Here is a 253,481-nt window from a genome sequence, read left to right on the forward strand (position 1 = left end):
TCGGAAACGTGCGATTATGTTGCGGAAACGCCCGATTTTCAACCGGAAATTTCCGGAGGTGAAATGACTTTATCAAAAAAAGCTTCTCCTTAAATAGAAGTCGAGTAAACGCCTCGCAACAAAACGACACTGAGATACTAATCTTTAATCATTCTTGCTGATGGACTGCGTGCGTTTTATCTGCAGCCCAATCTTACAGAATTATTTGTAAATTAGAAATTAAGGCAATATCCTGTCGTCAACATTTGCTTAATGAAGGCAGACCGGGAATAAATCAGATTCTGTTTATGAAAAGAATTTGAATAATATTTTTTCAATAAACAGTAAAAATAGTAATCCTGATTCTGTTTATGAAATGATTATCATTACATCACGATATCCTAATATGGCGTTTCACGTATTGGATTGAATATTTGAACAGATTTAGTTAACTTCTTTTGAAGAGTTCACTTTATCATGGCCTTTATTTATACTTAATAGGGCGATCGGGTCGCCTAGCGGTTAAAGCGATCGCCCGTCACGCCCAATACCCGGGTTCGATTCCCCATACGGGTACAATGTGTAGCCCTTTTCGGGTGTCCCCTGCCGTGATATTGCTGGAATGTTGCTAAATGCTGCGTAAAACCCACTCACTATAGCTTTTAATAACTCAGCTTTAAAAACAATACTGAAAAAATGGGTTTGGGTTTAAAAAACTTGTATTTACTTGTGTCCTCCCTTCAGAGAAACAAATTGTATGTCTTGTAGCGCTGACCGACACACGTCTGTCTCTAACAACTATCTGTTATGACTATACCCGTGCAGATTCCGGGGTAGACAGGCGACTAACGGGATCGGGTAGTCAGGCTCGCTGACTTGGTTGATCCATGTCATCGATCCCAATTGCGCGGATCGATGCTCATGATATTAATCACTGGATTGTCTGGTCCAGATTCGATTATTTACAGACCGCCGTCATATAGCTGGAATATTGCTGAGTGCGGCGTTAAACAACAAACCAACCAACCAACCAACCAACCAAGCAACTGTTATGACTATCATTAGAGTCGACAAAGGTGGATTGGGTGGTTAGGTCCTGATCTGGTTGATTGCGTGTCATCTCACCTCATGGTGTTGACCGTTGCCCATGCTCTCAGTCACTGGTTTGTCTGGTCCAGACTCCATCATTTACACGACACTGTAACGTATCTGCAACATACACTGCCGGGTAAAATAAAGTATACACCCATGTTTCATGGTGGCTAAAAATGAAACAAACAAAAAATGTCTTTTTCGATGGTGATGTAATTGATACGGGTATCATGGTTGTGTTTTGGACCTCAATTTGCTGTGTTTCAGCGACTGTTTTCAGCCATGTGACGTTTTGAAAACGTTTGTAATTTGTTGGTTAAATCCATAGAGTATACATTCTTTTTCCAGGCAGTTTGGTTGAATGTGGCGTTAAACATTATTCACTAACATTCGTATATTGATACATCATAGACCGCCACCGTGGTCTAGTGGTAGAGCGTCCGCCCGGAGAGCGGAAGGTCCGGGGTTCGTCATACCAAAAGACGTTAAAAGATGGTACTTGATGGTACCCTGTCTGGCGCTCGGCATTAAGGGGCTAAAACAAGGACTGGTCGGCTCGGAGTCAGTATACTGTGTCAGAGTGGGGTATTCGTGTTAAACTGCGGCATGGTATCTCAGTCGGCTAGCACTATAAATCGGCATCAGTCCGAACTAGTACAAGCAGCCACACACACACGCGTGCATGTACGTCGCTATATAAGTGCAATAATCTTGGACGCGACGTTAAACCCAATTTCACCTCACCTTAATACATCATACAGACATTATAAATGTTATATTTGCGATTACACTCTCTTTGTAAAGTACAGATTCTAGTATTTTGGGGATTGATTTTCGGGACTCGAACCAACACTCTCAGAGTGAGGAACCTAATTGCCAGCACACAAAGTCAGCGATCTAACCCACTCAGCCATCGACGCTTCAACAAAAATGGTAGTCCGACAAATGGTAGTCTAGATCACACACTTTGTGTACCCCTCTGACAAATGTAAATTGACACCGCCCACATAGCCGAAAGCTATGAATACACGATTAGAATGTAGTCAAATGTAATATATGTTATACTTGGCATTACACTCTCTTTGTAAAGTACATATTCTAGTGCTTTTCGAGCTGAGTCCTATTCTGAGAGTGTGGGTTCGAGTCCCGAATATTAACAAAAGGGTGAAGCCAGTAATATAAACAAAAGGGTGAAGCCAGTAATATAAACAAAATGGTGAAGCCGGTAATATAAACAAAATGGTGAAGCCAGTAATATAAACAAAATGGTGAAGCCAGTAATATAAACATAAGGGTGAAGCCAGTAATATAAACAAAAGGATGAAGTCAGTAATGTAAACAAAAGGGTGAAGTCAGTAATATAAACAAAAGGGTGAAGTCAGTAATATAAACAAAAGGATGAAGTCAGTAATATAAACCAAAAGGTGAAGCCGGTAATGTAAACAAAATGGTAAAGCCAGTAATATAAACAAAAGGGTGAAGCCAGTAATATAAACAAAAGGATGAAGTCAGTAATATAAACAAAAGGGTGAAGCCAGTAATATAAACAAAAGGGTGAAGTCAGTAATATAAACAAAAGGGTGAAGTCAGTAATATAAACAAAAGGGTGAAGTCAGTAATATAAACAAAAGTGTGAAGCCAGTAATATAAACAAAAGGGTGAAGCCAGTAATATAAACAAAAGGGTGAAGCCAGTAATATAAACAAAAGGGTGAAGTCAGTAATATAAACAAAAGGGTGAAGTCAGTAATATAAACAAAAGGGTGAAGTCAGTAATATAAACAAAAGGATGAAGCCGGTAATATAAACAAAAGGGTGAAGCCAGTAATATAAACACATGGGTGAAGTCAGTAATATAAACAAAAGGGTGAAGTCAGTAATATAAACAAAAGGGTGAAGCCAGTAATATAAACAAAAGGACGAAGTCAGTAATATAAACCAAAAGGTGAAGCCGGTAATGTAAACAAACTGGTAAAGCCAGTAATATAAACAAAAGGGTGAAGCCAGTAATATAAACAAAAGGATGAAGTCAGTAATATAAACGAAAGGGTGAAGCCAGTAATATAATCTAAAGGGTGAAGCCAGTAATATAAACAAAGGGGTGAAGCCAGTAATATAAACAAAGGTTGAAGCCAGTAGTATAATCAAAAGGGTGAAGTCAGTAATATAAACAAAAGGGTAAAGCCAGTAATATAAGCAAAGGTTGAAGCCAGTAATATAAACAAAGGGTGAAGTCAGTAATATAAACAAAAGGGCGAAGCCAGTAATATAAACAAAGGGTGAAGCAAGTAATATAAACAAAGGGTGAAGCCAGTAATATAAACAAAAGGGTGAAGCCAGTAATGTAAACAAAAGAATTATGACTAACACCGCTTTGTGGAACGTGGCCCATGTTCAGTACAAACTACAAGCCGCTGACATTCATGTGCGTCGATGTTAAATTATTGGTTAATATCGCCTTTAAGCTAAGATCGCTTTGTGGAGCAGTGCCAAGGCGCGGTACAAGCTTCAAGCCGCTGTGATACCCATGTAACTGTGTCAATAACGAAATCAGACATCCAGTTTGTCAGGAGGACGACACATGAAAAACATGGATTTTTAAAACAGTTTACAAACAAAATGGACTAAATCCGTGTCACTTCTGTGTTGGTTTGCTTATTGGTACAACGTGGTAATGACGTTACAGCTACAACGTGGCTAGCGTCATCGGCCGTCACGGACTGACTGATGTAGACGTGTACGGTGATTTGTCACGTTGACGGTCCCTTACGGCCACGCGCTATTTCAGACTGAATTGTCACATGTAAAAATGACTCACGGCCAACTCAGGAAGTCAAGGCGAGACTAAAAAAGGGATTTGATTGAAAGGCGGAATCGTTACTGTTTTGTTCGTCTACCTAAGTGACTCCGGTTCAAGTTCTGGCTTTCCCACTTGAGTACATCCGATACAGAGAACCGCTGGCATCATTTATCAGTTACTCTGTGCCGTCTGTCATTGTATTTGCTTTGGTTTAAGTTTACTTTTCAATTTACTTTGTTTGAATTTACTTTTTTTGTTTCCTTTAGACCTTTTTTGCGGTTATGCTTGCGTTTGCGTTTGCATTTGCGCTTGCGTTTCATTTCTTGCAACTTGCCTTGCCTGGCTTTCTTTTTTTTCCCAGTTTGAATTTGTTTTGAGCTCCTTTGTGTCTTTTTATGGGTTTTTTAATAGATAAGGGATGGAGACTAGATGTTTTTAGCTACAGCTGCAAAACCAGACATTTTTTATTGAACTGTGAGCCTAAGTATTATTTTTTAGAAACATCATGCTAAAAAGTAAACTAGCGGGCAAATGAAACGCCACCAAATAAATAATGGTTGTCAGTTTTCCTAAAATTTGCCAAACAGCAGGAAAACAGCACGAACACATAGTTTGAATGCAACTTACCTTTTCCCTGTGAACATGTGCTCGTGGTTTACGTGATTTGCGAGAAAAGTGAATTTAATCACTTCAACATGAAATATGTGCTCAAAGTTACCCGTAAGAAATTCTGGTATGAAACATGAGCAGGATTGAACTCTCTCATCTCATGAAATCGAATAAACACAGGAGCACGTTGCCAGGATCATGGGCTGCTTCAAGTGCACCATCGCCAGACTTGTCACACGTCACAGGCAAACTGGCAGTACTGCAGACAGACCGAAGAGTGGAAGACCCAAGGTCACGACCCAACTGAAAGACCGGTATTTACGGGTGCTACACCTAAAGTCCAGATTCCTTACTGTGACTTCATCATCTGCAAACAGCATTGGACCGTTGCTAGACAACTCCGCCTGTATGGTCTCTGTGCCCACGACCTTTCAAGGACATGACGTTTACGTCCTACACCAGCGTCACAGACTGAGATGGGACTGTACAGGACTGTACAGCAGTGGCTGCAGAGAAACTGGCGAAGAGTGCTCTTCAGCGACGAGAGTAGGTGCCAGCTCTTCAAGTCTTATGGGCGGGTTCGAACCTACCGACGACGTGGTGAACGGGTGGCATGTTGTTGCGTCCAAGAAGTGGAGCCTTATGGAGGTGGTAGTGTCATGGTCTGGGGTGGCATCTGCGGGGACCAGTTCTGGTCATCATCGACGGAAATCTCACTGCACGCCGTGACATTGGTGAGGTTTGCGGCCTGTGGTACTGCCTTTCCTGCAACGACACCCACGGACGCTGTTTCAGCAGGACAACGCCACCCCTCACACAGCTCGAGTCACGAGCGACTTTCTGAACCCTAACAACGTGACCGTATTACAGTGACCAGCCAGATCACCGGACCTGTCGCCCATAGAACACATCTGGGACCAACTTGGACGCAGAATTCGGAAACGTCAACAGCCGACATTGACGAGGGATGCCTTGGCAGTTGCCCTGCAGGAAGAATGGCGTAGGCTCCCTAATCAGGATGTAAGGAGACTCATGTACTCATGTCTGCAGAGCTTTAAGTACATGGTTTTTTTATCTTATCATTTTTTGGTGGGGAATAATTGTTTTTATAACAAAATATCAACTAAATTTTGCGTCTGTTTTGTTTTAGACCAGAAAATTGTTTGGTGGCGGGTTTTTTGCCCGTTAGTTTGTTTTTTGGTGGCTGACAGTCTGAAGTATAAATATTTTGCAAGGACCTTTCAATTTTATTTTGTTCAAACGCTACACATTATGATGGACTGTTTTGTGTTAATAAATATTGGTTCCCTGAAGACTGAAGACATGGCCTCTACATCTTGAAATGTAAATTTGTGCCGAAAAATGAAAATTTATGGATTTTCAAAGATAATATGCTGTCTGTTACCCATGAGCAGTTGTGTATTATGCTAATTATTTTATTAATTTTTAAATCAAATGATATTTAAAAAACTCAAACCACGTACAAGTATTTTTTGAGTGCTAACTTCGCGCCATATATAATATCGCTAACTTAATTAATTCTCAGTTGAAAATCAAACATATGACAAAATTAACAGAGATTATAGTTTCTTTAGCTCTTCAGTTAACTATCGCGCTGAAGAATGTCACAGCTTGTTGTTTTTGTTTGCTATCGTTGTGTGTCTAACTATCATAACGGGGAAGGATCCATGAAGAAGCAGGGCAGAATAGGTCTTCAGCAACCCATGCTTGCCATCAAAGGCGACTGTGTCGTATGAGGCGACTAACAGGATCAGGCTGTGGTCAGGCTCGCTGACTTGGTTGATGCATGTGATCGTATCCCAATTGCGTAGATCGATGCTCATGATATAAATCACTGGATTGTGTGGTCCAGACTCATTTATTTACAGACCGCCATCATATAGCTGAGATATTGCTGAGTGCGGCGTTAAACAACAAACATACAAACACAGCGGGAAGACAAAAGTGTTTTCCACTAAAGGACATGATGACATTTATCGGAAGCAGCTATTTTACAATAATACTCAATCAATTAGTGTAAAAGATAACACGTTGCGAGGAATCTTTAGCTTTCTTGTCTTGGTGTAGGTATACAAGACAATATAATGTTTAATTCTCTAAGAGCAGATAAGCAATCTAAAGTTGTTTCAGACCTGACAACTTGTTTCAATTACGTTAAGAACGCAGGAACCATCATACCGCCCTCCCAGGGTCAGACGGTTGCCATCTTCATTGGGGTCAGTCTAGCAAGAGTACAACCACGACTTCTGGACTCGGTTTAAGATTTACCCCTAACCTCTTCACGCCATTCGTCACCCCTCGCATCTTTCCGTAACCTCCAAGGGTTGATACCGACAAGACACGAGCTGGTCACGAACGCTCTTTTCATGCGCGACTTCGCCTTTTCTTGGCTCGAGACGCGCCATTTGAGAAATGGGATTATTACGACGTTGTTACACCCCAACAGAAAATCTTGAACCTCATATACTGGATGTAATTTATTTTCCTGGGTATCTTGGCGTAGTCGGTGATAAGGGCAGCCGTGACCTACATCAGGGCTGACAAGCACTGCCACTTGTTAGAAACATCGAAATTGGAAAATATTCCTGATGCGAATTCTCCACGTTTTAACCTACTTTCTGTTCAAATCGAATACGGGACGCGTTGTATCTGATTAATGAAGTGGTAAAGCGACTGAAATAATAAGTGCCCAAATTGCTTCATTTTTACATATTTATTATTGGCTATACGCGACCTTGTCGGTTCCTGGACCCACTGCTTGGCGTTGCCCAATTTATCAATTACTCGTGTAATCACTTTTCTATGGCGCGAAGCCATGACATACGGTTCACTGAGCAAATAAAACTTATTGAGAGACCGTCTTAATGCGAAACTATCCGAAGGTGACGATAACCGCTCGAGCAGCAGATCTTGACGTGAAATCACTCAAAGTGCTTTTCCAACAAGGATTAGATGAAATATTGATATGAGGCCACGAAGCGGATAAAATCACGATAGTCCGTGATCATCGTACAGTTGACATCCCGACGATCATGTGCGTGCGCATACTTGAAAGCAGACGACACCTCCCGGAGCACGCGCGGACAGCTTATAATGATTAAAAGCATGAATTTTAATAGAAGATGGTTGGAAATAGCGGTATTTTTTATCAAAGCTGTAGGGGAACCCCGGCTCTATGGGCACAGTGACTGAGACGCGGGGATGTAATGGCCGAAATCCAGGGCAAGAACAGGATTATTGGAGATCAATTCTCGTCTGGAGTCGGCGCAAGGACTTCTGGGACAGAAAGGCAGACGATATGGTCTGGGTGTCATCCATTGGAAATATTTCTGGTTAACGTTTTATGAGAGGTGGGAACATAACACCATGTTTATAGTGCAATAAATGAGTAACAGGGTCTTAACCCCGGTCTGTGTTCTTGGGGGATGTTATCGTAAGGCTCAGTGTTGAGACAAGCTCTATTTAGCCCTAGACGCGGCTTTACAACCTCAGAGAGCGAAACAAGCGTTTATTGGCCATGAAACTAGAAGCAATAACGCAGTCTAAGTTGGGAGGTGATGTCTGCTTTATGTAAGGTCTGATGTGTGGTGTTAGCGACGGAATATTGGCAACCATACAATATACTACACAGCACTGAGAATGATGCCAGTTTTGTGTTATCGTTTCCTTGTATTCGTGTGATGGTTTGGATGGTTGTGTTGGTTGGACAACTATTTATTTGATAACTGAAAGGGTGAGTTGAGTGAGTGACTGGTTTCACGCCACTTTTAGCAATGCTCCAGCATCAACACCGAGAGATGGTTTGGGATTAAGCGCGGGACACATTTACTACTACTACTACTACTACTACTACTACTACTACTACTACTACTACTACAATTACTACTGCTACTGACTACAACTCATACTACCACTAGTAATACTGACTACTACCACTAGTAATACTGACTAGTAATAGTAGTAGTAGTAGTAGTAGTAATATTACGACGACTACAACTGCCACTGCTACAGTACTGCAACTGCTAAACAGCCACTGCTTCTGTTACTTTTACTACTACTGCTACTACTGCTACTACTACTACTACCATCCCTACTGAATAATGACTACTGCCATTACAGACTGCTATCACGACTACAACTACTGCTAAGACTACGACTACTGCTACAACTACTTCTACGACTACGACCACTACCACTACCACTACTTCGACTACTACTACTACGACAACTGCCACTGCTACTACCTTCACTAGTGAATGACAACTACCACTACTGACTACTATCACGACTACAACTACTACTAAGACTACGACTACTGCTCCTACTACTACGGCTACGACTACTGATACTACTACTTCGACTACTGCTACAATACTGATACCATTACGCTGCTACTGATGCTGCTGCTACTTTACTACCACTGCTACTAATACTACCATCAATACTACCACTAGTAGTAACTGGCAGTAGCAGACAGTAGTAGTAGTAGCAGTTGTAATAGTAGTAGAGGTAGTGGTATTTGTAATGGTAGTAGTAGTAGTAGTAGAGGTAGTAGTAGTAGTAGTAGTAGTAGTAGTAGTGGTGGTGGTAGTAGTTGTGACAGTAGTAGAGGTAGTGGTAGTAGTACTAGTAGTAGTAGAAGTAGTTGTAATAGTATTAGAGGTAGTGGTAGTGGAAATAGCAGTAGTAGTAGTAGTAGTAGTAGTAGTAGCAGTAGTAGTAGTAGTAGTTGTAAAAGTAGTAGAGGTAGTAGTAGTAGTAATAGTTGTTGTAATATAAGTAGAGGTAGTGGTAGTGGAAATAGCAGTAGTAGTAGTAGTGGTAATAGTGGTAGTTGTGAAAGTAGTGGGGTAATGGTAGTAGTAGTGGTAGTGGTAGCAGTAGAAGTTCTTGTTCTTGAAGTTGACATTGATGCGGGATAACCTCTCAAGTGTTAAGTTCAAATTCCCCTCAGAGAGATCCCACAGAAGACCTCTGTCTCAATAATCCATGAAATAAAACATGCCCCACGAATATCTCCTTGACTTATTATCTTTCACAACAGACTGGTTTACTGACATTTCGTTTATCGAGAATTCGAGAATGCATGCATTGCATGAGAAAAATAGTCCATTTCCCAAGAGACCGAGTTTTGCTTGAAACTGCTTCACTTCACGACAACGCAGTCTCTCTGGCTAGTTATCCCAACAAGGGACAATACACATTATCATTTCCATGGGGAAGACAAATAATCGCCTCCGTCGTCGTAGCGCATGGTGGATAAACAGTGCACATGGTAACGCTGCACCTGGTTCTAGCTGTCGGCGGCAGACACCCCTTCTCGTTCCTCATCTCTTTAGAAGATATTACAACAAGGTCTATCTGGCGTCTGCAGACACCGACATTACTCTTCAATCAATAATACTTTACCAAAACACGTATTCCGGTAGAACCTATTGACAAGACAACATTGCTGCAAATACTCACCATAAAGACTGCAGCGTACGAACTCTTGCACACGGCACTCCGTAGGCACATGACGTACCCTTCCACATGAATGACGTACCTTAGTTTTTCCACATAAATGACGTACCTTAGTTCTCCACGTAAATGACGTACCTTAGTTCACCACGTGAATGACGTACCTTAGTTTTCCACATGAATGACGTGCCTTAGTTCTCCACGTGAATGACGTAGCATAGTTCTCCACGTGAATGACGTACCTTAATTCACCACGTGAATGACGTACCTTAGTTCTCCACGTGAATGGCGTACCTTAGTTCTCCACGTGAATGACGTACCTTAGTTCTCCACATGAATGACGTACCTTAGTTCTCCACATGAATGACGTAGCATAGTTCTCCACGTGAATGACGTACCTTAATTCGCCACGTGAATGACGTACCTTAGTTCTCCACGTGAATGACGTACCTTAGTTCTCCACGTGAATGACGTACCTTAGTTCTCCACATGAATGACGTACCTTAGTTCTCCACATGAATGACGTAGCATAGCTTCCACGTGAATGACGTACCTTAATTCACCACGTGAATGACGTACCTTAGTTCTCCACGTGAATAACGTACCTTAGTTCACCACGTGAATGACGTACCTTAGTTCTCCACATAAATGACGTACCTTAGTTCTCCACGTGAATGACGTAGCATAGCTTCCACGTGAATGACGTACCTTAATTCACCACGTGAATGACGTACCTTAGTTCTCCACGTGAATAACGTACCTTAGTTCACCACGTGAATGACGTACCTTAGTTCTCCACATAAATGACGTACCTTAGTTCTCCACGTGAATGACGTAGCATAGTTCTCCACGTGAATGACGTACCATAGTTCACCACGTGAATAACGTACCTTAGTTCTCCACGTAAATGACGTAGCATAGTTCACCAAATGAATGCCATACCCATGTTATCAACGTACACTGCGTACCCTAGTTCTCCAATGTATGACGCACCCTAGTTTCCCACCTGAATGACGTACCCTTGTTCTCTATGTGAATGACATACCTTAATTCTCCAGACGGCCTCCGTGGTCTAGTGGTAGAGCGTCCGCCCGGAGAGCGGAAGGCCCGGGGTTCGATCTCCGGCCGCGTCATACCAAAAGACGTTAAAAGATGGTACTTGTTGTTACCCTGTCTGGCGCTCGGCATTAAGGGGCTAAAACAAGGACTGGTCGGCTCGGAGTCAGTATACTGTGTCTGAGTGGGGTATTCATGTTAAACTGCGGCATGGTATCTCAGTGTTTTACCACTATAAATCGGCATCAGTCCAGTCTAATACAAGCAGCCACACACACGTGCATGCACGTCGCTTTATAAGTGCAATAATCTTGGACGCGACGTTAAACCCCATTTTACCTCATCTCACCTTAATTCTCCATGTAATGACGTACCATAGTTCGCCATGTACCTTCGATTTCCACGTCAATAACGTACCAGAGCCCAACGTCACTCACACCATACACCGCCATTTCTTCACGAATTTGTACACACGACGTTCTTCCATCACCGTCAGTACATTTGGCCAAACTGCGGTGTAGTCGCCATTTGAAACCAACCAACCGAGACATGGTCAGATTCCAGCAAGAGGGAAATAAGCGAGTGCAGAGACCAATGGTCCCAGACCAATGAATGCTCCAATTACACCGCAAAACGTCAACATCGTCCTTGCAACAACTTTGTGGCCATCGCATATCCACATCGTTTCAGCAAGAGGGAAATAAGCGAGTGCAGAGACCAATGGTCCCAGACCAATGAATGCTCCAATTACACCGCAAAACGTCAACATTGTCCTTGCAACAGCTTTGTGGCCATCTCCTATGCACATCGTTTCAATATAAGGTAAGGGTAGGGATCGGACAAGATGCATGCACGAGAGAGAGTGTATATATCTTCCGTGACTTGACTTTTGCGAACACCTGGTGTCCTCACTGAATTTCAGAGTTCCATTTTCACATTTATTTTGACCTTCACGCCATATGGAATCTGTTTCGGCGATAATCAAGACTGGTTATTCCCTTGCATTCATGGTTTATCATTATTAACGGCCCATATTTCGTCAGTAGACACAGCATAGGCACAGGTCTCAGCTACAACACAGATGGGTGATGTTTGAACGTTCAAGGTATGAAAACCTGTGAAATACTGACGTTTTATTTATTGATTTATTTATTTATGTATTTATTTGTATATTTATTTATTTATTTACTTACTTACTTACTTACTTACTTACTTACTTACTTACTTACTTAAACTTTGAGGCAGTATTTTAAATCTGATAACTCAGCATTTTGTTACTTTGGTGCTGTATTTTAAGTCAGGTAACTCGTTACATTATCACATTGGCTCGTTCATTATTTGTAATGAATGACCCGTTAATTGTGCGTTATCCTCAACATAACAAGCCTGTTCAGTGGATGATTCAATCAGCGAGTCCACCACAGTGCCGCGGACGACTAAATCCACAGAGGGAGTCGAGATGAGACACTGATCTGCACACTGATGGCGTCTAAGGTCGCCCATTAACTATCAAGGTCCATGAACATATGCGTGTTTATAATGGTTATGGGTGGATTACTATTGTTTCGGGGCTTTAGGAAAAGGAGTTTGTTGTGGGCTGACTACAAGTCGCAAATTACCGGTGTCCAGACAGGCGAAAGTGAACCCATTAGCTAAAAAGATGGTATCTACGTTAATTTAAGATAAGATCCACGCGGCCGTGTGACCATGCGCAATGAACGGGTGTCACTTGTATATGTCAAATGTGATAGATACACTTGTATGTATATCTCAGACTCCTCTAGTCTATTGCGACAATATCACCAAACACAAAGGAGATGGCATTGAGGAGATGGAGGCACGTGTATGTATATCTCAGGTTGAGTTACGCAGGACGTCGTCCACATTGCTGAACCTACCTGATGAATTGATGAATGTATTCAATAAATGGGCAACCAGCCCTTATCACATGAAAGCACAAACGGTTTCAAAACGGCTGAACCAACTGACAAACCATGGGTGGTAATCCTGATAACTAAGGGACGCAACTCTGCACAGCCAATTGACCGCCCATTCCTCCTTGTAGTATTAGATGCTGTAGAATGACCCAGAAACATTCCATGCGGCTTAAAAGGCAATATAGAGATGAAAACTTTATGAATGTATTACTTAAAAAATCATTGATGACACCAGGTGTTCGCGAAGGCATTGATAACTATACTGGAGTATAGTTTTACGTCGGTGAGGTGGTGAGGTGAGGTGAGGTTTAACGTCGCGTCCAAAAGTATTGCACTTATATAGCGACTGCATGTACGTGTGTGTGTGTTTGTGACTGATGTCGATTTGTAGTGCTAGCTCACTGAGATACGATGCCACAGTTTAACATGAATACCCCACTCAGACACAGCATACTGACTCCGAGCCGACCAGTACTTGTTTTAGCCCCTTAATGCCGAGCGCCTGACAGTACCATCTTTCAACGTCTTTTGGTATGACGCGGCCGGGGATCGAACCCCGGGCCTTCCGCTCTCCGGGCGGACGCTCTACCACTAGACCACGGAGGCGGTCGTTTTACGTCGGAGTTAGCAATATTCCAGCAATATCACGGCGGGGGACACCAAAAATGGGTTCACACATTGTACCCATGTCGGAATTCGAACCGGGGCCTTTGGCGTGATGGGCGAACGCTTTAACAACTGTGCTACCCCACCCTCCCTAAGGAAGACATTGTCGTTATCGCAGTCAGCAGCGTCATGATAAAGTCTATACGTTACCCTGTCGGTACTCAAACACCGGGAAAGGTCAGAACGACGGTTTGTTCTGTACCAGCTAATCGATGGCTAATGGTTATATTTGCAGTTGTGGGTCACGGACTATATTGGATGAAAAGTGAGTTTGGGCAAGGGTGTCAACCCAGTAGCTTTCACCTGTTCGAGGTCGGTCATTTCGACAACGTACGATCACTTCCACGTGCAGATAATGGTGATTAAGCCACTTAAAGAGACAGTCTAACTCAGCCGGGGTGTATGCTCGATAGCCCTTACAGACAGGTTAATCTGTAGTATTAGTTATAGCTTGATACATGAGCCAAATGCTCCATAACAGACTCGTTGATACCCGTGGCTCATATGCCAAAGAGGCTCGTTAAACAAAAGCGACAAAACCCTTTCATAAGAAATCGCTGCCGGAGCCGAGCCCTTTGTACCATGAGCTTGTGTTTATGAATCGCTATCTAATAGTGAGTGAGTAAGTGAGTGAGTTTGGTTTTACGCCGCTTTTAGCAATATTCCAGCAATATCACGGCGGGGGACACCAGAAATGGGCTTCACACATTGTACCCATGTCGGGATTCGAACCCGGGTCTTCGGCGTGACGAGCGAACGCTTTAACCACTAGGCTACCCGACCGCCCCATCTAATAGTGCCGATACCAGGTGTTCGCAAAAAGGTGAGCGCATTCTACCTTACCGGCGGCACCCGCCATAAACGCATGCAAAGGCAAGTCAACTATTTATGTTTGTGAATCACTTTCAAATAGTGACGATACCAGGTGTTTGCAAAAAAAGTAAGCGTATCATGCTCTACCGGAGGCACTCGTCACAAACACATGCAAAGGCAAGTCAATAGTTTATGAATCCCTTTCAAATAGGGATGGTGCCATGTGCTCGCAATAATGCGTGCGCGTCCTACCGCACCGGTGGCACCCGTCATAAACACATGCAAAGGCAAATCAATTGTTTATATTAATGAATCAAAGTCAAATAGAGATGATACCAGGTGGTGTAAGGAACGTAGTGTAGCTGTTAGTTCGGATCATCCCATCCTCGGTCTTCCGGGGTATTGTATATGTTAACCGTCCCTGACACAATCACCACATGTAAGATAAGAAACTTTGCTTCTTCCTGACGGAACAACACAACGTCACTGACAAAAATCAAGTGGTATTCTTTTTGGGAGTTTCAACTTTTCAATGGTTAAACAGATGGGATGGATATTTAAAAGGAAAGAAGGATTCTTTACAAATTGATTAGTATACCCTTCCAATTTACCGCGGAATAGCAGGGATGGCTTCATATGGAGTTAAATTCTGACACGTTGCTAGTTATACGAGTCCAAATGAAGGGTTTGGTGATTCATTGCCTTCTGTTTTAATTTGCAGGCGAGAGATAAAAGATCACGAATATTAAAGGGCATTGACCTAATGTTGTGATGTCCTTGACTATGAAATCAAACGAAAGAATAATATATACATCAGCTATTGTTCCATTTATAATGCGCCGAGTAATATTCATCAGTTGAATGCTCAATTCATTATTATTACACGTCAGCCCGTTTACTGATTTTCTTGACACTGAAACCTATATGTTCATTTTGAATTCCGTCTGTTAATATTTGCAACACAGTGGGCCACTGGACTGATGATTTATTCTTCTAGTGAGTGAGTGAGTTTGGGTTTAACGCCGCTTTGAACGCTATGTCAGCTTGATGAGAGTATCCGAAATGATGGAGGCCTTTTAACTGTTTGGTGAAACCCACGGGCACGAGTAAGGTGATGACAAACCTTAAATATAATCACGGTAAATCTGGGATTCGAACTCACGATCATAAGTTTCTGGAAAATAATGTGTTGTAATATATGTGATGTATGAATACATGCCTTACTTTCGACCCCCAGTTTAACTGACCTAACATCAATTGTCTAAACATGAAAATGTCAGGAAGGTTGATCGTGTGCCCCAGAGAGGGACAGGGGGCACGGTTGGCCCAGTCGTCTAAGACGCTGTGCAGAGTTGCGTCCCTTGGGCACGCCAGAAACCTATGATTGTGGGTTCGAATCCCGGTTCTCCCCGATCATGTTTCTAGGTTTGTCAGCACTATATCTGTACTCGTTGGTTTCACCGAAGTGGTAAACGTCTGAGACCTGCATCACTTCGGGCTTTCCTCCCACATTAAGCTGACACGCCGCGATATAACTGGAATACTGTTAAAAGCGGCGTTAAACCCAACTCACCCACTCACTATACATGCCTTACTTTCGACCCCCAGTTTAACTGACTAAACATCAATTGTCTCAACATGAAAATGTCATGAAGGTTGATCGTTTGCCCCAGAGAGGGGCATTGTAATGGAGGAACTAGCCATGGGTAAATGTATGTAGGTCTCATGTCCATTCATTGATTATATTTTCTGAAACTCAAACAACAATCCCTTTGATCTTCCACCCCAAAGCAGCAACAATAGGTCAATGGAGGCTTCATGTCTTGTTTGTTTCCTGATGTAACGAGACTTTGACAGTGGTAATCATATCGCATGTCAGATCCCTTACACCACGTGAAGCAATATGGCTAACCCTTGTCGTAAATCTATATCTTATTACATAAATAAATTTCGGTCGAAAATTGTTTTCATCCAAAACTAATAGAAAAGAGGATAGTGGGTAATTCCAGACTTAATAGTATCTAATGCATTAGCTTCTCACTAATAGAGAGATTGATCTTGAAGATTATTTGCTCTCTTTGCAAATATATGGGCCCAATTCCTAGATGGCATAGAATTGTAGGGTTGGCCGGCTCGCAGGGCCATGACCTCTAACTGATTGACTTGAAGGCTTAATCTCCAGTCTGCTCGAGCTAATCGTGATTTACGTAGATAGAGAGATTTATGGGACATCTACATCATACATCAACCTCCATGGAAGTCCGCGCGGATGGCGAGGAGGAAGCACTGAGATCTCTGATAGCCTCTGTTGTACGTGGTTGTATTTTGTGCATTGTTGTCTGGTGTAGGTTTATAGTCCTGCGCCATGGCTGTGGAATATATATATATGTTGTTTTGTTGTTGTTTAACGCCGCACTCAGCAATATTCCAGCTATATGACGGCGGTCTGTAAATAATCGAGTCTGGACCAGACAATCCAGTGATTGAATACATGAGCATCCACGCAATAGGGATATGATGACATGCATCAACTAAGTCAGCAAGCCTGACCACCCGATCCCGTTAGTCACCTCTTACGACAAGCATAGTCGCCTTTAACGGCAAACATGGGATGCTGAAGACCTATTCTACCCCGGATCTTCTATCCATCCATCCATACATACATACATCCATACATACCCCGTGGGGACCCGTGGAAGACAAACATGCCCTGTGCATAAAATATTTCACGCATACTTTTGGTATTTAAAAATATATCTATTCTAAATGTATATCATATCTATCAATCTACAAAACTTGCTGAGTGCCCTATGCCCAGAAGGCGGTGGCTCTCGGGCCAATCTGGTGATGCTGACCTCCGAATTCTGTACTTCTCCAGTTGATTGTCATAGGCCGAACCAGCCTGACCTTTAATTTGGTAGAATGCTATAGATCTTCGTGTCAAATTTGCTGGAATATACCACCCCTTTATCCCCGGTCTTTGAAGCTTGGAGATCCGCTGCAGCATAAGACTGTCCTTGTTGACACTCCATGGTTGGTGGGGAAAAGGGGTGCAGAATTATTTTCCGTTCGACATGGCTTCCCAACATCCTGGTTCATAAAGACGTCACATTGACTCTGATGAGACTACTACGCCCACTGGATCCGACTATTGGCCACGTTTCTTGGTTATAGAAGTTTCAGACAAAGAACTAATCAAACGTAATCCATTTGCAATCTCCAAAGGTATCATTGGTATCTGCGGAGAGGTTACAAATGTCACAAAGCATTCGTTCTGGCTCTCTCCTCGTAGAGTGTACACGGAGACAACATTCTGTCAATCTTCTCAAATTAAATGAGTTTGTCAATATCAAGGTTGGTGTCTCAGTGCACAAGACACTGAACTCGTGTAGGGGCATTGTCCGTGACAGAGCTCGCTGCCTGTCCGGCATGTCTGAAGACATATAGCCAAGGAACTTGAACAACAGTCGGTTACAGCTGTCAAACGATTTACTTTCAAGAAGGATTGTGTGGTCCAACCGACCAGCACCTACCTCTTCACTTTCGCCCGTACGTTCGATCAAAGCTGGTTGTTGTAACATCGGAGTGGAGGTGTGTATCCCCAATCCACTCCACTGCTACACCTACCAAGCGTTGGACATGGATCCAAGTCCTGCCATGCCTCTGCTGTTTATTACCGCTGCAGTGACAAGCTCGAGGCCACTGACTGCATGAAGGATGTGAAGTGTGAGAACTGCGGTGGGAATGATATGGCTTCTGCCCTATGTTGAAACGTGAATCACAAATTATAAAAATCAAACCTGAACAGAATCTCTTGTACGACGAAGCTTAGAAGAGGGTTGTAGATCTTGCCATAACCACGTCTACTCGCTACTCTCTCCTCTCTCCTACTCTGCTGCTGTCTCTCGTCCTCCTGTAACCACTGCCTCTATCGACTGCCAGACTGATCTGACATGGGTCAAGTCTGTCCAGCCACTTCCTACTGCTTCACTCCATAAACCAGCTGTGACACCCTCGTCAGTGACTCCTCCAAAACAAAAAAACTGCAAAAAATGTTGAGTCTATAACCAGAACCAGAAATTGCTAAACTTACAAACAGGGAAAAAAAAATTATTGAAAAAGAAGCAGCAAAAATAACAGCTGCAAACACAAAAGGCCACCTTTCCTTTAGAGGTCCCGGCAGAGGTCCATAACTCCTTTGGTCCTCTGGACATGGAGGTAACTCCATCTCCACATGAAACCGATATGATTACTACAAAGTCTTCCTCACGTTCGCGTGATATTTCACCTGTGGAAGCACCACCAGGAATCACAAAACACATTATACAATGGAATTACAGAGGTCTTAAGAAGAATTTTAATGAAATACAACTTTTAATTCAAGATTTTAAACCGTCAGCTTTTTGTCTCCAAGAAACATATCTAAAAAACACAGATCCATTTGATATCCGTCAGTACAGTTCTTACCACTCGTTTCCCCTCCTGGTGATAAAGCTAAAGGAGGTTCTTCTATCCTGGCGAAGCAGGACATAATCCATAGCCCTTTTCCACTCAGCACTACTCTTCAAAGCTGTTGCTGTCAGTGTTACTTTGAACATAGTGTATACATTATGTTCATTGTATCTTCCACCCTCCTCAACAAGCCGTCAATCAGATCTTCAGGCTTTGTACGATCGGCTCCCGAAGCCCTGTATCATCATGGGCGATTTAAACGGTCATAATCCCCTATGGGGAAGTACTGATACAAATAATAAGGGAAACGTTCTTGAAGATTTTATCTCAAATAATGATTTATGCATCTTCAATAATGGTAATAATACCTATCTGCATCCTGCCATTCGCACATACTATGCCCTGATCTTTCACTGATAGATTCATATATTCTAATGCTCGGTCCATGATGAAATTTGTAGAAGTGACCATTTTCCAACAATACTTACAACTATTAATCCGTCTGACGAACCATCTTCAACAAGGTGGAACTTTACAAATGCCATTTATTCTTTATTCCAAACACTATGTTCTATGTTCAGATATATTAAATGCTTTTGGAGACGAAAGCATTCCTAAGTCCTCTGCAAACCCTCATATACGTAAACCATGGTTCGATAATAATTGTAAACAAGCTAGGAAAAATAGGAAGAAAGCTGAGAAACATTTCCCCCGCCATTCCACTGTCCACAACTTGAATAACGTTAAATCACGGGCGCCAAAGAGAGACGTACCTTTAAACAGAATAAACGTCAATCCTGGAGGAACCATTCACCCAAAATCAATTCCCGCACACCCATGTCAAAGGTGTGGAACATGATTCAAAAGATTAAGGGCAAAGGATCCAAATCTGGAGTTCACCATCTCAAAGATGGTGATACACTTTTAACTACTAAATCTGAAATTGCCAACAAACTTGGTGACACTTTGGCAAACCATTCCTCATCATAAAACTATAATCCTCAATTTCAGAGGTTTCAAATTCAGCAGGAAAAGAAACAAAAGTTCATTTTAACTCTGATAATGGTGAGGACTATAACGAAACATTTTCACTCCATGAATTATATACTGCCCTAGGACAATCTCATGACACTGCAGCAGGAGCAGACAACATTCGCTATCAGCTCCTGAAACACTTGCCCGATTCATGTTTGGAAACGTTACTTAGTATATTTGATGAAATATGGACAATCGGAAATTTCCCTTCTTCGTGGCACAATGCTATTATTATTCCTATTCCAAAACCTGGACTTGATCATACTGATCCATCCAATTACCGTCCAATGTCATTAACTATCTGTGTTTGTAAAACCATGGAACGCATGGTCAACAATCGATTAGTATGGTACTTAGAGACAAATAACCTACTCGGTGGCATCCAGTATGGTTTCCGAATGTTTTTGTCGTAAATGCAAACCACATAAGGACCAAGATTTATTTTTAGATGGTACTCCTATTTATTTTTAGATGGCACTCCTATCAAGGTAGTAGAGGAGGCCACACATCAAATATCTAAAGACAAAGTGCCTGAAGGCTCTCGACTTGGTAAAAGTCGTTTTAAATTCCGAGTGGGGAGGGGATCAGACAACCTTCCTTCACTTGTACAGATCGTTAATACACTCCAAACTAGGCTATGGTACCTGCATCACTTAAACCCAAATCACTCATACTCACTCACTCCGTTCTCCGGACAGACGCTCTATCCACTAAACCACGGAGCAGTCGGTGATGGATAAATATACCCAACCACACTGGGCGGAGAAAATGAAACATCACCCTTGAAAGAAGAATGTCTGTGATAGTTCTGTTCGAAGGTTGGACGCGTTACTCACCATTCGGATTACCACAGTAACTACCCATCAACGGACCATGCCTTTTAGCTGACATTGTAAGGAGGACGTTGTGGAGAAGTACTGTTTCTTCTGTGGGTATTGTGAAAACTATTCCTATCATGCACACACAGCTGATCCATGTAATATCATAAGCAATGTCTTCCTAGATCGCTGGAATAATCGACCGCTTCTCGGACAAATGTCTCCCCAGACATTAAACAGTTTTATTCCACGTATTCAGTTGGATGAGGGATTTGAACTGGAACTAAAATTAAAGAAACACACTTTTAGAAAAAAAAAGATACTTTAAACCTTGAAAATCTAACTCAGATGAAGCGAAAATAAAAAATAGTTTGGAAACATGCCAGAATGATTACAACTGAAACCAAGATGCGAGTAAGCTCCACGAGCAACATATCGTGAATGTTGAAATATAATGGATACCCAGCCAACAGCCAACAGCCAACGGGCCACACACCGCCACTGTCCTTTGAAAGCCCCAATTCCACACCATCCACACGACTACCCTTGATTCTTCTTTTCATTGTAATTACGGAGCAGAAAATTGAAAAAGTTATCGACACAATTAATTAAGTTTATAAAGAATGAAAAATGCGACTCTTCTTCTAAAACAGATTTACATGTGTTTGATATTTAATGGAAATTACAAATAAATGCCAATCTTTTCGAAACCTGCGTTTGATCATATGGAATCCCTGTAATAACAAAGGAAGTCTGTTACGGAAGTCGTCTGCTTCAAAGATACGCACCTGCGGCTGCCGAATGCTATGTCACGTGACATCAAACAAAGCCAACAAGGCAAGGAAAGTGATATAATATCTCTAAGGGCATATCTTATGAATATCAATGCACGCTGATCTTTAATCGCAATTTACATTAAGATGCAATATTTGGATTTAAAGGAATTAAACGATTTTTGACGAGGTTCGTTGATTGGCACCGTCCCTGAGGGGGGATCGACCCTCCGACCTAGATGACGGTCCATTAGGATACAGTTGACCTGGGTTTTTTCAAGAAACGGCATCTGTTTGAGTTACATCTCTTGAAGGTTCATTTTGCTAAAGTCGGAGGCTTAAAAAAATTCCACCCACAAAGAGCTTTCTCGCGGGAAACCGGTGTCATCAATCCTTAATAACATCAAATCTCTGTGGCCATGAAGTAATTACTTTGCGTATTGAAACCCAATTTTAACTTCTCACTATTGGGTATGTAGCTGTGTTTAAGTTGCGGGGTTTGTGTCTTAAAGAGCGATGTGACCTTTTTATAACGACAGTTGACCTTCCAAACTTGGAGGAATAGAGAGCTTTGCCGACTCATCAGATCGAAGCAGATGTTAATTCTCTGTCACGCGAGCATGTGTTCAGGGGTTCGAACTTTGATGCAAGCGATACTGTCGTCCTATGTCTTCAATTGCGACTACTGTAGTAGACGAATAAGGTTCGCGCGCATTTTATAAGGAACTAGAGAGGTGAGGTTAAAGGGGCATTATTACAGTTATATAGAGACTTGTGAGCACGTATGGACATAATAGTCCGGACAAATGCCGGTTTCATAGCCCCGACAAGTGCTGGTTTCAAAGTGCTAGCTCACTGAGATGCCATGCCGCAGTGCATCGTGGATACCCCGCGCAGACAGACACATTATTTTGACTGGGAAACAACAGGTGCACAAGCGGATCCAGAGGGGTAGGGGGGGGGGGGGGGGGGGAGAGAGCCCTTGAAAACCAAACGTAGTATGTTTTTTGCAGTATAATTGACTGCGAGAGGATTTTGATATTTTGGACTCCTCCCTTTTACAAATGCTGGATCAGCCTTTGAGGTTTTGAGGTATACCATATTTTAACGTCTTTTGTCGTGACGCGGCCGGGAATCGAATCACCGTCGTTCTGCTCTCCGGGATGACGCTTCATCCACAAGGCCACGGAGCAGACGCTGCTGTACTGCTGAGCTTTGCAGAAACAACTGTTACCAAAATTCCGCATACGAAACGTTGCCTCATCAGTTTACACAAACGTCGAAGTGCCAAGTGAGACAATTTCATTAAAGTCAGATCTTTTACTCCCTTGCGATACCTGTCTGCTCGTAGATCTGAGGACACCTCCATAGAAGGTCGCGTCATGTGAACTTTCCAATCAGCCAATTATCGTCAGGGCTTCTAAATTCTCTGTAGGTGTGAGCTAAGCATCCATATCTCATTTCTTCATCTTGAAAAAGTGCCAAAATATTCCGAAAGTCGCTAAAAAACGGTCGCGCCATTTTATATTTCCTGTAGTTTCTAAGCGCCACTGCAGTCCCAAACGGAAGTACTATCGAGGGAATATCTGTGTTCTGTAAGGGTTTCCGGGGTGGTTAAGGAATAAAGCTGGGCCGTTTTAGAAAGCTGACATCTGATTGGCTGAAGAACCCCCGCATCCTTTAATTAGATTGGTAGGTCAAAGTTCACCATGGCAGTGTCCTTAGATCTTTACGGAGAGCGGTATGGTTTCTGACGGAGTAAAAGATCTGCTTTTAACGAGATTGTCTCGAGAGTCATCTACATTTTCTTATCAGTCGTCAGTCGTTCAGAAACCAGTGTAACTTTGAGCAGTTCAAAGAAGTTGTGCGTTCAGCTTCAGACATTAAAAGAAGGAACATGCGTGGATGTCTGATGATCAATGTTTAAGATGTTTTGTGATAACCTGCATTATCAATACTACTCGCGGGATGCTGGGAATACCTAGGATTCCATTCCCAGATTCACCCAGACTAATGTTTCTTGGTTCATCACCGCCATAGCCGTTTTCGCGGGTTCCACCAAAGTGGTAAATGTCTATGGTCTGCATTACGTCCGACTTTCAAGAGCGAGAGTTAAAAACTGGAGCGCAATCTCATTAAAATCAGATCTTAGTTCTCGCTACTGCTAAACAAAGATCTAAGGACATCCCATTACAGGTCACGTCAGACCTTGCGCGAACTTTGACCGACCAATGGAATGACCAATCAGAAGGCAGCTTTCTCGTGCTTTACGGCACTTATTTCAAATTGGCGATTACACTTCGAAACATATTTTGACAAATTCTGGATTACAAATTTGAAACCTGAACAAAAAAAAACATTCTGGAATGGCTAATAGATGGTCTAGATTGTAAGGATTCAGTCGTTAAACCCGTAACTATCGTTCGGAATACCCCATGTTAAAGTTTTCGAGGTTGCATGATTAGAAATCACATTCCGACTTTCACTTTACCGTAGCACGGTAGCAAGAAATAAGGTCTGATTTTAATGAGACTTACTGGAGCGTTGCAGATAATGACGTTACTTCCGAAACGTCGCTATGGTGGCGGATTGCCCAGGGTATTTATCAAAATAGAATGGAGGAGAAAGAATACACTGTACTGGATAATCGAGAGTGTTAGTTTCCAGCCCGACAGATACCGGAATTTTTTTAAATCGGCTTTGCGGGGACATATTTATTAGGCCTTTAAGGCTTGTAGAAGCGCGTTGATGGCAAAACACTTTTTGACTTATACATATTAAATACCCCTTTAATTTACAACTAACACTCACATTGCATTTAATACAAAATAGAGGGACAGGGGTGGCCCAGTCGTCTAAGGCGCCGCGATTCGCTGTGCAGAGTTGCGTCCCTTGGGCACGCCAGAAACCTATGATTGTGGGTTCGAATCCCAGTTCGCCCCGATTATGTTTCTAGGTTTGTCAGCACCACACCCGTGCTCGTGGGTTTCACCAAAGTGGTTAACGTCTGAGACCTGCATCACTTTCCTCCCACATTAAGCTGACACGCCGTGATATAACTGGAATACTGTTAAAATCGGCGTTAAACCCAACTCACTCACTAATACAAAATAACGTGTACATGGTCTTACACATATTAGTACATATGTACCAAAAACCATACAGTTCAGGTGCTGAACTCTCCACAGTGCAAAACAATCTCAATGGCATCGATTTTCTTACACCAACCTTTCTAAATGCTTCCATTTGGCGGAGAGATATATGACGGGACTCTTATACGATGACAGTTGTACAAAGGACAAAGGACGCGGAAGAATAAATGACCTTTTACGCCCACTGGAAATGACAAATTTGAAAAAAAATCCTTTGAAATAATGGTATGACAACAATTAGGCATATTCCGATGGCTGACAGATAGTCTTTAATCTTTTTCATACTTGCAAGGTTTTTTACTTTTGGCATGACAAACTGCACAGGAATGGCTAAATGAATTAAAAAGGGGTCCGTGATCCAGGTTGAATGTTTTACTATACATTGTAATGTCTTTTCCAAATACTTCCTCAACGTAATGCTTCCCGAAAACTGCCAAAATGAGTTGTTTTTTCGAACCACAATAGCGTGAGTGAACGAGTAAGGTTTCGTGCCTCTTTTAGCAATATTCCATCAATATCACTGCGCGAGACACCAGAAATTGGCTTTACACATTGTAAACATGTGGGTAATAGAACCCCGGGCCACTAGGCTAGCTCACCGCCCCTCGACACACAGTAACGTTACCTAAGCATTCAGCGATATCATATGTCCAAAATATGCAAATGTCTAAATTCACAAAGTGACTGTTGTGGTTTAAACGCGACCTTTACAAAGGTTTTACAGTACACAATAAACTCTCGCGTTGGGATTTGATTTCAAACAAATGCTTTTGGCATAAAACACATAATAAAATGTTGGGTCACGAGTGGCCCAGTCGTTTAAGGCGCCGCGATTCTCTGTGCAGAGTTGCGTCCCTTGAGCACGCCAGAAACCTATGATTGTAGGTTCGAATCCCGGTTCGCCCCGATTATGTTTCTTGGTTAGTCAGCACCGTACTTTGGGTTTCACCGAAGTGGTAAAAGTCTGAGACCTGCATCACTTCGGGCTTTCCTCCCACATTAAGCTGACACGCCGTGATACAACTGGAATAATGTTAAAAAGCGGCGTTAAACCCAACTCATTGTGACAGCTGACAGGATACAGCAATAAAAAGCAGTTAAAAGCAAAAATACAGTTTCATTTCCGAACAGGATGCACGTATAATTAAATTCAAAACGATGACACTTGGAGTGATCAGTCTCGATTATCTGCCGAAACATGTTCATTGGGCTTAAAAGGCAAAATAGTGACGGAAATTATCGACTAGACAATCCAGTGATCAGTGCCATGAGTAATGATCCACATCGTTTGGGCAAGACGCCACGGTTTCCACCTAACCACTTAGCATGACCACCCGGTTTAAATGCTAGGTGAATGCAAATGCTGCATTAGGGAAAATAGTTGACATTGTATTTGTTTGTTTGTTGTTTAACGCCTCACTCAGCTATATGACGTCGGTCTGTAAATAAGTGAGTCTCGACCAGATAATCCAGTGATTAATATCATGAGCATCGATCCACGCAACTCGGACACGATTACATGCATCAATAAGCCTGACCACCCGATCCCGTTAGCCGCCTCTTACAAAACATAGTCAAATAATCAGGTCTATGAAAGGGATTTAGAAGTTATACACATAAGGAAGAGAATATATAGATGTCAACTTCTTTATTAAGAACGTCGCTATATAAGTGCAATAATCTTGGACGCGACGCTAAACCCCATTTCACCTCACCTCACCTTTATTAAGAAGGAGTAAGCATATCGTACTCCGGAACGTTGTGTTCCTCATAATATCGAAGTTGTCATCCATATATTCTCTTCCTTATTGTCAAATAGTGTTTATTTTTGTTGAAAAAAGGGTCTCCGTTCTATTTTTAATACTAACCTCCATCCATTCACCCCTCCACCGCCGCTGGATCAGCCCGTGATTCAGCAGGTCATGTTCGTTTACTAACCGAATTTGGTGGCCCAATCGTCTAAGGCGCATCTCTTTGCTGCAATTCGCTGCGCAGAGTTGCGTCCCTATGATCGTGGGTTCGAATCCCACTTCGCCCCGATAATGTTCCAGGTTTGTCAGCACTATACCCGTGCTCGTGGATTTCACCAAGGTGGTAAACGTCGGGCTTTCCTCCCACATCAAGCTGTCATACTGCGGAATACTGTTCAAAGCGGTGTTAAACCAAAATCACTCACTGACAGCATAGGGAGAACATAGAATGAATCAACCCACGAAACCAAAACTGTTCGAATTCCAAGGCATGTACAGTAGAACACGGATATTACGAACTACAAGGGACCAGAGAAATCAGTTCGTTATATCCGTTGTTCGTTATACACGTTTTCGCTCGGAAACGTCCGCCATCTTGGATAAGACAAAACACAATACACGTAATTGCAGTGTTACACGTGAAATCTTCATGGCCTAATTTCACTGCAAGTTCGTCAGCTTTGGTCTATATTAAATACATGAAAAATATCAATCCCGTGATAAATCGATCACAAAAACTGATTGTTTATCGAATAGCAGATATTAGTTGTTTGAAGTCATAGCAAAGACCTGTGTCCCATTCCACAAAGCGATCGTAGCTCTACGTCTGTCGTAAGTCTATTTTAAAGTATGGGAGTTACGATCACCTTAGGGCTACGGTCGCTTTGTGGAACGGGGCTCTGGAAAAGCAGTTTCTATGAATATAATATTTTCAACGAGACTTTTACTCTTTTTTTAATTCTTGATATTGCTAAGAGGTCAAAATAGAGCAAAATACGGCCAACAATTGATTCTGGCCCCAGCGCTATTTCCTCCCGAGTGTTGGTCTTGCGTCAGAGATAAGCCGCCCATCTTTACATCTGGAGCATTTCAATAATTAACTCTCAACAATAATATGTTTCTTCCGAGGTGAAAGTCGTTGATTTGCAACCACTAAAGAATGTCTTTTTATTCATGGCACCTTTTCCCTAATCCTGACATTATCAAAGGATTCGCCCAGCATTACTCAACTGGTGAGGTGAAGTGAGTTTGGTTTAACATCACGCTCAAGACTTAAAGAGCCTAGTGGTTAAAGTTTGGTGATGTCTCCCGCCGTGATATTAATGAAATATGGTCAAGGGTGGCATAAAACCATATTCACTCACTATAGCGCGAAATGTATGTGTCTGTGCGCGTGCATGTACTAATCCTGACTAATGCTGGTTTTATAGTGCTAGCCCACTGAGACACCTTGCCGCCTTTAACATGAATACCCCACTCAGACACAGAATACTGACTCCGAGCTGACCAGTCCTTGTTTTATGCCCTTAATGCCGAGCGTTAGGGAAGGTAACAAGAAGTACCATTTTTGACGTGTTTAGGTATGATGCGGCCGGGGATCGAACCACCGACTTTCCGCTCTCCGGGCAGACGTTCTATCCACTAAACCACGGAGGCGGTCTTCCGACAGTTTCAGTTATATGTAACGCAACAAATAAAGATTGTTTATTTGTTCTTTAAAGGCACACGTAGCAATATTCCTGACATATGAAGCCAACCTGTGTATAATCGAGTCAGAACCAGACAAACCAGTGATTGATAGTATGAGCAAGGCAGGTTTTGCGCTTAATTCAAAAGTTTTACCAGCTCGGGTAAAGATAAAATGCCCTTGTAAAGTCAAAACAATGGGGAACGTGGGAAATGTGTACTAGCCCGCAGGAATTTGTACTAGCCCCGGGTTAGCGGGCTAGTGTTTATTTCTAACCCTGCTTCGCGGCCACACGCCGTCCAGATGATAAGTAATCAAGTCAAGTCACCGAGACTGAACTCCCGATCCATTAAGTCACCTCGTACGAGACCGCCTCCGTGGTCTTGTGGTAAAGCGTCCGCCCGGAGAGCGGAAGGTCCGGAGTTCGATCCCAGGCCGCGTCATACCAAAAGACGTTAAAAGATGGTACTTGTTGTTGTTACCCTGTCTGGGGCTCGGCATTAAGGGGCTAAAACAAGGACTGGTCGGCTCGGAGTCAGTATACTGTGTCTGAGTGGGGTATTCATTTTAAACTGCGGTATGGTATCTCCAAGGGCTAGCACTATAAATCGGCATCAGTCCGGACTAGTACAAGCAGCCACACACACACACGTGCATGAACGCTATATAAGTGCAATAATCTTGGACGCGACGTTAAACCCAAATTCACCTCACCTCCCCTCACCTCACCTAGCTGGGGACCTATTCAAACCTGGAACCTCCGAGTGGGCATCTCACCTCAAGTAATAGCGGAAGACTGGTGCCACGACCCAGCTGCGCTGTGTAAGCTACAATACACAGTATTCTTTTAAAGAAGATAAAAATTAACAGAACGAAAAGTATAAATATTTGTCATTTAAAAGAGATTGTTAGTGTTTAACAAAAACAGTAAAGAATTGACGATAACTTGGGAAAACTTCCCTTCAGTACAACAACGAGTGTTGTTAATCAGTTGGCAGTTGCCCGCGTTGCGATTATTTACTGTAAATAAGTCGCAATATAGTTTGTTTCCCAATATTTCCAAACTGAGATGGGAAACAATGCATTGACCAAAGTGCCATTGATATTCAGACAATGTACCCATGTCGGGAATCGAACCCGGGTCTTCGGCGTGACGAGCGAACGCATTAACCACTAGGCTACCCGACCGCCCCACAAAACAGCAGACTGTTCAATAGACCACTTTTTTCCCGGTACATATATATATGCTTCAATGCAGCGAGGCATACTGCCCATCAAGAGCGTTAAAAAATCATGGGTCACACTGTTCCAATATCTCACCACTTCTGTTTTCATATCACAAATACTTTTCATATTTTTTTATTGATGTCCTTCGTGATTCCCCAAATAATTTCAATTGGGTTCAGGTCCGGACTGTAGCTGGGTAATTCCAGGAGTGTAACATTTGGCTCTTTAAACCATTCCTGAGAATGCTTCGCTCTATGTTTTGCATCACCGTCTTGGTGGTATACCCATTGGTCACTATACAAAACTTTTCTGTTGGAAAGAGATGTCCCTGCAGAATGTCAGTGCACACTGAACTTGTCATGTTACTTCAAATATACATAATGGTGGGGCACTTTGGACACTTGTAAATAGTGGTTTTTTTCTGTACCTTCGGTCCACATTGTCCGTATTGAAAATTTTATGCTCCAAACACCAGTTCAAACGTCGTTCTTGCTGTCCATGTGTTAGGGGTGGTGATGGAAATCCTCGTAATGTCTGCCAATCCATTGCATGGCAATACGTTCTTATTGTCTCCTTAGAAACATGAACTGTTTCTCTATTAATCAATTATGCCTAATATTTTCTATTCCCATGCGTCTGTTTTTCGACGCATATACCAGGTCGCCTTCTGCAGCTCGTTTACCAAAGGGAGACAACTTCGGTCATATTTTATAAATATGACACACCAAGTTGTTTCCCTTGAATCATGTCAGAATAAGTTCTACGTACACATTTGATATTGTAAATATTGACGTCCAAAAGGGAATGCAAAATTCTCAATAATTTCTGGTCAAACTATAAATGTATTGTATGAGGTTTTTAAAGTCTTCTGAAAAGTACACCTCTGTTCAAAGATTACAATCTCACTCTTGATTAGGATGTGACAGCTAATGTTGGAGGAAAACCGGAAGTGATGCAGTCCATTTATGTTGACATACAATCCTTCGGACAAACCAAGGATGATACAATTTGTAAAAAAGACATTCAATCTTTCCCAAAGGCGACTATGCTTGTCGTAAAAGACGACTAACGGGATCGGGGAATCAGCCTTGCTGACTTGGTTGATGCATGTCATTGTATTTCAATTGCGTGGATCGATGCTCATGATGTCGATCACTGGATTGTCTGGTCCAGACTCGATTTATTTACAGACCGCCATCATATTGCTGAGTGTGGCGTTAAACAACAAACAAACAAACAAACAATCCTTCCCTATGGTATCATCACACAGTGACAGTCAATAGGTCAAGCAGTTTATTACATGTGTTTTGGCACTGAAATTGTTTTGAATATCAACAGATTTTACAATAAGATATCACATATACATTCAAATATCACTAAAATTAACAGATATGGTTGAACTGAGAAATCTACCTTGTCAGTTAGAAATAAACAAATCTGCATGTTTAAAGAAAGTACACAAATACATTCACCTGATACAAACTTTCTTGCTCGAACACACATCAGTACTTCACAGATTTGCATCTCCGTCGATGCATATGGATGATTTGCAGTGTACCGTATTTCCTTTATTAGACGCCGGGTCAATTGTTCAGCGCAAAAAATAGAAGCCGGGCCTCCAACAGACGCCGGGTTGATCAATATCTTACGGATATCTACGAACACAAAATATTTCCATTTCATGACGATTCGGGACATTCATGGTCATAGTGAAATAGGGGTATTAATAGAATCCGGGCCTTCAATTAACCGCCGGGCCTCTAATTGACGCCGGGTCAAAGGCTTGTCCGAAATAAATAGAAGCCTGGGCGTCTAATAGAGGAAATACGGTACTTGCCATTTCCAAGATTGGACTCCTGTCCCTGTTGAGCACACCTGTGCAGGGGACCAGTCTAGCCAATTTCAACCACCGAATCAAGACACGGCCTGGTTTAAGCCAGAAAGAAACTTGCGAGTACTCTGACCAATGAGTGCACAGATTACATCACAAAACTTCTCGTGCCACATGTGTCTCTACACAATGTAGCCTGGGACGGGTAACTCGGGTCAGGTGGGTCCTGAGTAGGAACCAGGTACCCACAGTACTACCTGGACCCATGGTTAGTCACGTGATATATTGTTTAAAAGACAAAAACTCACTGTAGCTCAGTGGTTATACTAGAAGTCGCTAATGTTCACATTTCTTTCTGACGCTGCATACATTGCTTTTGACTTTTCATATGCTCGAGTAAAGATAAAAGGATTGTCTGGTCCAGACTCGATTATTTACAGACTGCCGTCATATAGCTGAAATATTGCTGAGTGTGGCGTTAAACAACAAACAAAGTAAAGATAAAGCTTCAGTTAACCTCTGTGTCACATGATCTGATCGTTTGATACACGTACCTAAATAGTTTTTGCTAGGGATGCGGTAAAACAATTCACAATCAGACATTTTGCTCCCAACTCTTGAGATCTAGTAATAGGGGGTTGGGTACCCAGGTGGTAAATTTGTACTCCTCCCAGCCCTTACACAATGCTTCAACATTAGGCAATGGTACGTGACTCATAACATTCATGCACAGAGCTAGACTCATTTGACTTGTGTGAGTTGTAAATGGCATCATTCCATAAGCTGACTCAAAACAGACACACATCATTACTACACCGCAAATCATCCCTATGTATTCACTGGTTGCATTGGAACCTATTGATGATATTTAAAGTATTGACCATTGCTCATACACTACAGAAATGTATTCCAGAAAGACAAAGGGTACAATATTTCCTCCATTAAACACCTGGGCGTATATTTTTTTAAGACACCCCTTACCCCCAGTGTTTAATCACAGAGATAATATTGGGAAGAATTCCATGCATAAAAAAAGAGCTGCGTTTAATCAAGGTCCGACGTTTATTTGAGGAAATACGGTACCTTATGACCACTTGATAAGTAATTAATATTCATTATACAAACATAAATGCAATGTTCTTCTCATGAATATACACAAAATATTATAATACATTTCATTTTGGTATATTCATTAATGTAATTTCATCATAATTATCTTGTAATCTTGTTCAGCAGGAACATAATTATTTCAATTCAAGTTTCAGTAAATTCAAATCTGAACTTGACCAATAATGCCAACAGTAATGCCAACTTCTAATTACTACCGTATATATGTATTGTCTGCAATATTTTCCTATAAACTGGCACCATTACACTGTAATCCTCCTAGTGCATCAGCATCACATCATCTTTATTATATAAGTTCTCATTTAAAATATAATTTCTAACTAGATCTATAGGAATACATGTAGTGCAAATGAAAGACAACGATTCACAGCTGACAATCTTTGGTATGCACACAATTTCACCAAAAACTATAATTAAAACTATATAATACAGAACAATAATATCATAGCATCTTTTTCTACTCTATATGGTTTTGCAAGTAACAGTGCATTGTTCATACCATAAAGTGTATGTATCAATTAGGGCTGGGACAGGTAACTCGGGTACTCGGGTCGGGTGGGTACTGAGTAGGGCCCGGGTACCCACAGGACTACTCGGACCCATGATTAATCATGTGATATAGTGTTTAATGATTATAAATATCTAGAACTCTATGGTTACACTACAAGTCACAAATGTTCGCATTTCTTTCTAAGTACCATTGCTTCTGACCTCTATAGGTTTGAATAAAAATAACACTTCAGTCAACTTCAGTGTATGCATGACCAGATCATTTTATACATAAATTTAAATACATTTTACCAGGGCTACGCTCAAACTATTTTCAATCGAACCTTTTGTACCAAACTCTTGAGACATGTAGCGGGTACCCGGGTAGGGCCGGGTAACAGCGGGGTGGGTACCCGGGTAGTAAATTTGGACTCGTCCCAGCCCCAACATCCTTCCCTTTCTTACATAATTTTTCTAGTGGGCAAAAGCAATTTGATTGGGCAGTAGAGTCTGTGTTCTCTGCATCCCATTGGCTCAGAAATATTACCCAGTTTCTCATCAATAGATTACGTGAGAAAATTGCAGTTAAAGCCATGAGTGAGTTAGTTAGTTTAAATATGGCCCTTTGAACATGTTGAAATCATTGCAGTAATATGGTCGCTGTTAGTTATTGTGACGAGAGCTAAAAGTTGTACAGGTCACATATTTTCTTAAGACTTTCAAAGCAATAACTTGGCCCTGATTATGTTTCTAGGTTTGTCATTTAGCCAAAGGATCATATTAGATATTAGAACATTATCTGCAGATCCTCGAATGACTAAGGGACACAACTCTTTCCATCTGCACAACAGATAAAAACTATTCAAAACTGTTCAAAATCATGGCATTTAAATATTTAACCAAAACAGCTGCAATATTGTGTCATGTAGCTCATAGCCACTGGTATGACTTGAAATGATCAACGAGCCACATATGATGGATTAACATTTTGTTTCAAACACTGAAATAAATAATTGCCAAATTGTGAGAAAAAACTTTCCTACTTTTAAATTAATTCACACCTAAAAACACTATTGCTGAAAATAGCAGATCTTGTAAAATATTTCAACTAAATAATATATGGCTAAATTGTTACCACTAGTGACAAAAAGGAATGAGGATGTTAAAATTGTATAACAATGCAAATAAGCATTGATAACTAAAGTAAAGAATAGACATGATATAAATTCAAATTCCCTTCCAAAACACAACAACACGATTAATGAATAATACAGCTTGATTTCATAACACTGCAGAAATCAACTGAAGTGAACAAAATGGTGACTCAGTGATGCAGCTATGAATTCTATTCATGAGATGATTAATGCTTATCATGATACTTAACCACCCACTGCACAAAATTCAAACATTATCAACAAGATTACCTGATATGTACCAGTATAGTCTCCCTAAAATATCATATATATATACACCGTATTCGACGTAATAAGCGCCCAGGGCGCTCTCAAATTTAGAAATAGGGAAAAAAACAGAGTTAAAGGATAAATTTCGTGGTTTATGCTGACAGCCTGAAATGTTTATATAGGACAGATATATTTTTCCAGAATTTAATTGCCCATAATTAAGGGTGCATATAACACACGAGTGCGTATTATACGCGAATAAATATGTTTTGTGTACATTGATCAATCGGAAGGGGTGCTAATTGGGATTGTTTACTAGCCAATATGTTAGCAAATATCGCCGTGGGCGCTTATTAGAGGGGGGCGCTTATTACGTCGAATACGGTATATATTTTTAAGTTAACATACCAGTAGTCAAACATTCCTTCATAAACAAAAATACAAACACAGTGATCCCTCGCGACAACGCTACCTTTAAGGTCCAAATAATTGATGAGCGCTATAGACGATCAGCAGTTTAACTGAGGTGGAATCATAGGGGGTAGATGACCAACAAAACAGTATAGATAAACATTATTGAATGAAATTTTGAATAAAATTAATAACATATATTACAAACATAAGTCCAGATAAACAATGAATACCTTTTCATAATCAGATAGTATAATAAGGGGATTAACTTGCGTACTTCAGTTCGGATTTGTTGACTGCTATTTCCGGTGTTATGTGATCGCGGTGATCAGCTGATAATGTTTTTTGATATGGGGAAAACATTGTGTCATTAGAAAACTTGAGTTTATTAAAAATGTAAGTAAATTTTGGGAGCCATGCTTTACTGCGCACTCTAACCGAGTTAGCGCTATATTGAAGAGCGCAATAGTGAGGGAACACTGTATTACTAATTACTACTGAAAAATGCTACAACACAAATACTGATAGTTCAGATTTTCAGGTCAATAGTGAGTGAGTGAGTGAGTATGGATTTACGCCGCTTTTAGCAATATTCCAGCAATATCACGGCGGGGGACACCAGAAATGGGCTTCACACATTGTACTCATGTCGGGTATCGAACCCGGGTCTTCGGCGTGACAAGCGAACGCTTTAACCACTAGGCTACCCGACCGCCCCTTCACATCAATAATTCATATTGGTTTGATAACTATATTATTCTAGTAAGAAAAAAGTTCCATTGTTTTAATTCATCATGCATCTTATAAAAACTTGTCCAACTGTGCAATCAGTCGTATATGTATCCATGGTTTGTAATGCTTCTGTGTCATTATTCAATCAGTTGATCGCTACTTACAACAATTAATTCTCAATAGTGAGTGAGTGAGTTTGGTTTTACGCCGCTTTTAGCAATATTCCAGCAATATCACGGCGGGGGACACCAGAAATGGGCTTCACATATTGTACTCATGTCGGGTATCGAACCCGGGTCTTCAGCGTGACAAGCGAACGCTTTAACCACTAGGCTACCCGACCGCCCCTTCACATCAATAATTTATATTGGTTTGATAACTATATTATTCTAGTAAGAAAAAAGCTCCATTGTTTTAATTCATCATGCATCTTATAAAAACTTGTCCAACTGTGCAATCAGTCGTATATGTATCCATGGTTTGTAATGCTTCTGTGTCATTATTCAATCAGTTGATCGCTACTTACAACAATTAATTCTCAATAGTGAGTGAGTGAGTTTGGTTTTACGCCGCTTTTAGCAATATTCCAGCAATATCACGGCGGGGGACACCAGAAATGGGCTTCACATATTGTACTCATGTCGGGTATCGAACCCGGGTCTTCAGCGTGACAAGCGAACGCTTTAACCACTAGGCTACCCGACCGCCCCTTCACATCAATAATTTATATTGGTTTGATAACTATATTATTCTAGTAAGAAAAAAGCTCCATTGTTTTAATTCATCATGCATCTTATAAAAACTTGTCCAACTGTGCAATCAGTCGTATATGTATCCATGGTTTGTAATGCTTCTGTGTCATTATTCAATCAGTTGATCGCTACTTACAACAATTAATTCTCAATAGTGAGTATGGATTTACGCCGCTTTTAGCAATATTCCAGCAATATCACGGCGGGGGACACCAGAAATGGGCTTCACACATTGTACTCATGTCGGGTATCGAACCCGGGTCTTCAGCGTGACAAGCGAACGCTTTAACCACTAGGCTACCCGACCGCCCCTTCACATCAATAATTCATATTGGTTTGATAACTATATTATTCTAGTAAGAAAAAAGCTCCATTGTTTTAATTCATCATGCATCTTATAAAAACTTGTCCAACTGTGCAATCAGTCGTATATGTATCCATGGTTTGTAATGCTTCTGTGTCATTATTCAATCAGTTGATCGCTACTTACAACAATTAATTCTCAATAGTGAGTATGGATTTACGCCGCTTTTAGCAATATTCCAGCAATATCACGGCGGGGGACACCAGAAATGGGCTTCACACATTGTACTCATGTCGGGTATCGAACCCGGGTCTTCAGCGTGACAAGCGAACGCTTTAACCACTAGGCTACCCGACCGCCCCTTCACATCAATAATTCATATTGGTTTGATAACTATATTATTCTAGTAAGAAAAAAGCTCCATTGTTTTAATTCATCATGCATCTTATAAAAACTTGTCCAACTGTGCAATCAGTTGTATATGTATCCACGATTTGTAATGCTTCTGTGCCGTTATTCAATCAGTTGATCGCTATTGACGACAATTAATTCTTAATAACTGAATCTAATACAAATGCCTTAATCACAATATGAAAGAATCTCACCTACACCATCAACAACATCAACGCCTTATAGCATCATGGAAAACAACATGGCTGCCTTTGAACATGAATCAAGTCTTATCTGCCTTTATACTGATGGAATGCCTTACACACCAGTTTTAGTAGATCAGATCAGATCAGGGTCGAAGATGAGAATGATAGGCAAGACCTCATGCAAATATCTTTGCAACAAAAAGATTTGGGAGTCAAAAAGAAGCTTCAAAATCCAGTTTGAACAAAGACTAAGGAGAAACACCCCTAAACAAATATTCCCCAATATAAGGCTATAATACATGGTACGTACCAATGAAACAAAGAAATGCTTGAATGTATGATCCATCAAATAGCTTCTTTAGTTTATTTTTTAGTGCGTTTGGCTGCCGTTTTTTTACCTACACAGTTTCAGTAGGTTCTATTGTTTCCTTTGCACTCCGTGTTGAAAACTTTCTACAAACTAGAACTCCTACTTGACATCATTTTCAGAAGATGTTAGTGTCAATACTTGGACTATGGTTAGACAACAAAAAGTTACAAGACATATTTTGACTACTTTTGTTGTTTCCAACGGACTCCAGGAAAACATTTCACCTGAAGCAAACGGATGATATTTTTTTACCCAAAACAAATGCATATGAACCTTAAAAGATGGGAGTGTACCATACACACAAAAGGCACAATAGTAATTTAGTCATCAGTGAAAATTATGTTTTTTAAATTAATTTCCCCTACTTTTGAGCGGCATAAAAATACATAAAACAAATAATTAAACTGGTTTTGCCTATTAAACATAAAACAAAAAGATTGGGATGGCATAGGACAATATGGAGGAGAGATTCATCTGAGGAGAACCTTGTCAAACCTGGAGGAGTCGGATGTGAGGAGTCTTCTTGGGGATGAGTGAGATGCAGAGGTTCCCCTGTTTACCATTGGCCTCAACCTGGGAAGTGTTGGTGATTTTCACATACCTGTCGTCAATGTCTTTCACCAGCTCCAGCACCCCACTGAACGTTATCCTCAACTGATCCCCGACAGTCACCCACACTCCAATCAGAGACTTGCAGTCACGGAGGATACGCTGCAGGCCGTCGAGGGTGATGAGCTTGTTACGGCAGATCATCAAGCTCTTCAATGACTTGCTGTAGTTTGCAACAGCGATCAATGACCCATTCGTGAGCCTCATCGACTGGATGGCCGAACCGCCCGAGATGTCCAGAAAGTGGAGATTATGGCAAGACCTCACAAGAACCTCCACAGCAGTGTCTGTGATCAGGAAGCAGCCTCGAAGAGACACATACATCAGATCTGGGCAGTGTTTCGCCAACTGTTTGATAGAGTCATTGGCAATCTTGGAGCAGAAACTGAGGTGAATGCTGGTCAGATGGGAATGGTTTGGGTGAGGGAAGAACCTGTTGACGTAGGCAACCTCTGCAAGCTGGGAAGTATCGTCTTCTGGTGGATCTGTGGCTGATGCTGGTGAACACTCTGAAACACAGCAGGCAGACATCCCCTTTCCTCCTTCGTCTATCAAGATAGAATTGGGCAGTAGAGGCTGCACAACTAGAGACAAACCACTGTCACCACTAAGATCCATACACAAGCTCGATCCAATTGTACTGAAGGTCTGAACTCCTGTAGGGCTCTTAACTTGCCCAGAATGAGGGACACTTGGATCACACTCAACACCTGCTGCTCCAAGATTCTTGTCTTCATCTGGATGGGATGTGCTAGTCACAGAAGCACTTGTTTTTGGAACTGATTCAAGAGATGATTCTTCAGTAGCTCTAGGGGCTCTTTTCTCTGTTGCATCATCTGTGATCGTTTTGGATCTGCATCCTCCTGTGTTTTTTGTATCCACACCTGACCCGAGGTACTCGTCTAGATTTATCTTAGCCAGGTAATGGCAGGTCTCTAGGGAAAGATTACTGAGCCATCGACACTTGGCCACAAGGAGAATGATACTCTTGGAAGTCACATGAATGCACTCGGTGAGGTTGACATGATACAGCCATTGACAGTGTTCAGCTAAAGCTATCACAGCCCGGTCTGTGATCCCTACGCATCCTGACAACCCAATCTCGGTCAGTCGTGGACAATGTTCCGCCACTGCAGTGATTCCAGTGTCCGTCACACCATCACAGAAGTTGACATCCAAGATCTTCAGTTTAGGGCATCCACTTGCGACTGAACTCAGTCCGACATTAGTGATGTTACAACCTCCCTCGTGATGTAATCGATTCCCGATAAGTTTCTCAAGATTTGGGCAGTTGTCAGCCACATGCCCCACCCCGATGTCGGTGATGTGGATGCAGCCTGTTATATCCAGCTCTTTCATGTACGGGGAACTCTCTGCAATCACCTTCAGCACCTTGTCCTCAACTGGAGTATAAGCAAGACCAACATTCACCAGATTGGTGGCAGTGCCTTTAATGCCAATAAAAGCATCCTGAGAAATATACTGACAATGCGCTAGGACAAAACTTTTAATATTCGGGCAGTTTTCAAACAAGCTTGCCAAAGCATCATCAGACAGTTCTTCCGAATCTATGACTATAGTCTCCAGCCGAGGACATGAGACAAACAGCTCCTTCAGCTTTCTGTTCAACCTTTCTGGCTCAGCTGAACAACCAAAGTCATCAAAGGACACTGACTTGAGTTTCTTCAAAGTGGACAGGTAACCCAGGCAGTTATAAATATTAATATAGCTACAGTCATTAATCTCGATTCCTTCCAGATCTGGATATTTTTCAGCAAGATATGCAATACTTGCATTACTGACTGTTGTCAAACTGAAGTTGATGGACTTCATTTGAGGACACGATATGTTCTTATGCATGAAGGATCCATCAGTGAGATGAACAGCCATCCCGAAGTCCAGCTTCTCGACATGATGAGACACACTGTCAAGTAACGTAAGGAACGACTGATCCGTTAGGTGGTCTCCGATATGATCAAGGTCAAGGTGTTTCCAGAGGTAGCGATCGTAGCTGAGCTCGTACCACAGCTTACAAGTCTGTCTGACAATGTTGATGATGTCCTGGATCTCAAGGAAGGAGAAGATGTGGAGGAGGACGGTGTGGGGAAGATCACAGAGGACGAGGGAGTTGTCAGGGGAAGACATTGTCCTCTGTTGATTGGTTCTCAAAATGCACTTGTCACGTTTCCATCGGCTTGTTCAAGATATCAAATCATGTTTTGCACCAGACTTTATCAGCTGAATGTTCACACATAATAAGCATGGTCAGTCTGCTAGGAAAATACCACCACAACTCTTTTCAGTGTCACCAGTAACTTTGTCCATATATTTCCATACAGACTAAAGCTAATGAAAGACTGAGGTTAACATTTAAAAATAGATGCCTTATATTGTGAATGTTTCATATAAACATTATGCCATCATACTATTTCATATATAAGAACTATATGTACATATGTGTCTTCTCACAAAGTGCATTTGGATATTAAGCATATTGGCCCCATTGTGCACATTTCAATCATTTGTAATAATGGTCAAAAGCTGTTGCTTTTGAATAAAAAAAAGCTTTAAAAAAAGTCATCCGTTCAGTTGAAAAGACGAACTATTTAACACAGCTTAAGTGGAGGACCAAGGATTATCTTGCAGAGATAGATTCAGCATTTCGGTAACCATGGAAACTGTCCCATCATCCATCTGAAACAGAAAGTAAGTGTTAAAACAATATTGCTGTCATTCCTAGCTGCTGAAGTATATTAGATGACATTACAGACATAGACACCACTGGTCATATCCAACTAGTTCACACTTCATATTTTAAATACGGTAACTAGATTTTTTAAAGAAACCAACTAGTCCCTCAAGACATATCAGGTATGTTGCTAGGGCTGACTACTGGGGAATTATGACTATTACAACCCTGGTTGAACTTACTCTGGGGAAATCAGGTATGTTGCTAGGGCTGACTACTTGGGAATTATGACTATTACAACCCTGGTTGAACTTACTCTGGGGAAATCAGGTATGTTGCTAGGGCTGACTACTGGGGAATTATGACTATTACAACCCTGGTTGAACTTACTCTATGGAAATCAGGTATGTTGCTAGGGCTGACTACTGGGGAATTATGAGTATTACAACCCTGGTTGCACTTACTCTGGGGAAATCAGGTATTTTGCTAGGGCTGACTACCAGGGAATTATGACTATTACAACCCTGGTTGCACTTACTCTGGGGAAATCAGGTATGTTGCTAGGGCTGACTACTTGGGAATTATGACTATTACAACCCTGGTTGAACTTACTCTGGGGAAATCAGGTATGTTGCTAGGGCTGACTACTAGGGAATTATGACTAGTCGCTACAGAAATTACAACTGCAATGTGAGCAATCTTTTAAGATGTCTTAAACCTATTGTCCTGCCTTAATTATTGTCGTAAACTGAAGATATTTTAGCACCAAGAGAGTATTGAGAATAGACTGCCAGGAATTTTGCTAGGGCTGACTATCAGGGAATTATGACTTTTGCTATAGCATGGTACTGGTGATACTATGGGGAGGGGGGTTGTGTTCGTGCAATCATAAATGTTATACCAAAATAATAATCAGTTATTGAATCTAATCATTTTTAAACAGTCAGTGTGCACAGAAAATTACAATTTCTGAATTTTTTTACTGCATTTCTTAAACATTGGACTGATACCATAAGGAAGAATTTATTTGTTTCAAGCCATGGTTCATGGTTGAAGGGAGATAACTGTGATCGATAAATGAGGCTTTTACAGTGCTTCATTCATTTAAAATTTAAACATGTCAACAAGATTACCGTATTCGACATAATAAGTGCCCCGCTCTAATAAGCGCCCACGGCGATATTTGCTAATATATTGGCAAGTGAACAATCCCAATTAGCACCCCTTCCGATTGATCAATGTACACAAGACTTATGTATTCGTGTATAATACGCACTCGTGTTTTATATGCACCCTTAATTATGGGCAATTAAATTCTGGAAAAATATATCTGTCGTATATAAACAGTCAGGCCGTCAGCAAAGGGACCAAAATAATATTCTAATAACAGCCCCCTATTTCTAATTTTGAGAGCGCCCTGAGCGCTTATTCCGTCGAATACGGTTATCAGTCTTGGTTATCAACCAAAAGTGGTTCCATTGGGTGTAAAAGGCATCATCTTGGTGAAAATTATATGAACATATTTTTATGTAGTTTAACAAGTGATGTCTGTAGTTTAACACTGCATGTACCAATGTCCCATCTATAGGACTGCAGCCATAAAATAATCAAGTCTATCACCCATAATGTGCTGGTAATAATAGTGCTGAATGTGCATTCAAATTTTGCTGTTGCATTTTTTTCTATGGTAATTGTCACTATCCTTGTCATAACATAGCTATAATGTGTGTGTGTGTGTGGCGGGGGACCGTCAGGTAGTCTAATGGTTAAAGCGCCACTCGTCACGCCGAAGACCCGGTTTCCTTTCCCCTCATGGGTAAGATGTCACTTTGTGTGAAGTCCATTTCTGATGTCCCATACATTTATTCTGTTGGAATATTGCTAAAAGTTAAGTAAAACTCATTCACTGTGAAAATGTGAGAGGGTGGGTTGTTGAGAGGGTGGGTTGGTGAGTGGGTGAGTTGGTTGGTGGGCTGTGATTCGGAGAGAGAATGACCTGAAATAAAATGTCCTCCCATCTTTTGTGTAGCCATATCAAGCACTAAGACCTGATTTTAATGTGATTGAGAGCAGTCCAGAGAATTAGTGTAAACCTTATTTCACAGGTCCTCAGAGTTTGTCGCTAGTCGTACTTGAACAAGACAAAAACGTTTACCATGTTTACATTTACTATCAGTTTTATTCAGTTCCAATTTGTAGTAAAGTTAAAGCATTGAGAACTGGTTCAGAATTCTACCATGCATTGATGAATGCTAAAGACTTTGGTTCCAAATTAAAATAAAGAGGTATCTACTCTGCAGTGGGACTATCATCAAATTTCAAAACACAGTAGGTTTATCCCCTAATAATAGTCCTCAATACTAGCCTATGAGGACTTCCATCAACAGATTTTTACCTGTTGTCAGCACAAATTGGTCTCAGGCTAGTGGACTAGCATGCATTTCGAAGGCTTGCTGGGGCAAATGTATTTCCACACTTGATGACACTAGAATTAGACACCTTGACAACATACAGGCCCTCAAAGCTATTTGAATAGTGAACACAACACAACAGAAGGTTTATTCACAAAAATCACACAAAGTGATAGAGTGAACATACAGTTATTTACATTTTCTATAAATATACATGTGAATACACAGGCATGCAAGCCTTCGAAATTCACACTTGTAAACATCTTAAACATTTTGTCTTGTTGAGACAGGACTAGATACAAACTCTGAAGGAAAGTGACATAAGATTTTACACTAGTCCTATGGACAACATGGACTAGTCCTGAAAATATAAAATTCTAAGGCTGCCGGGGTAACATTTACAAAATACTCTTTGGTTTGCATGCTTAAAGGGGCACTGATCTAACGCAATTCCCCGGGACTGGTTGTTGCCTTTGTTATTGTTTTTTCCCAGTGAATACCCGGATGTATAGCAGAAATCTAGACTAGTTCGCGACCTCTGCTGCGCCATTCGTACATTGATCAACAAAATAAAATACAGTTTTCGAGATAATAAGGAAATGTAGGTATCTTTGTGAGTAGCATCGGTAATGGTGACGAAGTTTTGATAAGTCACTTGCTTGGTAACTTTGCGATTTTCGTTTACACTATTTTGACTTGCAACACAAAGTATATATTTCACCTGAGCATATGCTTTTTTTATAGTGTGTATATTTTTTTACTGTAAAATGTGTAACAAATTTATTAAACGTCTAAATATTCAGTTATTTTACAAAGTGACTGAAAAACATTTCCATCTGTATTATTATGACAACGAATTCCAAACATTTTGATGTTTAATGTCATCACCAAGAGACTGAAAATGTAACGTTGAAAAGTACATTTCTAAGTTGTTCGGCTTTTAATCCTACCTAATAATCTGTTGTGATGTTTGTAGGCCCTTTTGATCGTCTTGATCAATCTGGACAGATTTTTTAGTCAAAATGACTGAAATATTTACACATTTTATAAATTGCCTGAGAGAATCACATTTTACAAATTGACGGTAATATATACACGCTTACAAAGGAAAAGACCTGTGACAACAACGTCTATCGCACATTGAAGAATTTCCCAACCAAGACGTAGAGAAACAAGAACGAATCGGTTCAAATGAAGGAAAACAAAATGCAGATATCATAATTACAACCTACCAAATTTATGTGTATAAGTTTTAGGCAGCTTCCTTGTTCGAGGAATGTATCTGTGAATATCCACAAAAAGGAACAATATCCCACTCGTCTGCAGCTGTACAAAGAAACTTATTCGTTGTCACGTGTCTCAGTAACAATCAAATATTTTAAAAGATATATATCGTTTCGGGATATTATAACCCGTGTTCGTTTCTCAACTGATCGCTTGGATTGTTTCAGGTGTTTTACATAGGTGTCAAGTCTCAATGGTCGGCTGAGAAAGCCCAGGTGACAACTATTTTCATAGTGTCCACGGTTCCTAAAAATTCCATTGAGTGATAGATAACAATGATCAATCAATCAACGTATTATCAGTTAACCCTTTGAACAAAGTATGTTGTTTTTACATCGGCACTTCGCGCCATGATATGAGTGTATTCCCTTTGTTTTAGTAAACCTAGACATGTAAACACTCACTCTTGACATATCCACTGTGCAAGATAACAGTGATTAATCAATCAACGTATTTTCTGTTAATCCTTTGATGACTAGGAACGATCCGTTGATTTACAAAAAAAAAGTAAATCAAGTGATCATTCATCTCTTGCTGGGCTGCCACGTGCATATTACATAACACACATTTCACCTCACTTCAAACCTGGATTTAGATTGAATAATTACCCCAGACACAATAAATGCCAAATGGGAACCTTTGTCAGGTAATATAAGTGGTGCTACCACTAATTGTACCTGTAATAAATTCATTAACTGAGCATCAAGTGAATGACGACAAATACACAAGTGTAGGGTTATACGAGAAAACGTGGATGACAACAAGGGAGTAGTAATCGTATTATCGACGCAAGCCGAAATCCGAAAATGCTTTCACTGCATGGATACTATTTTTAGTATTAAACTATAACCATCTGGGGTATTTCCAAATGACGACGTCCGATGAGCTCCCTTGTTCTTTTTGTCTGTTTGTTTAGGCTGAAGAAATGAATTAACATGCGTCCTTTGTCGAAATCTTTATAGATCACAGTTAACCAATCAGTGTTCAAAAATGCGTATAACAAATATTGCCTCCAGCCTCCAAGTTTATTTAGCTGTCCTTGCAGACGGTACCCCAGTCTCTGGTCACGCTCAGTTGCGTTGCGTATCATCCGGGTACTCACGGGGGAAAAACAATAACAAAGGCAACAACCAGTCCGTTAGATCAGTGCCCCTTTAATTTCAAACATTGTGCTATGATACATATATATTTTCTGTCAAGCACTGCAAGCGAGTCAACACCTACACCTCTTGTGCCAACGTATACCCACATACAACACTGTAAATATATATCATTCATAATCAGCGAGGTCACATTGCACATTTTTGGATTTCTTCTTTCTAGTATATCATCTACATGGAGCATGAGTAACTATTCCCCGAAAATGAAATTGTAAATAAATGTTTCCATGGTTACCTTCAGCCTTGATCATTGTTGACTTCTGCTGATGGGCAGGTCCTGCTTACACCTCCTCCATCTGATACACCTGGAAGAGTGAAGGAATATTTATTAGGCAAGATTCTATGGTGATACACTGGAAAAGTGAAGTTTTGTTTATGAAGCAGATGGACTGGAAATGTGAAGGTATGTTTTGCATGTTTCGTATAACAGAATTACATCCCAATTTTACCGACAGATAACCCTACAAAACGATTCATCCAGGATCAACTGTATGCAATACGTTCAACATAGCCAGTGGACTGTGACTAAATAAGTCCTTTGTGACGTCTGCTCGTGTTGACAGTTCTGGGATAGCTGTCGATAAATGTACACAATGAAACTTCTATAGCTGATTTTTACGGGATTTAAATATGTTGATGTCATATGGGAGGTTCTGCACACAATACCAAACGTTTTTAGTTTTGATCTGGTGTAACAACAAGCAATTATACTCTACGTTACATTTCTCGTGAGTCAGCTGTCAAATGCATTGCGAGTTACCTCTCTTGCCGGAAGTACTCGGAAGTCAGTTGGAGGAAAGAAAGTGCCTGACAACGCAGACAACAAATTGAGGATATTCTGCTTTTCAGATGTCTTTTCATTGATCATACTTGTAATTTAAGGATACTTGTCAAAGGTAATTCGTACTCAAGACATGTTATGCAAAGGAAAGTGTTTCAAATGCCTGTTACCGAGTTAGTTGACACTTGTATTAAAGATTTACTAAACGGGCACTTGTCAGTTCAATTGTTGAACTTACAGTTGACTCGGAGGTCCAAACTTCAGTCATAGAGATCATGTTTGGTTAATTTCCTGATGTGGAGTCATCAATAACATTCCACGGCAAATGCGGTTACATTCTCTGTTTTTGTATTTACATTGACTTGATGACACAAATTTATAAGCAAAGCTTAGACCTTGTGTAGCATCAGCATCAGCTGAGTTCATTGACATTCAAATTGAACAGTCTATTCATATTTTCCTCTAAATTTATTTGGAACTCAATGTCAGAATTCAAAAGCATTAAAGTAATGGCGTGAAGCACATTATGACATCATACTTCTCCAGAAGTCACTTCATTATGATGATGATGATAATATCTAATTAGGCTATGTTTATGTAAAGAAATACTTATTTCCAAAAACTTTGTTTGATAATGTTAAAAAAACTATCAAATGGCGACAGGCAACAATATACATAATAATATAATTATATGAAGCTACAGGAATGAAAACAATGCAAGAAGTGACAATCACTGGAAAGTGACTTATCAATAACTTGGCAATAACAACCATGACAGGATGAGTAAATGTATTTTGTTTTTTAGATCAAGAACACAACCATGGGGAAGACAAACCCTGAGCCCCAGAATGCTTCGGGACAGGAGCCTCCAATGTATCTACAGAGGCCGTCAACAGGGCACTCTCAAGATGTGCGGCACATCCTGGCTAAATGTTTCCGGCAGTTATACACTCGAGATGCTGTAAGACCCGAGACCGTGAAGAATCTTCAAGTCTCAAAAGGAGGGGATGACCCATATCACGAAAGATATGTTGACTCTCTACAGAAGGTAATCCAGTATAAATTTGTTAACTCTGTTTATTCAACATGTTTGTCATGTCAATGGCCCTGTGAGTGTCTGTATCAATATTATGGCTTCACATCAACATAATGCTGTATTTCTGGCGATCACCTGAACACCAATCTTAGTAACCAAGGCCTTACTATCATGTATTTTATGTACTTGTTATAGAGTGTACTGGAGCAGATTATTTAGTTTTACAGTTACACATTATTTTTCAGTAAATTAATATATGTATATAAGGCCAGATAAATTTATTTACATAAAACCTTTGCAAAAGTGAAAAGCTGTGTATCATTGAAACATGTCACGTTTTTATGATTGTATTTTGGTAAAAACTTTATTTTAGTAGGTTCTTTTTTAGGAAATTAACCTTCAAAAACAGCTTCATTTTTTCCTTCTGCCTTCTTTCATGTTGACCCAGAAGATTTTTGAATTAAGAAAAAAATAATTGAATGAAGCAGATATTGTGTTTTATGATCTTGCTGTGGAATTTAGTTAAATGATGTTCACATTTAGAACAAAATGAGTTCGCATTGTTTACACAATATCATCAAGGGGAACTGACAGAAGTGAGTGTTGCAGGTTTACACAGAGTGGCAGAGACGTATGGATGAGGCAGCCATGCTAGAACGGCACATCATGCAAGCTCAGGCCCGGGCAATGTCAGCTGACGAGAGGGAGTTGAACAGAACAGCTCAAAGTTGTGATAAATATCCCGATCTCGGACTCCCACCAGGTTAGTAGAGTTAGCAACATCTTTAATCCCACTATAAAACCGTCATAAGTCATGAGTTGTACAAGCAGCTACACACTTGCATGCACCTTGCTATATAAGTGCAATATTATAATCTTGAACGTGATGATGGACCCTTTTTACCTCACCTACTTCTGTCAGAGAAGGATTTTTTATCTGTTTGTAATGTGTTTAGAGCCTAGAGACTCTATACATTGCATTTGATCAAATGTTTGTTTAAAAACTCTGTCAGCATCATGCTAATCACTATCATGAATTTGTGTTCAGGTCGGTCTCACTTCCGTTCTTGTATTGATACGGAGCTTCTGAAGAAACACAACCTGCTCACCCCCGAGGACTACGCCACCGAGGACCCCATGTCTGTACCACCACCCCAAGGTAGGTGGGGAGGGAGGCAGTCTTCACTGACTGCATGTGATCTATCCAAGTTGCATGGTTTTTGGATCCCTGTGGGCTTTCTACAACCTTCGAAATTCACACCCAACCCAACACTTCTAAATTGTGCTGACTAGTAACAATCCAATGATTCTTTGACTTGTAACATTTAAGGGCTATAATTCTGAACCAGTTCTCAACGCTTTAATTTTGAAACAAATTGGAGCTAAATAAAACTAATAGAAAATGAAAACAAAGTGAACATTTTGTCTCGTTCAAGCAGGACTAACTACAGACTCTGAGGACTAGTGAAATAAGGTTTCCACTGATCATAAGGAGTAGTATTAAAAGGGACAAATTTCTAAGGCTGTTGTACCAACATTAAGCTCTTACACTGTGATACAGTCAAGTCCCGTTAATCCGACATCGATGGTTTCATTTGATTATGTCGGATTAACAAGTATGTCGGATAAACGAAATTAAGTAGTACCAACGTTCGTGATCGAAAATCGGACAACGACACGATAGATAAGGATTCAAACACGATTTGTCTCGCATCAAAACACGGGCTGTGTACTCGCGGGCAGATGACCATGGAGTACGCTGATCATTGTGTCGGATTAACGAGACTGATTAATGAGTGATCTCGGTAATTCGTTGCAAATTAGGTGTGTCGGAGTCGGTGTGCGGGACTGTCGGATTAACGGGTCTAAATAGCACCGATTTAATCAGTTCCCACCATTAGTGTCTGATAAAGCCTACTGTCGGATTAACGAGTGTCGGATTAACGAGACTTGACTATATAACTGAAAAACTGTTCGACTAAGTGTTAAACCCAACTCACTCACTCTTTCAGGACATGTCATGATGTGAATGACAAGTGTAACTTAATGAATCACAAAATTTGAAGTCTGAGTTACGGACAAAAGTTTTTTTCTTCAATAATAATTCACAGTTTACAACCTCACTTTAGCTTTTACTAATTTCATGTGATGTTTTCTTAACGCTCTAGCTTCGAAAGTGCCGAGTTATGCCCGTGAAACACTGACATCACAGCAACACAGTCGGCGTAACGAGGGGCGTGAGGACTCCCCCTTCCCCACGGGGGACCAGCTGGCTGTTAGTGAGGAGTTCCCAAGCTTCATCTCGGACGAGGATATGGAGACTAAGGGAAATGATTATGAAAATGATCTGGTGAGTTAGTCAACTCAACACTTGCTATTAAAGATGTAACCATGGTAAACAATTCTACCATGAATTTGGGAAATTTGCAAATTCTGATAGGTCAATCAGAGGTTTCAGATCACAGTAACCACTTCTGATTGAAACACCTGCTTTGAGTGACACATCATAGTGGAAACTATTTAAACTGCTTATTTCTCAGTCATTGTCAGAAGACATTTTGCATTCTAATATGCATTTAGAGGTTACATAATGCAGTTGCTGAAGCTACACTATTCAAAGTATGTGTAACAATAAATATCAGGCTGAAAAAAACAATAGAAACCGACTAAAATAGTGTATTTAAAGATTTAGGGACAACAGGGAGTTTCAGATTTGGAATTTTTCGGCCAGTAGCCGACTGTGTCATCATATTAGTTCTACTCACATATACTCTCTTATATCATTTATGTCTGGGAAAGGCTATTATCAATTAATAATATATTGACCATTTGTTATTTAATGTATATTTTATACTTGATTGTTATCTAAAAAACCCTGATGAAATCAACAGTTTATACAGTGTAAAGAGAACAAAGCCTTCTCTGAAATGGGCTATAAAAATGGGGCACGGGTGGCCCAGTCGTCTAAGATGCCGCAATTCACTGTGCAGAGTTGCGTCCCTTGGGCACATCAGAAACCTAGATCATGGGTTCGAATGGGCTCTTTGGGTAAATGCATGACACCTGCATCACTTCCGGCTTTTATCCCATGTAAAGCTGACACACTGTCATGTATAACTGAAATACTGTTTAAAGCGGTGTTAAACCTCACTCTCACTCACTCACTCACTCACTCACTCACTCACTCACTCACTCACTCACTCACTCACTCACTCACTCACTCACTCACTCACTCTCATTTGTCCCAGGACACATTTCCAAGGGTTGATGCATGGAAGCAGCACATGACAGAAGAACAGCGAGAGATGGAGCGCCACGACCTCGCCAACCTCCAGGCCAAGACAAACTACCTCCGCAACCAACGCTTCCTGTCAGGTTCAGCGCCCCCTGGTATCAGGACCCTGATCAAGTCACACAAAAAGAAAGCCAAAGAGATCGGGGTAGAACCCAAACCAGAAGACTCCATGTAAGTACTGGTACTTAGCTTTGTAATATAGCGGTCCGTTAAGATCCGGGGTAGAATAGGTCTTCAGCAACCCAGGCTTGCCGTAAAAGGCGACTATGCTTGTCTTAAGAGGCGACTAAGGGGATCAGGTGGTCAGGCTCGCTGACTTGGTTGATGCATGTCATTGATCCCAATCGCGTGATCGATGTACTGATAATGCAAAGTAAAGGAATGTTCTGCCATGAACTTGTAAAATACTCGACTTTGATTGGTCAATTAGAGGTTTCAAATCACAGTAACCACCTCTGAATGAAATAGCTGATTTGCCCACTACAGAAGCTAACATATTTAGAAAAGAATTTCATTCTCAATTATTGTCAGTAGACAATAGAGGTTTCAAATCACAGTAACCACCTCTGAATGAAACAGTTAACTTGACCACCACAACACTACAGAAGCTAACATTTTTAGAAAAGAATTTCATTCTCAATCATTCCGACTGTCACTTTCATGATCTGGTAAGCGATGCTTTGATTGGTCGGATGAAAGGTCGTTCTGACGTGACCCGTTATGGGATGTCCTCAGATCTTTGTTTAGTGATAACGAGAACTAAGATCTGATTTTAATGAGATTGTTTGATATCAAAAGACACTTGGCTGAGATTCTCTATGTAACACTAATCCCAAACACAAATTACAACATGTGGCTTCAGTATGACGACTACTTACTTTGATGGTTCAGAGACAAGTCACAGTTATTCTGTTTGTGATTTAGACCTCCGGAGCCTACACCAATATTCTTGGCGTCCCCTCCAGAAGTTGTATTCCGGGAATACCAGGTGGAACAAGTTTACGAGGTGAGTAGTTTGACCTGTCCGGGGAGTGTTCTGGGAATACCAGGTGGAACAAGTTTACGAGGTGAGTAGTTTGACCTGTCCGGGGAGTGTTCAGGGAATACCAGGTGGAACAAGTTTACGAGGTGGGTAGTTTGACCTGTCTGTGGTGTGTTCTGGGAATACCAGGTGGAACAAGTTTACGAGGTGAGTAGTTTGACCTGTCAGGGGAGTGTTCTGGGAATACCAGGTGGAACAAGTTTACGAGGTGAGTAGTTTGACCTGTCCGGGGAGTGTTCTGGGAATACCAGGTGGAACAAGTTTACGAGGTGAGTAGTTTTACCTGTCCGGGAAGTGTTCAGGGAATACCAGGTGGAACAAGTTTACAAGGTGAGTAGTTTGACCTGTCCGGGGAGTGTTCAGGGAATACCAGGTGGAACAAGTTTATGAGGTGAGTAGTTTGACCTGTCCGGGAAGTGTTCAGGGAATACCAGGTGGAACAAGTTTACGAGGTGAGTAGTTTCACCTCTCTGGGGGGGTGTTCATTTTAATCATAAATTCGTTTAGAAAGAAACATAGTACCATTGTAAACTGATCAATAACTTACACTTGTGCTATGCTAACATTAAGATTCAAAGATGTCGTATGTCAAATAATATGTATGTATTTTTTCTTCTGTTTTTACCAGATTGTGTTGGAATTGAAGAACATATCAACAGTGATTCGCCAGTGCCGATCCTTACCTCCTTCAACACCCTACTTTACTGTAGGCCTAGGTGGGTAGAACTGTAGGTTTGGGCCTGTAGGACTAGGTGGGTAGGACTGTAGGTTTGGGCCTGTAGGACTAGGTGGGTAGGACTGTAGGTTTGGGCCTGTAGACCTAGGTGGGTAGAACTGTAGGTTTGGGCCTGTAGGACTAGGTGGGTAGAATTGTAGGTTTGGGCCTGTAGGACTAGGTGGGTAAGACTGTAGGTTTGGGCCTGTAGGACTAGATGGGTAGGACTGTAGGTTTGGGCCTGTAGACCTAGGTGGGTAGAACTGTAGGTTTGGGCCTGTAGGACTAAGAGGGTAAGACTGTACGTTTGGGCCTGTAGGATTAGGTGGGTAGAACTGTAGGTTTGGGCATGTAGGACTAGGTGGGTAGGACTGTAGGTTTGGGCCTGTAGGACTAGGAGGGTAGGACTGTAGGTTTTGGCCTGTAGGACAAGGCGGGTAGAACTGTAGGTTTGGGCCTGTAGGACTAGGTGGGTAAGACTGTAGGTTTGGGCCTGTAGGACAAGGTGGGTAGGACTGTAGGTTTGGGCCTGTAGGTCTAGGTTGGTAGGACTGTAAGTTGGGGCCATGCTTAGAAGAGAATGGCAGTAATCCTATGTTTAGCGCTAGGCTTTAATAGAACTGCTAATCCGAGTTGGATGTTCTGTAATATTCAGAATTAGAATAGGCCCCTGGAAACGCACGCTTGTGGTATTAGGCAACTAATGGATCGGGTTGTCAGGCTCAGTGACTTGGTTGATTGTGTGTCATTGTACCGTCACTCCATGGGCATTAATGAAAAGGCCACTCCCAACATGGGTTTTGGCTCAAAATAGATGATGAGAATAGATTGACAAAAGAATCCATAGCTACATAAAATAAGCTGTTACAGTGCAGTGACTGCAAGTAACCCGACTGTATGAGAAGTGAATGCTAGGTGCACAAACTGTGTTGGTTGTATCGATTAATGAGCAGAGACACGCACGCACACAGTGACACACACACACACAGTGACACACACACACACAGTGACACACACACACACACACACACACACACACACACACACACACACACACACACACACACACACACACACACTATGTGTGCAGTAATCTTGAATGTCATGTAAAACCCCATTTCACCTCAACACCTCTCATGCTATCAACCACCTGGATTCCCTAATTTCAGGATGACATGATATTGCTGCTCTTTTCCACTCTGTCTTTCATCTGTGCCTGTTGTTTCTGCCTGGCAGGTCAGTTTCCAGGGGAGCATGGTCTGGTAGCAGCTGGCATGAGCTGCAAGTACCCGATCCGCTTCGTCCCCGACTCTCTGAAGGACTTTGATGATGAGATTGTCATCCAGACCCAGTCCGCCATCCCCCTCGTCATCCCCCTGCGTGGACGAAGAGACCCCCCTATCCTCACACGTAAGTAGTCGTCATACTTAGGTCACATGTTGTAATTTGTGTTTGGGATTAGTGTTACATAGAGAATCTCAGCCAAGTGTCTTTTAAAATCAAACTACCGTATTCGACGTAATAAGCGCCCAGGGCGCTCTCAAAATTAGAAATAGGGGACCCTTATTAGAATATTACTTTGGTGGAAAAAACAGAGTTGAAAGATAAATTTTGTGGTTTATGCTGACAGTCTGAACTGTTTATATACGACAGATACATTTTTCCAGAATTTAATTGCCCATACTTAAGGGTGCATATAACACACGAGTGCGTATTATACACGAATAAATAAGTCCTGTGTACATTGATAAATTGGAAGGGGTGCTAATTGGGATTGTTCACTTGCCAATATAAGCAAATATTGCCGTGGGCGCTAATTAGAGCGGGGCGCTTATTACGTCAAATACGGTATTTCAATATGAGTGAAAAAAAGGTTTACAAATGATGGGTTTTGTGCTTTTGTCAATGATTGTTGATATGTTTGATGTCAAAAGACTCGAGGATGAGATTCTATTTACTATCCAAACTCAGTTTCCCAACTTTTTCAGTTTGTAAACAGTAACAACCAGTGTTTTGAATGTAAAAAGTGCAGTGAACCAGCTTCAGGGGCAGAGAGATAAGTGGTCGTGGTAATTGATGATGCCACGAGGGTCTGAAAGCATTGTGATACAATTTCATTTCAGTGATAATTTGTTTGGAGATATCATTTGATCAGTACTGGACAATGGTCACTGTCAGGCGGGAGACTGACCTCCCTGTATGTAGACCACACAATCTAACATGTCTATCTGTCCACCACAGTTCCCCACAAACTGGACACTGGTCACTGTCTGGTGGGAGACTGACCTGCCTGTATGTAGACCACACAACCTGACTGTCTATCTGTCCAAGTTTCCCCCAATACTGGACACTGGTCACTGTCTGGTGGGAGACTGACCTGCCTGTATGTAGACCACACACTCTGACTGTCTATCTTTCCAAGTTTCCCCCGATACTGGACACCGGTCACTGTCTGGTGGGAGACTGACCTGCCTGTATGTAGACCACACAACCTGACTGTCTATCTTTCCAAGTTTCCCCCAATACTGGACACTGGTCACTGTCTGGTGGGAGACTGACATGCCTGTATGTAGACCACACAACCTGACTGTCTATCTGTCCAAGTTTCCCCCAATACTGGACACTGGTCACTGTCTGGTGGGAGACTGACCTGCCTGTATGTAGACCACACACTCTGACTGTCTATCTGTCCACGGTTCCCCCAATACTGGACACTGGTCACCGTCTGGTGGCAGACTGACATGCCTGTATGTAGACCACACACTCTGACTGTCTATCTGTCCACGGTTCCCCCAATACTGGACACTGGTCACCGTCTGGTGGCAGACTGACATGCCTGTATGTAGACCACACACTCTGACTGTCTATCTGTCCACGGTTCCCCCAATACTGGACACTGGTCACTGTCTGGTGGGAGACTGACCTGCCTGTATGTAGACCACACACTCTGACTGTCTATCTGTCCACGGTTCCCCCAATACTGGACACTGGTCACCGTCTGGTGGCAGACTGACATGCCTGTATGTAGACCACACACTCTGACTGTCTATCTGTCCACGGTTCCCCCAATACTGGACACTGGTCACCGTCTGGTGGCAGACTGACATGCCTGTATGTAGACCACACACTCTGACTGTCTATCTGTCCACGGTTCCCCCAATACTGGACACTGGTCACCGTCTGGTGGCAGACTGACATGCCTGTATGTAGACCACACACTCTGACTGTCTATCTGTCCACGGTTCCCCCAATACTGGACACTGGTCACTGTCTGGTGGGAGACTGACCTGCCTGTATGTAGACCACACACTCTGACTGTCTATCTGTCCACGGTTCCCCCAATACTGGACACTGGTCACCGTCTGGTGGCAGACTGACATGCCTGTATGTAGACCACACACTCTGACTGTCTATCTGTCCACGGTTCCCCCAATACTGGACACTGGTCACCGTCTGGTGGCAGACTGACATGCCTGTATGTAGACCACACACTCTGACTGTCTATCTGTCCACGGTTCCCCCAATACTGGACACTGGTCACTGTCTGGTGGGAGACTGACCTGCCTGTATGTAGACCACACACTCTGACTGTCTATCTGTCCACGGTTCCCCCAATACTGGACACTGGTCACTGTCTGGTGGGAGACTGACCTGCCTGTATGTAGACCACACAATCTAACATGTCTATCTGTCCACGGTTCCCCCAATACTGGAAACCGGTCACTGTCTGGTGGGAGACTGAGACTGACCTCCCTGTATGTAGACCACACACTCTGACATGTCTATCTGTCCACCACAGTTCCCCCAATACTGGACACCGGTCACTGTCTGGTCGGTGGTTACCACGTTGCCCAGTTCTTCATCAAGAATGAAGGCGGTACTGGCCGGTTCTGCATCATGCCCAGGTCGGCATGGCCAGCCATTAACTTTAAGGTAAGATGATAATTTCAATAATTCAGTTTGGAAAGAGTTCATGCTGAATTTTTATATATGCTTTCATGTTGAGAATTCTGGTTCCACTTCATACTATTATGCAACTATATGACAGATGTACTTGAATTTTTAACCTACTTTTATTTACTTCAAATGAAACTGCACATGTTCCAGTTGCCTGGCAACATGGAAAACTACTTGTGTGACTCCATCTCCAAGCAGCCCGTGAAGATTTGGGGTAGAATAGGTCTTCAGCAACCCATGCTTGCCGTGAAAGGCGACTATGCTTGTCGTAAGAGGCGACTAACGGGATCGGGTGGTCAGGCTCGCTGACTTTGTTTGATGCATGTCATCGATTCCCATTGCCTGGATCAATGCTCATGTTGTCAATCACTGAATTGTCTGGTCCAGACTCGATTATTTACAGACCGCCGTCATATAGCTGGAATATTGCTGAGTGCGGCGTTAAACAACAAACAAAACAAACAAACAAATACAATGTATTGTCAGGGCTTATAGTTTTTACTTATACTACATTACTCCTTAATGCATTTACTGCTTACCTTAAGACAAAAGTAAGAGTACTATGAAAGGAATACTTCACCCATTAAGTTTTCCACCACATTAAACAAAAGTTGGAGAGCCAAGCAAGACACATCCTTCCCTGTCTACGACGAGCAGTAATATGATTTGATGTGACATCACATCTGGTCACATGACAGCAGCGATTGTCGTACAAAAAGTAGATTTGAGATGGAAACAGCTTTTTCTTTTTTCACTCAAGACCATCGCTAGGTGCTGTCTCTTTTGTCGTAAGGTAAACAGTAAATTGTATTAAGGAGTAATGCAGGATAAGTATACAAATGTAAACAATATTAAGATTTCACTAATTTGTGTGAAATCATATAAAAACAGCTGAACTTAAACTTTAAAACCAAAATGAAGTCAAATTCGACGATAAGTTGTGGAAATGCTAATCAAATGGATGAGCAGACAGAAAAAAGACGTAAAGTAACAAAACATTGGAGGTATAAGCAGACAGATCATTGAATTTGTGCAGCTTGTCAAACACCGGGACCCTGTTTTATCCCCAGTAGGGGGAACACCCTCAGTGCCAGAATATTTCATTTGGAGGACGATTTCGTCTGTCGTTTTTTTATCGTCTGTATTATGCTATTTTCATTGTCATTTTGGTCAAGCGTTTGTGATTAAGTATGCCATGAAGTATTAAAATCTGCAAAGTTATTGTGTTGATGATACTTGCCCTTTAAGACAGCCTTCTCTGTAAAACAAACAAATGTTTGTCTTGACAATTTTAAGTAACAATAAGATATATGGATGAACAACTTTTTTTTTACAATTAGGAGCAATGTTTCGGTGTAGGTTCTAACACCGTTATCAAGCGGTTGATGTTGCTCATTAGCTGTTCATCCATATATCTTATCCTTACTTAGAACTCCAACTTCTATATGCCTCTCAAAGAAGGTGACAATTTTACATTATATACAGTTATGATAAACAAAAAATATCTCTGATATTCCATATTTCCCTGACAGTCCGTGGTAGCCGAAGGCAAGGTTGTGATGCCTCCATTTGACGTGCGGCCCTCAACGTTTGAGCTGAGGCGGGGCCAGTCCGGGATCGTGGAGGTGATCTTCAACCCCCATGCAGCCAAGACGTTCAACCAGGAGATCACCATCGCCTGTGACAACTGCCAAGTCCAACACTTCCTGCTGAGAGGTAACTGCAGGCCACTGACCAGTTATTGTGTTTTCTTTCATGTTATTTCTGAACATCCGAAAATAAATTATAATGTAGAACAAACTTTGATTTTTTAGAAACTTGGAGCGAATGGGCTCATTTCAGTGTGAGGACAAAGTTGTGTGGATTTCTGTTACACACTGAAGAGATGGAATGAAGAAAATACAATTAAAACCATGATAATGTTTTGTCAACTATCTGTACCAAAAATCTGTAAACGCCTCTAAAAGTCTGGCCTAATTGACAGAGAGAAAAGGTTCTTAAAGCTTGCTAGATTGTGAATCATTGAGCCTTGACTGCATTGGTGGTGCTCACAATATCAATCACTAGATTGTCTGCTCCAGACTTGATTATTATAGGCTGCCATCATACATCTGGAATATTGCTGAGTGCATTGTTAAACAACAAACACACAGACACTATTCTGACCCAATCTCCTCAAAGGGAAATTTCTTAAAGATATTTGTATCACTTAAAAGTCAGTCACATATGATATCGTCTCAACTACAGGTGAGGGTCAGACAGCGCAGGTGGCCCTGGACTTTGTGGAGAGAGGAGAGTCCGAGACCCTGCCAGGTGAACTGACCGACTTCTCCGCACAACACCGCCTTGTGTTTGACGACCTCAACCCATACACGTACACAGACCGTGTCATCACCGTCCAGAACCTGACGTAAGTATGGGCTCAGGTGGGGCGAAAGGCAAAGATGCTGCAATGCACTGGGCAGACTTGCTTCCCTTACCCATGCCTGGATCAGCTGGTCAGCAGTTTTAAATTCTATATTTGTCCCGATAACATAATGAGGATTATAAGAAGTTTGCAGGACCATTAATGAAGCTGTATTTCTTTCAGGAAAGTTGACCTTCCCTTCCAATGGCTGACCTACAAACCACATCTAAATCCACCAGATACAGAGGCTCTTGACACGGAGAACGCAGGACCTCGAGATCGCATACCTGACCTTGACACTGCTTTCAGTGTCAGCCCCAACAACGGGATGGTTCCTGCTGATGAGAAGATGGAGTTCAAGGTCACGTTTGCTCCACCAATGGTATGCATAGATGACCTTGTTGAACTGTCACAGCATCAAATACAGCATTGCTGTTTCAACTCGGGCGATTTTTTTATTCATTGAGCACATCCTCTTCAGATCCAGAGGGTGATCAAGCAGGCTCCCTGGGTCCAGGGACCCATTGCACAAAGCTTTTGTAGGACTACAACTATAATAAACCTAAGTGTGGGAGTTACAATCACCTCGGCGCTAAGATAGCTTTGTGCAACAGGGCCCAGTTCGAAAAAGCGATCGAAGGGCTGCGACTGTCGAACTCTTTAACATAACTCCAGTCTTTAACATTAATCTTATGATCGACAGTGCTGAGATTGCTTTGAGGTACAGAACCTCTTGACTATCCTTGTGGAAATCAACCCGTGAAGATCCGGGGTAGAATAGGTCTTCAGCAACCCATGATTGCCGTAAAAGGTGACGTGTTGTAATCACTATGTGGCTTTAATACTTCTGACGTGATTTTTAGTTTAAACATACTCGCCACTAATACACAGTCACAAAGTGAAATTACTCAGAATGGACAATGATAGATCTCCAGTAAGTGTACATGATTCAAAGAAGTTCAGTCATTTTTTTAATCAGTTGCCATAGCTGCCTACCATCTAATGATCTACTAGTGGCATGGTTTAACCATCCGACTCCCCCCCCCGACCCATCTTTGTGAATCTAGGTTAGAATAGAATAGGTCCCCAGCAACCTATTTTGGTCATCAGAAGTGACCAAATGTGGTCAGACATGATTGATGGCCCCGACTGCGTGAATCATACTCACAATTTCAATCACTGGATTGTCTGGTCCAGACTCGATTACTTACAGCCACATGTAGCTAGAATGTTGCTGAGTGCAGCGTTAAACAAGAAACACACTGACACATGCTTTGGTTGTAATATTCTGTAGTATTGCTGCTTGAAATACACACTGAAACTATTACCGTATTCGGCGTAATAAGCGCCCCGCTCTAATAAGCGCCCACAGCAAAATTTATTAATATATTGGCTTGTGAACAATCCCTATTAGCACCCCTTCCGGTTGATCAATGTACACAAGACTTATTTCTTCGTGTAAAATACGCACTCGCGTGTTATATGCACCCTTAATTATGGGCAATTAAATTCTGGAAAAATATATCTGTGGTATATAAACATTTCAGGCTGTCAGCATAAACCACGAAATTTATCTTTCAACTTTTTTTTTCACCAAAATATCATTCTAATAAGAGCCCCCTATTTCTAATTTTGAGTGCGCCCTGGGCGCTTATTACGTCGAATACGGTAGTTTGTTTGTAGTATTGAAGCTTGAAACATCACTGATGCAGTCCCTGCTCTGTTTCAGTTGAACTCCTTCCACAGTATTCTGCACATGGTTCTGCAACAAGTGCCACGCACCAGCCAGAGCATGAGGGCCATAGTTGGAAGGTCAAGTGCAAGGTCAGTTACAGCCTTGTCACAGAAGAGGTCAGTGTCAAGCAAGACAGAGAGTTCAGTTCAGATGAAAGGGTCAAGGTCAGCCTCCTCTGAAAGGTCATCTGAATCCTCTGGAGATGAAGACGGAGAAGTCATCATTCCAATCGATGGTGAGTAGACCTTTTATAATTTATCGATTCACAAATAAATTTCAGTTAATTTTCTCCAAAATGTTGATACATGTAATAGTTATACATAGAATAGGTCTTCAGCAACCCATGCTTGCCATAAAAGGCGACTATGCTTGTCCTAGAGGCGACTAATGGGATCAGGTGGTCAGGCTCGCTGACTTGGTTGATGCATGTCATCGCTTTCCAATTGCTCATGATTAATGCTCATGATGTCAAACACTGGATTCTCTGGTCCAGACTCGATAATTTACAGTTTTGGTCGTGAGGCCTCTGAGGCCAACCCAAGGAGGCCAACCCACGATGGCCTTACGACTGACACCATAAGGATACTGATAGATACACTGAGGGAGGATGGTTATAACTGGCTTATGCCAGTTTATCTGAATGAATTTATTTTGAAAACCCACACATTCAGACCCTGTCAGACTCTTTGTTTTCAGGGGGCAATGAAATATTGTGCTTAGATTTGTATAAATAAACAGTTGATAATATCTACCAATACCGCAATAATATCGAGCCTGCGTTAATATGGAGTCCTACTACATATGATGTGTCATGGCTTGTGTGTGTGTGTGACCAGGTCCTATCTACTGTGACACCGTTGGTCTGGAGATGGAGGTGAAGGGGAAGAGCGTCCCCCTCAACGTCGTCCTCCATCCCTACGCCATCTTCCTGCCAGGCAAGAACCCCATCGGCACTACCATCAAGAAACTCTTCACTGTACGTTCGATACCATCTCCTTAGAAACTAATTATATTTTTTATTAAAATTCATGGGGTTGCCACTGTCCTTGAAGTGTATGTCCATTCTACCCTTAGCCTGCGTTCTTTTGATTCAGACTCCGTTTTGTTTTTTGTTTTTGAAATAATTAAAAAAATAAAAAATTCTATTTTTGATTAAAAATGGGCTTTGTAGGATCTATTCTGTTTGTATTTTTGTTGCAACTTGTTTCAATGGAAACGACTCTCACCTTTGCAGTTCAGGGTATCCTTTCGGCAATAAACATGTCTGTTTTGGATTGTTGTGCTATCATAAATCAACAAGCTCAACACTGAAATATTCTCCAGGACTGACCACAACAGTGATTTTTTGGTGAAAATATATACTAAAGAACACCTGCTGTTTTCATGGCCCTGACAGGTGAACTATAGTCATATGAAAAATCAGGTGTTCTTTAACTTCTAAGAGTAGCATATATTAGATCAGTTTTTGAAGTTCCCCCAGCCTGAAGCCATTTGTCTGTTGTTTGAGATGAAAGCATGGTTGTCACTGATTGACTATGTGGGTTTCTATTTGCAGATGGCCAACCACAGTTTCTCCACGGTCACCTTCCAGTGGCAGCCTCACAGTGACAAGCACATCATCGAGGTGGAACCTCCGTTTGGAGAACTAGGTAACACTTCACATGATGACCCATCTGTCTGTAGAATAATATAGCATGTATGCAACTTCAGGGCATCTCAACATCACTTTCTAGGAACTGAGAACTGGTTTATGTGGGTAGTATTTAATGTTTTCCAAACCTGGGTATAAACTTTATTATTAAACTGGTTTTAATTCATGTATTTTTTATGACTTTATTACCACCCCAGTGGGCTGGTGGTAGATCATCTGCTCAGAGAGCAGAAGGTCCAGGGTTCAATCCCTAGCCATGTCATATTAAAAGACGTTAAAAGATGGTACTTGTTGTTACCCTGCCTGGCGCTCAGCATTAAGGGGCTAAAACAAGGGCTGGTCGGCTCGGAGTCAGTATACTGTGTCGGAGTGGGGTATTCATGTAAAACTGCGGCATGGTATCACAGTGGGCGAACACTGTAAAATTGGCGTTAGTCCAGTCTAGTACATGCAGCCATACACAAACATGACCCACATTGTTTCCCAGACCAAGGTTTGTTTATGTGTCCCCCTTCACTGACCCCCATTTTCCATGGACCACCGTTGTTTCCCCAGACCCTGGTATGTCCATGTGTCCCCATTCACTGATCCCCATTCTTCACTGACCCCCGTTGTTTCCCCAGACCCTGATATGTCCGTGTGTCCCCCTTCACTGACCCCCATTCTTCACTCACCCCCGTTGTTTCCCCAGACCCTGGTATGTCCATGTGTCCCCCTTCACTGACCCCAATTCTTCACTCACCCCTGTTGTTTCCCCAGACCCTGGTATGTCCATGTGTCCCCCTTCACTGACCCCCATTCTTCACTGACCCCTGTTGTTTCCCCAGACCCTGGTATGTCCATGTGTCCCCCTTCACTGACCCCCATTCTTCACTGACCCCCGTTGTTTCCCCAGACCCTGGTATGTCCATGTGTCCCCCTTCACTGATCCCCGTTGTTTCCCCAGACCCTGGTATGTCCGTGTGTCCCCCTTCACTGACCCCCATTCTTCACTGACCCCTGTTGTTTCCCCAGACCCTGGTATGTCCATGTGTCCCCCTTCACTGACCCCCATTCTTCACTGACCCCCGTTGTTTCCCCAGACCCTGGTATGGCCATGTGTCCCCCTTCACTGACCCCCATTCTTCACTGACCCCCGTTGTTTCCCCAGACCCTGGTATGGCCATGTGTCCCCCTTCACTGACCCCCGTTGTTTCCCGAGACCATGTGTCCCCCTTCACTGACCTCCATTCTTCACTGGCCCCCGTTGTTTCCCCAGACCCTGGTATGGCCATATGTCCCCCTTCACTGACCCCCATTCTTCACTGACCCCCGTTGTTTCCCCAGACCATGTGTCCCCCTTCACTGACCCCCATTCTTCACTGACCCCGTTGTTTCCCCAGACCCTGGTATGTCCATCTGTCCCCCTTCACTGACCCCCATTCTTCACTGACCCCCGTTGTTTCCCCAGACCCTGGTATGGCCATGTCTCCCCCTTCACTGACCCCCATTCTTCACTCACCCCCATTCTTCACTGACCCCGTTGTTTCCCCAGACCCTGGTATGTCCATCTGTCCCCCTTCACTGACCCCCATTCTTCACTGACCCCCGTTGTTTCCCCAGACCCTGGTATGTCCATGTGTCCCCCTTCACTGACCCCCATTCTTCACTGACCCCTGTTGTTTCCCCAGACCCTGGTATGTCCATGTGTCCCCCTTCACTGACCCCTATTCTTCACTCACCCCCGTTGTTTCCCCAGACCCTGGTATGTCCATGTGTCCCCCTTCACTGACCCCCATTCTTCACTGACCCCCGTTGTTTCCCCAGACCCTGGTATGTCCATGTGTCCCCCTTCACTGACCCCCATTCTTCACTGACCCCTGTTGTTTCCCCAGACCCTGGTATGGCCATGTGTCCCCCTTCACTGACCCCTATTCTTCACTGACCCCCGTTGTTTCCCCAGACCCTGGTATTGCCATGTGTCCCCCTTCACTGACCCCCATTCTTCACTGACCCCTGTTGTTTCCCCAGACCCTGGTATGTCCGTGTGTCCCCCTTCACTGACCCCCGTTGTTTCCCCAGACCATGTGTCCCCCTTCACTGACCTCCATTCTTCACTGGCCTCCATTGTTTCCCCAGACCCTGGTATGTCCATGTCTCCCCCTTCACTGACCTCCATTCTTCACTGACCCCCATTCTTCACTGACCCCCATTCTTCACTGACCTCCATCCTTCACTGACCCCCGTTGTTTCCCCAGACCCTGGTATGTCCATGTGTCCCCCTTCACTGACCCCCATTCTTCACTGACCCCCATTCTTCACAGACCCCCATTCTTCACTGACCTCCATCCTTCACTGACCCCTGTTGTTTCCCCAGACCCTGGTATGTCCATGTGTCCCCCTTCACTGACCCCCATTCTTCACTGACCTCCATTCTTCACTCACCCCTGTTGTTTCCCCAGATCCTGGTATGTCCATGTGTCCCCCTTCACTGACCCCCATTCTTCACTGACCCCCGTTGTTTCCCCAGACCCTGGTATGGCCATGTGTCCCCCTTCACTCACCCCCATTCTTCACTGACCCCCGTTGTTTCCCCAGACCCTTGTATGGCCATGTGTCCCCCTTCACTGACCCCCATTCTTCACTGACCCCCGTTGTTTCCCCAGACCCTGGTATGGCCATGTGTCCCCCTTCACTGGCCCCCATTCTTCACTGACCCCCGTTGTTTCCCCAGACCCTGGTATGTCCGTGTGTCCCCCTTCACTCACCCCCGTTGTTCCCCCAGACCCTGGTATGTCCATGTGTCCCCCTTCACTGACCCCCATTCTTCACTCACCCCCGTTGTTTCCCCATACCCTGATATGTCCGTGTGTCCCCCTTCACTCACCCCCGTTGTTTCCCCAGACCCTGGTATGTCCGTGTGTCCCCCTTCACTGACCCCCATTCTTCACTCACCCCCGTTGTTTCCCCAGACCCTGGTATGTCCGTGTGTCCCCCTTCACTCACCCCCGTTGTTTCCCCATACCCTGGTATGTCCGTGTGTCCCCCTTCACTAGCCCCCGTTGTTTCCCCAGACCCTGATATGTCCATGAGTCCCCCTTCACTGACCCCCATTCTTCACTGACCCTCGTTGTTCCCCCAGACCCTGGTATGTCCGTGTGTGCCCCTTCACTGACCCCATTCTTCACTGACCCCTGTTGTTTCCCCAGACCCTGGTATGTCCGTGTGTGCCCCTTCACTGACCCCCATTCTTCACTGACTCCTGTTGTTTCCCTAGACCCTGGTATGTCCATGTGTCCCCCTTCACTGACCCCTGTTGTTTCCACAGACCCTGGTATGTCCATGTGTGCCCCTTCACTGACCCCCATTCTTCACTGACCCCTGTTGTTTCCCCAGACCGTGGTTTGTCCATGTGTCCCCCTTCACTGACCCCCGTTGTTTCCCCAGACCCTGGTATGTCCATGTGTCCCCCTTCACTGACCCCCGTTGTTTCCCCAGACCCTGGTATGTCCGTGTGTGCCCCTTCACTGACCCCCATTCTTCACTGACCCCCGTTGTTTCCCCAGACCCTGGTATGTCCGTGTGTGCCCCTTCACTGACCCCCATTCTTCACTGACCCCTGTTGTTTCCCTAGACCCTGGTATGTCCATGTGTCCCCCTTCACTGACCCCCGTTCCCCCAGACCCTGGTATGTCCGTGTGTGCCCCTTCACTGACCCCCATTCTTCACTGACCCCCGTTGTTTCCCCAGGCCCTGGTATGGCCATGTGTCCCCCTACACTGACCCCCATTCTTCACTGACCCCCGTTGTTTCCCCAGACCCTGGTATGGCCATGTGTCCCCCTTCACTGACCCCCATTCTTCACTGACCCCCGTTGATTCCCCAGACCCTGGTATGGCCATGTGTCCCCCTTCACTGACCTCCATTCTTCACTGACCCCCGTTGTTTCCCCATACCCTGGTATGTCCGTGTGTCCCCCTTCACTCACCCCCGTTATTCCCCCAGACCCTGGTATGTCCATGTGTCCCCCTTCACTGACCCCCATTCTTCACTCACCCCCGTTGTTTCCCCATACCCTGGTATGTCCGTGTGTCCCCCTTCACTCACCCCCGATGTTTCCCCAGACCCTGGTATGTCCGTGTGTCCCCCTTCACTGACCCCCATTCTTCACTCACCCCCGTTGTTTCCCCATACCCTGGTATGTCCGTGTGTCCCCCTTCACTCACCCCCGTTGTTTCCCCATACCCTGGTATGTCCGTGTGTCCCCCTTCACTCACCCCCGTTGTTTCCCCAGACCCTGGTATGTCCGTGTGTCCCCCTTCACTCACCCCCGTTGTTTCCCCAGACCCTGGTATGTCCGTGTGTCCCCCTTCACTGACCCCGTTGTTTCCCCAGACCCTGATATGTCCATGAGTCCCCCTTCACTGACCCCCATTCTTCACTGACCCTCGTTGTTCCCCCAGACCCTGGTATGTCCGTGTGTGCCCCTTCACTGACCCCCATTCTTCACTGACCCCTGTTGTTTCCCCAGACCCTGGTATGTCCATGTGTCCCCCTTCACTGACCCCCATTCTTCACTGACCCCTGTTGTTTCCCCAGACCCTGATATGTCCATGAGTCCCCCTTCACTGACCCCCATTCTTCACTGACCCTCGTTGTTCCCCCAGACCCTGGTATGTCCGTGTGTGCCCCTTCACTGACCCCCATTCTTCACTGACCCCTGTTGTTTCCCCAGACCCTGGTATGTCCATGTGTCCCCCTTCACTGACCCCCGTTGTTTCCCCAGACCCTGATATGTCCATGTGTCCCCCTTCACTGACCCCCGTTGTTTCCCCAGACCCTGGTATGTCCGTGTGTGCCCCTTCACTGACCCCCATTCTTCACTGACCCCCGTTGTTTCCCCAGACCCTGGTATGTCCATGTGTCCCCCTTCACTGACCTCCATCCTTCACTGACCCCCGTTGTTTCCCCAGACCCTGGTATGGCGATGGACCTAGAGCTGAGTCTGACTGGTGTGGAACCCGAGAAGATCAGCACGACTCTGTACTGCTTTGTCATGAACATGGACGACCCTCTGGCACTCCACATAGAAGCTGAAATGAAGGTACAACCAGACTTTGGATTATTTACTGTAACTTCGTAATAGATGTTTATAGAAACAGTAAGTCATGACTAACAAAATGTTATTTACCTGACACTTTTAAGCATCAAAGCTGATATTGATGAAGTTGAAGTGTTTAAGTTCCCTCTGATTTGTAAGTTATAAGCTAATATCACATAAGCATTGTTTCCATCTTCCTGAGGCAAGGGAGTTAACTGACTGTAAGAGTCCAGTTTCCACCCTTGCCAAACTAGACTGGAATTATGTAGTTATATTTTGGCTGGACTAACAATTCTTTGAACAGTCCAATCAAAATCATTTAACAAAATCGACATCAAGTTCATAAAAACATGGTTCAGATAGCCTTGATCAGGCGCCGCCATTTTGTTTGTGTCAAATGCAAGTTATATGAGAGGTGGAATCTGATTGGTCAGTAGGAGACATAGAAGGGACGTAACTCGTAATAGCCACTGGTGGCGCTACAATTGAGCCCAGAAATCAAGCCTAGTTTGGCAAGGGTGGATATTAGACTTTTAGAGACAGTTAACTTCCTTGCCTCAGGAAGATGCATTGTTTCAGCCATATAGCAACTATGTCAAATGTCACTATCATTTCCCATCCCAAACCCAAAGTTGCTGAGACAGGGGTTGTATGGTATCTTCTGATAAAGTGAGATGTGGTTTTTGTGGATATTGCAGGGTTGACTGCCTCCATGTGTTGTCTGCCAGAGAGCAGAAGCTCGGTGGTTCAATCCCTGGCAGCGTCATACCCAAAGATGTTAAAATATGATAATTCTTGTTACCCTGCATAATGCTAAGCAATAAGGGTCTCGGAGTCAGTATACTGCGTCTGAATTGGGTATCCATATCTCAGTAGCCTGATTACACCGCACCTCACCTTGCAGGGTCCGGAGATCACAGTAGAGGAGCCTGATGTCAACTTCGGCCTGGTGCGCCTCGGCCAGACCGTGCAGCGGACCGTCACCCTGTACAACCAGTCCCAGCTGGTCACCAAGTGGCACATACAGGATACACCGCTTCCACTTGCTGAGGACCCAATGGTATGTATAGCCTAATCTCCTCACTAAATATAGTCCCAAAGATTTATCTAGACCTGGTCAGAGGCCAATATTTTGCCCAAATCGGCAGCAAAATGTCATTAAATATTCCCAAATCTGAGGGGTTAGTGTAGGTTTACCGAAATGCAAAGCCTAGAGAGAGCCCACAATCAGATCCAGAGAGGGGTCAAGCCCCCCCCCCCCCCCCCCCTCTCATATACATACACACTCTTTTGAAAACAAAATGTAGTATGTTGTAGGCAGTAAAATGATCTAGAGAGAGGATTTTGATATTTCATACCCTCTCTTTTAAACGTGCTGGATTCACCCTTGCAGCCTACTGTTAAGACAACTGAACAATATTTCTGGTCATAACATTACAACTCTTCGTTTATCTTCCATCCTTTGTAGGAGACATTGAAGAAGAGATTTGGAATTCGCTTATTAACACTTAAAAAATAAACAACATTGAATTCAAGATATGAATATAAGAAGATATATATATATAATATATATAATATATATCAGGTCACAATAATTTGATAGATTTTCATCCAGTTATTTATTGATGTGAGGCGGGAGGCATTTCTAAGCATCTCTGGATGGAAGTGATTCACATAAAGCACAGTTGCTCACAATATCGATCACTGGATTGTCTCATCCAGATTATTTACAGACCACCGTCATACAGATGTAATTATGCTGAGTGTGGCATTAAATGAAAAGCAAAAACATATGAAGCATGAATGGTAGGACAAACTATATAGTATAAAGAAAGTAGAGCACAAACGTAGCGATGTTCTCTGTTGCTATGTGGGTCAAATATGACATGCAGCAGGTGTGTTAAGTCGTGAGGTGGACAGTGAGGAAAATCAAACTATTATTATACCCCCGACCTTTTTAGGTCGGGGGTATATAGTTATACCAAGGTTCCGTCCGTCCATCCGTCCATCCGTACGTCCGAAGACTTTGTCTGAGCGATTTCTCTTAAACTATTCAGTGGATTCATCTCAAACCTAGTACATATAATCTGTGTCATATGGAGGTGTGTAGTCAAAAAGAAAAATTGTTTTTATTGATTTTCCATTTTTTTATGAATTTTTCAAACCCTAACCCTAACCATTATTTAATTTGAAACTACTGACACACTAGGCGGGTCGGGGGTATTAGTAAGCCACGCTCACTTTTGCCCTTGTTCAGTCCTCAGTCGGGTGATCAGAAAGAATGCTTCTGTATGTATTCGTGTTTGGGAATTCCCAGGGGTTCCCCCGGGAATGTGGAAGTAGTCTGTCAGTCTGTACGTCATTTGGTGAACACAGCCACACTTATGAACGTCAATTTCATGGTCATGTGACCTACCTCTCGTCCAATGGAAAAGCCGTATATTGTGTAAACTTCAAATAAATAATTATTGTATTTTGTCTCCTTCTCACACAGGCACCCAGTGAGTTCATATTCAGTCCTGAGTCGGGTGAACTTCGACCTCTGGAGAGGAAGGTCGTTACTGTGACCTTCACCCCAAAATCAGCGCAGACGGTCAAGAGAGTGTTGGAGATAGACATTGAAGATGGAAACAAAAGGTAGAGTTGCCTTCGTATATAGAACTAATGTACAATTTGCCACTGAGGAATGTCGATTCTGTATCAACCTGACTTGAGCCTTTATCAGTCTTCACATGTTGGAATTCTTGATGAAAATGTTTTATTTAAGAATTTACTTCAATATGTTTGAATTTGTGGAGGGATAATAACTGATGTGCACTCTGTAAGTCTGCATAGCAATAATAACTTCACAGACTGCTTCTTTAATTGTCGGGGGCACGGGTGGCCCGGTCGTCTAAGGCGCTGCGATTCGCTGTGCAGAGTTGCGTCCCTTAGGCACACCAGAAACCTATGATTGTGGGTTCGAATCCCGGTTCGCCCCGATTATGTTTCTAGGTTTGTCAGCACCATACCCGTGCTCGTGGGTTTCAGCGAAGTGGTAAACGTATAAGACCTACATCACTTCGGGCTCTCCTCCCACATTAAGCTGACACGCCGTGATATAACTGGAAAATTGTTAAAAGCAGCTCTAAACCCAACTCACTCACTCACTCACTCTTTAATTGTCAACACAACAAACCGTAGGCAGAAAACTCAGTGGCATCATTACGGAAACAAAACACACAAAAACTGCTTGGTTAGCTTATCAAATGCCATGGAGAAACTTTATTTATAACTGTAAAGTATATTGTTTGTTTGTTTTGTAATAATTGTAATAAAACACTAATATTGTTTTTACATTTTTCACTAATGTATAATATGTCTAAAAAGCAAATTTATGTTGTAACAATATGATGGAATTATTACAATATCATGGACTGATGGGTACAAGAATGTAGTTCTCTGCTTGTGTTGACAGCTCTATCGCAGCGTACGCGGAAGTACAGAGCCCGTCGGTGTGCCTGAAGGAAAGCAGCCTGACCCTGCCCAAGGTGTACCTGGGGGTGCCGTGTCGGGCGGAGGTCGTGCTGCTCAACCAGGGCCTCATTCCCACCCGCTTCCACATCGGAGAGGTCCGTCTCTCACATCACTTACCTTTCGTTCTTGTTCTCCCTGTTCCTTTCTATCTCTCGTCTTCCGTCTCCCTTTCTCTTTCTTTCTCTCCATCCACTTTCATTTTCCCTTTTTCTCTTTCTTTGACATAAAGAGAACCTCACCCTCATGTCTTTTGATATTAAATATGTATATGAGCCAATAAAAGGAGGAGTGTTGATATATTTGATCAAAAAACACCATGGTCAGATTCTATTTCAGTAGATTTGTCATCCAAAATCATTCTACTTCACTTTGTAAACAGTACACAGTCTTGAATGTAAAGAGTACAGCTAACCACCATCCGTGGCAGAGAGATTAGTGATGTTATTTGATTGTGATGTCATGGAAACTGACATGTTAAACGGATTGATTAGATGGTAAACCATCTGTAGCCAGAGGCAAGTCATTAAACAACTGCTTATTGTTTTATATCAGTATGGTTAATGTTAGTACATACTAGAATATTTATAAAACTTATGTACAGAAGATATAAATGTTTTAAGCCATAATTGTAAGGCGGTCTGTGTTATTTTATGTTTCTCATCACATGACAATCTTAAATTACCTTCTGTTCAAAAAGAAACTGACAGGTTTTTATATTATGTGAAAAAATGTACCATGCTATAAATAAAACAGGTAAGCATCGCTACATATGGTGTATCTCTACATGTGGTGTATCTCTACATGTGGTGTATCACTACATGTGGTGAATCTCTACATGTGGTGTGTACTGTCTACATGTTGTGTGTCTCTACATGTGGTGTATATCTACATGTGGTGTATCTTTACATGTGGTGTATCTCTGCATGTGGTGTATCTCTACATGTGGTGTATCTTTACATGTGGTGTATCTCTACATGTGGTGTATCTCTACATGTGTGTCTCTACATGTGGTGTGTCTCTACATGTGTTGTATTTCTACATGTGGAGAGTCTCTACATGTGGTGTATCTCTACATGTGGTGTGTCTCTACATGTGGTGTGTCTCTACATGTAGTGTGTCTCTACATGTGGTGTATCTCTACATGTGGTGTATCTCTACACGTGGTGTATCTCTACATGTGGTGTATCTCTACATGTGGTGTGTCTCTACATGTAGTGTGTCTCTACATGTGGTGTATCTCTACATGTGGTGTATCTCTACATGTGGTTTGTACTGTCTACAAGTGGTGTATCTCTACATGTGGTGTGTACTGTCTACATGTGGTGTATCTCTACATGTGGTGTGTACTGTCTACATGTGGTGTATCTCTACATGTGGTGTATCTCTACATGTGGTGTATCTCTACATGTGGTGTATCTCTACATGTAGTGTGTCTCTACATGTGGTGTATCTCTACATGTGGTGTATCTCTACATGTGGTGTGTACTGTCTACATGTGGTGTATCTCTACATGTGGTGTATCTCTACATGTGGTGTATCTCTGCATGTGGTGTATCTCTACATGTGGTGTATCTCTACATGTGGAGAGTCTCTACATGTGGTGTATCTCTACATATATCTCTACATGTGGTGTATCTCTACATGTGGTGTATCTCTACATGTGGTGTATCTCTACATGTGGTGTATCTCTGCATGTGGTGTATCTCTACATGTGGTGTATCTCTACATGTGGTGTATCTCTACATGTAGTGTGTCACTACATGTGGTGTATCTCTACATGTGGTGTATCTCTGCATGTGGTGTGTCTCTACATGTAGTGTGTCTCTACATGTGGTGTATCTCTACATGTGGTGTATCTCTACATGTGGTGTTTCTCTACATGTGGTGTATCTCTACATGTGGTGTATCTCTGCATGTGGTCTATCTCTACATGTGGTATATCTCTACATGTGGTGTATCTCTACATGTAGTGTATCTCTACATGTGGTGTATCTCTACATGTAGTGTATCTCTACATGTGGTGTATCTCTACATGTGGTGTATCTCTACGTGTGGAGAGTCTCTACATGTGGTGTATCTCTACATGTGGTGTATCTCTACATGTGGTGTGTCTCTACATGTGGTGTATCTCTACATGTGGTGTATCTCTACATGTGGAGAGTCTCTACATGTGGTGTATCTCTACATGTGGTGTGTCTCTACATGTGGTGTATCTCTACATGTGGTGTGTACTGTCTACATGTGGTGTATCTCAACATGTGGTGTGTACTGTCTACATGTGGTGTATCTCTACATGTGATGTATCTCTACATGTGGTGTATCTCTACATGTGGTGTATCTCCCCATGTGGTGTATCTCTACATGTGTGTACTGTCTGCAGGTTGAGGGGGAAGATGTAGAGGACTGTAGTGTGGAGATGGACAAGACGGCAGCCTTCATCAAACCTCGTGAAGAGTGCATCATCAACCTCGACTTTGTCGCGAAGAGAGAGGTACCAGTTCCTATCTCTAATAATAAATCGCTATCCTTCCCCATAAACTAGAAATCATGTCACATGTACGTCAGAATTATGTTGCCAATTACCTCCCTGTTTGTTTAGTATTCTGAATTTAGAATTGCTCTCACACATCACAATAGACACTAACCATTTTTTTCAACAGGGTATATTTTCCGACGTGCGCTTCCCAGTGTACGTCGACGGCATGGAGCTGCCGCAGGTGTTCAGTGTGTCCTGCTATGTCAAGGGGATGTCGGTCAAGTTCTCTGCATCAGAAGATGGAGAGATCAAAAGGTAGATGTCCACAATGTGGGAGTCAGGAGACTACCATGGGCCATACATGACATCAGTCTGGAATACTGTGACATCACGATGCAATGGATGATGTCATATGTTCAATGACAACTAAGTCCTAGCATGCATAAATAATAATGAACGACGTCAAAGTTTTTCTGATACGTATGAATAGTAAGAGGTGACTAACGGAATCGGGTGGTCAGGCTCACTGACTTGGTTGGTGCATGTCATCGTATCCTAATTGCGTGGGTTGATGCTCGTGATGTAAATCACTGGATTGTCTGGTCCAGACTTGATTACATAAAGACTGCAGTCATGGAGCTGGAATATTGTCGAGTGCTTCATTAGACAATATTATTTCAACAGTTGACATGTTTGAGGTATGCTTTTTGAAAGGGAATCGACACCTCTATAGTCAACGTTTTGGATTTGTGTGTCTCCTTTCATTTTTAGTATACATTTTGAAGCAAGTGTAACTGTTGGGCCTGTGGATGCATGCCATAGAAACAATTACTTTATTGGTGAGATATTTTTTATCCCCTGCTATGAAGTGGAAGGTGGATATAGGAATGGGTGCTGTCTGTGCGTCCGTCCATCATGTTTCGTTTCCGGAGCAGAACTCAAAAACCATGAGAGATTACTGCCTTTTGATAGTTTGAGATTTTTTTAGAAATTATTTTTCGAATTTCAATGGCAACGAATTTGACTTAAACTGAAAATCGGCGATTGTGCTCATTTTCGAACAGATCTTGAAGACAAAAAAATTTCTTCACCAAACTTGGCATATAAATATGTCTAATTGTAAACTGGTGCCTTTTGATAGTTTGGGATTTAAAAAAAAAATATTTTTCGAGTTTCCATGGCAACGACTTTGACTTGGACTGAAAATGGCAGTAGTGCTCATTTCCGGAGCAGATCTTGAAAACCGTACAATAACCTTGCACACAACCAGACATGTCATATTGGCAGGGTTTATGAGTATTTCATGCTTGTTGAGTGTAGCAAAAGACCAACTTGAGCCCTCACTTGTGTTTTAAGTCAACATTTAATGTCTTATGTTTCAGCGATCAGCTTATACTGCACTTTGGTCAAGCTGTGGAGTTGGGTAGCTCCCCTCACAGATACCTGTTCATGCAGAATATGACAGCCATTAATGCTCCCTACACTGTCAGTGTGGACTTCCTGTTTGCCAGGCCACCGACACCACCCGAAAAACAGGGGGAGACAATTCAAAAAAGGTGTGTCACAATTAATATTTGATTTGGTGTAAATTTAAATTCCATTCTTTTCACATTTTAGGGGAAGACAACTCAGAAAACTAACATTAGAGGTGTAAATTTGCTATACATATAAATTTGCCTTGATAAAGTAAGAAACTGGCACTATATTTCAGCAGAAGTTAGCATTTGTCTTTGAAAGGCATTTAGAAGTGATACACATATTAGGAAGAGAACTTCAACTTCAACTTCTTTATTATGAGGAACACAACATTTTGGAGTATATGCTTTTATTGATAATTTAAGTCCTGGCTTCCAGTTGTCCATATCTATCAGCACTAAGTACTGTAAAGTGTTGACTTCCATTGACCTTTGCTAATCACTATCAGCAGCAATTATCTGTTGGCTTCCCTTGTTAAGTTTCCACCTGTCGTTATATTATTACTTTTATTGTTCTTACATGTAAATATATCTGCCTCATAGCATTCATTCACCTGATGAAGGAGTAAGCATATACTCCGAAATGTTGTGTTCCTCATAATAAAGACGTTGACATCCATAAATTCTCTTCCTTATGAAGTTAGCATTATTTGGCAAATATTCATACAAAGACCCAAGTCCCAAATTGTGTTTTCATTCCAAATTACAGGGTCTCACTAACAACTTAAAATGCTAAAATGTTATTGAAACAGCATTGCCTTCACCTGTTTCCTTGTAGCCGGAGAACTCTGTTGGGTCGTACACCCAATCTGGCCGACCCGTTCAGTAAGACATCAGACAAAGCAGAAGCAGGTAATTGCATACCGTATTCGACGTAATAAGTGCCCCGCTCTAATAAGCGCCCACGGCGATATCTGAATATATATTGGCAAGTGAACAATCCCAATTAGCACCCCTTCCGATTGATCCATTTACACAAGCCCTTACTTATTCGTGTATAATACGCACTCGTGTGTTATATGCAGCCTTAATTATGGGCAATTAAATTCTGAAAAATATATCGGTCGTATATAAACAGTCAGGCCCTCAGCATAAACCACGAAATTTATCTTTCAACTCTGTTTTTTCCACCAAAATAATATTCTAATAATAGCCCCCTATTTCTAGTTTTGAGAGTGCTCTGGGCGCTTATTACGTCGAATACAGTGCATTCATCATCTGAAGTACTCCCACTGTAACTCAACACTATATGTTTTGTTCTCAGTATGGTAACTAGCTTTTGATCCAAGCTGAAGAAGATGTTTTAAGTCCATTACACTACCATGCTGTGCAAATATCGCACATACCCTCCAAGAATGATACTGTCACTTACCAACACTTGGCTTTGTTTAGTTCATATTGGCTTTATGCCAACATAAATAAATTGTCAGTGATTCCGTGTCATTTGATTGGCTACCCATGCAGTTAAATTTGTATGTGTGTTTCCATAAAATTTGGCAACTTCCACCAATGGGAACTTCTTCCTGTTTGGCTGATAATATTTTTGTTTGTTTGTTTGTTGTTTAATGCTGCACTCAGCAATATTCCAGCTATATGACAGCGGTTGACATCATGAGCATCAATCCACGCAATTGGGATACGATGACATGCATCAACCAAGTCAGCGAGCCTGACTACCTGATCCTGTCAGTCGCTTCTTACGTCAAGCATAATCGCCTGTTACAGCAAGCATAGGTTGCTGAAGACCTATTCTACCCCGGATCTGCACGGGTCTTGGCTGATGATAGAATGGGAGGGGCTTGTGTTAGATTATTGTGCTGAGCGATGTCACTGATTTCTCATCGTTGTCTTCAGTTTTTGTGCGCTAGTGATTTAAAACGCAGCCTGTGAAGTTATCATTGTTGACATGGCTATTTATAGGAACTGACTGCAATATGTTATTGCATTCTTGGAGTTATAAACGTAAGGACCGGTTCCTTTGCAGATTTACACAGAATGCTACACTGGTTTTTGTGTTTATACTTCTACAAATACAACAAAATATTGATGACAAGTTTGTAATTGTGCTACCCATGTATATTGTACTATCAATGTGTATTGTGCTAACCATGTGTATTGTTCTATCTTTATGTATTGTGCTATCCATGCATATTGTGCTATCCATGAGTATTGTGCTTGTTTTACAGACTTGAAACGAGCCATGTTGTCCCAGGGCCATGGTGCTTCCTTCACGGTTACCCCGGCAACAGGCATCCTGCAGGCCTACGGGACACAGAGGCTGGACGTCACCGCCTACAGCAACATGTGGGGCAGCTACACTGACAAGCTGGTGGTCAAGGTCAGCTGGGGTCGGGGTGGAGGGAGTGGATGTTGATGTTCATCTTCTTTCAGATGGGGTCGGACTCCGTGGGGGTTCCTGGTTAGAATACTCCCCCAGCAAAATATGCTGGTCCTGCGACGCGCCCAAATGGATCAGGTGTCACACTTGGTGAATTGGTTGACAGTGTCTCCTTGTACCCCAATAGCGTGGATTGATGATCACAAAATCTATCACTGGATTGTCTGGTTCAGATTTCATTATATACAGGTTGCTGTCATAATATAGCTGGGATATTGCTGAGTGCGGCTTGAAACAGGCAAAGAAAAAAACAATTGAAAATGTCCTTAATAGCACAAGCAAAATATTTTTGAGTATTGTGCTTAATTAGCATTGGTTAAACAACAAACAAACAAACAAATATGATGCCCAATAGTTACTGTTTGCATAGGTCAGGTTTAATGATGGAATGTTGCAGTAATGGTCTCTAAATCTTTTCAGATTGGAGACATGGCGCCAGCAGAGGTACCCCTCACCATGACCGTTGTGGGCTGTCCATTACAGTTTCAGATAACTGCCGCCAAGCCGGACCAGAACCCAGTGGTCAGGTACAGTCAGCAGGAGCCTTCAACTTGTGTAGATGTGTAATGGACAAGTGTGTGTAGCCTCCTTTGTCCTGTGAGTTATATTCTAATATGATAAATAACCATCTCCGTGGTCCAGTGGGTAGAGCGTCTGCCCGGAGATCAGAATTTGGTGGTTCTATACCTGGCCACATGATACCAAAAGTTGTTAAATGATGGTACTTTTTGTTACCCTGCCTGTGTTCGGCATGATGGAATAAAAGGACTGGTTGGCTCAGGGTGTCTGTGTCTGAGATGGGTATCCATGTTAAACTGTAGCATGGTATTTCAATGAGACAGCAATATAAAACTGGCAATAGTCTGGACTAGTACAAGCAGCCACAGACACAAGGACACATGCATGAACGTCAGTAATTTTGACCTTGAAGTTGCCGTTTCACCTCACCTATTCTGGATCACCCTGAACCCATTTGTCACCATAGCTCCAGAGTCCGGTAGCGATGACACAAAGCTGAAAATAGTTGTCCAATCTTCATCATTGTAACAAGTTGCAAGTTCACCAGTATTTGATTTGCCTTGTTGCATACCGTCTCAAATACAACTAGGAATGCCTTTTTGTTCCCCTATCTTAATAATCAGGAATAAGAAATTCCAGCAAATTGATTTGATTAAATATATCAAGGGCTTGCTCTGACAAATTTTAAAATTATATCTATGCCAAGCTCATATTTAGAAAAGGCATTCTGATTGGTTGTTGATTTGAAGCACGTGAGCGGCTTGCTACTCTGATATGATGCCTCTCACAATGATGATCTGACAATCCCTTCACACAATTATTTTTTGTTTAGGTTCGGAACTCATGCATCTGAGTTTGTTCTTCGAAGCTCATGCATCTGTGTTTGTTCTTCGCAGCACATGTGTCTGCGTTTGTTCTTCGGAACTCAGGGGGCACGGGTGGCCCAATCGTCTAAGGCACCGTGATTCACTGTGCAGAGTTGCATCCCTTGGGCACGCAAGAAACCTATGATTGTGGGTTCGATTCCGGGTTTGCCCCAATTATGTTTCTAGGTTTGTCAGCACCATACCCGTGCTCGTGGGTTTCACCGAAGTCATAAACACCTGCGACCTGCATCACTGCCATGCTGCGATAATACTGTTAAAAGAGGAGTTAGACCCAATTAACTCACCCTTCGGACTTCATGCATCTGTGTTTGTTCTTCAGAACTCATGTGTCTGTGTTTGTTCTTCAGAACTCATGTGTCTGTGATTGCTATTCAGAACTCATGTGTCTGTGATTGTTCTTCAGAACTCATGTGTCTGTGATTGTTCTTCAGAACTCATGTGTCTGTGTTTGTTCTTCAGAGCTCATGTGTCTGTGTTTGTTCCTCAGAACTCATGTGTCTGTGTTTGTTCTTCGGAGCTCATGTGTCTGTGTTTGTTCCTCAGAACTTATGTGTCTGTGTTTGTTCTTCAGAGCTCATGTGTCTGTGTTTGTTCCTCAGAACTCATGTGTCCGTACTTTTGAACTCATGTGTCTGTGTTTGCTATTCAGGTTCGGAACTCATGTGTCTGTGTTTGCTATTCAGGTTCGGAACTCATGTGTCTGTGTTTGCTATTCAGGTTCGGAACTCATGTGTCTGTGTTTGCTATTCAGGTTCGGAACTTATGTGTCTGTGCTTTGGAACTCATGTGTCTGTGTTTGCTATTCAGGTTCGGAACTCATGTGTCTGTGCTTTGGAACTCATGTGTTTGTGTTTGCTATTCATGTTCGGAACTCATGTGTCTGTGTTTGCTATTCAGGTTCGGAACTCATGTGTCTGTGTTTGCTATTCATGTTTGGAACTCATGTGTCTTTGTTTGCTATTCAGGTTCGGAACTCATGTGTCTGTGTTTGCTATTCAGGTTCGGAACTCATGTGTTTGTGCTTTGGAACTCATGTGTCTGTGTTTGCTATTCAGGTTCAGAACTCATGTGTCTGTGTTTGCTATTCAGGTTCGGAACTCATGTGTCTGTGTTTGCTATTCAGGTTCGGAACTTATGTGTCTGTGCTTTGGAACTCATGTGTCTGTGTTTGCTTTTAAGGTTCGGAACTCATGTGTCTGTGTTTGCTATTCAGGTTCGGAACTCATGTGTCTGTGTTTGCTATTCAGGTTCGGAACTCATGTGTCTGTGTTTGCTATTCAGGTTCGGAACTCATGTGTGGAACTCATGTGTCTGTGATTGCTATTCAGGTTGGGAGCTCATGTGTCTGTGCTTTGGAACTCATGTGTCTGTGTTTGCTATTCAGGTTGGGAGCTCATGTGTCTGTGCTTTGGAACTCATGTGTTTGTGTTTGCTATTCAGGTTCGGAACTCATGTGTCTGTGTTTGCTATTCAGGTTCGGAACTCATGTGTCTGTGTTTGCTATTCAGGTTCGGAACTCATGTGTCTGTGTTTGCTATTCAGGTTCGGAGCTCATGTGTCTGTGCTTTGGAACTCATGTGTCTGTGTTTGCTATTCAGGTTCGGAACTCATGTGTCTGTGTTTGCTATTCAGGTTCGGAACTCATGTGTCTGTGTTTGCTATTCAGGTTTGGAACTCATGTGTCTGTGTTTGCTATTCAGGTTCGGAGCTCATGTGTCTGTGTTTGCTATTCAGGTTCGGAACTCATGTGTCTGTGTTTGCTATTCAGGTTTGGAACTCATGTGTCTGTGTTTGCTATTCAGGTTCGGAACTCATGTGTCTGTGTTTGCTATTCAGGTTCGGAACTCATGTATCGGGTGTGGCTGCTGTGAAGAGGGGGATGAGGATCAACAACAACAGTCCCCACGGTCAGTATGGTTACCATGACAGCATAATCTAGAGACAGCTCTAAGTAATGTCTCTCTGTGGCTGAATGTGTCGTACTGAGACATCAAAGTCAAAGGTGACTGGAGAATGTTCCATATTGACTTGCAAGTGTTCAATGTTGACTGACTGACCCATTGTCGCTGTCCGATATCCATGTTGTCCGGCGAGTGTTCAATATTAACTGACACTTCTCAATGTCACTGTCAGATATGCGTGTTGACTGGCAACAGTTCCATATTGACTGACCCTTTTCATTCTCACTGTCAGATATCCGTGTCGACTGGCGCGAGTTCTGCATCGAAGCTCAGGATGACCAGCTTCTGGACCTCAATGTGTGTTTCGGTCGACCCTTCCCACCAAGGGATGAAAATGGAGAGGAGATTCCACCAAGAGAAGATGGTAAGACTTAAAACTGTTTGAGCTGCTCTACTGCAGTGTACTGCCATGAATAACTTTTTCTATTTCGACAACATATGCCAAATATTTCATTTGTCAGTAATGAAAAAAACAAAATATGGTAAATATCTACTGTTTCCTAGTCTTGGTAATTCATATTATTGTTTCTATGTGAACAGAACAACAACCCAGTTGCTGAAGTACATCTGGTGCATGTGTACATAGATTTGTGTAAAATACATCACTGAAATTCAACTTCATTCGACCATCTTTTGATAAGCTCCATGCTGTACCTCCTCCTGTTACAGAACCCCTCCCCCTGAAGCGAGCGCCAACAGAGCTGATCCCCAACTCCCCCGATACTACCCCCACCATGAGCCGCCAGACCACCTGGACCGTCGAGAGTCTTCTGTCTGTCGTCGAGGAGCCACTCAAAGTTGTCTCCCTTTGTCTGGCGACTCACAGTGGGAAACATTCCACACAACCCTTCCAGATCATCCCAAATCAACTGGTATGTGGAGCTTCTTCTAGGATTCCAACCTACGTGCCCTTGACAGGCAAATTGGGAGGAACAAAATTATAGTTTGGTTTCAATTTCATAATTTACCCAAGTTCTTGTTTTCTTAAGTTCATATGGATCTAAAAATTGCAATCTATGCAATAATGTAAATTAAAATCTACACCTTTTTTGTTCCTTATTCCTCTTATCAGTGAAATACAAGTCACCTCGTCAAAGCTACAACAAAGGTTGGGAGTATTATCATAAATTGGGAAACTTTTAATTCCACTTGGAGATTTGTAACAGACATTTGCTGCAGACTTGGGCTGAATATTGGCCTCTGAGCAGGTCCAGATTAATTCCTGGTGCATTTGACGTCAGAATTGATCGGTTTCTGGGGTCTGTTGTAGGCATTTTCCTTGCATGAATAGGCAGTGTTTTGTCTTAAATGATAAAATTCAGTAAGTAACAGATTAAACCTTACTGTATTTCCTGGCTGAACAAGTCATGATCACAAACCGGATAGTGAAGAGGGTGTTGCCAATGGAGAATAGATTTAAACACTGCTGGAAATAATTGTGTGATGTACATGTACAGCTGTATAGTGTTTATCATTGGGTCAATCTGAATTTAAGTCCTATAATTCCAAAGCGACAAAACCCTTTTCACAATCATAAATCTCTGCCAAAAGCAGAGTTCATTGTACGATTACGACCCTATCAAACAGTGATGACACCAGGTGTTAGCGAAAAGGCCATTGTAAATTCATTATTAGATTTTAGTCATGTTAGTCAGTTTATGTATACATTTGCCGTGAGTTTGTTCGAAATAAAATATGAAATAACAATTCCTCCCATCTCACATTTAAAAGGAAAATGGCTGAAAATCTAATCCTTATTGTATAGTGGCCCGATACACAGTATATGCAACAGCAATAGCATATACAGTATAACATGGATATCACGAACTACAAGGGACCAGAGAAATCAGTCTGTTATATATGTTGTTCGTTATGTACGTTTTCGCTCGGAAACATCCGCCATCTTGGCCAAAACAAAACACAATACACATACACGTTTATACATGTTTCCTCCCGCATCTACCGGTGATTCAGTTAAAAAGTTTGTTTTACAGACAAGATTAGTCCAATTACATTGGACAGGTAAGAGTAACATAATGTAAGTTTAACAAGGTTGAATCGTCACCAGTGATTGTGGTGATTTGCCGTGATTGTGTTGATTCGCCACTGATTGCGTACAGCCAATTGTCAGTGACACTTGACACTGAGTGAAATTTCTCAGTTCGCTATACACGTCACTAATTAGTGGTAGATGAGCTTGTCGGTGATCAGATATCAGTTCGCTATATACGTTCGTTCGCTGTAGAGAGTTTGTTATGTACGTAAATGTTATATGATAATATATAGGAGATGAATCGGGGATTTTTTAAGTTTGTTGTATCCGTTTGTTCGCTCTATCCGTGTTCGTTATATCCGTGTTCTACCGTATAATGCTTCTGTCAGAATGTCATCCAGATGAAGTGAGATGTGTGTTGTTTGGTCAGGTTGTTCCAGCCTATGGTCACTGCCAAGTGACCGCTCAGTTCACGCCACTCCCCCCATCGGAGGTCAGCCAGGACATGGAGTGCCAGGGCTTTGCTGTCGGCTACATGAATGTCGACGGAAAGGTAAGCCAGGTGTAACTTGTGATGTCACATACACAGGAGAGGTAGATAACTTCGGTATTGGAACCGTCATGATTATTTCAGTTAATGATATCTGAGAAGCTGGATGTCCAGGTATCTGGATATCTGAGAAGCTGGATATACATGTATCTGGATATATGAGTATCTAGATATATGTGTATCTGGATATCGAGTACCTGGATAGATGAGTGTCTGGATATATGAGTATATGGATATCGCAGTATCTGGATATCCAAGTAGCGGGATATATGAGTATCTGGATATCCGAGTATCTGGATATCCGAGTAGTGTGATATCCAAGTAGCAGGATATCTGTTTATCTGGATATCCAATAGTAGGATATCTGTATATCTGGATAACCAAGTGTCTGGATATATGAATTTATGGATATCTGAGTGTCTGGATATCTGAGTATTTCTATATCTGAGTGTGAGGATATCCGCGTACCTGGGTATATGAGTGTATGGATTTCCAAGTGTCTGGATATATGAATATATGGATATCTGGATATCTGAGTATTTGGATATCTGAGTATTTGGATATCCGAGTGTCTGGATGAATGAGTAGATGTATATCCGAGTATCTTGATATCGGAGCAGCTGGATATCCGAGCAGCTGGATATCTGAGTATCTGGATATATGAGTATCTGGATATCAGAGTGTCTGGATAAATGAGTAGCTGTATATCCAAGTAGCTGCATATCCGAGTGTCTGGATATCGGAGTCTTCCTGGAGGTACATACAAGGATCCAGAGGGGGGATGCAGGGAGCACACTCCCATGTTTTAAGAATACTGAACATTTATACATGAAGATCTTTGTAGGTGATCAGAGATATCAATAGTGTAAATAGTATTACAACACTGTAACTAATTCGTTGATACGTGAACAAAATTACAGGACTACCCAACATGAATCCTGAAATTGTAAAGGGCTCCTGTTTGACGTACCATTCACACATTTTATCAGTATCATTGCCTTATAAGACATGGTGGGTTATAAGTTATTAAAATATATTCCAATATTCTGAAACAATTTTGTGCAACATTCTTCTTATAAATGTTCCTTAAAAGTTTGTTTTTCATTTGCTAAACACACCATTAAGATTGTTTTCTTCATGTTGGTTAACTCAGGCTCGTGGCAATGACAGCCGAATCTACCGCCCCGAGGCCTTTGATGCCGCTACAACTCGTCTGGACATGACCGCCCACCTGAAGCCGGCCCTGTGAGTTGAACCAGCTACACAGACACATATTATCATACTGATACCAGTCACTGTACATTGCACAAGCTCCTGACATTAATGTGATTTCTGCTTAGGGAAACCAGATAGCAAACTGCTTACCTGTGACTTAGAGCCTTTTAAAAAAAGATTGTCGAGCTATGATTGTTGTAACTGCCAAACTTACATAGACTTTAAAAACACATACACGCACATGCACATGCACATCACATACACAAACAGAGATGCACGTCGCACATACACACATGCACGTGGCTCAAACACACATCATACACATTGCATGTCTCACACACACACACATATGCACATCTCACACACACACATATGCACATCACATACACATACACACACACATGCACATCATGCACACACATATGCACGTCACACACACACATATGCATGTCTCACACACAGATATACACATCACACACACATACGCATGTCACACACATACACACACATACATGCACATCACACACACACACACAGACATGCACGTCACACACACATGCACGTCACGCACACACATATGCAAGTCACACACACACATATGCATGTCTCACACACAGATATACACATCACACACACATACGCATGTCACACACATACACACACATACATGCACATCACACACACACACACAGACATGCACACAGACATGCACATCATGCACACACATATGCACGTCTCACACACAGATATACACATCACACACACATATGCACGTCTCACACATACACACACATATATGCACATCACACACACATACACAGACACATACACACAGACATGCACATCATGCACACACATATGCACGTCTCACACACAGATATACACATCACACACATACGCACGTCACACACATACACACACACATATGCACATCACACACACATACGCACGTTGCACACACATACACACACACATGCACATCACACACACAAAGTCGATTAAAGAATATATATGGGTATTACAACATCATAAAGATACAATAGATCACTTTCTAACACAAAATGTATGCTTTGTTTTGCTTATTGTTTAACGCCACACTCAGCAATATTCCAGCTATATGACGGCGATCTGTAAATAATCGAGTCTGGACCAGACAATCAGCGATTGACATCGTGAGCATTGATCCACGCAATTGGGATACGATGACATGCATCAACAAAGTCAGCGAGCCTTCAGGGGTACAAAATGTATGCATTTCTATACAACTAAAACAACAATAATAAATGGTTGCCTGCATTTCTTCCACCAGGTTGAGCATTGAGTACACGGAGGATGAAGGGATGAGGTACCGGTCAGCGATGAGTGACCTCCTGCAGGATGGGCAGGTAACGGAGCCAGTCAATACCTTCACTCACGCTTGTCATAGAGATTTTCAGTAGGAGATTCACTGTCAATACTAACAGGCTGGTTCTCCTGTCAACTTAGGTGTGGGGTGTGGTAGTTCATTGGAAGCTATAGTCTGGAAGGTAATTCAAAGTACCGACGTTTACTACATTATCTGAAAAACTATCGGGCCTACGCCAGTCAAAGTTGGTATGAGATTATTAAACAGTCATACATAACTGGAAATTACAGTTGAACCAATCAACTCAACTCGAAAGGGTGCACAGGAATCACGCGAGTTGAGACGCCCAACGCTAACACCGTATTCGCGCGTGCGTGATCCCGTGCACCCTTTTGAGTTGAGTTGATTTTTTATTCATGCACCGATTATCTTTAAATGTAATATCCAGTTATGTATGACTGTTTAATAATCTCATACCAACTTTGACTGGAGTAGGTCCAATAGTTTTTCAGATATTGTAGTCAACGTCGGTACCTTAAATTACATTCCAAACTATACATCATGTGTCTAAACTCTGGAAACATTATGCAAATGTAATAATGTTATCATGTGTATGAGTCAGGATAAGTATAAATGATAAAATACATTTTGAAACTCACAGCATAGAAAATAAGTGACAATGTTACCAAAGCAGATAAGTTTAATGAATATTTAAAAAAATCATATTTAAGATTTACACGTATCATGAGGTGAAACCACAGTCTGTTCACGATGACATATACTTGTGCCAAAGCACACAAAGATATGTAGCAAAGTTTTTTAAGTGCGATTTATCACAGGGATAGATTTGTGTGCCAAAGATCCTGAAGAATTCATGGGTCAAAAATTAATCTGTAATCTGATTGGAAAATGTGTGGTGGTCACACTGCTATTTAGGTCTTACGACTAATATGGATGATTTACCATATTCGATGTAATAAGCACCCAGGGCTCTCTCAAAATTAGAATATAATTTTGGTGAGAACAAAAAACAGAGTTGAAAGATCGTAAATTTCATGGTTTATGCTGACAGCCTGAAATGATACAAAAGAAAAGTCTGTGTGTATTATACATGACAGATATATTTTCCAGAATTTAACTGCCCATAATTAAGGGTGCATAAAACACACGAGTGTGTATTATACACAAATAAATAAGTGTACATTGATCAATCGGAAGGGGTGCTAGCCAATATATTGTTCACTAGCCAATGTATTAGCAAATATCGCCGTGGGCTCTTATTAGAACAGGGTGCTTAATACGTCGGTAATAAAATATTGACAAAGGCTAATAACCTAACTAATAAAGCCTTAAAAATGACCGCTGGCAGCCTTGAAACAGCCTTGAATTTCAGTGTTCCATATTTGTATGAACCTTGTATAGGAGAAGGACGGTGGGGTAGCCTAGTGGTTAAAGCGTTTGCTCGTCAGGCTGAAGGTTCGGGTTTGATTCCCATATGGGTACAATGTATGAAGCCCATTTCTGGTGTTCCCCGCCAAGATATGGCAGGAATATTGCTAAAAACCAGAACCAGACTCACTCACTCACTTGTATAGGACCCCAGGACCCCCTTAATTTCAAACACTGATGAATACCATGTTTCCTGATCCTGATCTGCATCCCCACAGACGATGCCGGAGGTACTGAGGGTGTGCAGCACCATGCTGTCCAACAACACCGAAACCCCTCTCATCTTCCGACTTAAGGTCAACAAGCCCTTCCAGCTGGTGGACCTGAACCCAGCAACCAATCAGATGAGAGCTTCCGTGGCCATGGAAACAGGCTTCCACACCCTTCGTCCTCAACACAACCTGCTGGTGAGAAAGTTATTTTGTTTGTTTTTTGTTTAATACAGCACTCTGGGATATTCTAGCCATATAAAGGCAACCTGAAACTAATCAAGTCTGAACAGTCCAGTGATTGATATTATGAGCAACGACCCACACCATCAGGTTATGATGACACACAATCAGCCAAGTCACCGAGCCTGAACCTGATCTGTTTTTCATTTCCTATGACAAGTATAGGTTTCTGGGGGCCTGTTGTAACTGGCATCCCCACATGGGTTGTGAGGAAGTATATCAAGTAACGCCTCCAAACTTATGCTTGTTTGTTTGTTGTTTAACTCCGCACTCAGCTATATAGTCGGTAAATAATTGAGTCTGGACAAGACAATCCTGTGATAAGCTTTGTCGCCTCTTACGGCATTCATGGGGTTACTGAAGAGCTAGTGGGATCGGGTGGTCAGACTCACTGACTTGATTGATGCATGTCATCAAATCCCAGTTGCATCATTGTGTTGGTCAGTGCTCTTGATGTCAATCACAGGATTGTCTGTTCCAGACTCGATTATTTACAGACCGCCATCAAATTGCTGAAATATTGAAGTGTGCATCATAAAACAATAAAAAACAAGCATAGCCATGCTCGTGGGTTTCACCAAAGTAACAAATATAGAGCCTACCATATTCCCAAGGCAAGAGTTTCCACCAGCCTTTTTATCAAAGTCTTGTTTCCACCCTTGCCTCTTTCCTGTGCTAAATATGATTGGACTATCGCACATATCGATAGTCCAATCAGAGAACTTTTCACAAAATCAACATCCACAACTGGTATACCTTCGTTTGAAAGTGATTTACTGCTGCCTGTCTTTGTTGACATGAATATGTCTTTTTAATGTTTTAAACCCCCCAACGAATTCTTTTGTGTCAAGGATGACATCGCAAATGTTTTCGTTATCTGGTCAACTAGTTCGTCGCCTGTGGTAGTCACCATCTTTGTGAAGCTATACGAGATAAGAACAGCGATATGATTTGATATTGTGTTTTCATTACAAGTGCCACAACTCCTTGATCTACACGAGGTGGCGGAAGGGTCGAGCCAAGAAAAGTGTCCTTGATGTGACAAGGGTAGAAACTAGGCTTTGATATAGGCTAGTGGACATGCTTGCCTCGGGAAGATGGCAGCCAACATCACTTCAGGCTTTCCTCCCACACCTAGCTGACACATGATATGACAGAAATACTGTTCAACACAACTCACTCACTAGTGCTGTAGTTTATCTTTATTTCCTTTAGCTTTTGACATCTCGGCCTTTTGGTACATTTTGATATGATGCATGTAAGGTTTCTATAAGCACAGTTATCTCACCTGCAGGTGAAGGTGGCGTTCCAGACGACCACACAGCTGCTGGACACGTATGGCTATGTGGACGGTGACGACGTTCAGCTGTCAGGTCGCAAACTGGAGATACAGGACGACCTGATCATCGAGTTCAACAACACCACCATACAGGTCAGCTGAAACATACAGCGCATTGTCCACCTAAACACTGACCTGCGACCGCCTCCGTGGTCTAGTGGTAGAGCGTCCGCCCAGAGAGCGGCATTGTCCACCTAAACACTGACCTGCGACCGCCTCCGTGGTCTAGTGGTAGAGCGTCCGCCCGGAGAGCGGCATTGTCCACCTAAACACTGACCTGCGACCGCCTCCGTGGTCTAGTGGTAGAGCGTCTGCCCGGAGAGCGGAAGGTCCAGGGTTCGATCCCTGGCCGTGTCATACCAAAAGACATTAAAAGATGAATCTTGTTCTTACCCTGTCTGGTGCTTGGCATTAATGGGCTAAAACCAGAACTGGTTGACTCGGATTCAGTAAACTGTGTCTGAGTGGGGTATTAAAGTTAAACTGTGGCATGGTATCTCAGTAGGCTAGCACTATAAAACGGCATCAGTCCGGACTTGTACAAGGAGCCACACAAATATACACACGTGCGTGCATGTCACTGTATAAGTGCAATAATCTTGGACACGACATTTAACCCCATTTCACCTTACCTCACCTGACATGCACTCTACCTGCCCTTTAACACTATACAGGTCAGCTGAAACACACAGCTCATTGACCACCTGAACACTGCCTGACCATCACACAATCTTTGTGTGTTTTTACAGCACAACATAATTGGTCGGCATTAAGGGGCTAAAACAAGGACTGGTCGGCTTGGAGTCAGTAGACTCTGTCTGAGTAGGGTATTAAAGTTAAACTGCGGCATGGTATCTCAGTGAGCTAGCACTATAAAACAGTCCAGACTAGTACAAGCAGCCACACAAACACGCAGTCGCTATATAAGTGACATCATCACATAATTGTTGGATTCTGACATTCCTAAATTGAAATCTTTACCCCATTCCTGAACATTTATAATTTTGCTATGTATACTTTCTTTTTATGAAAGAATGCATGGTTCTCTCAATGAGACTGAGTCTTGTGTTATGTGTTACAGCGAGTGCCACTGGAGGCCACACTGGCCATCCCGGAGATTGAGCTGTCGAAGCAGTCGCTGGACTTCGGCACGTGCCTGGTGGGACAGGAGAGGGTCCTGGAGTTCTTCATCACCAACCATACATCCTCCCACAGCTTCTGGACTGCAACCATCGGTCAGTAGCACATAACTGGCTACCGGTACTCAGGGACTAGTTATTTGTTGTTGTTGTTTTCCCTCTTCCCGAGGCAAGGGAGTTAACTGACTATAAAAGTCCAGTTTCCACCCTTGCCGAACCTTCTTGGTTCAATCGTAGCACCACCAGTGGCTATTACAAGTTATGTCCCTTCTATGTCTCTCCTATTGACCAATCAGATTCCACCTCTGATGTCAATTGCATTTTCTTTAAACAAAATGGTAGCACCCAGTGAAGACGATGTGATCGATAATCAAGATATACGTTGTAATAAAACAAGTCTTACTTCACGAAGTGCATCAAACCACGTAAGCACCTTGATTAAAAACATGAAAAGATTTGGAAAATATCTGTTGACGCTAAGATAACGGTACACATGCTTTGAAAATCCTACAATGAACCAAAATCTGCACTGCAGTGTATGAAACAGATGTTGATTTTGTAATGTGATTATGATTGAACAATGCATAGAATCATTTGCAGAATTATTAGACCAGCCAAAATATAACTCCATAGTTGCAGCCTAGTTCAGCAAGGGTAGAAACTGGACTTTAATATAGTCAGTTGTTTGTTGTTGTTTTCATTCAAAGGCCCTGTTGGAAATCCAGGCTAGAACTGGTCCTCAAGTTGTGTGTTGTTTATGCCGCACACAGCAGTATTCTACATATATGACAGCAGCCTGTAAGTTATCGAATCTGGGCCAATCGAATCTTGTACAATAAGACCGTGTATGTGTTAATGATGTGTTCATAGGCTTGACATTGACCTTGCTTATTCCAGAGAATCCGTCAGACACGTGTGTATCCGAAACCACGTTCAAGGTGCTGCCCTCTAGTGGGCTGCTGGACGCTCACATCACTCACGTCAGCAACAGCAAGATGCTGATAAAGGTTCACTTCAAAGCCAAGTAAGTGTTTCAATAATCACTAGGACATTGAAACTATAGTCGTACAACAGTTGGCAAAACAGAACTCAGGTTTCTTCTGAAAGTTATGTTCTAAAAGTAAAACAAACTTTATTTTTCCATGTATTTATGGGGGCAGGGGTGGCCCAGTCGTCTAAGGCGCCGCAATTCGCTGTGCAGAGTTGCATCCCTTGGGCTCACAAGAAACCTATAATTGTGGGTTGGAATCCAGGTTTGCCCGAAGTGATGCAGGACTCAGACGTTAACCACGTCAGTGAAACCCATGGGTATGGTGCTGACACACCTAGAAACATAATCGGGGCGAACCCCAAGGGATGCAACTCTGCACAGCAAATTGCAGCGCTTTATACAACTGGGCCACCCATGCCCCGCATCCAGAATGACCATAGGATGATGAAAGGATGGTCTCCATATATATGCGTTCATGAAACTGATTATCATCTCAACACTGCAACACAAGCATAAATTCAACAACTGGTCCTTTGGCCCGTCGCCAACAGAAATAACAGAGCTCCCTGGTCTGTCAACCAGTCGATATTCTAGTCATACATAATATGGCCATGTATCTGTTTAGTAATATTGTTATAATTATAACAAAGATTTTTTAACACAAGCCACAGCTCTAGCATAGACCATTAGTCATTAGACCACTCTGTACTGCCTTAACTGATGTCAATGTTCGAAATTAAAGGGCCTCCTTGAGGTTTGCTTCATAGTATGTAAATCTGGGGACTCTCTTTAACTTTAAACATGAGGACTATTACAAGAACCCCTTCTTATTCATGCTTAAATTGCAACACTGGATGTCTTGATTTTCTGGAGGGCACGGGTGGCCCAGTTGTCTAAGGCGCCGAGATTCGCTGTGCAGAATTGCGTCCCTTGGGCACGTCAGAAACCTATGATTGTGGGTTCGAATTCCGGTTCGCCCTGATTATGTTTCTATGTTTGTCAGCACCATACCTGTGATCGTGGGTGTCACCGAAGTGGTAAACGTCCGAGACCTGCATCACTTCAGGCTTTCCTCTCGCATTAAGCTGACACGCCGTGATATAAGTGGAATACTGTTAAAAGCGGTGTTAAACCCAACTCACTCAATCACTCACTTGATTTTCTGACCATTGATGTGAAGTTAACAGTGTCTCATGTGCGTTTTCTCCCTTCCAGGCACGCGGAGAACTACGAGGCAGTTTTCCTGTTCCAGGGTGCTCTGGGAGAGGCCTCCAAGAGGTTGTATGTCAGAGGTCAAGGGTCATATGACGGCAAACATGAGGCTGTGCTGAATGTATAGTCCATCCACATGTGTGTGTGAAATATGCCATAACGTTGCTCCTGTGGATGATACGTAGCAATATCTGTAAACGACTGGACCTTTTCAAGTTTTCTTGTCAGTCTTGTCACTTATGTTGACAGTTGACTACCTTTAAAGCATTTAAAGATATCTCTCAAGATGTCAATATTACACTCACAAAAAAGAAAGATGCTTAATTCTTTCTTTATCAGTTCAAAAGTCAAGAAAATGGAGTCATATGAGGTCATCTGTAGGCCTCTGGTTTTAGGAGTGTTGCAGTGAACAGTTACAAACTAGTGACAAATACAACAGTAACATACAGGTTTGGCCACCAGTCTGAGGCTAGTGAAAATCCAGAGGGACTAGTTGTTTTCAACCAAACTCTAGTTATTATCCCCCACCACAAAGTGGAAGGGGGATATGGGAATAGGTGCTGTCTGTTCATCCTTCCATTTGTCTGTCACATTTCGTTTCCGGAGCAGAACTCAAAAACAATGAGATATCTTAACCAAACTTGGCACATAGATAGGTCAAGTGGTAAACTGGAGCCTTTTGATAGTTGGGGATTTTTTAAAGTGTGTTTTTCAAGTTTCCATGGCAATGACTATGAGAAAGACTGAAAATGGTAGTGCTCGTTTCCGGGGGGCTAATGCCTTGCACACATCCGGACATGTCATATTGGCGGGGGATAGGAGTATTTCATGCTTGTTTACCATAGGCCACTTGTCCAAAATGAGCTGCGGACTAGTTGGGCATGGCCAGGAGGGTCTACCACAGACACACTGTATGCTGCAGCTTCACAGACACAGATTCAGTTTCGTAACCCCTAGCAACAGCGACCCTAAGGTCCTGCCAGCATAATGTACATGTTGTTTTGGCGTTGGTAAATTATTGTTAACATTGATATCTTTATATATTCAGCTATTTATTGATGTTTGTTTTATGTTTCCAAGGCTTTACAACTGTGATAAAACGTCATGTTAATAGCAAGATTCTTCTAGTTCTTGACTCTTCTGAAATACTGTTTTACTGTTTTGAATAAAGAGGCATCATATTCATACTAATTCTTCTATTTATTCTATCCCTGTCATACACTTTCCAAAAGATGAAGATTGTGTGAACACTGCTTATCGAAGGAAACTCTTTCAAGACTGAATGCACACATGAAGGTTGGATTCGAATTTGTCTCCAGCAACCCATGCTTGTCGTAAGAGACGACTAACGAGATCGGGTTGTCAGGCTCTCTCACTTGGTTGATGCACGTCATCTAATCCCAATTGCGTAGATCGATGCTCATGATGTCAATCACTGGATTGTGTGGTTCAGACTTCTTCTCAGACATGAGAATTTTCCTCGGATTTCCAGAATTTCGGATTTTACCTCTCAGAAGGTTGTAAAATGCACTTATTTAATCCTTCTTCTAAAACTTTTCTTGGGGAGAGATTGGCGATGTTCCTCCAAAAACAAGTTTTGTTCTTCTCATGTCTGTCTTTACAGACCGTTTAATAACTGGAATATTGTGGACTGCCACATGAAACAAGAAGTCAAAATTGAATGATCCATTTTTGTTATTAACCATTGAGCAGCAATAACATACCTGTTATACATATAGCTTTAGAGACATGAAAATAGTACGTTATTACATATAACATTTTACTCAATAACATGAACAAGATGTACAAGTTTTCATAAGCAATTAAACAACGATGACTTCCACTAGGCCATGTTGATGTGCAAATATACTCAACAATAAAAGTTCCTGCTACATACATGCAGAAGTGATCCAGTCTGCACCGTCAGTCATTAGTTGTAAAAAAGGGACAACATGGCTCACAACATCACACAATGAATGCCATGAAGAAGCTTGTCAAAGATTTCGGACAGAAAGTGTGAAGACAGAACCAACCAGATCTGTCCTCCAGTGGATGGAGTGTTCTCACACGGCCCACATCATACCAGTATTTTGTGTATCACAGGACCTTTTGTGATGAGTAAATCCACATATATAATACATCAATGTCATACAATCGTAGAGAATAAGCTAGTGATGTTCCACTCAGGTGAGTGGTTAGAATTAAGGCTGGGACGGGTAACTCGGGTACTCGGGTCGGTACTTAGTAGGACCCGGGTACCACAGGACTACCCGGACCCGTGGTTAGTCACGTGATATATTGTTTCATGACAATAATTCACTATAACTACATGGTTACACAAGAAGTCACTAATGTTTGCATTTCTTCATGACTATGAATGCTTTCCTTCTGACTTATATATGTTCGAATAAAGATAAAAACTTTAAGTCAGCTTTAGTGTGTGCATTCAGTGTTTTATACGTGTATCTAAATACATTTTGCCAAGGCTACTGTCAAACTATTCCAAATCGGCAATATCTCTTGACACCAACAGTGGGTACCCGGGTAGGGTCGGGTAATAGGGGTGTGGGTACCCGGGTAGTAAATTTGGACTCGTCTCAGCCCTAGTTGGAATGAAAAAATGAATAAAAAACAATTAAATCCAAACTGCCCCCAACACTGGTATAAACAACATGGCAGTCATAATGACATACAATCATGACTTACATTTTGAGCATAGTGACAGTCTTGCTGACAAGAGGAATACACCTATCATACAGAAATATTTGCAGACAAACAAACAATTTACCAAATAACTTTGTTGAACTAACTTGGAATTAGGAATTAAACCATCGTCAATTCAGTAGAACACGGATAGAATAAACAAGGATAGAGCAAACGAACGGATACAACAAACTGTTACACACTTCTACATAGTTATCGAATGATTTGTATCGGAAATGTTCACTTTTAGTGATCTGGTCGTGCAGTATCTTAGTATCTTACCACCTGTATCCTAACCACGTGGGTAATAAACTGAGATATTTCATACTGTAACGTGATGACAACTTATTGAACATTGCATTTATGTTTAATCAATTTTAAATGAAGCTGCACATGCTTCAGTTCCATAGCAATATCAAATACTATTTGTCTGTCAACATATCCGAACAATCAGCCACATGCAGACCCCACCTGGATACTCCCTATCAATAGTTGAGTAGTATATAATGTATGCTTTAAGTCTTAGAAGATCAAGATGACACCTGACACATAGTGTTATAATAAAAATTACACAACCTTGTAAAACTTTATACATAGCTTCATGAAAATAGTGAGTGAGTGAGTATGGTTTTACGCCGCTTTAAGCAATATTCCAGCAACATCACAGCGGGGGACACCAGAAATGAGCTTCACACATTGTATGCATGTCTGGAATCGAACCCGGGTCTTCAGCGTGACGAGCGAACGCTTTAACCACTAGGCTACCTGACCACCCTCATGAAAATAGTAATGAGACATCTATTGAGTGACCATCTGTCACGATTTACACTTGGCTCCCTGCTTGTGACAGAATCGTATGAAATCCACCTCTATGTCGACAGACTTCTTCTTATGAAACTTGAGCGTGTTGACAAGGTCGAATCTGAGCTCAGCCACCACTTCCATGTCTACATTCCAGTCACTTGCCTTCTTTGTAATGTGCTGGAAGAAAACAGAAGACTATAGCCAACAGCAAAATTGTGCAGCCTGTTTCGATTGTGAATGGTGAAGTTTGTGCAATCTGCAGTGTATAGTTTGTGAAACTTGAGTACCTGTGCTCTCAGATGGAGAACTTATGCCTTTCCCTCTGTTCTCGCAACAGTAGGATTATACCTGATGAAGTACTGGTCCTCCATCTATTACTTGGACAATAAACATAGCTCTCCAGTCAGTGTCATTGGCAATAGAAATCTGATGCCAAGCAAGTTACTGGAAACTATGGCAGCAAGTTATTGATGCTTAATGCCTCACTCAGCAAGAATGAACACCGATGGGTCATTTTGATGACAAAAATCTCAAATGTTGAAACTAGGACCGAAATGTGAATAGACTGATAAATCCTGATCTCCAAACGCAGGACAAATTGGGTGCTAAAAAAGATGGCTGACATGTGGAAAAAGCTTACCTCCCTTGTTGATGTCTTGTGCAGGGAGTAGACAGCACTGGTGGAAAGGTCAAGGCCAGCTCTCAGGAACTCCATATCGATACCTGTAAGGAGTGAGAGAGTGAATAAGTGGGTGGTTGGTTTTGGGGGTGAGTGAGTGGGTGAGTGGGTGGGTGATTTTCGGGGGGGTGTATGTGTGTGTGTGTGAATGAATTGTTGGGTGAGTGAGTGAGTGAGTGAGTGAGTGAGTGACAGGACAATTAGGCGATTAACTATTGCAATACATATCATTTATAAAGCGTATTGCAGAACTGCGGTCTACCTATATACCGTGCATTCTCACCTGCATTGTGCTTGGTCCCGAAGGGTGGGTTCATTATGACAGTGTCAAACTTCTTGTGGAGGTTACATGTGTTCTTCGTCAGTGATCTGATGTCTTGTTGAATCAGGTCAAGGTTGTCTATCTCAAATTCCTCCACATTTTGCTGACACACTTGTAGAGCATCATCATCAACGTCAATACCCACGACAGACCTATTGGGGAGAGACACAAGCGTGAGTGAAGGTTGGTGGTTACGTCTTACGGAAGTCGTCAGATATTAAGGAAAAGGAATCTAGTTCTAAGATTTGTATATACCTAATAACCCTGCATCCAACATGACCACTGCCTCACTCACCGTGCGCTCAACATGACCACTGCCTCACTCACCCTGCGCTCAACTTGACCACTGCCTCACTCACCCTGCACCCTGCATGACTACTGCCTCACTCATCCTGCACCCAACATGACCACTGCCTCACTCACCCTGCACCCAACATAACCACTGCCTCACTCACCCTGCACCAAACATGACCACTGCCTCACTCACCCTGCACTCAACATGACCACTGCCTCACTCAACCTGCACCCTGCATCCAACATGACCACTGCCTCACTCACCCTGCACCCAACATGACCACTGCCTCACTCACCCTGTACCCAACATGACCACTGCCTCACTCGACCGGCACCCACCATGACTACCACCACACTCATCCTGCACACAACATGACCACTGCCTCACTCACCCTGCACCCAACATGACCACTGCCTCACTCACCAAACATGACCACTGCCTCACTCACACTGCGCTCAACACAACCACTGCCTCACTCACCCTGCGCTCATCATGACCACTGCCCCACTCACCCTGTGCTCAACATGACAGCTGCCTCACTCACCCTGCACCCAACATGACCACTGCCTCATTCACCCTGCACCCAACATGACCACTGCCTCACTCACCCTGCACCCTGCATAGCCACTGCCTCACTCACCCTGCACCCAACATGACCACTGCCTCACTCACCCTGCACCCAACATGACCACTGCCTCACTCACCCTGCACCCAACATCACCAATGCCTCACTCACCCTGCACCCAACATGACCACTGCCTCACTCACCCTGCACCCAACATGACCACTGCCCCACTCACCCTGCACCCTGCATAGCCACTGCCTCACTCACCCTGCACCCAACATGACCACTGCCTCACTCACCCTGCACCCAACATGACCACTGCCTCACTCACCCTGCACCCACCATCACCACTACCTCACTCACCCTGCACCCAACATGACCACTGCCTCACTCACCCTGCACCCAACATGACCACTGCCTCACTCACCCTGCACCCAACATCACCAATGCCTCACTCACCCTGCACCCAACATGACTACTGCCTCACTCACCCTGCACCCTGCATAGCCACTGCCTCACTCACCCTGCACCCAACATGACCACTGCCTCACTCACCCTGCACCCAACATGACCACTGCCTCACTCACCCTGCACCCACCATCACCACTACCTCACTCACCCTGCACCCAACATGACTACTGCCTCACTCACCCTGCACCCAACATGGCTACCGCCCCACTCACCCTGCACCCAACATGACTACTGCCTCACTCACCCTGCACCCTGCATAGCCACTGCCTTACTCACCCTGCACCCAACATGACCACTGCCTCACTAACCCTGCACCAAACATGACCACTGCCTCACTCACCCTGCACCCAACATCACCACTGCCTCACTCACCCTGCACCCAACATGACCACTACCTCACTCACCCTGTAACCAACATCACCACTACCTCACTCACCCTGCACCCTGCATGGCCATTGCCTCACTCACCCTGCTCCCAACATGACCACTGCCTCACTCACCCTGCTCCCAACATGACCACTGCCTCACTCACCCTGCTCCCAACATGACCGCCCCAATGCTGAGTACTCCACAGCCTACTCCCAGGTCTGCTATCAGCTTGTCCTCGATGTCATCATATCGGGTGTGAATTGTATGTAGCATACAACCTGCACAAAATAATCAGCAGTACTGTTAATGGCATGTAATAGACACTGATGCATCAGAACACCTCTCCCCATCTATTGATCATCTTCCTGAGGCAAGGGAGTTAACTGACTGTAAAAGTCCAGTACCCACCCTTGCCAAACTAGGCTGGAATTTCATCAGTCGCAGAGGTAACGTGTATGCGAGACGGGTTTCGGTTAGCAGTACTCAGTGAAGTGCTTGATACTACTTAATTCAATCACCGTGGCTGTGCTGTCACCTGCGACCTCTGCGAAAGTAATTAAAGCGCTATGTAAAATCATCCACTGCCGAGAGGGATCACAATCCAGCCAAGGTCATGACTGGCGGGTCGCGTGTGCATCGAGGCATCCGCCTTCCTATTTTCACATACCCTATTTTCGAACACTTAAAACATGTCAATATGTCATTCTGGACTGGATACACTTGAAAGTGTACACGTCGAAGCTAGCGACCATGGCTCTATTGTAGTGCCACCAGTGGCCATTATGAGTAATGTCTCTTCTACGTCCCTCCTACTGACCATTCAGATTCCACCTCTCATATCATCTGCATTCGGCGGCGCCCAGTCAAGACGATCTGATCAATAGTCAAGGTCTTACCTTGCGAAGTGCAACAAATCACTTGAACACCTTGATATGAAATATCAATTGATTTGAAAAATATCTGTGAATGCCCAGTTGACGGTACACACACTTTGCAAACACTGCAATCAACCTAGATCTGCACGTTGAAATCCATGTTGTTACGAACCAGATGTCTAGTTTGTTACCCTATTTTGATTGGACTATGTATAGACTCTTTAGTCCAGCCAAATTATAACTCCGGAATTCCAGCCTAGTTTGGCAAGGGTGGAAACTTGACTTCTATTGTCAGTTAACTCCCTTGCCTAGGGAAGATGTCTACTGATATGGGTATCATCTGCTTTCATGATACAACTTGTATCACAATACTCTAACTTTAAGTCAAGTTTTAATACAATGAAAACGAAAGGTGCAATGTAGGGTCCAAAATTTACTACCCGGGTACCCACACCCCTATTACCCGACCCTACCCGGGTACCCACGGTTGGTGTCAAGAGATAGGTACAAAATGTCCGATTGGTAAACGTTTGACAGTAGCTCTGGCAGAATGTTTTTAGATGCATGTATACAACGATGTGGTCATGCACTGAAGCTGACTAAAGTTTTAGCTTTGTTAAAACATATTTAAGTCAGAAGGAACGTGTTCATAGTCATGAAGAAATGCGAACATTGGAGACTTAAAATTGTCATGTAACCATGTAGTTATATAGTGATTTTTTGTCATGAAACAATATATCACCTGACTAACCACGGGTCCGGGTAGTCCTGTGGGTACCCGGGTCCTACTCAGTACCCACCCGACCCGGGTAAACGAGTTACCCGTCCCAGCCCTAGTGCAATGCATTATGGTCTGTCTCGCTGCAATACATGAGGTAGTAGTCACAGAAGTGTTCTGTGTACCTGCAATATGTGGGGTGGTAGGATACTGCTCCAGGACAACTTTCGGTTTTTCAAACACATCCACATCCTGCAGGTGGCTCTCCAGTTCCTTCAGCTTCATCTTGGTGCGAGGCATGGTGGACTGAAACACAGCGGCGATTGTTTCATAATGACAGCAGACACACTGAAATCAACATTCACAAGGCAGACAGCGACAAGGACATTATAATGTTTTTCTTTTTTTTTCAATAAAGCATATTCCATTTATTACAAAACTATAACAGTCATACAATAGTTTATTGTTGAAAACGACTGAAGTGATTTTGTCCTGAGAATAACAATAACTGAAGGCTCACTAATAATAATCTGTATGATTTCACTGGGTAATTATTGTGTCATTAGTGAGTGAGTGAGTATGGTTTTACGCCGCTTTTAGCAATATTCCAGCAATATCACGGCGGGGGACACCAGAAATGGGCTTCACAATTTGTACCCATGTCAGGAATCGAACCAGGGTCTTCGGCGTGGCGAGCGAACGCTTTAACCACTAGGCTACCCAACCGCCCCTATTGTGCCATTAGCAAGTTTGGCAACATCCTGTTACTTCTTAACCACAGGCACCAAAATACATGTGTACCAACTTACGATACGACATACTAGGGCTGGGATGAGTCCAAATTTACTACCCGGGTACCCAACCCCCTATTGCCCGACCCTACCCGGGTACCCACTGTAGGTCTCAGGAGATAGGTACAGAATTGCCGGGTACCCACACCCCTATTGCCCGACCCTACCCGGGTACCCACTGTAGGTCTCAGGAGATACGTACAGAATTGCCGGGTACCCAGCCCCCTATTACCCGACCCTACCCGGGTACCCACTGTAGGTCTCAGGAGATAGGTACAGAATTGCCGGGTACCCAGCCCCCTATTACCCGACCCTACCCAGGTACCCACTGAGATGTCTCAAAATGTCTGAAAGGGAACATTTATAGCATAGCCCTGGCAGAACGTATTTAGATACATGTATTTAGATACATGTCATTCATACACCCAGGTTGAAATAAGTTATATCTTTATTCAACCAATTGAAAAATCAGAAGGAATGGGTGCATAGGGAGAAAAAAATGCGAACATTGGTGACTTGTAGTGTAACCATAGAGTTCCAGATAATTTTTGTCATTAAACAATATATCACCTGACTAGCCACTGATACGGGTAGTCCTGTGGGTACCCGGGTCCTACTCAGTACCCTCCCAACCCGGGTACCCGAGTTACCCGTCCCAGCCCACAACATACCTCATTTAATTGACATTGACTGCAACAATAATAGTGCCAAGAAACTGTGCCTTATTGCATGCATGTGTGTGTGTAGCAACTTGTACAAGTCTACACTTATGCTGATATTATAGTGCAATTCCCACTCGCCATTTATTTCTTAAATATTGTATATTACAATTACCTCAAACAAGAGTGAGTGAGTGAGTTAATATTTAAAGTCAAATCGGCATTGTTTCAGCCATATCGTGACTTGAGCAAGTTATGCATTTGTATAATATCTTAAGACCTGTCGTCGAAGGACAGTATAACAACTAGCAAAATATCACAGATTCTAATTGTAAAACTAGTTTTAGAATAATAAAATAATCAACCTCAAACAAGAGAAACAGCAATGGAACCCTATCCTACTCCAACTCCATGACACCATCATCAAGAAAATAACATCAGAAATAACTTAGCAGCTTTTGTCAAGTACTTAGAGACTGAACAACCTTTATTACATCTGTTATAAAGTTATAAACCGAACAATGCATGATGACACAGGGGTGTATGATCATATCAACACAGAATTAATAAATCTTAATTTTGGATATTGTCCACGGCGTCTGTGAATAGTGATTACTCACTGTACATCCATTGACACGCCTTCACGACAGTAGAGAAGATGGGATCCCGTGTAACTAGTTGCAATTTAACATTAACTCAACGGTTCAAAGCCGTGTGGTGTTCCTAGCGACTCTTCGTATCACCACAGCAGTGTGTCAGTGTGGAAGTCGCCATTTCGACCGTGTTTTTACGGACATTTTCGTTCCGCGAACAGTTACTTGATCGAGAAATACGTGTGATTCAGTTGATATCAAGGAACAGAAATTGTTCCATTGTGTCTCGAATAACGACTTGGTAAAGTTTGTTGTATGTATATGTCTCGAATATACGACTTGGTAAAGTTTGTTGTATGAACTGTAAACTGTTATTGCTTTCATGTGTAACGATGCTAGAACATTGTTTTTGGAACAGAGTGTGGACTCTCGCAAATACAGTCGATTACAACATACTACGTGATAAAACAGGAGTGATTATACTTGGCAAAAATGAATAATATTCATAACACAAGTAAAAATACAGATTTTGGTCATATGAAAGAAGTCTGTCAGAATTGTAAATGGAACTGAATTCGATAGTTGTTACAACAAATACATTTCCAATACATTTTATCGGTTGGTATACCCTTGTAAATACGATTCAACTACGACTTCCGGTTCTTTCCCACGCTTGTTTTGGAAAAGCCGGCCGATCTTCAAAAACACATATAGGTTTGATGTACTTTTTAATACGTCATTTGGAAAACTTACATAGTATGTCCATATGCACCCGTCCCATGTGCTATTAGAAGGCACGGTTGTTTGGTTTCCAATTTTAATATGAACAAAGATATATCTGCATGTGCGGTTTTCGATCAACAGAACAAATGAAATGAACTGGCTGAATCTTGCTTAGACTAAACATTAGTCTAGTTAGATTGGTTTCTCGGATCCCTGTTGAGATTTCTCTGCACAACTGCTGCTAAAAAACATAAAACCCAAAACTGATGAACATGTTATCTTTGGAATGTCTTATTAACATGGTTTAACAGGTGTAATATAACTGTAAACGTTAATTATCCCAGCCAGTACTTCTAAATGTGTTCAACTTGTGTTGAACATGAAGCAGCGTTAGAAATTGGCACTGGTCGTGTAGTCCTTGGCAAACTGCTCAATAGTTAAGGTATCATAAGGACTAGTAGAAATTTGCCCTTTTTAAGGGTTTTGCTATATGTTTTCATTATAAGGACTAGTGGACTAAAAATGTTAGTTTCTATCGCTGTGAAGGAGTATTTGCAGATTGGGGCTAGCTAGTCTTCTGAAGAATTACACTTCAATCAGTATATCTCTAACCACAATCTGTGAACTTTGTAAGTCTGGACAGTATATTTTGTCTGGTGGATTCTCTCCTACACATAATGTATACAACACTGTAGGCTACAAAGCACTCTGAAACAGTGATCCGTTAATCAGGATATTTCTGAATCTGGAAGGGTTTCAATGTACATGTCAGACCCAACCAAAGTATTATAAGAATTAATTTGTTTTTGTTGATTAATGCTCCTCAGGAACACAAAACTTTGAGAAAATATTTGGTAATGTCATGATTGTACGTTAGGATTGTATGACTGTTATGTGAATCATAACAAAGTACTATGGATTTACGCAGATACACTGCTTTTCTGTAGCTCTGTAATGGTATTTGATCAGTTGATATTTTGAATTACACATTGTTGTCTTCAACACTTTGCATTTGGCTCCAATCAAGTTAAATAATTGCATTCAGCATGTTTAGTCTATACAGTTGTAGACTTTTTAAATATCCCTGACATGTATATATATGACTAACCTGTTCATTACTTTGTGAATCAATTGTTTCAGTTTCCGTGAAACATCTCCAAGATGGATGCTGATTTGTATGATGAGTTTGGCAACTATATTGGCCCTGAACTGGATAGTGATGATGATGACGATGATGAGGAAGATGATCGTGATGACGATGAATACATGGACAGAGATGTGAGTGGACAGTATTTGTGAACAACATAACAAAAAGGAGTTCATGTTGAAGGTGTTCGTCATGTTAACACCAGTGAAACTTGAAAGTGAAACTTTGTCCCTTATAATGTTGAAATTAAGGAAAGACAAACTTAAAAAAATCCCAATTTTGAACAAAATAAAAATGTTTTCCCAATTTGGCTGCCAGGGGCACTTTGTGTGAAATCCTAGATAAATCCCTTTCATCACATGTTCATTGACATTTGGCGCAGTGGGGTAGCCTAGTGGGTAAAGCGTTGGCTCGTCACGCCGAAGACACAGGTTCGATTCCAAACATGGGTACAATGTGTGAAGCCCATTTTCCGGTGTCCCCTGCTGTGATATTGCTGGAATATGGCTAAGAGTGGCATAAAACCATACTCATTCACTCACTTCATTTACATTCACGTTTAGATGTCTTTGAGTAGACGATTTTGACCTGCAGTTTGTATTCTATTTTGTAAACTAAACCCTTTTCAGCTGCCTTACACAATCAACTGCACACAATCTCCCTTCTTTTTAGTCTGTTTGGATAGACACGACCACTTGTCCGTTAGCCTGAGATTAGTTTAATAAAGAGGGACTTGTTGTTTTCATAAATAAAAAATCGAGTTATGTTACATAATCCATGAATTCAAAATGAGCTCAGGACTATATTTGTCCAATGGTGTAAACCACTGATAGTTAGTTTTTCAAAATCTTAGCACAACTTAAACAAAGGCTCTTGCTATAGACCAGCAGACATCCTTGTAGGGGTGTCCCAATAAATCAAAATATCAATATATTGCTATTAGTAAGCACTTAAAGTCAATAAATCGATTGTTAAATCAGTTTCCAATCAATAGTATCAATTTCATTTAGGAATGTTGATAGTTTCGATTGTATTTACCATATCAATAAAATACATGCAACGCTGTTCAAATTTGTGTTTCTTTTGATCATGAATGGTAGCAATTTACACATGGTAATGTGGAAGTTTCTTTTTCTGAAATTATTAGGGTAAAGAAAAAACAAATCAGTCATATCTCAAACTTTACTTTTTATTCAAAGGAAACTTCAGTTCCAAGGTTAAACTCTAAAATCCATCTAAAATGGTACACTGAAAACTATCGATATTTGTCGCAATAGTTGCTTGCAATATCAATAGTTATCGCAATAGTTTCTTTCAATATCAATAATTATCGCAATAGTGATGTCCAGACCAATAGTCATCCCTACATCCTTGACCTAACCAGAGTACCCCGTCCTGTTACAGTACTGTAGTGAAGTGTCCAGACAATGAAGAGAACAAATAACCCAAATGAAACAGCACTGGCCGATTGGTGAAAATCTGTACTTTATTAACATTGCATTTAATCTTTTTAGAATGTGAGTTACTTTTCGGCTGGTAACAACACGATAAACATTTATTAACTGAACAACAAAGTTAAGGAACATATATACTGGATCATAACATAGATGCATACCCCACGTATAAGACGACCCCCCTGTACAAGCCTTTAAAATCGATGCTAATTTATTTACCCCATCTGTAAAGCGAATCGGAATGAAGCACATCACCAGCGCATACACAATCCCTTGCAATAAAAACATGTTTGTCTTCAGCAGAAAATAATTACATCGTATCTCTTCAGCGTATTCAGGGAAACGAACAGATCATAACAATTAAACTTGGTCAATACAAATTTAAAATCTGAGATAAAAAAAAACGCTAGACATGATGATTTACCGAATAAATTGTATTTCCTGTTGTGGAGATTAAGATGAACATGTGTATTTTCTCGTAAACTAAGCATGAAGTAGCAATCAACTCTATACACGTTCCTTGGAATCTACTGGGGATTTGTTTAATAATTACTTAATAATATAACTTTAAAGAATTTTGATACATTGATGGAAAGGATTGTATTTGAAACTATTAGTTTATCAAGAATAATTTATTCCAATATCATGGCATTTAGTAGTATTTTTCTATATATATGTTTCAAATAACTTAAGAACAATAAGCATAGCACTTTGGTAGAGCTGATCGCTATTACCAGATATTTTGTCGTATGGAACAATTTGACCAATCACCGTCTATGTTCCCATGCTCGCAATAGTGAAATCTTTATGTTGACATATAATAGTCAAACTACAACAAATATGTCTTTTTGCGAGTCAAAGTATGGCATTTATGATATATGTAATTATTCTCTAACCACTAATGTTGGTTTCAAGGCGTCAATAGTGGTAATATGACCATGGTTGCCGTAAATAACGGTGAGTTGTGCGATCTTCCGATCACTTCACATACAATTTCGCCAAAATGAATATTAACAGTATTGAATGAAATTTTGTATAAAATTAATAAAATAGATTACAAACGTAAGTCCAGATATATTATGAACTCTTTTTATAACCAGACATTGTAATTGCATGATTAGGATTTGTTGACATGGTATTTCCGTTGTTACGTGCTCACAGTAATGTCTTTGTGTTAGGGGAAAAAAATATCAAAACTCTTCAACCCTGTGTATAAGAAAGCACCTTAATTCTAGATAAGAAAAACTCGCTTTCTACACAGCAATACACGATATGTATCAAAGCAACCTTTTGCTAGGCGTAGGGACCAACATCTTTAACTTCCAATTTTACCCCGCTAAATTGAATTTGGAACCGAATGCGCAGCGTGAGGCTTCAAATGTTAAATTTAGCACGGTTAAATCTACAGGTAACCTAGCTCTACATTGAAAACACAGTATGTTTATCTCCATTCTACCATGACTAAATAAAATGCGAAAATGAAGCGGCATGGGTTGAGTTCAGTGTTTTGAGTGGGTTATCGATCTGAATAACGGAATCACCGAATAAAATATGGTGCCGTATATACTCAAACAGTTTGTTTACACCGTAATACTTCACTCGAACATATGACAGGCATTGAAAGCATATAAGCACGACAACTTGGTAAGCTAACATGAGCATGATGAGGTGGATATCCCTAAAGAAAACAAAGCAAGCTTTGCAAGGCTTTCGCTCTACTCGCGCGTCACCATTATGACATCATGTCGCTCATTGTGACGCAAAAGATATGACGTCACAGTCGTATATAGAAAAGCGCCAAAATTCCAAGCCCTCTGTTGTCTCCAAAACGTAATTACATTCCCTTTGTTGATTTCTGTCGTGTTTTTCTGCACGAAATGTATTGCCACACATCCTTTGAATATTGTCGTAACCGCATCTGTGCATTTTGTAACCTGTAATTGTAGATATAATTATTTAAATATGCCTACCGACAATGACTGAAAATAGTACTATTCTATGAATATTAGCTTCCGCGGTGATGCGGCTGCAAACCAGCTGTTTCAATGAGAGGGGGTTTATTGTGATTTAATAGCCTCTGATTGACCAATCAGAATCGAGTAAATTCCAAATTCATGGTAGAATGTGTAATATATACTCACCGAAAATATAATATATATACTCAATAGAAAAGTGAATACCATACATGTTGGTTAATATATGAAGACTTACTCATATTCAAGAGATATTATACTGCTTTGATGCACATCATGAACGCATCACATGTGACGTCATAGATCCATGACTTGAGATGCACAGTTTGTCTTGTGCAGGATTAGCGTGTAAAGTTTCGAAGCATATCGTGATAAGAATAATGACACTCTGTGGTAACACTCAACTGAGCGTTCATTTTGTCATTAATTGGTACACATTGGAAACATTTCATCTTAACATACATACTTCTCTATATGTTTCTATAGTTCACGTTTCTTTTGGCAGTAAGTATATGTCAGAGAACAGAAGCAGTATGATGATGATGATGATGATGATGATGATGATGATGATTGTTTGTCCAGGATGATGAAGACATGGATCATGATGACATGGATGACCAGCCGGAGATGGCCGTGGTGCTGCACGAGGACAAGAAGTACTACCCCACCGCGGAGGAGGTGTACGGGCCGGATGTGGAGGTGGGTGTACTTCGCTGTAGTTGTGTTTAACAGTCGGACCAAAAATACCTAAAAATATGGTTAATTCAGATACTCAGGTTGGGTGGGTCCTAAGTAAGACCCGGGTACCCTCAGGACTTCCCAGACACATGGTAAATCACGTGATATATTGTTTAATGACAATAACAAAACTCCATGGTTGCACTACCAGTCGCAAAAGTCTGCATTTCTTTTTGACTTTGCATGCATTCCTTCTACTTGATATGTTTGAATAAAGATGAAGCTTCAGTCAACTTTAGTGTATGCATGATCTGATCCTATTATATTTATATTGAAATATTTTCTAATCAGGGCTCTGGAAAACAATTGCCAATCTGACATTTTCTACCCCATCTCTTGAGTGGGTATCCACCTGCAGTGGGTATCTGGGTCGGGTCGGGGGTCAGGTAATAAATTTGGATTCGCAGTGTGTTTTAACTTTCTCAACTGATCCTGATCTAGAGCTGAATACTATGCATTAAAAAATGTGTTATTTTGTGACAGAAAGGTCTCATCACCTCTCACTGCATGATACAATGTCTGATATTGTCCCTGTTGTCAGACTATAGTACAAGAGGAAGACACACAGCCCTTAACAGAACCCATCATAGCGCCGGTGAAAAAGAAAAAGTTTTCCATGGCCGAGCAAGATCTTCCAGAAACTACATACAATATGGAGTAAGTCAGGGAATGGATTTGTATCTAGTATTTTCATGAGCAGCTAGACAGTGTGTGTATGTTGAGAATTCATGCCTAGATGAACTTAAAGTGAAAATGTTGATATCCGTGAACGCATGTTAGTTGAGGTGTCTTTGATTATTGTCCCATTACAGCATTGTTGTATGATTGTAGGTTTCTTGCTGATTTAATGGACTCTCCAGAGCTGATACGAAATGTCACACTTTGTGGACATCTCCATCATGGCAAGGTAAGAACGCTGCGGATGCTCTTGTAGTGTGGGAGTAGCTTATACATGCTGTCTGGGAGCAGCTAATGCTCTTGTTGGCTGGCAGCTGTGTATGCCCTTGAAGTCTGGGAGCTGTTTATTCTCTTCTAGCCTGGGAGTTGTTTATGCTCTTGAAGTCTGGGAGCTGTTTATGCTCTTCTGGTCTGGGAGCTGTTTATGCTCTTCTAGTCGTGGAGCTGTTTATGCTCTTCTAGTCTGAGAGCTGTTTATGCTCTTCTAGTCTAGGAGCTGTTTATGCTCTTCTAGCCTGGGAGCTGTTTATGCTCTTCTAGTCTGGGAGCTGTTTATGCTCTTCTAGCCTGGGAGCTGTTTATGCTCTTGAAGTCTTGGAGCTGTTTATGCTCTTTTAGTCTGGGAGCTGTTTATGCTCTTGAAGTCTGGGAGTTGTTTATGCTCTTGAAGTCGAGGAGCTCTTTATGCTTGTCTCATCTGGGAGTTGTTTATGCTCTTCTAGCCTGGGAGCTGTTTATGCTCTTGAAGTCTTGGAGCTCTTTATGCTCGTCTCATCTGGGAGCTGTTTATGCTCTTCTAGTCTGGGAGCTCTTTATGCTCTTCTTGTCTGGGAGCTCTTTATGCTTGTCTCATCTGGGAGCTGTTTATCAGATCTCCAGATAACTTATGAGCAATTGAGTTTTTACTCTAGAGTTTCTATTTTAATTGGGTTATAATATTTTTCATTGGGTAACCAATATTATTTCACTCATCCCTTCATCACTCTATTGGGGTTTTCCCAAAATTAGTGAACATTTTAACATTTAAAATAAAACGAAATAATATTTTAGATGTATATAACTGTTCTAAATATATAGGCTTGACTCAGAGAGTAAATTAGCTCATACTTGTGTTTCAGAAAGTAGCTCTGTATGCTAAAAAAAGCTTCATTTGGTATTTACCCGTGCTGTTTATATTAATTTGAGTTTTTCCTTTAATGCACGCATTTTTGTACGCAAGATGATTGAAAGTAATTGGGTTTTGAATATTTTTGGGGAGTATTTTATGCAAATACGCAGCTTATCTGTAGCTCTGTGTTTATGCTCTTGAAGTCTGGGTGCTACTAGTGCTCTTGTAGTCTGGGAACTTCTTACGTTCTTCTAGTCTGGGAGCTGTTTGTACACAATGGTTCTAAGAATCTCTTGTTTCCTTGTCTTCTCAAAAACAAATCCAGTTTTTACCATTTATTTGTGATTTCAAAAGTTTAAAAATAAAAATGAAAATACTATAATTTGTATTCTGAATATTACTTCAAATTTGTTTCAATTATCTGTTAACATATGGTACAGACTGAATAGAAAATGTTCCATATAATTCTTACAGTACTTATGTATCGGTTTGACTGCTCAAACACCGCGTTGTATGTGCATGTATGTAAGTTGTCATGAAGGATTGTGTGTGGTAATGTGATGCCTTCCTGTCTCCAGACATCCTTCGTCGACTGCCTCCTGGAGCAGACTCACCCCGACATCCAGGGCCGGGCAGACAAGGATGTAAGTTGTTCAGCACCTTTAGTGAGTGAGTGAGTTGGGTTTAACGCCGCTTTTAACAGTATTCCAGTTACATCGCGGCGTGTGAGCTTAATGTGGGAGGAAAGCCCGAAGTGATGCAGGTCTCAGACGTTTACCACTTCGGTGAAATCCACGAGCACGGGTATGGTGCCGACAAACCTAGAAACATAATCGGGCCAAACAGGGATTCGAACCTACAATCATAGGTTTCTCTCTGCACAATGAATCACGGCGCCTTAGACGACTGGGCCACCCGCGCCCCAATTGGCACCTTTAGGCCAAACTGTGTTTTAGACTTGGTGTTTACCAATCCATGGATTCCCAAAATTTGAAATGTGATTTTGTTTAATTCTATAAAATGAAAGTCTCTGGCTTTTATGTTCAGCCGACCAGAAATAAGTAAAATGTTTAAAAAACCTCATCTACTGTTGCTATAATATAAATGAATTATGTAAGATACTATAATTTATATCTGTTGAAAATTTATCTTCAAAACTTAACATACCAAATTATGACGAATCCCTATTCCTCCTGACCCCACTTTTTATTTGACCCTTGTACCTAACATTTTGAGAAAATAATTATTTGAAAATAGACTTTTTTAATTCTACTAACCTGGATTCTTTGGCCAAATATCTCTAGCAAGTTGTGCAGAGTTGTGTCCCTTTGATGTGCAAGGATCTGCTGACTTGTCTAGATTATGATCCTTTATCTGTCACCATCTGCCCCTGATCGCCATGCTGAAAGCACCAGTGTAACTTAAGGCTTTCATCTCACAAAAGCCTCAATGGTCTAGTGGTAGAGCGTCCGCCCAAAGAGCAGAAGGTCCGGGGTTTGACCCCGTGTCATACCAAAAGACGTTAAAAGATGGTACTTGTTGTTACCCTGTGTGGTGCTCGGCATTAAGGGGCTAAAACAAGGACTGGTCGGCTCGGAGTCAGTATACTGTGTCTGAGTGGGATATTCATGTTAAACTGCGGCATGGTATCTCAGTGTGCTAGCACTATAAATCGGCATCAGTCCGGACTAGTACAAGCAGCCACACAAACACACACACGTACATGCACGTCGCTATATAAGTACAATAATCACCTCACCTCATCTCACAATATCACATCACGATATATACCTGTAATATCGTTCAAATGGGTGGGAAGCCCACACCCTGACTCACTCTTGGGTTAGAATAGGTCTTCAGCAACCCATGCTTGTCATCAGAGGCGACAGTGCTTGATGTAAGAGGCGACTAACGAGATCGGGTTGTCAGGCTGTCTCACTTGGTTGATGCATGTCATCGTATCCCAATTGCATGATTCGATGCTCTGATGTCAGTCACTGGATTGTTCGATCCAGACTCGATTATTTACAGACCGCCGTCATATAGCTGGAATATTGCTGAGTGCAGTGTTAAAGAACAGACATATTGTCTTGAATGGTATCATTCAGTGTTTGTTTGTTTAATGCCGCAATCAGCAATATCTAAGCTGTAGATATGATGGTGGTCTGTAAAAAATTGAGTTTAGACCAAACAATCAAGAGATTGGAATCCTGAACATCAATCTACAACATTGGGATACAATGACATGCATCAACCTAGTCAGCGAGTCTGACCACCAGATCCCGTGAGTCGCCTCTTACGACAAGCGTGGGTTGCTTGAGACCTATTCTGACCCAGATCTTCAAGGATATGATGGCATGAAACTGATGCATCATATCACCTCTATCCTGAATCTTTGAACACCGCCTCCATGGTCTAGTGGTAGAGCGTCCGCCCGGAGAGCGGAAGGTCCGGGGTTCGATCCCCGGCCACGTCATACCAAAGGACGTTAAAAGATAGTACTTTTTGTTACCCTGTCTGGCGCTCGGCATTAAGGGGCTAAAACAAGGACTGGTCGGATCGAAGTCAGTATACTGTGTCTGAGTGGGGTATTCATGTTAAACTGCGGCATGGTATCTCAGTGAGCTATAAATCGGCATCAGTCCGGACTAGTACAAGCAGCCACACAAACACACACACGTACATGCACAATGTTATATATGTGTAATAATCTTGGACGCGACGTTAAACCCCATTTCACCTCACCTCACCTCACCTCACCTCACCTCACCTCACCTCACCACCTGAATCTTTGCGGGGGACTTTTCAGGGTAGAAGCATGTTAGCTGCACCTGAGGTGAAGCAGGACTTCGAACTGATCCATGTCTTTCTCTGTTCCAGATGCGATACACTGACACTCTCTTCACAGAACAGGAGGTATGGATTATGCATTTATAATTTAAATAACTAGTTGTCAGTTTATTTGTTAATATCATTCTTAATGTATGGATCTGTGGGCCTAAACATCAGCAATGTGGAACTGGAACAATGTGAACATTCCCGAGTTTCTGTCACTCGATGTTATTGACACTTCCGAAATTCTGTTTCTTGTTCTACTGTTACGACACATTAACAATAACAAGAAGCGTCATGTGAAAGGTCCTGGAGAATCTGTGATGAATCAGGGGTGTCCCAGACATGACAAGGGGTGTTAGGATGACAAGTGTACAGACAGCAGATGGACTACTAAGTATGTGTGATCCGTGAAGATCCGGGGTAGAATAGGTCTTCAGCAACCCATGCTTGCTGTAAAAGGCGACTATGCTTGTAAGAGGCGACTTATGGGATCGGGTGGTCAGGCTCGCTGACTTGGTTGAGGCATGTCATAGATCCCAATTGCGTGGATCGATGCTCATGATATTAATCACTGGATTGTCTGGTTCAGACTTGATTATTTACAGACCACCGCCATATAGCTCAAATATTCCCGAATGCAGCGTTAAACAACAAACAAACAAACAAAGCATGTGTGGTGTTTTCCTTTTTTTTGATTGTAGATGACAATTGCCTAGTAATGTAGGGATTGAGTAAAGAAAATCTGACATGCACTGTTCAAACATTTATAGCATTTCATATGAGGCCAGAAATGACTGGTACATATTCGTATGAAAGTGATTTACCTCTGCCTGTCTTTGTTGACCCGGATATGTCTTTTTCATCTTTTAAACCCCCAACGATTGCCCATGTTTTTGTGTCAGGTGAAATCGCGAATGTTTTCGTTATCTGATCTACTAGATCGTCGCCTATGGTAGTTGCCATCTTTGTGAAGTTATACGAGATAAGAACAGCGATCTGATTGGCTATCACGTTTTCATAACAAGGGGCACAACTCGTGATCTACGTAAGGTTGGGCCAAGAAAAGTGGCCATGGTGTGGCAAGGGCAGAAACTAGGCTTTGATATAAGCTTGTGGACATGCTTGCCTCGGGATGATAAAATATCCACAAGGACTTAATTTGAGTTTTGTGGCCATTTTGCCAAATATTACCAAAATTTGATATGCATTTTCAAAGTGTATAAGTATATATTATCTTGTCAACCAACATTCATACACATTTGCGTCCAATGTATTTAGAAGTCAGATGAACATGATGAAGACATGAAACTTTTAGAGAAAACAATTTCTGTAATTTTGTACAATGCTGTAAACAAGAAATGTTTATTTTGTCAGCGGGGTGTGAGCATCAAGTCGACGCCCATCACCGTGGTGATGCAGGACACAAAGAACAAGTCCTACCTCATCAACGTCTTCGATGCTCCAGGTGTGTATGGCTACCATCAGTGTAGAATGTAGAGTTGAACTTGTTACCTGGGTGAGCTCGTGTTTCTATGACAACAGAAGTGGTGGCAACAGTGGAGGTGGATAATTCAGCGATCATATTGGGATATTTAGGTTGCTCCAAATTCATCTAGCTCCCAAGAGTTAGCGTTTGTTTCAAAGGATTAACATGAATTGTTTTGAAGAGTGAAAGAATTATATTTTTTCACTTGACAGATGTAAATATCATCAACGACTAGAATGTTAAGTAATAATATATTTTATTTATTGTTGAGTGAAGCATTCAGTTCTGTATTGGGAGGTATGAGGGGTCAATAATGGGAGGTGTGGGGATCAGTATTGGGAGGAGTGGGGGTCAGTATTGGGAGGAGTGGGGGTCAGTATTAGGAGGAGTAGGGGTCAGTATTGGGAGGAGTGGGGGTCAGTATTGGGAGGAGTGGGGGTCAGTATTGGGAGGAGTGGGGGTCAGTATTGGGAGGAGTAGGGGTCAGTATTGGGAGGAGTGGGGGTCAGTATTGGGAGGAGTGGGGGTCAGTATTGGGAGGAGTGGGGGTCAGTATTAGGAGGAGTAGGGGTCAGTATTGGGAGGTGTGGGGATCAGTATTAGGAGGAGTAGGGGTCAGTATTGGGAGGTGTAGGGGGTCAGTATTGGGAGGAGTGGGGGTCAGTATTGGGAGGTGTGGGGATCAGTATTAGGAGGAGTAGGGGTCAGAATTCGGAGGTGTAGGGGGTCAGTATTGGGAGGAGTGGGTGTCAGTATTGGGAGGTGTGGGGGTCAGTATTGGGAGGTGTGGGTGTCAGTATTAGGAGTAGGGGTCAGTATTGGGAGGTGTAGGGGGTCAGTATTGAGAGGTGTGGGGATCAGTATTAGGAGTGGGGTCAGTATAGGGAGGTACGGGGGTCAGTATTGGGAGGTGTGGGGATCAGTATTAGGAGGAGTGGGGTCAGTATAGGGAGGTACGGGGGTCAGTATTAGGAGGTGTGGGAGTCAGTATTGGGAGGTGTAGGGGTCTGTATTGGGAGGTATGGGGGTCAGTATTGGGAGGAGTGGGGGTCAATATTGGGAGGTGTGGGCGTCAGTATTGGGAGGTATGGGGGTCAGTATTGGGAGGTGAGGGGGTCAGTATTGGGAGGTGAGGGGGTCAGTATTAGGAGTTGTGGGGTCAGTATTGGGAGGTACAGGGGTCAGTATTTTGAGGTACGGGGGTCAGTATTGGGAGGTGTGGGGTCAGTATTGGGAGGTGTGGGGGTCAGTATTAGGGGGAGTGGAGGTCAGTATTGGGAGGTGTGGGGTCAGCAGTATTGGGAGGTACGGGGGTCAGTATTGGGAGGTTGGGGTCAGTATTGGGAGGTGGGGGTCAGTATTGGGAGGTGGGGGTCAGTATTGGGAGGTGGGGGTCAGTATTGGGAGGTACGGGTCAGTATTGGGAGGTGAGGGGGTCAGTATTGGGAGGTACGGGGGTCTGTATTGGGAGGTACGGGGGTCTGTATTGGGAGGTGGGGGTCAGTATTGGGAGGTGGGGGTCTGTATTGGGAGGAGTGGGGGTCAGTATTGGGAGGTGGGGGTCAGTATAGGGTGGTGTGGGGGTCAGTATAGGGTGGTGTGGGGTCAGTATTGGGTGGCAGAAGGGAGGAGGTGCAGTAAGTATAAGGGGTGTGAACATTGTGAAAGGAAGATACAGTTGTCAGAGTTTGTGACATTTCTCCATTGTTTCCTTCAGGCCATGTGAACTTCTCAGATGAGGCTACAGCGGCAATGAGGCTCAGTGATGGTGTCTGCATTTTTGTTGATGCTGCTGAAGGAGTGAGTTGATGTCATAAAAAAAAACATGGTTACAGTTCAGATGATTATTTTAAAAAACACCTTGTCTTCCAAACACATTTCCCAGATAGCAATGACAAATTGCTAAGATCTGAGCAATTCTCTTTTACTGCATCCCATGAAAGATGACAACACTTCATTTACTTCTTTGTCATGTATATCCTTGAACCAGCTATCATGGAAAATGTATTTTCCAAGATTCTGGTGATGACAAGGGCCCTGTTCCACTTATCGATCTTGGTACAAAGGTGATCGTAACTCCCATACTTTAACACAGACTTAAGGCAATCATAGCTCTACAATCACTTTGTGGGTTCGACCTAGGTCCAAAGTACTTCATGCTTGCTGCACTGGGCCCACTTGCACAAAGCAATCTTAGCACTAAGATGAGGGTTACTTCCATACTTTAACATAGGCTAACAATAGTCTTAGCATTAACAATTCTTTGTGCAAATGGGCCTTGATGTGTTTACTTGTGTGTAGGACATTATAAGATTATTTGTATGTTGAAGTGGTATCACTCTTGCAAATGTTTAGAGTAAGAATGTCCTGAAAAGTCTTTTTAAAGGAAAATTGGGTCTTTGAAGTTGTGCCCAGTAGGGCTGCAACGAATACACTATGAGGTGAATATGATTCGTTTCACGAATATAGGGTAACAAATACAAATATTAATTCACGAATACAATAACAAGTCAGCAGCTGATGTATTATTTGTTATATTCAGTGAAACAATAACATAAATTATTTGACATGGTTTGTAAATTATTGATGTATTATACATTTATATACTGCACTTATCCAGGTTTTAGTATCTGCTCAAATGCGACAATGTCCAGTGACCACAATTCTGTCAAAGTAAATAGTATAAGGGTGTTGTCTTTTGAAGAAATCTATGCATATAATATGTTCTTATGGGTATTTTTATGTAAATGCACATGCTTGCATATTCATAAATATTCGTTTCAAGTGGCAACGAATAACGAATTCAATAATGGATACGGTTCAATTCACTGAATACACGAGTGAATCATAACAGCCCTAGTGACCATTGTGACCAGGCCTTTTACTCGGCATGCTTGGTGACTAAAGGTTTGAATGAACCATGTGATTTAAGAGTCTGCATCCCGTCCGCAGGTGATGTTGAATACGGAACGTCTTATCAAGCACGCACTCCATGAGAAACTAGCCATCACCATTTGCATCAACAAGATCGACCGCCTCATCCTGGAGCTGAAGCTGCCCCCGACCGACGCCTACTACAAGCTGCGTAACATCTTGGACGAGATCAACGGTGTCATCAGGTGGGGAAAATAGGAGAACCCTCTTAAAGGAGGCCTCAGAGTAGGGGTATTTGTAGTAAGGGTTGCAGATCAGTTCATTTCATTTGACTTTGACTGATCGTCAACCAAACTGTCCTTTTTATTCAATTTTGGTAATGATATTTGTTTGTATGTTTGTTGTTTTAACACCACACTGAGCAATATTCCAGCTATATGACACTTGTCTGGAAATAATCAAGTATGGACCAGACAATCCAGTTATTGACATCATGAGCATCGATCTACACAATTGGGATACGATGACATCAACCAAGTCACCAAGTCTGACGTACCAGATCCCATTTGTCGCCTCTTACGACAAGCATGGGTTGCTGAAGACCTATTCTCTAGCCAGATGTCTAGGTAATGATATAGAAGACTGGTGACTCTGGGTAGGAGTATAGGTCCCCAGCAACCTATGGTGGTTGCTAGAGGTAACTAAATGGATTGAGTGGTCAGGCACTGAGACTTGGCTGATTGTATGTCTTGGTACCCTAATGGTGTGGATCGATGCTCACGATATCAACCACTGGGTTGTCTGGTCTTGATTATTTACTGCCTTCATATAGCTGGAATACTAGAGTGCAGCAAACAAACAACCAAACAAACCAAAAACTTTCCTATTGATATACAGTAAACTATGTTCATAACGAACATGCTTATAACGAACTGACGGATATAACGAACTGTTCTTTTGGTCCCGACCATTTGCAATATAATTTGTCATGTAAAATTGATCGATATAACGAACACGCTCATAACGCAATAACGGATATAATACTCGGTCAACAATAATGGGTATAATTTGGTAAAGGGAATTAACTTGGTTCGTTTGCATTGTCTGCGCGAGTTTTGCTTACTCGGTGAAACTGCGGACATATTTTCCAGACCTTTATGAATTAGTGTTTGTAAGAAAGATTCAATGTCAATGGCATATGGTGTGATGTACCCTGTGTGTGAGCCTGACGGCTCGGGGCACCTTAACTGTAAATAGGGGAAACCTGTCTCTTTTGGTAACCAATCAAACAAGCTGTTGTCTCCCTGCAGCATGTACTCGGAGGAGGAGGATGGGCTGATGATCTCGCCGCTGCTAGGCAACGTCAGCTTCGCCAGCTCCTACTACCGGTTCTGTTTCACACTCAAGTCCTTCGGCAAGATCTACGCCGACACGTACGGTGAGTTACCAATCCCTAACTATTCTTCTTTGTGCATGACACGCTGTGGTCGATAGGGACACAACTCAGGACTGTCCCTATCCCTACAGTTCTACCTATCGTGTCACATTTTTATGAATATTATCGATGGATGACTGAAGAACTGTTCAAACAGCAAGTGCAGAATCCAGAACGTATCACATGCTTGATGTAACTACTGGCTGATGAGGATTGGGTGGTTGGTTGCAATCTGAGAATTGGCTGATTGTTTATCATCGTGCACCAACAATCAACCACTGGTTCACTTGCAGCAGATGATCTAGTGCAGGCCATTGTGATATATAAGTGGCCATGCCACGCCATGCTACGCCACGCCACACCAGAACACACCTCACAACACATGCCTCACCACACACCTCACCACAAAACAACACATGCCTCACCACACAACACAACACAACACAAGCCTCACCACAATACAACACATGCCTCACCACACAACACAACACATGCCTCACCACACAACACAACACAACACATGCCTCACCACACAACACAACACAACACATGCCTCACCACACAACATAACACAACACATGCCTCACCACACAACACAACACATGCCTCACCAAACAACACAACACAACACATGCCTCACCACACAACACAACACAACACATGCCTCACCACACAACACAACACAACACATGCCTCACCACACAACACAACACAACACATGCCTCACCACACAACATAACACAACACATGCCTCACCACACAACACAACACATGCCTCACCAAACAACACAACACAACACATGCCTCACCACACAACACATGCCTCACCACACAACACAACACATGCCTCACCACACCACACAACACAACACAACACATGCCTCACCACACAACACAACACATGCCTCACCACACAACACAACACAACACATGCCTCACCACACCACACCACACAACACATGCCTCACCACACAACACAACACATGCCTCACCACACAACACAACACAACACATGCCTCACCACACCACACCACACAACACATGCCTCACCACACCACACCACACAACACAACACAACACAACACAACACATGCCTCACCACACAACAAGACACATGCCTCACCACACAACACAACACATGCCTCACCACACCACACAACACAACACATGCCTCACCACACAACACAACATATGCCTCACCACACAACACATGCCTCACCACACAACACAACACATGCCTCACCACACAACACAACACAACACATGCCTCACCACACAACACAACACATGCCTCACCACACAACACAACACATGCCTCACCACACAACACAACACAACACATGCCTCACCACACAACACAACACAACACATGCCTCACCACACAACACAACACATGCCTCACCACACAACACAACATATGCCTCACCACACAACACAACACAACACATGCCTCACCACACAACACAACATATGCCTCACCACACAACACAACACATGCCTCACCACACAACACAACACATGCCTCACCACACAACACAACACATCCCTCACCACACAACACAACACATGCCTCACCACACAACACAACACATCCCTCACCACACAACACAACACATGCCTCACAACACAACACAACACAACACATGCCTCACCACACAACACAACACATGCCTCACCACACCACACAACACATGCCTCACCACACAACACAACACATGCCTCACCACACAACACATCCCTCACCACACAACACAACACATGCCTCACCACACAACACCACACAACACCACACAACACCACACACACAGGTGTGTGCAATAATCTTCAACACGACACATTATACCCCATTTCATCTCACTATATTTGTGTTCCAGGTGGCATCAATGAGAAGGAGTTTGCTCGTAGACTCTGGGGAGACATTTATTTCAACAGTAAAACGTAAGTCATGAAACTCCCTCCACTGATCGGATGTAGTTCATTAGAAGGACCAGTACGGACACACACGTCCATTTTGTTTACAAATATTTCTTCATGAGAAAAGTATTGGTATGTTTGAAAAAGGGCTATTGAAAACACAGCTGTGAGTGATAATGAAATATCCAATGCTTATTTTCATTCAAGTATGACAAAAACCTTGTTTGAATATCAGATTGGAGTATTTCTAAACTTAAAATGTGGTGCAGCTCTGTCACTATGTCTATCAACCAGTGAAGAACCGGGGTAGAATAGGTCTTCAGCAACCCATGCTTGTCTTAAGAGGCCACTGCTTGTCGTAAAAGGCCACTAATGGGATGGAGTGGTCAGGCTTGCTGACTTGGTTGATGCATGTCATCAATCCCAATTACGTAGATCGATACTTATGATATCAATCACTGGATTGTCTGGTCCAGACTCGATTATTTACATACCGCCTTCATATAGCTGGAATATTTCCAAGTCTGGTGTTAAACAACAAACAAACTATGCCTGTCATCTTCATAGAGACAACCTGTTTGATTTGTTTTTTCAGGAGGAAGTTCACAAAGAAGCCAGCCCACAACACGTCCCAGAGAAGCTTCGTGGAGTTCATCCTTGAACCCCTGTACAAGATATTTGCCCAGGTAGGGAAGAATAATCAATGAGTTTATTCCTTGTCAGTAAATATGTCTTTTCTTAGCTATCAGCCTTGTTACAAGATGGCCGCTTTGCAGTCTGGCAGATTTGTATCAATGATTGAAGTCATACCATGTGCGTGCAACTGTGCTCACAAAAGAGGTTTCGAACAGATTTAAGTAGAAAGTTTAAATGAATGTACTTGGGGGATATAGAGATTATTTACTGTGTCGTAATTATACTGATGGAAACGAATAAGGGAACAACGAAAAATATACTACTCAAAAGAAGTTAAGGATCACCTAATTCTTTCATATTACAATAGTTAATCTCTCTTTTGCCATGACAGATTAACATTACCAATATGAAAGAATCGGGTGATCCTTAACTTCTTTTGAGTAGTATATTAGGGAAATAAGCTTTTGCTGTCAGTACATTTGAAATAGCACATACAGATTCAACACGTCAGAATCAGATGTTGAGATGTGTTTATGTGCATTGTTTCCAACATGTATTTGGTAGACAAGGCTGGAAATCCATGATAGCAAATCATTTTACTGTGTCTGAAACTAAGTGTTCCCTTATCCATTTCCATCTGTGTGTATATTAGGATTATTAATTTTATTTGATGGGCCTTTGCACAAAATGTCAGGCCATGATATGACAGAAATACTCTTCCCAGGACTTTGTGTGTATATTAGGATTACCGTATTTGACGTAATAAGCGCCCACAGCGATATTTGCTAAGATATTGGCTAGTGAACAATCCCAATTAGCACCCCTTCCGATTGATCAATGTACACAAGACTTATTTATTCGCGTATAATATGCACTCGTGTGTTATATGCACCCTTAATTATGGGCATTTAATTCTGGAAAAATATATCTGTCGTACATAAACATTTCAGGCTGTCAGCATAAACCACAAAATTTATCTTTCAACTCTGTTTTCTTTCACCAAAATAACATTCTAATAAGAGACCCCTATTTCTAATTTTGAGAGCGCCCTGGGCGCTTATTACGTCGAATACGGTATTAATTTTATTTGATGGGCCTTTGCACAAAATGACAGGCCATGATATGACAGAAATACTCTTCCCACGACTTTGGAAATTACTCTATTCTTATTAGTTAATAACGATTATCAAATCCCTAAAAATGTGATTGACACAACTGTTTGTTTTTTTTTATGTTTGCATCACTTCGCATTAAATTACAAATTCAATTTAATGCAATAAAATCTACCGGAAGCATGACTCTATATTGAGGACACAGAATGCATATCTCCCCATTAAACCCAGCTCAGTAATCTCAAACACATTTGTCTACTTTGTGATGATGTCCTTGATGCATGTATATATGTTTTCCTGTGGACAGATTGTCGGGGACGTCGATGAGTGTCTGCCGCGGGTGTGTGACGAGCTCGGCATCCATCTCACAAAGGAGGAGCAGAAACTGAACATCAAACCGCTGATGAGGCTGATTGGGCGCCGCTTCTTTGGGGACTTCACAGGTACAGGATGACAGTTGAATGTGGAGGACTAAGTCTGGATTCATAGATGGGCTAGGCACTGGTTTCACAAGACTAAGTCTAGATTCGTAGATGGGCAAGACACCGGTTTCAGCAGACTAAGGCGGGATTCATAGATGGGCAAGACACTGGTTTCACCAGACTAAGTCAGGAGGCATAGATGGGCTAGACACTGGTTTCACAAGACTAAATCTAGATTCGTAGATGGGCAAGACACTGGTTTCACCAGACTAAGGCAGGATTCATAGATGGGCAAGACACTGGTTTCAGCAAAGTCGGGATTCATAGATGGGCAAGACACTGGTTTCAGCAAAGACTGGATTCATAGATGGGCTAGGCACTGGTTTCACCAGACTAAGTCAGGAGGCATAGATGGGCTAGACACTGGTTTCACAAGACAAAATCTAGATTCGTAGATGGGCAAGACACTGGTTTCACCAGACTAAGGCAGGATTCATAGATGGGCAAGACACTGGTTTCAGCAAAGTCGGGATTCATAGATGGGCTAGGCACTGGTTTCACCAGACTAAATCTGGATTCATAGATGGGCTAGACACTGGTTTCACCAGACTAAGTCTGGATTCATAGATGGGCTAGGCACTGGTTTCAGCAAAATCTGGATTCATAAGTGTGCTAGGCACTGGTTTCAGCAAAGTTTGGATTCATAGATCGGCTAGGCACTGGTTTCACCAGACTAAATCTGGATTCATAGATGGGCTAGACACTGGTTTCACCAGACTAAGTCTGGATTCATAGATGGGCTAGGCACTGGTTTCACCAGACTAAGTCTGGATTCATAGATGGGCTAGGCACTGGTTTCAGCAAAGTTTGGATTCATAGATTGGCTAGGCACTGGTTTCACCAGACTAAGTCAGGAGGCATAGATGGGCGAGACACTGGTTTCACCAGACTAAATCTGGATTCATAGATGGGCTAGGCACTGGTTTCAGCAAAGTTTGGATTCATAGATTGGCAAGGCACTGGTTTCACCAGACTAAGTCAGGAGGCATAGATGGGCGAGACACTGGTTTCACCAGACTAAATCTGGATTCATAGATGGGCTAGACACTGGTTTCAGCAAAATCTGGATTCATAAGTGTGCTAGGCACTGGTTTCAGCAAAGTTTGGATTCATAGATGGGCTAGGCACTGGTTTCTGAAGACTATGTCAGGATGCACAGAAGAGCTAGGCACTGGTTTAAATAATCCTTGTGACAGCGAATCTGTAATGGACAACTTTAGAAAACATGTAACAGGGAATCTGAGTTTGGAGCTTGATAGGAATTCTATAGCAGCTTACAAAGTCGTTAACCTGAAACAAAAATGGCTATTGACATGTGACCGTTTGTTCCAGGGTTTGTGGATATGTGTGTGGAGCACATCCACTCCCCCGTCAAGAACGCAAAGAGTAAAATCGAACACATCTACACCGGCCCGGCCGACTCCGAGCTGGCGGAGGATATGACCCACTGTGACCCGGATGTAAGCAGGCTTTACCTTAGTCTAGTTCCAACATGGTCCCACCCACTAATAATAATAGTAATAATAATAATAATAATAATAATAATAATAATAATAATAATAATACTACAAATACTACTACTACTACTACTAATAATAATAATATGTGCATTTATCATTTAACTTAAGCATTTATCCATGACATAAGCTTATGACATAAAAACATGTATGTCATACCCCAATGACATAAGTATGCAAATTGGATGTGCAAATTAGATAACTGGAAGAGCGAGCGGTTTGATTTGAAACTATATATTATAAGTGAAGTTACACCAGAGATATAATCAGATTACACAGAATCGTTGTTGTTACCGTTATTAAAGTTTCAATTATTCTGCAAAAGTCTGTTCAAGTATTTTGTTTAAAATAATCCGAGGAACTTTTTTTCTCAGCGAATTGTTTTTTTGGTTTACATGGCTATGGAAAACATGTATCACTACGCACGATCTATACGTAAGATTTCGACAAGTTGCTGATGTTAATGTTTAATGCAATTATTCCTTAATTTGGAAGCAAAAATGTGAAAATGATAAATAGAATTCATCACTCGTGTTTTTTAATATGGGAAATATCAACCTTGTCCCGTTAATCGGTATTTGCCTCGCCAAAGGCTCGGCAAATACCGATTAACTAAGACTCGGTTGATATTTCCCATATTAAAAAACACTCGTGATGAATCCTCTATTTATATTACACCAAAGTCCATTCACTAAGTGGATGCTCATAGCGCTTCACTATTATTACCCCACTCAGTGGATCAGTGTGCAATCAGTTTTCATTCTCAGCTCCCTGGGGAGTATACAGTGACAAACCCCAATAATGTTTAAGTGTGTGGCCCCTTATTATGGCATGATCGTTTGACAGCTTCCCATACAAACAGTTACTCATAATTAGTGCATCATGATAAGTATCGTAGATATCAAGAGTGTATCGCCCTAGTGTGTATAAGTATGTCCTGTATATCTGAGTATCCTGTATTTAAGAAATAAATGACGAGTGGGACTTGTTTATCATACAATAATATACTGCAGGGAGAATAAACCATGAGGGGCGCAACAGTGTTTTATTGTACAATAAACAACGACCACGATTCGTTTATTTCTTCTATAAGATATCAATATTATGCACAGCCTCTTTAAGGCTGATGATGAAATGTACAAGCTTTAAAAATATTTACCCCAATTTTAATAATGATGACTCACTCAATAGAATCCGACCTCGGCAAATCTTCCTGTTGATTATCTGTAACTTTTCTCCCAATACCAGTTGTCACATCTCTCCCGCTTTTGGATGCGATCATTTGGTCATTGCTTTTTATCTGCGTTGCCCAGCTGTGGGGAACAACTCACGAGATACACCCCTCTCAAAAATAACGTCATCCAATATACGACGTCATCAAGTTGCAAGCGCATATTCGAATCTCCAGTAATGCATCATGATAGAACAATGTTTTATTGTGAAATAAACCACGCTTCGTTCTTTAGTGTTCTTTGCTATTTATCGCGTGGCTATCTTATATATGCCAGTAACATGTGTCTACTCCTCAGGGCCCCCTGATGATCCACACCACAAAACTGTTCCCGACGTCAGATGGGACGAGCTTCCATGTGTTTGGTCGTGTGTTGAGCGGAACTCTCTACTCCAACCAGGAAGTGAGGATTCTTGGAGAGAACTACACACTGCAAGACGAGGAGGACTCGCGCTTCGGACAGGTGGGACGTCTCTGGATTGCCGAAGCAAGGTGAGATTTCAGATCAGGAACCTCCATGTGGATTCTGGGTTAGAATTGGTCCCTAGCAACCTATTCTGGTCGTTAGAGATGACTTAATGGATCATGTGAGCAGACTCAGTGAGTTGGTTGACAATATCAATCACAATATCAATCACAATATCAATCACTTAAATGTATGGTCCAGACTTGATTATGTACAGGCTGATGGGGTGGTGGGGTGGCCTAGTGGTCCAAGCGTTCGCTCTTCACGCTTTAAGGCATGGGTTCAATTCCCCACATGGGTATGATATGTGAAGCCCTTTTCTGGTGTCACCTGCCGTGATGTTGCTGGAATATTGCTAAAGGGGCATAAAACCATACTCACTCACTCACACTCGTCATGATATGGCTGAAATATTGCTGATGTGACGTAAAGCATTCTCACTCACTCACTCACTCACTCACTCACTCACTCACTCACTCACTCACTCACTCACACTCACTCACTCACTCACTCACTCACTCACTCACTCACTCACACACACACACACACACACAGACGCACGCGCACGCACACACACACACACACACATACGCACACTCTCTCACCCACCCACGCACAGGCTGATGTCATATAGCTGGAATATTGCTGACTGCGTCATTAAATAAACACACAGAGACCAGGAACAGGAACTGTAACAAGCAGGGAAAGTGGTTCTCCAGAATCTGCTACCTGTAAACTGCATTGCAGAATTTGTCTGCAGATCTTTGAACATCGTGATAAAAATAGCATGTTGGAATGTTACCTTTCCCAATGAAAAGCCCGGATTAACATGATGTAGAATTCCAAATGTAGTTGTCGCAGAGTAGCGTTACCTGAGTAACAGGCCATGAATAGCTGCAAAGTTGCTGATTTGACTTTAAGCAATTATCACTCAGTCCTGGGTAATAGTGTATTTGAAATATACCGGTACTGGTGAAAAGTTGAAACTAGCTATGCTGGATGTAATAAGTCAGCTGAGAAGTAGGTAGGCAGTGCAGTATTTTGGTTTTATGCATTTAACCAGCTGGAGCCAAAACCAACAATCAACAAAAATAATAAATGTATAAAGTGTTTGAATGTCATTTAGATGTGATACACAAAAGAGAGAGAATTTTTAGACGTCAACTTCTTTATTATGAGGAACACAACTTTTCAGATTATATGCTTCCTCCTTCATCATTTGAATAAATGCTGGGATGCAGAGGGTAGATATGTGCATGTAGAAGTAATAAGATAACAAAGGTGGAAAGTTAACAAGATGAGCCAACAGTTAATTAACGTTGATTGGTGTTTAGCGATGGACAAATGGAAGCCAGGGATTGATAAGCACTCATTGGTAATAAGCAATGGACAAATGGAAGCCAGCTGGATTAATTAGCCTTACTAAGGGCATAATACGACAGTAATGGCATAGAAAGATGGTATCTCAGATTAATTACCAAGCTATTTTTTATCGAGTGTATAGGTGGGTTGGGGAACATTGTAATGCTTGTATGCATGAGATTAATGTTTTATATACCCCGGTATGTGCGGAATTGTATTTGGCCTTTGGCCTTTGGCCTTTGGCCTATGTGGAAATAAACCATAGGAATGAAGTGTTAATGATTTAGTTTTACTTTGTGTTACGTTGTGTTACGTTGTGTTACGTTGTGTTGCGTTGTGTGTGCTGCAGGTATAAGGTAGAGGTGAACAGAGTCCCTGCTGGGAACTGGGTGCTGATAGAGGGCATCGACCAGCCCATCGTGAAGACCTCCACCATCACAGACACTTCCAGCAACGAGGAGGTAGGGCGTCCCAGCCTTAGAAATCCGTTTTGGGGGGCACTAGTGTCAACTACATTCTACTCCTCAGAGTTTGTAGCTAGTCCCTCTTGAACAACAATATTGCTTACTATTTTTACATCTTTTATTCAGTTCCAATTTGTAGCAAAATTGAAGCATTGAGAACTGGTTTAAAAGTATAGCATTTAAATGCTATCAGTCAATGAGGACTACTGATGTTGGAGTTTTACTTGTCCTCAGCACAAGTCTGTACTGTCGACCCCAAATAGATTTCTTACACAGGTACAATTCTCAAATGTCTTTTCGGGGCGGTCGGGTTGCCTAGTGGTTAAAGCGTTCGCTCGTCACGCCGAAGACCCGGGTTCGAATCCCGACATGGGTACAATGTGTGAAGCCCATTTCTGGTGTCCCCCACTGTGATATTGCTGGAATATTGCTAAAAGCGGCATAAAACCAAACTCACTCACTCACTCACTCAATTGTCTTTCAGGTGTATATATTCCGCCCCCTTAAGTTCAACACAAGCTCTGTCATCAAAATAGCAGTGGAGCCAGTGAATCCGTCCGAACTGCCTAAAATGTTGGATGGGTTGAGGAAGGTGAACAAGAGTTATCCCCTCCTGACCACCAAGGTAAGCCAGTGTCTGTCCTTCCTGTTTCATGTTTGTCCTTCCTGTTCCATGTTTAAATGTGTATGATAGTACACTGTGTTCTTCAGATGACCAATTACATAACTGCTCACCAGCTCTGCCAATGGCACTATGTCAGTGTAATACTATTGATGACGTTTAATGACATAGTGACCCAGCATGACTTGGTTGATAGAGTGTCATTGTACCCGGACCATGTGGATGGTTGCTCTCAATATCAATCACTGAGTTATCTGGTCCAGACTGCCAACATGACTTTATATTTGAACTCACTGAGGACAGATAATACCTTAGTTATTCTCCGCATGAGGTATTGTTCCCTGTGGGGTTTTCTGGGTTTGAATTAGTCCGAAGCAACTTACCTTGATGCGAATAAGTGGATCCAGTGACTTGGTTGATTGCATAACAGCTTACCCCAATCACTGTCTACAATATCAATCACTGGATTGTCTGGTCCAGACTTGATTTATTATCCCCTGCCAACCTTCCCCCGCCCAACAAAGTTGGCGGGGGATATAGAAACGGGCTCCATACGTCCATACGTCCTTCCGTACGTACGTCACATTTCGTTTCCGGAGCATAACTCAGAAACCGTTCAATATTTTTTCATGCAACTTTGCAGGTCTGTCAAGTACATGCTGAACTGGTGCCTTTTGCTATAAAGAAATTTTAGAAAATTTTATTTTTTACGTTTCCATGGCAACAAGATGGACTTAGGTTCCAAACTCTTCTTTTTTTTACAATTTCCATGACAAGTTCCACTTCGGTTAAAAAAGGTTAGGGTTTGTTTAGATTTGATTATGTCATAAATTCTGCAACAGGGGCGGGGGATATAGCCACGTTAGTGGTAAACTCTTGTTATTTTGCGGGCAGCAGTCATATAGCTGGAATATTGCTGAGTGCAGCATTATACAACACACGCACACGCACACGCACACGCACACGCACACGCTCACACACTCAAACACGCACACACATGAAGTTTTGTTGAAAGGACCTCGCCATGCATCAGGAAGTAAGCAGTGACGTCAACCAGGACAGATGATCCATAAGTGTTTGAGTAAATGTTCTATTGTCTGGACCTTGTTTGCAGGTTGAGGAGTCGGGCGAGCACATCATCCTGGGGACGGGGGAGCTGTACCTGGACTGTGTGATGCACGACCTCCGCAAGATGTACTCCGAGATAGGTCAGTACAGGACTCTTGATGAAGCTTTCGGCTTAGAAAACATGTTTCAGTTCCTACATAGAAGGAATGCATAGAAACATCATCAGTTTGTTTTTGCCAAGTCTTAGTCCCTGTCCCAGTGGTTCGTCCCAGTGTTTCGTCCCAGTACTCTATTGGCAGGGAAAACAAATAAGTTTACTTCGCACTTACTTTGCACTTACGGGGCGGTCGGGTAGCCTAGTGGTTAAAGCGTTCGCTCGTCACGTCGAAGACCCTGGTTCTATTCCCGACATGGGTACAATGTGTGAAGCCCATTTCTGGTGTCCCCTTCCGTGATATTGCTGTAATATTGCTAAAAGCGGCGTAAAACCATTGCTGTATATATGCTTAAAAAAAACTACGGTTATAAAGAACTAAAGTTAGTGGTCCCTTTGAGATTGTTATAACTGTAGTTTTGTTTAGTGTATGTTGCACTCTAATCTGTGTTGGAAGTTAACCATGGAAGTAAAGGGGTCCTCGGCTTCAAGAACAATTACATCAAACCTGAAGGACCCAGAACCCCTTTTAACTTGTACCCCTGTGGGAAAGACGGGGTAGAATTGACTTTCAGCAACCTCTGCTTGTCATAAGAGCCATCGTGATTGTGTGGTCAGATTTGTTTGATGCATGTCATTGTATCCCACTTGCCTAGATCGATTCTCATGATGTCAATCACTGGATTGTGTTGTCCAGACTCAATTATTATCAGACTGCCATCATAAAGTAGGAATATTGCTGAGCGCACAGTTAAACAACAAATTGAAACTTTAACCATGTGATTTATGAAAGGATATTGAAGCATGAGCATGTTAACAAAATGAGGGTGTAGTAAGTGTTGTCATTGAAGTTGCTGATTTGTTTCACAGACATCAAGGTGGCTGACCCAGTCGTGTCCTTCTGTGAGACGGTGGTGGAAACATCGTCACTCAAGTGCTTCGCTGAAACACCAAACAAGAAGTAGGGCAAAGGGTCACTGAAAACAGAGCTACAGCTGAGCAGCGTATTTACGTAAAATACCCCCTAAAATTATTCAAAACCCAATTACTTTCAAGTAACTTGCGTACAGAAATGCATGCATTAAATGAAAACCTCATATGTATAAAAACAGCTCCCGTAAATACCCATGAAGCTTTTTCAGCAAGTGAAAAAAGGAGCTAATTTCAGAAACACAGTTACAAGCTAATTTAACTTCCTAGTCAAGCCTATATATATGTTAGATACATCTAAAACATTATTTATTTATTTTTTAAATCCTAAAATGTTCACTAAATTTGGGGAAAAACCCAATAGAGTGATGACAAGATGAGTGAAAAAATATTGGTTACCCAATGAAAAATGTAATAACCCAAATGAAATAGAAACCCTAGAGTAAAAACTCAATTGGTCAAAAAGTTATCTGGAGCTCTGCTGAAGAGGATTTTACACCAGACCCTACAGGACCACGTGGCTGGCCTAACGGGTCGTAGTATGTGCAGGCTTCGTAGACTTAGGCACAGCTTCTGATATTCACTCTATCATTACATGGTCCATTTCTGATGTTACCTAATATGAAATAATTATTTTTTTTAAATAAAGGGTCACTGAAAGCAACAAGTACAAATTCATCACGTGTTTAGATTACTGAACAGATACTTTTTCCTATTATTTTTTTATGCCAAGTTGATCTGACATTTTATTGTTGCTGAGATAACTGTGATAATCTGTTGTTCGGGTGAAAGTCATAAATAAATATTACAGTAAAATCTCAATAACTTAGGATCATGTGAGTTTATATGTCTTTTACGATGCTGTAACTTTGAGGTCTACAGCAGAAACTTTGGTGGTATTATAGTCTGGTATCAGGACCCAGTGGGGATTCCGGGTTTTAATTGATCCCCAGCAACTTATGCTGGTCGAGGGGCGGTTGGGTAGCTTAGTGGTTAAAGCGTTCGCTCGTCACACCGAGGACTCAGGTTTGATTCCCAACATGGGTACAATGTGTGAAGCCCATTTCTGCTGTCCCCCGCCGTGACATTACTGGAATATTGCTAAAAGCGGCGTAAAACCATACTCACTCACTCACTATGCTGGTCGTAAGAGGCAACTAACAGGATCAGGGGTCAGGCTCACTCACTTGGTTCCTACATTTTATTGTATCCCAGGTGTGTAGATGAATGCTCATGATGTCAATCACTGGATTATCTGGTGGTCCAGACTTGATTCTTTTCAGTCCACTGCCATATAGCTGGAATATTGAGAGTGTGTCATTTAACAACAAGCGAACAAACAAAATATGTAAATGGCATGTATAAATCATTTGTTTTATTTGCATGGCTTTTGATTTTGGCAGAGAGATAAATTCAGAAATTGAGTGAGAGCCCTGCTATATGAAGCTTGTGTTTGCTAGGAACAAGTTGACGATGATTGCGGAACCCCTGGAGAAGGGTCTGGCGGAGGACATTGAGAACGAGGTGGTGCAGATCACATGGCCCAGGAAGAAGCTCGGGGAGTTCTTCCAGACCAAGTATGACTGGGATTTGCTGGCTGCTCGATCTATCTGGGCCTTCGGACCCGACGCAATGGGACCCAACATCTTGGTGGACGATACTCTGCCATCCGAGGTGAGGGAATAGTTTGGTGAACCGTTGCCACTTTATAGACTGTGTTTCAAATGAGAAATGAAACCTTTCGTTGATCTTAACATGAAAATCTGGCAGTTATTCTTTGTTAATACTTTTTCATCTGCTTTACCATGTCAGCTGCTTTCCTTCAGAAGCAATCAGATACAATGTATACTACACAAATGAAGTTAAGAACACTTGTTTTTTTGTCATATGACTAGTTAATCATGGCTGGTATTGCAACACCGCCTTCCAATGGTGGAATGTTCTTCGACTTGTTTTGAGTTGAAAAGAATATCTGAACTGTATTGGAATAGGGTAACGTTATTAAGTTTGGATGGTGTGTCTTGTTTTATTGTTGTGGAATGTACAGGAGAAAACATCTCCATGATAAGCTCTTTCTGTGTTCTCAACTAACACTATCTTTGTGATATTTTCAGGTTGACAAGTCAGTCCTGGGGTTGGTGAAGGACAGCATCGTGCAGGGATTCCAGTGGGCAACCAGAGAAGGACCGCTGTGTGATGAACGTACGTAGATGTCATCACAGATCACATACTACATGTCATAGTGCTATATTACCCATGTCATGGTGCTGTATTACCCATGTCATGGTGCTATATTACCCATGTCATATTGCTGTATTACCTATGTCATGGTGCTATATTACCCATGTCATGGTGCTGTATTACCCATGTCATGGTGCTATATTACCCATGTCATGGTGCTGTATTACCCATGTCATGGTGCTATATTACCCATGTCATGGTGCTATATTACCCATGTCATATTGCTATATTCCCCATGTCAGGGTGCTGTATTACCCATGTCATGGTGCTGTATTACCCATGTCATGGTGCTATATTCCCCATGTCAGGGTGCTGTATTACCCATGTCATGGTGCTGTATTACCCATGTCATGGTGCTATATTACCCATGTCATATTGCTATATTCCCCATGTCAGGGTGCTGTATTACCCATGTCATGGTGCTGTATTTCCCATGTCATGGTGCTGTATTCCCCATGTCAGGGTGCTGTATTCCCCATGTCAGGGTGCTGTATTACCCATGTCAGGGTGCTGTATTACCCATGTCATGGTGCTATGTTACCCATGTCATGGTGCTATATTACCAATGTCATGGTTCTATATTACCCATGTCATGGTGCTTTATTACCCATGTCATATTGCTATATTTCCCATGTCATGGTGCTTTATTACCCATGTCATATTGCTGTAATACCCATGTCATGGTGCTATATTACCCATGTCATGGTGCTATATTACCCATGTCATGGTGCTAAATTACCCATGTCATGGTGCTGTATTACCTATGCAATGGTGCTATATTACCCATGTCATGGTGCTATATTACCCATGTCATATTGCTATATGACCCATGTGATGGTGCTATATTACCCATGTCATATTGCTATGTTACCCATGTCATGGTGCTATATTAACCATGTCATGGTGCTATATTACCCATGACATGGTGCTAAATTACCCATGTCATATTGCTATGTTACCCATGTCATGGTGCTAAATTACCCATGTCACATTGCTGTATTACCTGTGTCATATTGCTGTATGACCTATGTCACATGCTATATTTCCTGTCATAGTGCTATATTACCCATATGTTGACTCTTGTTTCAGCAATTCGTAACGTAAAGTTCAAGATCCTAGATGCCATGATTGCCGGGGAGCCGATACACCGAGGTGGCGGTCAGATCATCCCTACAGCCAGGAGAGTGGCCTACTCCGCCTTCCTCATGGTGAGTCAGTGTGCCGACCATTCAGTAACTCTATAATCCAACCTCTGTCTAAACCAGTAACTCTTTAAACCAACCTCTGTCTATACCAGTATCTCTATAATCCAACCTCTGTCTAAACCAGTAACTCTATAAACCAACCTCTGTCTATACCAGTATCTCTATAATCCAGCCTCTGTCTAAACCAGTAACTCTATAAACCAACCTCTGTCTAAACCAGTAACTCTATAAACCAACCTTTGTCCATACCAGTATCTCTATGATTCAACCTGTTGAAACCAGTATCTCTATAATCCATCACTGTCTAAAGCAGTATCTCTTTAATTCACCACACTGTCTATACCAGTATCTCAATAATCCATACTCTGTCTAAACCAGTTTCTCTTTAATCCCTCACTCTGCCTAAACCGGACAGCCAATATTCTTGTTACAGTATTGTGAAAGAATATGCTATGATCTCCCTATGTTTCTGATCGTCAGGCCACCCCGCGTATGATGGAGCCCTACAACTTCGTGGAGGTGATGGCGCCAGCTGACTGTGTGTCCGCAGTCTACACAGTGCTGGCAAAGAGGAGGTAAGTTGCTTTTTTTTCGTTACACAGGACTAGCTGCAAAATCTAAGGACTAGTGAAACAAGGTTTCCACTTATCCTCTGGAATAGTTTTAAAAAGATGATGTCCGTTTAGCTTCTGGGTAATGTATATCACATAGTTCCAGAGACAGTTTAGCCATAAGTAGCTGTGACACTGTTATTGCAGCTTTATGAAATATTTTCTCATTCCAAGCTATAAAAATGATTGTTTCATTGCTGAGTCCATAATTGGGTTCTGGAGCACAGAATTTTTCCCCGTTTTGGTGCGAAAAAGAGCATGATACTCCTAATTTGCTGAAATCACTCATTAATCAGTCTCGTTGATCCGACACAGTGATCAGCGTACTCAGTGGTCAATGCCCGCGAGTACACAGCCCTGTGTTTGGATGTGAGACGAGTCGGCAAGTAGCTGCATATTTCAACGGCTGCAGAGATAAACTTGCTTAAGAATAAACAATTATTACTTTAAATAAACAAAACAGAAAGACCTTTCCCGAACTTTGACTGACCAATGAAATTACTAACAGGAAGTCGACATTAGCCACTAAGAAAGCAGCTTTCTTAAGCATTGCGGTACTAGTTTCAAATTGGCGACTACAATTCCAGACTATGCTTTAAAAAGTATTTTGAATCAGTCATACAGTTTGTAACAGTAGTTTTGTGTTAAACTTTAGAGGTTGCATGATTAGAAAACAGATTCCGCTAACAGTGTAACACAACAATATGAATATTTCCTTTTTCCTTATTTTATTACAACATGTTTGAATCGTTATGTATCGTATAGTTGTCCAATTTTCAATCATAAATGTTGATACTACCTAATTTCGTTTGTCTGACATACTCGTTAATCCGACATAATCATATGCAACCAACAATATGGGATTAATGGGACTTGACTACTTCTATTCCAGAGGTCATGTGACCCAGGATGCTCCTGTGCCTGGCTCCCCACTGTACACGATCAAAGCTTTCCTGCCCGCCATCGACTCGTTTGGGTTTGAGACCGATCTGAGAACACACACACAGGGCCAGGCCTTTTGTCTCTCGGTCTTCCACCACTGGCAGGTGAGGCAACTCCTCTTATCAAATCAGCAGAGGGAATGTGGACCCTTAGGGACTTTCTCAGGGTCACACAACATAGGATGGCATCACTGGAGCCAAAATAGCAGGGATGTCACTGGGGATGGTCAAAATAGTGGGGACTTCACTGGGGATAGGCAAAATAGCAGGGACGTCACTGGGGATAGTCAAAATAGTGGGAACACTGGGGATAGCCAAAATAGCAGGGTCATCATTGGGGATAGACAAAATAGCGGGGACGTCACTGGGGATAGGCAAAATAGTGGGGATAGCCAAAATAGCGGGAATATCACTAGAGATAGCCAAATTAGCGGGAACATCACTAGGGATAGCTAAAATAGCGGGGATAGTCAAAATAGCGGGAATATCACAAGGGATAGCCAAATTAGCGGGAACATCACTAGGGATAGCTAAAATAGCGGGGATAGCCAAAATAGCTGGAATATCACTAGGGATAGCCAAATTAGCGGGGACATCACTGGGGTCAATCAATATAGAAACGCATCCCTTGGGACAGCCAAATTGGCCATGATAGCTGGGGCAGCATAAGGCTTAGCAAGGGCACCGCTGGGTGTCAGCAGTCCTGGTCATGTAATCATTGACTTGATACCTAGCTGAATAACAGTGAAAGTACCCTGACAATAAGCCCTGTCTCAAGTTGGCCTGACGATAACCCCTGTCTCATGTTGGTCTGCAGATCGTGCCCGGTGACCCCCTGGACAAATCCATCATCATCCGCCCCCTGGAGCCGCAGCCCGCAACACATCTCGCCCGGGAGTTCATGATCAAGACACGGAGACGCAAGGTGACAAACAGATAGGCCATGCCCACTAATGTACTACTGTGTCCTGATTAGCTGAAAATGGGTGGGGGCGGGGTTTTTGTTACATTATTGCACTGAATGATGCCACTGATTTTGTGCTGATGTCTGTCTGTCCTTTTGCTGTTTAATGCCGCACTCAGCAATATTCCAGCTATATGACGGCAGTCTGTAAATAATTGAGCCTGGACCAGACAATCCAGTAATTGATATCGTGAGCATCGATCCACGCAATTGGGATAGTATGACATGCATTATCCCAATCAGCGAGCCTGACCACCCAATCCCGTCAGTCGCCTCTTACGACAAGCATACCTTGTAGTAGTTGCATTTTACAAAGAACATGGGTTACTAAAGACCTATTCTACCCCGGATCTTCATGCGTCTCAGACTTTTGTCAACCGTTTTTGTTTTGTGTGTGTTAATGATTGAATAAGCAGTCTGTAAAGTTATTGTTGTCGACAATTTAAAAAAAAAAATATTTGTCTTTACTCAGTATGTGCAACTTTTTTTTACATTAATGCCTCCATTAACGCAAATATTATTGTAAATTTTTAAGTGAAGTATTTAGTCCGCAAGATATTAATTGTGGATTAAAACTGATTCCAGGGTCTGAGCGAGGATGTATCCATCAACAAGTTCTTCGACGACCCTATGTTGTTGGAGTTGGCCAAGCAGGACGTGATGCTCAACTACCCCATGTAGAACAGTCTCTCCTTCCTTACTGACGTGTGTGTCGGGTCAACGGCCTACACACACGGAAGCATCAAGTCATTGTGTGTCGGGTAAACAGCCTGCACACATGGAAGCATCAAGACATTGTGTGTCGATAGACGGCCTACACACACCGAAGCATCAAGTCATTGTGTGTCGGTAGACGGCCTACACACGCTGAAACAGCGCAGCGCAGCGCAGCAAGTCAGCAGTTGTTTTAAACCCACATCCAGGAGGTGCATCAGAGCAACAATTCAGAATCAATATTAAAATATACTACTCAACATTTGAGATTGGTACAAGGCTGTTTCCTACTGTTTCATAACTAGAGGGCAGCAGCTGGTGTACTTGAATGTGTACTTAGGTAACTTTAAATAAAGCTGAACATGATTTAATCATGTGGCAATATGGAATATTATTTGTATGACTCCATCTCCAAGCAGCCAATAATATCCAGGTCCAACACTCAGAATATCCCTGTCAAATGTTAATTTGTGTAGAATTGAAGGTATAACAATAGTATTGGACCTTAATGTTGTATGTTTAAAGAATTGTTATATGCAGTAAATTTACTGAGAAGCATACATGATGGATAAGAAATTGCAAAAGAGTAAAGGATTATTAATTATTTCCCGAAGAAGACAAACAAATGAAAGTAAGATGACGATGCAGGGTCCATGAAGGTATCCCTGATGTGTCTTAGATAAGTAAGAGGCCGCCTCCGTGGTCTTGTGGTAGAGCATCCGCCCGGAGAGCGGAAGGTCCGGGGTTCAATCCCCGGCCGCGTCATACCATAAGACGTTAAAAGATGGTACTTGTTGTTACCCTGTCTGGCGCTCGGCATAAAGGAGCTAAAACAAGAACTGGTTGGCTCGGAGTCAGTATACTGTGTCTGAGTGGGTATTCATATTAAACTGCAGCATGGTATCTCAGTGAGTTAGCACTATAAATCGGCATCAGTCCGGACTAGTACAAGCAGCCACGCAAACACGTGCATGCACGTCGCTATATAAGTGCAATAATCTTGGACGCGATGTTAAACCCAATTTCACCTCACCTAGATAAGTAAGACAATGTTGAAGTCTAGGCACAGCTGAATGGTGCTTGGGTGAACACTGCTACACACATCGCACATCAGCCGCCGTGACGGAATCGATCATCTTCTAAGAGGCTCCACACCTCCGAATGTTGTAATTCCAGCCACTCAGTATGGAAATATACCACTTAAATAAAGACAGGGATATTCAGTGGACATTTAAGGTCTGAATCTGACTTATTGCTTGGAGATGTTGTCACTCGAATAGTACTGCCATGGAACTGACATCTGTCATCTTATTTCAAGTTACCATGTACCGTATTTCCTCTATTAGACGCCCGGGCTTCTATTTATTTTGGACAAGCCTTTGACCTGGCGTCTAGTGGAGGCCCGGCTTCTATTAATACCCCCATTTCACTATGACCACGAATGTCATTCAATCATTAATTGATCGACCCGGCGTCTATTAGAGGCCCGGCTTCTATTTTTTGCACTGAACAATTGACCCGGTTTCTATTAGAGGCCTGGCGTCTAATAGAGGAAATACAGTATATATTAGTATATATATATATTCATGTTCCCCTGGTTTCTGCTGTATGCCTATCAAGTGTTGAGTGGTATAGTTTCATTATTTCATTGATAGTTCAAGATCTGTGGAATCATGAACCTTTGTCATTTATATCATTTTTTTTAAATCATGCAAACTTTGAATATTTTGACGATTTTATGTGTATCAATGTGCACGCTGTAGCGCTTTGTGACTGAGAGGGGACTATGTAGGACATTGAACTCCAAGAACGACTGTCCAGTGTTATTGTACATATCTTGTGTATATTATCTTTGTCATACACATCTGTGAATAAATCATCAATGGTCATTATCTATTGGTATACACTTTCAGAATAAGACTATATTTTGTTGATTTTTCATGAGTCATGTGGAACCAATTGACTGATTCACAATGACACTTGTGTTTCAGGCACATCTGAAGGTGTATGATATGTAAAATAGACATAAAACAATAAACAACATGAAATTCAGAAACAAGATTGTTTTGTTTTTCATAGCACACAAGTGTTTTGCCATGACTTGACAAACTGATTGGCTAAAATACATGACAATGCCTGGTACAGATCTTTGGCTGGTTGGGGCAGTTGGGTAGCCTATTGGTTAACGCATTCGCTCGTCAGGCCGGTTCGATTCACGACATGTGTACAATGTGTGAAGCCCATTTGTGGTGTCCCCTGCCCTGATATTGCTAAAAGCAGCGTAAAACCTCACTCACTCACTCACTTTGGCTAGTTAACTGTTAAAATTACCCATAATGGTAGAATGAACGTGTGTTAGTGAGTCAGTATGGTTTTTGCAATATTCCAGCAGTATCACGGTGGGGACACCAGAAATAGGCTTCACATATTGTAGGCTTGTGGGGAATTGAACCCGGGTCTTTGCATAACGGCTAACACTTTTAACCACTAGGCAATCCCACTGTCCCAGTGTATAAGAACTTTCTTATATTTGCAAATGTGCTTTCTTAACGATTCTCAGTGCTGAAAGGTCAGTTGAAGAAATATGTCACTTAGCCTCATTGTCGAGAAAAATGTGATCCGACGTCAACGTCACATTTTTTTCCAATTGGTAGTACTACTGAAATTTCTCACCGCTAATTAGTGATGTGGCCTAAAGCAATAATAACTCGCTCACGGAAGTGGCGTTCAAGTCGACATCACCAAAAACATCAAATGTAAAGCTATGAAAATTACGTCAACGTTTTGTGATTTAAATATAGTTTTATTGAATGAACCTGGATCGGTAAACAACTTGAAGCCAAAAGGCTTATCTTAATACCTCTCCAGTACAAGTTATATTCATGAAGGCATTAAACAAAATAATATATGATAAACTGAATACGTTAACGATAACCAAGTGACCATGGGCAACAGTTTGGTGCAATGAGTAGAAACATTAATATATAAGCGGGATTTATGGTCTCACGTCACATTCTCACCTTTTGGAATGAAGTATGTATGAATGGACTGATTTTAAGATATCTAGATTAGTAGTTTTTGTAAAATTAGCATTACCATTCAATATAGTGTTAAGATCAACTCCGTCAGAGTAGAATAATTAACGTGTTCACTCTTCTACTTAAAATCAGATCTTAGTTTTCGCTACCGCTAAACAAAGATCTGAGGACATCCCAGAACGACCTTTCGCGAATTTTGACCGACCAATGAAATGACAGACAAGAGATCGACATCAGAAGGCAGCTTTCTCGAGCTTTACGACACTAGTTTCAAACTGGCGACTACGCTTCGAACATATTTTGAGGTATTTTGGATTAAAAAATTAAAACTGACAAGAAGAACATTCTGGAATGGCTTATAGATGGACTAGATTGTATGGATATAATCATAAAACCCGTAACTGTCGTTCGGAATACCCCTTGTTAAATATTTCGTGGTTGCATGATTAGAAAACACATTCCGATGGTCACTTTCATGATCTGGTAAGCGACGCTGTGATTGGTTGGATGAAAGGTCGTTCTGACTTGACCCTTAATGGGATGTCCTCAGATCTTTGTTTAGCACAGCGAGAACTAAGATCTGATTTTTATGAGATTGCGTTTTCACCTGCTTATTATTTGGACATTAGCCAGAACTGTTTCTGCTTTTGGATGATAGAATCTATTCCCTCAATTTCCATGCGGAAATTTATAATAGTGAGCTGCAGTGTCAATGTAACTTTTCTGTTGTATTTGTTTGTTTGTTGTTTAACGCCGCACCCAGCAATATTCCAGCTATATGACACTCTTTCATTTATAAATGTAACGGAAAGACCCGTGAAGATCCCGGGTAGAATAGGTATTCAGCAACCCATGCTTGCCGTAAACGGCGACTATGCTTGTGGTTAGAGGCGACTAACCGGATCGGGTGGTCAGGCTCGCTGACTTTGTTGATGCATGTCACCGTATTCCAATTGCGTGGATCGATGCTCATGATGTCAATCACTGGATTGTCTGGTCCAGACTCGATTATTTACAGACCGGCGTCGTATAGCTGGAATTTGCTGAGTGCGGCGTTAACAACAAACAACTCATAGGTGTCAATTTCACCTGAAAGAAAACATTCACACCTCATGACACCAACATATGTACAGTGGGGACACCGTACAGGAGAACACATGGAAGGTACCTCAAAAAGGGGGTGAGCGTCCGATGTACCCAAATTCGCACTCGGTAATCTGTTGTAACAAGTAGTGGTTGATAGAAGATACCTATAACTGTATCGAAAACGTCGGGATGGAAGAGAGAAGAACTTAAGGTGAGGTGAAATTGTGTTTAACGTCGCGTCCAAGATTATTGTACTTATGTAGCGACGTGCGTGCGTGTGTGTGTTTGTGTGTGTGTGTGTGTGTGTGTGTGTGTCTGGACTGGTGCCAATTTATTCCTCATCAGTTTAACATGAATACCCCACTCAGATACAGTATACTGACTCCGAGCCGACCAATCCATGTTTTAGCCCCTTAATGCCGAGCGCCAGACAGGGTAACAACAAGTACTATCTTGAAAGGTCTTTTGGTATGACGCGGCCGGGGATCAAACCCTAGACCTTCCGCCCTCCGGGCGAACACTCTACCACTAGACCACGGAGGCGGTCAGAGAAGAACTTCCTGTCATCCCTGCCTAAAGACGGATATGTTGTAATCCGCACATGATTGTGAGGTCTGAGGAGGTTGAAGTGAAATCCCTCACCAAGTGCTGGGGTACTATACAACTCTTTTTTCATTGTTTTCATGACAATAATCCATGAGATGCATCCGGGGGGATTACAACACAACGTAGCAAGTTGTAAACACAGCGTTGATGGATGTTTGCTTACTTACAAGATAACACCGGTTGAGAAGTGTTGCATTAATTGTTTCCGGCTAATCCTGTACTGATTGGATGATGTCAAACGACAAAACTCACAAGGTCAGAGAAGGCGGGAGAAGTCAGGTGATCACGATGTGGATTAGAGCCTTGCAATGACATCCGATTATTTTCATGACATAAATTCGCGCCGAGCTGACTTCAGTGTGAACACACACAGCGCTAGAATCCTCGGATACAATTTAACGAGCACTTCCGAGTGTTGCAACTTCGCACTCAGAAGCACATACAAAATTATTTTAATATACGAGTCGCTGAAAACTGTTTACTTGAAACTACAAAACATCCCACTAGCTCCAAGTATCCCTCAAAGATGCAGAGATGGGATATCGAGACTCTCACTGACAGAGATGTACATCAGTTGAACGACCTCAACTCCCGGTTGGATGCCATCACAGCCCTCGTTCAGACCGTTGCGATGATGCAGAGGTCGGAGACGTTCGCCAATAGAGCTCACCACCAGATGGATGAACTACTAGCCCGGATGGAGAACATCTCGACTCGGAAACAGCGTGCTGTGAGGTGTGGACACGTTTCGGGGTCGGAGCTCCTCAGTCAACGCTACGAGATCACCAAGAGCGTACTGTTCATGTACAGACACTACCTGCTTCAACAGACGGACGCCATGATCGCGATCCTGGCACAGCAGGGGGCGCAAGTAGGTATGAACAGTGGGCTGGTTGAGGTTGACTTCGACCACGTAGAAGAGGAAGTCTTCCCTACGTTGGAGAGAGATTTACATGCCCAGGTAGAGACTCAGACGATGAGGCTAAGTTTTGACGACCTGGAGCTGCTTGAGGATGAGGAGGAGGATGTTGAGGTACAAGAAGATTACTTCCCAGAGCTGGACTCCGCATTATGCCTGACACACTGGCGTCATTATGCACCAACAAGGCTGATATGAGTGATATGACACAGCAAGGATTACATGTGCCCCGTTTCACAAAGCGATCTTAGCGCTAAGACTGCCCTAAGCCTGCTAAAGTATTGTTACGATCGTCTTAGATCACGAATTCTATAGTGGGTCAGTTTTAACTCCTTTTTTAACAAAACTCCAGCCAAACCACAACGGGGGACACCAGGAATGGTCTTCATACATTGTACCAAAGTAGGGATCGAACTCGGGCTTTCGGCGTGACGAGCGAACACTCTAACCTCTTGGCTAGTCACCTGCCCTGCGCCTGAACACCAGTATATTAGTGCTGAAAACTGACATTACTCCTACTTCTCTGAAACATTTAAATGTGTGAATAAATTTTACGTTTTATTGAATTTCGTCCTTTGTTTTCTGTTATTTATTTTAATACTATATACTCTTATACATTGTTCACTGTTTTATCGAAAGCTGAAATATATTTGTTGTCATTCTACAAAGCGGAATACGTTGATGACATCTTCAAGCTAATAACGCTCTTTATAGGGACTAACCATTCGATGTTCGGGGTTGAGGGGAATTGTATATAAACTGTCGGACAAAAGAAAGTATACACCCATGTTTGATGGAGGCTAAAATGAAACAAACAAGAAATGATTATTCGATGGTGATACATTTAATACGTGTATCATAGGCGATATTGCACTCATCATATTAATCTTACACAAGGTGACGTGCACAAGCCCTTTCAGAAACACGAGGGTCACAATTTCACAGTACGCAGATTTTGTGTGAATTTTCCAGCGTATACTTTTTGCTCGGCAGTTTATGTATTAGACAAAATCTCAATCTATCAGCGTTACCAAAATTGTATTTTGCCTACATCCCAATTTCCCAATTTGGGAACTCCGATTCATCCATATTTATGTAAATGGACTGAACCACTATTGTCTGACTTATTATTTTATGTACGTTGTCAGGCTTGTACGGTTGCAGCTTCCTGTATAGAATGTTAGTAACTGAAAAAACTGAGTAGAGGAATTGAATATTTTTTACTGTTCAAATCAGTTCTTAGGCTGAGCTGAGATGTTAATACATATGCCGATATCAACTGTATTTTAGAGATCATTTTCTATTAGAGATCAATGCAATAAACATTAGACTTATTACTGTATAAACAACATCAACAATCACATCAATTAACTATTTTTTTAAGATCAATGCAAGTTCTAATCCATTGTTGTTCCAACAAGCCAGTTCTTAAGCTTAGCAGTGATGTTAATACAAATGACTGTATAAACTAGAGTGAGTGAGTATGGTTTTACGCCGCTTTTAGCAATATTCCAGCAATATCACGGCGGGTATAAACTAGAGATCAATGTAGTTAACATTAGACTGCTTAAAATGTTTCAATGTATATCACTTCCTTTATTTTAATCCCACAAGTTCAAGACGTCTGGACCGCGGTGATGGAGAAGGCCCTGACTCCGAGAAGATCAGATCCTTCAATGACTACAAGACGTCAACCAGGGTTGACTATGACGCCAGGTTCCAATGGCGCATGTGGAGTCAATATGGAGGTATTGGACCTTGCACCAACAACCACATCGAGGGGTGGCATCATAAACTGAAAGAGAGGATCTCCAAGGCCCATCCAAACATCTTCCTGTTCGAAGACTCACATAAAGAACCTGGAAGCGGTGAACAAGGCAAAGCATGCCCAACTGGATCTCGGAGCCCTTCCCCAAATCCGAAAACGGGTGCACTGGGAAATGGACAGCAGGACCATCTCGACTCCGGAAGAAAGACAACCATGCAGTTCCTAGATGCAGCTTGTCACCTTATCAAATTTGGACAAAAACTTTCTTTGATTTGCCTGTGGTTAATTGATTGAAAGTAAAAGTATTGCCAAAACTAATGTTATATTTTTCTTCTGTGTTCTATTATAAATGTAATATAATATATTATAATTATAATATATCCGTGACTTTCAGAATGTGTTATGGTTTTATTTCATTTCACAAGTGTTTCCCATTGTGCCTACTAGGGCTGGGACGGGTAACTCGGGTACCCGGGTCGGGTGGGTACTGAGTAGGACCCGGGTACCCACAAGACTACCCGGACCTGTGGTTAGTCACGTGATATATTGTTAAATGACAAAATATCACTATATAACTACATGGTTACACGACAACTTTAAGTCTAATGTTCGCATTTCTTCATGACTATGAACATGTTCCTTCTAACTTAATTATGTTTGAACAAAGCTAAAACTTCAGTCAACTGCTGTGTATGTATGACCACATCGTTTTATCTAAAAACATTCTGCCAGGGCTACTGTCAAACTATTCCCAATCGGACATTTTGTACCTATCTCTTGACACCAACAGTGGGTACCCGGGTAGGGTCGGGTAATAGGGGTGTTGGTACCCGGGCAGTAAATATGGACTCGTCCCAGCCCTAGTGCCTACATCATATCTCGGTATGGACTAATTATCTCCTATCACAGGTGAAACAGGTAACAGTCATGTTCGCTCATGCATCACTTTTTGAGCATCAGACCGCATCATTTCATATTACTGTACGCAGAATGGTACTGTAGGCACATTTGGAAGACACCATTCGATGCAATAATAACCCCAAAGGCCTCGCCACATAGAACGATGTGTTAACTGAGATTCTCTTAGCAAATCTAGACTGATGTATTGTAGTGAGTGAGTGAGTATGGTTTTACGCCGCTTTTAGCAATGTTCCAGCAATATCACGGCGGGGGACACCACAAATGGGCTTCACACATTGTACCCATGTCGGGAATCGAACCCGGGTCTTCGGCGTGACGAGCGAACGCTTTAACCACTAGGCTACCCGACCGCCCCCTGATGTATTGTAACTACAGGAAGACCAAGCCTATCATCACATCCCTTCTTTGTTGACCGGTCTGACAAATGGGGTAGAGCCGTCCCATTGTGTATATAGTTGATTATTGATCAGTGATTTTAACCTCTATTATATATTAGCATGCACAAACTAAGGCATGATTTGAACACTCCTAATCGGTATATTAATTTCCGAATACACATCTCCACCTGGCCACAATTGTTACATCGATTGACACACGAGCTACCTGTTCATACATTTGAAGATGAAATTATTTACATGCCATTGACGAATATACAGAACCACATCGTTGATAAATAAATAATATTTAAAGCCTCGCGATCAAAGAACGTAGTACAAAACTTCCGATATCCACAAGATCGATGAGGAGGACTGTGTATTATAACGACCTTCAAAGAAATAATTCGGGGAATAATTAAATCGGACTGATCGATCATACACAGGTAATATTCATCCGGGAAATACTGGCTTCCACGTGTACACACATCTTCATCCGTGTGCGCGTGTATAAATAGGTTCACAGAGCAAGTGTGCCGTACAGCTTGTTAATCACGCACGTGCATCATTTGTACACGGCGAAAAAAACATGACGTTCTTGGTAAGTTGAAGATATACTAATAAGTTACAATGTTGTTTGTTTGTTTCTTTGTTTGTTGTTTAACGCCGCACTCAGCAATAGTCCAGTTATATGACGGCGGTCTGTAAATAATCGAGTCTGGACCAGACAGTCGAGTGATTGGCATCAAGAGCATCGATCAACGCATTTGATTGGTTGGTTTGTTGTTTAACTCTGCACTCAGCAATATTCCAGCTATATGACGCCGGTCTGTAAATAATCGAGTCTGGACCAGACAACCCAGTGATTGATATCATAAACATCGATCCACGCAATAGGGATCGATGGCATGTATCAACCAAGTCAGCGAGTCTGACCACCCGATCGCGTTAGTCGCCTTTTACGACAAGCATAGTCGCTTTTTACGACAAGCATAGTCGCCTTTTACGGCAAGCATGAGTTGCTGAAGACCTATTCTACCATTTGAGATCGATAACATGCATCAACCAAATCAGCGATGGTTTCAGCCGTGCTCCGGTTTCCTTGGTTATGTCAGTACGTGGAAATATGACGTATTTGTTTTCAAGGACCGCCTCCGCGGTGTAGTGGTAGAGCGTTCGCCCGGAGAGCGGAAGGTCCGGGGATGGATCTGCGTCATACCAAAAGCCGTTAAAAGATGGTACTTGTTGTACCCTTTCTGGAGCTGGAGTTAAGATATACAGATGGACCCAGGCTATACTCTACACTTTAAAAGAATAGTACCAATTTCTTTGTCACTTTTGTATCTGGCCCTTACCGATCTCATCAGGTATTTGTGCTGGCTGTGTTGGCAACGGTTTGCCTGTGTAACGCTGCGGTATTTGTCAACGACTGGGACCAGTCCTTTAAACGCCAGTGTCCGTCGGGGACGTCTCTCAGTTCCATCTACAGCGAGCACAGCAACTACCGGGAGGACAGACGCTGGTCCCTCGCTTGTGCTAGGACAGGGGCAACGGCGTCATGCGCGTGGTCACGTGAGTACATGTTCGCGTGGTGGCTAGAGGAGTGAGTGAGTATTGTTTTACGCAGCTCTTAGCAATATTCCAGCAATATCAAGCCAGGGGACACCAGAAATGGACTGGATGGCTAGAGGACTAGTTACAGTACATTCTCTTGTATTTCGGTACTAGTCCGCCTTCTTAGATTAAATTTCCATTCCGCAGACTGGTTCCATGGGTAGGCCGCGGTTGCGCTGTCTGGTACCCGTGGAACCAGGTGGTCTATTTTGAAGCACTTTTTTTTTACGTAACCCGTTCTGATGACCAACAATACTGTTCGATATTTGCATATCGGGAACTTCATTTTATCGCCGTAATATAGCTGGAATATTGCTAAAATCTGCGTTAAACAACAAACAAACAAACTTCTTTTTATCATTGTTCTGATTTAGTACACAGAATTTAGGTTGGAGTTTTTGGGAAATCGAATTAAAAAATAATTAAGAATCGTCTTAAGGCAATAAATCTAACTGTAGCCCTGTAGTCTGCACATCAACGTCGGCATGGTGTGAGCGAACTTTGGCATCCCAATCGAAATGAAAGTATCGTATGTTCTTGAGTCAATCAGATGTGAGCTTTCTATAATTTGGATTTATTGCTATATAATACCATTTCGATTCGAAAATTTCGATCTCAACAAAACGATCCCTGAAAAGAAATCGAGAGCGAAATGGCATGAAGTGAAACGTTTGTCCTGATGTGAATCGAACTTATCTGAAGGATCCCGAGAAACAAGACATGGACATTCTAACATTTTGATGATACGGTGCATTTATATTCTACATTATTCAAAGGACGTTTAATAACACACGGGGTTTTCTCATGACTATAGGGGATCACGGATTGCCCACTCGTCTAAGGCGCCGCGATTCGCTGTGCAGAGTTGCGTCCCCTTGGCACGCCAGAAACCTACGATTGTGGGTTCGAATCCCGGTTAGCCCCAATAATGCTTCTAGGTTTGTCAGCACCATACCCGTGCTCGTGGGTTTCACCGAAGTGGTAAACGTCTGAGACCTGCATCACTTCGGGCTTTCCTCCCACATTAAGCTGACACGCCGTGATATAACTGGAATACTGTTAAAAGCGGCGTTAAACCCAACTCACTCACTCTCATGACTATAGTTCACTTGTCATGGCTGGTGAGTATTGCAACACACAGCCTTCCAATTGTGCATGTTCTTTTACTTGTCATGAGAAGTATAAATCTAGTATATCAGTAAACTTTCTGAAGCTAACTACGTCGTCAGTTGTACTTTCCGTGTGTATATTTAGCGTCTTCTTGACAGCCAGCCAGAGTGACTCCTACGCCAACAACTACGACGAACTTCTTCTGTTTCAATGCCCTGACCAGGGCGTCATCACGGGGATAGACAGTCGCCATAGCAACAGTCGCGAGGACAGGCAGTTCAAGTTCAGGTGCTGCACGATCCCAGGTAAGATGTTTTTGTCAACTAGCCATTAGATTCTCAGTGTATTATGCATGAGGAAAAAAACGCCTGATTAGTTGCCCCAGGATAATCCAATATTTGACCCGGTACTATCTTACTACTCGTCATCGTTGGTTTCATCAAAGTGGTCAGTGTCAATGATCTGCAACACTTGTTTAGTGACCGGTGAAGATCCGGGGTAGAATAGGTCTTCATCAACCCATGCTTGTCGTAAAAGGCGTCTAACGGGACCGGGTGGTCAGGCTCTGCCACAAGCAATTTTTTAACTGATGCTTGTCGTAAGAGTTGACGAATGGGATGGGGTGGTCAGGCTCGCTGACTTGGTTGATGCATGTCATCGTATCCCAATTGCGTGGATCGATGCTCATATCAATCACTCGATTGTCTGGTCCAGACTCGATTATTTACAAACCGCCGTATAGCTGAAATATTGCTGAGTGTGGCTTTAAACAGCAAAAGGACAGACAGGCATCAGCACGAAATCGGTGGCATCATTCAGTGCAATAATGCAAAAAAAGCCCCGCCCCCACCCATTTTCAGCCAATCAGGACACAGTAGTCCACTAGTGGGCATGCCCTATCTGTCACCTTGCGTCTCCGTGTCTTGATCATGAACTCCCGGGCAAGATGTGTTATCTGATCCAGACTCGAATATTTACAGACCTACGTAATATTATGGAATATTGCTGATTGAGGCGTTAAACAAACAAACAAACAAACAACATGCTGAAATCATGATGATGCATGTTTCGTTTTGATAATGTAAATATTTTAATCCAATTTACAACTGTGTACATCGTTACATACATAACTGTGATAGTTTTATATGTCTACACTACCGGCATGGGTTGCTGCAAACCAATTTTACCCAGTATATTCACGGGTCTCGCATGGCGTTGACGAACCGCAAAAAACAAACTGGACGAGCCGGGATTCGAACCCACGATCATAGATTTATTGCACGCCCAAGGACGCAACTCTGCAACCCTTACAATCAGATCTTAGTTCTTACTACCGTTCAACAAAGATATGAGCACATCCCATTACGTCACGTCAGAACGTCCTTTGGCAAACTTTGACCGACCAATGAAATAAATGAAAGCCTGACCACCCGATCCTGTTCGTCGCCTCTTACGACAAGCATAGTCGCCTTTTACGGCAAGCATGGGTTGCTGAAGACCTATTCTACCCCGATCTTCACGGATCGATTTCTGCATTGTTTATATGTCTCTGAATCATTGAATAAGTATGTACATAGTGTGAAACGGTGTACTGTGGCCATTGTTTGTAGACGTCATGCTGACGGAGTGCACATACACCGCCTGGCAGAACGACTACGACAAAACCATGGACTTCAAGGTGCCTGCCGGGAAAGTCCTCAGAGGGGCATTCAGTCTCCATAACAACAAAAAGGAGTAAGTCCTGTATTGAATACTTGAAACTTGATTTTTACCTGCCCTCAGAATGAAAACTTTACAAATCACAATCATACATTTTGCATCTTCCCGAGGCAAGAGAGTTAACTGACTATAAAAGTCCAGTTTCCACCCTTGCCGAACTAGGCTGGTATGATGGAGTTACAATTTGGCTGGACTAACGAGTCTATGCACAGTCCAATCAAAATCGCGCAACGAAATCGAAATCTGGTTCGTCAATTGTCGTGCAGATTTCGGTCGATTGCAGGATTTTCAAAGCATGTGCATCGCCAACGCGTTGTCAACAGATATTTTTCAAAATCTTTTCATGTTTTTAATCAAGATGCTCACGTGATTTGATGCATTTCGCGATGTAAGACCCGTTTTATCACAATATAGATCTTGATCATCGATCAGATCGTCTTGACTTGACGCCGCCATTTTGTTTGAAACAAATGCAAGTGATACGAGAGGTGGAATCTGATTGGTCCATAGTAGAGGCTTAGAAGGGACGTAACTTGTAATAGCCACTGGTGGCGCTACGATCGAGCCCAGGAATTCCAGTCCAGTTCGGCAAGGGTGGAAACTGGACTTTTAAAGTCAGTTAACTCTCTTGCCTCGGGAAGATGTATATTGTGTTACGAATACAATACAGGCTGCAGCGGTACATTCAACACTGTAAAACTAATGCACATATATGACATTAGCAGTTTGACACATCAGTCTTATGTTAAAGTAAGACGAGTTCTATGGATGAACAACTTCTTTATTACAATTGGTGCGACGTTTCGGTGTAGATCCTAACACCTTTATCAAGCAAGTGATGGATAGGGCTAAACAACATAGGTATATATACACTTATTGACATCTAAGTTGTTACAGTGACTAGTGATGGGCGCAGAGAGGTGATTAAGCTAATTGGAAGCCAGTGGATGACTGATGAACACAGAGTATACTAGCAGAGTAAACAAGCTAACTGATGGAGATGATGGAAGCCACTGTATTAATTGGATGGACAAAGGGATTGAGCAATTAGGTGATGGTAAGCAGGCGGGATGTAACAGCCTTGGTCTCTGTTCATTGCTGGCTGGATCCTTTTGATGTGGATGACTTCTAGGAGTTTCCTGATTTTGTAGTCTGATTGGTTGTTGGCCAGGATCTTGATGTTGTTCCACTGGATGTTGTGATCGGGGTGGGTTTGGGTGTGGTCGGAGATGGCTGATTTTGAGTCATTTTTTTGTACTGAGGTCTTGTGTTCTTTTATTCTAATGGGTAGGGGCCTGGATGTTGGATTATGTTGAAGATTTAGGGCATTTTCCACTTGCTATGTTTCTCTTGAGGTAGTCGCCACTCTCCCTTTGGGTATCGATGCTGTTTTAGCGGATGCATCAGTTGACCGAAAATTTGATGCATCGCGATATACGAGTATCATACCGAGATCATTTGTACAAACTGCATCCCCCATTGCCAATAATATTATCTCCAGTCTTTTATAAAAATACATTTCTTTACCATAGCTTTGTTGTATGCTCTATTCAAGTGACGTCATTAAACAGCCGTCCAATCAAATCACGCTCGTAAGCGAAATAAATTCTCTGCTAAGTTAGTAATGGGATGAGGGGCTGTCGAAAAGCCTAAGGGTTGACGCGTTCGCTCGTCACGCCGTAGACCCGGGTTCGATTCCCCACAATGGTATAATGTGTGAAGCCCATTTCTGGTGTTCCCTGCAGTGATATTGCTGGAATATTGCTAAAAGCGGCGAAAGCCCAAACTCACCCACCCATACACTCACTAGTAATTGTGTGGAGACCTGCGCTGGGCCTCATAGGCAGATGCATATTTTCTAAGTGTAACATTATTTTTTCCTTCGGCAGGGACCGGCGCTGGATCTTTACGGTCTGTTCCACTGTGCGCGTGCGGCGTTCGTAGGAACAGCTGTCCTCGTGGTGTCACTGCACGTATAGAGGTCAAATAAAACTGTAAAATACACACCGTGGCGTCTCTTTTGTTCGTTTGAGATTGAGAGTGTCCCTCTATTGAGCATTGTTAAACAACACTAACGAAAGAAAAAACCCAAAAAACAAACAATCCTGCTTTCTTGTCATACTTGTGTTCAGTGTCTGGTCGACCTGTGTACATCCGGGTTACAAATGGCCGTCAGCAACCATTGCTTGTCGAAAGTGGCAACTAGCGGGATCGGGTGGTCAGGCTCGCTGATTTGGTTGATGCATGTCATCGTATCCCAATTACGTGGATCGATGCACATGATGTCAATCACTGGATTGTCGGGTCGATTATTTACAGACCGCAGTCATATAGCTGGAATATTGCTTAGTGCGGTTTTGAACAACAGACAGACTTATAAAAAAGTGTTATACACAATTCTCCGACTCTCGTGTTCGACATATTTATAGGATACTAAACAAGCTTCCAGTTTCACATGATTTCATATCCATAGAGGGTTATTTATTACCTGCCTTGAGCTTTCACGGGGCATTGTGTTTTGTTTGTTTCTGTCCTAATCGTTGGTGCTTTCTTACACGTGGTATCTTAAGGGGCCGTTTACGCCATTGATGAGCGAGTTGACGCCGCATTGAACAACATTCCAGTTATATCAACGCCTATCAGCTTGATGTGGGAGAAAAGCCCGAAGTTATGCAGGTCTTAAGACGTTTACACTTTCGTGAAACCAACGAGCACGGGTATGGTGCTGACAAACCTAGAAACATTATCGGAGCGAACCAGGATTCAAATCCACAATCACAGGTTTCTAGTGTACCCAACTACACAACGAATTGCGAGCACCTCAGACGACTGGGCCACCCGTTTCCCGATGAGCGAGTGGCATCTTCCCGAGGCAAGTGAGTTAACTGACTTTTAAAGTCCATTTTCCACCCTTGCCAAACTAGGCTGGTATTATGGAGTTACATTTTGGCTGGACTAACAGTCTATGCATAGTCCAATCAAAATCGCGCTCCGAAATCGAAATCCGGTTCTTGCAACTGATAAACACGATGGCATCATTCACAACGGTTTTTATTCATGACATAACTGTACATTATCTTATCTGAAACAATGGTCGTTTGAGAAATAAATTATATCCACTGATACACTATACACATGTTTATACAATACTATACATTAAAAGAATAATATATCATGTGATCATCTTATGTAAAAAAATGTAGAGATACATTCTCATATGGCTGAAACGTTTGCGCATTTTAGCAACATTAACAGAATAAAATCAAATTCTTCAAGTTTGTTTGTTTGTTTTAACAACGATCAGCACTATTCCAGCTATATGACAGCAGTCTGTAAATAATCCAGTCTGGACCCACGCAATTGGGATACGATGACATGCATCAACCACAACAGGGAGCCTGAACACCCGATCCTGTTAGTCTCCTCTTGTGACAAGCATAGTCGCTTTTTACAAAATATTCTAGTATTATGTATTAAGACTAATAATAACGTATTTGGCAAGGGAACTCACTCTTGTATGTTTGTTTTAAGACACAGCAATGTTCCAGCAACGTGAACATGATCAAGGAATCATGGCCAAACAAACCAGAGGTTGACAGCACGATCAACGTCCTATGGCATCAGGGTATCAATTGTATCTTCTCTCACAACAATTCTACCCCAACATATTGTAGTCATCCATGACATATCAAGACATCATACATATTATAGTGCCCACTTATGAATGGTCAAGGGATTCATTTTCAAAACCATAAACTATTTTTAAAAGAAAAAACAACTTTAAAATATCTCTTGATGTATCCTATGTAGGGATAATTAAGAAGGGTTAGAGTTTTGTTTGTTGTTTACTGTTGCACTCAGCAATATTCCAGCTCTATGACCACAGTCAACAAATAATCAAATCTGGACTACACATTCCAGTGATTGATATCATGAGCATCGACCTACACAAATGTGATCCAATGACATGCATCAACCAAGTCAGCAAGTCTGACCACTTGATCCTGTAAGTCGCCTCTTACCACTAGCATGGGTTGCTGAAGACGAATTATAACCAGGACGTTCACAGAAGCTGGTTGAGTGAACTTTGTTGTGCTTGTTTCGTCTTTATGTTATTACAGGATGAATACAATCAACTTTAGGTTTCAAATACTGCCACTCTTTTCTCAAAACCGAAATCTTCTTAATAGACAGGAAAATACACTAAACAAGGCCTGCTGATCCATGAACAAACAAAGTAAAAGGCAAGACAATGCATGTACACAAATGAATATATACAAGTCTTCAAATGCAGCTGAAAGATATGGTGTCTTGCAGCTGAAACCATCAAACAGCTGTGCAGTGGAGTTCCTCGTTACACATCAACAAATGCTACTGTTTTGTAGCTCCTTGCAGTGTTGCTACTAGATGACGAGAACCTGCAGAGGAGAGAATTGTCCCACTTGTTAAACTTGCTACAGAACTCGTCCATCCTCGATTATCCAGTCATACATCTCCATCATCACACACACCCCACGCCACGCCACCCCCCACACGTCACCCAAATAGTTGTAAAAGTCAACAAAGCATTTAACAAAAGATGCTGTCAGTGGCCATACTGATATGGAATTTGAAACTCTGAACAAATTGGGATGTTAACATGGTTTCTCATGAGAAGATGTTTACAGTGTGAAGAAATGCATTTTTCAGAGAAGTCAAACGTATGTTGAGCCCTACATTTAACATTACACGTCAAGTTTCATAACATTTTGAACAAACCTAACTGGCAATGGCCACAAACAGCATTTTTAAGAAGACCTCTTCAACAAATTCAGATGACACTGAATCAATGGTGGAAACAACCAAGCATGTGAAGTATCAGCTTCACAGATCCAGTGTTTTCTGAGAAGATGTTTATGAGGAACTAAGAATGGTGAGGTGAAATGGGGTTTAACGTCGCGTCCAAGATTATTGCACTTATATAGCGACGTGCTGACTCAGTATACTGACTCCGAGCCGACCAGTCCTTGTTTTAGCCCCTTAATGCCGAGCGCCAGACAGGGTAACAACAAGTACGATCTTTTAACGTCTTTTGGTATGACACAGCCTGCTATGTTATCTGATACTGACCTGCATGGTTGCGGTGTTCACACACTCTGCCATGTTATCTGATACTGAACTGCACGGTTGCGGTGTTCACACAGCCTGCCATGTTATCTGATACTGACCTGAACGGTTGCGGTGTTCACACACCCTGTCATGTTATCTGATACTGACCTGCACGGTTGCGGTGTTTACACACTCTGCCATGTTATCTGATACTGACCTGCACGGTTGCGGTGTTCACACAGCCACACACCCTGCCATGTTATTTGATACTGACCTGCATGGTTGCGTTGTTCACACACCCTGCCATGTTATCTGATACTGACCTGCATGGTTGCGTTGTTCACACACCCTGCCATGTTATCTGATACTGACCTGCATGGTTGCGTTGTTCACACAGCCACACACCCTGCCATGTTATCTGATACTGACCTGCATGGTTGCGTTGTTCACACACCCTGCCATGTTATCTGATACTGACCTGCATGGTTGCGGTAATCACACAGCCACACACCCTGCCATGTTATCTGATACTGACCTGCATGGTTGCGTTGTTCACACACTCTGCCATGTTATCTGATACTGACCTGCATGGTTGCGTTGTTCACACACTCTGCCATGTTACCGATACTGACCTGCACGGTTGCGGTGTTCACACAGCCACACAGCCTGCCATGTTAACTGATACTGACCTGCATGGTTGCGGTGTTCACACAGCCACACACCCTGCCATGTTATTTGATACTGACCTGCATGGTTGCGTTGTTCACACACCCTGCCATGTTATCTGATACTGACCTGCATGGTTGCGGTGTTCACACACCCTGCCATGTTATCTGATACTGACCTGCATGGTTGCGGTGTTCACATAGCCACACACCCTGCCATGTTATCTGATACTGACCTGCATGGTTGCGGTGTTCACACACCCTGCCATGTTATCTGATACTGACCTGCACGGTTGCGGTGTTCACACAGCCACACACCCTGCCATGTTATTTGATACTGACCTGCATGGTTTCGGTGTTCACACAGCCTGCCATGTTATCTGATACTGACCTGCATGGTTGCGGTGTTCACACAGCCTGCCATGTTATCTGATACTGACCTGCACGGTTGCGGTGTTCACACAGCCTGCCATGTTATCTGATACTGACCTGCATGGTTGCGTTGTTCACACAGCCACACACCCTGCCATGTTATTTGATACTGACCTGCATGGTTTCGGTGTTCACACAGCCTGCCATGTTAACTGATACTGACCTGCATGGTTGCGGTGTTCACACAGCCACACACCCTGCCATGTTATTTGATACTGACCTGCATGGTTTCGGTGTTCACACAGCCTGCCATGTTATCTGATACTGACCTGCATGGTTGCTTTGTTCACACACTCTGCCATGTTACCGATACTGACCTGCACGGTTGCGGTGTTCACACAGCCACACAGCCTGCCATGTTAACTGATACTGACCTGCATGGTTGCGGTGTTCACACAGCCACACACCCTGCCATGTTATTTGATACTGACCTGCATGGTTTCGGTGTTCACACACCCTGCCATGTTATCTGATACTGACCTGCATGGTTGCGGTGTTCACACACCCTGCCATGTTATCTGATACTGACCTGCATGGTTGCGGTGTTCACACAGCCACACACCCTGCCATGTTATTTGATACTGACCTGCATTGTTGTGGTGTTCACACACCCTGCCATGTTATCTGATACTGACCTGCACGGTTGCGGTGTTCACACACCCTGCCATGTTATCTGATACTGACCTGCATTGTTGTGGTGTTCACACACCCTGCCATGTTATTTGATACTGACCTGCATTGTTGTGGTGTTCACACACCCTGCCATGTTATCTGATACTGACCTGCATGGTTGCGGTGTTCACACACCCTGCCATGTTATCTGATACTGACCTGCACGGTTGCGGTGTTCACACACCCTGCCATGTTATCTGATACTGACCTGCACGGTTGCGGTGTTCACACAGCCTGCCATGTTATCTGATACTGACCTGCATGGTTGCGGTGTTCACACACCCTGCCATGTTATCTGATACTGACCTGAACGGTTGCGGTGTTCACACAGCCACACACCCTGCCATGTTATCTGATACTGACCTGCATTGTTGTGGTGTTCACACACCCTGCCATGTTATCTGATACTGACCTGCATGGTTGCGGTGTTCACACAGCCTGCCATGTTATCTGATACTGACCTGCATGGTTGCGGTGTTCACACACCCTGCCATGTTATCTGATACTGACCTGAACGGTTGCGGTGTTCACACAGCCACACACCCTGCCATGTTATCTGATACTGACCTGCATGGTTGCGGTGTTCACACACCCTGCAATGTTATCTGATACTGACCTGCACGGTTGCGGTGTTCACACAGCCACACACCCTGCCATGTTATCTGATACTGACCTGCACGGTTGCGTTGTTCACACAGCCTGCCATGTTAACTGATACTGACCTGCACGGTTGCGGTGTTCACACAGCCACACACCCTGCCATGTTATCTGATACTGACCTGCATGGTTGCGGTGTTCACACAGCCTGCCATGTTATCTGATACTGACCTGCATGGTTGCTTTGTTCACACACTCTGCCATGTTACCGATACTGACCTGCACGGTTGCGGTGTTCACACAGCCACACAGCCTGCCATGTTAACTGATACTGACCTGCATGGTTGCGGTGTTCACACAGCCACACACCCTGCCATGTTATTTGATACTGACCTGCATGGTTTCGGTGTTCACACACCCTGCCATGTTATCTGATACTGACCTGCATGGTTGCGGTGTTCACACACCCTGCCATGTTATCTGATACTGACCTGCATGGTTGCGGTGTTCACACAGCCACACACCCTGCCATGTTATTTGATACTGACCTGCATTGTTGTGGTGTTCACACACCCTGCCATGTTATTTGATACTGACCTGCATGGTTTCGGTGTTCACACACCCTGCCATGTTATCTGATACTGACCTGCATGGTTGCGGTGTTCACACACCCTGCCATGTTATCTGATACTGACCTGCATGGTTGCGGTGTTCACACAGCCACACACCCTGCCATGTTATTTGATACTGACCTGCATTGTTGTGGTGTTCACACACCCTGCCATGTTATCTGATACTGACCTGCACGGTTGCGGTGTTCACACACCCTGCCATGTTATCTGATACTGACCTGCATTGTTGTGGTGTTCACACACCCTGCCATGTTATTTGATACTGACCTGCATTGTTGTGGTGTTCACACACCCTGCCATGTTATCTGATACTGACCTGCATGGTTGCGGTGTTCACACACCCTGCCATGTTATCTGATACTGACCTGCACGGTTGCGGTGTTCACACACCCTGCCATGTTATCTGATACTGACCTGCACGGTTGCGGTGTTCACACAGCCTGCCATGTTATCTGATACTGACCTGCATGGTTGCGGTGTTCACACACCCTGCCATGTTATCTGATACTGACCTGAACGGTTGCGGTGTTCACACAGCCACACACCCTGCCATGTTATCTGATACTGACCTGCATTGTTGTGGTGTTCACACACCCTGCCATGTTATCTGATACTGACCTGCATGGTTGCGGTGTTCACACAGCCTGCCATGTTATCTGATACTGACCTGCATGGTTGCGGTGTTCACACACCCTGCCATGTTATCTGATACTGACCTGAACGGTTGCGGTGTTCACACAGCCACACACCCTGCCATGTTATCTGATACTGACCTGCATGGTTGCGGTGTTCACACACCCTGCAATGTTATCTGATACTGACCTGCACGGTTGCGGTGTTCACACAGCCACACACCCTGCCATGTTATCTGATACTGACCTGCACGGTTGCGTTGTTCACACAGCCTGCCATGTTAACTGATACTGACCTGCACGGTTGCGGTGTTCACACAGCCACACACCCTGCCATGTTATCTGATACTGACCTGCATGGTTGCGGTGTTCACACAGCCTGCCATGTTATCTGATACTGACCTGAATGGTTGCGGTGTTCACACAGCCACACCCCCTGCCATGTTATTTGATACTGACCTGCATGGTTGCGGTGTTCACACAGCCACACACCCTGCCATGTTATCTGATACTGACCTGCATGGTTGCGTTGTTCACACAGCCACACACCCTGCCATGTTATCTGATACTGACCTGCATGGTTGCGGTGTTCACACAGCCTGCCATGTTATCTGATACTGACCTGCATGGTTGCGGTGTTCACACACCCTGCCATGTTATCTGATACTGACCTGCACGGTTGCGGTGTTCACACAGCCACACACCCTGCCATGTTATCTGATACTGACCTGCATGGTTGCGGTGTTCACACAGCCTGCCATGTTATCTGATACTGACCTGCATGGTTGCGGTGTTCACACAGCCTGCCATGTTATCTGATACTGACCTGCATGGTTGCGGTGTTCACATAGCCACACACCCTGCCATGTTATCTGATACTGACCTGCACGGTTGCGGTGTTCACACAGCCTGCCATGTTATCTGATACTGACCTGCATGGTTGCGGTGTTCACACAGCCACACACCCTGCCATGTTATCTGATACTGACCTGCATGGTTGCGGTGTTCACACAGCCTGCCATGTTATCTGATACTGACCTGCATGGTTGCGTTGTTCACACACCCTGCCATGTTATCTGATACTGACCTGCACGGTTGCGGTGTTCACACAGCCACACACCCTGCCATGTTATCTGATACTGACCTGCATGGTTGCGGTGTTCACACAGCCTGCCATGTTATCTGATACTGACCTGCATGGTTGCGGTGTTCACACAGCCACACCCCCTGCCATGTTATTTGATACTGACCTGCATGGTTGCGGTGTTCACACAGCCACACCCCCTGCCATGTTATTTGATACTGACCTGCATGGTTGCGGTGTTCACACACCCTGCCATGTTATCTGATACTGACCTGCATGGTTGCGGTGTTCACACAGCCTGCCATGTTATCTGATACTGACCTGCATGGTTGCGTTGTTCACACACCCTGCCATGTTATCTGATACTGACCTGCACGGTTGCGGTGTTCACACAGCCACACACCCTGCCATGTTATCTGATACTGACCTGCACGGTTGCGGTGTTCACACAGCCACACACCCTGACATGTTCCCATGTTCATCTTCCCGTCGGTGACCGGCACCGTGACGCTGCTGCCGATCAGAGCCGCCTTCACATGCGCTGGCTGGAAGACAAGTAACAGCTTCAGGGAGTGAGTGTGTCTGCCTTTACGCCATCAGCGATAGAAACTGAGAGTCTTAGTCCACTATTCCTTATAATGTTAATATATAGTAAAACCCTCAAAATTGGCAAATTTCTACTGGTCCTAATACCTTGACCATTGGGCAGTTTGGGAAGGACTGTAGGACAATTTCTAACACTGGTTATTTGCTTGTTTGTTGCATAATGCTGTACTCTTATGCTATCAGCAATATTACAGCTAAATATTCATCTCGAGGCTAGGCACTTTTGTGGTATAATGATCCACTGGTGGTGTAATGATCCACTGGTGGTGTAATGATCCACTGATGGGTGTAATGATCCACGGGTGGTGTAATGATCCACTGGTAGTGTAATGATCCACTGGTTGTGTAATGATCCACTGATGGGTGTAATGATCCACCGGTGGTGTAATGATCCACCAGTGGTGTAATGATCCACCGGTGGTGTAATGATCCACCGGTGGTGTAATGATCCACTGATGGTGTAATGATCCACTGGTGTTGTAATGATCCACTGTTGGGTGTAATGATCCACCGGTGGTGTAATGATCCACCGGTGGTGTAATGATCCACTGGTGGTGTAATGGTCCACGGATGGTGTAATGATCCACTGGTGGTGTAATGATCCACTGGTGGTGTAATGATCCACTGGTGGTGTAATGATCCACCGGTGGTGTAATGATCCACTGATGGTGTAATGATCCACTGGTGGTGTAATGATCCACTGGTTGTGTAATGATCCACTGGTTGTGTAATGATCCACTGGTGGTGTAATGATCCACTGGTGGTGTAATGATCCACCGGTGGTGTAATGATCCACCGGTGGTGTAATGATCCACTGGTGGTGTAATGATCCACTGACGGTAATGATCCACTGGTTGTGTAATAATCCACTGGTGGTGTAATGATCCACTGGTGGTGTAATGATCCACTGGTTGTGTAATGATCCACTGGTGGTGTAATGATCCACTGGTTGTGTAATGATCCACTGGTGGTGTAATGATCCAACGGTGGTGTAATGATCCACTGGTGGTGTAATGATCCACTTGTGGTGCAATGATCCACTGATGGGTGTAATGATCCAACGGTGGTGTAATGATCCACTGGTGGTGTAATGATCCACTGGTTGTGTAATGATCCACTGGTGGTGTAATGATCCAACGGTGGTGTAATGATCCACTGGTGGTGTAATGATCCACTGGTGGTGTAATGATCCACTGGTGGTGTAATGATCCACTGATGGGTGTAATGATCCAACGGTGGTGTAATGATCCACTGGTGGTGTAATGATCCAACGGTGGTGTAATGATCCACTGGTGGTGTAATGATCCACTGGTGGTGTAATGATCCACTGGTTGTGTAATGATCCACTGGTGGTGTAATGATTCACTGGTGGTGTAATGATCCACTGGTGGTGTAATGATCCACTGATGGTGTAATGATTCACCAGTGGTGTAATGATCCACTGATGGTGTAATGATCCACTGATGGTGTAATGATCCACTGGTGGTGTAATGATCCGCCTGTGGTGTAATGATCCACTGGTGATGTAATGATCCGCTGGTGGTGTAATGGTCCACTGGTGGTGTAATGATTCACTGGTGGTGTAATGATCCACCGGTGGTGTAATGATCCACTGGTGGTGTAATGATTCACTGATGGTGTAATGATCCGCTGGTGGTATAATGATCCACTGGTGGTGTAATGATCCACCAGTGGTGTAATGATCCACTGGTGGTGTAATGATCCACTGGTGGTGTAATGATCCACCGGTGGTGTAATGATCCACTGGTGGTGTAATGATTCACTGATGGTGTAATGATCCGCTGGTGGTATAATGATCCACTGGTGGTGTAATGATCCACTGGTGGTGTAATGATCCACTGATGGTGTAATGATCCACCAGTGGTGTAATGATCCACTGGTGGTGTAATGATCCACCGGTGGTGTAATGATCCACTGGTGGTGTAATGATCCACTGGTGGTGTAATGATCCACTGGTGGTGTAATGATCCACTGGTGGTGTAATGATTCACTGGTGGTGTAATGATTCACTGGTGGTGTAATGATCCGCTGGTGGTGTAATGATCCACTGGTGGTGTAATGAGCCACTGGTAGTGTAATGATCCGCTGGTGATGTAATGATCCACAGGTGGGTGTAATGGTCCACTGGTGGTGTAATGATCCGCTGGTGATGTAATGATCCACAGGTGGGTGTAATGGTCCACTGGTAGTGTAATGATCCACTTGTGGTGCAATGATCCACAGGTGGGTGTAATGATCCACTGGTGGTGTAATGATCCACTGGTGGTGTAATGATCCGCTGGTGGTGTAATGATCCACTGGTGGTGTAATGATCCGCTGGTAGTGTAATGATCCACTTGTGGTGCAATGATCCACAGGTGGGTGTAATGATCCACTGGTGGTGTAATGATCCACAGGTGGGTGTAATGATCCACTGGTGGTGTAATGGTCCACTGATGGTGTAATGATCCACTGGTGGTGTAATGATCCACTGGTGGTGTAATGATCCACTGGTGGTGTAATGGTCCACTGATGGTGTAATGATCCACAGGTGTTGTAATGATCCAATGGTGGTGTAATGATCCAATGGTGGTGTAATGATCCACTGGTGGTGTAATGATCCAATGGTGGTGTAATGATCCAATGGTGGTGTAATGATCCACTGGTGGGTTTTACAAACATCCTACTGTACCTCAGAAAATTACTTACTGTACCTTGAATTCAAGAAATTCAATGATTCAAGAATTAGCAAATAACATATTCTATCAAGAAATTGCTCACCATATCATCCGGACCCTCACAGGAATGAAGGTAACCAGCTCCCTGAAGACAGAAAACAACTCATGCTCTAACAGGGCTCACAACAGTCATGATTGTCAGGAGTCGATGACAAACTGTCATGATTCTTCCCGAGGCAAGCGTGTTCACAAGCCTGTATCAAAGTCCAGTTTTAACCCTTACCATTTGAAACCTACTTTTCTGTGCTGAAACAAGCGAGGACCATCACATATATTTATAGTCCAATCAAAGAACCTTTTACAAAACAACAACCTGGTTCCGAAAAAACTGGTTGCTGCTATGGCCACAGCCACCAATTGTCAATTTGCGCTAAAATGAATCCACAAATCAGGCGGAGACAAACATTTTCGAAGTGTTTTTTTATCAACTCGCTCAGGTACTGTTATATATTTGAGTGCAAACTTCAGTGTTTTTAAACTTGAAATCCTAGTGACTGAGATGCAGTGCTATTTTTAGACGACCCATGCTGAGCATTTCATGTTATTGCGACGTGCAGTCCTCCCTGATATTGTGCAGTCAACATGCCTCTATTATCGCAAGAGTGAAATGTGGCAGTAACAGGTGAGTATCTTTACTGTGGCAATCTTTCATTTTGTTTGTCTGTCAAGGATGAAAACTCAAATCTTTTCGTTATCTGATCGACCAGGTTAACTGTTATGGTAGTCATCTTTGTGAAGCCATTCGAAAAAAGAACAGCGCTCTGATTGGATATCCCGTTTTGATCACAAGGGACACAACTCGTGTTCAACATGGGGTGGCGCCCATATCCAACCAAGATAAGTAGACTGGAAATGTCAAGGGGGGGAAACTTCGATTCCTTATAGCCTAGAGGACAGACTCGGAGGATGATGACAAACATGAAAAATGAAATCTTTGCGATCCACCAAGTGTCACATGTAATTCAAAAAGGTGTAGTGTAGTAGAAGAAAACAAATACAGTTCTAATGATGCATCTATGTTTTCACAATACTTTTAATCCGTTGTCTTGAAGACTTTGCAAAAAGATTTACAAATTTGGTAAATATTTTGTCTTATTTCTCAAATGTTTACACAAAACTTGAAATAACTAAAAATGTTCACAAACCTCTGGAACTATCTTATTGAGCATCATCTCCATGTCAACCCTGGAAGGAGAACCAAAGTAACCATGGTAACACTGTGGAGATGAATATAACACACTTCATGGAAAAATACAATTACATTTAGATTCAGTGTAAGACACCTAGGCATTTTGTGATTCGTTTGTTTGTTGTTTAACGCTGCAATCAGCAATATTCCATCTATATGACGGCCGTCTGTATATAATCAAGTCTGGATCAGACAATCCAGTGATTGATATCATGAGCACCATCCACGCTATTGGGATCGATGACATGCATCAACCAAGTCTGCGAGCCTGACCAGGGCTATTTTATGAAGTAGTCATTGACAAACCATTCGTTTAGAACAATTCACTAGCCACAACTGTCAAAAGACACCAGACTACCACTAACATATTTAGGTATGTGAGTGAGTTGAGTTTAACAATCACAATCACAGGTTTCTGGCTTGCCCAAGGTATGCAACTCTGCACAGTGGATTAGGTAAATCTTGATCATGTTGAATTTGTGCTTCAAAATTTTGTATTTGTGATTGAAAGAATGAAATCATGTCTTTCAGTATTCTTGAATAGTTTGAACAGAATTAAATCAGTGGTATGGAATTAAAGTCTGACCTTAGATACTAATCCAATGACATTGTCTTGCCAAATTTCTTCCTGGCTAGTAAGAATAGTTAATCCAAGTCCATACAGCAACAGGGAGTATGGTTTTACACCGCTTTTAGCAATATTCCAGCAACATCATGCTGGGGGACACTAGAAATGGGTTTCCAGCATTGTACTCATGTGGGGGTTTCAAACCCAGGCCTTCTGCGTGATGAGCAAACACTTTAACCACTAGGCTACCCCCATACAGTAACAAGGAATAATACAAAATGACCAATTCGGGGGAGCAGGAACGACATTTGTTAGTGAAGACTGAAAATTTCAATAGAGTATCAAGAAACAAATAGAATTTGACAAGTCTTTATGAATATCAACTCACCATCTGCTAACAGGATAGTGTTGGTGTCAAATTTAGTCAATGTATTAACATCTACTAAATACGAACTTGGAAGCTACAGTTAAACTCTGTTATGGACCAACAGTTCCCTGCAAGCTGTAATCAAAGAATGCCATTCAGACCTTCCCAAGAGAAGGGATTCTGAGATTCTGCATACAGTTGATGTAGTTTACATGTTGAAACAGTACTGATGCTTTACAAAATATCTGAACTTTACTGAAGCTTTACTGGATTGCCATACCTTACATCAGGATCCCAGTTCTGAAACAAAACAACAGTAAATGAGCTATAATTAGTGTCAGAGGAATTTCCACATGTTGTTTGTTTCTTTGTTTGTTGTTCAACGCCCCACTCAGCAATATTCCAGTTGTATGACGTAAGTCTGTAAATAATCAAGTCTGAACCAGACAATCAGTGACTGACATCATGAGCATCATCTACGCAATTGTGATACGATGACATGCACCGACCAAGTCAGCGAGTCTGACCACCCAATCCCATTCGTCGACTCTTACAACAAGCATCAGTTAAAATATAGTTAAAATGTATATGTCATTGATGACATACAGCTCATGGATCAATGGATATAAGAGAGTAGTTCCAATGGATGATCACAGCAAGTATAAAAACAATTATATTTTGTTGCTTCAAGGTGTAATTTCATTGCCTCTTTTAATCATGATTAAATAAATAAATGTTATTCTATTTAAATATACAAGTCTGGTGGGGGGTTGTCATGTTGAGCGTTGAGTGATGTCTTGTCTAAAATCAGCGATAGGAACTAACATTTCTAGTCCACTTGTCCTTATAATAACATACAGCAAAAACACTTTAAAAATGGCCAATTTCTATAAGTCCTTATGATACCTTAACCATTGGGCAGTTTGGCAAGGACTACAAGACCAGTGCTAGTTTCTAGTGATTGAAAAACCGTATTCTCAACAATTTGTCACTGACAATTACAATCCATTATACCATTGTAGAAAGATAGGTCTACCATGTGATGAATACTTTATTTACTTACTTCATTCAATGCAAGGCTTGCTGACGTGTGTTTGACTACAAAATAAAAACATGAATATATTTGTCAATGTGTCCATAAATTTCATATATAACTAAATATAATATAAATAATATACTAAATTAATTGCATCAATCAAATAAATATAATACATAAAAATTCATACTATCGTATTTATCTAAATTAACATGTTGATGGTATTTAGCGTTTTATCCTCAAAGTAACGTTTATTCTTGATAATCATATTGGTAAACTGGGTTATTATGCTGATCGAATACTGAACAGACGGATAAACATGCTCTCAGATACGTAGTTAACTCACTGTGTATATGCAGGAGTCCCACGGATATCTTTTTTATTTCAGGAAATTGTTTCACAATGTCGTCAGATATGAGATGACAGCCTCGTTTCTTTGCTCCTACCGTCACCTCCTTCTGGTACCACACACTCGGTCCTCCAGCGGCCATATTGAATAATCGGATCAACGCTGTGCGACTTCGGCTAACTCGGATAAAACTGTGACCTCCTCCGAATGCCATTTTGACCGGAGTTATGTCCCTTATAATATTGTCTGGTCGTATGGCAAGCCGTTTTCACATTTATTAAGGAATTACTAGACTAACATCTAGGCTCTGAAATGAACATATCGTACAAAAAAAACAGTTGTTCAGTTATCTTAATAAAAATATAATAAAAGGGAGCCCAGTGACTCTCTTCATTTTCAGACTGCAGTAATCTAGACTTGCCAAACATTATAGACTTGCATGGGTTGTATTTGATATATATTTGTATCAGGGTCTGTAAGACAAACTAATGAATTACAGATATCTTCAATTGTTTTAAAGATATCGGTATTTTCATCAATAATGTTTTTAAGATTTCAAAAAATAATTAAAGATATCTTAAATTCATTTCTGATATCCATAATACAATTACCAAATTAGTTTGTGATATCTCTAAATGTATTTAAGATATCATTAAACATTTACCATCCTACAGTACATAAATATATTAGAAATAAATTCAATTCAAGATATCTTGAAATAAGTTATACATATCCACAAATGCATTACAGATATCTTTAATTCAATTAGAGATATCTTTAATTCGATTCAAGATATCTTCAATTCAATTCAAGATATCTTCAATTCAATTCAAGATATCTTTAAAACAATTGAAGATATTTGTAATTCCGTAATAAATGTGAATACGGCTTGCCATATGGCCTAGCTCCTTCCCAGCTCGTGACACCTTCGTAACACTCTCTATCCTACTTTGTTACTGAGAGTGTAAATTAAAGCGACAAAAACCCTTTCCGTATTCATAAGAAATGTCTGCCAAAACAGAGTCGATTGTACGATTAAGACCATATCATGAACATGTTGTGATGATACGAAAGATACGATGATCCCATATGATAGTGTTCGCGAAAAGGTGCGTATCCTGCCCAACCGGTGGCACCCGACACAAACACATGCAAAGGCAAGTCAATTGTTCACCTGAAAAAAACACGGGAGCATATGATATAAGTCAAACTAGGGAATTGCATCGGACATAATTTTTGTCACTGATTTGGAAATGTCAACTATAAAACTGTTTAAAAGCTTTACTGAGGCCTTGAATGTTGTAACCTTGATCAATCAACTTCTTAGCAAGATTTGTATGACGCTCTTTTGAATCTTGGTAGAAAGAACATGTTCCATTGTACTTATAAAGTTGTGAAATGTCGACACTAAGGGCTGAAGCTGCTGGAATATTGCTCGACAAGAAGGGAAAGTTGACCGTTGGAATGTTGAAGTCACCCCTCTTGTCATACAGTCTTGTGGCGAGAGTTTTGCCACTCTGAATCACAGGAACTCGTTATTGGTCAGTAAATAGAAATATATACCCCCTATATCTCCGTTCTCTACTTACATATAATGCATAATCTCTTAGTCTTTATGCATAGATCTAAATATGAAACAGATGAAGCGGTTTCACTAGCCTCCTTTATTTCTATTTCAGGTAGGTATATCAGTGGAAGGAAATAGGCTATTTGATGGTTATCAACCTATGCTTGTCTCCCCCTGTGTAGATCCGGGTTAAAATGGGTCTCCAGCAACCCATGCTTGTCCCAAGAGGCGACAAACGGGATCGGTTTGGCTCGCTGACTTAGTTCAAGCATGTTATAATATCCCATTTGCAAAGATCGATGTTCTCAGACGTAAAGCATTGGATTGTCTGGTCCAAACGCGATTATTTACAGGTTGACGCCATATGGTTGAAATATTGATGAATGTGGTGTTAAACAACAAAGAAACATGCGTATGTATTATCACACTTACTTTGAATATTGTGGGGACCATATATCATTTGGTAAGGGACAGTTGCCTAGATCATTATTTCAAACGGCCTACCGATGATTGAGAAAAACAAGCTTCCGCGAAATTTGGATGTCGAAATCTGCTGTTTCAACCAGAGGTTGTTATTGTGATTTGATTAATCAGACCGGACTTGCGAAAGCCTCGGTAGAGTTTTAATATTTACACAGTCTGATTGATTTGTGGTCTTTAGACACTATAATGCCTTCATACTTCCAATCCGAACCGGACAATCCGCACCCAAACTGTTTTTGGCGGATCCCTACCCAAATGTTTGATACTCCGTACCCACTCGTACCTAATCAACTGGATGACTCGACTCGATTGGTGAGAGATCAGGGAAGCGAGACATTCACGTTGTTTTGTTGAAGAGAATCCTGAACAAGTCGAGCAATATGAGGCCGGGCGTTATCATGTTGAAAGGTAATGCCTGGGCCATGACGACGCAAAAATAGAATAACAGGGCCGATGATCTCGTCGCGGTAGCACTGTTCATTGAGATTTCCGTCCACCACTATCAAACGGGTCCTCTGTCTTGCTGTAATCCCACTCCATACCATAACGCTGCCGCCCCCGAACGGATCTTCTTCCATGACACAATGATTGGCGTAACGTTCACCTCGACGTCGGTACACTCGTATCCGTCCATCGCCGTGGCTGAGGTGAAAACGAGACTCGTCAGTGAATAGAACTTGTCCCCACTGCATGGCCGTCCAGCGTAGACGCTGTCTGCACCACTGTAGACGTGCTTGACGGTGGTTTCCTGTCAAAATGGGATTGCTTCTCCGGTCTTCTGGCGACAATCCCTGCACATCTGAGGCGACGACATACGGTTTGTGAAGATATTCGTCGAAGGCCAGGGATGCTTCTTGCAGTCACTGTTGCTGGCTGGAATCGATTTCGTAGGTGTGTTGTTCGAATCCAGTTGTCTTGTCGATTATTGGTTACGCATGGCCTGCCACTCCGAGGATGGTCTCTGACTGCATTCATCTGTTGCCAACGTTGCCATAAACACCAAATGGTGTTTCTGTGGACGTTAAATTGTCTTGCAACATCACGTTGACTCGATCCTGCTTCAAGCATACCATTGGCTCGCAGACGCTCATTTTCAGACATGCGTGGCATTTGGTAATGTTGAATAATTTTGTTGTTTTTCTGAGTGGTTGTTGTCAGCACGATGCTAAACAATGCATATGGAATCCCGTTAACGCACGTTTTTATACCCTTTCTAGTGTAGTGAAATGCATGGGGCTTGCATAAAAGTCAACTTTTGCATTGAATGCATGCTTTTCTGTAGCAGTTGCGTTTTTGTGATTTAATTCCATACATGTACTACAATATTGAAAACCAAACTTTACTTGTTTGAAAAATACACTAAAATAATGGTGTCACAGGAACTTTTGTTGTTGAGTATATATGAAATGAAACATTAATCGGATTAAACATGTTATCAACTGAGACTGTTGAGACTGAGACTTGTTTTATGTCTCATATAACAAGACGTGTAATTCAATCCTCGACTTTGGTGTGTGTGTTCTTGTCCCCACCCCCCGCACTACAAGACATTTTGCGTGCGCATCGCCTACCATGATAACATGTTGATTTGTTTGTTAAATTAAAATTAAAAATGGTTTTCACACGCACGCTCGCACTCACAGGTTGTTTGTACAGGTTCTCCAAATTTGGGTACGGGTCAGTAAAACGTATGAATGCTCCAAAACAGGTACGAATCTGACGACAATTTTAGGTAGGGGTAGCCATTTTCATTGGGTACGAATCTCCGTGGGTACGATCGTCTAGTGTCCGTTCGTCTAGTGTCCGTTCCAATCAATTACTGCATCAAACTGTGAACTATTATTTTCCCATTATGTTTCAGCACTGCAAGTCGTAATAGTTGCTTTTAGTTTGCTTTGCACATTCTACCTTTGTACATAATCCAGATTCTTGAAGGTGTAAAATATGGTCTAAAATATGAAATATGTCAAAGCTTTTCATTGCATTCTCAATTTGTAGTGGGGGTAGCACAGGTGGCCCAGTCGTTGCAATTTGCTGGGCAGTGTTGCACCACATGGACACGCCAGAAACCTATGTTTGTGGTTTTGAATCCCGATTCACCCCGATTATGTTTCAAGGTTTGTCAGCACCATACCCGTGCTCGTGGGTTTCACCAAAGTGGTAAACGTCTGAGACCTGCATCACCTTAGGGCTTTCCTCCCACATTAAGCTGACACACGGTGTAATAACTGAAATACTGTTAAAAGTGACGTTAAACCCAACTCACTCACTTGCTCAATCTGTAGTGAGTGAGTTTGGTTTAACACTACTTTGAACAGTATTCCAGTAATATCACCTCATGTCAGCTTAATGTTGTAGGAAAGCACAAAGTGATGCAGGCCTCAGACGTTTACCCATGTTTACCCCTTTGGTGAAACCCACCAGCACAGATATGGTGCTGACAAACCTAGAAAAAAATTCGGGATATGAACCCACAATCATAGATTCCTGGTGTACCCAAGAGAAGCAACTCTCCACAGCAAACTGCGACGCTCTAGACGACTGGGCCCCCTTCTCACACTATAAGATATAATAACCAACAACATGTCAATGTAACAAATTTTATTCAGCATCAAACAGACAATTTCCAACAAAATTAGGTACCAAATAATAGGTTCAGCCATGTGTAGAAGGAATATATTTCAGCAGTAGACTTATGAATCGCCATCAAACTACAGTAAACTACGGTTATAACAAACTCAAAGGCACAACTAATTTTAGTTCGTTATATCCATCAGTTAATCGCATTTTGACCGTCAGACATCTTTTATCAAGTCATGTGACATGTTACTCGATAAATAACAAAAGTGAGAACTGTACATGTACAGAATATATCCACTTCAATCACTGTGTTACTGTTGTTAATTGAGGGTGTAATTTGAGGACAAGATGTCAGTGCTTAGGATAAATTGCCTCCAGTTGTTTATTGACGCTTTGAACAGCCACTCTTGGCCACGGATGTTTTTATAGGCAGATTGGTGACACGTTAGCAGCTCAGCTCAGGGATTAACAGTTCGTTATACACTTAAACATTATCCTTGACAGAGAACACACGGGGGGCCACAAGGTGAGTTCGCTATATCCGTTATTTTGTTATGAGCGTGTTCGTTATGTCCATCAACTTTATATGATAAAATATATGGCAAATGGCTGGGACCCAAAGAACAGCTTGTTATATCCGTCAGTTCGTTATAAGCATGTTCGTTATAAATGTAGTTTACGGTAGTTGGATACTGGCTTACAGACCTGTTTTGAATATTGTGTAAAAGATAAAGGGATACAAGGACATTCATTATGTGAAAATGGCATCAGACTCAACCCTCCTTTTAACACAGGGAATTATTCACATTAAAAAACAAGTAGAAAAACAGATCTATTTCATTCTTCTTAATACCAGATATGAATCTCTTGAAAGATCATAAGAAAAGATAAAAAGGGACATTTTAGACAAATAAATTAGTGTTATTTTCGTAATACTTTGATGCCATTGGGGTTGTTGACCCACAAATGATAAAGCTGTTACACATGTAGGGCGGGATCAACAGAGAATTCATCAGGTAAATTGCACTTGAATGCAAAATTAATCTAAAATAAAACAAAATATGGTTCTTCAAATACATACCAACAGTCATTCATAATATCTATAAAAGCCGAACCAATATGAAGGAGGCTAACACCCCCACCCCAAATTAATGTTATTTTAAGGGGACTGAGGTCATTTTGTGAATTCAGGTTAAATTTGGGGAAAATCCTTAAAATTAAGATAAAATAAATACATTTTTACAAAGTCTGCAAAATTTGGGGCTTGCTTGTCAAGGAAAACAGAATAAATGGTCTTGTGAAGCTCAAGGTTGTATTTGAGCTAAAAAGCTAAAACTTCAGCTGAGTTTATCAGAACCAGATTATTTTATCTACAGGCCTAATTACAAAAACAAATCAAATTTCTACACCAATATGGACATAAAAAACAAGTAGGGTCAAAATCTAAACACACTCACTCAAAAAACAAAGACAAGGATAGTGAAAAAACAAGCCTAATGATATTATGGAATTGTATGAATGTAAAATAATAGTCTCTGGATAAAATATACATCATTCTTTCATTGTAAAAAAGTGTCTGCACTCTTTCACAGTAATTCAAGTCAAACAAGAATAAAACATTTCTACAAGTGTCATTTAAATGTGAAAATAATTCCATGTACAAAACTGTACAAATAACAACAAGTATCACATTTGGCATTTTGATAATACTTAAAGGCAAGTAGTTTCTATAAGTTAATGTGGGAGGAAAGCCCGAAGTGATGCAGGTCTCAGACGTTTACCACTTTGGTGAAACCCACGAGCATGGGTATGGTGCTGACAAACCTAGAAACATAATCGGGGCGAACCGGGATTCGAACCCACAATCAAAGTATAACAGATATTTGATACCTTAATGTACTTCCCCTGATAAATTCCCATGCATGTGTCCTGGGAATTGCTTCTCTCTCACATCCAGCATTTATAAAAGACACAGAACGAAGCATACACCCTTTTTAGAGAGCACCATTTTGATAGAGCAAATATGGTACGCAGTTTATAGCAATGTTAGTGCTATTGCTGCATTAAATACAGGTGTTACAATCGTCTAGTTACGGGAGTTACGATTGCTACGTCTGCCTTGAGAAATGGGGCCATGTCTGGCGGACATGAACCCACTATGAGACAGTTAACAAAAGGTTTACATACCTGGAAGTTTACCTATCTCATTAAAATCAGATCTTAGTTCTTGCTACCGCTAAACAAAGATTTGAGGACATCCCATTACGTGTCATGTCAAACAGACCTTTCGCGAACTTTGATCGACCAGTGGAATGACTAAAAAGAAGTCGTCAATAGCCAATCAGAAGGCAGTTTAATTGAGCTTTAGGGCACGAGTTTCAAACTGGTAAGTACGCTTCGAAAGATATTTGGACATATACTCGATTAAAAAACTAAAAACTGAAAAAAAGAACACTCTGGAATGGCTAATAGTTCGTATGTATACAGACATAAAGCCCATAACTGTTGTTCGGAATAACCTGGGTTTTTTTTTCCGAGATTTCATGATCAAAAATCACATTCCAACTGTCACTTTCATGATCTGATAAGCAATGCTCTGATTGGTCAGATGAAAGGTCGTTCTGACATGACAATGGGATGTCCTCAGATCTTTGTTAAGCTGTAGCGAGAACTAAGATATGATTTTAATGAGATTGGGAAGTTTACATAACTTCCACTTGACAGGAATCGAACTGGGAATTATAATGACAATGTGTCCTATAAATTATCATATGTACATTGAATCACAGCACGCAACATCTTAGTGACTAGATATATAATACAAACAAACTCATCTTGCATAAACAGTCTCATTGCTACCATCAACTATTTGGAATTTATTGGTACAAAAATAAATAACGTAAATAAAATCTTTTTACACTCTTTAAGTCATCGACTCATTTTGTTACAGAAAAATTGAAATGGTTAATGCATAAGTCACAACATGTGTGGTAAATCTGTTAAACATCATCTTTTTATAATATCTAACATCATTACACGAGGAACAATTTGACACTGACATCTAGGGGTGTCACAACTCATGGATGTACCAATGATTCAATACACGCTATCCCTAACATAAATCGGGCTGGAATAATGCTGAGTGCAGCAAAACTGTAATATTTATAGTTTTGCAATAACTCCTGTAAGCATTGCCCCACTTCTTATCTCGAGACACAATGATTGCATAATAGTATCAGTAAGAGGAAAGCTGAAACAGTCCTGCGAGTTAAACACAGAGTGATAGCAACAACCCCTTGATAGCAGGACGGTACGGAACAGGATGAATTTTACTCAAAATCGTCAAATGAGTATTGTGGCACAAGCATCGCGACATGTATCGAGGTAGGTGTATCGTTAACCCTTACTAACATCCCATGAAATTGGTAAGATTTCTGGAACCAAATAGTCAAATTCGTGGTATCTATCATGTAAAGTAACTTCTCAGATAGAAAATAATAATTTCATGTAATAATTACTCAAACAGGAGGAGTTGTTTTCAAATGAGTAACTGACTTATGACTTGGGGTTTGAAAGGTCGAAAATAATTAAATAAGAAAATTCCATTTTATTCCCCACCCCCCCAAATGTTATGTGGTAGGATGGTAAAAGAAAGATATTCAACAGGTTATAATTATAGCATTCTAAATAACTTATTCCTATTGATAGAAACAGTAAATGATTTTTTCTTTAACATTTTACTTATTTTATTTTCACATTTCAATTGATGATAGTCAACAGATTCTTAAACCAAGTATGAAATAGTCTGGCCATTACCCTGCATATATACATTCGAATAACCGTATTGCAGCTAGAACCCTGGAGACATACTGGACAGTATACGTCTCTAGTACTCCATGTTGGTTTTAAGGGGTGACTGATAGTTGGGATTAGTTGGACACAACATCTGACCGGGCTGATCGTGTCTTTGTGTCCCGATAGCTTGCATCGATACTCATGCTTTCAGCCATTTCTATATCTGGCCCAGACTCAAGTATTTACAGGCAGCATTGATATTGCTGATTGCAGCGTAAAACAACATTCACTCATCCACTTATCACAGGTATATGACACTATCAGCATCAGGTAACTATAGTAACATAACATGTAAACAATAGAAATAATCCTCCATTTGAAGTCAAATGGTAGAGTATCCTTTGCAATCTCTGGAGCTTACTGACACATCTGTAATGTAATTGCTTTGCTCTATAACAGATGTATTTTCTGCTGTTACATTATAATAAATAGGTTTCTAATACAGACATGAGAACAGCAAAACTTTTTTTGGGAGGAACATCAGCAGTCTAGGAGGGTTGGTGGGCATGCCCCCACCTAAGAAAATTAAAAAACAAGGATTTAAATAAGTGCATTTTACATTATACCGAGAGGAAAAATCCTGGATTTCCGGGAACCTGAGGAAAATTCTCATGTCCGCTAATTACTCTTACATGTCCGACAGTACAAGACCAGACAAAAAAATATCAAAACAAAATACATTTGGTCTTGGGCAATGGCTTTTGGCAAATTGGTGTGGTGGTGTGATAGCATAATACCGTCTTATAATTAGCCATGGGTGTATCAGTCCTCGATTTATTCCGTGGATAAAAACAATAAAAACTTCTGCATCATTTTTTGTAAATTCTGCAACCAAATTTTGATAATTCTGCACACAATTCTGTTTAAGCTTAAGTTTAAGTTTTCATGATTTTTGTAGTTTTGCATGTTTGACTTGTGGCAGGCATTTTTATGATAATCGTATCCAAGGCTAGAACACCTTATTGAATTGAATCTGGAGATCACTCGTGTAAACCTACAGACATGCACTTTCGGTAAACAATAATATCAAAGCCAACTTCACATCAAAATGAACTAAATATCCGATTACACTTTTAAAACCAGCTTTCGACTCACATGTTAAAGTCCTGAAGAGTAATTGATGAATTCTGCAGCACATAAATGCAAAATTCTATACGAGTTCTGCATAAAATGTGATTTTCTGCAAGATAGGCACATTTCTGCACCAAGTGGACATTTCTGCAAAATATTCTGCGACCACGGAATCATGGAATACAGCGGGGGCTGGTGTACACAGGGTGTCATAAAACATTAACATTATGATGTAAAACATATTTTATAACTAAATATCTGAATAACTTGCATTAGTTCTAAAAAAATATCTGATTTCTCTATCACATATAATTTAACAATGGAATATTGACTGAACTGAAATAGAACAAGAATGAAGAAGGATCTAATCCAACTTAAGCTAGTTCATGTCAGTGAGATTTGTTGTAAGTATAACAACAGGCCTTGTCTTACCTCTTATGTCAGAATGTTGAAATTTGATTGGTTCATATGATCTTGATAAAAGACTACGTATCCCCCTCGGAGTGAGTGAGTATGGTTTTACGCCGCTTTTAGCAATATTCCAGCAATATCACGGCGGGGGACACCAGAAATGGGCTTCACACAGTGTACACATGTCGGGAATCGAACCCGGGTCTTCGGCGTGACGAGCGAACGCTTTAACCACTAGGCTAGCCGACCGCCCCCTATCCCCCTCGGAAGGAAACAAATTTCTGAGCAGCAGAATAAATTCCTTCTACCCCGCCATGAAGAAAACAGGCTGCACATAGATTCCTGAGTGGAAGAATAAATCTCTGGCTACGAAAAAAAGCTGCATGTTTACGAGTCGATGAAAGTTACGTGACACAGCATAATTAACTTCAGCTCAATCGGACAGCCGTTTTCAACCAATTTTTAATTTGTTTTAATTCTGTTACAATGTTATTTTAAAACATGTCGGTAAGATAAGTTCATTTTTTTCCTTTGAAGCGGGATATAAGGGATTTATTCTGTCTCTTAGAAATCCACCTGCAGTCTGACTTGTTTGTGTCGGGGTATAAGGGATTTATACACGCGCTGAGAAATTAAATCCCCACCAAGGCTGGATACATAACATTTTGTCAAGATCATGTGGACAAATCAGATCACGTCATTCTGACATGGAGGTATGAGAAGTGGTTTTATGTGTCCTGCTTTGGTTTTATCCCAGTAGCCGGAGGTAATAAAAAGCAAAAATATAATCTCGTAACCTCTGACAATTATCATGTCCTAATAACCTAATGACAGCCTACCAGTTTCCTAAAATCGGTAAATCACATTATGGTCAGACTTCCCAGAAATGTGCTGCCATCTTTCACAAGACTTGCTTCAACGAAGGATGTCCCTGAGAGTGAGGCTGTCTATGTGACTGCCCTCCATCACAATATCCACTGTTCTTTGTGCCTGCTCGGACAACTGGGGGGTCCTCTTGGACCTGGTGGACAACGATGTGTTTCTTCTGTACGGGTTTGCCGGTTGGCGTTGGGAGTTTCCAGTTGTCTCCCCTTGTGGTGGATTGATACGAGGGTTATTCCCCAGGTACAAACCTTGAAATGCCTTTAACAAAAACATTTCAAACATTTCATCTTAAGTAAACTGTCAATGCCAATCTCATTAAAAACATATATTTCACTCTGATTCGATACATTTCTTGGGATTTAAGGGATAAGACATTGATCTACGTTGACAAGGAATTATGATTTGTTTGTTTGTTTGTTTGTTATTTAACGTTGCATCAGCAATAATCCAACTGTATGACAGTGGCCCAGAAATAATCAAATCTGGACCAGACGATCCAGTGATTTATACCATGAGGAACCTCCATGCTATTAACCCAGTCACCGAGTCTGACCCACCTCCATCTTCCCGATTCGCCCCGATTATGTTTCTAGGTTTGTCAGCACCATACCCGTGCTCGTGGGTTTCACTGAAGTGGTAAACGTCTGAGACCTGCCTCAATTCGGGCTTTCCTCCCACATTAAGCTGACACGCCGTGATATAACTGGAATACTGTTAAAAGCGGCGTTAAAACCCAACTCACTCCCTCACTCCATCTTCCCGAGGCAAGGGAGTTAACGGAGAATAAAAGGCTGGAATTATGGAGTTATATTTTGGCTGGAAAAATGAGTCTGCATAGTCAAATGAAAATCGTGTCACGAAATCAACATCTGGTTGGTTGGTTTGTTGTTTTACGCTGCACTCAGAAATTTTCCAGCTATTTGACGGCGGTCATGTGTAAACTCCTTTCTATGAATCATTCAATTGGAGTGAGCAAGTGAGTTGAGGTTGATGCCGCTTTCAACCAGTATTCCAGTTATAACACTGCATGTCAGCTTTAAGTGAGAAGAAAGCTTGAAGTGATGCAGGTCTCAGACGTTACCACTTTGGTGAAACCCACGAGCATGGATATGGTGCTGACAAACCTAGACACATAATCGGGATGAACAAGGATTTGAACTCATAATCACAGGCTTCTGGCATGCCCAAGGGACACAACTCTGCACAGCTACTTGTGGCACCTAAAATCACTGGTCCACCGTGCCCCCTCATTGTGTTAGAGCAAAATCAATACCTGTATGCTCCGTAGAAGGTTCTGTCGTTCTTGTGAATTGCTCCGCTCTCGACTTGATGATCTGTGTCGAATGGTAGCACCATCTGTTTGGTTCATTGTGCGATGTCGACCTCGGCCACGTCTCTCGGCAGAATCAACTACAAAAACAGACATTCAATTAAAAAAACTAAAAAATGACATGATCTTGCTCGTAAAATGAACAGAAATTTGTTCTTTGGGAATGACGTTTGTGAACTGTTGGATGGTTGGCAAAGTGGATCCACAAGGACATATAGGGCACTTGACTTATGAACAAATAATTTTATGACACTTCAACCTTATCTTGGTACAAACATCTATTGTGAGTTATTGAAAGATTTGTACAAAAGGAAACAAAAGTATTATTGCAACATTGATAAGTCAACAATGTTGAGTTCAAACAGAGGTGCCTGAAACAAACTGGGATCTTCTTGTTGTCATTGTATTCACAAGATTTTTGTATGACAAGATTTTCACTTTAGGAATTGTTTAATTTTAAATTGTTTAATTCACCAGTCATTTAAAAACAAATAATATCATTTTAGAATTACATGGAAAACATTATTTCTGTTATAATAACGATCTGTTAATGTAATGAATGGTCTATCTGCTCAAGCGTTGTAACATTTGGATTGAGACTATATCCCATATTTGGTTATCATGTGACCTCACGGGAAAAGATTTTTTTTTAAACTAAAGATTTCTTAAAAGCAAGACAGCTAATATAGTCACAAATACTAAAATATCATTGATAGCAATAGTTATTGGAATACTTTTTTCATCTGTACTTAATTATTGACCATAAAAAAATGTGATATCGATCGTCACAGAAAACAAAATGGTGGTCAATCAAGATTCAATATACGACTAGCTACTGAAAACAATAAAATCTGCAAAAATATATAGCTATTAATGAGTTTCTAAATAGGGTGGGCATGGTGGCCATGAATGAACTGGAACGGAATTCTGTGAGCACATTCTAGAGACACCATAGCTGGGGTCATTCATACAAAGTTTCATAATCCATATGCCTTGTAGCTCCAGAGGATCAGAAATGAAAATATAACAAAAAACATCATATGTTATTTCTAAAACCACATGCATACTGCATTCAAAAATCGGATCCGAAGTCTGTGAGCAGAGTTTCAAGACACTATAGCTGGTAGCTCTAAGGCCTTGTAGCTTCAGAAGAGTTATCAAAACTGCAAAGTTTGTGATGGTGTAGAACATGCCATGGCAGTACAACACACCACAATAAAAGGTCACTTGGCTTTCAGTCCGTGACCCCATGGGCTAAGCCTACCTCCTGCTCCCCTGGCGTGTGTCTGTGACCCTGTGGGTGGCTTCCGCTCCACCACCGGTGGGGCACTGTTACTCCCTGCTGCCCTCAGTACATCCCCCAGGTCAATCTGTGCAGCAGGTAGTGGCGGTGTCCCTGCCTCCCCGGCCTGCATGTAAGCGAGCTGGTGCGCGAGCTCGTTCCGATGCTGCATGGCTCGCTGCAGAAGTCGTGAGCCCGGCAACATATTCTCCATATCAAGGTGGTGGGAGGCAAGTCTGAAGGAGAAGGGAGTATTTTTTCACACTGCGGTCAGCAATATTCTATATATATCAGTGAAGGCATAAAATTTGCCATAAGCATGATAGGCCACAGTCAGCACATCTTCCCGAGGCAAGGGAGTTAACCGAATGTCCAGTTACCACCCTTGCCGAACTAGGTTGGAATTATGGAGTAATATTTTGGCTGGACTAACAAGTCTATGCATAGTCCAATCAAAATCAAGTAATGAAAACGACATTCGGTTCTTAACCTGCCGTGCAGATTTCGGTCAATTAGAGAATTTGCAAAGCATGTGTACCAACAACTTAGCGTCAACAGATATTTTCCAAATCTTTTCATGTTTTGGATTAAAGTGCTCATGTGATTTGATACACTTCTCAAAGTAAGACCTGTTTTATAACAATATAGATCTTGATTATCGATCAGATCATCTTTACTGGGCAATGCCATTTTCGTTGATGCAAATGTAAGTGATATGAGAGGTGGAATCTGATTGGTCAATAGAAGGGACATAACTCGTAATAGCCACTGGGGGTGCCATGATTGAGCCCAGAAAATCCAGCCTAGTTCGGCTAGGGTGGAAACTGGACTTTTACAGACAGTTAACTCCCTTGCCTCGGGGAGATGCAGTCAGCAACATTGTGACTATATCACTGTGGACTGTGGACTAGATAATCAAGTCTGGACCAGACAATCCAGTAATCGATGTCATGAGCATCGAACTAAGCAATTGGAATACAATGACATGCCTCAACCAAGTCAGCGAGCCTGACCACCCGATCCTGTTAGTTGCCTCCTACGTCAAGCAAAGTCGCATCTTCTGACCCAAGTGGGATGCTGAAGACCTATTCTACCCCAGATCTTCACAGGTTGGCAAATCAGTGGATGATAGCATCAGGTATTTGATTACAAGCCATCAGCCAACACATTTTACCAACCAGGTAGCTAATAATACCTTTACATATTACAATGGCTGCAGAGATAAACTTGCTTAACAATAAACAATTAATGCTTTAATTAAACAAAACAGGATTAATCACATGCTTAGATTAACTCAATCTCATTAAAATCAGATATAAGTTCTTGCTACTGCTGAGGATATCCCATTGCAGGTCACGTCAGAACATTCTTTTGCGAACTTTGACCGACCAATGAAATGACTAACAGGAAGACGACATTAGCCACTAAGAGTGCAGCTTTCTTAAGCATTGCAGCGCTAGTCTCAAATTGGCGTCTTCCATTCCAGACTATGCGTTTAAAAGTATTTTGAATCAGTCAAACAGTCCGTAACAGTAGTTTTGTGTTAAGCTTTAGAGGTTGCATAATTAGAAAACACATTCCGCTAACAATGTAACAACAATATGAATATTTCTTTTTCCTTTCTTTGATTAAAAAGTATCATTATCTATCGTGTAGTTCTCCGATTTTCGATCACGAACATTGATACTACTTAATTTCGTTATTCCAACATAATCATAAGCAACCAACCATGTCGGACTAACGGGACTTGACTGTATGCCAATGAGATGACATCAGGTAATCAGCGGTACTACGTTTTCATCACAAAGATGGTTTGCTGACACTGACATCATCTTCTACATCATTGGTCGGTATGGATCGCGGGAATGTATTCTGGGGCTAATGTAGGTTGACCGAAACGCGAGCCCTTCAAATACAGAGGATGATACAACATCAATGACAACATCAATGACAACATCAATGACAATGACAATGAACCTCACCTTTCCCCCTCAGCACCCAGCGCTACCCCTGCTAGTTCCATGCTGGATGGGGGGCGGTGGGGCATGGACATGTTTCGCACGGGGCGACGCACCATCCCCCCAGGGTCTTGTCTGCCGGCTGAGCCTTGGCTCAGAGATGCTATACCTACTCCTGGGACCTCCAGAGTTATCCCCCTTGAGGAAGTAGACTCACTAGGCAGTGAGGCATCGGATTGACGTCTGGCTCTGTATTGAACAATTTGAGTGAGTGAGAATGATTTTACAATAGTTTATGATGGTGTGGGCACACCAGAAATAGACTTTGCACAGTGTACCAATGAGGAAGTGAACAATTTGTAGATTCTATGAATGTATTTACTTTTGTATTTTGTGTTACCGTATTCGACGTAATAAGCGCCCCGCTCTAATAAGCGCCCACAGGGATATTTGCTAATATATTGGCAAGTGAACAATCCCAATAAGCACCCCTTCCGATTGATCAATGAACACAAGACTTATTTATTCGTGTATAATACGCACTCGTGTGTTATATGCATCCTTAACTATGGAAAAATATATCTGTCTTATATAAACAGTTCAGGCCGTCAGCATAAACCACGAAATTTATCTTTCAACTCTGTTCTTTCCAACAAAATAATATTCTAATAAGAGCCCCCTATTTCTAACTTTGAGAGCACCCTGGGCGCTTATTACGTCGAATTCGGTATTTGCTGTAGCTTTTAATCACATTTTCGTGGTAATGTTGGTCATATCTTAATATGACCTCCATGGTCTATGGAGACCAGGGTTAGACTAGTTACCCCACAGCACGTCGTAAGAGACGACTAAATGTATCAGATACAGGGCTGGGACAGGTCCAAATTTAGTACCCATGTATCCACTCCCCTATTACCCGACCCTACCCCGATACCCACTGTAGGTCTCAAAGATTGGGTACAAAATGTCCAATTGGGAATAGATTGACTGGAGTCCTGGTATAAAGTTTTTAGATACATGTACAAACTGATCTGGTCATGCATACACAGAAGCTTCACCTTTATTCAAACATATAAAAGTAAGAATAAAAACAGTGCCTTGTAGTGAGACCATAAAGTTCGAGATAATTTTGGTCATTAAACAATATCTCCTGTGACTAACCATGGGTCCGGGTAGTCCTGTGGGTACCCAGTTCCTTCTCAGTACCCACCCGACCTGAGTACCCGAGTTCTCTGTTAGCAGCAAGCTTCAAGGACCCCAGCATCCATCACATGTTACTCTTTAGCATTCAGTTTCCAACAATATAACTGTCTCTTAGACACAAGAGTGTTACTCACTGCAGGGTCCGTGGCGCTCCGATCTGCTCCGCGAATCCTGTGACTGGGCTCCAGACCTGCAGGCCATCGGCGGGACACGTTGGCCGGGAGTGGAGTAGCCAGTTGTCAATGCAGTCTTTGTGAAACTAGGACACAGAGAACTCGATGAACATCTGTGCCAAAAACCTTTGAGTCCACTAGCCGACCTTCATTTACAACATTATCAGCAGACTTATATTTGCAGAGCTTACTAGGCCAAAAGATATTTTACTAGACTTGGCTTTCGGACTAGTGGGTCATGTCTGATCTAGTTGTTGGTAGTGGGACAATACACTGATGCATCGGTGGATTGCCGGTTTTTTATTTCTCGATATAAGTATTGATCACAATTGCACACTAAGTAAAAAGTATCGATTCTTACCTTAAATGTATTCTTTAATAAATCTTACACCAAACACTAATTTCTAGTGAAAATGAGCAATGAAAACATAAATATTTTCATACATTGTGCCATACTTGACAGCGTCAGAAATTGGCACTAGTCCTATAGTCCTTGCCAAACTGCCCAGTGGTAAAGGTATCATAAGGACTAGTAGAAATTTGCCCTTTTTAAGGGTTTTGCTATTTGTTATCAATATAAGGACTAGTGGACGAAAACTGTTAGTTTCTAACCCTGCTTGACACTGCCAACTATAAATCATTAGTGTGCCAGATATTTGGCCATCCTGTCTATGAAACAGATGGCTTACGCATCACAGATAAGAGCACATGCAAGTAATGTGATACGTATCGGATCGTTAGCAAGGTATCATGATACGTATGGGATCGCACTGTTGGTGTATCGTCCAAGCCCTACTAGTTATCTTCATTAGAGTGCAAGCAGATATTGTTTGAGTTGGATGTGTACAAAAGTACATGTGATTCTTCTCAAATTGGTGTCCTTTTTAGCGATTATTCCCAAGAGTAAGCCCGTGTTGTATATAATCTTCAAGATTATTAATCATGTCAATAACCGTATTAAAAAAATATTTACAATTTTTTGAAAAAAATTGAAAGATAAATCTTTCTGTATGAGAGAGCTTACCTTATGTTTGCAGGGAAGTTTGCGCACATGTTGTCCCACCACGAAGGAGCGGAGACACATGCGACACTGTGAGCCGGGAGCCAGGAGCTGACTGCGTTCTCGGACCCGCTCCAGTGGGAGCATGTTGACCACCTCCTCCGGGATGTCGCTCGTCATGCTGGTGTGCTGCGTGCTGCGATAACATGTATACAACTTGAAGACATACCTCTCTGACACTCAATGAACAGTCTGAATACAACAAAGCCAAAGCCACCTTGAGAATATCTTAGCATTATAGTCAGTGAGTTTGGTTTAACACCGCTTTCAGCAGTATTCCAGTTATATCTTGGCATGACTGCTTGATATGGGTAGGTGATGACATGAAGTCTTTGACATTTACCACTTTGATGAAACTCATGAGCATGGTGCTGACAAACCTGGAAACATTACTGAGGTGAACCGGTGAATCAAACCCATAATCAAAGGTTCCTGGTGTGCCGAAGGGACGCAACTCTGCACAGTGAATTTCAGCACCTTAGACGACTGAGCCACGTGTGCCCCCTCTTCGTATTATTATCAAATACTGGTCGCACAGTAGGATATATATGTAAATCACCAGTTCAGATTTCATATTTTGGGGTATAATTTGAATGGCTGCCCGATGACTTTCCTGATCACTGATTGGTCGATTAACATAAGAGTTAGCAGAAGGTATAAATGTTCAAATCTCATCCTGGAGATATCATTTTAAAGAATTTCAGTTATCAAGACGAAAGTTGGAATGGAAAGCAAGGACAGCAGATTCTGGTACAGCAAAGGGGCACAACTGTTAACAACAAGTTAGGGGTGCTACTCAAACAGCGAGTTGTGACAATTAATGGGCTGCTGGATCAATAAGAAAGTGGACCATGTTATTGCCATCATATATATACTGACCTGTCTAGCTGCAGCAGGAGGTCGTAGTCGGAGGCGGACAGCTCTCTGTTCATCATGTCTGTGGCCACTGCCCGGGGGACCGATGCACCAAACATACGCTCGGCTGGACGCCATCGCTGGTTTCTCTTCTGCAACAAATGAGACATCAAACTAAGTTTAATAGTGAGTGAGTGAGTTAACGCCGCTTTTAACAGTATTCCAGTTATATCACGGCGTGTCAGCTTAATGTGGGAGGAAAGCCCGAAGTGATGCAGGTCTCAGATGTTTACCACTTCGGTGAAACCCATGAGCACGGGTATGGTGCTGACAAACCTAGAAACATAATCAGGGCGAACTGGGATTCGAACCCACAATCATAGGTTTCTGGCGTGTCCAAGGGACGCAACTCTGCACAGCGAATTGCGTCGCCTGAGACGACTGGGCCACCCGTGCCCCCCTAAGTTTAATATCATTTGTCATTTTACAGTTGATTATAAAAGTGGCCATTTTAAACAAGAGCTGGGATGGGTCCAAATTTATTACCCGGGTACCCAAACCCCTATTACCTGACCTTGCCCTTGTACCCGCTGTGGGTCTCAAGATTTGGGTACAAAATATCTGATTGGGAATTGTTTTACTGGAGCCAGGCAAAAACTATTTAGATACACGTATAGAACAATCTAATCATGCATAGTCTGAAGTTGACTGAAGATTTATATTTTCTCAAACTTATGAAAGTCAGAAGAAATGTGTGCATAGTCAGAAGGAAATGCAAACATTAATGACTTGTAGCGTAACCATCGAGTTTTATTGTTATTGTGGTTATTGTTACTACAAACCCTATTTTCCACCCCAGAACACAATTATACAGCCCTTTCGTACACACATTTGGGTGAGACAGCAATGTTAAACAACTGGTATCAAACATAAGTGTGAGACTGAATCCTAGTCATTGATTGGTTACTCCATGGTGATGACCTAAGGTCGGGATTATGATGGACTACTTTCCTGATTGTAATTCATTGGTAAGTTTTCTGGCTTCAGTCAAATTCACCTAAGCTTTCATTCGTTAGATACGTTTTGAACAACTTGTAAGGTAAATGGTATCTGACAGACCCCCGCGTAGTAATCTCTATGTATGTAATTGGTTGGACCGGACAAGCCAGTGGTCAAATCTATTGATCAGTATTTGAGAACACAATAAGCCAGGTCGCACATTGTAATCTGATTGCTATCTTTGTTGCCTCTTACTCTAAGTTTGTTTGTTGTTGTTTAACATCACATTCAGCAATATTCCAGCTACATGACGCCGATCTGTAAATAATTGAGTCTGGACCAGACAATACAGTGATTGACATCATCAGCATCTAGCCATGCATTTGGGATACAATGACATGCATCAACCAAGTCAGCGAGCCTGACCACCCGATCCCATTACCGGTAGTTGCCTCTTACGACAGGCATAGTCGCCTTTTTGGGCAAGCATGGGTTGCTGAAGACATATTCGAACCCGAATCTTTACAAGTTAAATATACCATATGCTTCCAGTGATTTAGGACATGTTGATGTTGGTTTTGAACTATTGAAAGGACATTCAGATTCTACTATACCAATACTAAATCTTAAATCATCTTTCAAACATTTTGGATGACAATCAGTCCGAGTCAGAGTCCCCCGATCTGAATCAGTCCTTGCATTACATACTAGTCTCGTCATATACAATCATCCTTCATGGCACATAGATGGCTTGAACAATTCATATTAAAGAATACTTACATGTCTGTATTCAAAGGAATGCTGTGTGTGTGTCGGAGTGTTGAAGCAGGACTGACATAGATAATACTCGGTACAATGTGTGCACCTGTAGATTGAAAATAGGAAAATTCAATATCAATCGAGTCAATACCTGTCAATTTCATAATGTTTGATTTGGTATGTTTGTTGTTTAACACTGCACTCAGCAACATTCCAGCCATATGACGGCGGTCTGTAAATAATCGAGTCTGGACAAGATAATCCAGAGCCTACCATGAGCATCTATCTAGGTAATTGGTGAGAGGTGAGGTGAAATGGGGTTTAACGTCGCGTCCAAGATTATTGCACTTATATAGCGACGTGCATGTACGTGTGTGTGTGTGTGTGGCTGCTTGTACTAGTCCGGACTGATGCCGATTTATAGTGCTAGCTCACTGAGATACCATGCCGCAGTTTAACATGAATACCCCACTCAGACACAGTATACTGACTCCGAGCCGACCAGTCCTTGTTTTAACCCCTTTATGCCGAGCGCCAGACAGGGTAACAACAAGTACCATCTTTTAACGTCTTTTGTTATGACGCGTCCGGGGATCGAACCCCGAACCTTCCGCTCTCCGGGCGGACGCTCTACCTCTCGACCACGGAGGCGGTCCTAGGTAATTGGGATACGATGACATTCATCAACCAAGTGTGCGAGCCTGACAACATGGTCCTGTTAGTCATCTCTTACGACAAACAGTCGCCTTTTACAGCAAGCATGGGTTGCTGAAGACCTATTCTAACCCGGTTCCAATCAATTCAATACCTGTGATTTTCATTATGCAACTATGCACATAAATACCAAATAATAAAGACACAAAAGCTGCAAATTAAACTGACAACATGATCTCAAGATAATAATATACAGCATCCCACGACATGTACAAGGTCCTCCTTGTCAGTACAGGAGGGCAGGCTCGATTTAAGGAACTGGATTTACCTTGCATCATGTGCATGTTGACATGAAAAGTTGCACCAAAGAAAACCAGGTCACACCCTGGTCTCATGAAAATACCAAAGTTGAAACAGGCTAGTCTGCTGCCAGTGTCACATAAATTAATGAGGTGAGGTGAGGTGAAATTGGGTTTAACGTTGCGTCCAAGATTATTGCACTTATATAGCGACTTGCATGCACGTGTGTGTGTGGCTGCTTGTACTAGTCCGGACTGATGCCGATTTATAGTGCTAGCACACTAAGATACCATGCCGCAGTTTAACATGAATACCCCACTCAGACACAGTATACTGACTCCGAACTGATCACTCCTTGTTTTAGCCCCTTAATGCCGAGCGCCAGGCAGGGTAACAACAAGTACCATCTTTTAATGTCTTTTGGTATGACGCGGCCGGGGATTGAACAACTGACCTTCCGCTCTCCGGATGGACGCTCTACCACTAGACCACGGAGGCGGTCCCATAAATTAATGACACATTGCTGTAAAATGTAATCTTGATTTACCCCCAGGTTGATGACGTCAAGCCAAAGAAAGTATGACAAATTACACATACAGTATTCGACGCAATAAGCGCCTAGGGCGCTCTCAAAATTACAAATAGGGGCTCTTATTAGAATATAATTTTGGTGAAAGAGTTGCAAGATCCTAAATTTCATGGTTTATGCTGACAGCCTAAAATGATACAAAAGAAAAGTATGTGCATACATGACAGATATATTTTTCAAGAATTTAATTGACCGTAATTTAGGATGCATATAACACAAGAGTGCGTATTATACATGAATAAATAAGTCTTGTGTACATTGATCAATCGGAAGGTGCTAATTGGGATTGTTCACTAGCCAATATAACAGCAAATATCGCCGTGGGTGCTTATTAGAGCGGGGCGCTTATTATGTCGAATACGGTAACACAGGGATTAGTTTTCTAGTAAGGTAAATAAACAATAGAGTTACTGAGTGTGTTCAAAGATTGATTTTGTGTGCGGACAAGGTTAGTCACAAATCTTTTGACATGCACTTGGTGCATGTAGACATAAATATATATATAGATGGCATTTTTCAATAATAGGTAGAACAGATGCATGTTATCTGGCTAGAGGACGAGAGGACCCTCTCCTGTATCTCACCTGTAGCACTTGCCCTCAATGGGAGCAATATGGCAGCTCCGGCAGCAGGTTCCAATATGTCTGTCCATCCTCCCTGCCGCCGCCTGCTTGTCTGAGGCATTCCGCATCTCCAGCTTCAGGAGGTTGAAGGGTCCGAAGTCCTCCCGACACATGGGGCACTTAATGTTCTTGTCCCCAACACCCTGCTGATGCTCGGCCCAGATCTTCATACACTTGATGTGGACACTGTTCCCGCAGCCGAATCTGCAGAATAACGAGTGAGTGAGTGAGTGTTTATGATGCTCTTAGAAACATTCCAGAAATATCATAGCAGGGCACACCAGATATGAGCTTCACACAGTGTAGGGATTCGAACCCGGGCTTTAATGCTTTAACCAATAGGCTACCCCGCCCCTGCAGAATAACGATAGAGATGATGAATAAACGGCTAGAAGGTCAAACTTGGCTTACACTCACTTGACATTTATGTACACAACACCAACAGCAAGTAGTTGGGTGGAATCTGGATGAATCTCATTGAAATCAGATCTTAGTTCTCGCTGCCACTAAACAAAAATCTGAGGACATCCCATTATGGGTCGCGTCAGACCGACCTTTCGCGAACTCTGACCGACCAATGGAATTACTGACAAGAAGTCGACATAAGCCAATCAGAAGGCAGCTTAATTTCAAATAGGCCAACATATTTTGACAAATTCTTGCTTAAAAGTTTGAAACCTGAACAAAAAAACATCATCGAATGGCTAATATATGGTCTAGATTGATTAGATTCAGTTGTTAAGCCCATAACTATCGTTCAGAATATCCATTTTAAAGTTTTCGAGGCTGCATGATTAGAGATCACATTCCGACTGTCATTTTCATGATCTGGTAAGCGACGCTCTGATTGGTCGGATGAAAGGTCGTTCTGACGTGACCCCTAATGGGATGTCCTCAGATCTTTGTTTAGCGGTAGAGAGAACTAAGATCTGATTTTAATGTGACTGAATCTGGATGAATCCAGAACTCCAAACTATGTGCCCTTGGTAGGTAAATTTGGAAAAAACATGTTATTTTATTTTAAATAGGTATTTTAAAAAGCCTTTGTCCTCTTATTTCTGTTTGCAATATATCATGTGTATTTCTCAATATGGTATGGAAGTATTATAGGAACTGTTATCATTTAAATACAATTCAACTCGGCAAAGCCAAAGGTTACTATCGAAAAGAGATATCAGAACAAACTTAGTTTGAACTTTGATATACACTGAAAATGTTACAGGACTGAGGCACTTAATACAGTGACGATTGGAATAGCATGTAGAATAACCTGTTAAGATTTATTTGCAGTAGGTGACTGGGCATCTTCCCGAGGCCAGGGAGTTAACTGACTATCCAATTTCCACCCTTGCCTAACTAGGCTGGAATTCTGGAGTTACACTTTGACTGGACTAATGAGTCAATTCATAGTCCAATGAAAATCACGTAACAAACTGGACATCCGGTTTGTAAACAACATTGACTTCAACTTGCAGATTTCGTTCAACTGCAGGATTTGCAAAAGATGTGTACTGTCAACTGGACGTCGACAGATGTTTTCCAAATCTTTTCATGTTTTTAATCAAGGTGCTCAAGCAATTTGTTGTCCTTCGTGGGGTAAAACCTGTCATATTACAATAGGGAACTTGATTATCGATCATATGTCCGAACTGTGTTGGGTGAAGCAAATGCAAATGATATGAGAGGTGGAATCGGATTGGTCAATAGGGGGGACATAGTAATAGCCACCTGTGACCCAGTGATCAAACCATGAAATTCCAGCCTAGGTCCGCAAGGGTGGAAAGTGGACTTTCATAGTCAGTTAACCCCCTTGCCACAGAAAGATGGTGACTGGGAGATGTTTATCAAGAAGTTCCTCCGGAGGAGACTTACTTGCAGTAGGTGACTGGGAGATGTTTATCAAGAAGTTCCTCCGGAGAAGACTTACTTGCAGTAGGTGACTGGGAGATGTTTATCCAGTAGTTCCTCCGGAGAAGACTTACTTGCAGTAGGTGACTGGGAGACGTTTATCAAGAAGTTCCTCCGGAGAAGACTTACTTGCAGTAGGTGACTGGGAGACGTTTATCAAGTAGTTCCTCCTGGCATATAGGACACACGTCCTCCTTGTCGATGTCTCTCTGCTGCACTGCGGTCCTCCCATCAGCATCCGCTGTTGCGTTTCTAGACATTGGCTTCTTGGCCTGGTTACGTCGAGGGGACATCTGTCCTCGCAGTATCTCGTTGATTTCTCTCTCCACAAGCCCCAGCTGCCAGGTGACTGAGGAGATTTACCGTATTTTCTTGAGTATAGTGCGCACTTTTTTTCGAAAAAACACAGCTGTGTAGAAGGGGGTGCGCATTATACACGAATTATGAGTTTGGATGTTTTTTCCCCCCATGGAAAGACATTACCGTGAGCACGAAACACCGGAAATACCATGTCAACAAATCCATACTGAAGTACGCAAAATACTTATGTAATTACACTGTCTGGCTATAAAAAGTGTTCTTTGTATATCTGGACTTATGTTTGTAACTTATTTCATTGATTTTATTCAAAATTCCTTATAATATTGTTTTTATTAATTTCGGCGAAATCGTGTGTGAAGCGATCGGAAGATCGCACAACTCACCGTTATTAACAGCAACCACGGTCAGAATACCGCTATTGACGCCTTGAAACAAACTTTAGTTGACAGAGAATGGATACATATATCATAAATGACATACTTTGACTCGTTAAAAGTCATATTTGTTTTTGTTTGACGATTCTATGTCAACATGAAATTCTGGCGATCACGTGATCACGTGCGCGTGAGCCTTGACGGTGACTGGTCAGACATGTTCCATGTAAAAAATAATACCCGGGAATAGCGATCAGCTGCTTCGCTTAGGGTTATTATTATTTTAAATATATTTAGTAAAGGTTGCATATAATTAAGAAAATAATGGAATATATTATTCCTGATAAATAAAATAGTTTCAGATACAATTGTTGCCGATCCTTGCATTAAAAATCTTATAAAGTTATATCATTGGGTGTGTCTTGACCGAATCACCGGTCGATTCCAAGAAAACGTGTGTACAGCTGATTGCTGTTTCCAGCTTAGTTTACGAGAAAATACGCAAGGTAATCTTAATCCCTAAATATAAAACAATGCCTAGCAGAACAATAAATACTATTTAAACGGTAAATAAACATGTCTGGTGATTGTTTATCTCAAATTTCGAATTTGTACTGACGAAGTTTCTCAGCACCCGTTCGTTTGCCGGACTTCGCTGAAAGGGTACGGTGTAAAAAAATTCTGCGCATAATATTCAAAGTTCTTTTTTTCCAAAATATTGAACCTGCTAGAGGGGGGTGCGCATTATACATGGGTGCGCACTATACTCAAGAAAATACGGTAAACATGAGACAGGGTTAGCAGGGGTAGATTCAGATTGTTGTTTGTTTGTTTGTGTTAAACGCCGCACTCAGCAATATTCCAGCTATATGACAGCAATCTGTAAATAATCGAGTCTGGACTAGACAATCCAGTCATTGACATCATGAGCATCGATCCATGCAATTAGGATCAATGACATACATCAACCAAGTCAGCGAGCCTGACCTGCCGATCCCATTAGTCGCCTCTTATGACAAGCATAGTCGCCTTTTACGACAAGCATAGGTTGCTGAAGACCTATTCTATCCCGGATCTTCACCGGTCAAGACCACTTTGAACATTAATTCAGTTATATCACTGCATGTCAGCCTGATACGGAGGAAAAGCCTGGAAGGATGCAGGTCTCAGATGTTCACGAATTCAGTGAAACCCACAAGCATGAATACAGTGCTGACAAACCCAGAAATAGAATCAAGGAGAAACAGGATTCAAACCATGATCATAGGTTTCTGGCACACCAAAGGGATGCAACTCTGAACAGCAAAATGCGACTAACATTGCAATCAGCAAGTACCTGGATTCTCCTTCGGGACCCTGAACTTCTTGAGCAGCAGCCATGATATATGTTTACAAAGATCCTTCTCCTTCCTGAACACAGGACACGTACAGCTGTGGGGGTCTCCGAGGAACACCTGCAGGAGAGAGTGGCATCAGTGGTGCCATCCAAACATGTATAGGATACATGTCAAAGTGAGATTGACCAATCAGAGAGCAGAACTACCAACCCCATATGAGCCTGTATATCGTCAGTAAAAATCCAACATGGTTGATACTGACCTAATATTTCACATGAGATTTCTGGTACAGAAATTTGTTATTCGACACTGTTTTGTGTTTTAATATCATTAATTGTCTTGTGAAAAGACATTAATTGTTAAAGAAACCACGTTCGTTACTTTATTAATAAAAATTATAGAGAAAAAAAGCTTACAACGGAGGTCACTGAGTCAAAAACAGCAACGTCATAGAACATAATATAGGATGACGTCACAAAGAAGAAACGTGACGCCACATAGCAATAGAATAGCAATAGAGATCTTCCATAAAGTTCACATTAACATTTATGTTTACATTAAAGCGTTGTATCGGAAACATGTACTGGTCCTGTCGTTTATGCCGGTTGAAAGTGTCAAGTTTTCATTTTGACATGACATGTGCGATATAGATACCAAATAGTGTAAACTTTTCAGCATAATAAATTTGTTATGGTGTCTTTAATTGCCGTATGCGGTGTCATATTAGGCTATCAGAAAAATATTGGGCGAGGCCCGATGCCTTGCCCAATATTATTCTGCTAACCTAATATGACATCGTATATGGCAACTAAAGACACCATAACTAATAATATCAACCTTATCAAAGCAGACCTTGCTCTGCTTTTATTCAGCATGTTGACTTAGATAAATGTGCTTGGTCACATCTTCATTCAAACCAATAAAGGTCAGAAGGAATGGGTGCATAGTCAGAAAGAAATGCGAACATTAGTGACTTGTAGTGTAACCATAGAGTTCTGGATCATTTTTGCCATGATTAACCATGTGACTAACCACAGGCCTGGGTAGTCCTGTGGGTACCCGGGTCCTATTCAGGACCAACCCGACCTGAGTACCCAAGTTACCCGTCCAAGCCCTAGTGGTGATATTTTTTCATTGGAAGATAACACTTTATACTCATGATACTAGACTTGCATATTATTCGAAGTGTAAAATGATCTCCATCCTTGCCTCCTGTGGTCTGACTTCTAGGGGGGATGCAAATAGTGTTTGTTGGTCAGTGAGTCGACTTGATATGGGGACTAGGGGTGCAGTGGTGCTATGATGAATGATTTGATTTAATTAACAGAACAGAATAAGGAAATCTCATTAAAATCAGACCTCAGTTCTCGCTACCGCTAAACAAAGATCTGAGGACATCCCATTAGACATGTTAGAGCATCGCTTGCTAGATTATGAAAGTGACAGTCGGAATGTGATTTCTAATCATGCAACCTCAAAAACTTTAACTCCGAACTATAGTTACGGGTTTAACGACTGAATCCATACAATCTATACCATCTATTAGCCATTCCAGAATGTTCTTTTGTTCAGGTTTCAAATTTGTAATCGAGAATTGCCAAAATATGTTTCGAAGCGTGGTCACCAATTTGAAAATAGAGCCGTATAGCACGAGAAAGCTGCCTTCTGACTGGTCATTCCATTGGTCAGTCAAAGTTCGTAATGGGATGTCCTCAGATCTTTGTTTAGCTGTAGCGAGAACTAAGAGTGATTTTACACACTCATGTGTTATATGCATCCTTTATTATGGGCAATTAAATCCTGGAAAAATATATCTGTCGTATATAAACATTTCAGGCTGTCAGCATAAACCACAAAATTTACGATCTTTCAACTGTTTTTTTTCTTCACCAAAATATTATTTTAATAAGAGACCCCTATTTCTAATTTTGAGAGCGCCCTGGGCGCTTATAACGTCAAATACAGTAGGTTGCACTTTGAACAAAATATCTTCATATACACACAATGTACCTTGAAGTTCTTGCTTTCTCCTTCCTCTTTTAATAGAAATCCTGTAGGTCCTGTCTCTCGTAAGATGTAGATAGTCGCATTTTGAGCTTCGGCCTGGTGCCAGCAACAGGCATCGGTCACCGTCCGGCGCCATGGTACACTTCGTGACATCCTGAAATACTAGCCTCCGTCTCATCTGCAATCACAGAATTGAAAAAACTAGCACAATCTCTAAACATACTTCAGAGGGAGGGTGTTGCCTGTAGGGTTAAAACAGCTCTGTGATCAGTATTTCCATTACATCAGAGTCGGGAGCTTTAATCACTTGTCCGAAGCCGGAGTCCAGTAAAGTTCTGTTTGGTCTAGTAAGCTCAGCTAATAATAGTACTTAAAATAACACTAACTTCTACTGAAAACAAAAAGTCAGGTTTGGGCTAGTAGTCTTAAAAGATTTTAGCACAGACTCATATCATGGCTTCTGACTGTCAGCTTTATCACATAAATCTACAAGGAAAATTAAAACCAACATTTGCCTAAAGTGATGCAGAATGCATATGTCCTTATGAATAAAAGGTCTTTGAAATGTTACTAGGAAAAGTAAAGTTGTCATATTCTCATAATAATTCATGAACAGAATATCACAGTTCTATGAAGCTTAACCACATAAACATTTCCTCTAATTGAGGTAAACAGGAGTGGACATTGTGTTTGCCGAAAAATTGCCGAGTACCCTATTTTTAAACGAACAGCCATATTGAAAGTGATTTTGTCGTGTTATAACAAGAAGTGTGACGTCATCAAGGCCGCCGCCTTGAGTGTGCACCCGTTTAGCCTGTCAACATTGGGTTCATGTGAAAAACTGTACACCTGTCAGAACATTCTGTGGTCATTCAGAAATTTGGTATCTGTGTCATGATTAACAGGAAGAGTCAAATAGTGTGAACTTTAGGTTGTGACTATGTTTCAAACTTTCAATTACTTTTTGAGTTTTAATGCCATTCCCCAAGAAATATGTTGAGAACTCATGTCTGTTCATTCAGGGAAACCCCGCTGAAGTACCAAGCCAATCAAGTGTATTCCAAAAGAGGTGACGTTACTAGACTACACCGGAAGATTTCAGACGAGGCAATGGAGGTCATGTTTTAACGAGGAATTTTGGGGGGGAATGTAGCTGAATTCTATTTTTGTAGACATCACCTACTGGGATGAAGCAGAATTCGACTTTTGATTCGCTCATCCCTTGAAATATCAGCAATGCCATCAAATGCTGTTCGAAAATAGGGTACTTCAGGATAAAAATTGATTATGTTACAACCCCATTGTCATTACTGGCGATTTCTTTTCCTATGGGGTAAATGTGTTCCCCGAAAACAAATGTTGTTTCAAAGTGACAAGTTTTTTCATGTAAAATGTCAGGGTAACAGGACAATAAAAAAAATGCACTAATCTCCAAAAATCGGATATGTTTCCCAAATGAAATGTAGCAAAATTAGTTGTTATACGCAGATTGGTGTTGGGGGCGTTCTCCCACAGGAACTTGATGATAGCGTGTATAACATAATATATTCGTATAGAAAAGAATCACACCCCTCTATATACATAGAGTCTCTATATGTATATAGAGGGGTGTGATTTTTTTTCTATACGAATATATTATGTTATGTATACACGCTATCATCGAGTTCATGTGCGTTCTCCCTGCCTTGTCGAACCGCTGATTAGTAAACAAAGAACGAACGAAAGATCGACACATCTAAATCGGAAGATTCTAGTGTTTGCTGAAACATAACACATTGTAGTCCTATTGCTGTACACTTACCTATAGGCTAGATTCTAGGGCGACACACTCGAAACTTTCGTCATAGTTTCACACACAATTTTACCCGTTTGAAGACTTAAAAAATTAAGGTTATGAAAAATATTGCAAACGTATCATAACGGTTTCATACGTTTGTCGAGTCATCGTGTTACAAAGCAAAATAGAAAATTACACGCCAGGCCTTTCAAAGCAATTCCTATCCTTTTTGACTTGCGGTGTTATGATCGCCGCCATGTTGTTTAGAAGTCTCCAAGTACCTTTGACCTTAGAGTTAACTCCCTTGTTGAACATTCGGTGAATCTCGGAAAGATTCGGAATCGTGCAATTTCGGAATGGCAATAATCTTGCTCACGGTCAGATCCGGAAACCAGTTATGCTGTTTCTTCTTCAAAATACATAAACTGGCCAATCCTGAAACACGCAATATTTGCTTCATTGAAATGAGGAGTAGAACATATCATTTTCAGGGCTTCCATAAGTCCAGCGAAGATTATATTTTGGGAGGGGAAAACCTGAAAACAATTTCTCTTGACATTTATATCTGAAACAACGACCCCACCCCAATTCCAACAACCCAACTCGGATATTTCTACTGTTGTAGGTAATCATAATCGAACAGCTGTTTTCTATAAATTTTAAATTTGTTTTAATTCTTATATAGTATATGAATCATAGTTACTTTTCCCCGTTTGTATATATGGTTAGAATTACATATGAAAACACAAGATTTTTATTAAAAGACACATTGAATAAATACATACGCCATATCAACTTACCTTGGCTAGTTCAGCTTGCCTCGGAACGACCTTCATGTTAACCTCAGTGAAGGTTGTTATGACAACGAGGACGTCAACCTTAAAATGGTCTAAGGTTAAAATCTTACGCCTTACGAATATACGTCCTGTCCGAGCGCACAGGGGCTTGTAACGCAAAAATAGCAGCTACAAGATATTTGGTCACACCCAGTATCAGTATACTATATAAAAAGGACATTTATATAGTATACTGACACTAGTTGTGCCCATATATCTTGTAGCTGCGATTGTTTTGCGTTACAAGCCCCGTGTCCGAGCGTACGTCAGTGTTTCTAGTTATCGAACATTACTATAGCATGTGTACCGAATCTATACTGCTACCATTCTTTTGTTGAACATTGTTATGAAACGCGATGAAACATAGTGACATGAAATGTCTTCTTAATAATCTATAAAACCCAATCACTAATATGTTTAAACATATATACTTCAAGGTTGACAAAGGTTTGTTTGGTCACTATTCAGTGTATGCGACAGTGTCTCCGACTCCATGAAGTCGGAAACTACATGTGGTAAGTGAGTGAGTGAGTGAGTTGGGTTTGACGCCGCTTTTAACAGTATTCCAGTTATATCGCGGCGTGTCAGCTTAATGTGTGTGGAAAGCCCAAAGTGATGCAGGTCTCAGACGTTTACCACTTCGGTGAAACCCACGAGCACGGGTATGGTGCTGACAAACCTAGAAACATAATCGGGGCGAACAGGGATTGGAACCCACAATCATAGGTTTCAGGCGTGGCAAAGGGACGCAACTCTGCACAGTGAATCGCGGCGCCTTAGACGACTGGGCCACCCGTGCCCCCTGTGGTAACAAGATGCTCCTGGAGATCGTATTGATCCTGTTAGTGTCTTGTAACTGCTTTTGCACAACCATGTACTGAGTCCTTCAGTTTTTTTATCAGAGACCTAATACATATCTAATGGCCACGGCAATGATATCTCCACACCGGCGGATTGCGTCGCAACTTGACTTGACCTGGACCTGTTCATCTGTCTTCTGCCACTCGGTTACCGGACACTGTCATCTGTACAGAGGAGTGAGTGAATTGAGTGTAACGCCGCTTTTAACAGTATTACAGTTAATGTTGGAGGAAAGCCCGAAGTGATGCAGGTCTCAGGCGTTTACCACTTCTGTGAAACCACCAAGCACGGGTATGGTACTGACAAACCTAGAAACAAAAAATCAGGGCGAACCGGGATTCGAACCCACAATCATAGGTTTCTGGCGTGCCCAAGGGACGCAACTCTGCACAGCGAATCGCGGCACCTAAGACGACTAGGCCACCCGTGTCTCTCTCACTCTCTCCTCCCCCCCCCCCGCTCTATCTTAGCTTTATCCCATAAACACGAATCTAACTGGACCGGTTTCAATTTTCCCGGTATGTTCACTGCAAGAATATTATTTGTTTTCAAGTTTCGTGAGTTTCGCCACTTTTATTAATATTTCGGTTAGTTTGGCCCGTATTAGTTGAGGTGAAGAGTTGACTTACCTTTGCCTATGTTTGTGACGGATGCCACTGATGGATCCGACTACGCTCACGTTTTCGCGAACCTTGGTATCATCACTATTTGATAGTAGATCATAAAATCATGTCATGATATAGTCCATCTTCCCGAGGCAAGTGAGTTAACTGACTATAAAAGTCCAGTTTCCACCTTTAGAGTCAGTTAACTCTCTTGCCTCGGGAAGATGGATATAGTCGAAATCTCACATATTTCTATATTTGTCGTAAGTGGCGACTAACGGGATCGGGTGGTCAGGCTTGCTGACTTGGTTGATGCATGTAATCGTATCCCCATTGCGTAGATCGATGCTCATGATGTCAATCAATGGATTGGCTGGTCCAGACGCGACTAGCTAAAGACCGCCGTCATATAGCTGTAATATTGCTGAGTCGGACGTTAGGAAGGTTTCCAACAGCTTCTGCTGGTCGTACAAGCCGGCTAAATGAATCGGGTTATCAGGCTCGGCGACCTGGTTGATTGCATGTCATCGTAACCCCACAGCGTGGGACGATGCTCACTACATCAATCACTGGTTTGCCTGATCCAGACTTGGTTGTTTACAAGCCGTCGTCATAAAGCTGTACTAATGCAGAATTTGCATCTTGGAACTAGACTAGAACAAGGGTTATGTGTCTCCTGGACATGGCAAAGGAGGCTGAACAAAATCTCATCACACACAGACCCGTGAAGATTCCGGGGTAGAATAGGTCTTCAGCAACCCATGCTTGCCGTAAAAGGTGACTAGTAGATGCTTGTCGTAAAAGGCGACTAACGGGATCGGGTGGTCAGGCTCGCTGACTTGGTTGATGCATGTCATCGATCCCAATTGCGTGGATCGATGCTCATGATATTAATCACTGGATTGTCTGGTCCAGACTAGATTATTTACAAACTGCCGTCATATGGCTGGAATATTGCTGAGTGCAGCGTTAAACAACAAACCAACAACCAAATCATCACACACAACACAACACAACACAACACATACACAGTTTGTAACAACCTTTATTTTATTGTTAGAAATGCGTAATCGCACGTCGCCCTTTTCCGTAACCATCATGAAGACGTTGACCGGTCGGTTAATCTTGTGTGCGTAAACGCGACAAACCAGTCGACATGTGGGGTTGATTATGTGTACTTTGGAAAACAGACTCTCCCTTAAATATGTTTTGTAAATGGGAATAGTTACAGTCACAGCTGTTCGCCTGGCTGAAAGGCGATGGGGTAGCCCAGTGGTAAAAGCGTTCGTTCGTCACGTGTTCTATTCCCCACATGGGTAAATCGTGTGAAGAAAATCACTGGATTGTCTGGTCCAGAAAGGATTATTTACAGACCGCATTACACAGCTGGAATATTGCAGAGTGCGGCTTTAGACAACTGGCAACAAATTATGGAACAGTTCAAATAACAGACAATATTCACACAGTGTCCAGTTTTGCCAACTATTCCCGTATGTTTTGTGAGGTAAAAAGGCATCACACAAACCATATACAGTTCAAACAATTTCAACATTCAAAATGGCGGCTTCGCGTAATGATAGCTTCGACACTGTCGTCGCCTTTATTAAAATCAAGCGAGATAGAATACATAGATCATGCCCTTCACGACACAAACACGGTCTGAGGTGCTTTTTAACCAAATTAAGTGATATTTTAGGACATGTCAGTCGAAACTCGTCCTGTCCTGTCCTCTCCTGTCAGAGGAACGGTCGTTGCACCCCACGCTCCTGGACTTTGCAACTGATGTGGGTTTCACTTAGTAATGACTAAACGTACCATGGGTACACGGGACGGCATTAAGCATAGGTAACGACTGGTAACATAGGTAACAGAGTTACGACAGGTGCGACAAGTATTCCGATGTTCACTCGAAAACATATATTTCACAGATAAATCTATGATCATCGTCACAATCGTCTCGATCATATTTATCTCCTCTGCCAATTTCCAGCAACAAGCAGTCCTGAATATAGCCATCGTCGAACCACGGAATCAGAGAATTATCCCTTATCCATCTCCACTGTCCGTCATTAGCGGCTCCCAGGAAATACTTATCATCTGAAAAAAGCAAATACCTCTGACAACAGAACGCCGTGCTTGTTGGTTTGTTTGTTGTTTAACGCCGCACGCAGCAATGTTCCAGCTCTTGACGGCGGTCTGTAAATCGAGTCTGGACCAGACAATCCAGTGATTGACATCATGAGTTTCGACCCACGCAATTGGGATACAATGACATGCATAAACGAATCTGTAAAGTAAAGCTTTCAAAAAGTTTCGTGGTAGACATGTGGAGGACATTTCCAAATTTGACGCATCAGTGACAAGATTGTGTCCCATGCAATTTCCTATTTTGTCTTGAAGCATATGTTTTCCAAGAAGAGGGAGGTATTCTTTTGATATAAAATCTATTTTATTCCCAGCTGTATCCCACAGACTATGCATTTTGCTGAAAATCATGTTCACTACCGCCACAAAAATTAGACGTTTGGGTATTTTCCAAAATAACCCCACTATTTATTTTTGGCATATTTCATTTAACAAACACGTTCCACCCACCCCTCAAAAATCAAATGGTTGCTCTTTTACGGCTATAGCTGGGGCCTGTTGATAATCCGTCTTGACAAGGCAAACCAGTTGAGTTTAGTTCATTTCACTCACTTTCAAATTCACCGTCATCATCAAAGGCTTCCAGCAGGTACTTCTTCGCCTGTGTATTCAGAGAGATGAGATCTCCCCCCTCTGCCTGACACACCTCCCTCGCCATAGCCCAGACAGCTCTCTCAGGGTGCATCTTGAAGCACGTTCGGGATCCCACGTCAGTCATATAGCCCAGGAAGCCAGGACATGCTGGATACCGAAAGAGACAAAATGACGGATTTTTTTCATGCCACAAGAAAATTCAAAACGTAAACCCCAGAGAATAATCAGTGATCAAGAAGGACTAGATTTCATCAAATATTAATGGAAAGGTTTCTAAACAAGTCTCTATTTCTTTCTGGCGATCTGTAGCCCCATATCAATATTTCATAGTTGTCTAATAGTCAGAAATTTTAATTTTCTACAACTAGTTTTAAGTTAATAGTGAGATATTGCTAGTTATTATATCGTCCTTCGATGACATTTTTAAAAATATATGGCAAAATTATACAACTTGTTCAAGACACAACACGGTTGAAATATTGCAGTCGTGACTTTTAATTTTAAGTTACTCACTAAACACGTTTATTGTTCATTTGGTTTGTTTGTTTGTTGTTTAACGCCGCACTCAGCAGTATTCCAGCTATATGATGGCGTTCTAAATAATCGAGTCTGGACCAGACAATCCAGTGATTGACATCATGCGCATCGATCCACGTAAATGGCATACGATGACATGCATCAATCAAGTCAGCGAGTCTTACGACAAACAAAGTCCCCTTTTACGGCTATCATGGGTTGCTGAAGATCTATTCCATCCCGGATCTTCACGGGTTATGTTGTAGGAGTAAGATAATGTATATCAGTTGTAGTAGTAGTAGTAGCTGACCCGTGAAGGTCCGGGTTAGAATTGGTCATGCTTGTCGTCAGAGGCCACTAACAGGATCGGGTGGTCAGTTGACCAATTGTATGTTGGGAATTTGGGCCGATGGCTACAGCGAGTGAATTCGAAAATACAGCAAATGAAAAGTGATTTGACATAACTTACCTTCCAGTACAGGACGACCTAAACGTAGGAAAAAGTTGAAATACACATATTGTAAACTAGTATTTTACACGTTTATTTATTGACCAATCCATAAATGAGAACAACATATGATGTGTAGCCTTGATACAATATCACTACGCGCGCACTTTAACATAATAACCAAACATTCTTTGTAAATAATCTCTTTTCACAATTGACGTGTATGCATATGAATATTAAATAAGGATATGACCCGACTTCAAACCAAGACGATCATTTAACACATCAACGCTAAAATCCGCGCCACCCAAATAGACAAGAAACAAAACATCCCAAACAAGAAACAAACAAAAAAACCCTCAAAAATCAACCCGAAAATGCAATAAAATCAACCAACCAAATACATACTACTCAAAAGAAATTAAAGAACACCCGAATTTTTCATGACAGATTATCGAAAGGTCACATGAAAAAAGTCGGGTGTTATGTAACTTCTTTTGAATAGCATACATTGAATACCGCTCATTTTCCTGGAAAAAATCGCGTGTTCTGTAACTTCTTTTGAATAGCATACATTGAATACCGCTCATATACCTGGAAAAAGTCGGGTGTTATGTAACTTCTTTTGAATAGCACTAATTTGAATACCGCTCATTTTCCTAGAAAAAATCGGGTGTTATGTAACTTTCTTTGAATAGCATACATTGAATACCGCTCATTTTCCTGGAAAAAGTCGGGTGTTATGTAACTTCTTTTGAATAACATACATTGAATACCGCTCATTTTCCTGGAAAAAATTGGGTGTTATGTAACTTCTTTTGAATATTATACATGGAATACCGCTCATTTTCCTGGAAAAAATTGGGTGTTATGTAACTTCTTTTGAATATTATACATTGAATACCGCTCATTTTCCTGGAAAACGTCGGGTGTTATGTAACTTCTTTTGAATACTGTACATTGAATACCGCTCATATACCTGGAAAACGTCGGGTGTTATGTAACTTCTTTTGAATACTATACATTGGATACCGCTCATTTTCCTGGAAAAAGTAGGATGTTATGTAACTTCTTTTGAAAACTATACATTGAATACCGCTCATATACCTGGAACAAGTCGGGTGTAATGAAACTTCTTTTGAATACTATACATTGAATACCGCTCATATACCTGGAAAAAGTCGGGTGTTATGTAACTTCTTTTGAATACTATACATTGAATACCGCTCATTTTCCTGGAAAAAGTCGGGTGTTATGTAACTTCTTTTGAATATTATGCATTGAATACCGCTCATATACCTGGAAAAAGTCGGGTGTTATGTAACTTCTTTTGAATATTATACATTGAATACCACTCATATACCTGGAAAAAGTCGGGTGTTATGTAACTTCTTTTGAATATTATACATGGAATACCGCTCATTTTCCTGGAAAAAGTCGGGTGTTATGTAACTTCTTTTGAATATTATACATTGAATACCACTCATATACCTGGAAAAAGTCGGGTGTTATGTAACTTCTTTTGAATAGCATACATTGAATACCGCTCATTTTCCTGGAAAACGTCGGGTGTTATGTAACTTCTTTTGAATAGCATACATTGAATACCGCTCATTTTCCTGGAAAACGTCGGGTGTTATGTAACTTCTTTTGAATAGCATACATTGAATACCGCTCATTTTCCTGGAAAACGTCGGGTGTTATGTAACTTCTTTTGAATATTATTCATTGAATACAGCTCATATCCCTGGAAAAAAAGTGGGGTGTTATGGAACTCCTTTTGAATACTATACATTGAATACCGCTCACATACCTGCAAAAAGTCGGGTGTTATGTAACTTCTTTTGAATAGCATACATTGAATACCGCTCATTTTCCTGGAAAACGTCGGGTGTTATGTAACTTCTTTTGAATATTATACATTGAATACAGCTCATATACCTGGAAAAAGTCGGGTGTTATGGAACTTCTTTTGAATACTATACATTGAATACCGCTCATATACCTGGAAAAAGTCGGGTGTTATGTAACTTCTTTTGAATACTATACATTGAATACCGCTCATTTTCCTGGAAAACGTCGGGTGTTATGTAACTTCTTTTGAATACTATACATTGAATACAGCTCATATACCTGGAAAAAGTCGGGTGTTATGGAACTTCTTTTGAATATTATACATTGAATACCGCTCACATACCTGGTAAAAGTCGGGTGTTATGTTACTTCTTTTGAATACTATTCATTGAATACCGCTCATTTTCCTGGAAAAAGTCGGATGTTATGTAACTTCTTTTGAATAATATACATTGAATACCGCTCATATACCTGGAACAAGTCGGGTGTAATGAAACTTCTTTTGAATACTATACATTGAACACCGCTCATATACCTGGAAAAAGTCGGGTATTATGTAACTTCTTTTGAATACTATACATTGAACCCCACTCATATACCTGGAAAACGTCGGGTGTTATGTAACTTCTTTTGAATACTATACATTGAATACTGCTCATATACCTGGAAAACGTCGGGTGTTATGTAACTTCTTTTGAATACTATACATTGAATACCGCTCATTTTCCTGGAAAACGTCGGGTGTTATGTAACTTCTTTTGAATACTATACATTGAATACTGCTCATATACCTGGAAAACGTCGGGTGTTATGTAACTTCTTTTGAATACTATACATTGAATACCGCTCATTTTCCTGGAAAAAGTCGGGTGTTATGTAACTTCTATTGAATACCATACATTGAATACCGCTCATATACCTGGAAAAAGTCGGGTGTTATGTAACTTCTTTTGAATACTATACATTGAATACCGCTGATATACCTGGAAAAAGTCGGGTATTATGTTACTTCTTTTGAATACTATACATTGAATACCGCTCATATACCTGGAAAAAGTCGGGTGTTATGTAACTTCTTTTGAATATTATACATTGAATACCACTCATATACCTGGAAAAAGTCGGGTGTTATGTAACTTCTTTTGAATATTATACATGGAATACCGCTCATTTTCCTGGAAAAAGTCGGGTGTTATGTAACTTCTTTTGAATATTATACATTGAATACCACTCATATCCCTGGAAAAAAAGTGGGGTGTTATGGAACTCCTTTTGAATACTATACATTGAATACCGCTCACATACCTGCAAAAAGTCGGGTGTTATGTAACTTCTTTTGAATAGCATACATTGAATACCGCTCATTTTCCTGGAAAACGTCGGGTGTTATGTAACTTCTTTTGAATATTATACATTGAATACAGCTCATATACCTGGAAAAAGTCGGGTGTTATGGAACTTCTTTTGAATACTATACATTGAATACAGCTCATATACCTGGAAAAAGTCGGGTGTTATGTAACTTCTTTTGAATACTATACATTGAATACCGCTCATTTTCCTGGAAAACGTCGGGTGTTATGTAACTTCTTTTGAATACTATACATTGAATACAGCTCATATACCTGGAAAACGTCGGGTGTTATGGAACTTCTTTTGAATATTATACATTGAATACCGCTCACATACCTGGAAAAAGTCGGGTGTTATGTTACTTCTTTTGAATACTATTCATTGAATACCGCTCATTTTCCTGGAAAAAGTCGGATGTTATGTAACTTCTTTTGAATAATATACATTGAATACCGCTCATATACCTGGAACAAGTCGGGTGTAATGAAACTTCTTTTGAATACTATACATTGAACACCGCTCATATACCTGGAAAAAGTCGGGTATTATGTAACTTCTTTTGAATACTATACATTGAACCCCACTCATATACCTGGAAAACGTCGGGTGTTATGTAACTTCTTTTGAATACTATACATTGAATACCGCTCATATACCTGGAAAAAGTCGGGTTTTATGTAACTTCTTTGGAATACTATACATTGAATACTGCTCATATACCTGGAAAACGTCGGGTGTTATGTAACTTCTTTTGAATACTATACATTGAATACCGCTCATTTTCCTGGAAAAAGTCGGGTGTTATGTAACTTCTATTGAATACCATACATTGAATACCGCTCATATACCTGGAAAAAGTCGGGTGTTATGTAACTTCTTTTGAATACTATACATTGAATACCGCTCATATACCTGGAAAAAGTCGGGTATTATGTTACTTCTTTTGAATACTATACATTGAATACCGCTCATATACCTGGAAAAAGTCGGGTGTTATGTAACTTCTTTTGAATACTATACATTGAATACCGCTCATATACCTGGAAAAAGTCGGGCGTTATGTAACTTCTTTTGAATACTATACATTGAATACTGCTCATATACCTGGAAAACGTCGGGTGTTATGTAACTTCTTTTGAATAGCATACATTGAATACCGCTCATATACCTGGAAAAAGTCGGGTGTTATGTAACTTCTTTTGAATACTATACATTGAATACCGCTCATTTTCCTGGAAAACGTCGGGTGTTATGTAACTTCTTTTGAATACTATACATTGAATACTGCTCATATACCTGGAAAACGTCGGGTGTTATGTAACTTCTTTTGAATACTATACATTGAATACCGCTCATTTTCCTGGAAAAAGTCGGGTGTTATGGAACTTCTTTTGAATACTATACATTGAATACCGCTCATATACCTGAAAAAAGTCGGGTGTTATGTAACTTCTTTTGAATAGCATACATTGAATACCGCTCATATATCTGAAAAAAGTCGGGTGTTATGTAACTTCTTTTGAATACTATACATTGAATACCGCTCATATACCTGGAAAAAGTCGGGCGTTATGTAACTTCTTTTGAATACTATACATTGAATACAGCTCATATACCTGGAATATTGTATCCAGTCCAGCCTGCCCCCGCGTCTAGGTTCCATTGTGACATCTTCCCAACATGGAGACTACAGTTCCCGGTTGTTTGATGGTAGAAGAATGACGCACAGTTCCAGGTGATGCCACAGGTGGACGCACAGTCGGCCAGATGCTCAGATATCAGCCACTTGATGGACAGAGCGGACGAAGGCTGGAACCCCATTGAGGAGATCGTCAAATTGAAGTCGAAACATAGGTTTCCTGATGTGACTGACACAAACCAAAGTAGAAGCCATACCTGGCCTCTCATGCTCAATCACTATATATTACAGTATACTCTACTTAAAGTCAAAGTGGGTTATATGACTGCCACTGATCATGAAGTTCTTATCAAGGGGCAGTTCAGTAGTTCTTACCTTATAAGCGCTACAGCTAATGAGGCTGTAAACACAAAAAATAATATACACTTGGTTCAAATCAATATAGGGCGATGTTTATAAGCTGAATAATATAATGTCATTCCAAACGAGTAAATGGATCTTGGTAAACAGTGAAAAATTAATTGTGCTGCTACCTGAGATTCTGTTGGTTTGACCAACTGTCAATGAAACATTACTTCATTTAGTGTAAGCAGCTGTGTCTAATTTGGTACTGTATGAATGTAAGGTATACACACAGTATTGTTTCTTAAGCACAATATGAAGCAGATCGATATGATTAATGAGAAGGTTTGTCACAAAGTATTTCTAAGACACGTGCAAGTCTATTATCAATCGTTCTTTTAACCATAATTATGTCTAGGCAACCATCCTGACAACATAAAATAGATTATTTGCAGAATCGTATAGGGCGGGATCGATGACATGTATCAACCAAGTCAGCGAGCCTGACCACCCGATCCCGTTAGTAATACCGCAAGCCATCAACTCCATGTTGTCGACCATACGTCGACCGTGTGCATACATGAATATGCAAATTATCATGAATCAATGTATAGTCTCCAATACAGGTGCAGCCGATGCGTTGATAGTATGTATAAAGGATCATGTACATTCGGTCGTGAGGACCAATTAACAGCAATCACTATCATCGGATTACTCTGTTACTCCATTTGGTTCGTTTTGTTTAACGCCGCACTCAGCAATATTGCAGCTGTATGAATGTGGTCTGTAAATCGAGTCTGGACCAGACAATCCCGTGACCTTCATGGGTACCTAAGGTAAGAGAGTTTACTGACTTTAAAAGTCCAGTTTCACCCTTGCCGAACTAGGCTGGAATTCCTGGGCTCGACCGAAGCGCTGCCTGTGGCTATTATGAGTTATGTCCCTTCTATGCCTCTCCTATGGACCAATCAGATTCCACCTCTCGTATCACTTGCATTTGCTTTTAACAAAAGGTCCTCGCCCAGTCAAGACGATCGGATCGATATCAAGATCAATATTGTGATAAAACGAGTCTTGCATCGCGAAGTGCATCAAATCAAGTGTGCACCTTGATGAAAAACATGAAAAGATTAAGAAAATATTTGTTGACAACGAGTTGGCGGTGCACATGTTTTGCAAATCCTGCAATCGACCGAAATATGCATGACAGTTTACGAACCGGATTTCGATTTCATTGGAATTCCGGTTCGTAATTGTATTGGACCCGTGAAGATCCGGGGTAGAAGAGGTCTTCAGCAACCCACCCTTGCCGTAAAAGGCGACTATGCTCGTCGTAAGAGGCGACTAACGGGAAAATCATGGTTTGGGGTTGTATCACAATGACTGGCCGAAGTCCGCTCTGTATTGTCCATGTCTGAGTCGCAGATCAATACCACCGGGACAAGGGGCGGTCGGGTAGCCTAGTGGTTAAAGCGTTCGCTCGTCACGCCGAAGACCCCGGTTCGATTCCCGACATGGGTACAATGTGTGAAGCCCATTTCTGGTGTCCCCCGCCGTGATATTGCTGGAATATTGCTAAAAGCGGCGTAAAACCATACTCACTCACTCACTCACCACCGGGACAACAGCATTGCACCACTCACATGGTGACTTTCAAGATGATAATGCACACGCTAATCGTGCCATGATTGTGACCCAATACCTCCAACAGCAAAACATCCAAGTCATGCCATGGCCAGCAATCAGTCCTGAAAAGTCATTTGTCCATAAACTCTTCATGCTGTGGCCAGTCTCGGTCAAATGTATTTACAAAATTCAACATGCTGATTTCATGGGTATAACTAAGGCGAAATTTAAAAAAACCAACATGTTTTGAATACTCAAAATTTAAACGTTGTCACCCATGGGCAAGAATATTTTCCTTTGCTCAAAACTCATGTTTTTTTTGTTGAATTATATAAAGGTGTTTCTACAAGTATCATGACACATAATTTAACTAATTTGAACTTAATTGTGTCGTTATTAAAATATTTTGCCCATGGGCGAGAATATTTTACATTACTCAAATTCATGTTTTGGTTTTAGAAACACATAAAGATGTTTCTACAAGAACCATCTAAAAAAGGTTTGTAAATATAAAGACCAGATGTATTTAGATGTAGGCATCTAGCAGCTCTGTGTACCAAGAGTGTTCATTGTTTAATCAGAGTTACAACATTTCAGGACTCAGTAAAGCTTTCAAAAGTTTTATATTTGTAAGAGGTGAGGTGAGGTGAGGTGAGGTGAGGTGACTCACTCATTTGACATGTTTATCCCCACTGTTTGTTTGTTGTTTAGTTCCGCGCCACATTTAGTAGTTTTGATAGTATTGAAAAAGATAAAATCTGTGAGCATGAGTATATCCACGGTAAACCAAAGATCGTAAACAGGGCGATCTTGGATTCGAATCCACGTTCAGAGAATTCTGGCATCTCACCGATGTTCATAATAATTTTTTTTGTTTTGTTTGGCGATGGTTGTGTTTGTTTGTTTGTAGTTTAACGCCGCACTCGCCATTATTCCAGTTATATAACGGCAGTTTGTACATAATCGAGTCTTCACCAGACAATCCAGTCATTGATGTCATGAGCTTCGATCCACGCAATTGGGATACAATGACTTAAAACGGCCGTTGGCCTACATTTACCGAAATAAAAATAAATACATTGGCACATGACATGTATCAACTAAGTCAGCGAGCCTGACCATCCGATATCGCTAGTCGCCTCTTACGCCAAGCATGGGTCACCTTGTTCCCACTGAAGATGATGATGATGTGGTACTTGTAAATTTCACAAATAATACCATAAGTAATTGAATTACTTGTTACTGTAACATCAGTCTGTTTATTCAGTATCGCTTTTGTGATGAGAGGTGGATGCAAATTGCACAAACAACAACACACGTTAAATACTTTATCAATCAGTCACACAACAGTACTGTTTAACCACTCGTGACACACCGAAAGGGTATTTTACATCGCCGAACATCTGCACGAACAGCCCAAGGGATGGGGCTAGAGAGGCGGAGGAAACACACATATTTATTAACAGTTAAATATGATCAAACAGGTTTACGTGTTGCTTCTTTGAATAAGTAAGTAAGTAAGTGAGTATGGTTTTACGCCGCTTTTAGCAATATTCCAGCAATATCACGGCGGGGCACACCAGAAATGGGCTTCACACATTGTACCCATGTCGGGAATCGAACCCGGGTCTACGGCGTGACGAGCGAACGCTTTAACCACTAGGCTACCCGACCGCCCCTGCTTCTTTGAGAGGCATTTAGAAGTTGAAACAGCAATGTGTTAATCTGTATTTATCATCAAGTAAAAACAAAACATGGTTAAGAATTTAAGAAAAGAAAAGTACATTACAAAAATAAATGCATTGAGTAGAAGTCACAAGGGATAAGGGGCGGTGGGGGTAGCCTAGTGGTTAAAGCGTTCGCTCGTCACGCAGAAGACCCGGGTTCGATTCCCCACATGGGTACAATGTTTGAAGCCCATTTCTGGTGTCCCTCGCTGATATTGCTAGAATATTGCTAAAGGCAGCGTAAAACAATACTCACTCACTCACAGTGGAATAAGCTGTGTACTTTAGGCAGACAGAGAGTATGTCCAATCGTAGGTACAGCTTTATTATAAACAGGTTTACAGGTATGTGTCTATGGGAGAGGGCGTTCTAAGTTGTGATACCTTGTGCCCAATCCTTTTCATGAGAATAAAATATGTTTAAACTAAAAATACAAACTATAAACAGGTTAAAACATACACAAATTTACACAGCCAGAGACAAGTCTATACTGTATGGAACAATATCTTTCTTCACATGGAAAATAAAAATATCTCTTCACCAAATCTATAAGGCACTAGACATACACTAGATAGAATACTTCTACGGTCAGCGCTCCAAGGCATATGTTTCTTTTCTCAATCGAGGTCATATTTTGAGAAAATCCAATATGTCCAGTGAACATTATTATTCATAATCCTTGCCTGATGACCCATCCGACGCTGTCAGTGAGTGATTACGGTTTTACGCCGCTGTTAGCATTATTCCAGCGACAGCGCGGCGGGCGAGATCGACCAAACGTTATGGGAACAGTGTACCCTAGAGAATGGTACGCCCCAAGGCAGCATTCTGAGCCCAACACTTTTCACCATTATGATCAACGACTTATTCGAGGGAATACCCAATAAAATTCTAACTTCTAAACACGCTGATGCCGGAGCCTTCAGGATCCGCACCAGAAGCATAAACACGGCACAACAATTATCGCAGAAGGCATTAGACCATATTCAAACATGGGGCTTCTCACTACATGTTGACAAAACTACAGGGATAGTTTTTATACACAGATATATGCGCGCAAACACCCCAAACTAAAACTAAACAATAACCCCATAAATTTCCCAAACCAGAATAAATTTCTAGGACTAATCTTTGATAAACATCTTACCTGGGGTGCTCACAATAAAAACCTAATAAATAGATGCACTAAAGACCTAAATACACTACGCTGCCTGACAGGTTCGAATGGGTGGCCTCCAAGGAGACCCTACTGTCTTTACAAATAACCAATTAGATCCAAAATAGAATATTGATGCCAAATATACAACGCCCTAAACTCATCATTAAACAATAAACTAAACCAATATCCAATATCAAACTCTAAGGTTAATCACACGCACACAACAGGGTACACCATGCACATCACTGCAGGCACTAACAGGCAAAAAAAACCTGGATCTAAGCCGAGAACCACTAACAATAAATTACTGGGCCTCCACCCAGATTTCTCGCAAATCCAGCAAATGCTTAAAAACAAACAAAGCCCAAAACACCAAGCGGTAGCTCGAAAAAACCCCTCAATTAGTACCAATTTCTCAACGCATACTAAAATTAAAAACTCACCAACCTAAATGATTTAAAACTAAACACAACACCAAACAACCCTTTCATACCCAAACCCCTAAAATCGACATATCTCTCAACACAAAACTAAAACAATTAAGAAACCGACCCAAACACCGCTAATTCCACCACACTAGCATACATACACGAAAAATGGCCAAATTGGTGTCACATGTCATCTTCCCGAGGCAAGTGGGTTAACTGACTTTAAAAGTCAAGTTTTCACCCTTGCCGAACTAGGCTGGTATTATGGAGTTATAGTTTGGCTGGACTAACGAGTCTATGCGTAGTCTCAAAATCGCATAAGGAAATCGAAATCCGGTTCGTAAACTGTTGTGCAGATTTCGGTCGATTGCAGGATTTGCAAAGCATGTGCACCGCTAATTCGGTGCCAACAGATTTTCCCCAAATCTTTTCATGTTTTTAATCAAGGTGCTCACGTGATTTGATGCACTTTGCGCTGTAAGACCCGTTTTATCACAATATAGATATTAATCATTGATCAGATCATCTTGACTGGGCGCCGCCATTTTGCTTGAAGCAAATGCAAGTGATGCAAAAGGCAGAATCTGATTGGTCAATAGAAGAGGCATAGAAGGGACACAACTCGTAATAACCTACGATCGAGCCCAGAAATTCCAACCTAGCTCCCTTGCCTCGGGAAGATGGTCACATGTACACAGACGGGGTCCTCTGACCCTGACTCGACGGGATTCAGCATCCGCATCAACAAACCTACACAAGAAACACAATCCTATAGGCTCCCCAATAACCAATCAATCTTCACAGCCGAACTAATGGGGATAGTAACAGTCCTACACAACACCCAAATAAAAAAACCAAACACCACAAAAACCCTTATCCTAAAAGACTCAAGTGGGCTCAAGGCTATAAAAAAAACAAACACAAAAAACCCGTTCAAAACTAATACTGCGGATACTAAAAGGTCCGACAATCTCCGTAAACTAGGCAAAGACATAGAAATAGTTTGGATTCCTGCCAACGTCGGAGTGCCCCCGTAAGGAATACTCATTACCGGAAAGCGCACCTTAAAACCAAAACTAAGTAAGTATGGAAAGAAAAGAGAGAAGATCTTACCCTCTGCCTAGCAAGGGATAGGCTAGGTTCCCCGGAGCACCAAGACAACAACATCTACCACTATGTGTTGATCTGGCACTTAGTGTTTCTTGTATATCTATCTATCTGTGCAAAGTAATATCGCAAGCTATCAACTCCGTGTTGTCACTTCCTACCGAGAACCATAGGTCGACCGTGTGCATACATGAATATGCAAATAATCATTAGCAACGTCACGTGTGTCTCCAATACACGTGCAGACAATGCGTTGTTAGTATGTACAGAGGATCATGTACATTCGGTCGTGAGGACCAAATAACAGCAATCACTATCATCGGGGATTAACGTGCCCCTCTGTTACCCCATTTGGTATGTTCGTTTGTTGTTCAACACCGCACTCAGCAATATTGCAGCTGCACGACGGCGGTCTGTAAATCGAGTCTGGACCAGACAATCCAGTGATTGATATCATGAGTATTGATCCAGGCAATTGGGATACGATGACATGCATCAACCAAGTCAGCGAGCATGACAACCTAATCCCGTTAGTCGCCTCTTACGACAAGCATAGTCGCCTTTTACGGCAAGCATGGGTTGCTGAAGACCTATTCTACCCCGGATCTTCACGGGTCCACTGTTTTTCCGAACAGGAACACTTAACCATAGTGGTTTCAGTACCACTGTTATAGGAATATTTCACAGATGAATTTCTGTTTCTCATTGTCACAGCCTGTGTCATCATATGTTCGATCAGGCTCCAACTCAAGACAATCCGAGTCAGTGTCATCTTTTTTAAACCACGTAATTAACGAATCATCCGCCATCCATCTCCACTGTCCATCGACTGCTGAGTCGTTTGCCCCAAGGAAATACTCATTGTTGCCATCTAAAAGAAAGAAAGATGTAATGTTACAGTACACAAAAGGAGCTATGTGTGTATTTTTGGATTATCTGTACCGAATGAATTAGGGCTGGGACGGGTAACTCGGGTACCGGGTCGGGTGGGTACTGAGTAGGACTCGGGTACCCACAGGACTACCCGGACCCGTGGTTAGTCACGTGATATATTGTTTATTGACAAAAACTATCTAGAACTCTATGGTTACACTACAAGTCACTAAGGTTCGCATTTCTTTCAGATTATGCACACATTCCTTCTGATTTGTCATATGGTTGAATAAAGACATAACTTAATTCAACTTCAGTGTATGAATGACCAGATTGTTTAATACATGTATCTAAATACGTTTTGCCAGGGCTATTCTAAAAATCTTCCCAATCGGACATTTTGAGACATCTCCTGAGACCTGCAGTGGGTACCTGGGTAGTATATTTGGACTCGCCCCAGCCCTAGAATGAATTTACCTTGTCTATTATCATAAGACAATCTCTGCTAAAAGAAGAGTCCATTATAAGACAGTATAAAGGAATCACTATCAAACAGTGATGATACCAGGTGTTCGCGAAAAGGTGGCACCCGTCACAAACACATGCAAATGCATGTCAATTTTTCGGCTGAGGAGCACGAGAACATATGGTACACAATAGGGACATATTTGTCACTGTTTCGGCAAAATAACTCAAAATCGGGAATAGTCTCTTAAATGTCAATATGGTACACGGCAATGAATACCCTGTACCCAACAATGTCTGCGGTTGTTGTTTTTCCCATCACTGGAAAACGTTGTTTAAGATACTAGCATGTTCTTATGTGTACAAGTTGACATCTTGAACGGTGGGGGACACACCGGTAGCAGGAACAGCGCAAACGCGACAGTTTGAACCCCTCCCTTTTAAGAATGCTGGATCCGCCCTTTAGTTGATTTTTGTCTGATGGCAACTTAGAAAACCAAACACGGATCTTCGGCGTGGGGTGCAAACTTTAACAACAAGGCCACAACCCCCTTCATATTAAATATGAAGATATGACAGTTTTTCTTCTGACATGATGCCCCGGAGATGGTACGTAGGACCACGTCGTTCAAAGCGTTTTTATGGCGACAACATTTTTTACCGCATCATATATGTGTCTCTTTATTGTCGGCTAAACTTGTCAACAGTAGTGTAGTGTAGCTAGTGTAAATCCTGCTAGGGAACCATGCAGAAAGAAAGCAGAGGTACTGCAAACCCTCATGTTCCCTTGCAAGATGTTTGACGTTTGGTTGCTGGTGATCTATAGCCTGGGTTTTATATTATGTTGTCGTTTAACAATCTGATCATGGTATTGTTTTCAAGCTTTTCAAGCTAGTTTTCAACAGAAATCTGTGCACCTTTACGAGTAGTTTTACTTTCCTTTGATTGCATTTTTTCTAGAAAAGAAATGCATTACTTTTTCTTGTCAGTATATGTCTGAAAAACCGCTTACATGACTAAAAGTTTTAACTCACTAACTACTAACATCAATAAAATGTTTATAAATAAAAATATTGTTTTTTTTAAAGATATTCTGCAAAACAAGAAACGCAAAAGTAGTAAAATCGCAAATCTCTGACAGTTTTGCCGACATCCATACAAAATTAATACCAAAAATGAATTTGTCACTTATGCACGGATTCCGATTGATTCGTGTGGGAGGAATGAGGTTCAAATGTACTTCAGAAATTTGGTGAAAAGATGGAAGTTTCGCAACAACATAACCACGTGAGAGCATGGCGCCGAAACACCCCAACATAACATGCACATGCAACATCACTTGTTGGGCTATAACAACGTTAGGTTTTCATTTGCATGCCATCACAATCATGCAGCAAGGGAACAGCGAAATCATGCCACGAATGACGGAAGCCCAACGCAACAACGCCATCGACCGACTGCAAACATGAGAATTATCTTCAGCTGTATCCTGTATTTTTCCACTAGGCATCAAGCACCGTTACACGACTATGGAACCGTTATCAGACACACCGGACAACACGTGACCTTCCCCGATCCGGTCGACCACGTATCACTACTAGAGTGAGTGAGTGAGTGAATATGGTTTTACGCCGCTTTTATATCACTACTAGAGCACAGGACAGAGTCATACGACTACGGACCCGTGAAGATTCCGGGGTAGAATAGGTCTTCAGCAACCCATGCTTGCCTTAAACGGCGACTATGCTTGTCGTAAAAGGCGACTAACGGATCGGGGGGTCAGGCTCGCTGACTTGGTTGATGCATGTCATCGATCCCTATTGCGCGGATCGATGCTCATGATGTCAATCACTGGATTGTCTGGCCCAGACTCGATTATTTACAGACCGCCGTCATATAGCTGGTATATTGCTGAGTGCGGCGTTCAACAACAAATAAACAAACATACACACGACTACGTTACTTACGTGACAGAACCACCACGGACACTTCTACAACTACGGCAATACCAGGATTGCCTAGTATATCAGCGCAGGCAGTGAGGAACCGTTTATGCGCTAAAGGTTTTCGTGCTAGACTACCAGTTCGAGGTGTCATTTTGACAAACCTGCATCGTCGGCTGCGACGCCAGTGGTGTCAAGGTTACAGAGTATGGCCATAATTGCGATGGAGACAAGTTTCAAATTGGTTCAGTGATGAGTCACCTTATATACTTCGACGTGCGGATGGTAAACGTCGTGTTTATAGGCGTCATGGGGGACAATACAGGAACTGGACAGATTTGTGGTAGTGGTAGCGTGATGATGTGGGCGGTCATCTCCTACACTGATAAACCGACTTGGTGCAAGTTTTTTGGAATTTAACGGCACGACGTTACAGGGATGAGATTTTTCGGCCACATCCTTCCCGTTATGCAACAAGACAACGCCCGACCTCACACGGCAAGACAGCCATTTTCAGGAATCACAACGTCCAGGTCCTGCCAGGGTCCTCCAGGTCTACAGATTTAAACCCAATCGAGCATTTATGGGATACACTCAGTCTGGATCAACAACAACCACAGAACCTCCGACATTTGGCACAAGCACTGCAGGCAGAGTCGATGAACATTCTCCAGGCCACAATGGAATATGATTGCTTCCATGATACGACGATACAAGTCAGTTTGGGTCCCTAATGGTGGTCAAACAAGATATTGAGAACAGAAGACCTTCACCTTAAAAATCTACTGTTCCACGGGTGCCATATGGAACCTTGGTCGATGACAATAATTCTGAACAATCGATTACCATCTGATGATAATTCATATGGTATATAAAAAATTAAAGTAAAATCACTTTTGCGTTTCTTTTTCCCCAGAGTATATTTGGCTTTTGTAAACAATGCTGACCTTCTTCAACGATGTCCTCAACCACCGTTTTTCGTGCCTCTGTATTAAGCATGACCAGTTCGCCCCCCTCGCCCTGACAGACAGCAGCAGCTTGCATCCCTCTCTTCTTGTTTGTGTGGATCTTGTAGCACAGGTGTGCCCCCTCGTCCACCTGGTATCCAGGACTGCTGGCACAGGGGTAATATGCTGGCACAGATACAAGCATCATATAGTGGTTTTCTCAACAAAATAATAATAAGCAGGTCATTAAGAGATGAGGTGAAATTGAGTTTAACGTCACGCTCAAGATTATTGAACTCACCTACGTTTGTGTGTGTGTGTGAACGAGCGTGTGCGAGTGCGTTTGTGTTTAGTCTCTGTGTGTTAATGCCGGTTCTATTGTGTGTCCGATTTAATGCGAGATTAGTGCTCGCCCACTGAGATACCATGTCGCAATTTAACATGGATACCCTACTCATACACGGTATACTGACTCCGAGCCGACCAGTATTTGTTTAATCCCGTTAATGCCGTTAATGCTGTGAGGCGGCCAAGAGGTCGAACCACCGACCTTTCTCCGGAAAGGGCAGACGCTGTATCCACTAGATCACATTTCATCGGTACGATTTTGCAGCAAACGGAGTATAAGTTTTAACCCTTCACCCCCACCCACGACCATCCCCCACGCTAGCCTTGCATGCACGTGGCTATATACGTGCAGTAACATTGAAGGGGGCGTTAAACTCTTTTTCACCACTACTCCAAAAATAGTTAATATCGACCAGGACTGCTGGAAAGAGCCGCATTATTACGCGTCCTAGCGCGTTACTGTTATTTTTCTCTTGTGTCTGGGGAGGATGTGCACCGTGGACAAAACAAGATTTAGTTTGATAGAGGAAATGAAGATATAAGCTCCAGCCCGTCAGAGAACAAAGACCTAGTAATCCTTTTCAACAACAATGCCGGAATTAGAACGAAGCACTTGATCAACAATCCCGACAGTCTATAAATACGCAATGTTTAGCTAAAATATAAGGCGTCGATAATACTTTATCCTGCGTTACAGAACATTTTCAATCCCCCCCCCCCCCCCCCCCCCCCCCCCCCCCTCTTACGTACCCAGGGAAACATTGCTCTATTATTACTGAGTCTGTCAGTCAAGACACATACACATCTATTATCGATCGACGAAGAAGTTACTTTAAACTTGTCGAATAATTCAATGGAAAACATGTATAAACTTGTAAAACATAAAACACCTCAACTCAACAATGACCAGTGACACTGAACTTAGGCTATGTTTACAGTGCTAACTCGGCCCCTCAGTGGACTTATGGAATGTTTCGAGTCACGTTATTAAATTGATTAAGTATCGTGTGTAGGTGAGTGAATATTGCTTAACGCCGCATCAGCAATTTTGCAGCTATTCGCGGCGAATCGTGTGTAGGAATTAACAGTCGACTCAACATGTACTTTCACTATTTGTGCGCGGCTAACTTCTCAGAAGAAAACGAGTGACAATTTTAATCTTACCTTCCGGATAAGGTCGACCTAGAAAAAAGAGATGGCATATATGAGTTGGTCAAATAATATTGGCAAAGAGTGAAATACATATACGCGTGTTTTTTCCACATGCAGGTACATGTACACCGTCATTTCCGCAGGACTCCACTGCAGGTATTTTTTCAGTTTCTTCCGGACATGCCTCTCTTTCAGCGATCGTTTTTATGTGGAAATTACGGTGGCCCATAAGGGACATGGAGCCTGTTTTTCCATATTTTGATATTTCACTTACATTATCGTAACCTTTTGCAAATTAACACGATTTGTCTTACAAATATGTGATAAATCATGTGTAAAGAAGATATTGAATCGCTGAAAAACGAAACGAAAATGTCAAAAACTAAAATGAAAATACAGAAAACTATTTCTACCGCGGTGATAATATTCCCACCGCGGTGAAAACTATTTACACCGCGGTGATAATATTTACACCACGGTGATAATATTTACACCGCGGTGGAAATAGTTTCCTGTGTATTCATTTTAGTTTTTGACATTTTCGGTTTGTGTTTTTGACATTTTCATTTTAGTTTTTGACCTTTTCGTTTTGGTTTTTGACATTTCCATTTTTGTTTTTGACATTTTCACTTCTCATTTCAGCGACCCAATAGCTACTTAAAAGTACATTTTCCATGTTTTCGGATGCTTTTATACATGATTTATCACATATTTGTATGGCAAATTGTGTTAATTTGCAAAAGGTTACGATAAAAGTAAGTTAAACATCAAATTATTGAAAAACAGACTCCATGTCCCTTATGGGCCACCGTAGGAAATGCCCCGAATCTGTTAAGTATGGTTTTATTCCGCTCTTTTAGCAATATTCCACCAATATCACTACAGGGGACACCAGAAATGGGCTTATCATATGGTACCTATGTGGGGAATCGAACCGGTCAAGCAAAACATGCTTGACTGTGATTCTCTTATGACAAGGGACACAAAACGGAGGATCCTCACCTTTTAATAGATACTCATGGGTATATCGACTGTGGCCAATACGACATCACATGACACAAAACGACTTCGTCATATCTCGAATGGCAACCCAAGTAGGTATAACCTAGGGTTGGTTGTATAGCATGAAGTTTGTTTATACCTATTTGAGTGTTTCCTCTTCTTTTGCATTAGATCTTTGATGTAGCATCTACAACAACCTCAACATTGGCAAATTGACTTATTGATAATAAATTGAGGGATTGTTGTTTCCTAACACATTCTACAAGAAGGGAGCCAGAACGAAGTCGGGTCACACTTTTCGCATCTCCACAATATCCATGGATTGCTTTAGAAGGGGTTCAGTTTGATGGGTTGGTGATCTTTAGCTTCGATGACAAGGAATCGAGCCCAGGAATCAAAATTTGCAACAGTCTCAACAGATGAGCCTGATTCTAAATGTCTACGTTTTGAATCAGAATAATTGTGAGCCATGGTGAAAAGATTTATTTAGCAACCCTGCTCCCCAGCCACTATGGAGTTTCAACAAGAACAGTGTTAAATAGCACGGGATATCCATTATGCAAACACCGGGGATACAGGGTTGTTATATTCCAGCAAATACGACACGAATAGCTATATTTATCGACCAATTCAATGTCAGACTGGTTCGCCCTTGACAACAATTTATCCGGAGGTCAACATCACCAGATTGGCCCATGAGCCACCACCTTCTGGCATAAGCACCTAGGCAATTTATTCCATCCAAAATTGTGAATTCAGACAAGTTATACATGACCAAGACCAAAATATACATAAAATACAACACAGGTGTGCATATACAAATTTATGCACAGGGCGTGACATGAACAGCCGATTGATAGGACCGGGCCCATCGTGATGACGTTAGTGTCAATGTAGTGTGTTCAAAGGAACACAGTTCCAGGAACCAGTGCCGGTCTAATACCAGACCCACCTCCTCAACTGACACAGCGGCGCAACCCACGGCAAAGGGGTTGCCAAATTCGATCGCCTTTTTCGACCAGCAATTGAGGACACATTCTTATCTACCCCGGCTCGCCATGTAATCGTAATCAGGGTGATCTTGGTTTCGAACCCACGTTCAGAGCATTCTGGTATCTCACGATGTATGTCATGTTTTTCTTTGGTTTTGTGTTTGTTGTTTAAAGCCGAACACAGCAATATTCCAGCTATATGACGGCGGTCTGTAAATAATCGAGTCTGGGCCAGACATTCCAGTGATTGGTATCATGAGCATCGATCCAAGCAATTGATCCCGTTAGTCGCCTCTGACGACAAGCATAGTCGCCCTTACTATTTAATACGAAACTGGATATATACATATAAGTCAGAAATAAAACAAATATTAAAAGAATTGTATATGATATTAATATGAACAGGAATTTGGGATAGCTACGTCAAAATATATCAATATAAGATGGTAACTGAAAATAAATTGTCGTTTTACTTAAGGTTCAGATATACTTGTCAAGACAAAATGTATACATTTCGAACATGAAGATCCTTGTTACAAATGATCTTCAGGAACCCATGCTTGTAAGGTGAGGTGAGGTGAAATTGGGTTTTACGTCGCGTCCAAGATTATTGCACTTATATAGCGACATGCATGCACGTGTATGTGTGTGTGGCTGCTTGTACTAGTCCGGACTGATGCCGATTTATAGTGCTAGCTCACTGAGATACCATGCCGCAGTTTAACATGAATACCCTACTCAGACACAGTATACTGACTCCGAGCCGACCAGTCCTTGTTTTAGCCCCTTAATGTCGAGCGCCAGACAGGGTAACAACAAGTACCATCTTTTAACGTCTTTTGGTATGACGCGGCCGGGGATCGAACCCAGGACCTTCCGCTCTCCGGGCGGACGCTCTACCACTAGACCACGGAGGCGGCCCCATGCTTGTAAGAGGCGGCTACCGGGATCTGAGGATCAGGCTCACTGACTTGGTTGATGCATGTCATCGTATCCCAATTGTGTAGATCAGTGCTCATCATGTCATTTACTGTCTGGTCCAGACTCGATTATTTACAGACCGCCGTCAAATAGCTGTAATATAGGAGCGCGGCGTTAAACAACAAACAAACAAGTAAACAAAAACGTATTCATTCCATGTACTTTTTGACTTTGACAGGCATATACTTACATGAATCTACGTGAGCTACAGAAAAAATACTCACCGGGTAAGTCATATCCAATCCAGCCTGGTTCCTCTTCAAAGTTCAACACTACGATTTTCCCACCATGTAGACGGCAAGTTCTGTTTTGTAGATAGTAGAAGAAGGACACGCATGTCCAGGTGAGGCCACAGGTTGCCGCACAATCGGCCAGATGGTCGGATGTCAGTGTCTTGATTAACAGAAATGACGTAGGCTTTTGTTCTGTCGAGGAAACCGATAAAGATGAGTTATAACACTGATTGATAGAATCAGCCGACTTGATGAAATGAATGAAAAGAAGCGGCAATATCATGTTAAAAATGATATATATCTCTGCAAAACGAAATGCAAAACGTCAACGCCAGAGAAAGACCAGTTCCAATTTATTCGCCTGGAGAGAATCCTTTCGGTATAGGAAACAAATTCATTATCTTTATACTGCGTGAATCACAAACAATATAGAATCGATCAACGCTGCATGTTAAACAAGACCACACGAGTGTACAGACCAGATCACCTGCTTCTGTTTGGTGCAGCGTATTGATTCGATGTTTCGATCAAATTAGCCATCAAAATAATATATTCTGTAAAACATTAAACATTTTGAAATCTTTACTGAGCACTTGAATGTTGTAACCTTGATCAACAACTTTAAAGCAAGAGTCGTATGACGCTGTCTGAAGTCGTAGAAAGAACATGATCGATTGGACCTCAAAAGACGTTAAAATGTAGGCGGTTGTACTGGTTTCCTTTATTCCAGGTATAAACTCCAAATTATGGAATAAATGATTGTTGAAAGTTGACGCCATCCCTCTTGTCATACAATCTTGTAGGTAGTTTTGTTTGTCACTCTTTATGCATATGCGACCCGTTAAGATTCCAGGGTAGAATAGGTCTTCAGCAACCCATGCTTGCCGTAAAAAGGTTTCTATGCTTGTCGTAAAAGGCGACTAACGGGATCGGGTGGTCATGCTCGCTGACTTGGTTGATGCATGTCATCAATCCCAATTGCGTGGATTGATGCTCATGATATTAATCACTGGATTGTCTGGTCCAGACTCGATTATTTACAGACCGCCGTCATATAACTGGAATATTGCTGAGTGCGGCGTTAAACAACACACCAACCAACCACCAACTTCATGCATATGCATAATACACGACCTTCTCAAAACAGGATATGTCTGTGTGTTGCCTAACACTGCACAGCAGTACGCCAAACATACGACGGCAGTCTGTAAACAAAACAGTTAAGGATGGACCAGAAAGCCAGTCACATGATAGCATTTACTGATTTTATTGACACTGAAAACGATGCCTTTGTGTACAAGTGCAGAGATTCTGGTGGTAATAAGTGAAGAAAAACGTTTTAAAAATATGTTCGTATTTTGCAACACAGCAGGGCGCAGATGTAACATCTCCGCCGAGAGATTGATCAATGGCAACACAAATACAGAGCTGATTACATTTGAAAAATATGTCGATATGTACTTGTTTCTCCGGAATGGTAGATTTTTTGTCGTAAGAGGCAATGAACGGTAACGCGTGGTGTGGCTCGGTGACCTGGTCCATTCATGTTATCGTATCCCAGTTGCGTAGATCGATACTCTTGTTTATCATTGGATTGCATGGGCGGATACAGCTTTTTTAAAAGGGGGGGGGGGGGGGGGGGGGGGGGGGGGGGGGAGGGGTGTATCCGCCCATGGATTGTCTAGTCCTGACTCGATTATTTAAAAAAACACCGACATTTAGCTTGAATAATGCTGAGTACGGCGCTGCGTTAAACAAACAAACAAACAAACATAGTATGACTTCATGTACTTCGTTTTTTATGCATTCATTCTACATATTCTCTAGGACTTTGGGTGCCTTTTTATATTGGGTTGTGTAACTTTATTCGCCTTGTGAATTGTGTCGTCTCAGGATAGGTAGATGTTAAATGTTTGTGGCTGAGCGTTTCATTGTCAAACCATGTTCATATGTGACAGACAACGTGACTGTCGTGTGTCACACAAGCCTCGCCAACATGGGTGAGTGAGTGAGTATGGTTTCACACCGCTTTTAGCAAAATTCAAGCAATATCATGGCGGGGATACCAGATATGGGCTTCACATATGGTACCATGTGAGGAGCCAAACCCGAGTCTTTGGCTTGAAGAGCGAACGCTTTAGCCCCAAGGCTACCCTTACCGCGAGGCTTCTCCAAGGCCCTTGTTGACAGGAACATCAAGATAAGGTTAGAAGTCCAAGCATCCACAGTAATACACCATGTTACCAGCGGGGATCATTTACCCCTTTGTCGCTTCAGTGAGTGAGTGAGTGAATGTTGTTGAACGCCGCCTTGTTCCAGCTGTATCATGACCGCATGTAAATAATCAGCTCGACCAGGCAAACCAGCAACCGAAAGCATGAGTATTTTGTATCGAGATTTAGATTTTATTTAGCTACAGGTAAAAAAAACCCCCAGATTTGTAATATAACCCTCAGAGCATTTAAAAAAAAAGTAATACACCTTTCCACAATGTAGCATAATGAAGCAGTCTGAAGCCTAATTGTTTTTGTCAATTTCGCGGACAATCTATTTTTCAGATGAAAGCCCAGCTCCCATGACCACCCACCCTACCCTGGATATGAAATGGTCGGTCCCTACGCAACGCTCCATCCAATCGGAGTAGACGACACGCAGAAAGCTACGTTACAGATCCCTACCGCCCTATTCCTATCTTAGTGGCTCTGGCGACAAGGGCGGAGTAAGGCGCATCTCAAGGTGACTATGAGTGTTGTGTTCTACGAGTGCGGGGCGGTCGTGTAGCCTAGTGGTTAAGCGTTAGCTCATCACGCCGAAGACCCGGGTTCGATTCTACATGGATACAATGTGTGAAGCCCATTTCTGGTGTCCCCCGCCGTGCTTTTGCTGGAATATTGCTAACAGCTGCGTAAAACCATACTCTTACTTACTCTACGAGTGCGCACTACGAGTGATCGCGGGTTCTGACTCAACCTTCACGGCAAACAAATATGTTGAGTTATAATTCGGTTTGGCTACATGTCCTTTCAGATATATGTGTTCATTTTGAAATCTAAATGACGGGTAATATTTCAATTTCAAGTACAGTAAAGTACGGTTATAACGAACTCAAGGGGACTACTGATTTTAGTTCGTTATAACCGTAGTTCGTTATAAACATATATACAGCATAACTACAGCAAATAGTCGGACCAAAAAGGTAAGTTCGTTATATCCGTCAGTTCGCTATAAGCGTGTTCGTTATAACCGTAGTTTACTGTATGTATGTAAATTCTACATTACTAAATCTTGAGGGGCGGTCGGGTAGCCTAGTGGTTAAAGCGTTCGCTCGTCACGCCGAAGACCCGGGTTCGATTCCCGACATGGGTACAATGTGTGAAGCCCATTTCTGGTGTCCCCCGCCGTGATATTGCTGGAATATTGCTAAAAGCGGCGTAAAACCATATTCACTCACTCACTCACTACTAAATCTTGAGCAGGAGGCAACTCCACTTGAAACACGAATCCAAAAGCTTTGCCTGTAACAGTTTCCTGTATCGATCAATACCACGAGCAGACTTACATGTCTCACGAAGCATGCGTGTACCTCTTTACCGATACTGCTGCATTCAGCAACACCCTCTTAGTTACCACTGAATACGCTGCTTCACTAAATCTCTTCACAAAAAGATATTTAAAAAAGTTGCTAAATGTAGTCAGAAACACTCCTGAAACTCTTCACACCAGCTAGTCAATACTACACCACCAAGAGCACACAGACGACCGTTGTGTTTGGCAGAAAAGAAGCAAACAGCAAAACAAGATATATTGATGCAGAGTATAGGTATGAAGTCTAACAATGTCTGGAACGCATTACAAATCGAACGTGAAGTGAATTGATTTTATTTGCCAAACCAGTATCCGGCACGTTACAAGTTTACTTGGCAATCCTGAATCTTAAGAGAGTTATTCTCGTCAAACAAAACCTACTCGTGTTTAAACTAAGTCCCAGTTCCCATGGCGTGAAGGTATACAAAATGTGACGATTTGGGGCCTGACAAAAAAGTAATCGCTAAAATTAAATGGTTACAGAATATCTAAAGGCACCAGTTCAGCAATTGTCTGATAAATGTTGCAGTCAATGTGTATACTGAGGCAACATATATTGGCTGAACATTTCAGTCAGTGTGTACATTGCCGGAATTAATAAGTCAATACACATATTGACTGAAATTTTCAATTGATACACATTTTGCCGGATTATTGACATTGACTGAAAAATATACAATAGGAAAAAAGGGAAATAATAAATAAAAGCAGAGAAAGAAGGTTTAGCAGCAGAACAATAAATTGCATCATAACAGTGTCAACATATGTCCTCTGTAAAAATATCTGGCTGAAAGTGGCGTGTGGTCTATTGTCAGTACCCAAGTCAGTATCGGATATGACTACCATACAGTGACACAAGCTTGGCAAAGATGGTGAAGGGCGGCTTGTGGGACGTGGGGTCTGGACCAAGGGCTGTCGCAGCTGGACCAAGTCACCGGATGGTTTGGAAGTCGGCGAGGACAACGTTTCATTCCGGTAGCCTAGTGGTTAAAGTGTTCGCTCGTCACGCCGAAGACCCGGCTTCGAGTCCCAACATGTGTACAATGTGTGAAGCCCATTTCACGTGTGCCCCGCTGTGATAATGCTGGAATATTGCTAAAAGCAGCGTAAAACCATACTCACTCACTCACTATGGGAAAGGGACGGGCACCTGTCAAATTGCCATCGATGACCACCAGAGGGGTCCTGTGATGTGCAGTGATGCCTCTCCACACCATTACGCTTCAACCGCCGAATGCAGAACTTTGAACAACACATGATCAAGATGAAGATCTCATCCGTGAAGAGGACTAACTTCCAATACTGTAACCTCACGTGTTGTCTTGACCATGTGGAATGACGTGGCAGCAACATCGGACGTTCAGCTGGACGTCGTGGTCGCACGTTTTGCTCTCGGTCCTTTCACAAAGCCGACGAAAGCCAAGTATGCTGCGGGCTACCAAATTTGAAGTCTGAAACCGATTTCGCAGGTGAACCAGACGGAAATAATCATGTTGCCAAAGTGACGTTAATCGTGGACGCCCACAGCGTCCCTGGTGGTGGCAGTCCTTTGGAACCGACCCCTGAGTGTATGGTGTCACGATGAACACCAAATCGCCTGGCCACAACATTTTGTGCAATTCTGGTTTCAACCATTCCAACTACAAGCAACCGCATATTTGCTTTTCACAGTGAAAACACTTCAATGATTAACTGTGTTCTTTACTTGAGTCGGTCCCATGTGCACTGTTAATGTGTGGCGAATTTCCTACTCATGGGATTTTGTGCATGAAATGAACGGGACATACGTGCAATTTCAGGGTTATCATGGGTTATCATGACAAAGTGTTTATTATGTGTGATTTTCATACATGATTCTGAAAAATCCATGAAAAACGTATTTTATGTGATTCTTTGCATAAAAAAATGTTGTGCGCTTGTAAATAAATAGTATAGTATAAGATCATCCAACGTTGAAAAAGTAATTTATCAGTAGCTATTGAATGAATCACTTGGGTACTGTGTCTGTTCTACGGGGATTAACAATGTCTGTCCCAGCAAGTTTGAACTTAGTCCAGATCTGCCACCTCATTTTTTATGATGCATATACATTTAGTGGTTATTAAAACATTAGGTGAGGTGAAATGGGGTTTAACGTCGCGTCCAAGATTATTGCATTTATATGGCCACGTGCTAGCCCACTGAGATACCATGCCGCAGTTTAACATGAATACACCACTCAGACACAGTATACTGACTCCGAGCCGACCAGTCCTTGTCTTAGCCCCTTAATGCCGAGCGCCATACAGGGTAACAAGTACCATCTTTTAACGTCTTTTGGTATGACGCGGCCGGGGATCGAACCCCGGACCTTCCTCTCTCCGGGCGGACGTTCTACCACTAGACCACGGAGGCGGTCATTAAAACAGTAAGCCGATGCAACATATATATATAGGTTAAACTTGAATATCTTTTACTGTGATCCGGTGTCCTGACCTCGGAGTTACACCCTGCATGAATGGCCTAATTCATCTTGTCATACAGTCTTGTGGAGGGTGTTTTGTCACTCTGAATCTTTCTGCATAGATGTAAATATAAAACAGATGAGGCGGTCTCACTGGTCTCCTTTATTTCTGGTTCGGGTGGGTAAATCAGTTGAAGGGAATTGGCTGTTTGATTGTTATTGAACGATATCAGATCATCGATATACCTGAATCTAAAGTTAAACTTCTTGGCCAAATTACATTGTAAAAGAAATAAACTTCTCGACTGCATGGGACCAGAGGTTGACTGATCCCTAAGGCCAGGTTCACACAGTGTCGATTATGGCTCCCGTTTGAGATCAGACAGTGCTACAGCACGAAAAGTGAAAAAGTAGGATTACTATCCTCAATGATCTGGAACGTCATATCATTGTCTGAACGCAATCGTATACGTTTGTAACAGAGTCCTACAGATCGGGAAAGGTCCAGAGAGGTCGGCCAAGCACTACCGACAGTAGGGTGCGTCCCGTAACATTCGGGAAACTCAGCCGATTTTGTCTAGTCGGATTACGATAGTGACTATATCGTGACAGATTCTGCTGTATCGGATCAAAATCGTAACAATGTTCTGTGTTGTCTGGACGGTGTCCTGTGGATCGGGACGCTGTCCTCATGAACGGGCATAAATTGTTCATTGCCGTTTCTTGTCGATTGAGTCCAGATTGCGTCCAGATCTTGCCGAATGCGAACCGTCTTTGTCGGTTTACAGTCCGGTCACTGTCGGATCTCCGTCGGATCGCATTCGGGAGAATCGGGACGCTTTCGGGACAGATTCGGTCGTTTTTTACCATGCGGAAGATACAAATCAGATCAGATTCGGATTGAGAGCAGGAGAATCGGGACGAATTCGGCTGGAAAGGGCTGAATCGGGACGCTTCTTGAAAAATATCTGATTGTTTGTGAATTTCCCGCCACGAATCACAGGATCTTGATCATACTTTTGACCAATTTTTATCGGGAATGGTCCTATCAAGGACGGCAGCAAAATCCTGAATGTGTGACTGAGCCCTAAGCGATCTAGTGTGAGAGTATTGTTTTCTTCTACAACTTTCATGGGAGTAATTAGTTCCGGATCCTAAAGAGTTTTATGTTAAAGACAAAACAGAATACATTTTGTGATTTCGAAAATTTAGAGCCATTCTCAAAATACCGTTTCTGAGATAGTTGCAGCTGTTTGTAGATTGTGTGCATTTTTCCCCTTATGGAGTTAACATCCATTCATCCAGTCATGTAAAACTTTTGAGAGACTATTGATTTTTGTGGTAAGCGATGTGACATCCTGATCTTGATTGAAATGATCAGATAGTCAAATGTTGTGTTCGTTTAAATACTTCGATATTGAGAGAGGTAAAGGGCCTTCCAATCCATAATCAGGTTTGTTGTTTAACGCTGCACTCGGCAATATCTCAGCTATATGACGGTGGTATGTAAATAATCGAGACCAGACAATCCAGTGATTGATATCATGAGCATCGATCCACACAGTTGGGACACGATGACATGCATCAAACAAGCCAGCGAACGTGACCACCCAATCCCGATCCCGTTAGTCGCCTTTTACGACAAGCGTAGTCGCCTTTTACGACAAGCGTTGTCGCCTTTTACGGCAAGCATGGGTTGCTGAAGACCTATTCTACCCCGGATCTTCACGGGTCCCATCATCATGTAAAACGTACATGTTTCCATCTAGTATCACATGGACCTTGGTCCAGAAGGCGGCCTAGACGAAGATAATGAACTTACTGAAGACAAGAAATGAGAACTACGATCGAGTCGAAACTTTTTATATTAAAAAAACCTTAAAACTTTCTTTTAAATTAACCGAGGACTGGAAACGTCTCCTTTACTTGCCAACGACCTAGACAGCGCCGTAGATAACGCTCAAGTATAATTAATTTTACTGGAGATTATATAAAGAACTCGTGACAATCCGGGTTAGAATTGGTCTTCAGCAACCTATGCTTTTCGTAAGAGGCGAGTAACGGTCTCGGGTGGTCACGCTTGCTGACTTGGATGATGCATGTCATCGCGCTATGGTTCTGTATGTCGCTGTTCCCTCAACATTGCTACCACCCTTAATATCATGTAGCTGACGCCTGGTGAAGGGTTCGACTTGATCTGCATCTTTGTTGACTTGGAGATGTTACAGTATTTCCGGCATTTTTATCAACACACTACACGCGAAAAAATACAATGTACTTTAAAGTAATGACTTGTGGAAAGCGAAGAGAGACCTTGCATGACAAAAGTAGCATACATATAAAAGTTACTTCGTACATTTCACTTGGCTACATAGAACATTGATAAACAAAGAGAAACATTAATATTGACCAGCTCCGTGACAGTATTGCATCGTCAATAAATACAAAGCGCATTAAATCACTTGACATACTTGTTTGCGTTCGGTGACATGACATTAAGACTCTTGGCGAAACTTCTCTCATTTTAAGTTTTAGATGATTCATAAAAACAGCTATAACGTTCCCAAGGTTGTCGTTTACTCAAATCGATAACTGACGCTCAATGGATATCTGTATTTTTGCGAACGCAGTGCGAGTAAATATATCATATTGGAGTTGTTATTGATCACATTATCAAATTGTAACCACTCTTTATTATCCCAAACTGGCTCCCACAGGAGATATCGCTGGGGTGAGATTAAACGATATCTACAGAAAAGATATCCCTGCAATGAAATTGCATCACAGGTAACATCACTGGTTACCATGACGTCACAATCAAATGACATCACTAATGGCTCTGCTCCTGAAGTGAGTGAGTTGGGTTTAACGCCGCTTTTAACAGTATTCCAGTTATATCACGGCGTGTCAGCTTAATGAGGGAGTAAAGCCCGAAGTGATTCAGGTCTTAGATGTTTACCAGTTCGATGAAACCCACGAGCACGGGTATGGTGCTGACAAACCTAGAAACATAATCGAGGCGAACCAGGATTCGAACCCACAATCATAGGTTTCTGGCGTGCCCAAGGGACGCAACTCTGCACAGCGAATCACTGCGCCTTAGTCGACTGGGCCACCCGTGCCCCCCGGTTGATGTGGGACGCAGGTCTCAAACCGTTAGCACTTATGGAAACGTTAACCTATTCGCGAATACCTTGTATCATCTTTGATAGTGGTTCATGGACACATGCTCATGATACTGTCGGAATCGTACAATGGCTTCTGCTTTTTGAAGATATATCTCATGATTATGGAAGGGGTTTAAGTTGTCGCTTATATTGTTTTATTTCACGTCGTTTTTAAAAAGGTGCCCGATATATATATATATATATATATATATATATATATATATATATATATATTGCCAACATTTGGAAACTGTTTGGAACGGAATGAACGTGGGATTCCATTTCAGGGGCGTAGTTGATACCTTACGTCATTTTCACGTTTGTCGGCGCGATTCCCTGTGTCTTCTTGAAAATGTTTATTGTTCAGCTCTCGCAAAGTGGACCTATCAACGATTGGAATTCTTGCCCGCCATTTAAAGGTTAACTGATATTACTTCTTAGTATCCATGGTAACACAGACCAAGAAATTGGTGACAAACATCTTCATATCTTCTCATGCAGGTCCCCGGTCCCATTCATCGTTAATACTTCACAGGTTTGTACACTCTACGTTCCTCCATCAGTCCTGAACACAGTGCCGCTATGTGGTGTACTTGTGACTCGTGCCTATAACGTAACTTTGTTTTAATATTTATGATAGATAGCTGGAGGTTTTTAAAATTTTTGTTCTGATGTTGTACTGCGGTGAAAATGAAAACTATTCAAATCAATATTTAATACATATGGAGCATACATGTCACCGGATGATTTACCTATAGTCATACTATTCATAACTTTTCAGATTTAAATGCAGTGTCGTTTTGAAATGTTAATATTTTGATGGCAGTTGATACCCGATTGTCAATGAAGCCAGTACATGTTTGAGTCTTGTCTGGCAGACCCACCAGTGACATGAATCAATGATCCACGCGATCCATGCATCCTTCCAAACAAATGGGCCTGACTATTCTTATGACGAACATGGGGTATTAGTATGTGAAGGAGTGAGTGAGGTTTTGCCTCGTTTTTAACAATATTCGGGCAACATCACGACCTAGGACAACATAAATAGGCTTCAACATTGTTCCCATGTCTTCAACGTGACGAATCCTTCAGATTTTGTTTGTTTTACGCCGCACTCAGCAATATTCCAGCTATATCGCGGCGGGCTGTAAAAACTCCAGTGTTGACCGCACAATCATTGGCATCGAACAACGTTATTGGGATACGATGCATCAACCAAGTCTTTGTGGTAGTCGGGACTTAAAAGAATAATAACCACTAGGCAACCCCACCGCCCCTCAACAATTAGATAGTCATCCTCGTTTATCATGCGTATTTTAATGCAAACGTACGTAATTTGTGTACTATGTTTGAGAAGTAAGCAACATAAATGATATCAATGACAATGTAAACTGCAACTAAATTGTATTTCTGATAAATACCTTGGCAGCCCAAACAACTCTTCACCGTGAGATCATTTTCCCCTGTAAACCTCTATATTTAATCTCATCAGTAGAAGTATCTGGCAACCGCCAGAAAAGTATTTGGCGGCCGCCAGATAAAATATAGAGGCATACCGTGAAACATGATCTCACCAGTGGCGGGTATGGGCCAACGTAGAATTGTTACTACAGACTTGGACACAGTGTTTGCAATAGACATCAGCCTGTATGCCCGAGGCCGACAGATTTGTTCTCGGGCTGATAGTTTTAATTTCAGCAGACCCTTACAGCCTACAGTTTATTTAAGTAATAATTATTATTCATTAAGCATTAGTTTAAGACCTTTCAAATGATAAATGACATGTAGTCGCAAAGATGTTTTACAAGCTGAGAATTTCCTGATAAATGTATGCTTCATCTATCTCTAGAACTCGGTGTGATAGCAGAAAAAGCTTCTGGTTGATTGGTTGTGTTTTGTAATATATACTGCAAGAGTATGTCTCACTGCTTCAACTAACATGTTTGGGCCTACAGTTTTTCCATTCAGCCTAGAGTCTTTAAAATGGGCTGGCCCTTCAGGCTCTCAGTGTACTCTGCTGAGGTTCAGACACTGATTGAGCAGTCTTCCAGGCGATTGATCAGTGATTTTATACTTCCTGCACCACACCTGACATGTCTTATATGATACCATGATCAAACGATTGCAGTACATATCTTTTGTTTTCAGGTAATAATTTCATTTACAATTGGTGGTAATTATATTTCCTTTTTGCCTTCGAATCTGACGGTCAAATTGCCGCCACAAATTAGCAAGAGTGGCGTTCATCCCAGCATTTCGATTCAAACCTGTTTGTCCAATATCCTGTCTTTATGTTCTTGAAACATGTAGTTTTAGCTGTATTTTACCGATCACAAGCGGCTTAAGAGTTTCGCCAGTCCCGCTACAATACAGTACCCATGTAAGTCGTCCAATCCGGCACAATTACCACTCATTTAACATTTATTGCTGTTAAAATTGGTTTCGAAGATGCGATCCATCCATCCGATGCTTTATAATTGGATATCCAGAAGTCGGAAGCAATGGACCATAATCTTATTCCAGGCTTGTAAAATTCAATCTTGCGCCAAGTTGCGGATGTCATGATGCCGGACGAGGCACCACTCGTACCCTTGCACACATTACATTATATTTGTACCGTCTGTCTACAATTGGTTGAAGCGTCTCTAAAATGTTTTTTTGACAAACGAAAATTGTCCACGTACGTAACATTGGAGTCAGGCCTATCGATGTATCATTTTAAGTGTAAATCGAGTAATTTTATGATGATTTATGGTCCGGCATATGTACAGCATCTCAAAGAGTTTATTGCTGGAATTTTTTTATGATGGTCAGCGAACGAGATGTTGGGGACTGGCCATTTATTCTATTTTTTCAAATAGAAAGTTAATAAATGTGAACCACCCCCCCCCCCCCCCCCCCCTCTACCACTATACAACTCGCGGCCCCGTCCCCATAAATCCCTCAATAATCAACATCGGGGTTTTCCTTACATGTTCAATACATGAGCATGTATTAGAGCATGCTTGTAATGGGAGCATCACACAGTATATATAATAGGAGCATCACATTGTGTATATATATGTATATATTTACACCATAGCCATCAGCAGTAAATCATTATGATTGGTAATATTTTCTGCTGGACCTCTTGTTTCACATAATGCAGTACTGCTGATTGGACAGGCAACAGCTTTTTCACCAGAGCCACACAGATTTTCGTGAAAAACATGCCTTAACCTTAATGTCGTTGTGGCGAGAATGAATCTCGCTATCCAACAAGCCTAATGTACAGGCAGTGGTCACTATTTCCTTCTTTTTCTTGATACGGGGCGGTGGGGTAGCGTAGTGGTTAAAGCGTTCGCTCGTCACACCGAAGGCCCGGGTTCGATTCCCCACATAGATACCATGCGTGGAGCCTATTTCTGGTGTCCCTCGCCGTGATATTGCTGGAATATTGCTAAAAGCGGCGTTAAACCAAACTCACTCACTTATTGATACCGCGACGTCCGTGTTGCAATATCAAACCATCTTAAAGAGCTCTGTTTTCAGAATATCGATCTTTATCAACGACTTGAAATCATGATCTCGTAGCTGAAATAATGCGCTCATGCTCAGAGATGTTGATATATGTTGGTTGGTTTGTTGTTTAACGCCGCACTCAGCAATATTCCAGCTATATGACGGCGGTCTCTAAATAATCGAGACTGGATCAGACAATCCAGTGATATACGCAATTGGGATCAGTGAAATGCATCAACCAAGTCATCAAGCCTCACCACCCGATCCCGCTTGTCGCCTCTCACGGCAATGAGATTGTAACCCGGATCTTCACGTGACAGATTTGCTTCACAAGAACACGATTAAATATGAATATGTCTATGATTTTCGTAGAAAACAAAGCAAACTCCTTTATTTACTTGTACATCTGTTAAGAGGTGACTATAATCTTGTGTTCATTAACCGCATGAACAAAAATATTTGGCATCTGTATGGAAAATGTTTGGCATCTTGGAACATGCACATTTCTAATGGTATCTCAAACTTAAGATATCAAACGTGCATACTGGTTTTAATGACCCGTGAAGATAGAATTTGTCTTCAGCAACCAATGCTTGTTGTACGAGATGACTAACGGGATATAGTGGGTTGATATAATGTTAATGACGTAGGTCGATGCTCATGATGTCTCTCACTGGATTGAGTCCCTTATTTACGTACCGCCGTCATGCAGCTGTAATATTGCTGTGATTGGTTGGTTGGTTTGTTATTTAACGCCGCACTCAGCAATATTCCAGCTATATGACGGCGGTCTGTAAATAATCGAGTCTGGACCAGACAATCCAGTGATTGACATCATGAGCATCGATCCACGCAATTGGGATCGATGACATGTATCAACCAAGTCAGCGAGCCTGACCACTCGATCCCGCTAGTCGCCTTTTACGACAAGCATAGTCACCTTTTACGGCAGGCATGGGTTGCTGAAGACCTATTCTACCTCGGAATCTTCAATATTGCTGTGAACGACGTTAAACAAGAAACAAACAAAACGCTTGATTGCCACATGTAAATGCGTACATTCACACTCATCTGTATGCAGTTAGTTCCTATCACATGTCTAAGGCCTCAAAGAGATTTACAGAACGCGACCGCCCCTTGATGCGTTGTTTGATAATTACTTCATAAATACTATATACTCATTTAACGAATCAACAGAAGCTCATTGTCACACATATTATTGACTGTTCTGACATCGGTTCAGCCATGTATCGGTTCGACACGTACACGTATATAATTAATTTGATGACTCAGATGTTGTGTCAGGTGTTGTTGTGACAGTAGTCCAGATTTAATTGATCTATTTGACTTTGAGCGAGTAAGTAAGTTTGGTTTAACTCCGCTTTGAACAGTGTCCCGGTTATATCGCGACGTGTCAGCTTAAAGTGGGAGGAAAGCCCGAAGTGATTCTGGTCTCAGACGTTTACCATTTGGTGAAACCCACGGGTATGGTACTGACAAACCAAAAAGCATAATCGGGGAGAACCGGGATTCGAACCCATGTTCTGAAGGGTCCTAACTCTGCACGGCGAACTGAGACGTCTTCGACGACTGTGCCACCACCCTTGCTCCCATTTCACTGTGTGATAGAACCGAATAGGTTTCAGCAATGATCTCGCACAATGTTTTTTCGCACGCACACACGCACACGCACACGCGCACACGCACGAAGCCACAGTTTTGGCTTATATCAAACAACGAAACTAATCGTCAAATGTTATCTTTTTCATATTCTTCAGGCTCTTCATTGTGTTTTCCACGAGTCATCAATTAAATCTAGACATTTGAAAAGTATATAATTGTTTTTTTATCTGGCCAAAATAAGGTTGTGTTTTCTTGCTTGCCCAGTCATTTTTTCACAGCCGGTAAGTCTTGCGGAGAACTTGCAGCTACAGCTATCGTTTTGCTGGTTATTACACTGGTTATTAACCAACACTTAAAGTTATTTTGGTATATTTTGAAAAACAAGATGGGACACATGTTAAACCTAACTCACTCCCATTTGTACTGACCCGTGAAGATTCCAGGGTAGAATTGGTGTTCAGCAACCCATGCTTGCCGTAAAAGGCGACTATGCTTGTCGTAACAGGCGACTAACGGGATCAGGTGGTCAGGCTCGCTGACTTGGTTGATGCATGTCATCGATCCCAATTGCGTGGATCGATGCTCATGATATTAATCACTGGATTGTCTGGTCCAGACTCGATTATTTACAGACCGCCGTCATATAGCTGGAATATTGCTGAGTGTGGCGTTAAACAACAAAACAACAAACCAACCATCCAACCTGACTCCCCGATCCCGTTAGTCGCCTCTTACGGCAAGTCTGGGCTGACCAATTCTGAAGACCAATTCTAACTCCGATCTTCACGGGTTTCAATGATGTAAATGACACTCTTTGTATCGAGCTAATGAAAAGTCATGATTTGTACACCTACATGAATGCAATGAAAAGCGTATTGTATTTTACTATTAAAACACTGTGTAATTTGAGCATACAACTCACGCATTCTGTTGGAACAGTTTGTTTGTGTGCTCCTTGGAGACTGTTTTATAAACAGGAGCAAGTGTTGACTTTGAAACATCATAAGGATTGAGATCTTGTTATGTATCAAGTTGTGTGGTGAATCGTGACCTTATCATATATAATTCTTTTGTAAAATGAAGCAATCACAATTGATTATTTTCTGTTTTATTTATTTCATTGCATATGCCCAATGTCGGGATATTTGCAACAATTTTTCGTTGACATCTAGGTTAACTATGAAAACCCCAGAGAAGTACATGTATCTACTGGTCAAGTCTGTGACTGCCAACAATTTCGCTGACTGTGCATCCGTATCCGCTCTCACCCGGAACTGTGCATCTTTCTTCTTCCAGGAGAATACCAACAAATGTATGCTGTACAGGTTACACACTACCAAATGTTTTCCCAGACTTCTGTAGTAATGTTATATTTAAAAAAAAAAATAACTAAGCATTCAACAGTTATTACCTGTACGTGTGTGCACAGTTTGGCCTTAGAGCAGTAATAAAAAATAAAAAATGACCAGCTTAGCCAGCTCCTTTTCCGAGTACAGGAAGCTAAACATACCACCCCTAGTTTCGCACCAAATGTCACCTACTTGAAAATAGCTGTGGTCACATTCAGCATAAGTCATCATGTTGAAAAAGACAGTACTAAATATAGAAAAACATGGTCAGTTTTCATAACTGGATGGATGTTCATTTGAAAGACATAAAAATCTTACAGAATATCCTCTAATCACAGCCTGCAGATATCTCTCGATCTGCACTGAAGGCTCCTACGAAAACCGCACTGTCCAGATTTTGTGTAGTAGAACCTGTACCTAACCCTGAAGCAAAATGTCAGCTTCAACCTTGGACCCGGAATACGGCTGGGTCGGATACGAATTTCAAGGTAAATCACACACTAAATAGGTGAGGTGAAATGGGGTTTAACGTCGCGTCCAAGATTATTGCACTTATATAGCGACGTGCATGCACGTGTGTGTGTGTGTGTGTGGCTGCTTGTACTAGTCCGGACTGATGCCGATTTATAGTGCTAGCATACTGAGATACCATACCGCAGTTTAACATGAATACCCCACTCAGACACATGTACTGACTCCGAGGCGACTAGTCCTCGTTTTAGCCCCTTAATGCCGAGCGCCAGACAGGGTAACAACAAGTACCATCTTTTTACGTCTTTTGGTATGTCGCGACAGGGGATCGAACCCCGGACCTTCCGCTCTCCGGGCGGACGCTCTACCACTAGACCCCGGAGGCGGTCCACACTTAATAAATTCGTAACTATTGGATGGAGATTCATAGACACATGTTCATTATATTGTCGGAATCGTACGTATAGGTGAACGATGGCACCCGTAACGATCACATGCAAAGACACATGCAAAGGCAAGTCAATTGTCGATCTGTCAAAAACACGGGAACATATCGTACAAGTGAAAATAGGGAATTGTATTTGATATCGTTTTTGACACTGATGCGTCAAATTTAAAATGTCCTCCACATGTCTACCATTAAACATTTTCAACTTCTGTTTATTAGTTAATCATAAGATTGCACCCATAGGTTCCCTGTGATTGCAAAAGGGGCATTTAATACAGTGAACGCACCCGTTTGAAATCCAGGGCCAATACGTATTCAGGTTCTGTATATATTGGTCAACAGTACCTGTCACAATAACATCCTTTCTATCGAGTGAATACATCTCCACAGGACCCGTGAAGATCCGGGATAGAATAGGTCTTCAGCAATATATGCTTGCTGTAAACGGCGACTATGATTGTCGTAAGAGCCGACTAACGGGATCAGGTTCGCTGACTTGGTTGATACATGTCATCGTATTCCAATTGCGTGGATCGATGCTCAAGATGTCAATCACTGGATTTTCTGGTCCAGACTCGATAATTTACAGAGCGCCGCCCTATAACGGGAATATTGCTGAATGCGTCGTTAAGCAGCAAACATACATATCATCGCCCGACCCGTGAAGATCCGGGATCAGGCTCGCTGACTTGGTTGATACATACGCCGTCATATAGCTGGAATATTGCTGAGTGCGGCGTTAAACAACAAACCAACCAACCAACCTTTTTAGGGTTGAGTCCCATCCGGGATTCGAACCCACACTGCCAGAATGAGACACCTAATCGCCACCACACAAAGTCAGCGATCTAACCCACTCAGCCACCGAAGCTTACCAAAAAATAATAATCCGACTACTGGTAGTCTAGATCACGTACTCTGTGTACCCCTCTGACAAAATGGCCTAGGATATTCATAACTTATCATTACTTTCTTGTCATTTTGTTGTCCATTCTCAGTCAACATTTTAAGAAGTGAGGTGATGTGAAATGGAGTTTAACGTTGCGTTCAAAATTATTGCACTTATATATAGCGACGTACATGATTTGTGTGTGTGTGTGTGTGACTGCTTGATGTCGACTTTATAGTGCTAGCCATCTGAGATACCATGCTGCAGTTTTACATGAATACCCCACACAAACACAGTATACTGACCCCGAACCGACCATTCCTTGTTTTAGCCCATTAATGCAAGGCAGGGCAACAACAATTAGCACGTTCTAACACATTTTGGTATGACGCGCCAGGGATCGAACCTCGGACCTATCACTCTCAGGGTGGACGCTCTACCACTTGACAAGGGAGGCCTTCCACATTTAAAAAAGAAAGAACAAATAAACATCCCTCGTCTATATCAATTGCGGAGCTCGATATATGCGTGATGTCAGTCACTAGATTGTCTGGTGCAGACTCAAGCATTTACATATCGTCGTCATAAAGCTGTATATTTGCTGTGTGCGGCGTTTAACAAGAAGCAAACAACACCTTACCTTTCCAGATTTTGCCATTTGACATTATCCTTGAAGAACATGTCTAAATCTGTTTTTCAAAGAAGCACTTTTTAAAATTAACCTTTTAGGACATTCCTGCTAAGGGCAATTTACCTCTCGTATCATTAGCTAAGTTAGCGACGCGTACAAGAAGCAATGTCAAAATATTTCATCACCAGATTCTCCAAAGTAAGTAGTTGTCTATTCATACAAGTATATGGTAGCTCTTTATAGCATTATTGGGAATATAAGCTCCAACTAGGTTTACTTTTCTCATTTTATAATCGACTATGATGTATCGTTTACCAAATTTATAAAGTTATTGCCGACTATCATTTTTCGCGAATCCTGATGCGGCGTTAAGCAGTATTTGTTTGCCATGGTTAGTTTGTTGTTCAACGCCGCACTCACCAATATTCCAGCTGTGTTACGGTGGTCTGTAAATAATCGAGTCAGGAACAGACAATATAGTGATTGACATCATAAGCATCGATCCACACAATTGGGATTGATGACATGCATCAACCAAGTCAGCGAGCCTGACCACCCGATCTCCGTTAGTCGCCTATTAAGACAAGCATGGGTAGCTAAAGACCAATTCTCATCCGGAATTTTCACGGAATCGTTAAGCAATAATCACTTACACTTAATGATAAGGCTCCCCCTTTATCGGTAGTTACATTTAAACGCGAGTGGGATAACAATAGATGAATGCATCATAACAAGCTGTACCTCCTGCACCCAGATCTGAAACGCAGTTATATTTTTCTGAGAGTGTATTCAGCTTGTGAAACAAATGGTTACACCTTCAACTCCGACGCGCAAGGTCAATCAGACGCCTACCGCGACATGGTCTGATGCTGTAGATATATGTGACGAGGAGGGTGGGGTCATGGCCAAACTGAACACAACTGCGAAGAAACGTGTTCTCGAGGGCTCACTCACAGAAGGTAGAGTGTTTTGTGTTTCACTTGTTGAAACTTGTTTGACCATTTATGATTTCATTGAATGACACAAGGGCATTTTACAACAGAGCAAAATATTATATTCTCCAGGGCCACATTTTGTCTGAACAAGCGATATAAAGAACCACGTTCCTTGTGCCTGCCACATTTTGTCTGATGACAAAGCGACCTTAGTGCTTATCTATCTTAGAACTTTATAGGACTTTATAGTCAACATCAACTTCCATATAATTATTCACTACTAAATTAACAAACAGGACTCTTAATTGCCCCGTGACGGTGGATAGTGATAACACTGTTGTTTTCTTATTTTAAACTTAATTACATTATTTTTTGGCCAGGCTCGCTGACTTGATTGAAGCATGTCATCGATCCCAATTGCGTGGATCGATGCTCATGATATTAATCACTGGATTTTCTGGTCCAGACTCGATTATTTACAGAACGCCGTCATATATTATAGCTGGAATATTGCTGAGTGCGGCGTTAAACATCAAACCAACATCAAAATCTTAGGCTGCGGACGAGCTGGCTATTTTAGGGATCTGATTTGACCTGTCAGTTTCAACATTCCACGGATTCAACGAAAGCGTGTGAAAGAAATGTGACAGTTGTGGTCCAGAAACAGGTGTTAGAGTATGATTTTCTTAATTGTGCATCAAGTTTCATAAATTTGTTCTGATCAAGTTCCTGTGCTGTGTGACTTAATTGATGTCGTGAGGAATGTTTTCCGATGGACTTTCAAATCCCCTTCCGCCAAATCGTTACGGTGGTGGTTGACGGAGATGGCAATGAATATCGACCCCAAAAAGGTTTTAAAACAACATGTCACGAATAAAAGAATTTCGAAAACGTTTTTATTATGTAATATTTTACTTTCAATTTCCGTTGTTTCAATCAGGAAATTGACTGTTCTGAGTCTGTTTGCAATCGAACAAGTCCCAAACAGTTTCATAACATTTCAATTATATGCGAAAGATATGCCTTCGTTAAATCTTTTAATCTCATAATCGAAGCAATCGGGGTTGCGGCCTAGAACATCACATCGTCGCCAAATTAAACTACCGTATTTCGTCTATTAGACGCTAGACCGTGGCTTGTATGAGAGACCCAGTGTGTAAAAGTGAAGATATCTCACCGTTTTACAGTTCTTATGGGGGATCAATAGGCAGCCATTTTTAATGAATTGACATGTAAGCTATCGATGTATTCATACGCATAACTTTTGTGTGAAAGGGCTTAATATATTTAAAATTGGTTTCCATTAGCAAAAAGGAATCCTCTTTTTAACCAATGAGAATAAAGGATTCGTCAATGTCATTGAAGAATAGTCTGTGATATTGCTGACTGTGGCGCAAAGCATGTATAACATTCACTGACACGCTGAAGCAAAGATGAGTATAAAAACATAACATTGTTGCAATGAGTGAGTGAATGAGCTGTGTGTAACGCCGCTTTTAACAGTATTCGAGTTATATCACGGCGTGTCATCTTAATGTGGGAGGAAAGCCCGAAGTGATGCAGGTCTGAGACGTTTACCACTTCGGTGAAACCCACGAGCACGGGTATGGTGCTGACAAACCTAGAAACATAATCGTGGCGAACAGGGATTCGAACCCATAATCATAGGTTCCTGGCGTATCCAAGGGACGCAACTCTGCACAGCGAATCGCGGCGCCTTAGACGACTGGGCCACCCTTGGCCCCCTGGAATGAGAGAAGGAGAGTCATTGAAATATGTTTAGACTTGCAAATGCCCGCTCTTGTTAGTTCTCGGTGAAGGCTCCGTGTTTTTTAATTAAAGCTATATGGAAGAAGAACCACAATGTGTAGGTAATATTTATATATTCACACACAGACGTCCATGGATGTCCATACCTTTGAGTTGCCGTAGTTACAAACACAGAACTATAGACGGAACAGTTGAACGGGGAAGGTACCGCCATTGATTTCATGCTCACGCAGACTAATGAGACGTCGCCACATATTACATATTGATCTGATTGATTACATTAATTTTGAAATATGCTTTCCAAGCAGACACAGATTTCAAACATTCCAAAGTGTGTTTAATTGCAAATGCTTTTTAAAAGGCAAACATACTGATACCCTCAGAGAGATGAAGTGTTTGTCAAAATCCGAACACACAAGAGTTTCGTATTTATGGAGTATTTGTCAATATCCTTCAATACACAAGAAGGAAATGTCATACTTGAGGACAGTGTACACAGACCGTTGATTGCACCTTCCTGTTCCAACTACCACACATCCGAAATCACATTAATTCTAAGCATTTGCAAATAGCAAGATGAGTGTGAGAGTACAACATGCCTTTTTAGAAATGTAATATTTGTTCACAACACATATGTATCGTCACGAATGGCAAACACTGGCAAATGTTTAAAATGTTTTCCAGACCATGTCTCCTAACATCTCCATGTTGTCGATGACTACAATGCTACCAGAGCTTATGGTTAGACTCTGAAGAATGAGAAGTGATAGTGAGATTATGAACGCGTGATATATCGTTTGCCAAAATTGTTTAAAATACGCACTTTTTCTTACCAATGGCTTCAAACACAGTGATGATTCTGTTAGCACTTGCATTTTTAAAACTAGTTTTTGGTGGAAGTCTATGTTATGATCTGAAGCTTAATGGCACATTAATCGACATGAAGCCTACTGAGTATCTGTCAGTGAAGCTACAGGTCACTGATAGCCTAGCTCACTGTGGGTCTATCTGCGCCCAGACATGGTCATGTGCCTCATTCTTCTACAAGAAGACCACCAGAGAGTGCCGTCTTTACAAGGCAAAACTGTCAGCCCTAGACCTCGTAAGTGAAGGAGACTGGATTGGCTATGCTTTTGAAGGTAAATATATAATCATCCCCTTTTTTTTCACAGATAGGTTAACCTCGTACGGCTCGTGTGCAGACCGTGTCTGAGCCTCTATGATTAGCATACTTATAACAGCTCCTTGTGTTGCAAATTGTACTCGCGAGGAACCATTTGCGGTACTGGCACTGATGAGGACAAGTGACTACAAAATTGCCGTTCAAATATTTAAGATCCAGGGTAGAATAGGTATTCAGTAACCCTTGCGTGCCGTGAATGGCGACTGTGCTTGTCGTAAGAGGCGACTAACGGGATCACGTGGTCAGGCTCGCTGAATAGGTTGATTCATGTCATCGTATCCCAATTGCGTGGATCGATGCTCATGGTGTCAATGACTGGATCGTCTGGTCCAGACTCAATTATTTAAATTGGTTGGTTGGTTTGTTGTTTTACGCCGCACAGTATTCCAGCTATATGACGGCGGGCTGTAAATAATCGAGTATGGACCAGACAATCCAGTGATTGATATCATGAGCATCGATCCACGCAATTGGGATCGATGACATGCATCAACCAAGTCAGCGAGCCTGACCACCCGATCCCGTTAGTCGCCTTTTACGACAAGCATAGTCACCTTTTACGGCAAGCATGGGTTGCTGAAGACCTATTCTACCCCGGAATCTTCACGGGTCCCAGACTGTTGAACACGATCACCCTTACATTGACATAGTCGCTATTTACGGCAAGCATGGGTGTGACCAGGGCAATTGTCCCTTCGTATGGTAAACTTTAAAGGACGACTGATATACACAAGCAATGTTAGTAGATAAACAAAACCGGCGTTTGAACGAGATAATCGAGTGATCATGGTCAAGTGAGTTTGTTTTAACGCAACGTTGAACAGTGCTCAGTTATATATCGGCGTGTCAGCTTGATGCAGGTCACAGGTCATAGGTCACAGGTCACGGGTATGGTGGTGACAGACCAAGACACACAAATGGGGCGAACCGGGGTTCGAGCCAACAATCAAAGGTTTTAGGCGTGCCCACAGCGAATATGCGGCGCCTAAGATGACTGGACCACCCGTGACCCCTTAAACGATTTGAATGAAATTTGATACGCCTGCCAAGTTGCCTTACCTAGAGTCCATTTAAATTGTAATATGTTGTCCGATACGTTATCCTTCATTGAAGAACGTTTTTCTATTTCCAGGTCGACCAGAACCAGAAGGTAACGTGACTTATCCCCGATCCGGGTTAGAATAGGTCTTCAGCAACCCATGCTTGTCATTAAAGGCGACTATGCTTGTCGTAAGGGGGGACCGACGGGAATGGGTGGTCAGGTCGCTGACTTGGTTGATGCAGGTTATCGTATATCAGTTGCGTGGATCCGATGCTCATGATGTCAATCACTGGATTGTCTGGTCCAGACTCGATTATTTAGAGATCGGCGTCATATATTGCTTGGTTCGGCGTTAAACAACAATCAAACAAACAAACAAACAAACAAACAAACCATCGGCTTCACACAATGTGGATAATCGCGCAGGATAGAAGCTGGGTGTGTTTGATGTTCTGCCTATAGCTACTCGTATCGGGGGAAAGAAACGTGAGATGCCAATGTTTGTTGTTTCCTGATTTGAAATGTTGGTGGCACTATTGCTAAAGGTGGCTATCTCACTCACTCACTTACTCACTAAAACGTCCTGTTTTAACGCCCTCCGTTCGAAACGGTATTAAGCCAAACTTACTCAAATATCTTACCGTCCACTGAACTGGCTTACCAAATGCACAGTATGCGGAATCGGAAGTCAGGTTGTTTTTGCAGGATAATTCATTTAATACATCTCTCAATGTTCGAGCGTTGTATATTACATTATCTATCACAAGAAATAGTTGTATTAGACATTCAGAAGCCAGAGTGGACCGGTAAAGCCTACGGCGCTGCGCTTTACAGCGAGGCCAATTTTGAACGAAACTCCACCGAGCGCCAGGCATCGGGAGTCGCACGCTTATAGAACGTGCACCAAAAGGCGACTATGCTTGTCAATCCAGAGATTGACATCATGAGCATCGATCCACTCAATTGGGATACCATGACATGCATGCACCAAATCAGCCAGCCTGACCACCCGATCCCCTTAGTCGCCTCTTAAAACAAGCATTGTCGCCTTTTGCGGCAAGCATGGGTTGCTGAATACCTATTCTACCCCGGTATCTTCACGGGTAACGATGACATGCATGAACCAAATCCGCGAGCCTGACCACCCGATCCCGTTAGTCGCCTCTAAAAACAAGCATTGTCGCCTTTTACGGCAGGCACGGGTTGCTGAATACCTATTCTACCCCGGAATCTTCACGGGTCTGGAGATTACGAAACAACAGTCAACGACAATACTGTGGAAAGTGCACAAACACTTTATATTGATGTGTGAAGGACCCTGGAGACGTGTGTTTGTTAAACTGCATTTGGCTCATTGATTTATTCCTTTCGTTGATGTTTCTTCGACTGTTGAATGGTAAAGTAAACTTACCATATAACAATGTACGGACAACTTGAAGAAGACATCAGGAATTACAAATAAATTTACACCCCGATTTTGTTCAATAAAGAAAACCAGCAACATATCTCACCTCATGTCAGATGACTCGATCTTTTAGAGTTGTTTATGGCCCCTAAACAAACTCTTTATCTTCAGTTCCACATGTATTTTTATGCATGCCAGGTTTTTAAACTTAGCATATTCGTCATTGACTTAACTGATAATTTATCGCCAGTGACTGTAGAGTGATATAAATCCTGCCGGGGTCCATGCAGAAGCAAAGGTACTGTAAGTCCCTATGGTCCCGAGTATGGTGATCACCCTTCAGTGATTGACGATCTCTAGCCCATTTTTATATTGTTTTAACTCGCATGTGTGATATTTTAGTAATTGCACTGCCCATCGTTGACAGCTTTGTTGTTTAGTCTAAATATATGTATTATTAATGTACTTCTTGTCAAGATATGGCTGAAATTCTGCCGATGTGACGTTAAATCTTACTCACTCATCACTCACTCACTTTATCTTCATTGTTAAGAATGTGTGTACATAGGGTATGCAACCATATTTACACTGAAACAGGAATCACGATACTGTCTCTAAAGGGCAACAGTATATCACAACCGTTGATGGCAGCGTACTCAGTATCTGGTATGACTTGCAATAGTTTTGGTCTTTTAGCGATAAAAACGCGATGGAAGCGTGTGGTTTCTCACTTTTACATACAACTACAAATAATTGTGGAAAATGTGGAAATAATTATGAATTCCCACTCACCGTTTGTTAATTATGTTTATGTATGGCAATTAATTCCCTCGGGACAGAGGGTATGTTGTGCGTGTGTTATAAATACATATCATCGCCTGACCCGTGAAGATTCGGGGTGGAAAAGGTCTTCAGCAACCCATGCTTGCCGTAAAAGGCGACCAACGGGATCGGGTGGTCAGGCTCGCTGACTTGGTTAATGCATGTCATCGACCCCAATTGCGTGGATGAATGCTCATGATGTCAATCACTGGATTGTCAGGGCCAGACTCGATTATTTACAGACCGCCGTCAAATAGCTGGAATATTGCTGAGTGCGGCGTTAAAAAACAAACAAACAATTGCGTGGATCGCTGCTCATGATGTCAATCACTGGATTATCTGGTCCTGACTCGATTATTTACAGACTGCCGTCATATAGCTTGAATATTGCTGAGTGCGGCGTTTAACAACAAACCAACCAACTATAATGGAGAGACAACATGTATAATAATTTCAAGTGACCATTGTGTATACCAGTTTGACCATCCGTCTATATTCTGATTTTCTATTCTTCACAGCATTTTTATCGTGCAACGTTGAACTGGGTTACACGTTCAACGTCGATGCTCACATGTGCTTCAAGGTTCACGTCGTCACGAAGACCTGGACACAAGCAAGAGATACCTGTTTAGAAGAAGACGCCGAGATGATCATGCTGAACACACAGTCCAAACAAACTGTCATCGAAAACATCGTTGAAAGTGGTAAGGTTTGAGATAATATATTCAGCAAAATGTGTCATATCTGTGTAAGCATTGTACCAAACTGATCGATATGTAAAGTTTAAATGACTTTTAACTATACCTCTATGATGAGGATAATTTATGATATTTTTTATCACTTCCGAGGGAGCGGGTGGTCAGGCTCGCTTACTTGGTTGAAGCATGTCATCGATCCCAATTGCGTGGATCGATGCTCATGATATCAATCACTGGATTGTCTGGTCCAGACTCGATTATTTACAGACCGCCGTCATATAGCGGGAATATTTTTGATCAACAAATAAACAAAACAAACAAGTAACAAAAATGGCGCTTTGAGATTGACGAGTTAAATGAGAAATCTTCGGTTCATAACGAAACAGTTTCGAGAGAATAACAAACTGCAAGAAGTTATATTAACTCCATAAATGGATGTCATTATTTTGCCGTGTAAATGTGGAACTGACGTAAAAAGGACGTCAACAGTTTGTGTACGGGCTTGACACTTACGATAACGGGAGACAATTTAAGGGATGGTACTCTTGAATGGCAATAGTTTCGTCAAAGAGTAATGTTCACTGTAGTGAAATATCAAGTGTTATGTTCACTGCTATGAAAATATCACTTTTCTCACCTTCAGAAAAAAACTCAGCCTATCACACTGACGTATATAATAATCTGCAAACTTCAGCGAAAAGTGACGAAAGTTATAACGTCGACATATTATTACGTCACAATGTTTTGACATTACAAATTAAATGTACGCAAAAACATTAGTCGCCACTTTGCCATGAAGTCACATTGGCGGTGACAATACGATAGTGGTAACATTCTCAATAAATAGAAATACTCATATCCATTTCGCTCCCTATTTAAAGATTGACACAACTTTTTATTGAAAATGATTTGTTTAGCCAAACGCCGCGACCCGTGAAGATTCCGGGGTAGAATAGGTCTTCAGCAACCCATACTTGCCGTAAAAGGCGACTATGCGTGTCGTAAAAGGCGACTAACGGGATCGGGTGATCACTCGCTGACTTGGTTGATACATGTCATCGATCCCAATTGCGCGGATCGATGTTCATGCTGTCAATCACTGGATTGTCTGGTCCAGACTCGATTATTTACAGACCGCCGTCATATACCTGGAATATTGCTGAGTGCGGCGTTAAACAACAAACAAATAAAATAGCTTCTGCAGTATTCGTTTGAAAAGAAGGGAATATCTTTGTTTTGGCTTTACTTTCCTGCAACGCGTTTGCCGATGTGAGACCTTAAGGGAATGTTCCATGTTTTGGGGTCTCTTATCTGTTGTGTATGGGCGCGTATTCGTGTTGGGTCATTATTGAGTGGTTTGGTTTGGTTTAATTGTTGTTTAACATCGCACTCAATCTCATTAAAATCAGATCTAAGTTTTCGCTGTCGCAAAACAAAGATCTGAGGACATCCCATTACGGGATCCCAACGACAAGCATAGTCGCCTTGTACGGCAAGCATGGGTTGCTGAAGACCTGTTGTCCCCGGATCTTCACGGCTCCATTATTGAGTGAATTAAGTATATCCTATATATAATTTATACTAATATATATACTACTCTAATGCTGCATACCATAAGGCTTGTTAAAACCTAACGAAATGAACTAAGTAGAACAGCGTGAATTGGAGTTTATGCAGGTAACATGTAAAATAAATGGCTCGCAAACAACATGCTTTCCCGACAGAAAATTTTGTTTGTTTGTTTGTTGTTTAACGCCGGTCTCAGCAATATTCCAGCTATATGACGGCGGTCTGTAAATAATCGAGTCTGGACCAGATAATCCAGTGAATGACATCATGAGCATCGACCCACGCAATTGGGATCGATGACATGCATCAACCAAGCTGGCGAGCCTGACCTCCCGATCCCGTTAGTCGCCTCTTACGACAAGCGATACCTTAATCCTACTGGTGAGGCATCATGTGTACAATATTCTATTTTATAGATGGCCAAAATGAATACTTCCTCGGAGCAAGGAATACCGGTACGGATGGCGTATGGAGATGGGTGGTAGACAATTCCAGCATCCCTTGGTTCCCAGCGACTATCCCTTTCGGCATGTGCATGGAAGTGGAGCCTGGCCTGAGATATGATGACACCGAGTGTGATTTTCAGCTGCAGAAATATTTCTGCGAAATAATGATTTAATACGAGGGTAATTTTTATGTTCTTAGCCTCACATAGAGAGAGTTGACCTAAAGACAGTATCATGATCCATTTTTCAACATAATCCCATTGCATATTGATTCACTTTTGCCAACTATGTTGGTTGGTTTGTTTGCTTGTTTTACGCCGCACTCAGCAATAGTCCAGCTATATGACGGCGGTCATGAACATCGATCCGCTCAATTGGGATCGATGATATGCATCAACCACGTCAGCGAGCCTGACCACTCGATCCTGTTAGTCGCCTCTTACGACAAGCATAGTCGCCTTTTACGGCAAGCTTGGGTTGCTGAAAACCTATTTTACCCCCGGATCTTCACGGGTCTCCACGCAACACAATTGGCATCGATGATATGCATCAACCAAGTCAGCGAGCCTGACCGCCCGATCCTGTTAGTCGGTTTTTACGACAAGCATGGGTTGCTGAAAACCTATTCTATCCCGGATACTGGTGATCTCTAGCCAAATGTATAATGTATTGTTCTGAATAGTCAAAATGTTATGGTTACTTACTAGTTATATATTTATAGCTGTGGTACTCTAGTTATTTTGACCGCCTTCGTGGTCTTGTGGTAGAGCGTCCACCCGGAGAGCGGAAGGTCCAGGGTTCGATCCCGGGCCGCGTCATACAAAAAGACGTTAAAAGATTGTACTTGTTGTTACCCTGTCTGGCGATCGGCATTAAGGGGCTAAAACAAGGACTGGTCGGCTCGGAGTCAGTATACTGTGTCTGAGTGGGGTATTCATGTTAAACTGCGGTATGGTATCTCAGTGAGCTAGCACTATAAATCGGCATCAGTCCGGACTAGTACAAGCAGCCACACACACACATACACGTGCATGCACGTCGCTATATAAGTGCAATAATCTTGGACGCGACGTTAAACCCAATTTCACCTCACCTCACCTCTAGTTATTTTACAGTCCTTTGTCAACAGGTTTTATAGTCTTTATATATGCATTATTCCTGTATAACTTGATTTAGTCACGATATTGCTGAAATATTGCCGATGTGACTATAAATCTTAACTCACTCACTCACTCATCTAAACATATACGAATATTCTTGCTGCACATGGTAACAATGAGGGGCGGTCGGGTAGCCTAGTGGTTAAAGCGTTTGCTCAGTCGTCTAAGGCGCCGCGATTTGCTGAGAAGAGTAGCGTCCCTTGGGCACGCCAGAAACCTATGATTGTGGGTTCGAATCCCGGTTCGCCCCGATTATGTTTCTAGGTTTGTCAGCACCATACCCGTGCTTTTAGGTTTCACCGAAGTGGTAAACGTCTGAGACCTGCATCACTTCGGGCTTCCCTCCCACATTAAGCTGACACGCCGTGATGTAACTGGAATACTGTCAAAAGCGACGTTAAACCAAACCACAGGAGTCCGTTTCTAAAAATAGACGCCCTCATGCATATTCATGACCATCTCGCGTGTGGAGATGGTCATGAATATGCATGAGGGCGTCTATTTTTAGATACGGACTCCTGTGACCCAACTCACTCACTCGTCACGCCGAAGACCCGGGTTCGATTCCCGACATGGGTAAAATGTGTGAAGCCCATTTCTTGTGTCCCCCGCCGTGATATTGTTAAAAGCGGCGTAAAACCATACTCGCTCACTCACTGGTAACAATGAGCACATTCTAGCTTATACTGATTGCTATTAACTCATGGAGAAAGCAGACCGCCTCTGTGGTACAGCGTCCGCCCTGAAGGTCCGGGGTTCGATTTCAGGCCGCGTTATACCAAAAGACGTTAAAAGATGGCACTTGTTGTTACCCTGCCTGGCGCTCGGCATTAAGAGGCTAAAACGAGGACTCGTCAGTATACTGTGTCTGAGTGGGATAGTCATGTTAAACTGCGGCATTGTATCCCAGTGGGCTAGCGCTATAAAATCGAAATCGAAATCCGTACTAGTAC

General features: G+C 42.0%; 8 protein-coding genes across 9 annotated transcripts; 3 read left to right on the plus strand and 5 right to left on the minus strand.

Moving 5' to 3' along the window:
- Positions 1-36,016: 36,016 nt before the first annotated feature.
- LOC124130978 (dynein regulatory complex subunit 6-like) lies at positions 36,017-46,259 on the minus strand. Its single transcript, XM_046494030.2, has 3 exons — positions 46,218-46,259; positions 45,732-45,801; positions 36,017-40,646 (listed from the first exon to the last, which is right to left on the minus strand). Exon 3 carries the CDS (start codon positions 40,095-40,097, stop codon positions 37,833-37,835), a length of 2,265 nt encoding a protein of 754 aa, XP_046349986.2. The 5' UTR covers positions 40,098-40,646; positions 45,732-45,801; positions 46,218-46,259; the 3' UTR covers positions 36,017-37,832.
- Positions 46,260-46,283: 24 nt separating this feature from the next.
- On the plus strand, positions 46,284-93,315 carry LOC124130979 (deleted in lung and esophageal cancer protein 1-like). The gene is made up of 37 exons (XM_046494031.2): positions 46,284-46,392; positions 47,083-47,325; positions 47,923-48,076; positions 48,362-48,472; positions 49,482-49,663; positions 50,562-50,779; positions 51,533-51,614; positions 52,279-52,366; positions 53,602-53,775; positions 56,165-56,298; positions 57,855-58,038; positions 58,570-58,732; positions 58,913-59,111; positions 60,459-60,699; positions 61,301-61,440; positions 62,020-62,113; positions 67,068-67,198; positions 68,100-68,255; positions 69,690-69,832; positions 70,653-70,806; positions 73,092-73,202; positions 73,372-73,502; positions 74,570-74,743; positions 75,441-75,514; positions 76,849-77,000; positions 77,481-77,587; positions 80,303-80,373; positions 80,660-80,791; positions 81,097-81,299; positions 82,851-82,973; positions 84,124-84,215; positions 85,495-85,570; positions 87,198-87,386; positions 88,726-88,863; positions 89,852-90,005; positions 90,807-90,933; positions 92,116-93,315. The coding sequence occupies exons 2-37, from the start codon at positions 47,098-47,100 to the stop codon at positions 92,237-92,239; spliced, it is 5,154 nt and encodes a 1,717-aa protein (XP_046349987.2). The 5' UTR covers positions 46,284-46,392; positions 47,083-47,097; the 3' UTR covers positions 92,240-93,315.
- Positions 93,316-93,789: 474 nt separating this feature from the next.
- On the minus strand, positions 93,790-102,167 carry LOC124130980 (rRNA N6-adenosine-methyltransferase METTL5-like). Its single transcript, XM_048389564.1, has 6 exons — positions 101,984-102,167; positions 100,099-100,219; positions 98,484-98,598; positions 96,582-96,772; positions 96,260-96,342; positions 93,790-95,796 (listed from the first exon to the last, which is right to left on the minus strand). The coding sequence occupies exons 2-6, from the start codon at positions 100,211-100,213 to the stop codon at positions 95,632-95,634; spliced, it is 669 nt and encodes a 222-aa protein (XP_048245521.1). The 5' UTR covers positions 100,214-100,219; positions 101,984-102,167; the 3' UTR covers positions 93,790-95,631.
- A 412-nt stretch (positions 102,168-102,579) lies between these two features.
- Positions 102,580-137,854, plus strand: LOC124130981 (116 kDa U5 small nuclear ribonucleoprotein component-like). 2 transcript variants are annotated; one of them, XM_046494033.2, is made up of 27 exons: positions 102,580-102,666; positions 103,820-103,957; positions 107,836-107,952; positions 108,533-108,648; positions 108,823-108,898; positions 110,356-110,421; positions 112,658-112,693; positions 113,987-114,077; positions 115,816-115,898; positions 117,051-117,217; positions 118,283-118,410; positions 120,282-120,345; positions 120,917-121,007; positions 122,377-122,512; positions 123,884-124,011; positions 125,598-125,791; positions 127,477-127,588; positions 128,076-128,216; positions 129,328-129,421; positions 130,306-130,396; positions 131,826-132,039; positions 132,480-132,567; positions 133,696-133,814; positions 134,292-134,386; positions 135,315-135,468; positions 136,181-136,288; positions 136,913-137,854. In XM_046494033.2, the coding sequence occupies exons 2-27, from the start codon at positions 103,841-103,843 to the stop codon at positions 137,006-137,008; spliced, it is 2,922 nt and encodes a 973-aa protein (XP_046349989.1). In that variant the 5' UTR covers positions 102,580-102,666; positions 103,820-103,840; the 3' UTR covers positions 137,009-137,854. The 2 variants fall into 2 exon arrangements, with proteins under 2 accessions (XP_046349989.1, XP_048245527.1); XM_048389570.1 differs by having other exon boundaries at positions 102,593-102,670.
- An 8,389-nt stretch (positions 137,855-146,243) lies between these two features.
- LOC124131115 (hemagglutinin/amebocyte aggregation factor-like) lies at positions 146,244-152,200 on the plus strand. Its single transcript, XM_046494209.2, has 5 exons — positions 146,244-146,354; positions 147,121-147,325; positions 148,636-148,782; positions 150,088-150,211; positions 152,086-152,200. The coding sequence occupies exons 1-5, from the start codon at positions 146,343-146,345 to the stop codon at positions 152,138-152,140; spliced, it is 543 nt and encodes a 180-aa protein (XP_046350165.2). The 5' UTR covers positions 146,244-146,342; the 3' UTR covers positions 152,141-152,200.
- A 1,029-nt stretch (positions 152,201-153,229) lies between these two features.
- LOC124130982 (UPF0047 protein YjbQ-like) lies at positions 153,230-167,085 on the minus strand. Its single transcript, XM_046494034.2, has 7 exons — positions 166,849-167,085; positions 166,530-166,564; positions 165,747-165,766; positions 164,488-164,527; positions 163,386-163,427; positions 160,426-160,543; positions 153,230-154,614 (listed from the first exon to the last, which is right to left on the minus strand). Exons 1-7 carry the CDS (start codon positions 167,063-167,065, stop codon positions 154,568-154,570), a joined length of 519 nt encoding a protein of 172 aa, XP_046349990.2. The 5' UTR covers positions 167,066-167,085; the 3' UTR covers positions 153,230-154,567.
- Positions 167,086-174,105: 7,020 nt separating this feature from the next.
- On the minus strand, positions 174,106-197,480 carry LOC124130983 (E3 ubiquitin-protein ligase ZSWIM2-like). Its single transcript, XM_046494035.2, has 13 exons — positions 197,237-197,480; positions 195,439-195,613; positions 193,428-193,545; positions 191,526-191,745; positions 189,450-189,692; positions 187,344-187,428; positions 185,589-185,716; positions 184,674-184,845; positions 183,611-183,735; positions 182,298-182,522; positions 180,298-180,551; positions 178,977-179,113; positions 174,106-177,961 (listed from the first exon to the last, which is right to left on the minus strand). The coding sequence occupies exons 2-13, from the start codon at positions 195,586-195,588 to the stop codon at positions 177,734-177,736; spliced, it is 2,085 nt and encodes a 694-aa protein (XP_046349991.2). The 5' UTR covers positions 195,589-195,613; positions 197,237-197,480; the 3' UTR covers positions 174,106-177,733.
- A 17,555-nt stretch (positions 197,481-215,035) lies between these two features.
- On the minus strand, positions 215,036-223,733 carry LOC124131116. The gene is made up of 4 exons (XM_046494210.2): positions 223,380-223,733; positions 220,193-220,210; positions 218,681-218,866; positions 215,036-215,323 (listed from the first exon to the last, which is right to left on the minus strand). The coding sequence occupies exons 1-4, from the start codon at positions 223,669-223,671 to the stop codon at positions 215,121-215,123; spliced, it is 699 nt and encodes a 232-aa protein (XP_046350166.2). The 5' UTR covers positions 223,672-223,733; the 3' UTR covers positions 215,036-215,120.
- Between the last annotated feature and the right edge of the window lie 29,748 nt (positions 223,734-253,481).

This window comes from Haliotis rufescens, unplaced genomic scaffold (assembly GCF_023055435.1).
Source record: "Haliotis rufescens isolate VD_foot unplaced genomic scaffold, xgHalRufe1.0.p SCAF_10, whole genome shotgun sequence".
Taxonomy (NCBI): Eukaryota; Metazoa; Mollusca; class Gastropoda; order Lepetellida; family Haliotidae; genus Haliotis; species Haliotis rufescens.

Coding starts and splice junctions, on each gene's coding strand:
- LOC124131115 (XM_046494209.2), top strand. Junction 147,326..148,635: donor GGCGTCATGCGCGTGGTCAC/GTGAGTACATGT, acceptor TCTTCTTGACAG/CCAGCCAGAGTGACTCCTAC. Junction 150,212..152,085: donor CTCCATAACAACAAAAAGGA/GTAAGTCCTGTA, acceptor TTCCTTCGGCAG/GGACCGGCGCTGGATCTTTA.
- LOC124130980 (XM_048389564.1), bottom strand. CDS start 100,213: ATGCCTCGCACCAAGATGAAGCTGAAGGAACTGGAGAGCCACCTGCAG. Junction 98,599..100,098: donor TACCACCCCACATATTGCAG/GTACACAGAACA, acceptor TATTTTGTGCAG/GTTGTATGCTACATACAATT. Junction 95,797..96,259: donor ACAAGACATCAACAAGGGAG/GTAAGCTTTTTC, acceptor GTTTTCTTCCAG/CACATTACAAAGAAGGCAAG.
- LOC124130981 (XM_046494033.2), top strand. CDS start 103,841: ATGGATGCTGATTTGTATGATGAGTTTGGCAACTATATTGGCCCTGAA. Junction 108,899..110,355: donor GACATCTCCATCATGGCAAG/GTAAGAACGCTG, acceptor TCCTGTCTCCAG/ACATCCTTCGTCGACTGCCT. Junction 132,568..133,695: donor AGGACCGCTGTGTGATGAAC/GTACGTAGATGT, acceptor CTCTTGTTTCAG/CAATTCGTAACGTAAAGTTC.
- LOC124131116 (XM_046494210.2), bottom strand. CDS start 223,671: ATGATATTGCCGCTTCTTTTCATTCATTTCATCAAGTCGGCTGATTCT. Junction 215,324..218,680: donor TGAGGACATCGTTGAAGAAG/GTCAGCATTGTT, acceptor TCTTTCTTTTAG/ATGGCAACAATGAGTATTTC.
- LOC124130978 (XM_046494030.2), bottom strand. CDS start 40,097: ATGTCTTCCCCTGACAACTCCCTCGTCCTCTGTGATCTTCCCCACACC.
- LOC124130979 (XM_046494031.2), top strand. CDS start 47,098: ATGGGGAAGACAAACCCTGAGCCCCAGAATGCTTCGGGACAGGAGCCT. Junction 73,203..73,371: donor ACTTTGTCGCGAAGAGAGAG/GTACCAGTTCCT, acceptor TTTTTTCAACAG/GGTATATTTTCCGACGTGCG. Junction 90,006..90,806: donor CTTCTGGACTGCAACCATCG/GTCAGTAGCACA, acceptor TGCTTATTCCAG/AGAATCCGTCAGACACGTGT.
- LOC124130983 (XM_046494035.2), bottom strand. CDS start 195,588: ATGTCACGAAGTGTACCATGGCGCCGGACGGTGACCGATGCCTGTTGC. Junction 185,717..187,343: donor ATTCCTTTGAATACAGACAT/GTAAGTATTCTT, acceptor CATTTGTTGCAG/AAGAGAAACCAGCGATGGCG. Junction 179,114..180,297: donor ACACGCCAGGGGAGCAGGAG/GTAGGCTTAGCC, acceptor CTGTTTTTGTAG/TTGATTCTGCCGAGAGACGT.
- LOC124130982 (XM_046494034.2), bottom strand. CDS start 167,065: ATGGCATTCGGAGGAGGTCACAGTTTTATCCGAGTTAGCCGAAGTCGC. Junction 165,767..166,529: donor CAAGCCTTGCATTGAATGAA/GTAAGTAAATAA, acceptor GTTTTGTTTCAG/AACTGGGATCCTGATGTAAG. Junction 163,428..164,487: donor TCAATAAGATAGTTCCAGAG/GTTTGTGAACAT, acceptor TTCTGTCTTCAG/GGAGCTGGTTACCTTCATTC.